Source organism: Lissotriton helveticus, chromosome 6, assembly GCF_964261635.1.
Source record: "Lissotriton helveticus chromosome 6, aLisHel1.1, whole genome shotgun sequence".
NCBI classification, from domain to species: Eukaryota; Metazoa; Chordata; class Amphibia; order Caudata; family Salamandridae; genus Lissotriton; species Lissotriton helveticus.
Genome location: NC_136067.1, coordinates 1378675936 through 1378964293, shown reverse-complemented (window position 1 = coordinate 1378964293; position 288358 = coordinate 1378675936). Strand labels below are relative to the sequence as shown.

The 288358-nt window shown below is 45.7% G+C and overlaps 1 protein-coding gene across 1 annotated transcript; it reads right to left on the bottom strand.

The window, feature by feature from the left end:
• Positions 1-51998: 51998 nt before the first annotated feature.
• On the bottom strand, positions 51999-238053 carry LOC144762718 (uncharacterized). The gene is made up of 24 exons (XM_078647967.1): positions 238038-238053; positions 234905-235032; positions 234637-234759; positions 192673-192838; positions 191161-191259; positions 190581-190711; positions 174948-175052; positions 174507-174653; positions 172734-172820; positions 169109-169184; positions 164018-164070; positions 158361-158432; positions 151575-151664; positions 145527-145598; positions 137712-137801; positions 112026-112112; positions 80068-80139; positions 78202-78291; positions 77634-77705; positions 75773-75862; positions 75205-75276; positions 57062-57151; positions 54308-54397; positions 51999-52175 (listed from the first exon to the last, which is right to left on the bottom strand). Exons 1-24 carry the CDS (start codon positions 238051-238053, stop codon positions 52083-52085), a joined length of 2211 nt encoding a protein of 736 aa, XP_078504093.1. The 3' UTR covers positions 51999-52082.
• Between the last annotated feature and the right edge of the window lie 50305 nt (positions 238054-288358).

Genomic DNA, 288358 nt, shown 5'->3' with positions numbered 1-288358 from the left:
TCAGGAGCTCACTCGCTATGCTTCACAGTTAGTTCACTTCATACGTATACTATGAAGTGAACTGCTTTGGCTGAAATATGCCTGCTTTGCTGGTCGGTCTTTATCCTGCTGCCTTATTGTCCATCCTGGCTGTGGCAGCTTAGAAAGATGAGAGAGGGACAAAAAAAAAAGAGGAAGAGGAGGAGAGGTGTAGTAAGAAAGAAGTAAGACCGTGAGAGAGGTGAAGGGAACAGTGGTAATTTTTAGGACAACACTCTGGAAATTGTTCCGACCAGCGCCACTGGCCTGGGTGCCCTCGTTTGACATTTTCATGCTTTCTGGCTGGCCTGTGTGCCTTTGACTGACTGTGACGTTTCCATGCTTTCTGGCCACGGTGCCTTTGTGTGACATTTCCATGCTTCCTGGTCTGAGACCAAGAACTCATGTGTGACATTTCCATGCTTTCTGACCTGAGGACATTTCCATGGTTAATGGCCTGGGTGCTTATATGTAGCATTTCCAAGGTTTATGGCATGGGTGCTTATGTGTGACATTTCCATGCTTTTTGGCATGCTTATGTCAGGTCATCATTTACGATTTACTGTGCTTTGAAAGTTAATACAGCTAAATATTCAAAGGAAAATGTGTTGTGCACCATTTTGGTCTTTCTTATTTCCAATTGTTCTTGAGGGGAGAACTCCACCAACCCCCCCAAACACCTCTAGCAGTCATTAAGCACAGGGAAGGAGAACCTCCCAGCAAAACCTCACTATGCGGCTGTAAGTAAGACAGGTGAGAAGACAAGAGATGTGGGACTAACTCTGCAAGAAGAAAACAAGAGGGCGATGCTTGAGTGTATTGATCGTTTCCATTCTGAACTCCAGATCAGATCAAGAGCCATCAATGAAGTAGCAGCCATGTTTGAGGCTGTTCAAGCTAAGAGTTTGATATCTGCCACAAGAAGAGTTACTGGTATCCATTCCAAAATTGACCACTTTCTATGATGAGTTATCCGAGGGAGAGCTCTTATTAGAAATACCAAGGCTGAGAAGGCACCTGAAGGCAGCAGAGATTGATCTCGGAGAAGCCAAAGACTGGTCAGTATTGGATGTTTTGAAATTCATAGCTGAATGGGACTTCCTAGAATCTCTCCCATATTTCTCATTGAGCCTACAACTATTTCTTACGATCTGTGTGTCTGTGGCTTCATGTGAGAGGAGTTTTTCAAAGCTAAAGTTTATAAAGAACTATTTGTGATCTACCATGGGACAGTCAAGGCTTTCTGATCTTGCAATATTATCAATTGAAAGTGATTTGGCGAAAGGAGCTGATTTTGATGAAGTAATTAACAAGTTTGCAGCTTTAAAGGCCAGGAAAGGAAAATTCTGATTAGTCTAGATTTAATATGACATTGTCATTTGTACTGTTGCATACTATTCTGGCAGTTGCTGATTGTGCAAACCCAATGCAGAACTGTTACAACCTTATCTCCTGTAACAGTAAAATGTAAAGTTTAATGTTAAAATAAAAAAAAAGTAACATATTTTCTATGTATTCTTAGTTCTTAACTTCTTACAATCTTTTACCTCCGACCTTGTTGAATTAAAATGTTCTTCTATGGCCTTTGTAAATATAGGAACTAAATTTACAAACGTTACTAAGGATTCTGTATGGTCCCGTTATTTGCCATCTGTGTCCACTGGCGGACTCGGAACGGAGGAGGTCCATGCGGACGGTAAGTCGTGAGGGAGTGACACCAAGAGTTACCCGCACCGGGTGACACCAACCCTAGTGACGCCACTGCATTGGGGTCTATGCCACAGCCACAACCCCAATATCCCCTCCGGCGGGAGGCAAAGGCTCCCGTTTCTGAAATTCTAGAACAATTTGAGTATCAAGGAGTGATTGAGACATGTGTGTCATCGATGAATAATCCTCTTTTTACTGTAACCAAACCCGATGGATTGTACCGCCTAATTTTGGACATTTAAACTCACATTGTCGAACATGTGCAGTACAAAATACCCATAGTTCTGCAATCGTAAACAGTCTTGTGAGAAAAAGGTTTAAAACCACACTCGACATTTCCTATGGCTTTTTTAGTCATAACCTGTCCTCTTTAAGTAGTCAATGGACAGCCTTTACTTCCGGCGGCAAACAAAAACAATTCAAAAGATTGGCCATGGGCTACAAGAACAGCCCTGGCGTTTTTGCCGCGCGTGTCCTCTCTTCCTTAGACGGCATAGACCCTGATGCGTACTCGTACGTTGATGATATTTATCTCACGGACGACGAATTATGGCTGCATCTCTGTCACGTGGACCCCAACTTAGTTTTGTTTGCCGACTACACTTACAAATTTAACTTTGCAAAATCACATATTGCAGAGTACACAGTGTTGTTTCTGGGCTATGAGCTCAACAATGAAGGTAAAGGCTTGGCGTCTCACTTCTTAGAGAAATGTGCATGTTTACGTTCTCCAACAACCCTGAAAAAATTACAATCCAACAACCCTGAAAAAATTACAATCTTTGCTGGGATTTTTGAAATTCGGTTGAACATACATTCCCGAATATTCCCAGCGTATCAAGCCTCTATATGCCTTGATACAAGCAACCTTTACAAAAGCCTGCTGGCTTCCGGAAAATTCAGCTATACTGCAATCTTTGCAGTCTTATCTTCTTGAATCTAAATACTTGTTAACACATGACAGCCACACAAACCTGGTGATAAGAATTGCGCCAGGCGCAGTTAGTTTTATATACTTTTTTTTTATCACTTTATTTTCCATTTTCAAATACAATAACATTAAACAAATGTAGTCGTTCACCAATACGTCAAATCACATTTTGAATCAGGTCCATATCAATAATTGCCACAGTTAATAATTCTCAAGACAATTGCCAGATACTAACAGACTGTTAAATGCACTTTGTGCCGTGCAAAAGTAAAGGAAAGAGAGGAGGGATCCCTGTTGTCAGTGCTTAATTTGTGCCGGCGCTTTCCGTTGCTAAGCACCAGCACTTATTTCTCAGGGCCGAATCTATAGACTTCAGAGCCATGGGTATGCTAGTGTTGCAGGTGCCGACTTTTCAATTGTGAAATTTCTTTAGTTGCTTGGGCCTTCATCGGAGTTACGTCAGCTGCAGAGAAAGAGTGAAGCGGTGAGCGGGGCTGAGGTCGGAGGCAGATTCAACTCTCAGTCCTGCCAAGTATCACGCATTAGGCGTGACTCTAACGCATTTCAGTGTGGTGATCCGCATCACCGCACTGAAATGCATTGTCACGCATTTGCATAGAGTCTGTCCATCAGCTAAGCACTGCCTAAAACGGTAATAATATCAGTATAGCAGCTAGCAGCGCGGTGCTGCTCCTGCCGGCTTGGAGTGCTGCAGCTGAGCTAAGGCTGCTGCACGGCTCTCAGCTCTAGCAAGGTAGCGCGGCTGCGCAAAGCTACGAACATCAAATCCAGGGGGCTACAGTAAGATAAAGCCATACCTAGCGCCGCCGGTGACGTTACGTCCTGCTGCTGAAGGCGGGGAGTTTGGGAAGCAAATGATCTAAGCAGAGGTTAACTTGCTACAAATCATCATGGCGGGGGGCCGGCAGCGCTGCCTGCTCGCACTGCCGGCCGCCACCTCACAACACGCAGGGCAGGACTGGACTCGATGTGCAAACAGGGGGCCCCTGTTGGGTTGAATTACGGCTGCCGCCTGAATAAAGAAGCTGCAGCCAGAGCGATCGGTGAATGAGTCTCACCTTGAATTCGGAGTCGCAGGGAGAACTCCAAATGCTTCCCCAGCAGGCAGCGAATGCTCCATCGCCCCCACCCCCTGATGCCAGCGTGATACCAGGCAGGACTGCCTTTGTCACTGTGTGGCTCTGCAGTCTGTGTCAGTGAGGAGCTGTAAATTGACCCTCGGCCGGCGCGAATTGCTGAGAGGACCTGGCAGCTGGCTGGGAAACTTAGGACATTGTTTTCGAAGAGCTGCGGCTTACTCGGCAATATCATGACCTGATTGATCACCATTGGCCCCCAGGTAACTCTTCCGTCTCGTGCTCCTTAAGATCACTAGAATAAAGTCATGTGCCTGCTGATGCAATGCCTCTTTGCATTTCTGCAAATGAAAAGCATTTTTTTCCACTGGGCTCATTAAAGCTTGTTTCCAGTACTTTAGGGGTCATGTTTGTGACGTGCATCCTCACCCATTAAATTGGGAGCCTGGGTGACCTTGCCACTGGAATGCACTGGCTGGGAGGTTCGTGGAAAAAAATGTATTTCATTAAAAAAAAAAGTGTCAAAAGCGATTCAGACACTCCAGTTTTGTGTCAGCTGAATTTATAACTCTGCTATATAAGTTGCAGAGAGATGGAGGAAGGGAGACACTGGCATAGTAAAGAGAGTGGGCAGAAAGAAAGGGATGGAAAGAGGAGAGAAAGGCAAGAGGAAGGAGGGGGAAGAGAAGAGGGAGAAAGGAAAGAGAAGGAAATGGTGAAAGGAAACAGTCTGAGGCAAGAGAGATACCTCCGGGTCTAGCCAGCGCTATATAAAACTTTAAAAATGAATAAATAAATAAGAGAGAGAAAGTAGAGAGAAAGCAGTTGTGTGACCCTAAAAAGACCAAATGTAAAAATGATTAGGGAGAAGAAGGGAAGAAGACGAAAAAGATAAGAGAGAGAAATACAAGGGGGGGCCAATAGGCCCCCACGCAAGCATGGCGGGGCCCGGTCCCTCCCACACCCCGTCCCTTTCGGGGCCGCTTGCCCCGCCCCCTCGCCCCGGAAGTACTGGTGTGCTTCCGGGGCGAGGGGGCGGGGTCGCGGCGGCGAAAGGGGTAAAAGCCTGGGGAGCGCGGGAAGCGGCCTCTTTGTGCCCGCGCTCCCAGGCTCGCTCCTCGCCCCACCATGGGGCCGTTTAATTTTCTCTTTTTTATTTCAGGTGCCGGCGGATTCTAGGGGCTTCGGTGATCGCCTGGTTCCAGCCGTCGTACGGCGGAAAGAACAGCGGGAGGACTCCGGTTATTTTTCTCTCGTTTTTTGCATTTCAGGTGCCTGAGGATTGCAATGGGCTGCGGTGATGCCTGGTTTTTCTGCCGACGTACTGCGGAAGGACAGCGGGAGGACTGCGGTGTCGTCGCGGAGCGGATTCACCATCAATCGGAACGGAGCCCGGGAGTGGGCAGGACAGGTGGGCTTTAGCAAACGGGAAACGATACAGATTTTAAAGGCATATCTATGTATTGCTCGGACTTTAGCAACCTACCAAAATCAGCTTGCGAACCAGTTTGGGAAATACAGGTACAGGTTTAATTGTATTATCCTAAACAACAATGTACAGATCGTCTTGACTAATATATTCGTAATAGTAGAGAATTCATAATGCCTACCCTGTGCTTTCAGCAGGTTTGGTTTTAATTATATAAATTTTTATCTGGATGCTACAAAGTTTCATTGCGTAATGAATACCTGCATGAGACCATTGGGAATAGGTATGGAGCTTGATCTTTCGTGCCAAAAGCAGTCTCACCCTGGGGCTTTACAAGACCTTCCACACTGGTTTTCATGGTGCTAATATGTCAAAAGTAAAAACATTAAGAAGGCATCATTATTGGTGAAGAAATGTCCTTACTAGTCTATCCACAGGGTGTTTCATATTGCCAGAGTCTGTTAAAAGTTAAAACAATAAGGAGGCATCAATATTGGTATAGAAGTTTCCTTACCAGCACTTTGTACTTCTGCATTGTCATCTTGCTAATATCCTTAATCGCCGTTCTGCTATAGGGTTACTCCAGCATCCAAAAATTAGCGACCATGAATGAGGGCATTGCTGCACTCTATTACTGATTACAGAGCAGAGCCTCATTGTAAAGGTTTAACCCGTGATTCGAAGTGGGCAGCAAATACTATTACATTTTGGGCACCATATATATTCCAGCATTGCATAAATATGTATTTTTATCAGATGCACTAAATAGCACCCACTTACAATTATTGCCTGAAATATGGGGTATAAAACTGGTTTTGGTACTGACCCCATTAAAATCTGCATATCCCATTATTTACCAGGCATTTTTTCTCTGGTAATTTTGAAACATGTTTAACCTTCTGAAATTTGCCTGTGAAAATTTACAAAGTGACATGGTGCTGATGGCACAACTCGTATTTGTGCGGGTAACCTCATTTACTGCACATATCGGACATTATCAGGCCACAAATATACGGTCAATTGCGTTTTAGCGGACACAAGGTTGATTTTTCAAAAGCAATGTTATGTTTAAGGTTTCAGTGGTTATTTTGAAGAGGTTAGCATGTGAGCAGCTAGTGCAAGATCTGAGACAGCAGTCATTCCTGGTATGAAACTGTGAGCTGGTGCAGCAGTAAACTGAGATTCATAGGCATCATACCTCAGATTGTACTTTGTTTTCCTCTTGTGGTCTGCACACGGGTCACTTTCTGCCTGTGCAGTTTTGGCTACCTATGAATTTTGTTTGCTCGCATTTGTCGCTATTACCTCACGTAACTTAACGTCTGCTTTTGTAATCTGTTCTCGGGGACTGTTCTCATCATGTATCATTGTTGTTCTTATCGCGAAGCGCTATGTCGCCGTTGGGTAAAGTCCGCGCTATATGTAAAAGCATAAATACATAAATAAAGACCCAGGGTAGCAGCACTTTAGGGCATACAGCTGCCTTAAAAAGCAGATAAGTAAGATGGAGGGCACCACCACGTCAATAGGTTTCCCCTTCCATTGCTCATTTTGAGGAAGGCTTCGTAGGTCGCAATTTTAGACGCTGCACTGGCTGGCATGAAGATGCACGGAGGCAATCTTAACGGGTGGTGAGATTCGTTCGTGATAAATAGATTGGTTAAACGGTCTATGCTGCCATCTAGTGCGCCAATAACGTCACCACTTGCACAATGCCGCGAGAATAGACTGTCTTTGTAAAGCACATCTTTCATATGCGTGATGTTAGTCCCTGGCATGGGCCTGGGATATTAACTCCTAAACAATTAGAGATGAGTGGTGCACAGTACTGGTGTTCGCTTTAGGCAAAGGTACATTAAATATTACATAATAGTGTCTCATTTCTCTAATGACCACTAATGGTAAACTTGGCTAGCCACAGCACGGGAGTGCTTGAAACAGGGCACGAACTTTTCTGCCCAGCAGAGGATTATCCAGTTCTTGTTTCATAATTGCTCCTCAGCGAAGTTTCTTTCCATACATTAGTGGGTAATGATAATTACCTATCATGCCCCGGGACCTGGGTCATCAGTTAGCGGCTACTGGGTGTCTCCCTTTGTCAGACAGTTATCTCTATAGAACTGAGGGTTGGTGGATAGAGTATTACTGCACGGGGGCGACAGAGGTTTCTGTACACTAAGTTCTAGCCTGTCCCTACCTTTTACGTCAATTATGCTTAAATTGCCATTAAAACACATATCTTGGGAGTAAGGTGGAAACAGGATAGGCTCAACTACTTTCTGTATAAAGAGCCACAGTGGATTAATATTTCATGCCAGAAGTGACGTAATTAGTCCAGTTCAGTTTCAAATGCCCAGAGTGGATGTATTACTGTTTACACGTTTTATATCAAGTACTGCTTTGCTCCAGTTTGGTGGTGAAGGGTTGCGCGATGGTTAGAGTGGCAGACCCTGATGCAGAGGTCTAGCCCGGGACCAGGGGTCAATCCCCCGTCTTGGGGGTTTTGGGCTCAAGTTACCAGCAACTGCCAGCCTCTGATGTTCACGAATTTTCATTTAAGTACAATAGTGGGGTAGGATAAGTACTATCCCAGATCCTATCACACCTGTTTACAAGCAAGTTGGTCCAGGGAATTGTTGACCGGGGGACCACCTGCTACTGGGGATTGCAATAAGGCAGTGGGAGTTTTAAGTAGAATTGTGTGGGTAGGTTGAGTACTATCCCACATCCTATCACACCTGTTTACAAACGAGTGGGTTCAGGACATAGTTGGCCAGGGTGACCACCGGCTACTGGTGATAGCAATATGGCAACGGGCCATGTTAGCTCACAAGTTATTCAAAAGGATGGGTCAGGGCCATAATAAATTGCCTGCTGAAATGGGAAGAATTTTATCTTTTTTCGTTAAATCAGGAATGTCCAATGTAGGCACAGGAGGGCTGCACCCATGACAGAATTGCAGGAAAACCAACACGCTATAAAAAATGTTATATTTAGAGGCACTGTATCTAAATGCATTTAATATGTTAATTCTAATCTCAGGGATGCCGCCCATTGTACACCTACAGGGGGGCAAGAACACGTCAAACGATCATGTGTCAGAATGGTTGAGTGCAAGGAGCATGAAAAGCTACCCACATGGGTTTAAATACTGTAACATTAGGATAACAGTTGCTGTGCCCTCGCTGTTCCTTTATGACTCAGCGACAAGACGGTCGTGGTAGCTACTTATGTGGTAGTTAGACAATGTGACCATGGTGGCTGGGCGGGCACCGCAATCTGATCCCTGCTTGACACCGTCCTTGCACTGACCCCGCAACCCCATAATAATTGTTCTGTGTGCGGGAATTTTTGGGTGTTTCCACTTCACCTGGGTATCTGCCCGCTACTTACAACGGTAACATGGCAGAGGGGTCTACGTAATCGACAATACTAGTTCGGGGTGACCGGGGGGCTTGCTGATTCAAGTTACACTGGCGTACGTGCTTGCCTAGGCCTATATGCACTTGCATGTCAACTTAACAGCATTTGGCACTCAATTCTTCCCCACCTGTTTTTACTTAAGTAAGTCAGCCATACCAAAGGTCAGCCAGGAAATTGCCATTCCATAGTAGGCCTGTTAGTTTCAGGTACTTTCCCCAGAGGACATAGAGCACGCAAAAACTCACGATAGTAGAGTGGATCTAAAGAGGAAGGTCGTGACCATGCCTAAATCCCATCTCTGATACTGCTGGTGCTCTTATATGGGCAGGAGGGTCAGACAGATTTGCAGATGAACAGGGCTGACCTGGGGGAGGCAGAATGGGTTGATGAACGGTAACACATTAAACCCTGATCTGTTGAAACTAATGTTGCATCATGATTTACAATAGGTGGCGGTATAATATGAACTGATTGGACAATCAAGTGTGGCAGCGGGAGGGCCACCTATTACTTGCAACTTGTTAAGGAAATGATGCTCAGTCTGGGATCATGAGAATAATATATATAGGTTATGGTTGCCCCTTAGTTATATTACGCGTTACCACTGTCAGCCACGGTCGAAGCCAACAGTCAGGCGCGAGGGGTTCGATACTTAGATTACGTATATTTCATCAAGTTGTGATTGGGTGGGTGTTAATACAAACTGACTGTTCCTTTTAAACTGATATCCTAATCATCCTTAAGGAGTCATGAGGGCGTTATGGGGTGCACTGGGGACTCCATCCTTTGTGTCACTGCACTACACACTGGGTAGTATTCGTTATTGAAGGCCATTTTACAGGGCACTCTTCGTAACACTAGTACAGTCAGGCTACAGGGGACACAAACTGAGGCGATGCGCGACACTTAGTCGGAAGTGTTCAGGAGTATGCATCTGACGCCAATTGTATCTCAAACGTAGCAAGGGATGGCAATGTAAGACTAGCACGTATACAGCAGTTATCGCCAGAAACACTAATGGTTTGTGTTTTTCTTTTCCATTTATGTATGGCCGGGTCCATGGTGGATATCTGGAGTGCTCTGCATCACAACAGCTGCTACAGGTGGACAGCCCAAGGGATGCTGACGTCAGGTAGAGGATGGCAAACAACAACGCAAGTGTGATGGTCGAGCGATTAAAAAACGCAGGAGGTGCCAACACAGAGTTGATTGTTTCAGTGTGTAAGCCCTTTTTATGGGGCTGGCGGCAGTAATGTAGCAGGATGTGGCTTCACAAAAAATGGCAGTATTTGCCGTCACAGAAAAATGTATACCTTCAATAACGGCGCCTGTGCACGCAGGGCCACCAGTGTCAGATATGCATAGGTCACCAATTGGTAAGTGACAACGGTAGAGATGGGACAGTACACAAGGGTATGCAGTCCTAGCCTCGGCAACCCCAGGAAGGATAGGCCTATATAATGCCTCGTTTCCCCGGTTCAGGAAGTGGGGACTTCCATGGTAAAAGTAGTAGCATGCACTTAACACTTTCCAGGCGTAATGGCTGGGTGTGGATGGTTAGCAGACTGTACAGTATACCAGTGGGAGGGGTAGAATGTTGGTACCAGGATACCCCCGGGCATAGCATCTGCAGGGAGCCTCGAGGGGCGTGCCCCCCACACCCTCATTCATGTTAGGACATAGGGGAACGGTGATAGGACACAGACGGCACCATAGGGGCGGCTCAGTTCCCCCCAGGCTGCACGTAAAGGGGGGGGGACTAGGCGAGTGCAAGGAGTCACTCGGTGAAGAATCACTCGATAAAGAGGATCAACACTTGGTTTGAGAAACTATTTCATATCCCACAGGGGGTCATCGCAGGACCATGTAGACTAACAGTCGGTTGATAATGAGGGGTTGACGTTTATTAGAGGCTCTACTCACAGGGTGGGGGGTCCGGTGGACAGAGTCAGGGATGCCCTAGGGATAGGGAATTAAATAGCAGGGGTAGAGGGTTTTTGGATTAGGAAGTTATGACCTTTCAGTGTAGGCGGTTTGGGGGGGGGGCCAGATAGTCGGTAAACTACCTGGCCTGTGGCGGTAAGGTCATTAATCGGTGAGCAGCATTTTAAGGTCCTTACGGGGGGGGCGGACCCATTCACGAAAGGGGCCGCCCGCGGGAGGGGCCATTTGGTCTCTCTCAGAACTTCAGGGGCAGGAGATGATCTCCATTAATTTAAAGGGTGCGGGGGAGGGAGTCTACGCTTTCCTCAGGCTGGTAGCCACCCCTCACAACACTATGACGTCACTAAGGTGCGCGAGTGTCTGGGCCCTCCTGTTATGGTTAAATGGAGTTCGGGGAGCGCACGTGGGTGAAACGTGCCCTGGGTTGCGCATGCGCATCTTCAACGTGAGAGCGCAGCTGAGCTGTAAAAGGATCTGACACCGGTTGGCGACCTTGCCGTAGGACTTTATTAAAATTATGAAAAGTATTAAAAATATTAGAATGCAGTTTAATTTTCAGGATGATTAGATTACGTTAGGAGACACGCTGTATTAGCTATTTGTTAAGGTTAGCCCATCATACCATGTCGAAACGGATGTCAATCTAATATTCTGAAAAGTGTGCATTTTAATAATTATCAGAAATGTTATTTGATTAAAATTTTGATTTGTTTTTATATTTTAATAAATACGGCCAGGGGGGGGGCCCCGTACCCCCCCTTGACTTCCAAAGACCCCCATGTGTTGACTGGTTGAATTGGGTAATTCAGTCGGTGTTCAAGGGGGGAGGTGGCCGGCAGTCCAAGACCATGATACAAGGGGGGGGCCAATAGGCCCCCACGCAAGCATGGCGGGGCCCGGTCCCTCCCACACCCCGTCCCTTTCGGGGCCGCTTGCCCCGCCCCCTCGCCCCGGAAGTACTGGTGTGCTTCCGGGGCGAGGGGGCGGGGTCGCGGCGGCGAAAGGGGTAAAAGCCTGGGGAGCGCGGGAAGCGGCCTCTTTGTGCCCGCGCTCCCAGGCTCGCTCCTCGCCCCACCATGGGGCCGTTTAATTTTCCCCACCCTCCATCCCTTATTAGCAGACATTAGGGCTTGGCAAATGGTGAGTATCAGGTTTGTCAATGTGCCGGAACATAGATGTAAGGGGGGACTTGATCCAGTAGGCCTTGAATTTCCTGTCTACTGGAAGGAAGAACAGAATTTAAACGTTTAGGGCAGTGCCGTGATATTTAACTAATTCTTTCCTTAGGCCCTTTTTCCCGCTTACAGGAGTAACTATATATGTGGATGTTTGTGCTTTGCGGTGTGTTAACGATTTTTTCCTTAGGCCTTTTTTCCTTTTAGAATAGCAATGTCGTATTTATTATGTGTGTCTGGCGGTAAGGTCATTAATCGGTGAGCAGCATTTTAAGGTCCTTACGGGGGGGGGGCGGACCCATTCACGAAAGGGGCCGCCCGCGGGAGGGGCCATTTGGTCTCTCTCAGAACTTCAGGGGCAGGAGATGATCTCCATTAATTTAAAGGGTGCGGGGGAAGGAGTCTACGCTTTCCTCAGGCTGGTAGCCACCCCTCACAACACTATGACGTCACTAAGGTGCGCGAGTGTCTGGGCCCTCCTGTTATGGTTAAATGGAGTTCGGGGAGCGCACGTGGGTGAAACGTGCCCTGGGTTGCGCATGCGCATCTTCAACGTGAGAGCGCAGCTGAGCTGTAAAAGGATCTGACACCGGTTGGCGACCTTGCCGTAGGACTTTATTAAAATTATGAAAAGTATTAAAAATATTAGAATGCAGTTTAATTTTCAGGATGATTAGATTACGTTAGGAGACACGCTGTATTAGCTATTTGTTAAGGTTAGCCCATCATACCATGTCGAAACGGATGTCAATCTAATATTCTGAAAAGTGTGCATTTTAATAATTATCAGAAATGTTATTTGATTAAAATTTTGATTTGTTTTTATATTTTAATAAATACGGCCAGGGGGGGGGGCCCCGTACCCCCCCTTGACTTCCAAAGACCCCCATGTGTTGACTGGTTGAATTGGGTAATTCAGTCGGTGTTCAAGGGGGGAGGTGGCCGGCAGTCCAAGACCATGTGGAGAGAGGCTTGATGGAAGCCAGTGTTTCATTCAAGTTTTCAACCTATGATGCCAGCTCTGTCCCAACTACCAGTATAAATGAGCTGAGGATGGAACCGCATTCCTCCCACAGTGAAATGATCTTTTAATAATTTTATCATATCATAAATCGCTTTTTTCGAGATGCTGCCTGGCTGAGATTCTTCTCTCTGAAAGGGGCATCAGCTCAAGAAAAAGCAACAGGCCTCACCTTCACCACTAATGGCCACCACCAGTAAGCATTCCAGAATGTTTATTTGAGGACTGTGACGTCTGCTTGGATATTGATACCTATTGAGACTTCATTCACTAGATGGCCCTTTAATGAACGGTCTTGTGTAGCACAGAAAGTATGATTCCGACAGTCTTGTTGTATAAATGGGTGCAATGTCTGATATTTATATGTTTCCCTCAGCTTCGTTCCTTGATTTTGATCGCCAGAAAGTGTCACTCATTGCCGTAGAAATGTCACTCATAATTACACTGAAATTATGAAAATGTCACTCATCAGAATCTGAAACCTTGGCAGCTATGAACTCTCTGCAGGCAGAGGCAGGCCTTGGTGAGAATGGAGCAGGCAGGAGTGGGAGAGGAACAGGCAGGCTCGGCGCGAATTGACTTCCGGGGCACTCCTGTCAGCATGAGAGCTGATTGGGTGTCCCCATCCAAGCCCCCGGCCGTGGCGCGAGGGAATCTTTCAGAATACTGAGAAGGAGCAGTTGAGTTCAACGAGAGGACAGGACACAGAGTGGCAGAGAAAACCGCTGTGAATCCCCTAAACGTCCTGTGAGCAAACGAGCGCTGAATAAAAGGTCAGTGCAGTTGGAGTTGAGAGATTTCAGACAAGCAGTGTTAGTAACAGAAAATGGATACATCCGCAGAACTCAAAAACATCTGCTGATCAGTCTTCTTGGTGAAATGGGGAACATGTTAAAATTATATACATCTTCAGTTTTCCCCATGGTGACACATGGAAACTTCTTTGCTAACAAACATGCAGATTGCTGCTGGGGCTTATTTATTGTAGGAATATAAACCACAGTGATTAGCAAAGAGTCAAATGCCATATTTTGTGTAAGCTTTAGGAAAAATGTTGCCATATTATTTGTGTACACTTTCACACAATTACAGTAATGCAATTAAAATGTCGCCAGCTATGGAGGCGAGGCAGATATGAGTGGATCATTGGTTTCATCTGTGATTCCTGGAGTCTGCTTAAGTGCCTTGTTGCTCTCCATTCATAATCAGCCTCACGCATTACGCGTCCATTAACCGTAATGTGTCACGCATCACGCGCCCATTAACAGTACTGTGTCACAATCAGCCAGCTCAGACACAACACAATGCAATGCATGATATGACACTCTTGTAATTAAATGCCACTCTGGGGAAGAAATAAGCGGGGACAATGAATCCGTGAAAAGCCACATGTTCTCCCATGAGCTCTATTCCTTTGTGATCATGTACATATGTTTTAAAGTCTACTTTTGAAATATCTGATCAGCCATAACAAACAAAGACAAAAAATGTATGGCATCACTCAGCAATTGCATATGAAATCCTTTCCAGCGTGGCACACCAGAGAGAATATGCTTTTTAGAGATTCAGCAAGCAACACTAAATAAATGCATTTCACTTAATTAAGGAGAGAAGGCTGCCAGAACAAGGACCATGGTTTATAAATGTGAAATTAAGACGTCAGTAATGGAATTCCTCCACACTCTTCACTAATGTTCGCTGGCCTGTCATTCTTTCAGTGTTTGCTTTAAAGTAATACATTCCAAAGTATAAATCTTTAAAGGCCTATATTAGCTCTCCGTACATCCAGTGGTCTCTCTGTATATGTGTTAGCCTGGCCATCGGTCAGCTTAATTGTTTGTTTCTATGCCTCCAGGTCTGTGTCCTTGTCGGTTGTAGGTAAAGCCTCCCAAACAGTGCATGCGCTGTTGTGAGGCATATTGTGGGCTTTTGTAAGAACATACAGGATCTTAGAGCCCTCCCATTGATTGTCACTGATTGACTTTCCTGCCATTCTCTTTTGCCTGCTTCTTATTCAATAGTTTTCCTTTTTCGTCTTATGTCTGCCCCTCCCAAGAGCCCTGCCAATTTACTTCCACCCTTCTGAGGGCTTAATTTGTGCTGCTGGTGTCCCACAAGGAAGCCTAGGGTCTCGAGTTGGGTAGAGCCAACCCAGGTCCCCCCCTTCTTTTCAAAATATTTGTGGATCAGAGGAAGATGAACTCAGAGAGGGAAAGGTTACAGCGCTTCCATCTCTGACCCCGCAAGATTTAGTATCTGCCCCGACCCAATTGGTCTGGCGATAATATAACTCTCTGGATTTTTGGAGGAAAGGAAGTAAGTAAACCAACAAAAGGTATAAAGATCACCACCTCTCTATGCTACTTCTTTAAGGTTTAGTCCAAAGAGGGAGAAGCACATAACTCCATATCCACTTAGTCCTCTCCTAGTGGAGCAGTCACAGGAAAGCTACACCAGAACTGTGGCGGGGGCAGCGGAAAAGGGGGATCTCCCTCGGTATCTGCTTTTCTCCCCCCATTCACACCTCACTCTTTTGCTTCTCTCCATTCTTCCTTCACTTTCTGCCCTACATCCGCCTTTCCCCTTAATCGCCGCCTCCACTCATTAACTGCTTTTAATTTTTCATCTTTCATTTCCACTCTCCTTTCACACGCTCCCCGCTGTCTGCACCTTCTTCCGTTGCCTTTCTCCTCTTTTCACTTTTCATTCACATCATGTTTTACTCTAATCTTGCACTCCCAATCTCTGCTTTCCCTCTTCTTTCCACATTCTTTGTCTACCTTTGTATCTTTGTATCTATTATTGTCTTCAGACCTCTCCTTCTTCCTCCCTTTCCCTTTTATGTTTTTCCTTCTTGTACATATCCTTATATCCACTCCAGGAATCTGAGTTTGATTTCAGGTTCATACATTTAAATCTTGGTGTGGCCACTCAGTCTTTCATCTTTCTGGGGTCGATAAAATGAGTGTCATTGAGCTGGATAGCAACATTTTTAATTTGGTGTGAAGGCCCCCTCTGCTGAATATGTGCTTTACAAACATACACAGTGCGTTAAGGACACAGAAATGTATTTTAATCTTTTGTTTTTCAATTTCTTTTTCAATATTACACTGTCATTATTCCCTCTGTCCCTGCTTTATCCAGTACCTTTCAAACTTACATCCATTCCCTTTACCTCCTTTCTTTCCTTCGTCCCATCTTTTTCCTTTTTCTCATCCTCCGCACCTCCAGCCATTTCTCCTTTCTTCTTTCCATTCTTGGTTCCATATATCCTCATTCATTCCCCATACCTCCTCCCTTGGTGCATTTTTTCCTCCATTTATTCCTTACTTTCTTTTTTTCCCCTACTCCTTCTTTCATTTCTTCCTTTCTTATCCCCAACCCTTCCTTCTGCTGTTCTTCCTCCTTTTCTTTCTTCTTTCTATTCATCCATTACACATTGTTCACTTCTATTCTCGCACTATTCCTTAATTTCTTCCTTGCACTTTCTTTTCTTATTTTCTCCTTCTTTCATCCATTACTTATTTGTTTCCTCACTCCAGTACTCTCCTTTGCGCCTGCATTTGTTGCTGCCTTCTTTAATGTATTCCTTCCTTCATCCCTTCCTTTCTTTTGAACAGCGCAGTGCAAGCACATTCTTTTTAGTTTGCAAAACTGCTTCAAGTCCTCAAATGGCCTTTCCTAAAGCTGCATTTTGAGATTTACACACATTCTATAATTTGAGTTCATTTTTAAGTTGTTGTCATAGGCTTCCTATATGTTATAATATCTTATGTCATATTGATTTGTATAGTAAACTAATCACTCAAGAGGGTATCCAGATGCTTGGGCAGGTATGTATGTGCAAGGCCGCCGAGGTGCTTATGTGAAGAGCCAGGGTTTTAGCTTCTTGCGGAACTCAGGAAGTGAGGAGGTAGCTCTGATGTGTTGAGGCTTATGGGCGTGGGCAATAAGCCTCAAGTGGGCGTGGCCTCCTAAAAAAATGGGAGCACCTGCACTTAATATTTTCCAAATTAAGCACTGTATATAAGGGTGCCTGTTTCTCCGTGTATCGAGCTGGAGGCTGTCGTAGTTTGGAGTCGGAGGACCCCGGATTTTGACATCAACCGCCGGTAAGGAGCGACGACTGCCCGCAGTTACACAAGGAGCATTAGTACGGGTGGGGTGATTGAGTTGATTCCAAAGACTTTTATTTCATTTTTGATTAGCCGGCTTCCACATACTTCACAATCTTTCACCGTCCATTATGTCCGCCCAAGACGTGCTGCGTGACCGGGAAGCTGCAGCTGAGGCGGTGTTGACAATTTGCCTATCGCTAATCCAGAAGTCAACAAGCAACCTAATGACACCAATACCAATGATATCAGGGGCACACTAAGAAAATTGGAAAAACTACAAAAAAATTAGCTTACCAAGTGGTGGGAAAGGAAATCCCTGGAACAATATCGGAATGTAGGAAGGGTGCCTTGCACCTTCCTATGAAAATCCACATCCTGATATGCTTTCAGAATGGGCCACCAATGTTCTTCAAGCGTCAATGAATATGGTCAACATCCTCATCAAATACGCTGATATTGATGGAGACAGAATTCTTTTTTTTTTTTACTATCAATTTATTGAAAATTTTAAAAACAAACAAGTTCATTGGTAGCAAGTCACAGTACGGCATTAAGAACCCCCCCCCCCCTCCCACCTTGGTGAGAACACAAACAATAAGACCCTCCCGAGTTGGTATAAGAGCTTCCATAGTTCGAACTTGCACAGTAGGGCTAGGGCCCTCATGGAGGCAATAAGCCGAACCACTTACCCCAAACCCTGCTAAACATTTCCGGGCAACCCCGGGCTTCAAAAAGGGACTCTTCCTGCACTCCACACCAGTCCACACCCCTCCTCCATTTCCTCAGCGACGGGGGTGCGGTTTGGGACCAGGCGGCTGCTATGTCCTTCACCACCGCCAGGACCATCCCCAGGAAGCGCTTATCAGCCCTAGATCCATCCAAGCCAGCAAATATCCCCAGCAGCAGGTGCCTCGGGTTACGGGGAACCTCCCACCCCAAAGCATCCGTAAGCTCACGCACACCCCGCTCCAGAACGGCTCCAAGGCCGGGCAGAGCCACACCACATGGTAGAAGTCTGCCCGTGCAGAATCGCAGCACACACAAGCCGGGGAAGGTCTCAAACCAGCTCGGAAGAGGCGTGTTGGGGTAAGGTAGGCCGTATGGAGATAGTAAAGTTGGACCAGGCGTAACTTGGACGATGTAGTCAAGGTTTTGGGGGCCATAAGGGCGTCTCGCCAGTCCGCATCGTCCAAGGGACCCACCCATTCCACCCAACGCTCCTGAAGTCGGGCCAGGGACGTGGGGCGATTGCTTACCAGGGCGCGGTAGATACGGGACACCCCTCCCCTCCCAGGTCCCCCATCATTACCTGCGCTTTGAGAGGGCTGAATTCTGGGAGGGTGGTGGATATCGGGAGATGTGTGTGTAGCGTGTGGCGGAGTTGCAGGTATTTGTAGAACTGGGAGTGGGATAGTGCATATTCTGTAAGTCCGAGAAGGAGCGCATGTGGTCTCCCACCCATACATTCCCCAGGAGCGAAATCCCCACCAGGTCCCAGCGGCGGAAACCTTCCAAGGACGAGACCTCCCTCAACCAGGCTCCATGCCAGAGCGGTGTCTGCCGGGTCAGCGTCCGGTCCCATCTCACAAGTCTCAGGGCTGCACGCCAAGCCATGAGCACCGTCCTAGTGATTGGGGGCAAGGTTTGTGGCACCGGTGAGCCGTAAAGGAATCCCTGTAGCTGCGAAAAGTCCAGGGTGGTGAGTTCCACCCGATAAGCTGGGTCGGACCAGCCGCCCACGAACCAGTCGTGAATCACGATGAGCCTCGTGGCCAAATAATAAAGTTGGAGATTGGTGACCCCCATGCCCCCATCGAAGGGGGGGACCCGGCAATGAGACAGAGACAGTCGCGAAAGCCCACCTCCCCACAGGAATCAGGTGAGGGAGCTGTCTAATTCCCAAAACCAGCCACTGAAAAGGTGGACCGTGGTGCTCTGCAGGATGTAAAGGAAGCGGGGAAGGACCATCATTTTAAAAAGAGCGCTCCTGCCCAGCGGATTAAGAGGAAGGGACTGCCAGTTCCTGAGGTCAGCTTTCATCCGAGAGACCAGGGGGTGATATTGAGGGCCCATTCCAGCTCTGGGAGGAGGGTCACCCACACACCCAGGTATTTGAAGGATTGCCTCCGGAGGGGGATCGATGCCTGCCAGTCAAAGCACTCCGAGAGGGGTGCAGGGGGACCAGGGTGGACTTCGCCGGGTTAAGGCGAAGCCCCGAGACCCGTTCAAACGCCGCAAGGGCCTCTAGAGCTCTAGGGCCGGAGTGCTCCAGATCCGCCAGGTAGAGCAGAACATCGTCTGCATATAGAGCGATTTTAGCCACCTGGCTCCGATCCCAGGCCCAGGCCTGAATGAGGGAGTTCTGTCGGATTAACGCCGCCAGGGGCTCCATCACCAGAGCAAATAAGAGCGGCGAAAGAGGCAACCCTGACGGGTGCCTCTTCGGATCGGGAATGGATCCGACAGCTCTCCGTTAATGAGGACACAGGCTCTAGGGCTGTGATAAAGAACCCTGATCACGCGGCGGAAGGGAAGGCCGAACCCCATCCTCTCCAGGACATCATCCAGGTACCCCCAGTCCACCGTGTCAAAGGCTTTCTCGAAATCCACGAGAAGCAACGCCAAGTATGGGGACAGGCGGTGACGGTGGGCTAGCGCCAGAAGGAGGCGGCGGATACAATGGCGGGTGCCCCTGGCAGGCATAAAGCCACACTGGTCGGGATGGACCAGGTCCTGCAGCAAATGCCAGAGGTGTTGGGCTAACGCTGTGGCGTAGATTTTAATATCAGTGTTAGTCAGCGATATCGGACAGTAGTCGGAGCATTCCAGGGAGGGCGACTGTGTTTTGCGATGACCACAATGGTAGCCAAATCAGATTCGGACGGAAAGGATCCCTCCTCAACCACCTGGCAGAAAAGTTCCGTTAAGTGGGGAACCAGGTTGTCCCGGAAAATGGCGTAATACTCTTGGTGGAACCCGTCGGGGCCGGGCGTCCTGCCTGAATGCAGCAGGGAGATGGCCCCATGTATTTCCTCCTGGCTGAGGGGGCCATCCAGAGCCTCGGCGGTCTCTCGGGAGAGGCAGGGCAGTTGAGTCCCAGGGTCCTCCATCAGTCCCGCTAAGGAGGAACCAGGGGGGCATGCGGCGTATAGAGTTGCATAGTAGTGTGCAAAGGTTTGCGCGATGGCTGACGACGCCACCTGACGGGTCCCCGCAATCGACAGGATCTTCGGGATAATACGGTTGGCTCTGGGGTAAGACACAAAGTTATGAAGGAGGTTACCAATGTTATCCCCCCAGCCATAGATACGTGCCACTGAGGAGCGCCAGAGCACTTTGGCCGATTCCAAGGAGATCCGCCGAATATCATACCGGACTACCGCCAAGTGCCTGGAGGTGTCGCCAGTATCCCCATTCAGCTGGGCTCTCTCCAGTTGTGCAGCCTGGGATTCAAATTGGACCAGTCGGGCAACCTGGTCCGCACGCTTGGCGTGGACCAGTCCTCTGGCCACCCCTCGGACCACCACCTTACCGGCCTCCCAGAGTGTTCCCTGTGCGGGGACCGAACCCGTGTTGGCAGAAAAATAGTGTCACAGTTCCTGACCAAGGGATTCCACCAATGTGGAATCTTGCAGGAACTAAGCGTTCAGCCGTCAAACCGTCCGAGGGCCCCCAGTGGGGGAGCCGATGCGGAGGGATATGGGGGAATAGTCGGAGATTCCCCTAGGGAGGATCACCGCCCCGACACCAGTTGACAGTCCGTGGCGGGCATTAGGACAATATCTACACGGGAGTGGGTGTGGTGGGCCGCCGACATGTGTGTGTACTGTTTCAATCAGGGGTGCCACACCCTCCAAATGTCGCAGAGACCTAGAGCCAAGGTCCATCGCATTAGGGCCCTCGCGGAGACCAACCTCTATGCCGACAAGGTGCCCGTCACATCATGGCACAGGAACGTGTTATCTGATTAGGTCATAACGCTTGCGATCTAATTAGACAAGCGATATTCCTCCAGCCCCTGATAAGGCATACGGAGTTCTCATAACAAATCAAACCTATGACAACCTGGGCAAAACCCTGCGGCCATTGTTTTGATTTCACCGAGAACTTTAGTAAAAGAATGTGCTAACGAGCAAGTCGTATGACATCTTTATTGACGTATCTATGTCCATCCTTACGTCAATCTCGGCACCTTAAAGGTATAAATATTACCGATCTTGCCATATGCAAACACACGCGTGGTGACGAGACGGAGCAGCCATACTTGCCGAAGCCGAGAGCAGCCCCGCCTTCCTGACGCGCTGAGAGACGCGCTGCTTTCTCCTGCCGAGAATCCAGCCCCGGCGTTTCTGGGTAGCCCTCGCAGGCAGCCTGGAATATCGAGACCAGAGAGAGAGATACCATTCCTCATTCATCCTAACTTCCAGGTACAGAACTGAATAACCCCTCACAGAGAATTCTTTAGTTATTCACTTGGCAAAAACAAACTTAACTTAAACTGTAACGTTCTATTCCCGCCCACGTATTAGACTTAGGTCAGGTACACGGGGTAGGCGTATCTAGAAACACCAGTTGAGTACGTTTAGTCAAAGGTATATGTGTATGTAATATATTTTATTCATTTTAAAACATCTTATGGCTTAGAAACCATATCAATGTTTTTACAGTATTATTTTATACTATTGCTTTTAATGTATGCACTTTACTTAACTATAAGTATTGCAATAATATCGATCCATTTCTCTTGTATGAGAAAAGAGACTGATCAATAAATAACACCTTTTTATTGAACAAGCCCGTCTCTTCCTTTTCTCTACATTCTGATGAGACTAAGAATGCACGTACTGACTGAGTAAAATAAATTGCCTTTTGTTCACACGACTCTCGAGATTGACTCTTGATTAGGGGAGAGCAAAGTTGTCATGTTCTATGGTTGTCAGAAACTAAATCCCTTCTTGTCTAATCAGGGGAGTTAATTCTTTCCTGAACATTCGAGAAAGTTTCTAGCGAACTCTGAGCTACCCTGGCAAACCCAAAACTTAAGTCTAGTATCGACAGTAGTAGACCTAGTTAACGTCTGGCCTAGGCCTTTACTGCTGTAGGTATTATTCCAATGCGCAGAGCCTATTGGGAAGATAGGAACTACACTACATGGCGCCCAACGTGTTTGGAAAGGGCGATAAAACTAACGTAAGACATTTAGAGTAACTCAGTCGTGCTTTCTCACTCAGACCCCTTTTCCCACAATACTCCAAAGACGTCTGGAGTGGGTGAAAGGTAATATCCTCCAAAACCTCGCAGGAGGGAACTCCTATGTATGGTTCTTGGTATAGTCAACGTTGAAGGATACACTGTTCCAAAATATTGTGCATCTAATCTTTGTTTCCATAAGAAACCTGATCTGCAAACAGACAAAATAACCTTCAGGACAGTAAAATGTCAGACAATGAAGAAGAAAGAGAGGCAGTTAGATTAGCTGCTGAACTCGCAGCGGCTGATGCTGCAGCACTAGATGCGGACGGGGATATAATACTCATCCCGGTCATCAAAAGGAGATCTATAACCCTGAAACTTATAGAAAATGGACTGACACCTAGAGGTGGCACAGTCATATTCGTAATTGAGGCACACGAATATCGGCAGACAGAGGTATATTATTCATGGATACATTTTCCAGCAGCAAATGCTGTAACAAAGTACTTCCACTATTATAAAATAGAGGAACCTCCTAATGAGTACACTCCATTCGAGCAGGTGGAAGTACCACTCAAATTCCAAGAGCATTTGCTCTTATTTGATGGCGCCCTAAAACATAATAATCACATCACCAGGCTCGGTCCTTTAGGTAGACCAGGAGCAACGTGGCCGGTCCTAGCCGGATACACACCACATCCAGACATGAATGGAATGTCTGCAGCAGAGCTGTTAACACAGCTAAAATAATTAATAAAAATTCATAGACAATTAGTTCAGTATGTGATGCGGACTTCAACAATTCAGCCAGCGATTAAACTTCCACAGCTGACCCCTCACCAGGGGAACACAAATTAAATTAGACCACAGAACATCCAATCCTGCCTAGGTAAAGTACCGGCTAAACGGGAACAAATACCATTCTGGTTGGCACAGACAATTACCCAAATAGAGGCGGTGTTTCCTGACACCACCCCGCTAGAAAAACACAGGATTCTGACTATCTGTCTTCCTATGGGAATCGCACCACACATTGAGGACTGTGACACTTGGGGTACAGTCTTTGCTTCCATCTACACAAAAACGCACGGTGTTCCATCCATTTCGGTGATACCAGATGTGCTAAAACAAATTCAAGACGAATACGGTCCAGAACCTGCTTTAACTCTTGGTATGAAATTACTGAAAGACTTCAAGCAGGTCTCGGCTATATTATTAGCCAACATAAAAGGTGAAGCAGCAAACGTGGCGATCCGCCAGAGGTTAAAAGAGACAGATATAGCAGACCAACCAGCTGAAATTGCCAGAATCATAGAAAAATCCTATGAGGAACTAGGTAGAGATAGTTTAGGTGGAATACCAGTAAAACCACAACTGACTGAAAGTCCAGAAAAAATATTTTTTAATAATAATTCACCAAAAAAGAACTGGGATGGAAACAAACAATCCAATCCTAAAGAAAAGAAATTCCAGTCCAGAGGAAGGTCTCCTAGGCGAAGAGAGAAATCTCCGAACCAGAGACACAGGTCACCCCAGAGTGACCCCTCTGGGAAAAGATATAACCTTAGAAATAGGGATAATATAAAAAAGCCTGATAGATATCAAGACATTGATACACGTCCCTCTCAATCTTTTCAGAATTCCTCGCAGAAATCGGAAAGAAGAGGACGATCAGAACAAAGAGAAGAGCACGCCAAGTCCAAAGACAAGAAACCTGCTCAGCTAAAAAAGAAATTACAATTTCCAAAAAAGAAGGTAGCCAGTATCAAGGTAGTTAACAATGCCGAGAATACTGAGGACACAACTGAAAAACGGAGAGTGGGCTCAGACAATGCTAGACAGCGCAGCAGAAGTGAGCATAGCTCGCAAAGTCCTTATGAATCATCTGGAGACAGTGGACACGAATGAATATCTTCAAGTGGAAACTGCAGACACCAGGGTTAGCAAACCTCACAAGATATACAAGATAACATTACGTATAGAGGGAGATAAGACTAGGAAAATAAGGGGACTATTTTGGGATAACCTCTCCAAGGGTTATGACATCCTTCTAGCTGAAAAAGACTGGCCACCAGAGTTTGTCAGGGAGTGCCCTCATGGCGAAGAAATAATTATGTCTGCCTTCTCAAATCAAATTCCAATTCATAAAAAATACACACTTGCTAGAAAGTGGGCAGTGGCTCTAGCACCTGCTTTATATAAAAATCATGTAGGATGGGATGAGGATTCTCCTCCTCACAAAATCCAGCTAAAATCACAACCTACTGCACAAAGGCAGTACCCAATTAAGCAAGAAGCTAAAAAACAGGTAAATGAAATACTAGATCAGCTAGAATACCAGGGGGTGATTGAAACTTGCACCTCACAGATGAACAATCCTTTGTTTCCGGTCTCCAAACCAGACAATTCATATCGTCTAGTTTTGGATTACCGACACCTTAACACATGTTGCAAAACTTTTGCAGTGCAAAACTCACACAGTGCTGCACTAATGAATAACATAGTGCGCAAAAAATACAAAACAACCTTGGACATCTCCAATGGATTCTTTTGTCAAAACATAGCACCAGAGAGCAGATATTTAACTGCATTCTCAGTAAATGGCACTCAAAAACAATTCTGTTGGTTAGCCCAGGGGTACAAGAACAGCCCGGGAGTATTCTCAGCGAGAGTAACAGAATTACTACAACTATATGATGATGAAGCATTATCTTATGTCGATGACATTTACTTAACAGATGATGACTTGGAGACTCACTTGAAAAGAGTGAACACCATAATACTTGGGTTCGCTGCAGAGGGTTACAAATTCAACTTTAAAAAATCCAGAATTGCCCATCTGACAGTCCTATTCTTAGGATATGAATTATCAAGTGAAGGCAAAAGCCTGGCTGATAATTTCCTAGGGAAATGTGCCGTACTCCAAGCACCTAGAACACTAAAAAACTTACAGTCAATTCTAGGCTTCCTAAATTTCGGAAGAACATACATTGCAAATTACGCAGAAAGGGTCAAACCCCTTTATGATCTAATTAAACCAGATTTTAAAAGATCCAATTGGACTCAAATACACACAGAAATTTTGAGATCCTTACAAACAGACATGCTAATTAAAACAAAATTAGAAACACGTGATAACACACGCAATCTTGTGATTCGAGTCATCCCAGGGAGATGCGGATTCACATACCTGACCTCTAATGAGGGAGAAAAGGTACCAATTTCATTCAAATCACACTTGCACACAGAAGCTGAACAGAAATTCAGCAACAAAGAAAAAATTGTTCATGCAGTTCAAACCGCAATAGCTAGAGAAAAAGACATAGCTGACGGTAGACATATCACAGTCAGAACAGCTGAATCAGCCTTTGAGGCATTAACAACACCATGTAATTTACCAACAACAACATTGGATCCAGAATGGTTACAATGGGTGAATTCAATCGCAACAGACAAAGTATACTACTACTTTGATCCAGAACTAGAAGAATTAAAAAATCTAGAATATGAAGAAACATATCCTCTGCCATCCGACATTCTGCCCCTACGACATTACGCCTGTGTAATCTATACAGACGGACATGCTCAACCCTCCGTTTGGGGAGAACAAGCATACAACCCCACATGTGAGATTACAAAAGAAGTGTGGCGCGGAGGTAAACTAAGACCTCTATTAACAAAAACACACTCAGTTGAAACTAATTCAGAACAACAAACTGAAATAATAGCATTGAAAATGGCGCTAGATAATGCGGATCGCGAATTCCCGACACTTATAGTGTCAGATTCATATTACTGCGTCAAATCATATAACAGCGATTTGCAGGCATGGATTCAAAACGGTTACAAAGATGACACAGATGCACCAATAAAGCAGAAACTGTTCTGGGAACAAATAGCTCTTTTACAAAAAGAACTACCAAAGACTCACGTGACTCACTCACTGAGTCATCAGCGTGATGGCGTTCACGTTGTAGGGAATTCATTGGCTGAAACAGCCAGCGCGGCAGCCACTAAATCGGCTCCCGTAGTTCGAAAAAAGCGTACATTAAAATACATTGACGGTGAAACAGTGCTGGCGGTGAAAACGTCATCAAAAGGCGACTGCTCAGCGTTACCGATCAACTATCCACTCAATTATACATACATAATCGATGCAAACTCCGTCCCTTTTGCTCGAATCCCTGGAGTGGGGGATAGAGTGATTCCAAACATGGACAGGAGAAACTTGTTAATCGCAGACGCACATATGGGCGAGGGTCTCAGACACCTTAAACTAAAAGATTCTCTGGAAGAATTACAATCACGGTACTGGTGGCCAGGCATGAGCCTGCGTCACACCATGTTTGTAAAACGCTGCCCAAACTGCAACAGAGATCGCAGTGGGGAGAGAAACAGTTTAATACCTCGTTGTTCTACTCCAGGAAAAATCAGGAGTAAAAAGGAAGGGTTGCGATTAACATATACAGGCTAGTTCCACTTATAATGTAGATCACCAGCACTCGGCTGACGTCCGGACTGTTATACAAAGATTTGCGAGTCTAAATGGCATATACGCTAAGAGCATGCTACGTTTGACCATTGTTTTCACTCAAGCCCTCCAGCCTGGGGGGAAACATGGCCAAATGAGCATAGTCCAGCGGGAATCTTCTCACTTCCTTCCTGAGGGTACGGGACGGTGTAAAGAAAAAACCAAGGCATAAAGCAATCTATAGCGGAAAGGATATTAGGTTCGGGAGCTGGGTGGGTCAAACATCTAATAAGTGTCCAACGTAGTCTCAATAACTTGCCAAGAAATTCTCTGAAGGGATTCAGTGCGTACAAATTATTATTTGGAACTAGGATGATGATCTCTGACATTGATAGTCAGACTTCAGTGGTGAAAGAAAAAACCTTTGATATCGAAGACCGTTTGGCTATTTTGCAGGACTTAAACAAAACAAGAAAAGACCTGAGCAACACAAAGTTGAAAAAACAGCCAACAACCACTGAAGAACCACCACCTGTCCCAGCAAGACCTGTCTGGATTCCAAAAGTCGGGGATCTAGTCAGGGAAAAGATCGCGGTAAAGAAGGAATTTGGGCCTTCTTACAGAAAAGCAGTTCCTGTCTTGTCTGTCAACGGGACAAGATCAGTTGTACTACCGCCACTTGCTGGTAAAAAGGAGAACTGAGTTGTATCGATCGACCTGGTAAAACCACAACATGTGGCCGATAACAAACAGTAGGCCAAGTGGACTCCCAATAAGTAGCAGAACACCAAGATTTGCTACCAGTACAGAGGTCCTAACGAAGAGGCTCATCACATTCGAAACGCCTACAGAAGAACAACAAGGACTATGCAACAATGCAATAGAACTCAGACCTCTGAAAACCCAAATAAAAACATTTAGCAGAGACACACCAATCTATACTGAAGTACCAAGTGAAAATGCAAGAAACAGAAATCCTGAACCAATTGGAACAATTGACAGAACTGCATCCGGCTACTTCATAAACTTCGATGATTCCTCTGAAAGCTTCAGTGAATCAAAGACACAGCCATCATCAAAAACCTTTAAAGATAAAGCTATGGAACTTTTGAAACAACTGAAAGAAACATATCTGATTTCTCCATGGATTGAATTCTGGGTGGGTTTTGGTGCATTTATCCTCATACTTTGGCTCATCATGATACTAACTTTGGGACGCTTCATTGAGGGAAAATATGCCAAAATGGACACAGCAAGTCAGAAAATCAACTTGATCCTCAAACCACACACATCTTCACACGTCGAGAAAAGAGAACTTTCTTCAGCCAACTTCACAGCCAATCCGATACCTGGTGGGGTAGCCTGGGACAACACTGACTATGAAATTTATGGTCCGGTCGAGATCCTGAAATATCCACACCAAATTAAGATCTCATTGAGTGACTTTGCAAAACCAAACTCATTTGCTGATGATTGGGACTTCGAAAGCATTAATAATATGATGTCTGACTTAGTAATGTCTGCTAAATTTACCAAACATGATTATTTGCAGGGTTCTACAAATTATGATAGTATGTATTGCTATAACCACTATGGTAACCATTTTTTACATAGATCTGCACAACCTAGAAATGTTTTAAATTATAATCAATGGGAACATTGTGCAACACCTCCAAAAGGGAGCTCAAGAACCATTTACGACAAATACTCATATTTTTCAGGGTTTAACACAAGTAATGCTGAAACATTCTATTTTAAATTGTCAAACAAAACAGGAACCAAAACCATGATAACCAACACAAAATTGTTATATTCAGACTCATTCTTTGAAAAAATGAATACTTTTGGTTTTGATTATTGGGACAAAAATGTTGAATTGAAAAGTGTTTGGGGTACAAAAGAATGGCAAGTACAGGGTATAGAAGCTTTGTTTAGAGCCTGCATGATCCCAGAACAAATGATATTTTTAAATGACACTGTTCAACAAACCACCTGTCTTGGCTTAGCCAAAATCAAAGATTTAAATAAACCGTCTATTCCAAAGCCAACAATGTTTAGCAATAACTCTGATACAGATGAAGAGATAGACGTAAACCATATATTAAACCAAAACAGAACACATCCTGATTGGAACAAGTGGTTGATCTGGCCAACAGATACAAATAACTGTCAAGACAGATTCCTGAACAAAACACAGGGGTTCAAAATGACCAGGCCAGACCCTAGATATCCTCAAAGACATCACCCAGGGATAATAACAACCTACAGTGTGGGCAAATTATGCCTTCAGTGGCTACAAACTTCCACACTGGCAGAAATTAAGCAACACCTAACTTTATTTACTGATGGTGCTGACTTGCGTGATTTCACTTTGGGACCACGCAAACAGCGTCAAAAGCGTTTCATAGCAGCCTCTGTATATGCAGCATACAATGAGGCCTGGAAGGTTACTCAAATTGAAACAGCAGAGAGAATACGGGAAATTGACCGTATTAATTTGGAAAAATCACTTTCTGTAGTGGACAATGGGTTAATGACTCTGTCCTCCAGAATTTTTTCTTTGGACAGCATTGTGTCGTCAGCAATCGATATATTATCGCAAGACTTACTGTTATTACAACACGGTCAGTCACAATTGCGTTCTATTGTACAGCTTGGCTGGACGTTACAAAATCTGCGTTCGTGCTATGTGCCTTGTCGTTTAATCAACACAACGTCACTATTCAAAATCTTTAACCTTACTGATAGACAAATCGGTAAGGCACAAAAGGGTGCTGATTATACAATCTTGAGCATTGAAAAACTAGAAGGATTACCAATGACAATGTCAGAACGACCTGTCAGTGAATGGATAATACATGGAATCATAAATATTCCAATCTCAACCTTCAGGTTTCAATACTGCCAAAAATATATACAGGCTGGCATGTACGAGAAATTGGGAAAGGGGTACCTTAAAACAACATGGAACCTGCCCTATTCACATGCATGTGTCAGTAATAAAGGACAGAAAGTGTTTCTCAGTGGCAACAATTGTGCGATGTCACTTAGTGGCACACTTCTGTGTAACGGAATTAGTTTGCATGGAGCCTGTGAAGGGAATTCATACAACCTTTCATGTCACCAGCAAGGCGCACCTGCAACAGAAATAGAACCATTCTTTCAAAGACTCTATAATGGGAGTTACATTCTTATTGTAGACCGCAGATGTTGTAGTCTTATGCCCGGGACTCCTTATCTAGTAACTACGACTGCGAAGGTCAAGTGCTGTGGACGCTCATTGTTCCCCAGCTCCTTTCCAGACAGGGAGGCAAGGGCATGGCCCGATTTGAAAATTACTTCTATTCGAATAGATACTTTAAGCAGAATGAAAACAGTCCTTCTTCAGACGCCTACCAGGCTCTCGTCATCAAAAGAAACGTATGATCTACAAGTCGCAAGGACGACTGCAGAGATACATACATTATTATCAACTAATTCCCTCGTACATTTCGCGGAAATCCTGAATGAAATCTTAAATATTTCTGATACCAATGGGGTCTCAAAGGTATTTAAGACAGTATTTTCGATGGCATTAACACCATTCAAAGCCATACTGGGTATTTTTCCAGATTTCGTCCATTCGATTTTTGGCGGACTTCCCCTGATCCTGGGACTAATTGCAGGAATCCTATTCTTAGTCCTTATTTTTCGTTATGGCAACCCATGTCACAGACAAAACTCTTGCGACAAGGGAAGAAACAATCCTAGCCATTGGATACCGGAACCGGATATCAAAAATCCTGGGACTCTCCCGGCTTAGAGACCTGAACATGACTTGGTTTCTATCATTTCGACCAATGTGGCAAAGATGTGTTTTACCTGTATTGAGGTGTCTGCTATGCGGAGAAGAATGCGTGTTAGACACCTGTCTGACGCTACAATCGGATGCGCCGATGGATGCAGAAACATTGTTGAGCCCGATCAAGGTTCATGCTTTGTGCTGCCCTCAAAGGCTACCAATCCTGATGACGGCATTCGTGGAAGCTTCACCACTACGATTGATGGGTAGTGAAGTTCAAGATGAAAGCAGCATCGAACAGGTACGACCTTCTGTCAGTAATGCAAATCAGAATGTCAATGGAGACAATCATGCGCAAGAATGCATGATTTCACCTATTTCCGAGTTAGTGGAACTTTCCCAGGAAGCTGTTGACAGTTTTTTCGAAAGCCTAAATGATATGATGTTCTCACCCGAACAGAAATAGAGACTTTTGAGCAAGCTCGCACACGGCGTTCCCTGAAGTCGGCCTTCAACTTTAAAAATAAAGTCACATGAACATTTTCGCTCCAGTTCACGGACAGCAGTTTTTCCAAGCAGCCCCAAATATTTTTGCATATTTTTCGGGACACTATCTTCTGCTTAAAGTAAGAACTATTCTTAGAGAACTAAGGTTTCTAAATTTTAGATAGCTTATAGACATTAGCTGCCCGCTGGCATGTTCATAAAGATATTTTATTCTGTGATGGAATGGTCTCGAAACTTTTTTCTGTAAGAAACCATTTCATGTGTAATTCTCATATACCAAATAAGCAATAATGTATACAAATGCGATTACTTTGGCATTTTTCTACAGCTTGAGTGCATACCATATATATATGTCTGCAGTTTTTTTCAGTATATTTGAAAATTTCAAAATTCATTTATGTATTTTGGGGTGGTAAGGTATACACACTACTCTATAGTATGTTGTACTATGTTATACTATGCCTAGATTAGTAAATATGTCCATAGTTAGCGTGGAGTGGGTGTCATGTATTCCTATAGGTCCTGAATCGATCCCCCTATTCCTGACCCTATTCTAGTTAAACAAACCAACAAGTTAACTAGCAGTCAGCCCATGAGGAAGAAAACCCCCATGATGCAGATACCGTTATCTGACGCAGTCACACTACGGCACAGGAACGTGTTATCTGATTAGGTCATAACGCTTGCGATCTAATTAGACAAGCGATATTCCTCCAGCCCCTGATAAGGCATACGGAGTTCTCATAACAAATCAAACCTATGACAACCTGGGCAAAACCCTGCGGCCATTGTTTTGATTTCACCGAGAACTTTAGTAAAAGAATGTGCTAACGAGCAAGTCGTATGACATCTTTATTGACGTATCTATGTCCATCCTTACGTCAATCTCGGCACCTTAAAGGTATAAATATTACCGATCTTGCCATATGCAAACACACGCGTGGTGACGAGACGGAGCAGCCATACTTGCCGAAGCCGAGAGCAGAGCAGACCCCGCTGGCAGCAGCCCCGCCTTCCTGACGCGCTGAGAGACGCGCTGCTTTCTCCTGCCGAGAATCCAGCCCCGGCGTTTCTGGGTAGCCCTCGCAGGCAGCCTGGAATATCGAGACCAGAGAGAGAGATACCATTCCTCATTCATCCTAACTTCCAGGTACAGAACTGAATAACCCCTCACAGAGAATTCTTTAGTTATTCACTTGGCAAAAACAAACTTAACTTAAACTGTAACGTTCTATTCCCGCCCACGTATTAGACTTAGGTCAGGTACACGGGGTAGGCGTATCTAGAAACACCAGTTGAGTACGTTTAGTCAAAGGTATATGTGTATGTAATATATTTTATTCATTTTAAAACATCTTATGGCTTAGAAACCATATCAATGTTTTTACAGTATTATTTTATACTATTGCTTTTAATGTATGCACTTTACTTAACTATAAGTATTGCAATAATATCGATCCATTTCTCTTGTATGAGAAAAGAGACTGATCAATAAATAACACCTTTTTATTGAACACGCCCGTCTCTTCCTTTTCTCTACATTCTGATGAGACTAAGAATGCACGTACTGACTGAGTAAAATAATTTGCCTTTTGTTCACACGACTCTCGAGATTGACTCTTGATTAGGGGAGAGCAAAGTTGTCATGTTCTATGGTTGTCAGAAACTAAATCCCTTCTTGTCTAATCAGGGGAGTTAATTCTTTCCTGAACATTCGAGAAAGTTTCTAGCGAACTCTGAGCTACGCTGGCAAACCCAAAACTTAAGTCTAGTATAGACAGTAGTAGACCTAGTTAACGTCTGGCCTAGGCCTTTACTGCTGTAGGTATTATTCCAATGCGCAGAGCCTATTGGGAAGATAGGAACTACACTACACCTCCAAATGTCGCAGAGACCTAGAGCCAAGGTCCATCGCATTAGGGCCCTCGCGGAGACCAACCGCTACGCCGACAAGGTGCCCGTCACATCATGGGAGGGCTGCAGGACAGCGTTAAAGTGTCCCCTGATGACCGTGAGGCCCTGGGGGAGGGAGGTAATCACCTGCGTCAGGCGCTGAAGAGTGGGTGCCAATAGCGCTGGGGAAATATAGGTGCACATCAGGTTCACGGGGTTTTCTTCAATCAGTCCCGACAGGGCCACATACGTCCCCTGCGCATCAGTGTTGAGGGTAACATGGGTAAAGGGAAGCCCCCGTCTAAGGAGAATGGCCACCCCCGGGAACCCCGGGTGAAGCCGGAGTGCCCGACTCGGTCGAACCTGTAACGGGCCAAGAAATGACAGTGGGAACCCAGCAGGTGCGTCTCCTGGAGAAGTAAGGTGTCGGGCTTGTGGCGATGGGCAGTCCGGAGCACCGCGGTGCGCTTGATGTGGTCTAAGAGGCCGTTTACATTCCAGGAGAGAATGTGAAGAGGTCTGTTATGGGTGGGGGACATGTATGAAGAGGAAAGTCAGGTACTGCAGGTGTGTGAGAAAAGTCGTGCCGGGCCGAAGAGGAAGCCCCACCCAGACCCGGGGTCCCAGGACAAGGGTAAAGGAGGTAACGGTGTGCGCGCCAGCCAGGGAAGAAGGGAAAGCCATTGTTCTACCAAGAGGAACAGAACACGGCGGTCCGTAGGGTGCCAAAAATAACAAACTTCCAGGAGACAACGGTCTCCAACCCCTCCCTCGACCCCCAACTCCCCCCCCCTACACTTCGCAAAGTGAAGCATCTGTCGCCCTAAACAAGTAAACACTAGCACCTCCCGGGGAGGGAAATAGCTAAACTAAAACAGTTAGCAACCACAGAGGAACATGGCTGAGTCGGACCCCCCTCCATGTGTACGGATGACAGGCTATCAGCTAAAACATATACATCTTGGTGAGATTGCTATAGCCCCGGATAACAGCCTCGATGAGTTCCCCACCAAACCAGTCAAATGAGCTCCGCAGGAGCTGGCGCAGGGAGCCACAGGCAGTCGCAGCGGTAAGGGACCCCAGGGTGGAGCCCCAAGTGCCAGAGGCAGCATCGTTCACGATCCAGTCTCCCAATCAGAGCCATGGATCACAGGGCTTCCGGACAGGTCCGAGTCCGACACTGCACGCAGCAGAGTTGCGCTGGGACCAGGGACGCTGCCCAGGTCAATCAAGGAGGAAGCCGACAGTGGGGGAACAGGTCCTTGTCCCTGGTCCTGAGGTGGCGAGCACCGGGACCGCACCTCTGGCGATCGCCATCCCCCACGCCGACGGCCACCTCTCCTCCGGGATCCTGTCCGGCGTCGTTGCGACTTCGGTGCAGGCTGACTCTGTCGACCCGGGGCCCCCGGAGCAGGGGAAAGAGGGACACCCGGCAGGAGGGGTTGCTCCTCCGTGAGCCAGGTCCATGCCGCCTGGGGGGAGTTGAAGAAGTAGGTCTTCTTTTGGAAGAGCACCTTGAGGCGGGCCGGGAAGAGGAGCCTATAGCGGAGGCCCATCGCTCTGAGTTTTTGTTTCACCTCGTCATAGGAGCGACGTTGTGCCTGGACCTCTCTGGAGTAGTCCGAAAAGACTAGTATTTTAGAGTCTTGGTAATGGAGTGGCCCCAGGTTCCTGGCCTCACTCAAGACAGCGTCCCTGTCGCGAAAATTGAGGACCCGAAGAATAACAGGACGTGCAGGGGCACCCGGCGGCGGCCTGGGGGGCGAGGGAGCGATGGGCCCGCTCGACCGCGAACCAGGGGGAGAGCTTCTCCTTAGGCATCCAGTAGCAGATCCAGGTCTCCATAAAGGTGGCGGCACGATCTTTCTCAACTCCCTCAGGAAAGCCCAAAAAGCGCAGATTATTGCGACGCGCCCTGTTTTCGGCATCCTCCGCTCTGCGGTGTAGTTCTGAGGACTGCGACTGGAGATGGGCTACATAGAACTTGAGGGCGCTTACAGCGTCTTCCACCGGGGACACTCGAGATTCCACCTCGGTGATGCGTTCTGTGGCCGTGCAAAGATCTTGGCGGATTAAGGCCACATCCGCTCGCACCTCACCTATCTTGTTCTCCACGGATGCCTGGGATGAGCTAATCGCCTGCAGGATTGCCGAAAGATCTCCCCTGGCTAGGCCTGAGCCGGCCGGTGGCCCTCCGCCGGGGCCCCGATCCAACTTTGCAAACTGATCCATCGTTGTCCGGGTTGCGGGGCCAGAGGTCGAGGGAGTGCGGGGCTTCCCCATGGTCCTGGGCAGGCCAACCAGCACGTGGTCAGGAAGAAATAGAAGGGTTTCCCCGCAGCGTTGCCCACCACCCGATACAGCAGCCAAGCTTCACCCCTATGCTCAAATCCGTCAACCTCAGGAACCCCCAATCGCAGCTCTGGGAGGAGGGGGGGAGGAGAGGGGGGATGATGTCGACGGGGATGCCACCCGACAAGATGGCTGCCTTACCCCCAGGCTAGGCCGCTGCACAGGATCGACGGGCTTCCAGACCAACAGGCCGCAAGAAAAGGGCTCTCCCCAGCACAGGCCGCCAGACCAGACGTGCAGCACTTCAGTTTAGGCACGGAGCCTTCGGGCAAACCAGGTCCACCTCCGTCCCTCGGGGAATCACCGGGCCGCGGCCCTCTGCTCCACCAATTCAGTGGGGAGGGGAGGGGGGGCGTTGGTGGTGGTGTGGCCTCCCCCGCCGGGGAGGAAGAAAGGTCCCGGGGGCATCAGCAACAAGCCCCCTGCAATCCACGGCCCTCCTCAGTAGGCCCCCCCCCCAGGGTGACACCCGATCCCGGAGCCCAGGGGGCCTCTCCCACGGGGGCGCGCCGGGGCAATCCGGGTGAGTTCAGGCCTCAGGGCGTGCAGCAGGGCACCGGACGCTCCCCCCCGTCCAGGCGCTCCTCGCCTCCCACGAAGGCACAGCTCAAAGCAGGGCTTGCTACTCCCGCACCTCCAGCGTCGCACCAGGACCAGCGACCGCCTTCACAGCACCAGCCCCTGCCCGTAGCTCCAGGCGGCTCTGCGGTCCAGCCACCCCCGTGCTCGGCTCCAGGCACCCGGGGTCTCAGGCGTCCGCACCTCCTCCAGGCTCCCAGCTCCAGCAGGCAGAATCGCGGTCCCGAGGCGTCGGATCAGCCTCGCGGGCCCGCCGTCCCTCTCCGCCAGTCACAAGAGAGGAGTGCCACAGAACACAGGGCGCAGCGATCGGGTCTTGGCGCGCTACCCGGGGGACGCCATTTTGAGTATGACGGGCCCCGGGCTGGAGGGGCTCGTAAAGGGAGAAGAAGAGCCGACGCGGCCGCCCAAGGACACCAAGGGGCCGCAGGGGGGCACAGGAAACGAAGTCCGATGTGCGGAGAAGGGAATCAGAGGCTGAAAGTGGCAATTAGGCGGCGGATGACGGAGGGGGTCCGGAGCACTCTCAAAGTGCGACCGCCATCTTGAGGCCGCAGGCCACGCCCCCAGAGACAGAATTCTTACAGAGATTTATGAACTTAATTGCATTCTCGACGCCAGTGATCAAAATGATCTTATCTCTAAGGGGTGAGCAGACATTCTGATCAAATTGAAACAGCATGAAGAGACTATCAAAACTCGCAAAGCTTTTAAATTCGCCAGAGATCGCAATGACTATGTAGCAGGAAGGGTATTTACCTTTTCACAAAAGTAAGACAACGTCAAAAGAAAAGCTCTAACCAGCCAACTACCACCCATTGTAACAACTGATGGCGCTAGCACAAGTACAATTCAGGAGGATTCTGATTTGAAATCATTAACAAGTGGCGATTCGGATGATGGAAGGGGCCCCTCAGCAGTAAATCAAACCAGGGTGATGACCAAATACACCTTGGGAGAGGAGCTACATTTTTTAACCATGGACAGGCGCGCAACTCTCCGCCCCAGAAACCCTCAAATCCAAATGAGCACAGCACCAGTCAGCACCGGAGGAAAAGGCGTAGACAACTGCTCAAACTCATCAAACAGAGGAAAAGGGAGGCGAAGATGGAATTGTTACACACACGACAATACCATTATTAATTTAACTGACACAGTACTAACCAAAGCTGAAAATCAACTATTAGGTTTAGGTTTGTCTTTCTGCCCTGAGTCCAACTTTTCCTTTGAACAGTCGCGCATTGACATATACAAATTTATACGAAAGATTGAGCTCAGAAAGTTTTTCAATTAAATAAATCAAGAAATGTCACTAACATTGAAAGAACCACACATGATAGTTTACAAGTTTGTGATCTTGATGTGCTACATACCATGCATTCACTGGATAAAGAAAGTCTGGACTGTGATGTATCAGACACTGTTTCTGGGGGTCTTGAAGGAATTAATATGGGCATGGCGGCTGCCAGTCCATTTCGTCCCCCCTCTTCATTTTATCCAGTTATGCTAAAAGACTTTATGGATGTGTTTAATGAAATGGTCACTGAGGACTTAAAGAAATTAAATGTATCTGTTAAATCCCAAGGTCTTAGACAGAATCACAGAATGAGAAGCTGTTGGACACTGATTAAAAAACTGCGTGATAAAAATTATATTGTAATCATGAGTGCTGATAAGGGTATCTTCAAGAGGCTCAATGCCATCTTACAGATCCCGATTGCCATTGTACAGTTGGTCATGATTATTTGAGCCAGGTTAAATCCACTGTAATGAGTCACCTGCTACAATTGAAAAGAAAAGGTCTTTTGTCCAAAAACGAATTTCTTTTTCTAAAGTTTGACTTCCCTACAACAGCTTTTATGTACTTTATTCCTAGGATTCATAAGGGTATCTCTTGTGTACCCAGTAGACCGATAATATCAGCTAGGAATAATCTTTTGGAGGCTATGTCTAAATACGTTGACTACTTTCTCCAGTCACACATGATGTCCCTGCCATCTTTTATTAAGGATACAGGTGATTTTTTGAATAAAATACAAGCTATAAAGTGGAAACCTAGCTACATATTAGTTACCTTCAATATAGCCTCCTTATACACTAGCATCCTACATACACAAGGTTTGGAAACTGTCAAACACTTCCTTAACTCTCGTGCCATCAATCTATATGACCACATCTGCATGCTTCTTCAAATGATTGATCTGTGCCTAAACAACAATGTTTTCTTATTTGACAGAACTCTGTACCGACAACTGGGAGGGGTTGCCACGGGGGGCGTGCTTCTCTCCAACCTATGCCTGCCTCTTGGTTGGTTGGTGGGAGGAGCACGTCAACAGATTTGCCCACAAGGAAGCTTGGGATTTATATTATGGCAGATACATTGATGATATTTTCTTCATATGGGAGGGCACTTAACAGGAGGCATCTCTTTTTGTAACTTCAATCAATGACTTTGCCATGAATTTACAGTTTACTGCCACTATTAGTTCCCAGAGGGTAGAATTTTTGGATGTGGAGGTGTATGTTTTGGGAAATCATATGGAAACCAAACTCCACCAAAAGTCCACTGCTGGCAACTCAACATTGCATGCCAGTGCTTCCTGGAGTGTTGGATATTTGGGGCTTTGCAAGCCTTACAAGGAAGGCTCACCGCGACCTTGCGTGTCTGTTCGGGCTTTCTGCAAGCCAAGGAATATCAGAGGGAGCAGTACATGCTGCAATTCAGGACTGCAGCGTGCACAGAGTTCGCTATCGACCACTCCAAAGCAGGGCAGTCAAAACACCAGGTACAGCGCATCGACCCACTGGGGGGAATTTTTTGCCTAATTTAACCCCTTTGACGCTCATGACGAGCTCAGCTCGTCATGAGGTACGCCTGTCGTACGCTCATGACGAGCTGAGCTCGTCATGAACCGCGGGTTTTTAAAAAACTCACCGCACGGCGGGAAAATGCGCCGCACGCGTGAGGTTAAGGAAGGAGCTTCGCACCCACTTGGGGTTAATAGACTACAAACACCAAGAAGCACCGGGAGTGCCACGCCCACATGGGCAGGTGTTTTAAATTAGTATGATGCAACGCAATGTTTTCATTCCTGCTTACTGCCCTGAAGAAAGGACTTTGGAATCCTGAAACGCGTCTGGCAAACAGTAAGACTGAGAAGCCTGTCTTTGGTACTATGACTGCTGGCAAGTGTTCGAGTTTATTAAAAGAACTCTATCAAGCTACCTGTGGCCTTCCTTATTGTGCTTCCTGGCGTGTTGGTTATATATATATATATATACATATATATATATATATATATATATATATATATATATATATATATATATATATATATATATATATATATATATATATATATATATATATATATATATATATCTCAGTCAGGTGCATCGCGGCCACTGGTGTTATCGGAATGTTGTATGGCGCTACACACGGCACAGTCCCCCCTGCAGTGAAATAGAAGGCTAGTCGTCATCATGTGCTATGGGTCGGATATATATCTTATGTATTCATATTAAAAAGCTTTACTAAAATGAGTGCCCTAAACCTGTGTGGATTTTAAGAGAAGATACTATTATAAAGACAAACGTAAAGGTTATAAAAAATTAATACTGTATATAAAAGAGAAGGACCACAAATCTGAAGATGTTCATTAAATTGTTTGACCGAACTATCCTATGGGAAACCGTCCTTCCCTTTTAGTCTCTGGTTAAATCTTGTTGGCACCAAATGCGAAGAGGAGTTTCAAAGGGCCTTCTTTGCATACCGCTCCACGATAAAATTGTTTTCAACACGTCTGCTACGGTGCAACGAGATTGGAACTTGTCTGAGTTTTGGTTGTTCCGTACTATGAAAATACAGATAAGTCTCCCAATATCACCATTTGCCCATCAGCTCAAGATATCTACAATATATGTAAATGTAAATGTATAGGCATTTATATAGCGCACTACTTACCCGTAGGGTCCCAAGGCGCTTCGACCGCTGCGAAACCCTTCCTGGCTTCCCTGAGAGATGGTCCCTTAATGGGTATCTCCAGGGTGAGACCAGGCATCCCCGGCGGTCTGGTGGGGCCGTTAGTGAAGATGAGGCAAGCTAATGCCCAGAGTTGCCGAGTGTGAACGCTGATCAGAGTGGGCACCGAGGCGAGAGAATTATCGAGTCCGCTGACCCTGGTCCAGAAACCTGCCGCGCCGGGAATCGAACCCTGGTCCCGGGCCGTCCTCTGCTCTCGGGTCTGCCGCCTCTAACCAGTGAGCCACACTACTTCCAGTGTCGTCTGCTCATAGCACCCAGAAAAGTATTTACGTGTCACTCAGGAAAGATGCTTTTGCATCAGACTTAGATACACTTGTCTTGTTGTCAAGATAAGTCAGACACCATGAACAGTGATTTAAAATCGAAGTGGCAAACAAATTCTGCTTAACACACACTGAAACGTTCTGCGTTATAACTCACATTATATGTGAATAATGGGGGTACTGTCACCATCTAGAACACATGTATAAATGATACCTATTGAAATATGCATTTATCATGAGAAACACGCATATATAATAGGATGAAGAAATGCAATTGGAGGCACAAGCAGAAAAATCAAAAGCTCCTGACACTCATAGATTACATATTTTCTTCTTCTCTCCCCCTCACATCCCTGCTCCCTGGGACACCCCATGTTGCTTTCCACCACTCCGCTCGTTTGTAAAAGCACAGCAACAGGTATATTTTTGCCAGATTTGGTTACCGGGCAGAGATTATGATACTGGTTTTTCTTTTATCTCTCACCTTTCAAATGTTGCATCAAGGGCCATAGCACACACTTGCAGAGTTATGGCTATGTGGAGGGTGAGACAGCTGCACCCATTCAGCAATGTTTTAGACAGACAAGTGACTATAGTCTTCTGCCAGAGGCCATTATGTATGTTTTTCAGATTGTTGCACATCATAAAATGGCTGAAGCATTTGTTCCATTTCCTACTCATTAATGGCAAGCATGTTGTTTTAAATACTGACTCTTCCCCAAACAGCTGTTATTTTCGATTAATTACCTGCAACTATCCTTTAGTGGACTTGCTCCTTCCACAGCGCAAAGCCGTCTGGTAGCAGCTGCTGCTGTCCCCATCTACTGCTGCTACTGACCCAGAGGCCAGGAGTTCAAGGCCTTCCTTTACCCACAGGCTCCTGACTGCCCCTCATCTCTGGTGGTCCAGTGGTAGAGCGTCACTGCTCTGCTGCTTGACTGCCCTTCTGTCTCTTTTGCTGCTGTTTCTGTCCCTCTTTCTGCTTTTCTCTTTTTGTTTTTCTGCCTCTGCCTTTTGGCTTTTCTTTTTATGCTTCTTCTTCCTGTCTCCTGCTGCTGCGATCCCCGCGGCCCAGCCTCCCTCTAGTGTTCCTTCCTGCCTCCCAGCTGTCCAGCCCGCCCAGTAGCACTACTTAATGGCTGCTGCTGCGCAGCTGTGCAGCAGGCTTGCCGCTTTGGCGTGCCAATGGCAAGCCATTTTAGGCCCATTTGGGCCTGGAACGCGCCCAGCTACATGGAACCTTCTTCTCTGCCATTCCACTGCCACGAAGCCAGAGCCCTCCTTGACCTCAACCCGGGACGCCACTCACCATATAACATCACTGAGGAAGACCCTTGGACCCTTCTCCTGTTTGAACTGAAACCACACCTCCAGCAATGCTAACATGCCAGCACCTCTCGCCACTCAGTCAACCAACAGCGCACCGTCCGGCTCAACTACATTCCTCTCAACGTGCGGTCCCTCCATAATTACACCACAAACATCTGGCACCTCCTTAATGCCACCTCTCCTGACATCACTTTCTTCACGGAAATCTGGACCAACCCCTGCTCCGGACCAGACATCGCCATTGCCATCCCTAAAGGCTACAAAATCACCCACAAGGACCACGCACTCCAACAACACAACATCAGCCATGGCACACCTCCACTTCCATATCCAGACCAACCACAACACTACCCTCCACTGCACCCTTATCTACAGGCCCCCTGACCCCACTTCACCGAAGCTATCGTAGACCTCACTAGCACCCCAGGCTCTCGCATACACAGACTAAAACCTACTCGAAGACCTCAACTTCCACATGGACAACCCAAGTGACCAGACCACCACCTCCCTAATGGAGAACCTCCACAATATTTGACTTTAAGCAGCGAGTCACTGCACCGACCCACACAGCTGGACACACCTCAACCCTATCTTCTCCACCTGTGAGAATATCAGCTACAGCCACACAACCAAACTCTCCAGGACTGAACATCACTGCGTGCATCTCGCCTTCACCATGCCAACCACACACCACAATCATCATCACCCCTCCGCCACAGTTGTATCAAGGTCACTGAAGAACTTCTCATCAACTCCCTCAGCACAACTATTCCACCAACCGATGCCAACACGGCAGCACGCAACCTCCACCGCTGACACCCTGGCATCCCTCAAGGTAAGCAACACTTCAGGAAGGCCAGCTGGTTCACACCCACCCTCCACGAGTTCAGCCCCACTAGCAGACGACTTAAAAAGAGATGGGGGAAGAACAGAACCCCAGAAACTCATGCAAACTTCAAATCCTCCATCAACACACACCATCGCCGCCTGAAAACCACAAAGAAAACGGTCCTCCAAGACAGGCCCATTGCCAATGCACACAACAGCAAAGAACTCTTCGCCATCGTTAAGGAGTTCACCGGGCCAAAAAGTGAAACCACAGAAGTTCTCTCAGCCCAAGACCTCGGCAACAAACTGGCACCTTCTTCCACTACAAGATTAGGAAGATCTACGACAGCTTCGACACCCTAGACCCAGGCACTACGCCCACCACCATAGCATACAACCAAGCCGCACCCCAACAGACCCCCCTCACAACCCCCCTCACAATAGAGGACACGCTCAAGACCACTGATGGATCCTTGCCCCTACCACATCTTTCACAGAGCAGCCGCCGCCATCTCCCCCAAGCTTTGCAGCACCATCAACTGTTCCAGCAAAACCACCACCTTCCCTGATTACTGGAAACACACAGAGATCAACCCCCTGCTGAAGAAGCCGTCCTCTGACCCGACAGACTTCAAGAACTTCAGACCCATCACCCTCGTCCCCTTCCCAGCAAAGGTCATCAAGAAGGCCATCAACGCCTAACTGTCACGTTCATCGAAGTGAGTCACGTCCTGGACACCTCCCAATCGGGCTTCTGAAGCAATCAAGGCATGGAGACTGCACTCCTCGCCGCCAATGATGACATCTGCTCCCTCCTCGACCGGGGCGAGACCTCAGCCCTCATCCTACTAGATCTCTTGGCTGTCTGCAACACCTTCCCCCTCCGCACCCTAATCACAAGACTCCACAGCGCTGACATCCGCGACAAGGCTCTGGACTGGATCCACTCCTTCCTCACCGGCTGGACTCAGTGAGTCAGACTACAACCGTTCCTCTCAGAACCAACTGAGTTCAGCTGTGGATGCCCCAGGGTTTGTCCCTGAGCCCCACCCTCTGCAACATCTACATGGTCCTCCTGAAGCCATCGTCAGAAGCCACGGACTCAACATCGTCTCATACATCAATGACTCCCAGCTGATCCTCTCCCTCACCAACAAACCCACTACCGCCAAAACAAACTTCCACCGTGGAAAGAAGGCAGCTGCTACCTGGATGAAAGCTAGCTGCCTCAAGCTCAACTCGGCCAAGGCAAAGTACTCATCCTGGGACCCACCCCTTCAGCTAGGCATGACTCCTGGTGGCCACCCGCTCTGGGAATTCCCCCCCACCTGACGGACCATGCATGCAACCTCAGCATCATACTGGACTCATCGCTCACCGTGAACCACCAAATCAACGCAGTCTCCTCAGCCTGCTTCTACATGAAAGACATTCAGATGGATCCCCACAGAATCCAGAAAGATAGTCCCCCACGCACTCATCACCAGCATACTCGACTATGGAAACGCACTCTACGCAGGCGTCGCCCAGAAACCGCTCAAGAAACTGCAGCAGAACGTCCAAAACGCCACAGCCAGACTGGTACTCGACATCCCCCACCACAGCTAAATCATGCAACACCTCTGACAACTGCACTGGCTCCCAGTGTACAAGAGAACCACTTTAAAGCTCCTCACTCACACCTACTAAGCTCTACACGACGAAAGACCAGCATACCTGAACTACAGCCTCACATTCCACATACCTGCCAGACAAATCAGATCCTCCCAACTCGCCCATGCCTCTGTCCCCAGGATCCACAACACCAGAACCAGAGGAAGGTTGTCCTACTACCTCACTGCCAAGACCTGGAACACCCTGCCCCTCCACCTCAGGAAATCTGCGTCGCTGACCCAATTCCAGAAAGCCCTGAAGACCTGGCTCTTCGAATGATCCTCCACCTATCCGACCAGCAGCCCCACTACCCCAGCACCTTGAGACCCTCCTGGGAGAATAGCCTTGCTAGACAAAGCCCTGATTGATTGATTGATTGATTGATTGATTGATTGATTGATTGATTGATTGATTGATTGATTGATTGATTTAACTTTTCCTTGAAGCTGGTCACATGCAATAAGCTTTTGAATTGTGTTGATTTTTCTGTGTGGGATTCTAAAAATAAACCATGACATTTATACAGATTTTAAATAATTAATTCAGTTCTGAGATACCTTAAGATAAGAATCAGCTTTTCCTCCAATGTTTTATGTTTTCTTTTATTTTGTTTAAATTCTTTTTATTTTGATTACAAGGAAACCAAAATGCACAGTACACTGGGTACGTATATTAATGCAACTCTCATCGTTCAGAGGAGATTAAAGCAACGCTAGAGTTTGCAGCATGGCATACACAATCAAGGAAACAAAACAGAGAGACATCTGATTACAACAGCATTCCATTACGAATCAAAGCGTACATCTCAAACAACCCACCAACCCTCTCTCGCTCTCCCACTGTCAGAATATGCTCAGAGCAGGTGGTGCCCAGAGTGCTGCTGGTGTCATTTGCTCTGGTTTTAAACGCGCTCAAAACTTAATTTATCCTGTTTTTACCTTGTCTTTCTAACAATTACTGGGGGTAACTTTTAGCTTTGTTTAAATAGTATCTGTTTGTTTCCCTGCTGCATGCACTACCTGCTCACCTCTTTCATCGGACCCCTGTGGCTCCACTCTCCGATCCACCGCAGCAGCTAGGCTGCTGTTTTAGGGGAAACATCCTTTACAACGCAACTTTTACCACACAGTGCCTTTACGACGCAACTTTTACAACGCAAACCATCACAACGCATTGCGCTGGTGGGCGCTCTAGGATAGGGAATAGATTTAATGTACAATCCAACACCTTCCCTACTATCCACGGGGACTGGAGTTGGAATAGTAAATTAAACTATTCACTATCCAGCACCCCTAAGCACTATGCGTTGTAAACGCATGTGTTGTAAAAACAGCGTTGTAAAGGCATGCGTGGTAAAAGCATGCGTTGTAATGTCATACATCCCTGTTTGAGTGGAGGGAGTTGTTTCTCTTTCTTTCCAGGAAGTGGGTTTCTCCCACTTCCCTTGGGCCACTACATGGCAGCCATTTTGGAAGTGAGATGCTCTAGTCTTCCTCCAACGCCCATCAGGGCTTCTTGGCATAAACTTAGCCGATAGCGCTGACGGGCAGCGGACGTGCACAGCGGGTGCGCTGAAGGCGCACCAAAGGCAGGCCCGTCTGCACCTGTCCGCATCCAGCTGGGGCCAGGGGCAACCCCTCCTGCCGGTTTCAGTCCTCACTGCCACATATATTCCTCAGAGTTACTTTTAAGATTGAGGAAGTCTCCCAGTAAGAAGTGCCTTCACGCCATTCGTTCACTTATGGACATCTTGACTTGTCCTCAATGTTCTTATTCTTTATCTCCTCAACCTAAACCCCGCCGGGTCCCTGCCTCCTCCTTAGTCTACAAAAGGATGTCTCTTAATTGCAGATCCTTATCCAAACATGCCAAGCAAATCTCTATCTTGCTCCAAGAGGAATTTCCTGACGCGCTATTTCTTACGGAAACCTGGCTCAACCAGGGCCGGACTGGGAACCAAAACCGGCCCTGGCAAAGTGCTCGGCCGGCCCCCCCGCCCCCTGGGCGGGAGGGGGGCGAGCGATTTGCCAGGGCCGCTTTTCAGCCAATTTTGTTACAGGGCCGATTTTGCAGCTATGCTGCAAAAACGGCTCTGCAACAAAAACGGCCCCCAGGGCCCAAAACCGGCCCCCACCCTTGCGGCCGACCGGGGGATTGCCCGGTGCCCACCACGGCCAGTCCGGGCCTGGGCTCAACACTGAGTCAGAACATGATCTAGTCCAATGTCTCCTACCGGTTTATCATATCCAGAGGAAAGATCGGGAACAGGGGAGGGGAGGAGGCATTGCCAATATTCTAAAAGAAGGTTATAAATGCAACATTATCGCCAATATCCTTCCTGACTGTGAGAACTACTCCTTCTCCATCTCACTTTCTTCAACTCATACCTTCTCAGGTATCCTTATATACCCCCCCCCCCCACTCGGTCCCCATAGACAACTGTTTAGAATCCTGCCAGAAGCTAGTGCTAACCTGGCATGCTCCCCTTCTAACTTTACTATACTGGGGGATCTCAGTTTGCATTTCGATGACCCCTCAGATCCAGTAGCGACTGAACTAATCCAAACATTTTTGGCTCTCTGGATAAAGCAAAATGTTACGATCCTCACCCATGAAAAAGGGCATCTTCTAGATCCCATTTTCTCCAACTGCAATGAGCTTTCAGTCGCAGACCCAGTCCCAGTACAATGGTCCGACCACTTCCTGGTCCCTTTCTCTTGGGATATATCAACCCCTCCCCCTTAATACTGGCACGACCAGTAGCGGGAAACGTTCCCGTTCCAACATCCCGTTGGAGTCCTGGAATTCAGATCTGATAAATTACTTACCTACTCTAGATCCCTGCCCCACGGTCGCGAATGACCAATCTAACAAATGGATCAACTCCTCCCTTTACCTAGTTATACCTAAGAAACCTATCCATAAAAAAAAACCAGGAACAACCCCTCTCCATGGTACTCCTCTACACTGCATGAGTATAAACAAATCTGCAAAAAACTCGAGAGGAAATGGAGAAGAAACTACAATACAACAAGCAAACAGATCTACATGCACTCTATTAAAATTTACCAATCCAAAGTGAAGGAGGCACAAGCACTATACTATGAGGAAAGAATCAACTCCACCTCAAACGCCCCACGTAAAAATTTTAAGATCGCGAGCACCTTCTAAAACTAACAGTCAGGGATATTCCACCAGACAGCTGAAATGCACGCTGTGACAAGCTTGCTGAGTACTTCTCTAATAAGATCAAGGATATCTACAGTTCCTTCTCCCCTCCGGCCCATCCATCAATCATCAGCTTACAGAGCACTCAATATCCGGTGAGCGCTCGCTCAGGGAAATTCCCATTATAGACATGGACACCCTAGTAAATACATGTGCCTCAGTAAAATCTGGCTCTCACAATGACCCAGCACCTCACAATTTTTTAGTAAAGCTCGGGATACAATCGTCCAAGTGTTGTTAAAGCTGATAAACTCCTCCATTTCAACTAGATTAGTATCCCACCCTGGAAACATGCCATGGTTAGGGCACTATTAAAGAAACCCGTCTTGACCCTGATACACTTGGAAATGATTGCCCTATTTCTCTTCTCCCCGGGATCAGCAAAATGCTAGAAAAGCACGTTATCTCTGCTTTTCTTGAATCTAATAATATACTCCACCGTCTCTAACTGGATTTCGCCCCCAACACAGGACTGAAACTGCATTACTCCCAGTGGTTGAAAAGGCCAAAATGATCCTAGCAAGGGAGAATCGACGGCCATCATCCTCTTGGACCTCAGTGCCGCCTTCAACACTGTTAACTACGACATCCTGATCCACAGATTGAAGAATGTTGGTCTATCAGGTAATGCCATCACCTGGCTACAGTCCTTCCTCAAGGACAGGAGCTTTCAAGTATTTGAAGGGGATAACTCGTCAGATCAAAACCCACTTGGCTGAGGCGCCCCTCAGGGCTCATCCCTGAGCCCGATGTTGTTCAAGGTCTACATGAGCCCACTGGCACAGATTGTCCTCCCCTTCGAGATAGACGTTGACACCAAGTTAGTGGTGGCCCTAAACTACCCAGGACCCACCTTGTTTAGTCTACGCCCCTTCCTGGAGAGAGTCGCCAAATGGATGGCACTCTTCTTCCTTTAACTAAATGGAGATAAAACAGAGCTTATGATGCTGGGCAACTCACCCATCTCTGGCATCGGCCTAGCGTGGCCAAGCTCTCTTGGCCCTCCACCCACACCCAAAAATCAGATCAAAAGTTTAGGCATGTGGCTGGATCAGTCACTCACATTTTATCATCAGGCAACTAAACTGGCAGCATCTTGCTTTGGCATCCTGCAGATGCTCGGTAAAGTCCTTCCGCTCCTCCCTTTTTCAGCAAGAAGACTCATGGTCCAGGCTTTAATCCTCTCTCGCCTCAACTATGGAAATGATCTGTATTGAGGAGCTCCTAGGGCTACCACAAATAAACTGCAAGCCATCCAGAATTGTGCAGCACGGATGCTTTTTGTGACTCCCAACAGCCAAACCTAAGGCCTGCTCTGAAAACCCTGCACTAGCTCCCGGTTGCGGACAGAATAAAATTCAAGTCTTTATGTATCGCCCACAAATCTTTCTGGAAGAAAGGCCCCCATCCTCCAAGCCATTGTCTCCCTTACCACCCTAATAGACTCCTTCGTTCATCCATTCCCTACCTAGCTGCGGTCCTAAAAATCAACAGGATGAGAAGTAGTAGTCGTTCCTTCTGTTTTACGTCCGCCAAGCTCTGGAGCACACTTTCTCCCCACCTACCATCTGAACCAAATCTCCTTCCCTTCCATAAACTTCTAAAAACTTGTTTTTTTAAAAACCCCTCCTACTAAGCTGCTCTGACCTGCCTCTCTCTCGGCTAGTGGTGGGACACCTTCGGGGTAGCCATGCGCTCTACAAATATCCATAACATAACATAACATTTATTTTACTTTTTGAAACTATTCTTTACAAACCAGCAGTTGCAAAGCAAGTTGCTGAATAATTACCTTATAAAAACGAGATGTATTAGCGTGGTTTATTAATTACAAGGCAGCAAATACGGCTAATACAACTAAGTGGTGCCAGATGCTGGCTGTGCTGAGTTAGATCTATCTATGTTTTAAAAAAATATAATTATCATTTTCAAATAAGGTACAGTTTGTTGCTGTTGACACCATTTACAGTATAAATATAAAGCATGTATTTACATGTGGCATAGGGGTAGCACATTTCTCCATGGGGACATAAACAGGCATCTATGAAAAATCATTGTTAGGGTTGCAACTCAAATCTTGACATATACATCTCGTAACTATATCAGGTATTGTACATAATCAGTGCATTCCTGGGTCTCTTAAACAATCTGTTTAATGGGATAAAACGTCCGGCCTTAGTACTGCTGTGGCCTTGCTATCGCAGCATGCATACCCCCCCAATTACCTTATCTATTATCCTCGCCTCCCCATCCCATTCCTATTATTCTGATTGCTGGACATTCGTATTGTTCTGGGTTTCTGCTCTACTGTGTAGGTAAGTCTTATATGATACCCATATGTCACGTGGTCTGCTACGAATCGGCATCAAGGCGTTAAAAATGTCTGCATTGGTATTACAATAGGTCATATCGGCGTACCATTCCGGGATCCTCAGCACCGGGCCTCTCATCTAGTGCATCGCAACTCGTGTGTTTGCCAGCAGCAGACCTGTTACCACTAACCTTCTATGTTGTTTTGGTACGTCGCAGTCTAGACCCAGTAAGGCTAGCATTGGAGAGTCTGGAACTGGTTGCCTGGCCATCCCCTGGAGCTCATTTGCCATTTTTAACCAGAATGCTTGTATCTCAGGACAGGACCAAGCAAGATGGCCAAACCCAGCATTCTCAGCACCGCATCTTACACATTTCTCATCACCTCTCAGGTTGTATCTCTTTTGAGACATTTAAAGTGCACCAGGTGATGTCTGCCATTTTGCGATATGCTCTTAGTGATTGAGGACCAGTATGCCCATTGCTTGTCTGTTAATATTACGCCCAAGTCCTCCTGCCATTCCCGCTGTGCCTTTCTATTTGGTGGGTCATCACTATGTCGCATAAGTTTATATAGTGTTGAAATCCCACGGAGGTTGCCTGAAGCAAATATGTCAGGGTTTTTTTCAGGCAGTTCTGCTCTGTCTGACCCCAACAGCGCCTGCAGTGACTGACATGTTCCATGGCAATTATATCTGGTGATCAGAGTTGCCTCAGGTATCGAGTCTTGGACCACTTCTCAGGTTATCAGGATTCCATCTTTGAAGAAGTCTCCCATGTTGTGTATTTTTACCCTTTGCAGTATCCGCATTATTGCCCCATCTGCACTTAAGGGAAACCATGTGCACCACTCCATTGGTAGCTTTGGCGAATACAGTAGCGGAATCCACCTTTCATATGCCGTTTCTTAAGTAGGTAACGCGTAGCCTATAGGGTCAATTGTGCTGAAGTTACGCTGTGCTATGCTTAGCAGGTAGCATGGGAGCGATAATGGGTCAGCTGCTTCCCTCTCCCAGTACAAGTGTGGGAGAATTGGTGGCCCATGAATCCAATAATATGCATTTATGATCTGTAAATTGATACTTGTACAGCGCACTACTCACCCGCAAGGGTCTCAAGGAGCTTGTACGAATACCGCTGTGGAACCCATCCTGGCTTTCCCTGTGAGGTTTCCACTCCTGGGCACCCCCAAGGTGGAGGCCAGGCATCCTTAGCGTTGTGGGGGCCATTGTGGAGATTAAGCAAGCTATTGCCCAGAGTTGCAGAGTGGGACTCCATGATTGGAATAGGCACCGAGGCGAGAATTATCAGGTCCGTGGAATTTTTGAGCCCAAGACCCGCCGAGGCGGGGAATTGAACCCTGGTCCCGGGCTAGACCTCTGCATCAGGTCTGCCGCTCTAACCATTGAGCCACACTTCTCCACTTCTGCGATGCCCTATAGTATATTTCAAGGTCTGGTGCATCCAGCCGACCCATCATATAAGGGGAGGGTTAATGTTCCCCATCCCAGGCACAGCAATTTCCCAGCCCAGGCCAAGTGAGTCATAAGTGTGTGCAAAGTGCAAAACACGTTTTTTGAGAATAGTATCGGTATATTGACAAACAAGAAAATAATTTTCTTGAGAGCTATTCGGCCCATCAATGAGAGGGGTAACCGTATCCAGCTCTCTATCACCTCTGTCAAAAGCTGCACTGCTTTCCCGTAATTCTCTCTTATTACCACGTCAGGGTATGTATGTATCTAAATCCTTAGGTTCATTGGTCCACACTAAAGGGAATTCTGTTTGTGTAGGCATGGTGGATGTTGTGAGTGAAATATCAATAATTTCTCCCAATTTACTTTCAATCCCGGGGTTTGTTCTATCTATGTAGTACAGATTTGTAAAACTTTTAAAACATGTTAATCTTAGTCCTAAAGGCTCCTCTTCGTTTTGCTTAACCCGTTCGCAGCAGTGCAAATTTCCCCACTGTGCAGGCGAATTGTACGCGTGCAGTAATTGGACGCCCCCCAGCCGTCTGACGCACACACCCAACGTGACAGCCGGGAGCCGTCCGACGCATGGAACGCGTTAATCAGGCCGCACAAAAAAGTCTGACATGCCTGAAATAGATAAAACGCCTGGTGGAGGTATTTTGTTAGCATAGTTCAGGCAAGAGTACTACACTTGAAGTAGCCGTGCACTGCACATAGCCACACAAACAAATGATAGCCACCTTCTGTTGTTCTAGCACAGTTTGTACACAATCTAGACATGGCTTGGCAGTTCGGGCTGGACTGTTCCCATGAGGCACAGGGTCAGACTGATTTGCATATAGCCATGTCTGAAATGGGGTGGCTGAGTGGGCTAAAGAATGGTGATGGATTAAACCCAGATCAGTTGACTGGGGGTGAGTGTTTGATTTGCTCAAACGCTCCGTCCATCATCCCCTTTTGTATCGCTCTGTACACAATCTATCTCATTTTAGAAGGAACTATGCCCAGCCTTTTGGCTGTCATTCCACTTACTGGATCTGGCAAATATCAGGAACAATAGTTTAACCAAAAGTGTTCTTCAAAAGCATTAACAATTTTCATCAACTTCCTCTGTTATTCAAATACTTTTTCAGTAAGTGTATGTACAGTGCACAGCTAGGGTGGGCAACAAGACACAAGATGAAGTCATACACCAAATTGAATCTGCTGCACAAATCACATGTAGACAGCAACAAACTATTTTATTTTTCAATAAGGTCCTTGACATTCTTTCTTATTTTACAATATGCACTTGGCAGTCTTATTTTTATTATCCAAAAAGAATATTGGCAATAGTGTTAGTTATCTGTGTAGCATGATTTTTCAAGAAGTTGACTAGTTTTGGGAGAAAAGGCTGTGTTGCCTGGAAAAGAAAGAGATACACATATATAAATATACATTTCAGTTGGGAGTTAAAGAAAAATGGAAAACATTTTTACATTTATAGGTAACTTGAACCCTAAACATAAGCTAATCATGACCAAACAGCAATAGTGATTCTTAAACTGCATTGAACAATTACATTATCTACGTTTCAATACATACAGGTATTATAACTAATGTGGCTTTCAGTACACCTCCTGTACAAGTAAAAAACAGGATAAGCGTTAACATTTGTCCTGAATTCTTATGATTGTTATGAAGTGCTCAGTTGCACAATAACTCAGGACCAAACTTTATGCTATTACAGTGTAGACCCTGCATAGCTGAGCTCCCCAGGTTTCTGAGCTCCTTGACAAGTTTCCCAGATCCATGCATAACTAACTGCAATGGTGTGGGTTTCGACTTTCCACTCTGGGATTTGTAGTTCTTGTTTATCCACATAAAACCAGAAATACGCTTCCCAGAAGTCAAAGACTAGGGGCCCGATGTAGGTGGCAAATACCGGTCGGAAACGGCCGAATTCGGCCGTTTCCGACCGGTATTTGGCATCTTGAGATGTAGGGGGCCAGATTTTACAGATTCTGTAAATTTACCGAATCTGTAAATTTACAGAATCTGTAAAATACCGAATCGGTATTTTTACCGATTCGGTACCTTCCAGATGTAGGTGGGACTCTTCTGAGTCCCACAGGCCTTTAGGAGTCGGTATTTTACCACCCAATCCAATTGGGTGGTGAAATACCGAATCCAGGTGTGCATGCACATCTGTGCATGCACACCTGTGCCATGTGACACACAGACATGCCCTTAGGGCATGTCTGTGTGCCACATGGCACACATGCCTGTAATTGGGGTGCCAGAGGTTGTCAAAGTGACACCCCCTGCACCCTTGCAAGAATAGGTAATTACCGAATCGGTAAATACCGATTCGGTATTCCACATTGATTCCTATGGGCTTCAAGGCCCATAGGAATCAATGGGGGATACCGATTCGGTATTTACAGAATCGGTAAATACCGAATCTTACAGATTCGGTATTTACCGATTCAGAATTACCTACATTTCCCCCCCTCTATTTTACCACTTCTTAAATACCGATTCGGTATGATTCGGTATTTTAGAAGTGGTAAATTAGATTTACCTACATCGGGCCCTAAACCCTGTACTGGAGTAGCTAGTCAAGCCTGAAACAAGGATTTTTCGGAGTTACAAGGAAATGGCGGGTGTGAAGGGCCTGAAAGGTTTGGGATGGGCGGAGATACCCGATCTCACGATTCAGCAGCTTACTTTTCTAATCTCAGAAAGTGCTAAAGACTCAGTGCCATGCCACAGAAATTTGCACTAGTGAAAACTGATTCCACACAATTTTTCTCTTTGTAAAGATCATATGTTCTCACAACTTTTTTAATGGAAATTATCGCAGTGTGTTTGAGACAAAGCCATTTTGTTCCATAGTTTATTACAGTAGTATCACAGATAGTGTAAAAATAGTTTTTTTTCCCAAAAAGGCAATTATGGATTAAGATTAGTTGAACTTTCTCTGGTGCTTTTTAAATGATGTATAAACAATACATATGTAAAATAAGGTTTCACCATCCATCTGTAATATGGACACAAACCTCAACATAACCTGCAAAGTCAATAAATCTGTCTATCATGTGGGATTATGGGGAAGAAGTGGGCACTGGAAGGCGAGAACTGATGTAAAGATGAGCTAAATACACTGGCCTTGGAAGGATGGAGGAGATGTCATTGGGGGTAACAGGATTGTCATGGAGCCATTTTAGTTTAGAGATTAGACACATCAGTTCTGTAGGGGGAGGGGCAGGCAGTATAAGATGCGGATGGGTATCGGACACCCATTTTGAAGGACAACAACAAACCATGCATGTGGGGGTCAAATAAATACTCAACCATATGGCTCACACCCGTCCATTGATATTCCCTGTTGCTTAAATGGCTCACACCCCTTCATTGATATTCCCTGTTTCTTAAATGGCTCTCACCGCTCCATTGATATTCCCTGTTGCTTAAATGGCTCCCAACCCTACATTGATATGCCCTGTTGCTTAAATGGCTCACACCTCTCCATTGATATTCCCTGTTGCTTACCCGTTCTCTCTCAGAAACGTAACAGATCTGGTTTAGAAGTATAGGGCTGCTCCTCTGAAACATTCCTGATGTGCCATGCCACAGTGAGTGCTATAAAGACACAAAAAAGAGAATGAGGGAAACACTCAGTCAAAGTATTGTGCCCCTGTCAATAAGCATATTGCCCACCCCAAACATCACTTTCTCTTTTTTCTAGTCTCCTCGGTTTGCTCTGCATAAGCTGCAGAAGAATTGTAAGCTCCCGCAGACTCTCTGTTACCATGTTGTTTCCAGAACCCACTTTAGATTGTATGTAGTGAAGTAAACCTGTTGGTTTTCTAGCACATAAGCATTCCTATGACTGCTTAATTGGGTAGGCAAAAGGAACAAATGATGGACGGAATGCTGAACAATGCAAACATACACCCCCAGTCACAAAGATCTATGTTAAATCGATCGTTATTTTGCTCAGCACGCCAACCCAGCATGGACCTAGCCTTGTGGGTAGGACAGTAGTTGGAAATTAAAGGGATGGAAGATACCATTGCGGGACAAGCTGTCACCAACCAATTACATGCTCACACTGAAACGTATACCACCCTAGGCACTAATGAACCACAGTAGAATGGTATTCTTCCTTACAGGCAATGAAAGCTCCACACAGAAACAATTGCATGTTTTCCTTCGGTGTTTAGTGTTTACAACTCTTTCCATTGATTTTTCACCTTCAGAATGATCATTCTGATGCAAGAGCGATATTATCTTACATAATTCATATACAATCACACTAACAAGGAAAATGAAGACTCATTTAGTAATAGGGGGCTCGTTAATGCAACACCCTCTGCAACAAAATATGACGGCAAAAGCTGACAATATTTAAAGTGAATAAGGAATTCATTTTTCCATTACCACTCCGCTCCAGTTGTTTGAAATCTCCCACCCTGCGAGGTCTCATGAAGAGTACTGCATCATCCTTCATACTGACCTAAAAGACACAGCCTTACCTTCCACTCCTAAGATAATGACATGTAGATTTACTTGCAGGTCACAGGAAGCAACTCATGAATGTGACAGAAGACCTCAAAGCAATACAGATGTGGATGACTCCAAGCAGCCTGACACTCCCTGGCTCCAAAACAGAAATCCTGGTGCTGAGACACCACATCTCCCTTACAAAATACTGGCACTCTGGTTCCCAACCTTCTTAGAAGCCATTGTTTCATAAAAACCAACGTCAGAGTCATAGTCTTTGTATAGCCACAAACCCCAGTCTCAACTGACAGAAGCAGTGGTCAATACCACTTTCTACTAAATATAGCTCCTCAAAAAAATCTTGCCCCTCATCCCAAAAAATACCACCTCTGGAGGTAGAAACATCAGTAAATGTGACTAAGGCTATTTCCTGTACATCACTCCCCCTGCCAAACCAAAGTACACTTTTTCCACATACAAAAGCATAGACCAATCACGCCTCAATAAAATAGTCTCACTTTGCCTAACCTTCAACTGCCTTTAACGTTCAACACCCTTATACCTACAGATTAAAATCATGCACCACTAGCTTACCATCTAAGATTCAAAGCAATCAACCTCTTAATGGTTACTGGAGCCAATTGTAGAAAACACTTCAGAGTCACTGGCTTTCAATTTTTCAATATCCTCCGTCCACACACTAATAATACTACTAGTAACCTGACCTTCAGGAATCAAAACTAACCTTGATCAAATTATTGCTTGCACAACCACTTATCAATACAATTAAAAACAATAGGAATGTCATGCAATAACAGTCATCCCCATACAACATGTGTCTTGCGGAAGCCTAGAAACAGTTGACATGAAGTGAGTGCTTAACTAAACAAATACACATAAAAGTTTGTCAAGAATCATGGTGTCAGCATTAAGTGGTTATCTAGGGCTAGGTGGATGGAGACGACATTGGTCTGAGTTAGATAAAATAAGAATGTAGGGTCAGATTTATCAAGGCTTTGTGTTGGTGCAAAGTCACTAAAAGAGATGAGCACCGGTTCAAAGTCTTGATAAAGTTTTCAATTTCCAGTGCAAACGTTTATTTGTGAGGAAGGTTGGCTAAGAATAACGCAAAGTAGCTGTTTGTGTTACTTTGCATTACTTTGCATTAAGGGGTGTTCCATGGGTGGTACATGGGCATTCCCATGTAATTACCCAAGGAATTTAACACGGAGCCCCATCTACTAACGGAGGTAGACAGGGGTTTACACTAAAAAAATATGCCTCCATGAGAAAGGCACAAAGTAGGAGAAATAATGTTTTCTCCAAACTGTTCGCTCATTGCATGTGTATGAAGAACATGTACAAAGTGGCAAAGTTTAAAAGTAAGTCAAAGCAAAGTGTTTTTTGTACTGGAGGGTTATCATTTCGGTACAAAACCTTCCCAGTACAAACGTTTCTGCATGTTGCTAGGCAACCTTAAGGAGAACAAGTACTTGGGAAAATAGTAGCAGTGCAATATCTTTGTAGATGTGACACTGTCCAGCTCTCTCCCTTCCACACAACACACCACAGTAACTTTGCTTGTCGCACTGCGCTGCATGAAAAGTAGATTTTCCCCTTAGAGGTTAATGGCATTTTCAGAATGAGAAAGTAATAGTTTAGAGATTTCATCATTTGGGGGGAGGATATACAAGATTGCAGAAGATTCAAAGACAATTCATTGATAGAGAATTGTAACAGCAGGTACTGGGTGGGGAAAAAGGAAACACTCACACATGGGCCTGTCCACTGATCACTTACCCTCTGCCTTCCTGAAGTGTGATTTATAAGGCGACACACCAATGCGATGCTGCTCTCTTGTCTTCCATCTGAGGTGCGTAAGTCTGGCAACTGTGAAGATTGCGAAAAGAGAATCAGGCAAGATAACTTCCAACAGCCACAACAGAGCCCTTTATTTCTACCTGCCTGTAGTTCTTCTATTGTCATGTAATTGACTTTCGAAATAACGACCCACAGATATATCAGGACCAAAACACATGTTTGCAAATAGCAGAGAGGAATGAATAATTACGTAGAAAAACTAATTCAATTTTGTAAAGCTGATTTATGTGCATAGGGATGATGCTTTAATGCATGGCAAGAAAGTTAGAATGGCCATCTATCGAATAAAGCCTGAAATTGTTTAGGGAGTGGTTGAGCAAAATATGTCTTTGCTATTTGTAGGGAAAACTCAGACATTGTTTTCTTCTGGGCAGAGAACCATAAAGAAGATGCAGGACTTAAGATGAAAATACACAAAAGAGGTGATTCCTGGCCATTTGCAATCATGGCATAAAGATGAAGCAGCCAGAGTGGGCTAGGTGGGACGGAGATGACATCAATGTGGCAAGTGTAGGTGGCTTAAGTTGGCCATGGATTAGGAATCTGATCCGGGTGCCTAAAACTGGCTTCTTTGATCACTCTATAGTTACCCTTACGGAAAAAAGATGGGTTGAGGGATAATGGGGTTTTAGAATATCCAGTGGTGAATTTTTTTTTAAAAATATTGATCTAGGCCATTCCATTACAGCTAGCATGGAAACATTTAAAAGCAAGCTAATTCCCTATCCACTGATTACCTCTCACTTATTCTTTGACTTTCACTATCAGAAGGTACAAGGCTTGTGGGGCCAGATGTACGACCATTCTGTTTTGCGAATCGCAAATTGCGACGTTTTGCGACTCACAAAATGGAATGTACAACAGTGTCTGTGACACTATTTGTGATTTTCAATTGGGTCGCAAGGTACCTGCCTCATTGATATTCAAGAGGCAGGTCGCAGTTTGTGAATCATTGGTAATTGGCCTTCAAACACAGGGATGGTGGTCTGTTGGGGACAGCAGACCCCAATGTCTGTGTTTGATTTTTTAATAAAGCAACTTTTTTTCTCAAAATTCAGCCCTTTTGGGAGTGGCTTAACACCTACTTGAAGTAGACTGTAAACTGCAACTGTTTTCCGACCACAAATGTGGTCGCAAAACAATGGTACATACGATTATGACTCGCTATTAGGAAGGGACGCCCTTGGCATGCCCCTTCCTAATAGCAACTTGCAAACACTAGTTTGCGAGTCACTGACTCGCAAAATAGTGTTTGTACATACCACCACCTTTTTTTGCGGTCACAAACGGGTCGATTCCACGTTTGCGACCACTATAAACGGTCATACATCTGGCCCCTGGTCTATTCCACTTCAAGTGTGGCAGGGCTGGGTTTCCTGCTGTGAAGATACCAAAAAAAACATTAGGCAAGATTCAGTTCAAGGGCAATCTCCTCTATCCACACATGTAGTCTCTCTCGCTCCACAATGAAATACATTTTGCTTTTTACTGGTGTGCAGCCTACAGGTGATTGTCTAAGTTGGAAGACGGCTTATGTTTAAGTGTGACCACTTTGTGAGATGATCGATGATTACTTCTAGCAAATCTGGCACAGTGCTTAAAAAATAGTTTGGGTAACGTGTAGCCCAATTAGTTTATTTAATGGGAACAGGTTAAAAATGCAAATTACATTGTTGGTATGCCGAAAGAAACATTTCAGGGGAAGGTAACATGAGTAATGAGTAACCATTTATCCAGACATAAAGGGAAAGACAAAGAATGGTGTTCCTGGTCAGCAATAATGATGCAGCAAGGCAAAAAGCCTCAGTTACACTGCAGCTGCAGATAAGACATTTGGTCTGGGGGTACATGGCCCAGTAGAAGAAAATGTCCAGCTACCCAACCCCTCAGTATCACTTCAATCAATAAGGTGCTCCCTTCCTTGCCCAGTGTTCTATCATGCACTGATTTTGGGCAGCCTTCTCCTACTTTACCACCACAACTTCTACTAAGCTCTGATTTCTCCACCCAGATGTCACCATACTATTGGGTTCCCACTTAATCGCATCCTTCTCCTGCCCCTGCACATTGCCACAATCAACCTCAGACTTACTTATCCCACACACGGCACTAGCCTCTTCATCCATTCATATGCCTGTACTTTCATCTAACCACATATCCATGGATTCAGTTACTCTACAACCATCCAAGCACTAACTCTTCAATTTAGTCACCTTTTATGTTTAATGATCAGCAGTCAAACTTTAATCTGCAGTTATTTTTAAACATAGAGGGACAGATCCCTCTTCTGTCCCTGTTTAAAAACCACTGACTTCCTTGATGTGCATACCTCTTGGTGCCCTTTCATACTTGGAGTATTTAAGGCGTATGTACTCTGAGTATGTAACAGTGGCACCGAAGGGAAGGTACTGCAGTGAATTTGGTATTTGGCAGCGCTATTTCTTAGAGCAAAATGCATCCTCACATCCATTTTTGGTTGCGAGGGTGCATTTAGCACTAAGAAAATAGCAGCAAATGCACACTCCGCTCCATCGTTGAATTCCACAGAATTTTATTGTAATCCCACAGAATTACGCAGACTCAAATTCGACTGTTCTGCCTGCCCCATATAGAACTGCCTGACTGCAAGATTTGGCTTTGCAACTTCTCCAGCATGAAGACTGACATGCCCAGCAGAGTGTGTTATACTTAGCTAACTTGGAAGGTATAGGCAATGACTAGGAAAATATTGAAATCACAAAGAAAAAAATCGGATTTTTTAAGCTGATGTGCATGTCTTTTTCCCTTTACCTTTATCATTTCCTTTGGTACATAAACAAGGATCTAGAGTAAAGAAGTAATGATCCATGTGTTAGAAGACACCTGACTATTTTTGGAGGAGAAAACCAGTGATACCTTCTATCAAATCTGGCAGAGTCAAAAAAATATTTTGAGTAAAATGCAGCCTAATTAATTTGTTTACTGTGTATAGATTTAGACTAGAAAATAGACTGATGGTATGTGAGAAGCCCATTGAGCCAGAAATAAAGGTAAAGACAAGGAAAGGGTTCGTGGGTAGCGAGAATCATGCTGTGAAGAAGAAAAGCCTAGCTCTTTGGAAGACGGAGGTAACATCAACGTATTGAAGGCAAGTGAGAGAGTGGGGAGCTGAGGGTGTACTATGCAGCTTTTTCCTCTACTGATATGTGCATTAATTCTCTTAAAATGTTCTTTCTCTCATAATGCATGGACATTAAGGCATCCACGTGGTGCAATGCAGTTGTAAAGTTTTCATTTCAGCCCACAGAAGCATTTGCATGCTCCACTAATTTCAAAGCTCTTCAGTCACCCATGGCGCTCTGCCTAAGTCGAAAGGTGATCATAAATGCTCCAGTATCATCAATATTGTTTTGAGGTAATAGCAAGTGATAGCAGACAAACGCCTTTTTGTGGAAAAGTGGGGGAAAAGTGCTGCAGAAGAAAGCATCAATTTTTCCCTTGCAAATGGTATCCACAAACAGTTTGTGGTACTGAAATCTCCCATCTTCCAAGCTTTTAGGGACAGACATACTTTTGTCAGAAAACCCATATGTTTTACACAGTTTTTGGCATTTTACTGGGACATAGCCTATCTTTGCTACTTTTTGTTCACCAACCTCCTTCCAGTTAGTGGTAAAAATAGGTATGAAAGCAATAATGGATCCTGGAAAACTATACATTTCTGAAGTAGACAAATTTCTGAATTCAGCTACGGGTCATTTGTTTAGATCCTTCAAGGTTTTTTTCTATAGAAACTAAGGGGTCCATTAGGATGTCGGGTGTATTTCCTCCGCCAGGCCGGCGGTAGCCACCGCCAGCGTGGCGGAGGAAATCTGCCCGACATCCACAGCCCAATTCCCCCCCCGCCATATTAGTATGGCGGGGGGGACCGCGCCGGTGAGAAACACCGCCCGCATGTTTTCCGCCCCGGTCACCTTGCGGCCGGGGCGGAAAACAAGTAACATGGTGGCGGTGTCTGTTAGACACCACCCGCCATATTACAATGGGCTATCACCAATGTTTTTCTGTGGCGGCATTGCCGCCAAGGAAAGGCATGCGGAGACTCCCTGCAGGGGCCCGTTGCGGGCCCCCTGGAAGTCCGTGGCTTGGGGGGTGCACATGGGGGGTACCTATGGCACCCCCCGCATTTCAAGGTGCAACATGGCAGGCACCGCGCGGTGCCTGTCATGTTGCGCTTTGAAATGCAAATGGTGCATTTCTAACATTGCGGCGGGCGGAGATTTCAGATCCGCCCGCCGCAATAGTAAATATACAGAATGCGCCCGCCTGTGTGGCGGGCACATCCTAATCCTCAATTTCGGGACCCCCGCCCTTTAGGCGGGCGGTCCCGTTTACCACTAGGGTGGCGGGCGGGCAAAGCCCGCCCGCCATCCTTATGTGCCCCTAAGTTGAAAATAAGAAAAATTGAAAATGAGATTAAAAAAACAGCCATTTGAGCCAACGTTTTCACCTGTAACTTCTTCTATGTACTTCAGATTTTTAAAGCCATATACTGTGACATCCACTGGACCCTTCTGGTTGTGGGGATATATAGGACGTTTAGGTTCACCAAGAACCCAAGGAATCCATAGCCAATAACTGAGCTGGGTCTTGTCGTGGTTTTTCATTGTGTACTGGGTATATAGCAATTCATTTGGTCAAATATAAAGAGTGAAGAATAGGTATCAAGGACACCTATTTATTTCAAAATGGGAACAAAATATAGAGTTTAGAAGCAGTAGCTATTTGCACATCTCCGAAATTGTGGGAACCCATACTAGCATGTGAATTATAGGACATTTTTCAAAGTGACTTCTTTTTTACACATTGTCTTACATTTGAAAGGCAGAAGTGCATAGAAAGTCAATACAGAATATCAGTTGCTCTACAAATCTGTGTTCCTCGAAGTCTCCCGATAAAAATGGTACCTGACATGTGTGGGTAGGCTTAGTGCCCGCGACAGGAAACGGGCCAAAACCCAACGTGGACACACCACATTTTTACAGTAAAAACTGACCCTTTTTTAAATTGCCTAGCTGTGGATTTTGAACCGTTTTAAGAACTAGACACCCAGTGGAATCCAGGAAGGAGGGACTTTTGCAGCTCTCACCAGGTCCGGTTACCCAGTATCCCTTACAAACCGCACACTTTGAAAAAAAACCACAATTTCTTCATATTTCTGTGATGGAGAGTTCTGGAATCTGCATGGGTCCACAAAATTCCATGCACCCTGAATTTCGCAAAGTCTTACGATAAAAATGGTACCTCACTCATGTGGGTAGGCCTAGTGCCCGCCACAGGAAACAGGCCAAAATGCAACGTGGATACACATCACATTTTTAGACTGAAAATGACCCTTTTTTCTCAAAGCGCCTAGCTGTGAATTTTGAACCCTACGCCTGCCCGCACCTAGGGAAACCTAGCACACCTATACATTTTTTAAAACTAGACTCCCAGGGAAATCCAGGAGGGTTGACTTGTGTGGCTCTCACCAGGTTCCGTTACCCAGAATCACTTGCAAACCTCAAAATTTGTCGCAAAAAATAAATTTTCCTCACATTTCTGTGAAGAAAAGTTCTGGAATCTGCATGGATCCTCAAAATTCCACCCACTTCACATTCCCCAAAGTCTTCTGATAGAAATCATATCTCACTTGTGTTGGTAGGCCTAGTGCCTACGACAGGAAACATGCCAAAACGCATCGTAGACACACCCCATTTTCACAGTGAAAATTGACCCTTTTTTTTCAAAGTGCCTAGCTGTGGATTTTGAACCTAGGGAAACGTGGCAAATCTATACATTTTTTAAAACTAGACACCCAAGGGAATCCAGGAGAGGATGACTTGTGTGACTCTCACCAGGTTCTGTAACTCAGAATCCCTTACAAACCTCAAACTTTGTCACAAAAAAAACATTTTCCTCACATTTCTGTAATGGAAAGTTCTGGAATCTGCGTGAGCCCAGAAAATTTCACCTACCCCGCATTCCTAAAAGACTCCTAATACAAATGGTACCTTACTTGTGTGGGTAGGCCTAGTGCCCGCGACTGGAAACGGCCTAAAACACAACTTGGACATACCACATTATTACAGTGAAAACGGACCCATTTTTTGCAAAGAGCCCAGCTGTGGATTTTGAACCCTAGCTCTGCCGGTACTTAGGGAAACCTAGCAAGCCTATACAGTTTTGAAAACTGGACACACAGGGGAACGAAGGAGGGGGTGACTTGTGTGGCTGTCACCATGTTCTGTTACCCAGAATCCCTTGCAGACCTGAAAAACTACCGGCCCATCTCTTTCCTCCCCTTCGCGGCCAAAGTCACCAAGAGAGACTCGTGAACACCCAACTGACCGCCTTCGTCGATGATAACTCCATCCTAGATGCCCCCCGGTCTGGATTCTGCAGCAACCACAGCACCGAGACCACCCTCCTAGCTTCCACTGATGACATTCGGCCCAATCTTTCCTCTCCGGCCGAACCTAGAGGATCAGACTCCCTCCCTTCCTCTCTGAACCCACCGATATCACCTGCGGGGTACCCCAGGGATCATCTCTCACCCCTACGCTCTTCAACATCTACATGGCCCCCTCGCCACCATCGTCAGACAGCATGGGCTCAGCATCGTATCCTACGCCGACGACACACAGTTTATCCTGTCCCTCACGAAAAATCCCAAAGACGCCAGACTCTTCGTCCAGGAAGGAATAAAGAACGTGGCAAACTGAATGAAGGACAGCTGTCTAAAGCTCAACTTAGAGAAGACAGAGGTCCTCATCCTTGGACCCTGCTCCACCGCCTTGGACAACACCTGGTTACTAACACTCGGCAAACTTCATTGGCGGAGCAGAGTTAACCTCCAGCCCTTAGTCATTATATGAGCAGCGTCACCTGCAGTGGAATCTTATGGTACTCAGGCAAAGAAAGTGTGCTTTCATGTCTCTTCTTAGCTTCTTTAAACCAAAGTGGTCACACTTTGCACTCATTGCATCACTGTGTACAGACACAACCTACCCCACTCCCTGTTCTTCCCAGTGAGATACAGGATTATGCTCTGCAATGGTTGTTATTGCCATAAGACAGGCCTTAGGCTACCAAAGAGTATATCAGCTTCCAGGGTGAAGTAGGTGCATGAACTATAATGCTGCTACTGCTGATAATATTATAGAAGTGCAGTTTTACATTTATTCTTTTAGTACTGTTTTTTAATCACTTCAAATACTGAAGGAAGGCTTGGTGTTTGAAAGGTGATTTTGGAGGTGTGAGGAACTGTATATAGTCAGCATGCCGTTTTCACACTCCTGCATCAGGGCACTGTAAATGACACAAGAATGTACACACAGACCACCATATGAACACTTTCCCATGTTGCAACCAGGTGTGTTATTGTATATATTATGCTATATTCACTTTCCCTCTCAAGGAGTGTTTAGCCTTATTGCCCACCTCTCTATACTTTATTCAGAGCTGGCCTGTCTATTGTTTGCAGAGCCAAATAAGATAAACAGTTTCAAAGTTTTAGCAAAAGGTGACCTTTATCCTCCTAGGCATTGATTGCCTGTGAATTTGATCTATATCACAATGTTAAGCGACAAAATATCAATCTGCAACATTGAGTGCAGGATACCACTATAGACCATATACTGTGAAATTACTATTCTTGTTTTTATATCTCTTCATTCAAGTTTCACAGAGGAAATCAAACAGCAAAACATATCCCCCAACTGTCGAAGACTTTGAGCGGAACATACATCAACTATTACATAGGTCTTCCCGAGGCCTGGGCCGGAACATGATGCCAACGCAGTCTTTTTCCTCTGATTGTTCGCATCAACATGAAAACCAACCAGTTCAACTTGTGGCTCAAGCCCATTCAACCCTCTGTCACCTAAGACTCTACCACTTTTCCTCACTGTCTCTACTTCCTCCGTTCTCTCCAGGGACTGCTCATCTTCTCGAATTTGCATGGGCACCCTCTTGTCTGGTACTCCAGTTTTTCTGCTCGCATACACTAATTCATGCCTTCCTCCCACTCCTGTATGATAGGTGTAGGAAAGGGTCCCTTTTTGCATGGTTGCACCCCACTTTTTGCCTGATGTTTGATGCTTCTTGATTAAGTGGGCCCTGGATTCCTACTAATCAGGTACCCAGTGCCTATGTGCTTTCCCCAAAACTGGACCTTTGCTCCCACATTGGAACTCCTCAGGCCTACATATAAGTCTCAAGTAAAAGGTGCCAGGGGCACCATGGGCCTTGGAACCTGAGATAGTCTCACAGAGCTGAAGCATATATTTTGCCACCTCCAGAAACTCCTCCCCTGATCCATACACACTGCCACTGCCGTCTTTGTGCCAGGGGGAGAGCCTAAAACTACAGGTCGACATGACACAAATTCATGTGTGCCATGCCCACCAAAACACTGCCTGTGGCATAGGTCAATCACTCCTCTAGTAGGCCTTACAGCCCTTAGGCAGGGTGCACTATACCACAAGTGAGGGCACACTTGCATGAGCCCTCGGAACCCCTACAGTACCTGTGCCATTTACAGGTGTTGCAAGTGCAGTGAAGCCATTTTAGACCATGGACTGGGAGTTTGGCACACCTAACTCCACAGCTCCATGTTGGCTTTAATGAAGACTGAGAAGTTTAGTATCAAACTTCTCGGCCCATTAAACCACACGGATGCCATAGACTCCTGAGGCTTGAGCCGGGAGAGGAACACAGCGTCTTTGCTGTTTTGTATTCTGCTCGTATTTTAATAGTATGTTAACCGTCTTTTAAGTTGTTTTAATTACTTATACATTTTGGTTTACTCACTGCTGCTATACTGTGTTGCATGAGAGGTTGTTGCTTGGGGGGTAAAGTCTGCAGTACGCTCCGTGATTGTTTGGAGCGGGACCACCATTTTGGGGTTAGTGTAGGTCAGCGGGCTAGTTTTCAAACCCCTGACATTACATATGGACACGGTAAGGCGACTGCGCAGTGGATGTACGCAGGGGGTGCACCGCTGGCGCGCTGAAGGCAAGCCCGACGGCACCCGTCCGCACCGCCAGACCCTCTGCTCAATCTACAGTTGCCCCATGCAGGTATTCACACGCTGTGCTTTTGTCTTTTAACACTAAATGCTCAACTTCTGCCTGGATTCCTCCGGCTGGTTCCTTTAAGTGCAAGCAATGACCTTTTCAACTCCAAATAGTCGGTTAGGCTCACTAACACCGTATTTAGTTGAGTTTAAGTTTCTAAGCCTTAATTGCTGGTCGCTGGCTAAGCACCATGCTGAGGTCTTCGACTTACTAATAGATGAGTCTCCAGAGGTATTACGCTTAATCTTGGTTGGCTCTCCCTCAAGGCGTTATCATGAATCAAGTTAACAGATCAGGTAATGGGAGGTGGCATTGCAGAAATTCACAAGGAGTCTTATCACTGCAGTTTTCTAAAGGAGGACATCCCTGACTGCAAAAGCGCCCTTTTCAAAATAACGTTAAACCACAATCTCACTGTTACTAGTCTTCTTATTTATCGACCTCCAGGGCCATCTAAAGTGTTTAGGGAAGAACTGCTGAATAAAGTTATCTTCTTCGCCAGCAAAGCGGCAAATTTTACTATTTTAGGTAACCTCAATTTACATCTTGAAAACAATGGCAAATCGGAGCTGGCCAGTTTCCTGGCAGATTTAGAGGCCTGTCAGTTGGCTCAATGTGTCTCTAATAGCACACATGTAACAGGCCACCTGTTTGACCCTATATTTTCGAACTTAAGATCCTTAAAGATTCTGTCGCCAATCCCTGTGGTCTGGACAGATCATTTTTCTCATCCCTTTTTCCCTGCGGTGGCAAGGAAAGCCTACATTGAACTGCTCCTTACCAGTTTTAAAACGTCCTTGGCAAAAGTTAGACATAAATAATTTCTTGAATTTACTGTTAAGCCACAAGCCTCACCTTCCAACTGATATTGATGATGATGCAAATACACTAATACACTTTTTCAGGATTGGCTGACGCAAGTTTTGGACAGTTGTATCCCTGCCAAACTGAGTGTTAAAAAAAGAGGGAAGTCTAATCCCTGGTTTAATGAATCACTGATTAAAGCTAAAAAACACTGCAAACAACTTGACTGCACCTGGAGGCGCACTTATGATATTAAAGTAAAACATAAATACAGAGCATCTATGAAGCGGTGCACAGTCACAATATCGATTCCAAATTATTGACCAACATTAATATTGAGTTAAAAATATCGAAGGTGAAGAATAACGAGGTCAAGAATATCGTTGGACAGAATATCGACCCTAAGGTAAGTAATATCGATTTTTTTTATATCGATGTAATTAATATCGAAGTTACTAATATCGATATTTGTTTGTTGTTATGTATTTTATTATGTATTTTATATGTTTTTTGTTAAGTTTTTTATTTGCTTTGAATTATATGTGTACTATTTTTATATATTAAAAATGTTATATTTAATTTAATTTTATGTTTTAGTACTGGAGCGGGTTGTGAGTTTATAGGGGAATAGGGTGGGAAGTAATTTAATTATAGTAAATCAATTATTAATTTTTAGTAATTGTAAATTAATTTTAATTCATTTTTGTGTTTAGGTTCTGTAGCGGGTTGTGGGTTTATAGGGGAATTGGGTGGAAAGTAATTTAATTGTAATTAAGTAATTATTTATTTTTAATTGATATTGATAATTATTTTATTTATAATTAAATATTAATTGGTAATTAATTTTTTTAATTGCTAATTAATTCTTTTAATTGGTAATGAAGGTTTGTAATTGGTAATTACATTTTAATTGGTAATTTAATTTTTTAATTGGTAATTATTTTTTATTGGTAATTGATATTTTTAATTGTTAATTACTTTTTATTAATTTGAAATTAATTTTATTAATTCGTAAATCATTTTTCATTACAAAAAATGTTTGTTTACCATTGTTTAATTTGTAATCAATTTTTAATTATTAATATGTGCTTTGTTTTGAAAAATATTTTAGTGTTCAATATTTATTATTTGGTAATTTATATTTCTTAAATATTATTTATTGGTATTTATTGTTAATTCATTGTTAATTAATTATTTAATTGTAACTATGTTTTTAGTAATTATTAATGGGTATTTGCAAATGATGTAGAGCTATTTAAAAATTAAATGTTTTAATATTTTATTTACAACAATTATATATAAGTATGTTATATTTAACTTCTACGCTATCCAATGCTTTCCCTACTGTTGGGCTCTTCATACCACCAGATGATTTTTTACCACATAGCCTCGGTCTGTGGAAAAAAGCCTTTAGCTCAATGCAAAGGTATGCCCGCAAGAGGTATAGGTCGAAAGGGAGAATAATCATCTTGATTAAGTTGCATCAAATGATTAGATCAATGGGAAAATAATGCCACTTAATCAGTATCTTCTGCGTTCTACTGTATAGTACGCCATCATTAGATTCCCTTACATCATCCATTTTTACAGAGACTTCTATCCCCGGGTAGGTGCCCATTTGACCCATCACCTACCATCCCAAGAAGTGACAATACTGGTGAGGACCAGGGTCTTATTGAGCTTTCGTTTGCACCCAGAGACAGCCCCACACTGATTATCCAATGTTTTTCCTACTGTTGCACTGTTTGGAGTTGGAATTGTAATTTTTACCCCTACGCTATCCAATGTTTTACCTACTGTTGCACTCTCTGGAGTTGGAATAGTAATTTTTACCCCTACGCTATCCAACGTTTTCCCTACTGTTGCACTGTTTGGAGTGGGAATAGTAATTTTTACCCCTACGCTATCCAACGCTTTCCCTACTGTTGCACTCTCTGGAGTTGGAATAGTAATTATTACCCCTATGCTTTCCAATTTTTTCCCTACTGTTGCACTCTCTGGAGTTGGAATAGTAATTTTTACCTCTACGCTTATACAACGGTTTCTCTACTATTGTGCTCTCTGGAGCGGGAATGGTAATTTTAAATTCTATGCTATCCAACATTTTTATTAATGTATTTTTTGTACTTATGGATTTTGAATAGTATTTTTATTTATTTAGTTATTATTTTTTTGTATAAATTTATATAATGTAGTATATAATTAATTTTAAAAATATTAAAGGTATATTTAATTTTTTTAATTTTTTAAACATAATTCTTTACTTTTTATTTATGTTTATGTTTGTAAATGTATTTGTAATTTATAATATTTTTTATTAATTTATAAACTATTAAAATAATGATTACAACTTATTGTTAAGTGCATATATATTATATATTTTCTGTATATGTTTAATTAATGTATTATTATTATATATTTATTATTTATTAATTTTAAACATTATTAGATATTTTTAACTATGTTTATTTTATTTATTAGTGTTATTTACTTTATTTTACATTTATATTTTTACAGAAAAAAAACAATATTTTTAACATCGATATTTTTAACATCTATATTTTTTTTCTCGATATTTTTGTACTTCCCATGTTATAGATAGGGTGTCGATATTCTTGCCTTCGATATTTCTGCATCGATATTCCTGTAGGTCGATATTTTCAACGTCGATATTTGTCAGTGATTCTATGAAGCTCTATCATAAACTGGCCCGGAGAGCCAGAGCAGAGTTTATAGCCAGTAACATCTTGGCGGGCAATAACCACTATAAAACAATCTTCACCCTGCTCAAGGTTATGAAGAGTTCTGGATTGAAGATTGACTCACCTGTCATCTCAAATCACCAGTGTGATGACCTGGCCAGTTACTTTTTGAATAAGGTGGAAAATATATATAAGAGTTTCCCACCGGTCACTGGCATCACTGACCTTGTGGAAAGGCATGGGGATATTGGATCCACTGTGGTCAGAGCACTTTTGTCTTTTCCCCTGCTGTCTCTCACGGAATTAGAGTTCCTCTGTCTGAAAATTAAATCAGGCCACCCTGCCGACCCTTTGAAACCCAATCACTTTCGTCAGTTTCACACCCTAATCACACCAGTGAGTAGGGACTTGGTTAATCTATCTTTAACCACAGCGTCCATACCTTCTGCGTGGAAGCGCACTAAAGATATACCTCTCGTGAAGAAACCGTCACTAGATCCATCTGAGCCGGGTAATTACCGCGGGCGCCAGGGCATGCACAGTTTTCACCAAGAACGTGATGAAGAAGAAGAGGGCAGCCTGGGGACGCAGCTGCTAAGGTAGTCGTTTTTATTTACTTTTAACTCTTTTTTAAAAAGTTTTTACCAATTGTTAATAGGGCGGTGGGTGGCAGGGGCTGGCCAACTCCGCTCTGCCGCGAAGTGTGTGGAGATTTCCCTACTCTGCGTTCTCCGCAGAACGCGGAGTAGGCACATTTCCGCACACTCTGTGGGTGGAGCGCAGTTCTCCACCCTCGGTTAACTGTAACATATGTATGTTAGCCTTAGGCTTTTTATACCCCCAGATGATTTTTGGCCACATAGCCTCGGTCTGTGGAAAAAAGCCTTTAGCTCAATGCAAAGGTATGCCAGCAAGAGGTATAGGTAGAAAGGGAGAATAATCATCTTGATTAAGTTGCATCGAACGATTAGACCAATGGGAAAATAATGCCACTTAATCAATATCTTCTGCGTTCCTCTGTATAGTACGCCATCATTAGATTCCCTTACATCATCCATTTTTACAGAGACTTTTATCCCCGGGTAGGTGCCCATTTGACCCATCCCAAGAAGTGACAATGCTGGTGAGGACCAGGGTCTTATTGAGCTTTAGTTTGCACCCAGAGACAGGCCCACACTGATTAGCCAATAACTGCCAGAGAATCCTCTGTGGCAGAGGTCTTGATGATAATGTCGTCTGTATACACAAGTACTTTGAGCTCAAGTTGATGGATACGCAGCAAAGCAATATTCCTCCAGGTCTTGAGGGTTTGAATTTAAGGTTCAATATAGTGGGCAAAGAGCAAGGTAAAAGTGGACATCCCTTTACGGGTGCCACAATTTATCTGAATTAAGTCGGTAGAAGACCCTGAACATAAAACCCTTGCCTCAAGATTCTGGTAAAGCTTTTGAACCAAAGCAATAAAGCACAGCCCAAGCCCTTGCACAGCCACAATGCCCTAAGAAAAGGCCTTGAGCCCCAGTCAAAAGCCTTTTCAGGGTCTAACATCATTGCTCCGACCGGATATCCCTGAGCACAGCCTGCCTCAAGAGCAGTGATAACAATATTGACATGATCGGTGTTATCCCGCCCTGGAACAAAACCATGTTGATGCTCCTAAAAAAAATCTGAAATAACTGTAGCAAGCCCTTTTGCTAAAATCTAAGTACAAATCTTGGAATCAGAATTAATCATAGAAATAGGCTGATATGTATCACTGAGAAAAGGATATTTCCCTTTCTTAGGAAAGAGGACCATGTTGGTCTCAGTCCATGACCCAGGAACCTCCCCCAGTAATTCAAAAGAGTTGAATAGATCACGGAGAACCGGCACTACAAGATGTGACAAACTAACATAGAATTCCAATGGAAGTTGTTCGGTGCCACAGGTCATGCCTCATGCCAGCTAGCCAACAGCGTCTTACACTTCGAATGCCAATTTATGACCTTATAGCTTATGCTATTGTGTAGTAGACAGTTTACGATGATGGTGGACCCGAAGAAACTGAAAGATCTGGTCCGTGGAAGGGACCAATTCCTTGTCATAAAACTTCTGATAAAAGCTGTGGAACTCCTCTTGCATAAGGGGCAGGATTGGTCCCAATAGCCCCAGGGAGAGTTCTTAATCCCAGAAATAGCAGATGCATTAGCTCTATCAGGGACCCAGAAAGATAACACTGAGCCCATTTCTTCGATAAAGAATTGTGAGCTGATATAACCCTAGGATTTAAGGAAGCTCTCTACAAATATGGACACCCTGAACCCACAACTTGTACAAGTCAAGAAGGTTCAGGAAAGCCTTCAAACTGTTGTGGGAGCAGTCAAGACCCGCATCTCATGACAGGAAGTTCAGATGACCATACTCTCATCAAGAGTCAAAGATTTGGAGAATTGGTCTTACCGGAATTACATCAGGGTATTGGGGATCCCAGACTTGTCAGAGGAACAATCCTAGATGCTATATAGTTTGGGTGTTTAGTCAGTCAAGTCAAAAACATTTGTACCGCGCACATGTCACATCCAAAGAGTCTCATGGCGCTTGCAGACGGCTCTGACAAGAAAAAAAGAGGGAGGCCTAGTTGGAAAAAAGCCAGGTCTTCAGCTTCTTACGAAAACAGCTGTGTTCTGAGATGGCACGGAGATTGATGGGCATTTTATTCCACAGAGCAGGGGCGAGGTAAGAGAAGGAACAACCACCATTTCTGGAAGTTTGTATTCTGAGAGGAGTGAGCTGAGACTCAGCACTAGATCTGAGTTCTCTTCGGGGGATGTACCATGTTAGTTTTCGAGACCAGTATTTTGGTCCCTTTCCGTACATGTGTTTATGGACTAGGCATAGCGTTTTAAAATGTATTTGTTTTTTTACTGGGAGCCAATGAAGGCTCTTCAGACATGTGGCCGATGGGGACCTTCGTGGTAGGTTAAGAACCAACCGGGCTGCAGTATTCTGAAGGATCTGTAATCTATTCAAGTGGTGTTCATTTATGGCTAGTAAGAGCGCATTCCCATAGTCCATTCTGTTTATGATTAGACCATGGACTAGGGGTTTTCGAGCCTCAGCGGGAATCCACTTAAAAACTTTTCTAAGGCTGCGCATAAGTCAGAAACCAGTGCCAACGAGGTTATTTATATGGTTCATCATGGACAATGTATTATCAATGTGAAAGCCCAGATTCCACACTGATTCCTTAGGTGGGACAGCTGCCCAGATTCGTTGGCCACCAATCCTGAGCCCAATGTTCTGCAACTTGACCAAAAAGCATGATTTCAGATTTACTACCATTGAGCTGCAGGTGGTTAGTGCTCATCCATTTTTCAACCTCAATCATGCAATTTCTAAAACCTTGTCTCATTTGGATCGGGGCCCAAAGTAATCAGGATCTGGGTGTCATCGGCGTATGAGAGAACTTCAAAGCCGAAGGCTCTAATCACTCTAGCAAGAGGTGTCATATAGACATTAAAAAGCGTAGGGCTTAAAATAGAGCCCTGCGGAACACCCATCCTAACAGGCCTTTCGTTCGCTATATTTTTGCCAATTTGGACAGCTGTTGTATGGTCAGATAGATAGTTTATGAAACATTTTAGGGTAGTTCCTCTGACACCAATCTCCCATAGCCTCTGAATTAGAATGCTATGGGAGATGGTGTCGAATGCCGCCGACAAATCAAGCAGGACAAGAATAGAGGGTTGGTGTTTGTCTAAGGCCAGCCTAATATTGTCCACAACTTCGACCAACGCTGTCTCTGTGCTATGAGATGCACGAAAACCCTATTGGGAGGGATCTAAAAGCTCTTGGTTTTCCAAATGGATCACAAGCTGTTGACTGACAAAGGATTCAAGTATTTTCCCGAAATACGGGAGCAGTGAGATCGATCAATAGTTTAGAAGTGTTTTCGGGTCGGCCGAAGGTTTTTTCAGTATTGGCCTGATTCTTGCTGTTTTCCATGTTAAGGGAAAGTTGGCCTCTGAAAGAGATTTATTAAAGAGACCAGTCAAAGCTTCCACCAAGACCGGGGCCAATATAGAAAATAGTTTAGGGGAAATCTGGTCGGTAGGGGAACCAGACTTTATTTTCAGCCCCACTGACATAGTTGTATCCCTGTCAAATTTTTCAAATTCACTCAGGAGATAAGGAGGATCACATGGCTGGAGTGTCAGTACTTCCGACTGCAATATAGTTTTGTTATAGTCAAAAGACTACAGACTAGATATACATTGCCTGGTGTGCGCATGTGTGTTTTTTCTTGAGATTTCTCTAGCATTCCTGTAAGACCTTGGTAGTCCAGCGACATCTTATGACGCTTGCAGGATTCCACAAGCTCCTCGAATGACTGGGCCTAAGTCAGCAGAACTGGAGGAGGCTTCTTATGTACCAAAGAATAGTTATCATCCATTAAAAGTTACTCTGGCAGAGTAGTTCCATGTGTAATGTCAGCTTTGGGTGCAAAGCTTCAACAATGGAATGAGCTTCTTCTCTGGTACTTCAATGCAATCTTGATTCTCGAGCTTCCTACCAAACTAGTCCCTGACACATTTCTGGTCTGTCAATACCATGTCCTGGTCTTATCATTAAGGAGTACAAAGCTTAAAATGTAGTCTGTAGATCTTGGTAAGAGTGATGGTAGAGTTTGGTGGCTCTGGCAGAGGGCATCAAATTAACTGCAGATATTTCTGAAAACGTTGTATTCCAAATCTTGTATCATGAAAGGCATCATAATTCTCTTAGACTTGTTTGTAAAATATATGTAAAGGACGCCATATTTCTACTTGCGAATGACATTAAAATGTGTGCTGCCATTAAATATGCATTTACAAAGCAAGGGAAAGTCCTATTTACTTTTGCACAGTTGAAGTTTGTACAAGCCATCAGTCTGGGTCTACTTCATTAAGAGAAAGTTTGCTTTCTGGTGGTGATGAGATAAATAGTTTCAAAGGTTTGCTTCGAATTTATAATTTATCCAGAAGATTGTGGTCTCTTTTATATTGAGAGTGTGAATGGCTAGTTCAGCTGGTAATGTTGGAATCAAAAAAGAAAGAAATAGCAGTGATTCACATAAAATCTTCCTCATACATTTTGGCTATGAGTATATGGTGGTATTGCAAAAACTACACTATCTTGAGAAATGTATATTGTAAATAGTAATTTATTTAAAGAATCAATTAGTAGCCTTTATTAACCTTGATGAAACAGCATTCATTTGAAGTCAACAAACTTCAGTAGGCAGTAAGATAAGACAATGTATGATAGAGCAGATTGTGTAGTTAGTTATAGAGAGAGACAGGTGGCAAAAAATGACTGGTTTTGTCGACTACACATTCATAGAAACCAAAACATTAAATGTTCTGAGGCACAGGAAATGCTCAAACACATGGGGAAGGAAATGCTCAAACACATGGTGACCTTTGGTGCCCCGTCTTACCCTTTCGCCAGAATAAAGCGGGAGGATTCGGCTCTCGCTCATTATTGTGTCTGCCGGGAACCACTGGGGCTGCTGTAGAGGTAAAAATTGCATTAGGTAAAACATACTTTAAGGCCCAGTTTCACTTTCCACACCAAACTCCCCTTCCATGACCACAATGAAAGACTCTCATCAAACGTTTCAGTGACACCCAAGTTTAAGTAGGAACATTGATCACACAGAGTTTGTTGCCAGCAACCTCACTACTAGTAAATCATGTGAAGTAGGAGATGACAATATTATTTAGCTGTAAAGTCATATCTTTAGCCATGGTACCCTTAAGGGTTTAAAGGCTTTAAAGAACTCCAGTGTCAGAGCAGTGTATTTGGTTAGTTTGCCTAAAGCCTGGTTGGTGAGAAATGCCAAGAATTGCTTTGATTAGAGGCTGGTCAGGTTAGGTATAGATTGAGAGCAGGGTGTGGGAAATAACATTTATAGTGGGTCCAATGTTAGAGAACATGCATGGAGGGCACCTGAAATACCCAAATACCTGGCTCCTATTCCTCCATTAAAATACTTTTTCACTTACGCATACTCTTCCAGCCATACGATGTGGGATGCTCAAAATCAATGGAAAACTCCTCTGTCCCATGCGGTGTCTAGACAGGCATACAAGAAGCTGTAAGGAATCCAAAAATGACTTCAGCAAAGATTAAGGCCAACTCCAGCCTCCACTAATGAGGCTCACTGTCCTGCTCGGCCCACAACTTTGTATTTGAGGATAGAAAATTATTAATTTTGTCCTACCATTTTATAACAAAAACATGCTTGAATATATATGTATTATGTATATATCATCAAGTAATACACACACAGACACATACATATATTTATATACAATATATACATTTATATATAGATATATTTTGAAATATACTTATATATGCGTGGGTAAATGCGGGTACAGCAGCTAGCCAAATATTCACTCACTATGGCCCTTTCTTTTGGGCTGTGTATCCCTCTGTTCAAAATACATCTTTCGAAAACTTCCCTGGGAAATAATAGAAGTCCACATAAACCTTTTTAGTTTCGCAGGTTTTGATGAGTCGAAGCATACTGAATCTCATGTCAGGTGTTTTCTTGCACCTGAATGTGTATTCAGAATGTGTGAAGCTGCAACAGTCACTAAAGTCTTCTGAATATGATAATCTAAGAGTTTTCAAAAGACTACAGACTAGATACACATTGCGTGGTGTGCGCATATGTGTTTTTTCTTGAGATTTCCCTAGCATTCCTGTAAGACCTTGGTAGTCCAGCGACATCTTATGAAGCTTGCAGGATTCCACAAGCTCCTCGAATGACTGGGCCTAAGTCAGCAGAGCTGGAGGAGGCTTCTTATGTACCAAGGAATAGTTATCATCCATTAAAAGTTACTCTGGCAGAGTAGTTCCATGTGTAATGTCAGCTTTCGGTGCAAAGCTTCAACAATGGAATGAGCTTCTTCTCTGGTACTTCAATGCAATCTTGATTCTCGAGCTTCCTACCAAACTAGTCCCTGACACATTTCTGGTCTGTGGATACCATGTCCTGGTCTTATCATTAAGGAGTACAAAGATTAAAATGTAGTCACTAGATCTTGGTAAGAGTGATGGTAGAGTTTGGTGGCTCTGGCAGAGGGAATCGAATTATCTGCAGATATTTCTGAAAACGTTGTATTCCAAATCTTGTATCATAAAAGGCATCATAATTCTCTTAGACTTGTTTGTAAAATATATGTAAAGGATGCCATATTTCTACTTGCAAATGACATTAAGATATGTGCTGCCATTAAATATGCATTTACAAAGCCAAGGAAAGTCCTATTTATTTTTCCACAATTGAAGTTTGTACAAGCCAGCAGTCTGGGTCTACTTCATTAAGAGAAAGTTTGCTTTCTGGTGGTGATGAGATAAACAGTTTCAAAGGTTTGCTTGGAATTGATAATTTATCCAGAAGATTGTGGTGTCTTTTATATTTAGAGTGTGAATGGCTAGTTCAGCTGGTAATGTTGGAATCAATTAAGAAAGAAATAGCAGTGATTCACATAAAATCTTCCTCATACATTTTGGCTATGAGTATATGGTAGTATTGCATAAACTACGCTATCTTGAGAAATGTACATTGTAAATCGTCATCTATTTAAAGAAACAATTAGTAGCCTGTATTAACCTTGATAAAACAGCATTCATTTGTACTTAACAAACTTCAGTAGGCAGTAAGATAAGACAATGTATGATAGAGCAGATTGTGTAGTTAGTTATAGAGAGAGACAGGTGGCAAGAAAGGACTGGTTTTGTCGACTACACATTCATAGAAACCAAAAGATTAAATGTTCTGAGGCACAGGAAATGCTCAAACACATGGGGAAGGAAATGCTCAAACACATGGTGGCCTTTGGTGCCCCGTCTTACCCTTTCGCCAGAATAGGACGGGAGGATTCGGCTCTCGCTCATTATTGTGTCTGCCGCGAACCACTGGGGATGCTGTAGAGGTAAAAATTGCATTAGGCAAAACATACATTAAGGCCCAGTTTCACTTTCCACACCAAACTCCCCTTCCATGACCACAATCAAAGGCTCTCATCAAACGTTTCAGTGGCACCCAAGTTTAAGTAGGAACATTGATCACACAGAGTTTGTTGCCAGCAACCTAGTTTCTAGTAAATGATGTGAAGTAGGAGATGACAATATTATTTAGCTGTAAAGTCATATCTTTAGCCATGGTACCCTTAAGGGTTTAAAGGCTTTAAAGAACTCCAGTGTCAGAGCAGTGTATTTGGTTAGTTTGCCTATTGCCTGGTTGGTGAGAAATGCTAAGAACAGCTTTGGTTAGAGGCTGGTCAGGTTAGTTATAGATTGAGAGCAGGGTGTGGGAAATAACATTTATAGTGGGTCCAATGTTAGAGAACATGCATGGAGGGCACCTGAAATACCCAAATACCTGGCTCCTATACCTCCATTAAAATACTTTTTCACTTACGCATACTCTTCCAGACATACGATGTGGGATGCTCAAAATCAATGGAAAACTCCTCTGTCCCATGCGGTGTCTTGAAAGGCATACAGGAAGCTGTAAGGAATCCAAAAATGACTTCAGCAAAGATTAAGGTCAACTCCAGCCTCCACTAATGAGGCTCACGTTCCTGCTCCGCTCACAACTTTGTATTTGAGGATATTAAATTATTAATGTTGTCCTACCATTTTATCACAAAAACATGCTTGAATATATATGTATTATGTATATATCATCAAGTTATACACACACAGACACATACATATATGTATATATAAATATAATATATACATTTATATATAGATATATTTTGAAATATATTTATATATGCGTGGTTACATGCGGGTACAGCAGCTAGCCAAATATTCACTCAGTATGGCCCTTTCTTTTGGGCTGTGTATCCCTCTGTTCAAAATACATCTTTCGAAAACTTCCCTGGGAAATAATAAAAGTCCACATAAACCTTTTTAGTTTAGCAGGTTTTGATGAGTCGAAGCACACTGAATCTCATATCAGGTGTTTTCTTGCACCTGAATGTGTATTCAGAATGTGTGAAGCTGCAACAGTCACTAAAGTCTTCTGAATATGATAATCTAAGAGTTTTCAAAAGACTACAGACTAGATACACATTGCGTGGTGTGCGCATATGTGTTTTTTCTTGAGATTTCCCTAGCATTCCTGTAAGACCTTGGTAATCCAGCAACATCTTATGACGCTTGCAGGATTCACAAGCTCCTCGAATGACTGGGCCTAAGTCAACAGAGCTGGAGGAGGCTTCTTATGTACCAAGGAATAGTTATCATCCATTAAAAGTTACTCTGGCAGAGTAGTTCCATGTGTAATGTCAGCTTTGGGTGCAAAGCTTCAACAATGGAATGAGCTTCTTTTCTGGTACTTCAATGCAATCTTGATTCTCGAGCTTCCTACCAAACTAGTCCCTGACACATTTCTGGTCTGTCAATACCATGTCCTGGTCTTATCATTAAGGAGTACAAAGATTAAAATGTAGTCAGTAGATCTTGGTAAGAGTGATGGTAGAGTTTGGTGGCTCTGGCAGAGGGCATCGAATTAACTGCAGATATTTCTGAAAACTTTGTATTCCAAATCTTGTATCATAAAAGACATCATAATTCTCTTAGACTTGTTTGTAAAATATATGTAAAGGACGCCATATTTCTACTTGCGAATGACATTAAGATGTGTGCTGCCATTAAATATGCATTTACAAAGCCAGGCGAAGTCCTATTTACTTTTGCACAGTTGAAGTTTGTACAAGCCATCAGCCTGGGTCTACTTCATTAAGAGAAAGTTTGCTTTCTGGTGGTGATGAGATAAACAGTTTCAAAGGTTTGCTTGGAATTTATAATTTATCCAGAAGATTGTGGTGTCTTTTATATTGAGAGTGTGAATGGCTAGTTCAGCTGGTAATGTTGGAATCAAAAAAGAAGGAAATAGCAGTGATTCACATAAAATCTTCCTCATACATTTTGGCTATGAGTATATGGTAGTATTGCATAAACTACGCTATCTTGAGAAATGTACATTGTAAATAGTCATCTATTTAAATAATCAAATAGTAGCCTGTATTAACCTTGATGAAACAGCATTCATTTGAAGTTAACAAACTTCAGTGGGCAGTAAGATAAGACAATGTATGATAGAGCAGATTGTGTAGTTATTTATAGAGAGAGACAGGTGGCAAGAAATGACTGGTTTTGTCGACTACACATTCATAGAAACCAAAACATTAAATGTTCTGAGGCACATGAAATGCTCAAACACATGGGGAAGGAAATGCTCAAACACATGGTGGCCTTTGGTGCCCCGTCTTACCCTTTCGCCAGAATAAGGCGGGAGGATTCGGCTCTCGCTCATTATTGTGTCTGCCGGGAACCACTGGGGCTGCTGTAGAGGTAAAAATTGCATTAGGCAAAACATACTTTAAGGCCCAGTTTCACTTTCCACACCAAACTCCCCTTCCATGACCACAATGAAAGACTCTCATCAAACGTTTCAGTGACACCCAAGTTTAAGTAGGAACATTGATCACACAGAGTTTGTTGCCAGCAACCTAGTTTCTAGTAAATCATGTGAAGTAGGAGATGACAATATTATTTAGCTGTAAAGTCATATCTTTAGCCATGGTACCCTTAAGGGTTTAAAGGCTTTAAAGAACTCCAGTGTCAGAGCAGTGTATTTGGTTAGTTTGCCTATTGCCTGGTTGGTGAGAAATGCTAAGAACAGCTTTGTTTAGAGGCTGGTCAGGTTAGTTATAGATTGAGAGCATGGTGTGGGAAATAACATTTATAGTGGCTTTAAAGAACTCCAGTGTCAGAGCAGTGTGTTTGGTTAGTTTGCCTATAGCCTGCATGAAGTATTTTTCTGGGAGACAAATAATACACACAAATATGTTTAAAGAGAAATAACAGCAATAATGCATGTTCAGCTTGTTAGCATGTAAGGGGTGGACATGTTCATAGCCAATGGAAAGAGATGGATCCTAGTAAAATATACTAATTCAAAACAACAAACGTAAACTTATAAGATTAATGAAAGTTACATAATTTTGCAGAAAAAGGTGAGGATTATCGTTACATGTGCAATTGATGTTTTCCTAAACATCAGCCTGCCTATGCAGTGTGTGCTTTTTATTGGTACTACACTCATACATCCCTATTCTTTTTTGTAATTGCACTCTGATCTCACTGACCATATGCATGTGCTCCCTAATGATGAAGAGTGTCCTAAGAGTTCTCATCTAGAACTGATTGTAAGGTATTATCCACTATTGCCAACTGCAAAGTGTGTTATGATTAGTTAATACCATGTGCTCAGAGCATAACCCATTAATTGACTACCATGTATGTGAGGGGATATGACAAGAAGAACAGGCAATTAAGAGCTTTTACCACTGAGCATGTGGAGAATACATCTATTAGCACCCCTATAGGAAGGCCAAAAAAGCCAATTGCAACTGCTGGCTCCCAACCTTCAATGAACCTGGAAAACAGGCAAATAAGAATACTTAGTGTGATCATTCTACTGCCTTGGACTAGCTGAGCCAGTTTCACGATTCCAGAGATCATTCTAATAAGTATATTAATCAAGAAATGGCCATACTTTGGAGCAATAGCTGAATATGAAAATCTTGAGAATTTGATACCACGCATAGAAAATGTATTTTTGGTAAGTTTAATTTCTAAGAACTCTCTTTCGCTGATTATACTAAGGAATAAAAACAACCAGCATTCATACAGGGTGCACAAAAAGCTTTACTTCTATGTTCCTCAAATTATCTAGACATAGATTCCCTTCAAATGTGTTGCCATGAACAACAGGCATTTACTCCATTCTGCCTCTCAGCATCAATCAATCAGTAGATTTGTATAGCACTTCTTATCACGCGTGAAGGTATTCAGGCGATGGCAGGGTCCAGTTGATTAGCCAAACATCTAGGTCTGGGAACTCTGAAAGAGATGGGGATGTATGGAGCTAAAGGGGTAGCTCGTTCCATGTTTTTGTTGCTAGGTAGGAGAAGGAACGACCTCTGCATCTGCTACGTCAGATGCGGGGTGTAGGTTAGAGACGGAAGTGGAGCGGAGATGCATGGTGGGCTGATGTAAGTGCAGTCGATGGTTAAAGTAGGCAAGTCCGCAGTTATGTAGGACCTTGATTGCTTGGTCCAGGAGCTTTTCTGTACAGGGAGACAGTTAATTTCCCTGAGGTAGGGGGTGATCTGAATTAGTCTAGGGAGTTCCAGGGCGAGTCTGGCTGCTGTGTTCTATATTGTCTGTAGTCGGTTCGTAGGTGTGGTCAGTGGAGGTCTAAGTTAAGAGGGCCACCAAGATGCGTCCAAGGGAGAGCTTTTGTTTCTGAAGTGCGGTACGTCTGTCTTGTCTGTGTTGAGTTTCAGGCAGTTGTCCCTCATCCAGTTAGCAATTTCTGTAATGCAGATGATTTTCTTTGGTTTGAAGGTGAGGGTAGACTGACTTTTCGCATTCTTCTGGTGAGGAGAGGCGATCCATCTGAGAGCAGCTCCTTGGATGCCTCTGTTGTGCAGCCTTGTGATGAGTGTGGGGTGGGAGCCGTATCATAGGTTGCCAAGAGGTCTATGAGGATCAGAGCCACAGTCTCACTGCAGTCGTGTAGGTCTTGGATGTCATCGGTAGCCGCCATGAGGACTGTCTTGGTGTTGTGGTTGCTGTGGAATCCAGATTGAGAGGAATCGAGTAGGGGGTTCTGTTCCAGTTGTGAGGAGAGTTATTGGTTGATGACTTTTTCTAATACTTTGGCCGGGAATGGGAGCAGGGAGATCGGTTGTCAGTTCTGGAATTCACTGGGATCTGCTAATGGTTTCTCTAATAGGGGGTTAACTTTTGCCTGTTTCCAGTCTTTGAGGAAGGTGGTTGCTATTGAGATGTTGAACAAGGCAATGAGAAGGTGGCTGATTTCATTACAAGACCGGATGCTACCACTATGCAATAACCTTTTTTTGCAGCCCCAACATTCAGCCCTTTAAAGAACATTAATACATCATAAAGCAATAGAATGTCCAGACAATGTGCATGTCCAGAGTCATCATCCTCTTTTATTTGCTGCTTCATTACAGATAAGTACTGCTGTGATTTTGTCCTTGGTAGGTGGCTCCCCACAACACACAGCACTGCCTGTGTGCCCTTGCCTTAGCCCAGCTGCCACTGCTGCTGTCTGGGATTCGAGGCCCTCCCTGCTCTTGCCCCTGTTTCTGGTATTTTTATTTTCATTGTAAATTTTATTTTTTGTCAGCTCACTGTGTGTTTTTGCCCTTGTGCCCCCTTCCCAGCTGTTGCATTATTGTGTCCCTTTTCCTTTCGGTATCCCCGCCGTTCTTCTCCCAGTTCCTGCCACTGCGTCCCCTGCGGCCCGCCCCCCTATTCCCCATTCACCCGCTCCCACCTCCCAGCAGCTCCTCCCTCCCACCTCTCCTTCTTATGGCGGCCGCGTGCAGCGGGCATGCCGCTGGCACGCCAAAGGCAAGCCCATCTGCGCCTGTCCACGCCTGGACCGCGCCCAGCACCAGAACCCCATGCCCCGTGAGTCCCAACACCGCTACGACGCCAACCCCCTCCAAGCACTCAACACCGGACAAGAACTCACATACTGCCTGGCCACCCCAAAGCGCATCCAAGGACCCTTCTGCCGGAACTGCAGTTTCACCAGCACACGACCCGTCAACCCACCCACCAGGAAAGAACCCAACTACCTCAGATGCATTCTTCTCAAAACCCGCTCCGCCCGCAAACACGCCGTTGTACTCTAGGACCTTCTCGACTCAACCTCCCCAGACGTCCCCTTCCTGACGGAGACCTGGCTGAACCCCTCCTCGGCACCCGACATCGCCATAGCCATCCTAGAAGGCTATAAGATCTCCCGCAGGGACCGCGCCAACGGAGTAGGAGGAGGAATCAACATCGTCCACAGGAACACCCTCAGAGTGTCGACGAGCACTGACGACACCCTAAACATCGCTGAACACCTACACTTCCAGATCCACACTAGCTCCAACACCACCCTCAGAGGAACCCTCATCTACAGACCCCCTGGACTCCGACCACAGTTCAGCGACTCCATCGCCGACTTCACCAGCTCACACGCGCTCGCCTCCATGGACTACATCCTCCTTGAGGACATGAATTTCTACCTCGAGAACAACGACAACAACTCCACCACCCTGATCGACAACCTAGCCAACCTCGGACTCAAACAACTCATCACTACACCCACTCACTCCGCCGGCCACACACTTGACCCCATCTTCTCCACAAGCCCCCACGTCTCCTTCAACCACACCACCGAACTCCACTGGACCGACCATCGCTGCATCCACTTCACCTTCCGGAAGCCCACCACGCACCACCGCACTCAACTGATGCCTCGCCGCTGCTGGAACAAAGTCAACGAAGACCAGCTAACCACCACTCTTGCCCAAAGCCCATCCACTGACCCCACCGCCGCCGACATCGCCACCCACATTCTCAGACAGTGGATCGACGACTGGCCCAACGCCCTCGCCCCGGTGAAGAAATCCTCCAAAATCACACCAGCAAGAAAGCCAGCTGGTTCACTGAAGACCTCCAGGCCTCCAAGCAAACCTGCCGAAAGCTGGAGAAGAAGTGGCTCCGTGAGCGAACACCGGACAGCTACGCAGTCCACAAGAACGCCACCCGCAGACACCATCACCTCATCATATCCGCCAAAAGGGCCTCCTTCAAAGACTGCCTAGACAACAACTCACACAACAGCAAAGAGCTCTTCAACATCGTGAAGGAACTCTCCAACCCCAGCTCCAACACCAACGACATCCCACCTTCGCAAAACCTGTGCGACTCGCTCGCCACCTTCTTCCATCGCAAGATCGCAGACATCCACGACAGCTTCAACGCCATGACTGCCCAGACAACCACCGAGACCGCCGCCCCCACGACCACAATTCGCAACAATCACCTGCTCTCCTGGACCAACGTCAACGACGACGATACCATCAAGATCATAAACACTGTCCACTCCGGATCTCCGTCAGACCCATGCCCACACCACATCTTCAACAAAGCCAGCACCGCCATCGCATCAACATCTCCTTCGAGACAGCAACCACGGCCCTCATCCTCCTGGACCTGTCAGCCGCCTTCGAAATGGTCTGCCACCGCACACTACAAACACGCCTTCCCCCTTCCGCTCCAAAGCCACCGAGATCATCTGCGGCGTACCCCAGGGCTCATACCTCAGCCCTACGCTGTTAAACATCTACATGGCACCGCTCACCCACGTCGTCCGACTGCACGACCTCAACATCATCTCCAACGCCGACAAGACCCAGCTGATCCTCTCCATCACCAAGGACTCCCACACCGCCAAAACCAACCTCCAAGAAGGAATGAAGGCCGTTGCCGAATAGATGAGGAACAGCCGACTGAAGCTGAACTCGGACAAGACGTAGGTCCTCCTCCTCGGATCCACCCCTTCAGCCTGGAACGACTCCTGGTGGCCAACCGCATTGGGAACAGCTCCAACACCCACCACCACGCACTCAACCTGGGGGTCATCCTCGACTCCACCCTCTCCATGACCAAGCAGGTCAACGCCGTCTCTTCCACCTGCTTCAACTCCCTCTGCATGCTTCGTAAGGTCTACAAGTGGATCCACGCTGAAACGAGAAGAACGGTCACCCAGGCCCTCATCAGCAGCAGGTTGGACTAGGGAAACGCCCTCTACGCAGGAGCCTCGTCCAAACTCCTGAAACGGCTCAAATGCATCCAGAAAGCCTCTGCACACCTGGTCCTCGACATCCCTCGCCGCAGCCACATCACAACCCACCCGAGAGACCTACACTGGCTCCCTGTGAAAAAAAAGGATAACCTTCAAGCTCCTCACCCACGCACACAAGGCACTCCACAACAGCTGACCAGCGTACCTCAACAGCCGACTCAGCTTCTACACCGCCAGCTCCGCTCCGCTGACCTCGCCCTTGTCACAGTACCCCGCATCCGAAGAGCAACCTCAGGTGGCAAATCATTCTCCCACCTTGCCGCCAAGACCTGGAACACCCTACGCACCTACCTACGGCAGACCCAAGCCCTGCTGACCTTCAGAAGACTCCTCAAGACCTGGCTTTTCGAGCAGTAGCAGCATTCCCCTCCCCCAGCGCCTTGAGACCGTCACGGGTAAGTAGTGCACTTTACAAATGCCATGATTGATTGATTGTTGCTATGTATTGATTGCTGTTAAAGATCATATCTAGTCTTTAGTCATAGCTTGGGACTCCCCTTCCATTTTATAGTTTAGCCTGGTAAGATTTTAGAGAATTTAGTTTAACCTCTGTGTAATATTGTGTCAGTAGTTGCTTGACTTGTGTCAATACCTGCTTGAAAGACCGCTGGTCATTTGGCTGAGTATATTCGTGTAACACGAGGGCACAGCACGCAAATCCGGCCTCTTGGTCCCTGATTGGCTTCTTTTCCAATAGTCAGACTGCTTCTATTTCAGTGCCGGCTTTCGAGCTGTAACACCACTTGCTCCTCAGTGTGATCACTGGCCCACAGCTATCTCACACCTTCACTTTTCCCTGCTTTGGGAAGGGGGCGATTGCAGAAGCTTCTGGTCTGTGATCGAGTAAGTATTTGAACGTAAAAGATTACTAGAAAACCTCAATTGGAGATTTCAGGCAGGTTGCCTGGCAGTGTTGGTGGAGGCCCAGTGCAACTCTTACAACCTAAGATCTAAGCTATTCTGGACTGGGAGGGTCCAACAACCTCGAACAAAGTCAAGGCATTCCTTGGCTTGACTGTGTATTATAGGAGGTTTGGGAAGGGGTATGGATTCATTTTGGCACCACTCACAGAACTCACCTCCTAGAAAATTCCCCAGAAAGTAACCTCAACAGTTAGCTGTCAAAAGGTTTTTGACACCCTGAAAGAGGCAATGTGCTCAGCACCAATTCTCAAAACTCCAGACTACACCAAGCAGTGCATTGTGCAGACTGATGCCTCTGCTATGGATATGGCAAAGCACGGTGTGGTTCGGTGCAGTTCGACTACCTACTTGCACGACACAGCTCGCTACAGCAAGTGCCGAAGGAAGCCAACTCTCCATCTGAGGCACTGATTAGAAGCTGTCCTCCTCTGCCGAGAAATCCAGCTCCAGTGTTTCTGACTCCCCTTGCGGGGTGTTGGGAAATCGAGTCCTTGAAGGAGATACCAACCTCTCTCATTCTAAGGTATGGAGCTGGTTAGAACCTAGAGAAACCTTTGTCAATTCTTGGCAAAACTAAACCTATGCTAAATACCACACTTACTTCTTTCCTCGTACTAGACCTAGGTTAGGTACATTGGGGTAGGCGTATTTTAGAACCACCAGTTGAGTATTTTAGCCCGTGTTATTTATGTATGTGTTTTTATGTCATTGCACCAGACAATGCTATTACTATATTATTTTATATTACTATTTACGCTGTGCGCATTATACTTTGCATTCTGTCTAATGATTGTAGCAGTATACTTCTCTTGCATGTGTAAGGAAACTGTTCAATAAATTCCTTTTATTGAAACGCCCATCTATTTTCTCTGCAACTCTGTAGAAACGAAGCATGCACGATTGACTGAGTAAAATAGTTATCTATTATTTTCACGACTCTGAAGATACATTTCATTCTTGGGAAACAAAGTTGTCATGTTTATGCGGTTGTCAGAAACTAATCCCTTCTTGTGTATTCAAGAAAGTCTCTAGTGACCTCTGAGCTAGCTGGCGCTCACAAATAAGTTTAGAATACTTGATAGAGACATACTGACCTCAGTCCTATGTCAAATCTATAGTGTATATTATTCCAATACCAGAGCCTATTGGGAATATAGAAACTACACTACAATAGCCATCCCAGATGGATACAAGATCACCAGAAGGGGCCGCACCAACAAACCAGGAGGAGGAATCGCCATTGTCTTCAGGAATACCCTCAGTGTCTCGACCTGCACGACAGACACCTCCAGTACAGCTGAACACCTGCACTTCCAGATCCACACCCACCCCAACACCACTCTCAGAGGAACACTCATCTACAGACCCCCGGTCCCCAGCCACAGTACATCGACACCATCTCTGACATCGTCGGCATGCATGCTCTTGCGTCCACAGACTACATCCTCCTCGGAGACCTGAATTTCCACCTCGAGAACTTCGACGACAGCAACTCAGCTGCCCTGCTCGATAACCTTGCCAACCTCGGACTCAAACAGCTTATCACAACCCCTACCCATACCGCCGGTCACACACTCGACCCCATCCTCTCAGCCAGCACCCACGTCACCTTCAGCCACATCACCAAACTCCACTGGACCGGCCATCGCTGCATCCACTTCACCTTCAAGAAACCCACCACGCACCACCACCCACTACGGATCCCCTACAGCAGCTGGAACAAGCCCTCGCTCTAGACCCACCGACAAACATCACCGACACAGCCGCCAGCAACCTCAGGTAGTTGATCGAATACTGCGCCCCGATCAAAAAACCCTCACACAGATGTACCGACAGAAAGGTCAGCTGGTTCACCACCGACCTCCAAGAAACAAGCGGACTTGTCAAAGACTCGAGAAAGGTGGCGCCCCGAAAGGACACCAGAAAACCACGCAGCCTAAAGAACGCCATCCGCAAGCACCACCAATACTCTGAGCCACCAAAAGGACCTCCTTCAAGGAACGCATCAACAACAACGGACACAACAGCAAAGAGCTCTTCAACATCATGAAGGAGCTCTCTAACCCCAGCTCCAGCTCCAATGATATCCCACCATCGCAAGACCTATGCGACTCCCTAGCCATCTTCTTTCACCACAAGATCGCAGACATCCACAACAGCTTTAACACCCAGACCCTCCCTATGGCAGCCAACACTGCAGACCGACTGCCCCCCAGACTCACCAACCACCTGCTCTCCTGTACCCACGTCAACAACAATGACACCATCAAGACCATGAACACCATCCACTCCGGCTCACCAACCGACCCCTGCCCTCACCACATCTTCAACAAAGCAAACCGCATCATCGCATAACTTCAGAAGATCATCAACAGCTCCTTCGAGACCGCCATCTTCCCGGATACCTGGAAGCACGCCGTGATCAACACCCTACTCAAGAAACCCACAGTGGACCCAAAGGACCTCAAGAAATTCCGGCCCATCTCCCTTCTTCCGTTCCCGGCGAAAGTCATCGAAAAGATCGTCAACAGGCAACTGACCCACTTCCTCGAGTAGAACAACATCCCTTACCCTTCTCAATCTAGCTTCCGCAGCAATCACAGCACTGAAACTGCCCTCATCGCTGTCACAGGCGACGTCAGGACCCTACTGGACAAAGGAGAAACCGCGGCCCTCATCCTCCTGGACTTCTCGGCCGCCTTCCACACCGTCTGCCACCACCTCCTACGCACACGCCTACAAGACGCAGGAATACACGATAAAGCCCTGGACTGGATCACCTCCTTCCTCACCGACAGAACCCAGAGGGTCCACCTCCCCCTTTCCGTTCTGAAGCCACCAAGATCATCTGCGGCATGCCCCAAGGATCATCCCTCAGTCCTACCCTCTTCAATGTCTACATGGCACCGCTCCCCAACATCATCCGCTCGCACAACCTCAACATTGTCTCCTTCGCCGATGACACTCAAGTGATCCTCTCACTCACCAAAAACCCAGCCACTGCCAAAACCAAACTCCACGAAGGAATGAAGGCCGTTGCCAGCTGGATGCAGAGCAGCCGCCTGAAACCTAACTCAGACAAGACAGAGGTCCTCATTTTGGATCCACTCCATCCACCTGGGACGACTCTTGGTGACCAGCCGCACCCACACCCACTGACCATGCACGCAACCTGGGGCTCTTCCTGGACTCATCGCTCTCAATGACCCAGCAAGTCAACGCCATCTCCTCCTCATGCTTCAACACCCTCCGCATGCTCCGCAAGATCTACAGATGGATCCCCACCGGAACCAGAAGGACAGTCACTCTGGCCCTTGTCAGCAGCAGGTTGGACTACAACTATGCCCTCTACGCAGAAACCACAACCAAACTCCAGAAGAGACTCCAATGCATACAGAATGCCTATGCACGCCTCATCCTTTTCATACCCCGCCACACCCACATCACTGCCAACCTGAAAGACCTGCACTGGCTCCCAGTCAAAAAGAGGATCACGTTCAAGCTCCTCACCCACGCCCACAAAGCACTACACAACGCCAGACGAGCATACCTCAACAAGCGTCTCACCTTCTACACCCTGAACCGCCAGCTTAGCTCCGCCGACCTCGCCCTCGCCACTGTCCCACGCATCCACAAGACCTCCAATGGTGGCAGATCATTCTCCTACCTCACGGTCAAGACATGGAACACCCTCCCCTCACAGCTGCGACAGACCCAGGATCTGCTGACCTTCAGGAGACTGCTCAAGACCTGGCTGTTTCGAGCAGTGACTGCACCCCCAACCCCACCCCCACTCAGCACCCTGAGACCCTCACGGGTGATTAGTGCGCTCTACAAATAAGTTATTGATTGATTGATTGACTCCTCTGGCCTACATTTAAGTCTAAAGTAAAAAGTGCAAGGGGCATCAAGAGCCTTGTAGCTAGAAAAAGTCTCTGAGGGCTGAATCATATATTTTGCCACCCTCAGAGAATCTTCCCTGAGACCCATACACTGCCAGTGCAGTCTGTTTACCAGGGGGAGACCCTAAAACTACAAGTCGCATATCCACCTAAATACTGCCTGTGGCATCGGCTAGTCACCACTCTAGCAGGCCTTATAGCCCTAAGGCAAAGTGCACTATACCACAGGTGAAGGCAAATTGGCATGAGCCCTGGGCCCATACAGTATCTGTGACTTTCACAGGTATTGTAAGGGCAGTAATGCCATTTTAGATCATGGGCTGGGAGTTTGGAACACCAACCTCTACAGCTCCGTGATGGCTTTTCTAAAGACTGAGAAGTTTGGTATCAATCTTCTGAGCCCATTAAACCCACCCTGATGCCAGTGTTGGATTTAATATACATTGCACTCAGAGGGCATCTTAGAATTGCCCCCTGAAAAACTACCTAACTCTAATGTCCTGGCTGAGTGGCTGCTCACCAGCTGCCACCCCCAGCCATGTTTCTGGACCCCTGGGTCAAGAGCCTACCGCCCTTGAGGTCCTGAAACAAAGCACATCCTGGGCAGAGGTGCCAAGCTTCCCCCCCCAGGCTGGACAGGGTCCACGAAGGAGGAGCTTCAAAGGCTTGCCGCCTTTGTTAGCTGACCCTGCCTTTTGCTGCTAACAGCAACTACCCCCCACAGGTTCTAATCCCAACTTAAGGGCGGGAGAATCGGCAGGAAAACCAAGATAGGAGGTGAGGTGTGCCCACCTTTGCCAACTCCACCCCTCAGGTGAAGGAGGCGAGTTGACGCACAACTCTCAGTCCCCGCGATCTTGAAGATGGGGGATCCAGCCAACCAGAGAGATGCTTTTGCCCTGCTCCCCCTGGAGAGTGGCATAATAGTGGGTTTACCCACCCAAAGGAAGGGATCCATTGGTCCCGACCTGTACTTACCTGAAACACCCCTAAATTTTGTATTTAGGGGTGACCCCGAACTTTGCCTCCTTAGACTAGCAAGAAGAAGAAGGACCGATGAGCCATGCTGAAGGAAGAAGAGGAGAACACCAACCTCCTTAGCCCCAACCCTACTGGCCTGTCCTGACCTCAACCTGCTCCAGTGGAATCTCGGCACCAACCGGAGATCTCCCATTTAAAACAAAAGGGCACCCGATGCCAAAACAGCACCCGACACCTGGCCACCCCTGTGCTGCAGTGGCTACACCTTTTGTGCTCACTCGGATCCCCCTTTGCTTTGAATTTAACCCTATGAGCTTTACTCCCTCAACTTTGTGGCTTGCCCAAGAGCAGCCACCAACCAATGGCCCTCTGGCCCCATAGGCCAACGTTGGTCCTCAGCACTCTGCACCCGGCCGCCCTAGTGCAGCTGAGGGTGCTCTTTGAGTGCATCCTTGACCCTGGGGTAATCTTTGTTCCGACCCAGAAACTCAACCCTCAAGACCGATTGCTCACCTGCAAACCGATAACCTCATTTTCTTTCATAGTATTGCATTGACTATTTTTCCTCTCGAAAGGTTGTAAGTGTTGAGTTGTGTTTGTATGGAAACCTAAACCACTGTGTTTAATGTCAAAGTGCTTTACTTACCTTTGTATAGGAAATGTCCCAGTGTGATATCTAGGTATACCACACTGAGTAGAAAAATGTATCTAGAATGTATTCTCAAGAGTGATCTAAAACGTAATTACAAAGTAATTACAAATACCTAGTGTCTTTAAATGTTTTATAAACCTGTAACAAATTCAATTTCATCCAGCTTGCATATTCTTATCAACCTGTTTTGAAAGATACAATTTTACTTACCTGTACCAAGTCCTGCTTGGTTCTAAAAATAAAATACAACTAAAGAAATATTTTTTATACAAACAGTTTAGTCTTAGAGTGTGTGACACAATTTATTGGTTGAGTGGGCACAGTAAATGCTTAACACTACCATCTCATAAAGTCTTGCTGCTCACCCACACTACTATAAATAGAGAGTGAGGCATTGTCTATTTATACTTCTGTAAACCTTTGGGGATCCACTGGACTCTGTGCACACTATACCTTACTTTTGTATAGTATATACAGAGCCAGCTTTCTACAGTAGGCAGAGTGGGTGCCCCCAGTACTTCAGGATATCCCTACTAGCCACCATCAGGGTCAAGCTGAAAAAAATAGGGCACAGTGTGAAGAACCGGGCTTTTAGTACCCAGCGGCGCAAGGGGCACGCCCAAAGTCTTCGGGTTCACCTGTCTTAGAATACAGAGACACGGGATACTTCTTGGTGGCGTCAAAGATCGGCTTTATTGGCTGCAACCAGAAACAGAGGTCCATGAAGTACAACACCGCGTATATTCGTAGGAGACTGCTCAAATTTGTGAATTGGGTCTTCTCCTTTTATGCCAAAAATCACATTCCGGACAAACACCCATTATTTACAATTTGTCCAGTCATAGGCATTATTACAAAAGGTATCGCATAACGGCAAACCCACTTTTCGGTTGTCCGGCCCACCATAAATTATCAACATTCCTTCTCACATAAGTCGGACAAACCCACAATAGAAAGGACCACAACCCATGTCATAAAGGAGGCCATAAAGGAAGAAACAGAACAGATACAGAGCAGGATAAGGGATGTGTGTGCATATGAAACTTTACAATGTCCTGTGCTCTGATCCTTAATCTTGATCAGCTATCGGGCAGGGAACTGGTTCAGCAAGGTCAGCTTCAGGCAACGAGGTCAGTTCACTTGGTTCATCCAGAAGTCAGCACGAACTCGGGGCAACGTGTACGTGTACCAAGGACTCGTTCGACCACAGTCGACGGCCTATGTGAGGGCAACCAAAGAAATGGCTGCCATGCACAAAATGGAACCCATGGTTCGGAACGAAATCGCCAAATACGTAGTGAACCTGTCGGTCTAACATGACGAGATCACTCGTACTTGCCGAACTCACTAGTTACGGTTTGCTACTATCAATTTCGTAACGAAACCATGACATTTATAAAGTGGGTTCAGAATTCACAGAATCACAGCCCCTCCTTTTGCCCTTACATAGGCAATCACTCAGTCTGTGTCTGAATCGAGGTCAATATTCATCAGATCATCAAGATGCTGCTGGAGCATCATCCTATTACTCAGTACTTCTCTTAAAACAGGTCCTTTCACACACGTAGTAGCACAAAGGCCACATATGGCAGGACCACACTGTGCACAGAGACAACACGAGAAAAGATTTGCTAAAAACATCCCGATGATCATCAGAATCTTCCATCCCCAAGTTGATAACAGTCCCCAGAACCATCCAGTCAACGACCAATCTCCTTTCTCCACATGTATAGACTCGGAGATCTTATGTAACCTAGAAATGGCCTGGTATACGGTAGGAGCATTATCTGGTATGAAAACGCAGCAACTCGATTGGATCAATTTGCATACTCCACCTCGATCTGCAAGTATGACATCTAAAACCATTCTATTCTGTAGTGTCATAAGGCGATCCGCTTGAAGCTTAGCAGTCAAATTACCAAGGGCACCGGCAGTTTCATTTATGGTGGACTCAACCACTCTCGTTAATTGTCGCATGTTTCTACTATTTGCCATAGGTCCCCAAAATGGTAGGAAACCCTTGAGAAAATCTCCCACTTCTTGTCCCGTGGTATCTTCCTGATTGAAGACACCCCTAACAACTCTCGTTCTGTGGTAATCTGCAGCAGCAGTATACGTAGGAGGTAGCAAATATGCAACATAACATGTTCCCGAAAAATCAGGGGGCAACCATGTGTATGCTCTATCATAGCAAACAAAATATGTGCCCTTAGCTGCTAAAAACGGTGGGGAAGTTTGGGACGCAAAGACATACGTCTGAGCACAAACACTCTTTCCTAGCTGAGCTCTTGGATTCTTGCCTTTACCTTGCAGACAAAAATGACCGCAATGGGGTACGATCCAAATCGGAGGTGACCTTTTTCGTCTCTGCTTTTCACTCAGACTAATACTATATCCAGTCACGTTCCATCCGATATAAGCTAATGCCTCATCCTTAGGAATAGTCCCATATGTATCGATATCTCTGATCATATCTGTTATTCCCTTCACTAAGGCACTATTACTCGAGTTATCGTTCATGGAACGCAGGGGATAGACTTCGTTGGCATAAATAAAAATCGTCTGATATGCCCATACAGACCCATTGTAACTGAATGGCAGAACCAGATATGGAATACCTCTATCCGTAGTATGTGGCATAAGACCACACACCCAACAATTAGTGGTGTTCACTACCAACTGGTGTTGATGCAGAAGTTGTACAACGGAATTATTAATAAACTCTGACCTTCTAACCAGTTCATGTTCAGGTAAAGTGTGGAACGAATGCAAAGAAGTAGTAGTAGGGAAAGGCATAGGTTGGGAGGTGGGTGCAAATGTCAATTGGGTAGCAAGAACAATCCCACCCATCAGAGACAACATCATGCTAGAAAACACTATAAGGCACGTTGTTAAAAAACATTTGCTACGAATCAATTTACACAATTTTGTCTTAAAGATCATCTTTACAACAGCTCTCTCAATCTCAAAAAACTCCATCCTCTAACCGTGCTGTTCGCGGCAGTTGGTTTTCTTCGCTCAGGTGTGCGTCTGTAAGTCTAGGGGACACCCTCGAACAAACCAGAACCGTCGACCTTGTGTCTACACGGTTTGCCACTCCAAGTTTTGATACCGCGACCCTACAGCTGAACCCGGATGGTGGTTCGAAAAAGGAAAAAGAAAACAAAACAGCTTCTTGAATGAGAGAGTGAAAAAAAAAGTTATTGTTTCTTGGTCGCAAATTATAACGGCCTTTACCAGGCACCGTCTGATCTCGGAACAACAATTCAGGTTCAGTGGTGTCCAATCTCAAAGGCGGAGGCACAGCTGCTTGCAAGATATCGTCGTCCTCTCGCTCAGACCTGGTCCCTACCAAAGGTGCGTTGCTAAACGGCATACATTTCGGCACTCTTTCTGTTTCTGGATCACCAATACCCTCACGGATCCACTGGTCATTCGGTAGAGGTAAAGGTACCTTCTTACAATGTACGTCGTGGATCCAATTTTTCTTGCCGTGCACTCTCACTGCTGTTGGTGTCGATAAAAGTACTTGGTATGGGCCGGTCCAACGGGGCTGAATGTTCTTGGTCCGCTGGAAATTGCGCACTAATATCCAATCTCCAGGATTGATGGTGTGACCTGGATCTTCAGATGCTTGTGGGAGGTTATCATGAAACTGTTGATGTAAAACGCGTAATTTAGCCGTCAGATCATACAAATAATCAACCAACACAGGATATTCAATGTTGCTGAACTTCGTTTGTCTCGGCACTCCCCACACATTTGCCGGGCGACCAAACACAATTTCGTAAGGACTAAGTCCTATTCGGGAATGCACTTTAGTTCTAGTGGACAAAAGTGCCAACGGCAACGCATCGGGCCATTGGAGACCAGAACTTGCCTGAATCTTGGCTAGCTTAAGCTTCAGAGTACCATTATAGCACTCAACTAAACCAGCTGATTGGGGGTGATTGGCAGCATGAAATTTCTGCCTTATGCCCAAACCTTCACACACTCTCTTCATGATCTGGCCCACAAACTCACTTCCATTATCACTCCACACCATTCTTGGCAAACCAAACCTAGGGAAAAACTCCTTGAGTAAAACTTTAGCTGTGGATAAAGCAGTGTTATCTTTTAGGGGATAAGCCTCCACCCATCTTGAAAAGGCACAGACAACCACAAGGACATATTTCAGATTGTTACATCTCTCCATGCGGATAAAATCCAGTTGCAACACCTCAAACGGATACGTCGGAGGCGCGAAGTGACCTGCTGGGTTGGGGTTCCCTTGCCAGGATTATGCATCAGACAAACCATGCAATTCTTGACCAGATTCTCCGCAAACTTAGGAATTCTACCATTCTCCCACACTGGAGCCAACAACTTACAAATTCCTTTCGCACTAATGTGCGCCATTCCGTGTGCCATCGTAACCACTGCCAGCACATACGCATCAGGCAACAACCATCGTTGGTGTTCTGACAACTCAATCCAACAGCCAGTCGAATGTAACATTCCCGTACTCTCTCTCCACACGCTGAATTCTTTCTCAGTAGCTTCAGCCTGAATCAATTTCATACTCTCTATTGTGTCAACACACATTACTCTATCCGGAACCCATTTTGCTGGACCTGCAACATATATTCGACTCGTCACATCTTTCGCCGTTTCTCTCGCTACTTCATCCGCAAACGCATTACCACGACTAACGTCATCTGTAACTTTCTTATGTGCACTGCATTTTACAATCGCAACTTGCGTTGGCAACGTAAGCGACTCGAGAAGTTCATTCACCAACTGTCCATGCTGAATCTTCGTACCATGGGAAGTAAGGAATCCACGTTCCTTCCACAATCGCCCAAAGCTATGGGCGACACCAAACGCATATTGACTATCGGTATACACAGTCACTCTTCTTCCTTTTGACAACACACACGCTCTTGTCAGTGCAATCAATTCTGCTGCTTGAGCTGAATTCTGTGGAATACGTGAAGCTTCAACGATCGTGTGCAAAGTCGTAACCGCATACACTGCAGTCGTATCGCCATTCGGAAGCTTAAAGCATGAACCATCTACCCATAGGGTATCATCAGAATTCAAAAGAGAAGTATCCTTCAGATCGATTCTACCCTTCGTTTCTTCCTCTGTCCTGAGAAAGCAATCATGTTGCTCTTGAGCATCTGTCTCTACAGAGATCGGCAACAATGTAGCTGGATTCAACGTGTTGCATCGCTTTATGTGCACATGACTCGCCAAAAGTGTCAACTCATAACCTGACAATCGCGCACTAGTCAAGTGCTGAGTCTTCGTTCTGTTCAATAAAGTATCCACTGCATGTGGAACCATCACAGCCAACGTATTATCCATCACCAAACCAGCAGACTGTCGAATAGAAACAGACACTGCCGCTGTAGCTCTCAAGCAACTCGGCAATGCTCTAGCTACCGGATCCAAAGTCGACGAGAAATAAGCACATGGACGTTGCTTGTCACCAAACTGTTGCATCAAAACTGACAATGCACAACCCTCTCTCTCGTGAACATAGAGTGTAAAAGGCTTGCTGTAGTCGGGAATACCCAACACCGGAGCAGAACATAATGCATCACGTAATCCAGAAAAACTTTCCTGACATTCGTCAGACCAAGGAAGAGGATTCGGAGTATCCTTAAGAGTAAGTGCCAACAGAGGTTTCGCAAGTAATGAAAAGTTCGGAATCCACTGCCTACAGTACGAGATAATACCCAAGAAAGCACGCACCTCTCTCTGTGTGGATGGCACAGTCATTTGTGCAATCGTTTTAATTCGTTCTGGGGTCAACCTTCTTCCCTCCTTCGATAAGAGAGGACCTAAGTAGGTCACTTATTGTCGACAATACTGCAACTTCGAAGGTGACACTTTATGGTGGAGGTCAGACAAATGTCGCAACAAAGAAAGAGTAGCTTCTTTACAAGTTACCTCATCATCAGCAGCAATCAACAGATCGTCCACATACTGAATAAGAGCAACACCAGCTGGCAAGACAATTGCATCAAGCTGTGTTTTCAAAGCCTGACTGTAGATGGAGGGACTTTCACAATAACCTTGGGGAGCGCGCTTAAACCAGAAGCTTCGGCCTCCTAAAGAGAAGCCAAAAATATCTCTACTCTCCTCGGCAACTGGAATACTGAAGAAAGCATTCTTCAGATCTATAACCGATTACCAAGCAGCTGAAGCAGGACTCATAGTCAGTAAAGCAGTAATGTCCGGGACAACAGGAAACTGTGGCACAACAATCTTATTAACCTCTCGAAGGTCGATCACAAACCTGTAAACAGGCGGCTGAGAAGAGTCAGTACGCTTCAGAACAGGCAAAACAGGACTGTTACACACGTTACCTCTCGTTTCTTCAATCACATCTTTCTCAATCAAATCGTAAATGATCGCTAAAAGCGCTCTTTCACCATCGCTAGAAATCCTATATTGGGGAATGCGTGGCAATTTAACATGTGCTTTAAGCGTTACGACATAAGGTGGAATCTCCAAAAGACCAACGTCATTAGGACCAGTAGCCCAAAGAGTATCAGGGAGAGAACACAATTCCGGTGGAAGCCGATCTTTAGACAAATACATCGGAGAGACCACTTTCTTACCCAATGTAAGCTGCACTTCTGAAGGAGAACAATGCAATGTCGCATTCAACCTTTTCAACAAGTCCAAACCCAACAAATTCTCACCACAACCTGTCGTTAAAATAAGGGGTGCTTCCAATTCACAAGGCCTGATAGAAAGAGACAAAGGACTAGAAACTGGATTACGAGCTGGGGCGCCAGAGAATCCTACCGAAACATTCGTTAAGCCAGACAAAGGTGCGCCAGGGAGCTTTGAGTGCATGATAGAACGCTACGCTGCACCAGTATCCAAAAGAAAGGGTTGTACCACACCGGATGTAACTACTGCAACATAAGGTCCACTCTAGTCTACTGGAACTGACACTACTCGCTCCCTTTGTCTTCGGCTATCCTAGCAATCATTATAACCAGTACTCTCACTCTCAACATAATAATCATCAGCATAATATTGAGCAGATCTGACAGTCGAAACATTCTGCTGATCAAAATAATTCATAGAATTCTGTGGGGGAAAGGAACGCTCGTTCTGAGAAAACGTGCCACGCCCTCTACCCCTCGATACTTGCTGGAAACCACCACGACCTCTCGGACCCGATATACCACTCGCGCGTTGTCGTAGGACAGGACAATTGCCCTTGAAATGACCTTCCTCTCTACAATACGCACACTGATTCGGACCTAACGGCGGCCTTGGAGGAAAATACTCAGGCTTCTCTGATATCCTCTGAAACTGTGGCTGTTGCTGAAACTGCGAGCGTTGCTGTGACTCTTGTTGAGTCGGGCGAGGCGGATACGCCTGCTGCAACAGAACCTTTGTCTTTAAATTTTTAGTCTTTTTCTCTACTCTATCTTTCTCATCATTGTCCCTATTCTCGTAGTACTGTGCAGTTGCCAATATCTGGGCCGACGAAGAAACAGCCCATGAACTCTCAGAATCTTTCAACTTATTACAAAGCTCGGGTAATAAATTAAAGACAAACTTGTCTACGAACAACCTCTGGCCACCTTCCGTACTCATATCCTGACCTCTATGATCTATGAATGTCTCCTCAAACCTAGTGAAGAAATCAGACACACTTTCATCCTTCTTTTGCTTACATGCGGCTAATTTATCCCAATTGACTCGTAAAGCCGGCATCATTGTCTTCATAAGATTGATAATCCTGCCAGGTAATTCTGCAACTAAAGGCTCAGGCTTAGCTCCACCAACCTGTCTACCATCCGCAGCAGCGATATTCACCCATGTATCACCTAACTCTGGCGCATGATCCTCATGACGAATCTTCGCCCACAAAAGTTGGGGAACCACGTTGCCTAACAACATGTCTATGTCAGCTAAATTCATGATGCATGCGTCAACTGTCTGGGACAACTCTTTGTAATATCCAGCCGGATTCTTACGGGGATCAGGTAAAGACTGTTTGAGAGCCAAAACCTCGACTCTCTTCCACGGAACATGTACCGATACACTTTGGAAATGTGCTGGTACAGCTGAGGGATTATTATTCACACCAGCAGCTACCGCATCGCGCCATACTGGAGGAACTTCTCTCATTGGATACTGTCTCACTTTTCTCCTAACAGAAGGATCAGACTCAAACAGTTGCTTAAGAGGAAGCTCGCTCCTAAACGCGAGTATCGTCGCAACTGCTTTCTCAAAGCCGGGACCCACTATCGTCCCTTTCGCAAACTCGGATTGTACATTAAGTAACTCCAACGGGACCTGACCCGACTCGTTATCTTCCCATTCCTCACGGAGGAAAGTACACATAACATCAAAAACGTACCTTTGCTTCGGTGCTTCCCATTGCTGGAAGACATCCATAACTGACTCTAGATCATATCTCAAGACATTTGAAACCCATCTACGAGCCAAAAGATCTACCACTGCCCGTTCTTTGGGACCAGGAAGCTGGCTACGTAATTGTTTACGTGCAGAAACAGGGGTCATACTCAATGACCCAAAGAGAGGAGACAAAAGACCCGTAATAGTATCAGTCATTCTTTGTCGAGCGGAAGGTGAAGCTGTCATAAGGACAGGAGACAAAGTATTCTGGGGTGATAGCAATGTAGCAGTAGTAGTAAGAGAAGTCAAAGGTACAGGAGAGCAAGGCAAAGAAGTTTGAGGCAGAACTGATAGTAAAGGCGGCGGCCCCAGAGGAGGCTGCGCCGTAGAAGGAGAGACCAGCTGAGGAGGAGCTGGCGGCTGAGCAACAGCAGGAGGTTGCGGAGGTGCTGTAGCACTCTGCACATAAGGAGGTGGTAATCTCAACAAATGTGACATCAAAGGATCCTTTTCAGGGTCCTTTGTTGCACTTTGTAGGAGAGATGGCAAAGCTGGATAACATATATCGATGGCCATATTATGTTGCCTATGCAACTCCTCAATCGCTTGATCTTCTTCATTTTCTTTAAACTGCTTAGCAGCTTGCATTATCGATACACCCTTTTCTCTCTTATCTCTTTTAGCTTGTCTAATTTCTTGTTGTTTGGCTTCCTTACGCCAAAGGCGGAAAGAGTCAAACATTGCCAGCCGGGCTTTCTTCCTAAATAATACAGCTTCCAAATTATCTAAAATATCGGTATTGAAACTACCATGTTGAGGCCATCGTAAGACACCATCTTTCCTAGTGTAGCGGACCCATACTTTGTTAAACGTAATGGGACCCACGCTATGTTTAGAATAGAGCTCATAAGTCGGAGTTCCAACCGGAGGTATCGGACATGAGTCCTCCAATCGGGAATCCCTGTTAGAACCACAACAAAATATCTTCCTAATTTTGCTAAGACCAGGCATCTTAGCTCACTAATCTAGCTTCAAACTTCAAGGGATTTATCACAAACGATAGTCTCGTAAATGTACGAGTCCCTCGGCTTTGGTAATTGCAATAACCAAATCAAAGACCCAAAGAAACCCAAAACAAAGGACTGGGAGCGACCCACTTATACTTAGCTAAGGTATCAGTCACGCAACCAGAAGATCCGTCTATCGTCTCACCGTACAAATCATCACAAGGGGGGGGGTGTCCAAGACAGGGCGACGACAGTCAGGGCAGCAGTCCTCCGTAGCCGTCAGGAAAACGGGAAGCCTTGCAGTAAAAACCTTCAGTCCACGTTCGACATGCCGGGGTCGATGAAGTGGGGGCCCTCTTCCGGAATTTCCTCACAAAGCTCCTCGCAATCTTCGGGCTTGGACCGGTACTGCTGAAGTCGCCCCACGTTGGGCGCCAACTGAAGAACCGGGCTTTTAGTACCCAGCGGCGCCAGGGGCATGCCCAAAGTCTTCGGGTTCACCTGTCTTAGAATACAGAGACACGGGATACTTCTTGGTGGCGTCAAAGATAGGATTTATTGGCTGCAACCAGAAACAGAGGTCCACGAAGTACAACACCGCGTATATTCGTAGGAGACTGCTCAAATTTGTGAAGTGGGTCTTCTCCTTTTATGCCAAAAATCACATTCCGGACAAACACCCATTATTTATAATTTGTCCAATCATAGGCATTATTACAAAAGGTATCGCATAACGGCAAACCCACTTTTCGGTTGTCCGGCCCACCATAAATTATCAACATTCCTTCTCACATAAGTCGGACAAACCCACAATAGAAAGGACCACAACCCATGTCATAAAGGAGGCCATAAAGGAAGAAACAGAAACAGATACAGAGCAGGATAAGGGATGTGTGTGCATATGAAACTTTACAATGTCCTGTGCTCTGATCCTTAATCTTGATCAGCTATCCGGCAGGGAACTGGTTCAGCAAGGTCAGCTTCAGGCAACGAGGTCAGTTCACTTGGTTCATCCAGAAGTCAGCACGAACTCGGGGCAACGTGTACGTGTACCAAGGACTCGTTCGACCGCAGTCGACGGCCTATGTGAGTGCAACCAAAGAAATGGCTGCCATGCACAAAATGGAACCCATGGTTCGGAACGAAATCTCCAAATACGTAGTGAACCTGTCGGTCTAACATGACGAGATCACTCGTACTTGCCGAACTCACTAGTTACGGTTTGCTACTATCAATTTCGTAACGAAACCATGACATTTATAAAGTGGGTTCAGAATTCACAGAGCCACAAGTGGTCCAGGATTTGTTCACCCAAAATGCCTAATGAGACCAGCTGGGGTGTAAGCCTCACTTCTTAGCCCAAAACATCCAATATTCTATCACCCACCATTTCCAGTAGGCCCCAAAGTTTGGACATTGCCACAGTGTGTGCATCAGGGTGCCTTTCATGCGGCATCTCCGCAGGCATTGTTCATCAGTTGCCCAACCCATACGGAACAGCGGGTGCAAGTGTAATGTGCCCAACTCAGGATTTTGAATTGGATCAAGCAGAATTTCGCCTGCATCGTGACCTCTCTGGGATACCCGCACTCCTGCCCCCATTCATCATCCTCCCATCTACCCAGATCCCTCTCCCATTTTTCTCTCAAAGATTCAAGTGATGCAAGGCTGTTACTCAAGAGTGTGGAGTAGAGCCTTGACACTGCATGCTCTGTCGGGGGCACCCAGCACTCTGTATTCCATAGGAGATTCCTCCTCCACCTCTTCCTGCAGGCCCCCCATTTACCTAGAATGAATCGCATCTGTTGGTACTTAGGAAACTGACTCCTTGACAGCTCATATTCAGTGTGCAAATCAGTAAACATGGTCACTGCATCTTCTCTCAATATGTCACCCAGTTTGGAGATCCCCAACAGGTCCCATTTTTGATGTCCCTCTGTCTTGTGCAAACCACGGAGGATGTCCGAGGCCCAAAGTGTGGTCGCCAATGTCAATCAGCCCCGCCACCCCATTGTATGCATTGCCCACTTCTGTGTTGACCACTGTCTCTGTGGTAAGGGGAATAGGGTAGCCGTCCCTCTCCGTAGAGTCGACGGAGGTATCCCTCCGGGGCCATAGCAGGACGGCCTGCCCTCAAGGACGATTCTTGTTGGGCCGAAAAGGCCCAAGAATTAACAGTCAGCAGCTGTGAGGGCCAGTGATAGAGCCAGATGTTTGGGTTTGGGCAATGTCCTCCTCCATCTGGCATCTTGTCAGTAACAAGAGGGCAATTCTTGGTATTCCACCGTCCCACAGCAGAACCCTTGTGACATTGTCCATCCTGTGGAAAAAGGCATCCAGGACTGGGAAGGGGGTATTCTGCAGGATGTACAAAATGTTGGTAAATAGATCAATTTATAAAGGGCCACTTACCCCAGGAGTGAGATTCCTCCGACTCTCCACATCCCTCTAATAGACCTATAGGATTTTCACCAGGTTTCCCTGCAGATACAAGTCCGGTTTGGTGTCACAAAAATACTCAAGTATTGTAACCCCTGGGGCATCCATCGTAATGGGCAATCCAGAGCCCAGTTCGGGTCTCCCACCTCCATGGAAAAGGCCACCGACATTTGCTAATTAATGCAGAACACAGCATAGGTCCCAAATCTCCAAGGTGAGCAGAATTCTCAGCACAGAGCACGGGGTAGAGGAGGGTATCATCAGCATATAGTGAGAGAACATCCTCACAGCCCGGGTCCTTTCGGAGGTCCCATATTTGTGCATCTATTCAGATCCACGATGCCAGGGGTTCAAGAGCGACCGTAAAATGTATGGGTGAGAGCAGACGGCCCTGTTGGGTGCCCTTGGATAGTACAAAACTTTCTGAGAGGCCCCTGTTATCTCGGACTCTTGCCACTGGGTCTTTATATAGTAGGCCAACCCAGGATACGAAATAAGGTTCAAATCCCTTCTTGCGGAGCATGGCCATCATTAGGGAGTCAACTGCCTTCTCTGCTTCCAAGGCCAGTAGGACCCCTGACTCTTGTAGTCCCCTACTGTGTGTCAAGCAGCCTATCAATCCCTGCAGAATATGACTCATGGCCTTGTACGGCAAAAATTAAAATGCATGTCAACCACCTACATGAGGTGGTTTGCTAGATTCTTGGCCAGGATTTTCGTTTTTGTTTTAATCAATGAGATCAGCCTAAAAGAGGCACAATCATCTATGGGTTTCCTATCCCTATATATCAGAACAATTGTGGCTTCACGAAGGTCACGCGCAAGGTGCCCATCTCCCAGGCAGTGCTAAGCATAGAGAGATTGGCTTGCACCTTAAGATGTTACAATGCTAAAAAAAAAAGTCTACAGAGAAGCTGTTAGGGCTCTCTATTTTGCCATTGCTCTGTTCGGAGATAGCTGTAGCCATCTCACCCTCCGTGATCTTCCCATAGAGCGCTTCAACCTGGTAAGGCTAAAACGACTATTCTTAACTGCATATTTACTTAACTTGACTATATGCACATCTCTATTTTTAGTTGCTCTATCTCTAGCTGCCTCATCTTCATTACACTTAAGGCCTCTATCTTTACATCACTCTGCAGGTTTTTTTCCATCCATTCTTTCTCCCCTTGTTTCAGTTTCCTATCATTCTCTTCCTCCTTTCTCCCTCTCTCATTCCGAGCAAACGTCTGTTCATGAAAAAACAGAGTCCTGGGTCCCAGAAATGCTGGTCATCACCACCAGCGCAAATCTATTGCTAGTACACTACACTTTAATGCATCTTTGGAATGTTGTATGAGTGTTAATCTCTCGCCCTGCTGACCAGGTCCTTTTGTCAATTGAAGGTTCAAACTTCCTGCAGAGATTTTGTTCAGGCTCAATGGTATAGTATTAATGTAATATAATACCTGAACACCTCCTGTAGGGTGATGGATAGTCTTACTGTTTGTAGTATCTGTCATTAACCCCGATTGGACCCTCTGCATAAAGATACCTACTTGTTCAAACAACAGAGAATACTCAGTTCTTGGGACCTCGATACAGTGTATAGAAAATCAGTCTGACCCATCATTTCTGATGGTCACGTAAATAAAACATTCAGTCATCTAAATATCAATTTCTCTGAATGTGGGCTGAAGGCCTGAGGAGAGGATTTTTAATTTGCATAGAATAACTCGGTCTTATGAAAGAGGTAATGGCAACATCAAAACTGTTGACATTTGATAACCACACTGAGCGGGAGAGGCACCCATGATTTGTTGTATCTTCCTTTCTTTTATTCACTCAATGAGGTCCAACTTGCTATCTCCAACAGAGTTTAAAAGGATTAAACAAATTACAGGATATGACTAAACAAAAGAAATAACTAGTACTATTATTTTTTTTAAATGAGTTCATCTGTTGAACAAGGATGGAGTGAACCTTCTTGAGATTTTGTAACTGATCATCTAGAGAGTGTACTCCCAGTTGTGAAGTTACACTTGAAAGAAAGATTGAACAATTATGTTCTTGAGCTCAGACATTCCAAAAAGCAAAACTGCTTATAATAGCATTGTGATTTTTCTATGTGCATGGCAATAGAGTACTCCAACTGTTCCACTGTGTCTATTCTTTACTCCAATTCCATTATTATTGGGGCTAGAGAATTTTTCTTGGCTCTTCCAATGATTTAGCAGGCTACATTGATTAAAGCAAAGACACTTGTGTCATTATTTCAAAGCAGCAGATAATCTGTTGCCACTCATTTACCAACACCAGAAACCAAGCACACTCTTTTGTCTTTATTTTTTATAGATATTTTTATTGAGGTCATAAGTAAGAAACAAAATAACACATTACAAAACAAATCCATCAGTTGGTGGTACGAAAGTTATAAGACATAACAATCACACAATCATAGAGACAATGTAGCTGGATGCATAAAAAAAAAGAGTACGATCAAGAACAGAAGAAACAAGGAAAGTAAAAGCTATGGAGATGGGTGGTAAGGACCTGCCTGCAATTGCACCAAACAGCCCCTAAACAGTGCCCATATCTTCCTAAGGCAAGCACGCCATCATCATTAGGGATAATCAGGCTCTCCAAGAGCCCTATTATGGTAAATTCATGCCACCAGAGAATTGCGTTAGGAGCCTGTGCCAACAACCAATGTCAGGGCCCGATTCAGTTGAGCTACAGAGATAGCACAGAAAAAAACCCACTTAGGTGGGCTAGTACACAAGGTGAATGCCCCAATACAATTCATTTAGGGGCCCACCTCATGATAGTAATGCTAAGCATATTCAGCTTAAAAAATACGGCCTGCCAGTATTGAAAAATTGCAAGACAAATGACAAAGCTATGAACTGAGTCTGCCCAATCACCAGAAAATCGAAAACACTTGAGTCATGCCTCAAATTAATAATTCCTAAATGATAAGGAGTATAATAGAAGTCATTGATAAATTTGAACTGATGAGTTTTAACCCAGGAGACATTCAGAACTGAATTTGATCAAATATTTGTACGTCTCATTTCATCAGCAATAACTTGGACCCCAAGAGATCGGCTTCACTTATCAGACAATGTCTGAAAAATATATACAAATCCTCTCCGAGCACACATTAAGTAATAGATGGTCAATAACAGTCTCAAAGTCTCCAATATTCTAGTCGACTTTTAATCCTTAGACATCCGTTAAGGGATATGATTCAATCCGTATTCGATTTTCATCAGTACAGCTTCATGAACAGCATGGCTTAGTTCAACAACAATGCAACTTGATACAGCAAGCAAGGAAGAGAAATCGCTGTGATATTATCTCGAAAGAGAGAAGACACTCACCCTCAAAGAAACAGCCTAAAGTAAGTATGCAGGATGTCTGACAGCAGTTGATCTAATTTCCGTGCAGTTGACGGGTAAAGTTGGGATTAGAACCTATATAAGAAAATGTGTTAAATAATGTAATCACCAACATCTGCATTTTCTGATAGGCCCAAAGAGAGTCAAAGAACCCCCAGAATCTCAAAACGAGTTTGCTTCAAATAGACACTATGGATAATGCCAAAGCGTGGGGTGATATTGGTTCCCCGAGAGAGAGGAATTCTGGAAACAATCCACCTAGCCACCTTGGTTCGCACCACAATGCTTTCACTAGTCTGGACATAAATGCTGCTAGAAAGTAGAAACGTTAATCTGTTAATTAAAGTCCACCCTCCAGTCGTGGTCGTTGTAACATATGTATGTTAGCCCTGGGCTTTTTATACCCCCAAATGAACTTTTGCCAGATAGCTTCTTTCTGTGTAAAAAGTATTTGGCTAAATATAAAGGTATGCCAGAAAGAGGTATAGGTAGCAAGGGAAAATAATCATCGTGATTAAGTTGCATTGACAGATTAGACCAATGTGAAAATGATGCCACTTACTCAATCTCTCCTGTGTTCTGCCGGATAGTATGCCATAATTAGATTCCCTTACATCCTCCCTTTTCACAGAGACTTCGGTCCCCAGGTAGGTCACCGACTTGACCAATCGCCTATCATCCCAAGAAGGGACTGTGATGGTGAGGAGCTGGGTCTTATCAAGGTTTAGTTTGTACCCAGAGATAGCCCCATACTCATTAGCCAATTTTTCAAAAGCTGCCTGAGAACCCTCTGGGGCAAAGGTCATGATGGTAATGTCGTCCGCACAAGCAAGCACTTTGAGCTCACGTTGATCGATGCGCAGCAAGGCAGTATTCCTCAGGCTCATGAGGGCTTGAATTTAAGGTTCTATATAAAGCACAAAAGAGCAATGGTGAAAGTGGACATCACTTTACGGGTGCCACAATTTATCTAAATTAGGTTGGTAGAAGACCCTGAACATTAAACCCTAGCCTTAAGATTCTGGTAAAGCTGTTGAATCAAAGCAATAAAGCGAGGCCCAAATCCTTACACAGCCATAATGGCCCTAAGAAAAGGTCATGAACCCCATTCAAAGGCCTTTTCAGGGTCTAACATGATTGCTCTGCCCTGATTTCCCTGAGCACAAATACAGTGATAACAATATTGACATGGGCAGTGTTTTCCCGCCCTGGAACAAAACCATGTTGATTTTCATCAACAAGATCAGAATTAACCATTGCTAAAGCTTGTTTCCTAAAATTTAAGTATACATCTTGGGATCAGCATTCATCAAAGAAATAGGCTGATATGAACCACTGAGAAAGGGATCTTTCCCTGTCTTAGGAAGGATGACGAAGTCGGTCTATTTTTTTAAATTTCACAAGTAATTCAAAAGAGTTGAATAGAGCATGGAGAACCGGTAATACAAGATGTGACAATCTAACATAGAAATCCAATGGAAGTTGATCGGTGCCATAGGCCTTACCTCATGCCAGCTAGCCAATAGCGTATTAAACTTCAAAGACTGATATTTGACCTTCTTGCTTATGCTATTGTGTAGCAGACAGTTTCCGATGATGGTGGACCCAGAGAAACTGGATGATCTGGTCTGTGAAAGGACCAATTCCTAGTCACACAACTTCTGATAAATGCTGTGGAACTCCTCTTGGATAAGGGCTGGATTTTTCACAATAGTCCCTTGAGAGTTCTTGATCGCAGAAATTGCAGCTGCATTAGCACTATCACGGAACCGGAAAGATAACACTCAGCCCATTTCTTCAATAAAGAATTGTGATCTAATGTAACCCTTGGAATAATGGAAACTCTCTGCAAATATGGACACCCTGAACTCACAACTTATGCAAGTTGAGAAGGTTCAGAAAAGCCATAAAACTCTCTTGAGAGCAGTCAAGACCCAGATCCCATGACATGTAGTTACAATGACCATGCTCTCATCAAGCGTTTAAGATTTGGAGAATATGTCTCACCAGAATAACCTCAAGATATTGGGGATCCCGAGGGATCAGAGGACCAATCCTAGAGGCTATATAATTTGGTTGTTTAGGGAAGCCTTTTTTACACTGGGGGGCTGGGACATGGACAGCATGATTCAGAGAGCTCATCGCTATCCATTCTCATATCCTCATTATTCACAAGCCATCCTGATATATGTGGGTAACTTCCTCCTCCCTCAGTAGATAAACATGGATGCTCATCCAGGATCACCAGTGAAAGCAGCTGGAGTGGACTTTTTTGTTCGATCAGATTTCTCTCATGAGACTAGTTTTTCGTTGGAAGTTGAGAGAGCATATTCCGGAACTTCAAAAGCTTGGAACTTCAGTTTCATTATTGGAGCCAGCAATCCCGTGCATCCAATATGAGGAGCAAATGTATTCATGTATTGAACAGCCTGGGGTGAGGAGCTCTTGACCAAGTCAGTGGAGGGAAATAAGGAGACTAATGGATCTGGTTGATTCTGCTTTGTCTTTTTCTTCTTGCTTCTTTTTCCTTGTAGGTTGTTACAGAGTGGTTAACTTAGTTTCTTGCGTACGCCTTCCCTCTTTTCTTTTTTTATTTCTCTCTGTTAATGGAAGCTTTAGGTCTGCAGGGTCAGCTGACACCTAGGTTAGATTTCATGAAAGTTTCATGAGGGTTCTTCATTTATTAATTATGGCTCTGGGTGAAAACATTTTGGGTCCTTTGGGCGGGTGTCTCGGGCGGTCACTGCCCTGCCCCTTTAGTTCTTTTTCCCAAATCCATCCTCGGTCTGCGGTGCTCTGTGGGGTAGGGGACTTTATATACTCATGTCTACTGCAGTGCTAGTGGTATTCTTTTGACCGGGGTTGGTCAGCCCTTTTTCTGGGCCTTGCATGGTATAGATAGGGTTGGGGGAAGGCTGGGGGTCGGGGTGGGTGGCGGGGCCATGGTCTGGGTCACTTTTGTCTTTATACTGATTTTTTTGTTGGAATGTTTGGTCAGGTTGTTGGGAAACAATTAGGCCTTATGGTTGTGGACGGTAACGTTAGGACCAAAATTATTCTGTGCTGTTGTTCCCTTTCAGAGTGTGCAAGTTATTCAATCAAGAATGTCAAGGTTTAGCCCGGGGTGTGGTTCTGAGCAGCATCTTCATATTCTTCTGTGGAATATCAATTAATTGTAAGCATCTTATAAGCGAGAATTAATTTAAGAGGTGCTACGCTATCTTCATCCACATTTAGTTGGCCTACAGTAAACTCAGTTCTTGAATAAACAGACCTCCCCTCTGGATGATTTCTGGGATGAAGTCCTATCCTCAGCTTGCTTCACTTCTCTCAGAGAGGGATTGCCCTACTGGCTCAGGATAGGTGGATGATGGCTCATAGCAACAGACAAAAGGGGCCTATTATGCACTATGAAATGTGTACTCAATTGGGCCAACACTGGTGATCCTGTGGTCTTTAATTGTCTGTTTTCTAAGCTACATCAATGGTGAGAACCATTGATGATTTGCGTGGACTTCAACATCATCCTTAACCCGTGGATAGACTCATCTTTTAGGATTCAAGGGCTAAACTCTTCTTCTTCAAGAAGCACCTGTAGCTCAAAGCAAATAGCTAGGGCTGTTTTGTTGCATGTAATGAGATCTTATGCTCTGGTGGATGTCTGCCGATATTCTCAGATGGCAGAACATGGGTTTACATATTTTCCTGCCTCTCGTAAATCTTTTTCTCTGATATATATCTTCCTTGCTAGCCAAGCTCTTATGTCCCATCGTGGGGCCTGATACGAGTTTGGCAGTGCAGCGTCGGTTTCGCCCTGCAGCTGCACTACCAAACCCGTGGTCAGGCCACCCGCCCTATTACAAGTATTTCTTGTGTTCGGCGGGCTATTATTTGACGTTCTCATGACAGTTCCCCTGAAAGTGGGCACCACAATGAGAACGCCAAAAACAGTTCCTGCACGGTATGGCATGTGCAGGAAATGGGGTGCATGCACACAGGGGGCACATGTAGTGCTCCCTAAAGGCACCCCATGTCCCTGAGGCACAAGGAGGCCCTTGAATAAAATGCAATGCTAAAATAGACATTTATGGCGCACGTGTTGGAAGATTATGATTGACTCATAATGAATTTTTAGAGAAAAAAGGAAAGTTGAAATAACACCTTATAGCCTGCCCGTTATGACAGATCATATGAATAAATTGAAATCTAATCATGTATTTTAGAAAATAAAATTTAAATATGTTGCTTTTGTTAACGATGGATCAGTTGTATTTCATAGCTAATCAAAGTTTGTTTATTTACAACTGATTTGGTATCACCAGTAATCAGACAGAATACAGATGTGCTGCCCAAAAGAGAATCTCTGTCGACTGGTCATGCTACGACTCTTTTTGTCCGGCTTACAGGATACCCTTTATCACAAGAGAATCTTATATATTTATTTTGAGTTAAAATTGTCAATTCATGCTTGTATTTTAATTCATGAAGAGCAAGCATCTTGCCACTCTTCTGCATACACATAGCAAAGATGTGAATGGCTATCCTACTACATGACTTTTAGCTCTTCAAAGCATCTCAGTATTTCTGCGTATCTCTAAATTGTTGTGACAGAAGTTTACTTCGTGAATGTTCAGCTTCAAGATATTTCATCATAGTGGAGCTCACCATCCTGAATTGCATAATCAAAATTGGATGATTGTCATTCAGATTTCAGCTTTAAATGTGTCTCACACAACTAACTTGTGACAGAAATACATCCATGAAGGATAAAGGAAACACAGAAATGTATAAGTAATTCCCCCCTCTGACATGCCATCTTACTTACCCAGTCTCCTTCAGAATTGTACAGTATGACACTGAACATGTAGCTGCTCCACTGTGTAATTTGGGCTTGGAATGTCCAGACTCTTAGCTGTAAATACACAAAAAAGAGAGCCAGGCACAACCCAGTACAAGGCCCACCTTCAGTAACTGCCATCTCTGCCCTCCACACATTATCCCTCTCCTATCACTAGACCACACTTCCCAAATTACTCATCTTAAGTAAGGAATGGCTAAATAATCATCAAAGTTGTCTTTATGACTCAGGCGGAATAGTAGATGAAATAACATTTATCTGGAATGCTATTGGCATCATGAATCTTTAAAGATTCACTCACTTTGAATAGATCTTAACATTAGAAGAGAATCCCACATCATCTAGATATAACACACTTATGTTGACCTTTGCACTTTAAAGCAGTACCTTCAAGGGAGATGTTACTGAAGCTACAATTTTCAAAATATGCAGAGGGCACAAGGTTATCACTTTGCAGTCATATCTTCTGTTCTGCAACATTCAGTGCATCCTAGAAGGTATGGATATTACCAGTACAAACTTGGCATTCCATTTGTCCCCTTTATGTGGGGTCACTAGGGACAGGAATGTTTAAAATGGCCAACTTAAAGTTCAAGGCAAAACAGAACGCTTACAAGCTTATTGTATCCAATGTAAATTTCTATTGTTTGGGACACTGCTGCAGATATAAAAATCACCAGGTTGTTGAACAATCAAGCAATCAAGCCAAATATTATGTTTCAGGTAGAAAGTACTGCACGGTCACTGGAAAAAATGTTCTTTGAAAAATGTGTTCCAAGATAAGTGAGCATGAATAGCAATGAGTGACTTTTGGTCAAGACATTATTAGAAAGACAACGAAGAGGTGAATGTTAGGTGTCATGCTGAATACCTACTCTAAAGGCCATTTCTTCATCGCTAGCATGGGAGGACAAGGGAAACATTCAAGACATGGTTTCAACTCAATTACTAGCATCTCCTCTCACCTACCATTACTCCCGGAGCAGCATGATGTATGAGCGTAACCATTTGGATGCTCCCATGTGCCATTCCACCTGTGGCAGGCCAAATGGGTACTACAGCCTATCTCTTTCTTGAGATATATCTAAATTTATCTCAATCTCTCTCTCTCTCTCTCTCTTTCTCTCTTTCTCTCTCTCTCTCTCTCTTTCTCTCTCTCGCTCTATTTTTTGTTTGAGGACAATAAAAGAATACATTTCCTACATCTCCGGTCGTTCGTGAATTTCTGTTCGGCAGAAGCAATCGCAACGAAAGACGGAGCATCTCTATTGTCTTGATAAATATATATATATATATATATATGTATATAGTCAACAAGTCGCTCCTTCCGACTTCCCATGGCCCGAGGGAATTGGCGTACACACTCGGTGGAGCACGCCGAGATTTAATCCTCGTTTTTTGCGACAAAAATGAATATATATATATATACTGATATTGGAGAATTAATAGGCCCGAAGCCAACAGTGACATACAGAAAAACACGATCATTAAAGGACATACTTGTAAGCAGTCATTTCAAGAAGAAAGAACCGGCGAATTGGCTTGAGGAACAACGGAATGGTTTTACAAAATGCAATTCTTGTAAGGCATGCAAAATCGGAAAAAATACAAAATCTATCGTAGAAACAAATGTTAACAAACTGACAGTGAACCAACGAATAACATGTAAAACACAGTATGTGGTCTACGTTATAGAATGTAAATGTGGCCAAAAATACATTGGTAGCACCACTTGTCCTTTAAAAAAGTGCATTTTGGTACATATCCGAGCTGTAAAAAACAAAAATATTGCATATGCTACTGCCAAGCACATGATCCTATGCCAAAATGGAGATTGGCGGGCAATGAACTATTATGGAATTGATACCATCTTGCCAAATGAACGAGGCGGTGATCGTAGAAGAGAATTACGCCAATTGGAATCCCGATATATTATCAGACTAAAAACTAAAATACCGAGAGGGATGAACTTTGATGAAGAACTTTCTGTACATCTTGAGTAAAGATGTGCATAGTATATCCATTGGACTGAGAAACCCCTATCCTGATACCTCTATGAGAACTGTGGAATGGAATATCTAATGCGACTGAAACATGCTTTTCCCCGACCCCCCCTCCTCCTCTTTTTTCCTCCTTTTTTTCCTCCTCTTTTCCTCCTTTTCTCCCCTTTTCCCCTTCTTCTCTCCCTCCCCTCCCATTTCCTTTCACCTTTCCCTTCCCTCCTCCCTTCCCTTTCTCTCTTCTCTCTTTTTTCTTCTCTTCTTTTTGTGCTTTTACACTTTGGCCCATGCATACATTTGCAGAATGGGATTACTTCAACGATACTAATCGTGAATAAAGTGAGACTAATAGAATCATCATAGTTATAGAATAATAATTTCTTGCAGAAACAAGTTCAGATCTATGAAATAACACTCTATAATGTTTTTATTTTTCTCTTTCTTTCTCTTTTTCTTTCCTTTTTATTCTTCCTTCCCTCGCACTCCCTTGTTATAAATTATCATGCACTAAACAAAAGACGCTGCAAATCTGATATTGAACAGAATAACGTACTAAACGATTATGTAATCGTGAATGTTATTTCAATTGATACTATATCAATGTTAATTAATGTTTGCTTGTGCAAAAATTCTATAATGATTTCCTTTCATGAATTTTTAACTTACGCACTACATTACCCACAATGCCACATTGAGGCCAGGTGGGTGTACAAATAGTGCAATAGAGAAAGGACTCACCAACCGTGAGCAAAGCCGTGGAGGCTGAAGCGCGTCGGTTGAGCTTTCTTAAATAAAAACTTTTCCAGATTGCATCTTTCTCTGAGTGCCGCGTCTCTTGGTGATAAATAAGTGAATTCAGGGTCTGGGTCAGACCCGTACGCTGAGTACCCGCTGACAGTGTGCGTCTGAAAATCACGGACCACTTTTGTGGAATGGATATATATATATATATATATATATATATATATATATATATAAATGAACCAAACAATCCACCTCCCACAGTGACACCATGGAAGGAAGCACGGACACAAAGTGGTTCAGGATTCGGCATCTCTTTATTTGTTGATGTCGCCCTCAATCCTGAGCACAAGGAGAGACGCATTTCAGCCACTAAATGGCCTTCGTCAATATAGACCAGGTACTATTGGAGTGAGTCTCCCTTTATCTTTTTGCTGGTTTTAGATGCTTTGGACACTGTGCCACTGCTATTCAGTGCCACAGTGCAAGTGCTCCCTATTGTAAATTGTTGTAATGTATAAGTGACTCCATGATTAGCTTATTTGATTTACTTGTCAGACCCTAATACAGTGCACCGTGTGTGCCCACGGCATTTAGATAAAATGCTGCTATTGGGCTTGCAGCACTGATTGTGCCATCCACAGAAACAGCTTGTAAAGTGTGTCTCAGGCCTGCCATTGCGGAGCCTGTGTGCAGTCTAGTACTGCCATGTCGACTTGGTAAGTCCACCCACTAACCAGTCCCTAACACTTCCCTTTTCTACATGTTAGATTCCCCTAAGGTAGGCCCTAGGGCAGGTTGCATTATGTGAGAAAGGTAGGACATGCCCTGATGTGTGTGGCATGTCCTGATAGTGAATTATAGCCAATCTCGTTTTCATTATTTCATGGCTACCTGTCCCCATAGGCCCGAATGGGCAGTTGATTATAACATCTTATAACCCTAACTGTCCCACGGAACATGGTAGAGAAACACATTTAGTATACCTGAACTCAGAATGATAAAATACATCTTTTAGTGAAGTTGATTTTGTGTTTGAAAATATCACTTATAGAAAGTAGGTATTTTCTTGCCTAACCATCCATCCAAGCCTCCCTCTGCTAGGTTGTGTATTCCATGTCTGGTTTGTGAGTGACAGGGGCTGGGGCTGGGGTGGCTCCAGGAGACACGGTGAGTCAGCACAAGGCTGAATAGGCCTATCTGCATTGGGAGTGGTGGGACGAGTAGCACCTGGGCTGAATTGGGCTGTGTCTGCCTTCCACAATGCTGGCTCCACCTCCTGTGGTGAGTCTGATAACACTGGCCCACACTGACAAAGGAAGAAGTTGTGCACTGGCAGAATCCACCCAGAACTGGTTTGGACCAGGTACAGACTCTCTCTGCCTTCAGAGACAAAGGATTTGTGCGTATAAAAAGGGGGACCCAAACCCCGAACTTTAGATGTAATTGCTGGGGATGGCCTGCAGTGGTTTCTTTGTTGCCAAGGAAATGAGAAAGACTTTTATTTGCAACGTTCATCATCTTGAAGAAGAATCTCCAATGGCTTGAACTGTGCTTGCCTCCTGCTGAAGTCTCAGGGATACAAGACTTCACCACCAGCTTCCCCCTGAATTTCCTTGCTGGGAATTATGTCTGCAGAAACCTGCGTGTTGTTGGGAGCTGGAAGTGCGACTCAACGAGAAGAAACGTGTCGCATCCGCAGCTGTCGCATCATTAGAGAAGCGTGCCGCCACCGCAAAGGTCACAGTCACATCACAGGAGAAGCATGTCTCCATCGCAGCTATGTGTCGTCACATCACAGGAGTAGCGTGTCGCTACCGCAAGGGTTGCCGTCGCATCACCGGAGAAGCGTGTCGCAGGACCTGTCGTGGCTCCCTAAAGTTACAGAGTCGCCTCACGGCCGTCGGGCATGCACGCATCGTCTTCACGTCGTCGCATCGCATCAAGGGCACCATCTTCTCGCATCGAACCAGATCGTCGCATCGCGGCGCCATCTTGTTGCATCGCAACTGGGACGCACCACGAGATCGTCGCACCACCACCTCTCCGGTAAGGAACAGACGCATCGCCTACTTGGCGCAAGCACTGAGGAACAGACGCATCACCTACCCCGAAGCAAGGAACAGATGCAGCATTCTCCCTGCGAACCTTTTGTTTATCTTGCGTGATGCATCCAAAGGTACTTTGTGAGAAAAGTGTTGCATTTACCATCTAAAGTGAACTGAGTTATTTCTACCATCTTAAAGTCATTTTCTTACTACAGTACTGTGGATTTTTGTCGTTTGGGTCTTGTGTTAAGTCTATATGAAGAATACTTATTTTTATAAAACCTGTACTGTGTCCATCTGTAGCGTTTTCACTGTATTACTGCGTGTGGTCACAAATGCTTTACACACTGCCTCTGAGATAAGCCTTCCTGCTCGTGCCAAGCTGCCACAGGGTTGAGCAGGGGTTATTTTATGGGTGTAGCCCCTTACTCTAACTAGAAGCAAGAGTCCCTATTTGGACAAAGGCCATTGCCAACTAAAGACACCCAGTTTTACCATTTGTGGTCAGCGGTGAGGATTTGGACTTGCATTTGTGACTCATATACAGTGATTCGTGTGCACTACTAGTGAGTGCAGACCAAACGCAACCACATACATTTTTTGGGTAGAATTATTTTTCCTTGGAACTGTTATTTTTGCTAAAGACCGCCAGTTCGTATTGCCATGAGTAAAGCAGCATCCAATGCATCTATGGATATAGATTTTGAGGAAGAAAGGTTGGAGGCCTACAATGTGAAACAGCTGAAAGCCTTCTGTAGAAAATATAAAGTTGCTACTCCAGGCCTCACCAAGAAGAATGAGTTCCAAGAGGCGCTGAGGGCCTGGGTGGAAGCAAGAAATGCCTCTGAGCATGTGGAAGAGCCTGCAGAGGAGGCTGAGAATGCAGAACAGCAGCTGGATTGGCCATTGGGTCCAGCCAGGGAGAGAGTGTAATCCCCCATAAGCAGCAGTGTTTCTTTCAAGGCCATATGCCCAGGAGAGCTGGAGGACAGAGAGAGAAATAGATTGCATAGAATGGAGAGTTCCAAGCTCAAGTTAGAGAGTCAAAAGGACGTAGAGAGTAAGAAGTTGAAGCTTTAGAATAACAGAATAGCTTTTGAAAGGGAAAAAGAGAAATTAGACATGAAAGATTTTTGAGGGAATTGAAGCATAAGGCTAAACGTTTTGAATTGAGTCCCTCTGGTGGCAGGGCATCATCTGTGCCTGCAGAAGGCAGGGTATATTTCCCAAAGGATGTCATCAAAATTTCCATAAGCATGAAGATATTGGGCAGTGGTTTGCAGCCCACCGGGTCCCTGAGAAGGATTGGGGAGCAGGAATGTGGGGCCGCTTGTTAGTGATGGGAGGGATACATTGTAAGACCTGCCCAGTGAGAGTAGGATGCTTTATGCCCACATGAAGGAAACCCTGATGACAAGTTGTGGACTGACCCCAGAACTCTATGGATAGAGGTTCAGGAATTGTAACAAGCTGGAGGCTACCACCTGGGTAGAATATGTGTCTTTATTTTGCAGAGCTATGGATGGTTGGGTGAAGGGTAGCAAAATGAGTACTTTTGAGAAGCTCTATGATTTGTTTACATGAGAACACTTGTCTGGTAATTGTTTTCCAGAGCTACGCCAGCACCTTATTGATAGCAAGCTAACTAACCCTAGGAAGCTTGCTGAGGAGGCGGACCGCTGGGTGAATACCCGGGACCACAAGGGTCATGTGGGAGACTCCGCCAAGGTTGGTGAAGTATCCCAAGCAGAAGAGTGGGCGGGACAAGGGTAAACAGAGGGAGTTCTAGAAAGGGCCCCAAAGTAATTCCCAAGGGAACCAAGGCAAGGGTTCCTAGCCTCCCCCTGAGAAGAAGTCAGAGCCCCAACAGGTAAACCTGTTCACAGGCTTTCAGTGTAAACAAGTGGGCTACCGCTGGTATGATCCCCAGTGCCCCCAGAAGGATCACAATGCACCACCCTGTACACCACCCCGTCTGGTGGCGAGTGTAGACCTGGGAGGGGAGGAGATGGGGGCCCAAAGTGGGTGGGGTCCCACAGAAATGTCCCTTGTCTCTTTAAGAGATTGTGAGGTGATCCCCAGGATCCAGCTGCCTGATAGCACCAAAAAGTACAGGCAGTGGGTGACCATCAATGGCCATAGGGTTGAAGCTCAGACAGACACCGGGGCCAGTGTGACAGCTGTCAGTAGTCAGCTGGTGTCTGAAGAGCAGGTGGTCCCAAATGCATGTTACCCAGTTGTTGCCGCTGACAACACAGAGAGCCACTGCAAGGTGGCTCAGGTTTCCTTTGAGTGGGGGGGTTTCAGGTACTCTCCAAGTAGCTGTGAGGCCAGCAATGCCTGTGGATTGTCTGTTGTGAAATGATTTAGAGAGCTCTCCTTGGGCTAAGGTGGAGAGAAGGTTTCATTTAGAGATGTTGGGTTTGCCTGAGTGGGAGTGTGTGACCACTCGGTCTATGGCAGCCAGTAGGGGTGCTCAAGAGGTCCTGGACCCTAAACGTATGGCCCAGATACTTGCCTTAAAGAGAAGAGGTAGGGGGCGCGAGAAACCAGCCCCCATTGTTCCCACAGTCCAGGAGGAGGCAGAACTTGAGGGGGATGTCCTGGAACCTACAGGGGAGCAAGTTGCAGAACTGAAGGACCTGCCTGAGCTGACCCATTGGCAGCAAGAAGGAGGGCCCTCCAGGGAGGAATTCTGTGCAGAACAGAAGAAGTGCCCTTCTCTTGTGTGTTGGCCTCAAGCCAGGCAGCAGGTGATCCGTCTGGATCACATTGGATCTACTGGGAGAATTACCTACTGTATAGCGAGCCTAATGCTGCTGAGCCTGGGTCAGCCCGTGTGCTGGTGGTACCCCAGCGCTTCAGAGCCTTCCTACTGGGTTTGGCTCATGATGTACCGTTAGCTGGACATCTGGGGCAGGACAAGACTGTTGAAAGGCTTGTCACCCACTTTTATTGGCCCCAGATGTGCAAGAGTTCAGATACTCATTGTAGGACTTGTCAAACTTGCCAGGCAAGTGGGAAGAGTGGGAGGAAGCACACGGCTCCTCTCCAGCCCTTCCCTGTGGTCAGCAACCCCTTTGGAAGGGTGGGTGTTGACATTGTGGGGCCTCTGGACCCCAAGACAGCCATGGGCAACAGGTTTATCCTGGTCTTGGTGGACCATGCTACCCGATACCCGGAAGCCATCCCTCTCAGGACATTGACGGCCCTCGTGGTGAGACGTGCACTGATGGGGATTCTCTTCCATGTGGGGTTTCCCAGAGAGGTGGTGTCAGACCGTGGTTCAAACTTCATTTCTAAGTATATGACGTCCCTGTGACAGGAGTGTGGAGTAACTTATAAGTTCACCACTCCTCACTGTAGGAAGGTGGAATCTGACTACATGGTTGCCCCCACTTTTTTCTGGTGTTTTGATGGTTTTTGACTTAGTTTGGCTCGGATCCTTCTATTCAGGGCCCCAGACTATCTGCTTTCTCTTCTAAAATGATTCCTTTTTTTTTTGCTAAACATTTTTTTTTCCATCAGATAGGGCATGTTCATACAGTTGACATAAACAAATAAATTAATATGAATAAGCAAACATATTAATACATAGGCAAGAGAATAGTGAGAAACAAAAGAGAGGAAACAAATAGAAATTTCACAGTAACATAGCATATGTAAGGAAAATGTTTTTTGGGGGAAATACTTCTTATTTCATATTTAGCCAAATCCAGCTACCTTAAGCCATCCAGGGCCAATGGCCACCACAGCACCTCTAATTTAATTAATGATTTGATGCCCCATGCCTTTGCCAGAGCTGCCTCTACACCATAAGTATCTCTGATAATCGCCCACCAATCCTCTGCTACCGGTGGTGTAGTAGAGACCCATGCCCTGGCAATAGCCAGCCTAGCTGCAGCCATTAGAATCGTAAAGAGACGCGCTACTGCGGGATTACCATTTCTATATCCCAACATAATTTCAAGATCAGTGAGTGGGTGATCCAATCCTATTTTAGAATAAAGTATTTGCTCGATTTTCCTCCAGTACCTATTCAATTCTGCACATTCCATAAACATATGTTTTAAGTTAGCAGCATACAGTCCACATTTTGGGTGTTTTATCTTATCCCCCATCTTATTTCCCTGGGCCCATTTAGCTATTCTAGCTGGAGTGTAATACATCATGCAAGAAATACGTGTTTGCTGGAGCTGTAAGCTAACAGAATGGGCAGAGTCCTTAACATAGCCTAATACCTGTTCTATCATTCTAGGTGAGGCCATTGTCCCCAAGGTTTTAGTCCAACTTTCCACTAATTTCTCATTGCCCAATGGTCTGAAACTATGTAGAAGAGCATACATTGAGCCAATGAGAGATTTAGACTTCTCCCTATAGATACAATCCCAGAATGTTGAATGTTTTTTTTCTTTTACGGCCACATTAGAAGCAAGATAACCCTTAATCTGCAAATATTTTTAAAAAAATGGGCCGGAAGTTTATAGGACAGTCTTAAATTTTCAAATGATTTAATACCTCTATCATTATATAAATCGCCCAAGCAGTTTACTCCATAGTTCGCCCAAATTTTACCCGCTTGATGCCTAAATACCTCAGGAAAAGTGGGATTCCCCCGCAATGGGTAGTTTTTATGGAATATCAGTAGATTGCTCCTAGTAGACATTGCTTGCCAAATATATACAATATCCTTAAAGGTCTTAAATGTTACCCTTTTAAAATAGTTTGGAACTCTAATTCCATATAAAAATGTATCCCTCTGGTTCCCCAGCATAAATGTGAAGACAAAATCAGTCTGATCTAGGCCGACCAAACTACGAAAACGACCCGTAAAAGCGGCCCAGAAATAGACTTTGAAATGTGGGAAGCCAAGCTCACCTTGATCATATGTAGCTTTAAGCAGCTCAATTGCCCTCCTCGGTTTTTTATATCCCCAAATAAAACTACTAAGAAAAACCTCTAATTTTTAAACAAAATATGTTGGGGACTTTCAGAGGAATAGAACGAAACAAAAATAGAAATTTAGGCAATATTTTAATTTCGATCAAGTTACATCTGCCTAACAGGCCTATAGGGAGCCTATGCCAAATTCTTAACAATGTAATAGTTTCTTTTAGCAAGGGTACATAATTTAAATCAATGATCTGATTAATCTTAGCCGTTATATTTACTCCCAAGTAAGTTATAGTGACACAAGATCCGATAATGGAGTTCTGAATCCTGACAGTGGTAAGTACCTGAGTTTTGTCAGCATTCAATTTGTACCCTGCAACTTTGCTAAATTTGTCTGCTTCTACCTTACTACTAATTACAGCTTCCTCTGGGTTGATTGCATAGACTGCGATATCGTCTGCATAGGATGGGATCTTTAGTTTAGTATTGTCAGCTTTTAGAGGTTTAATTTGTGTGCACTTTTGTAGTGTGCCCAGAAATGGCACTATATAAAGAGTGGGTAATAACGGGGACTGAGGGCATCCCTGCCTTGTCCCACACAGAAACTGAAATGGAGGTGAATGCATTCCCCCATCCTGATGTTTGCCGACGACACGTTGATTCTCTCCAAGACCCCGAGCGGACTAAAGAAAGCTCTTCAAATTTTTGAGGATTTCTGCTGATAGAGGGGATTGGAGGTCAACGTGTCTAAAACAAAGTTAATGATGTTTAATGCACGCAAGGCAAACACGAGAGGATTTGCAATGAAAGAGGGCCCTCTTGAAATAGTTAACGAGTTCCCCTATCTGGGAGTTAACTTCCAAGGTAGTATGAAGTGGGGCCGGCAAATCGACATAGCCTCACTTAAACTCAGACAGATATCTGGAGAGCTTTGTCAGGAGTACAATCGCACCCTATCTAAGCCTATCTAAGCCTATCAGTCCCGTCCTTGAAATCTATAATATGAAGGCTGTTAGTTCAGCTTTGTATGGTTCAGAGGTGTGGGGCTGTGAGAACCTTGTAGCTCTTACCTCAGCAGAGAATAGGTTTCTAAGAAATATAACCGGACTTCCCCAGAGCTCACCTATGTGTCCATTGCTGTTAGATCTAGGTAAGAAACCCACTGCAGCTATAGCCAAACTGCGCCCCCTCCTCTATTGGAGGAGATTGTGGACCACTCCTGAACTTATTGGCTATGCCCAGGGTTTCCTAGATATTATTAAGTCAGACACATTACATCAAATTAAATGGCTCAGATCAGTCTGAAATCTTTTAGGGGAGTTAGGACTGCTAGTGCTGTGGACCGATCCAGTAAACTCAATTTTTCCCTCTAAATCTTTGTTAAAGGCTAAGTACTGGGAACTGTTTTCATTGAATAATGCAAGACAACAAGTGTATTCTTCCCTTACTAGCCGCTTTATGGACCATAAATTGGTCCCTAGGATGGAATTATACTGGGATGCAATTACGAAACCCATGGATCGTAAATTGTATTTTCAGTTCAGGGTGGGGTCTCACCCTGTAAGATCCTTCACCCTGAAATGGTCATCACATATGTTAGCTGGGTGCCCAGGATGTACTGCCAATAATGAGACAACGGCACATATCCTCTGGGTTTGTGATACCTATGCTGCCCCAAGGCGGGCCTGGCTGTTACCTATCTGTAAGCTTCTGGGCACCAGGGTAGCGGCAGAGGCTGATCGAATTTTGCGCACAGATACATCGCTACCGATTGCACTGGCTATGGCGAAATTCCTAGGCTGGGCATGGATCTTGAGGGCGCGTCAAATTGCATATTGTCCTTGACTTGATATAACTATTTTTATACTGTACATATATATTGTCGATAAATCCAATGTTTTACTCTTTTTAACTTCTGGTTTTAATGATCTTAAATCTTGTTTTTTTATTGGATTTTATATGAATTTATGCCAGATATCTGTTTTAAAGTGTAATTCTGATGTACTGCTGTTTGTATATGCTATTATGATTGTAAAAAATCGAATAAAGCTTTTTGATACGACAGCTTGGCCTGTGGATTACAGTATAAAGCCTGTACGCAGGACCGAAATTGAGGTCCTAGACCAATTTTGGCCAGCACGGCCCATAAGAAGTCCCACCTGACTCGGTCAAAGGCCTTTTCGGCGTCTAATAATATCATACCGAAGTCGATCCCCATCTTATCTGCGTAATCAAATGCCCCAATGGCCATATTGATTGACGTGAGCAGTAGTGTCCCTCCCCATCATAAACCCGTGTTGTCTTTCAGAAACTAGTCGTGGCATAAGTGGAGCTAGGCGAGTTGCCAAGATCTTTGAAAAGACCTTTGCGTCAGTATTAATACGTGAGATAGGCCGATATGACCCGCATTCTGTTGGAGATTTGCCCTTTTTTAAGAAAAATACAATTTGTGTTGTATTCCACGACTCCGGCACCTGCCCACTTGCTGCCACCCATTGTATCACTCTACACAAAGGCAATATTAGTGCTCTTTTAAAAGATTTACAAAATTCTAATGGCAACGAATCATCTCCAGCCGCCTTCCCTGTAAGGTTGACAATGCCAGTTCCACTTCTTCTATAGACACTATGTCTTCTAATTTAACTGCTTCCTCCGCATCAGCTATTGGTATCCCGCTATCCTCAATATAGCTTAGTATGTCTTCCTGGTTCGGGTCCCATGTACTATAGGTACACTCCAGTTTGGTTACTGAGGTACCCTTGTGAGTCCCTAGTATATGGTACCTTAGATACCAAGGACATAGGTACCCCAGAGGCCTACCAGGGGCTGCAGCATGTATTATGCCACTCCTGCGAAACCTTCCAAAATGACAACACAGGACTGCTACTGCATGCACCCCTTACTAAGATATAGGTTCCCTATATCTACCTTAAATCACGGCACATAGAAACCTATCAGTCACCCCTATGGCAGGCCCAATCAATCCTGAAGGCAGGGTGCTTTGTTTCATGAGAGAGTGTGCCCATGCATGAGCAGGGCCCTTCTGCAACCTTCGGAATCTATTCTCTGGGGCTGTTCTGTGATGCAGCCTTACCATATAGTCTTAAGTGCATTATAACCTTGCGGTAAATGCTAACTTTGGAATGGCTTCACGGAAACACGTCGTTTTTGGTGTCAAACGCTTTGGAATCCTACCCCCCTCCTGACAATTCTGTCGGGGGGGGGGGGGGTAGAATTCCACCCTTCTAGAGGGAGAGACATGTTCACACCTGTCTACCCGGTAACAAGTTTAAAGAGCCCTGTCATCACAAAATGGATGCTGCAGCCACAGACATGAGTCTGGCCTCCTGCTGTTGACTGAAACTCCGGCAGGGGAGGCCTGCACAATAGGTTTTCCACACACAGGGAGGTGTAACCACCTCCCAGACAGGCTTTAGTGTATTGGGGCTGGGTGGGTGCACTCAGAGAGTGCTTTGAAGTCTACACTGGGGGATCATTTGGAGTCCCTGTGCATAGCCCAGTTCAAACCAGTTGCAGGGGCTACTAGCCCCTGCTCTGGTGCAAAACTAGACAAAGGAAATGGGTGTAGCCACCCCTCTTCCCAAACCCTCCCATATGTGGGTCCCTAGAGTTAGTCTAACTCCTTTCTTAGGTATAAGTAAGGAACCCCTGGCAACAGGACTTTAGATATCCCTGGACAAAGCTCTGCGACTGAATCCTGGAACTTTGACGCTCTGCTAAAGACTAGAGGACTGAAGAAATCTCCCTTGGGGTCAAAGAGTGACTCCCCTGCTTGGCAGGCACCAATGAAGCATTTGACAGTCTGCATCTCCGAAGCTCCCGACGGACTCCAAAGTACCTGCAGCTCAGGAAGAGGATTTTCAGACTTCTCAGAAGCCAATCCAAGTCCCCAGCAAAGCTGAGACCTGCAGCCCTCACGAGTGACGTGGAACCAGAACTCCTGGACACTGTGCACATTTGCTAGTGAATTAACTTCTTGACGTCTCTTGAAGTTGTGCTTCGGGTTACTTGTAGCCAAAGCGACGTGGCGAGAGGTGTGGCGCCGCGGCCAGGGTGACTGACGCTGGAATCTGGGGACCACGGTTCGATCCCCGGCTTCGGCGGCAGGGTAGCCCAGCACCATGTGACTCTGGGCAATAGCTCGCTTAATCTTCCCGACGGCCCCCAGCGCCTAGAGACCCTTACGGGTGATTGTGCGCTTTACAAATGTGGACTTTACTTTACTTTAAGCCCCGAGCACCATCTGCATCAAAGATTGTGGGCCTACACTCCATGAGTGTTCTGTGAGCCCGCTTCTTGCATTTCCACTTGAGGCTCCTTCGTGATCCCTGGTCCTTGGACTGGTGGGTCCCTGTGAAGGTAACTCTACTTTTCCTTGGGCTTCTCTGGTTCCTCCAGACGTGCCCTGACTCCCCACTGCGTGGTGAGTCCCACAGACCTTGCTGGTCTGCACCAAAGCATTTCTTTACTTTCTGCATGGGTTGCTGTTGCCAAGGCTAGTTGGGTCCAATCAGGACACTGACTCCGCAGCACTCGACATCCTTTGTGGGACAGCTCGATTCCAGATCCTGGTTGTCGTTGACACCTCCTGGTCTTCATGGCTGAAGAGTCAAGCTTCACCTTCTTCACCTGAAATCACCCGACATCGGTGGGCATCCGCCTTTTGTGCTCCTGGTCACTGGCTAGTGACCCAGACTCTGTCCCCTCTGCTTTCAGGTTCTTCTCATCTTCAATCCAGGCTTGGATCACCCAGACACTTTCTTCTTCGACTGCAGCAGCACTTTGCAGCAGATCGCCATTGGAAACGACGACAATTCCCAACACCTACTATGCACCCGACTTCCCTGGCTGAGGTAACTCGAGTACTCCAGTGCTCCCGTGGGTGTTGGCTGTAGAACCCCTTAAGTAAAAAAGGGGTTTGCTCAAAGTCCTCCTCTAAGTGTCCCTTTCTTTAAATTTCCAACGGCGACTTTCCCCATTGAAGTCAACAGCGATCCGCAGCTATGTTTAGACACTGCACGCGTCCCCTGTGGGTCCTCTGTGTCACTACTTTGGGTGGTTACTTATGGTCCCAGCACTTCTACAGGCACTAGGCCTTGCGTCTAGTCAAGTCATGGTTCTTATACCACTTTCCTAATATATGGTTTGGTATGCCCCTAGGGCTCAACGTATATTGTGCTAATTTACTGTGTGCTATTAAGCTTTCCGTATGTACTTTTGCCGCTAGCCTCATAAAGAGACTAAGAGATGTGTTTAGAATAAAAACATATATTTTATATATATATACCTGGTGTGGTTCACCATTCATTTGGTCATTCACAAGATTATAGATTGGTAAAATAAGCTGCTTTAAATTCCTCCAAGACTTTGCCTGAAGGCAGCTCTCCATAGCTACCACTAGGATAGCTTTCAATAAAGGTTGTCTTTAACCTACCATCTATAAGGGTCGTTTGGACTGGTGCAAGGTGCCCACTAGAATAGTGGACAGCATATGCCAGGCCAACTTCTCACATTGGTGTGCAGCGTGTGGGATTCCAGCTTGCCATTGTTTTACCAGATAATCTCAAGTGATTGACTAACTGAAAACCACTAAAGGTACCAGAGGTACATATAATACAAGCTTAAATACAGTAAGTTCTACTGAACTTAAAGGTCTGTGTCAAGAGCTTAGCACACTCTATCTACAACTCAAGAGAGTTTAGTAAGCCACACTAGAGTAGGTAGGTGCATACACCTGTCAAGATGTGCTCTTCACCAATACACAGGAGCAGAATGCCGCAAGTTCCCAATGCCACACTAAGTTTTCTAAGCAACACGCGAATGTGAGCGTGTATGCCAACTAAACCCTAGGGGGAAAAAGGGATGGGGCAGAGAAGAGACAGCAACACCGCGTCTAATTCTTTATTCAGCTTCAAACGTCTTCTTCTGGTTAGAACGAGTAGAAGTTTTACTGTAAGGGAAAAACACTCATTAATACTCTAACTCCCTTCTTGCTTTTATAGTGCTATATATTCTATACTCTTGCTCGCCTACCCCGTCTTGATGTGACCAATGCCTCTCTTCTTGGGGTTTTTTCTTTGTTCTTATCTTCAAATAGCTGTAACTAGCATTTAATGTGATTGGTTAATTCTCTTATATCTCTGTTGCTAACCTCTTTTCTTTTATCTTTCTCAGGTTCCTTACCTAACATGTTACTGCTTCCGTCTTTATTGTGGATTCTGTATTTGGTAAGTATCAGTTTAATTTATTATCTTGCTTCACCTTAACTTGGTTTTACTTATGCTTCTTTATTCTGTCTTCTTAAACAATAAGCCCAATTATAGTTTAATATTCACTCTAAAACACAACTAAGTAGTGCTGCGTTGATATTATTAAATGTAATCTCTCTTCGAGCTACAGCTCTCTATCTTCGAAGATTGTTTTTTAATTGCTGCTATTCGCTTTCTCTCACACTTGCTACTGTAGCGCTAAATAAAGGTGTGTGTTACAAGTCTGACCTTCCTCTATAGACTTGTTCTGACTCTGGAAGTCTTATTCAACGGGAGCAGAGGACTCAATGAAAAGCATGCTCAGAACCTCAGAAAATTCAGTCTCAAATGCGCATGCCTCTTACACAGTCTTTACTCTAACAAAACAATGCTCATGCTCGTAATAATATAATACTCGGAGCAGTCTTACTGCGGCTTACGTGAGTTTCCTCTGGACTTGTACTCGAACCAGGTATAATTATTTTTCAGAAACGCAATGAAGTTTTTCCTAATACTTCGCTGCGCATTTCCAACGGGCGTCCTTCCTTCCTCAAAGTTCAGGTGAAGTGCCCCACAGAACGGGCGCTTCACCTGGGTCATGCTGATTGCAATCAATGGCTAGAGCGCTGACCAGCAACTCTGGCAATCGATTTTTGGTGGCCATTTTAGGGTTGCCCTTGATTGGTGATTTTTTTCTGCCTTACTGCTTTCTTGCGTTTTCCACATGTCGTGTTCACTGAAAGGCTCTTTCTGACCTTAGACTTGACTATCCTGACAACACCACACCACACTAGTAATGTCTTCAAGGCCAGGAACCAGTGGGTCCCTGCCAGATGTCAGTATATTACAGGCATCCAAGTATGACACATTCCCATTCTTAGAATTGAGGGCCTTGTGTACTATGAGGAAATTGAAGACAGGTAAAAGTGCCAATACCCAATGCTCCAAGGAGGTACTACTGCTAGATGATCGTAGAAAGGCTTCAGAGCCTGAAGGGTTAGGCAGTGGGGATGGGGCAGCAGATGAGGAAGAGCCCAGTGGTGCAAACCACCAGAACTCAGACTCTGATGCTGACCAGGGTGGTGACAATGACCTTGACCTGGACAGTGCAGCTCCTCCTGGAAAAAAGAATGAAGGCCAGGAATTCCCTCTCTTTGTTCCCCCAGGAAGGGTTGGAGGTACACCTAGAAGGCCCAGATCTCCTTCTGTGGAGTCTGACCATTCTGGTGTATCTATAGGGGCCTCTGTCTCTTCTCATAGGAGGGAATCCTCCCAGGAGAAGAGGGAAAGGCAACTGAAGTTTGAGGAAGCCCAGCTGAGGATTAAAAGACAGCAGGTAGCTTAAGAAAGGGAGTCCCTAGAGCTTGAAAGAGCTAGAAAAAAGATGGGGCGAGAGTTGCATGGTGGCAGCACCTTCCATAGTGGTAGAGAAAGATCTCATGACCAAACGTATTTAAACAAGATTGTCCCTCCCTACCAGAGTGGGGATGACATCCACAAGTGGATAACTGCACTGGAAAGGGCCTGCAAAGTTCAGAAGGTTCCCCAGGAGCAGTGGACAACAATCTTGTGGCTCTCCTCTGCAGACAAAGGTAGAGACAAGCTCCTCACTGTTAGAGAAGAGGATGCTGATAATTATACTGTCTTGAAGAGTGCTCTGATTGATGGGTTCGGCTTAACCACTGCACAATACAGGATTAATTTCAGAGATACCCAAAAGGTACAGACTCAAGACTGGGTTGACATTGTAGATTGTGCTACCAAGGCTCTGGAAGGTTGGATGCATGGCAGTAAGATGTGTGATTTAAAAGGATTGCACAACTTAATTATGAGGGAGCAGATCCTTAATATTTGTCAAAAACAGCTTTTACACCAGTACCTGGTGGACTCTGATCTGACTTCTCCCCAAGAATTGGGAAAGAAGGCAGACAAATGGGTCAGAACCAGGGTAAGGCCTAAGAATCAAGGTGGTGACCAGAAGAAAGATTCTACCAAGTCCCAAGAGAAAGGTGGGGATAAATCAAAAGACAAGTCCCCTACAGGGCCCCAAAAATCCACTTCTGGGGGTGGGCCCCAAACTCCTTCCTCTCCTGAAAAGAAATCATATTGTCATGTTTGTAATAAGCCTGGCCACTGGAAAACTGATCCCAGTTGCGCCAGGATTGGCAATAAAGAAAATATTCCTCCAACTACCACTACCACTCCTCCTGGTACTACTAGTGATAATCCCCCAGGCGGTAGTGTTGCACCCAAAAAGTTATGTGCATTCTCTTGGGGAACAGAGGTGGGCCAAGGTTTAGACAGGTCCCCCTCACATGCCTCCTTAGTCTGTGACGGTGGCATGGGATTTGCCACATTTACCATGGGTCCCAAAGCTTTGGGCAGGTACAGACAGGAGCCCACAATCAATGGTCAGAAAGCTGTGGCCTTCAGGGACACAGGGGCTAGTGTCACCATGGTGGCAGGGAAACTAGTCCCCCCTCAACAGCTTTTACCTGAGTTTAAGTACCATGTGACCAACATTGATGGTGTCAAAACAGATCACTCCATGGCCATTGTCAATCTCAGCTGGGGAGGGGTAACAGGCCCAAAAAGAGTAGCAGTGTTCCCAAACTTGCCTGTAGATTGCCTACTGGGCAATGACTTGGAAATTTCATCCTGGGCTGAAGTTGAACACCAAGCCCATCTGAGAATGCTGGGCATCCCTGAGAGAGTTAGTGGGGCTGTTCAGGCCCTAGCCCAACCCCAGGGAACGTTTGGAGTGATGGAGCCTGAAAGAATGGCCCGCTGTTCTACACAAGAGAGCACAAAGGATGAAGAACAGTCGTCTTCCCCCCAGACTATAGGTAAGGGTCATCCTCCTCAGGGAACTGATCCTACCCCTAGTGAAAGAAATGCCCCAGAGGTAGTCAGGCCTGTCCTGACAACCCCTCTGATGTCAGGGGACCCTTCCAAGGTGGTACCCAGCCTGGAGCAGGTAACTTGCCCCTCTCTACCCTTCCTCAGTCAGCCCAGGGCTGCAGAGGTGAGGGAGGTCAGTGGACCCTACAGGGCTCCCTGTCCAGAGGAACCCCTCCATCAGCAGATTAGGGGCACCCAGTCTAGTAGCCCTAGCCAGGTAAAAAATTCCTCACCCTTGAGGGATCCCTTTTGACATTGAAAAGGGACCACCCCCAGAAGGACTCTATTGGGCAAAGGCAAACCTGGGACCCAGTGGTTCCAAATCTAGCATGTCCCTCCAGTGTTCCATCCAAAGGGACCCAAACCCTAGCTGTAGGCAGCAAAAGGCTGACCCTTAGAGCAAAGTGCAACTCAGTCATGGAAAGAAAAGCATCCATGGTGAACAGTGATCCGAGGGAGCTGAGACCAAATTTATTAGGGCCTCACTTCAATACTCGGACCCATCACCAGTCTTTTACTTTACCAAAATACACCACAGGTAGTGAGTCCCCATGGTGGAGACCCTCTCATAGCCTTAGGGTGAGGGATTGCTTAGTGGACCATAAGACAGGGGGTAACCATGCCAGTGTAGGTACTTCCTTATATGGCCACTCAGTCAATAAAGGCTCAACTGGGCAAGATTAGCCTTATCTCCTTTCGTTTTGGGGGGGGGGTTATGTAGGAAGGTGGAATCTGAGTACATGGTTGCCCCCACTTTTTTCCCGGTGTTTTGATGGTTTTTGACTTAGTTTTGCTGGTGTGCTGCTATTCAGGGCCCCAGCCTATCTGCTTTATTTTCTAAAATGATTCCATGTAGTATAGGTATACTCCAGTTTGGTTACTGGGGTACCCTTGTGAGTCCCTAGTATATCGTACCTTAGGTACCAAGGGTATAGGTACCCCAGAGGCCTACCAGGGGTTGCATAGAGAGGGGGGTTTTACCCAGCTATAGTCACTGGGACCTGGGTTAGCTACGTACTAAGAGGAAGGGGTCCCAGTCTAAATAGACAAATGATTTGAAAAATTTAAACAATAAAATCACACAGAAAATAAATCCGTCCACACTGTTTTAATCACAATGGGAGTAAATATTGCATCTATCACATTTGAACAATCAACAAGTGGTTGAACAGTGCCCCAGGAAGGGAGGGGGGGTGTTGGTGAGATCAAGTGAGGACAATGTGATGGGGAAGGAGATTGAGTGACAGAAAAATCAATCAATTAAAGTAAAAAGTAAAAAGAGTTACGTATTATGTACAAGACAAAGGACAATAAAGTTCGGGTTGTATATCTAAAAGAGTCATACTCCGCAGAGTTCAATTAATGGACAATTAGGGCATGGAGTTGACATTGAAAAACAGGTGGTTGTCGACGTTTCGACCCTCAAAACTGCGCAGGTATTGATACTATCCTTGCAATGGGGAGCTCGATCGGTACACCGCCAGATTCACTCGGCACTGGACATCGCTTGGCCACGAGTCTTCTGAACTAATGTTTCCCTATTGTTGAACGCGTCTTGAGCGCATTGACTGGACACAGCGACAAGTCTCTTCCCAATTAATCCTGACCACTCATGATACAGGTTGCCTGCCCCGTTACACGTCCTGATGAAGACCCCATTGCAAGGATAGTATCAATACCTGCGCAGTTTTGAGGGTCGAAACGTCGACAACCACCTGTTTTTCAATGTCAACTCCATGCCCTATTTGTCCATTAATTGAACTCTGCGGAGTATGACTCTTTTAGATATACAACCCAAACTTTATTGTCCTTTGTCTTGTACATAATACGTAACTCTTTTTACTTATTACTTTAATTGATTGATTTTTATGTCACTCAATCTCCTTCCCCATCACATTGTCCTCACTTGATCTCACCAACACCCCCCCCTCCCTTCCTGGGGCACTGTTCAACCACTTGTTGATTGTTCAAATGTGATAGATGCAATATTTACTCCCATTGTGATTAAAACAGTGTGGACGGATTTATTTTCTGTGTGATTTTTTGTTTACATTTTTCAAATCATATGTCTATTTAGACTGGGACCCCTTCCTCTTAGTACCAGGGGTTGCAGCATGTATTATGCCACCCCTGGGAAGCCTTCCAAAATGACACCACAGGACTGCTACTGCAGCCTGGGTAAGGTGGTGCATGCACCCCTTACTAAGATATAGGTTACCTATATCTACCTTAAATCACTGCACATATTTTTATTTTATTTATTACATTTATAAAGCGCCTGACTCACCCCAAATGGGGTATCTCCGCGCTAAGGACAACTGGTAAACACAACACAGTGGCAGCATTAGAGGTGAAAAGAGCTGAGTCTTGAGTTCTTTCCTGGATTTCAAGTAATTAGCTTCTTGACGAAGGTCCAAGGGCAGTTGATTCCACAGTTTAGGGGCTATATAAGACAAGGATTTTCCTCCTAATCTAGTTTGCTTAATACGAGGGATGGTGAGCAAGCTCTTCCCTTCAGATCGGAGTGAACGCGTTGGGGTGTATTTGACACATTTTTCAGTTAAGTATGTAGGGCCCATCAAATTGAGACCTTTGAACACCAAGCAGCACACTTTAAAATGGACTCTCATACGAATTGGAAGCCAATGTAGGCTGTGAAGGAGAGGAAGAGAAGGGGCACGGTAAGGGGCGCTGGTCACCAGGCGTGCAGCAGTGTTCTGCACAACCTGTAAACTTTGTAAATCAGAGTCCTTGGCAGATACTAATAGAACATTACTGTAATCCAAGCGACTAAGAACCAGTGCATGGATTAATGTTTTGCGCCTACTCATAGGAAGAAAGTGGAAAATCTTCCGAAGCAGACAGCGCATAAAAACAAGATCTTTTAACTGTTGCAATGTGACCCTTCAGATTGAGATCTCTGTTTACTAGCACCCCAAGGTTTTTCCACCACTGTCTTTGGGGTAGGGGCTGCACCCAATTCTTCAGGCCACCATCCAGGAGACCATCTAGATATGGCATCCTTAAAAAGCATGATCTCTGTTTTCCCTGTATTTAATTGTAGAAAATTCCTCTTCATCCAAATGGTTATTGTTTTCATGCCTTCAGAGAATACATTCTGAACATCAAGGGTGTATTTGTTGTAAGTGAAGATTAGTTGCGTATCATCTGCATAGGAAATTGGGAGGAATCCAATTTTCCTAAGCAACGCAGCTAAAGGGGCCACGTAAACATTAAATAAAGACGGGCTAAGACAGGAGCCCTGTGGCACTCCTTTTGTGACATGACTGATCTTAGATTGGAAAGGGCCCACATTCACAATTTGTGTCCTATCAGTTAGAAAGTTCTGTATCCAGCTCAAGGCTGAATTCTGGACCCCTATAGAGTGTAATCGGTCCACTAGGATTTGATGAGATATTGTATCGAATGCGGCGGATAGGTCAAGCAGTACCAAAATTACTGCCTGACCTGCATCCGCCAGTATTCTTATATCATCAGTTACCTTCAGCAGGGCCAGTTCAGTACTGTACTTTGGCCGAAAACCAGATTGGGAATAGTCCAAACAGTTGGTGGACTCCAAATAGGTCGAAAGATGGATGTTGACATGTCTCTCCAACAGTTTGCCTATAAAGAGGTAACAAAGAGATAGGACGATACATAGAAATTTATCAGTCACCCCAATGGCAGGCCTTATCAATCCTTAAGGCAGGGTCCTTAGTTTCATGTGAGAGGGTGCCCATGCATGAGCAGGGCCCCTCTGCAGCCTTTGGAATTTATTCTCTGGGGCTGTTCTGTGATGCAGCCTGACCATATACACTTAATTGCATTATAACCTCGCAGCAAATGCTAACTTTTGGTTGGCTGCACAGAAACATGTCGTGTTTGGTGTCAAACACTTTGGAATCCTACTCCTCCCTGCCAGTTCTGGCAGTGGGGGTAGAATTCCACCCTTCTAGAGGGAGAGACATGTACACACCGGTCTAACCATTAACAAGTTTAAAGAGCCCTGGCATCACCAAATGGATGCTGCAGCCACAGACATGAGTCTGGCCTACTGCTCCTGACCGAAACATGGGCAGGGGAGGCCTGGACAATAGGTTTCCTGTCACAGGGAGGTGTAACCACCTCCCAGACAGGCTTTAGTGTATGGGGCTGGGTGGGTGCACTCAGAGAGTGCGTTGAAGTCTGCATTGGGGGCACATTTGGTGTCCCTGTGCATAGCCCAGTTCAAACCAGTTGCAGGGGCTGGACAAAGGAAATGGGTGTAGCCACCCCTCTTTCCAAACCCTCCCATAGGCGGGTCCCTAAAGTTAGTCCAACTCCTTTCTTAGTTATAAGTAAGAAACCCCTGGCAAAAGGACTTTAGATAACCCTTGATGAAACTCTACAACTGAATCCTGGAACTTCGATGCTCTACTAAAGACTAGAGGACGGAAGAAATCTCCCTTGGGGTCAAGGAGTGACTACCCAATGGCACCAATGAAGCATTTGACGGTCTGCATCTCCGAAGCTCCCGACGGACTCCAAAGTACCTGTAGCACAGTAAAAGGATTTCCAGACTTCTCAGAGGCATATCCGAGTCTCCAGCAAAGCTGAGACCCGCAGCCCACACGAGTGATGTGGAACCAAAACTACTGGACACTGTGCACATTTGCTAGTGCATTAACTTCTCGACATCTCTTGAAGTTGTGCTTTGGGTTACTTGTAGCCCAAACCCGAGCACCATCTTTACCGAAGATTGTGGGGGACTACACTGCAAGAGTGTTCCGTGAGCCCGCTTCTTGCATTTCCGCTTGAGGCTCCTTCGCGATCCCTGGTCCTTCGACTGGTGGGTCCCTGTGAAGGTGACTCTACTTTTCCTTGGGCTTCCCTGGTTGCTCCACACATGCTCTGACTCCCCACCGTGTGGTGAGTCCCTCAGACCTTGCTGGTCTGCACCGAAGCATTTCTTTACTTTCTGCGTGGGTTGCTGTCGCCAAGGCTTGATTGGATCCAATCGGGGCACTGACACAACAGCACTCGACAGAAGAATGTGTTTACTAACAGACAGTGTTGTTTTAATAAAATTCCATATTCATCATAATCACTGATTACTTTCCATTTCACTGCAGGCAACTAAACAGTATAATCCAATATTTTATTTACTATTGTCAATAAACATTTGTCTGTTTGAAATCAATCTTTTTCAAGTGTATTACCCCAAACTAAATACGTAAAATAAAAACTACATAAAAGGTAACATGTAATCTAGTCCGATATGCTATAGAGGGGTTCTGGTGACGTCCTATACCAAGAAGGCTGGGAGGGCAAGCGCTCCGCAAACATCAAGCAATGAATTTGTGTCTGAAATAGGATTAGCACTCCCCATTGGACTGACAAACATAGTTATGTCAAAACTGCGGTCACTATTTACTAAAAACTGCAAAATGTTATGAGGTGACTGCAGGGCACAAAGGGTGTACTTTTATTTTGGACTGTGATCATTACAACTGTCAGATGAGGTCTTAGGCACTTGTAAATGGTGATGGGGATATATATACGTTCTGCAGATCCAGCAAGTAGAAATAAATATAATCTCTGTATCAATGGCAGAATAGTTGCAAACTCACCTTGAAAAGTGGTTGTGATTTGATAAATTAGTTTACTCAGCGAAGGTGCAGAAAAGGGATGTGAAGGGAGTGTGGGATAGTTTGGAGGAGTTAAAGAAAGGATGAGAGACAGACTGTCTTGCTAATTGTGCATTGTAAATATTCATTTATGTAAATAATTGATTGTGGTCTTTATTAATCCTTGAAAAAACAGCATTCATTTGCCATTGATAAACCTTCAGAAACAGTAATTTCAAAACCCAGAGGCCAATAAGATTAGGATGCTGTAAAGAAGAGGTTGTACAGTTTTCTTTAGACGGGGGCCGAGGGCAAGGGATAAGATTTGCTTTGTAGACCATCCACCATTGCTAGAAGCCAAGTAGATAAAATGTACTGAGACAAAGAAAATACTCAAAAAAACTGATGGCCTTTAAAATCATGTGTCACTTCCCCTTTCACCAGAGTAAAGTAGCAAGCTATTGTTCTGCCTCATAATTGCCTCTGTAGTGGGCCAGTGTGGCTGCTGAAGTGGTAAAGAATGGCATGAGGTAAAACGTTCTCCAAGGCCCACTTCCATTATCCACATAACACCATACCCATAATGAAAAACCTTCATCAAAGTTTTTAGCAGTGCCCGCGTTTTAGAAGGTGGTCACATGCTCCTTTAAATGGCAAGCTTATCTACCTGATTCAATCTCATGAATTATATGAAAAGCGTGTGCATGTAAATGTAGAAATACGGATATGGTTAAAACGAGCAAGCCAAAAAATATCCAATGTGTATGAAGATCTATACCTATTGAACTTATTTACACTGTATTTGTAGGTTAGGTAGGTGTGGGAGGAAGTGCCAGAAAATGAAATGGGGAAGCTAAAAGATGAGTGACGTCTAATCCAGACATAAGGGGAAAGAAGAGGAAAGGAGAAATAATTTGCCAGAAAAGAAGCATAGTCGAACAGTGAAGTGGGCTTAACGACAGTGCAACAAGTGGAGATACTAAGAAGATCATCTAAGGTTTAGAGGTATTATTGGTTGATGAGAAATGCTAGGAACAGCTTTGTATAGAGGCTGGTGAGGTTAGTTATGGATTGGGAGCAGGGTGTGGTAAATAACATTTATAGTGGATCCAATTTTAGAGAACATGCATGGAGGGCAACTGAAACACCCAAATACCTGGCCCCTATTCCTCCATTAAAATACTTTTTCACTTACCCATACTCTTCCAGCACTATGATGTGGGATGCCCAAAATCAATGAAAAACTCCAGTGTCTCATGTGGTGTCTAGAAAGGCATACAGGAAGCTGTAAAAAATCCAAAAATGATTTCAGCAAAGATTAAGGCCAACTCCAGCCTCCACTACTGAGGCTCACGATCCTGCTCTGCCCACAACTTTGGATTTGAGGATCTCAAATTATGGATATTGTCCTACCATTTTATAACAAAAACATAACCAAAATGTTGAGAAGTATATATAAATAAGCATGGAGTTTTTATTCTAAATACACATCTGCAGTGCTTAAACATATATATGTATTAAGTGTATATAATCAAGTAATACACACACACACACACATATATATATATATATATATATATATATATATATATATATATATATATATATATATATATATATCAAAGGAATCCCGACCGCCGATGGCTGCGGTCATAAACAGGCACGGACCTCCTTCTCTTCGTCACCTTTCCTCTCACTTATGGATCAAGTAAGAGACGCCAAAACACCATATAGTGTAGCAGTGCAGAAATTTATTGCAGTATTACCAGAGCAAGTGCTCTCCCTGACGACGTTTCGCTCCACGAACGGAGCTTGGTCACATGACGCGATAGGAGTAGGTGGAAACAATATATACAAAATAAAAGCCTATGCGCCTAAAGAAACAGGTCGCAAGGGTACACAACAATGTAGACCTGATATATGAAATGGAAATTTTACTGCAGTAAGATACCGCAGTGGGGAGGAAAGAAGTTACAGCATAGTGCTCTAAGCAAACAATAAACTTAAAATATAAGTCTATCACAGTTTCAAAATATTGACAAATGATCAGTTTAGTCGAGCAAATAGTATTTCTCCATACCTGATGTAACTTAACAAATGAAGAGAGCATAGTGCTCCACTATCATAACAGTAGTGTTGTTAAGTTGAAAAATATATATAAAATATATATAAAGATTGCTCAAATGCAAGTGCATTTCAAAGAAAAGTAAAGAGTTGCCAATACATTGCACATTTCATATCCCCAAATTTCCTATAGTCAAATCATAATAGCAGTACTAGGTTGTGATTAATGTAAGTGCTAACTATAGTGCAAAACAAAGTAATATTAACAAAAACTTAAAAAGATTAATGTATTCTGATTAAAAAACAATCGTCGGCTAAAAAGCCCAAATGGGGAACCTGAATCAAGAGTTGTTCGATATAAACATCAAATCCTACATATAATTTCATCATTAATATGTAAAGCCCATTTGTCAGTAATATTTTCAGATAGAATCAAAGAAATTGAAACTGGATCAAACACACTAAATCAAACCAATTCATTCAGATATCATGTTACAAAAAGTGGTGTAATTCATCAAAAGCATTTACCCATTAGGGGACCTCGTATCAAGTAACATGATAAATTAAGCTTCTTTTTGTCTAAGTAGTCTTTCACGATCCCCACCTCTCCCGGGGTTTGGTACAGAGCATATATATATTATTATTATTATTATTGACATTTGTTGAGCGCACGGCTACCCCCAACGGGGGTGTCCCGGCGCTGAGGATTGAGAGCAGATGGAGGGAAAATTAGCAGCCAGAGAATAGAAAGGTCTTTAATTTGCCCCTGAATTGAGATTCGATGTCAACGAGACGGAGGCTGATGGGTAGGGAGTTCCACAGTTTAGATACCACCACTGCAAAAGCTCTACCACCCTTCCTTGCAAGGCGGAAACAGGGAGGGAGTAGGAGCCGGAAGTGGTTAGATCTGAGGTTGAGAGACGATTGGACTAATTTTAGTCTATGTCTAAGGTATCTGGGGCCTTTACCATTCAAAGCCCTGAAAACTAGTACGAGGGCCTTGAATCTGACGCGAGCAGTGATAGGGAGCCAATGCAACTTCCTAAGGTGGGGCGAGATGGAGTAGCGATAGGGGACTTTACAGATCAGCCTGGCTGCGGCGTTCTGCACGATCTGCTGCGTGTGTAGTAGGTAGGCAGGAAGTCCTAGATACAGACTGTTCGCATAGTCCAGGTGCGAAGTTATCAAGGCGTGGGTCACTGTCTTCAGTGACTCAACGGGGAGAAAGGGGGAGATCTTTTTTAGCATGCGTAAGTTTACGAAAACATGTCGAAGTGACTTTCTGGATCTGGGTTTTAAAAGATAATTCGTTGTCGAATTGGACTCCAAGATTGCGAGCCGCTTTTACCGGGGAAGGTGGCGGATTGAGTTCCGCAGGCCACCAGGTGGTAGGTGGCATGGGGGTTGCTTGATTAAAAAAAAGCACCTCAGTTTTGTCCGTATTAAGTTTTAGCGTGTTCAAAGTGATCCAGGCTACAATATTGGAAAGACAGGTTCTAAAACTTTTAAACCTCTAATAAAAGAGAGAGGGACCCCACAGCCAAAGGGATGGGGTACCAAGAAGACTATTTAGTCAAGCAAAAATTCCCTTTGGGACACCTTATTCAAGTGACAAACGTTCAATACATAATTAAAACCAAAAACACATAGACTAAGGAAATACTGTACTTATGAGGCAAAACACAAATGAATTTATGAAAAAATCTGGACAATTTATTACACAATGCAATGTTTAAAAACAATAATTCAACAATAATTAAAAAGAAGGGAGAACATTAAAAGTAAGGAAAAAATAAATTCCCCCCAGATGTCTCGATCACCTTTGCTAGGGGTGCGACATGCACGTTGAAAAAAAGGGGACTGAGAGCAGATCCTTGGGGCACCCAGCAGCCAAGCGGTTTCTTGTCTTTAGACCAGAAAGGTCGGCACCATACTTGTTGTGTACGGTCCGTTAAAAAGGAGGTAATCCAGGCTAAAAGGGTGTCACAGATCCCCATCTCAAGGAGTCTGTTTAGGAGGATGGGATACCGTGTCGAAAGCTGCGGACAGGTCGAGGAGCACAAGCATGGCTACCTCGCCCCTGTCCACACTTACCCGCACGGTCTCTGACACCTCTAAAAGTGCTGTCTCAGTACTATACCCTTTCCTAAATCTGGATTGTGAGTCATGTAGGAGATCATTGCTTTCTAAATAGTCAGAGAGTTGTTCTTGGACTATTTTTTCTAGGATTTTGGCTGGTTTTGGAAGCAGTGATATCGGGCGATAGTTACTGAGTACTGTAGGGTCTGCTTCTGGTTTTTTCAGGAGGGGGATGAGGATGGCCTGTTTCCAGGTCTCCGGGAACTGACCTGATAGGAGAGAGGAGTTCCATATTGTTACAAGGGGTTGTACGACCGCAGGGGCAACTGTAGAAAAGACTTGAGCGGGCATGGGATCTAAAGGTGAACCCGATTTACATAGCTGAAGTTTGTTCAATGCTGCGTCTAAGGTATAGTTTTAAATGCGCTTAGCCTAATGTCCTTAGTAGTAGGATGCACAGGAGATATGACCTCTGTGTCTGATCTATTCGCTACATCAAAAGAAGCATAGATGAGATTAATTTTCTCATGGAAAAAATCTGACAGTCCATCACAGAGTTCTTGGCAAGGCTCTTTCTTGTGCGAGAGGGCCGCAGGATTGGTGAAATCTTTCACAATTTGGAAGAGCACCTTGGCTGAATTGTCTGCGGATTTAATTTTGCTGGCGAAATATTTTTTCATAATACTTTGTTTGATTTTGTGAATTTTTTTTAGCGCCAATCTATAGGTTGTTTTGGCAGCTGAATCGTAGGTGCGGCGCCAAAGGCGTTCTAACCTTTTACATTTGCTTTTTTCTTCCCGTAACAGCTGGGAGAACCAAGGTGCAGACGGTTTGGTTCTGGCTGAGGAGAGAACAGTGAGGGGAGCGATGCTCTCGATGGCCGTGGTGAAGTATTGATTTAGGTTTGCTACGTCCTCATTTATGTTTGTGGAGGGTTGCCAACTGAGCTCGGCTAGTGCCAGAGTTACTTTGAGCCACTTTCTTCCCACCTTCTCTGTCCTGCAGGTGGAGGTCGTGGTAGGTGGGAATTTGAGTTTAAAAGGGATAATAAAATGGTCCGACCATGTCACCGGGAGGGGGGCAAGGGTAGAGAGGCCGGGTAGGTTCATGAAGATAAGGTCTAAAGTGTGACCAGCAGTATGTGTGGGGCCCACAACATTCTGAAATAGGTTAATGCCCGCCATAGTCTCTACTAGGGAGCACGCCTTTGCACAATTACTGTTGTCTACATGTAGATTAAAGTCTCCGAGGACAGTAAAATGGGGGTGTTTTAGAGAGAGATCCGCCAGGATTGTAAATAAATCTGTGGTATGGGTGGGGGGAGTGTTGGGAGGATTGTAAATTAGCACCCCTGCACCAATAAGGAGAGAGGCCTCTTAGATACTGAAGTACATAGCTTCAATAGATCCCAGATTAGCAAATTTTCTGGATGAGATTTTCCAGTGGGATCTGAGGATAATAGCTATTCCTCCCCCTATCTTTAATCCGGGTCTGTTTAGCCCGACAAATTGATAGTCAGGGGGGACTGCTAAAGCAATATCGGGATTGGAAGCTTCTTTCGTCAATGTTTCCGTAAGGAACATTAAATCCCAGGCGTTCGATGTGAGAGAAAGCCAGATGTCGCTAGCATGTTTGGGCAGGGACCGACAATTGACTAGGCAGGCTTTCAGTTCACGTAGTGGAGAGGCGTCTCTCTCTTGTGTACTTACATGAGTGAGGTGAAGGGGGGGTGGAAGGAGTAGTGGCAGTTTGAACAGGTGAAACTGTCCGGAGGTAACGCGGGGTTGTACCTTGTGTGATTATCTACTGTTGAAGGTCTCAGTTCTAAGAGACCGTCTCTAGACCATCTGCGGCATACTATCGGGTCGATTAGGGCAGAGTGACCAGCGCTGGGCGCGGGACAGGCGCGGATGGGCGCAGAAGGGCGTGCCTTAGGCGCACCTTCGGCACGCCATCGGCGCGCCCGCTGAGCGCGCGCTGACACATGATTTATGTAGAGAGCGAAGCTTGTGATCAGCTCCGCCCCATGTGCTGCCGGGAACGCCCTGCGCGTTCTAGTGCCCGGTCTCCACGCCCTCCACACAAACAGCACACAGCTGCGGGGACCGAGGCGGGAGCAAAAAGGTACAGAGGTATAAGTGTGCAAATAGGCAAATTTACATGTTTTTAAAATCGCTATTCATTCTAAAAACGCTGCTGAGTTTAAAAAAATTATAAAATGCGCTGCTCAATTTAAACAGTATAACACCAGGAAATGATCGTCTCAAAAGGATGTTGGTGGGGTCAGGCAGCCGCCTACTCACCGCAATCCTCAATATATATATGGATATACATAAAAAAATATTTATATATGCCTGGGTACATACGGGTACAGCAGCTAGCCAAATATTCACTCAGTGTGGCCCTTTCTTTTGGGTTGTGTATCGCTCTGTTCAAAATACATCTTTGGAAAACTTTCCTGGGAAATAATGAAGTCCTTTTGAGTTTTGCAGGTTTTGATGATTCAACATTGCGTCTAGGGAATCTCAGAGGTAGTGATCTAAAGAAGCTGACAGAATCTCATGTCAGTTGTTCTCTTGCACCGGCATACTTATCCAGAATGTTTGAAGTTCTAATAGTCACTAGAGTCTTCTGAGTATGATAATCTAAGAGGAGTTTTCAAAAGTCTACAGACTAGATACACATTGCATGGTGTGCGCATGTGTGTTTTTTCCTAAGATGTCTCTAGCATACCTGTAAGACCTTGGTAGTCCAGCGACATCTTATGAAGCTTGCAGGATTCCACAAGCTCCTCGAGTGACTGCGCCTAAGTCAGCAGAGCTGGAGGAGGTTTCTTATGTAACAAGGAATATTTATCATCCATTAAAAGTTACTCTGGCAGAGTAGTTCCATGTATTATGTCAGCTTTGTGTGCAAAGCTTAAACATTGGAATGAGCTTCTTCTCTGGTACTTCAATGCAATCTTGATTCTCGAGCTTCCTACCAATCTAGGGCCATATTATCAAGGAATGGCGATAACATTATTGCCGCTTTAGCGGCAGGAAACTGCAGCTAAAGCGGCAATAATGGGATTGATAATATGCCCTTGTGAATTCCCATAGAAGCCCAGGTTCACACCGGAACCTGGTCTTCTATGGGAATTCTCAAGGGCATATTATCAAGCCCCTTATCGCTGATTTAGCGGTGGTTTCCTGCCGCTAAAGCAGAGATAATGTTATCGCCATTCCTTGATAATATGGCCCCTAGTCCATTACACATTTCTGGTCTTTCAATACCATGTCCTGGTCTTAACATTAAGGAGTCAAAAGAATATAATTAAGTCAGTATATCTTGGTAATAGTGATGATAGAGTTTGGTGGCTCTGGCAGAGGGCATGAAATGAACTGCATATATTTCTGAAAATGTTGTATTCCAAACGTTGTATCACAAAAGGCATCATAATTCTCATACACTTGTTTGTAAAATATATGTAAAGGACACCATATTTCTACTTGTGAATGACATTAAGATGGGTGCTGCCTTTAAATATGCATTTACAAAGCTAGGGGAAGTTTGTACAAGTCATCAGTCTGGGTCTACTTCATTAAGAGAAAGCTTGCTTTCTGGTGGTGATGAGATAAACAGCTTCAAAGGTTTGCTTGGAATTTATAATTTACCTGTAAGATCGTGGTGTCTTTTATATTGAGAGTGTGAATGCCTAGTTTAGCTGGTAATGTTGGAATCAGAAAAGAAAGAATCAGCAGTGTTTCACATAAAACCTTCCTCATACATTTTGGCTCTGTGTATATAGTACTATTGCATAAACTATGCTGTCTTCAGAAATATACATTGTACATAGTCATCTATGTAAAGAATCAATTAGTGGCCTTTATTAACCTTGATGAAACAGCATTCATTTGAAGTTAACAAACCTTTGACAACGTTATGCCAAAACTCAAAGAACTTTGGGCCACATGCAACAACCTTTTTTCCAGTCGCAAACGGTTTGATTCTGCGATTTGGCCCATTTGCGACCGGAAACCGGCCTTTTCTGATGCATGAACTCATTCCCATTTGAAAATTAGGTAATCGCAATTTTTTGCGATTACCTAAATAGCTAATGCATTTAGGGAATGTCAATTTGCAAATCCGTAAAGGCGATGCATTAGCCCTTTCCTAAAGGCAAAGTGTGCCTTTAGGAAATGCTAATTACCATCAACTTCAAGTTGATGGTAATTTGCGCATTCTTTGAAAAATGCACAAAAGTGCATTTTTCAAAGTGAGATGTGGCGCACACACATGCCCTTAGGGCAGGTGTTTGCGCCACATGAGCACTGTTCCCTTTTATGGGGGGTGCATCAGGGGGGCCTTAGGACCCCTGGCACCCTTGGAATTGCATTCGCAATTTGCGATGACAAATTTGGTAATCGCAATTTGCAAATGCATTTCCATTCATTCCTATGGGCCTGTAGGCTCATAGGAATAAATGGAGTAACATTCCCTAATAGCGTTTCACAATTTGCAAATCGCTGTTAGATAGTGTTAAGGAATCTTAATTTATTTTGAGATACCTACATGCATAGGGATTTGCGATTCCAAAATAGAAAATCCTTAAAAATCACTCATTAGGAATCGCAAATCCAAATGTTGATGCATGTGGCAGATAAAGATGTAATCACTGTTGGGTAAAATCCATTGAGGAATGAGGCAGTAAGATAAGACAATGTATGATAGAGCAGATTGTGTACCATGGCAAGAAATGACTGTTTTTTTCGACTACACATTGATAGAAAACCAAAAAATAAAATGTACGGATGCAAAGAAAATACTCAAACACATGGTGAAGGAAATGCTCAAACACATGGTTGCCTTTGAAGTTCCGTCTCACCCTTTCGCCAGAATAAGGTAGGAGGCTTCGGCTCTCGCTCATTATTGTGTCTGTGGGGAACCACTGTGGCTGCTGTAAAAGTAAAAATTGCATTAGGCAAAACATACTTTAAGACCCATTTTCACTTTCCACACCAAACTCCCCCTCCATGACCACAATGAAAGACTCTCATTAAACCTTTTAGTGGCACCCAAGTTTAAGTCGGACCATGATCACACAGAGTTTGTTGCCAGCAACCTAGTAAATTATGTGACAAAGGAGCTGACAATATTATTTAGCTGTAAAGTCATATCATTAGCCATGGTACCCTTAAGGGTTTAAAGGCTTTAAAGAGCTCCTGTGTCAGAGCAGTGTATTTCGCTAGTTTGCCTATAGACATTCCATGAGTATAAATAGACTGTATAAAGTATTTTTCTGGCAGCAAGGATACATGTTCACCTTGTTAGTATGTAAGGGACTGGGCCGGTACATAGCCAATGGAAACAGGTGGATCCTAGTGAAATATACTAATTCAAAACAACAACTGTAAATTTGTAAGATTAATGAAAGTCACATAATTTTGCAGAGAAAGGTGAGGTATATCTTGACATGTGCAAAGTGAGGCATGTTTTCCTAAGCATTAGCCTGGGCTATGCAGTGTGTGCTATTTATTGATACTACACTCATGCATCTTTATTCTTTTTTGAAATTGCACTCTGATCTCACTGCCCATATTCGTGGGTTCACTAATGATTAAGAGTGCCCTGAGAGTTCTCATCTAGAGCTGATTTTAAGGTATTATCCACTATTGCCCACTGCAAAGTTTGTTAACATTAGTTAATATTCAAACACAGAAGAGGGGCGAGGGTCAAATCAGTTTATACTCTACCACCCCAGACCCCCAAGAACTTCAAGTGTACGCACATGAGGGGTGTATAGAGTGGGTAACATAAATGAAATATACAAACAGAGAGAGCCCCAATAGGGCAAATCACTCTGTTTGAAAAAACTGCCCTCATTCACATACCAAGGTATGTGACATGCTTCATCATCGGGCCTGCTTACAATACGCCCTGGTGTATCCCCACAAAGGACGGAGCATAAGGGAGGGGGAAAAAATAATAAATTTCTCTGAACACGACATATAGTCAGGACAAGTGGACAAAGACAACACGTAACACATAAATTGGTGAAAGTCGTGCAAACACCAAGTGATCACAACCGAGAGTTTGTAATAGATATAAACTCGTGAATGTTCTCCCGCATTTGAGGGGACAATCTCCACACACAATATAGGAGAGGTACGGATCGATTAGACCTACCTCACCCTTGGGGTACCATTATCCGAAGTACGGAGGAACCCAGAGTGGCACCGAATGCGACGGTCCTGAAGAAGACCGGAGTGACCTTACAGGCACACACAGAGCAGTCGAAACATGTTGACTCTGGCAGTGGTAGGAGGGAAGCCTTGAGGTTCCTAATTATCTCTTTGAGGCTTTTTCCCATCCTCTTTCATTTTTTAATCCTGGTAGGGGTGTCAAGAAAAGTTTAATAAAGGTTGTGTTCTGGTTGACACCTTTAATCAGTTTTAATCACTCCCCATACTGCACTTTTTGTAGCACTTCTCGGTTGTGATCACTTGGTGTTTGCACGACTTTCACCAATTTATGTGTTACGTGTTGTCTTTGTCCACTTGTCCTGACTATATGTCGTGTTAAGAGAAATTTATTATATTTTCCCCCTCCCTTATGCTCCGCCCTGTGTGGGGATAATCCAGGGCGTATTGTAAGCAGGCCCGATGATGAAGCATGTCACATACCTTGGTATGTGAGTGAGGGCAGTTTTTTCAAACAGAGTGATTTGCCCTATTGGGGCTCTCTCTGTTTTTATATTTCATTTATGTTACCCACTCTATACACCCAACATTAGTTAATACCATGTACTGAGAGCATAACCCATTAATTGACTGAGGGGTTAAGACAAGGAGAACAGGAATATTTACTACTGAGCATGTGGCAAATACATCTATTAGCACCCCTATAGGAAGGCCAAAAGGCCAATTGCAACTGCTGGCTTCCAGACCTTCACTGAACCTGGAACACAGGCAAATAAGAATACTTAGTGTGACCATTCTACTGCCTTGGACTAGCTGATCCAGTATCAGTATTCCAGGGAGACTTCTAATAATTATATTAATCAGAAAAGTGTCCAACTACTGGAACAGTAGCTGAATATAAAAATCTTGAGAATTTGATAACATGTATAGAAAATTTATTTTTGCTAATGGTTATTTCTAGGCACACTCTTTCAATGACTATACTAAGGAATAAAAACAACAAACGTTCATACAGGGTGCATCAATATATTTACTTTGATGTTCCTCAAATTAGCTAGACATAGATTCCCTTCAAATCTGTTGCCACGAAAACAGGCATTCACTCCATACGGCCTCTCAGCATCAATCAATCAGTAGATTTGTAGAGCACTTCTTGCCACCCGTGAGGGTATACAGCCGATGGCAGGGTCCAGTTGATTAGCTGAATAGCCAGGTCTTCAGGGGCTCACCATCTCTTCAGAACTCTGGAACAGATGGGGAGGTCCGGAGATAATGGGGTAGGTCATTCCATGTCGTCCTTGCTAGGTGGGAGAAGGAGCGACCTCTGCATCTGCTACATCAGATGCGGGGTTGAAGGTTAGCGACGGAAGTGGAGCGGAGATGTCTGGTGGGCTGATGGAAGTTCAGGCGATGGTTCAAGTAGGTGGGTGCGCAGTTGTGTAGGGCCTTGTATGCGTGGGCCAGGAGCTTGATACCCAGCATCTTTTCTGTACAGGGAGCCAGTGGATTTCCCTGAGGTAGGGGGTGATGTGGGTTTGTCTAGAGAGATCCATGGCGAGTCTGCCTTCTGTGTTATGCATGGTCTGTAGTCAGTTTGTAGCATGGTCATTGGGGGTCTGAGTTAAGAGGGCCACCAGGATGCATCCAAGGGGGAGCTTTTGTTTCCAAAGATCTGTCCCTCTATCTTGTCTGTGTTAAGCTTCAGGCAGTTGTCGTTCATCTATTTGGCAATGTTTGTAATGCAGTTGTGGAAGTTAGTCTTGGTGTTGGTGGTGTCTTCGTAGAGGGAGAGAATGGGTTGTGTGTCATCAGCGTACCATATGATACCAGTCCATGGGTTTTTTATGATGCTGGGCAGAGGTGTCATATAAATTTTATAAAGGGTGGGGATGACCGAGGATTCTAGTCCACAGATGATTTCTTTGGTTCGAAGGTGAAGGGTAAAATTACTTTTTGCATTCTTCTGGTGAGGAGAGGCGATCCATCTGAGAGCAGCTCCTTGAATGCCTCTGTTGTGCTGCCTTGTGATAAGTGTTTGGTGGGAGCCACTACGTAGTCTGCCAAGAGGTCTCTCCTCTTTCTGAAGTTAGCAACTTTATTTCGTCTAATTTCTTTTAGAAGGGTTTCCGACGTTAAAGCGTTGGAGACTTCAAATAGATTCTATTCTCCTGAAGGGGTACATTGTAACATATGGAAAAGGACTAAAATAATGTCTGAGCATGTTTTTTTATCCTTTTTTTCCATGAGTGTGAAAAGCTATGTGTGGTAAAATGTATGAGATCGTATGAGAGTAAGGTGCTGGAGTTTAGGGCAGATGGTGAGTTACTGTATTACGTCAAACCCTATAAGGCAGTCTACACAGCTACTTTAGCTAGTTGGGCGAGAGTAGTAATAAGTGAGGTAGGAGTAGACCTTTCCAGATATGGTGCCTATTCCTCAAGAGGTGCAATGACTAGTAAGGTTTTCTGGGCAGGTAGTTTGCTAACAAATATTTTAAAAGTAGCAGATTGATCTAATGCGAATACGTTTGCAAAATGTTATTTAAGACCTGTGGCCACTGGATGGCTTTAAACTTGCAAAATGGTAGCCTTCAGAGGCTAACATTATCCCTTCCTCCTCACCCTACGAGGAGAAAAAAAAAAAAATTAAAACAAAAAGAATGACTAGGATAAAGGTATTATCAGAGTTTGTTAACAGGTTTATAATTGATAGTGTTATAGCATCAAGTACTTGTGAATTAATTTTGAATTCTATTTTTTTTTGCACAAACAAAAGTACAGTACAATTCACGCATTTAAATTCCCCGGATATAAAGTGCATGTGCATTACAATGTCAGTACTTTTTATTTGTGCTTTTATGACCTCAAAGGCTGAAATAAAGATTTTTTTTTTACTTTGCAGACAACTTATTATAAAGCTTGCCCGAAAATGAAGATGTTGTCCTGTTGTGTCGCAGCTTAAAGATGATGATGACTGAGTGCCCTGGATATACATATTGTCTGGACATTCTATTGCTTTATGATGTATTATTGGTCTTTAAATGGCTGCATTTTGCTGCAGCAATAGAAGGTCATTGCATAGTGTAAACCCAAATTGTCTTTAATGAAATCAAAATTCTTCTTGTATATTAATTGGAAATTCGTTATTCTGGCTTCGCCTAGGTTAAAGATGAGGTGAGGGCAAAAGCCAGTTGGGGTCCCTGAATGGACCGAGTTCATGATGGAGGCAGTGTCCAGTAGGGGGAGCTGTCCCCATTCAGTTAGTCGGATGTCTGTTGTGGTAGCGAGGTTGTTGTTTTGCTTAAAGAAGTCAGTGGCCTTGGGCTAGCGTTTAAAGTATTTGTAGACGTTGCAAGGATGTTGCAGAATTCCTGTGCGGGGGTATTGTTGTTTGTTGCAGCTGAGGGGTTGGAGCATTCTTTGACACTGTTGAAGAGTTGTTTGCTGTTATTAGTGCTTGATTCAATGAATGAGGATAAGGCTTTTTTCTTCAATTCTCTCAAACTGTCTGAAGTAGAGGTTGAGGGTTGTGTTGAAGCTGGTCTTGTTGGTTGTGTCCTTGCTGGTGCACATTTCCTTTCCAGTTGTTTACGCTGTTGTTTATTTGTTCGGAGGTCTTCAGTGTTCCAGCAAGCATACTTAGTGAACTTTCTGTGGGTTGTTGCCAATGGGAGCGAAGCTGTTGGTGCAGTTTCTGACGTTCTGGTCTAGGTTGTTGGAGGACATGAGGTGGGTGGTGTTGAGGGTATTGATCCATGTGTCCTTTAAGACTTTGCTTCAGCTGTAGTGGGGGGATTGGGCAGACTGGGTCAGCAGTCCGTGAGCTGGTGATGGTGAAGTGAATGATGGAGCGGTCAGTCCAGGTGAGTTCTGTGGTGTGGCTGTACCTGATGCAGTCACTGGAGATGAAGATTGGGTCTAGTGTGAGGCCTGCGGTGTGCATGGGGTCATGAACGATTTGGGTTAGTCAGATGTTGTTCATGCTGTCGAGGATGTTGGTAGTGTTGATGTCATTGAGATCAAACACAAACATAATGTCTTTTAACTGGCAATATTATGTACCCAATACAGTCTCATGAAGAGTATGAGGAGCATGTGCATATAAATCGTAAAATGTTCATTTGGTAAATTAAGTTCGCCAAAACATATCGAGCCCTCCTACAAGGTCCTTGAGGGGTTTATGGCAAGGTCGACTGCAAACCTGTCTAATGACCCTGTTGACTTGATTTTCCTTGAGATCCCTTTTTTCTTTCTGCGGTACCTATGAAATTCTAGCCTGTTCTGGGCAAATGGAGGTGTACTGAGTTTGATCACAAGCCTTATCAGGCACCACACTGATCAAAGGCATTGTAAAATCACCATCAGAAGCGGTCACTTTTACTAAACTTATTCACTCTACAATGGTTGGTAGGGGAAGTGAGGAATGCATTGGGAGAGATGATTAAGGAAGCAGAAACGAAGCGGTTTCTGACCTACTAAATATGCAAAAGAGGAAAAGGGTAAATACTGGTAGGAAATCTTAGTGACATGGTGCGGTATTATAGGCTGACAAGAAATTATAGAAAAGGGATTGTGTAGAGACTGGACTGTTTAGTTATGGATTGGAAGCAAGGGTTGGGAGATGAGATTGTACTTAGGAAAGATTCAATGTAAGAGAACTGCAAATAACATTCAAGGATGGCTACTGAAAGGCTCAGATACACAGCATCTTTATATCCATTAAAATACCCTTACCAATCTTCTCCCAGCAATATGGTGTGTGGGGTTGTATAACATTGAGAAGTTTCTCTGTCTCATAGTGGTTCCAGGAGGCAATACAGGAAGCTGACGAGAAGACAAAAGGGATTTCAGACAAGATCAAGCCTAGCGCAGCCTTTAGTAATGAGACCCACACTTCCTCAATGCCCACAAATAAACACCCCTAACTTTGTTTGTCAGAATATAACAAATGTAATATTGCGCTACCATAATATAGTAGAAAAACTATTAACTAAAATATTGATAATTAAGTATATAAAATGTAATTTAGATGACTTATTATTATTCTAACACCTACACTTCTTTAAGATGAAGATATCACTATGGTACCTATACATGGAGTTATGTTCATATGGCACTTCTTTGTACACGCCTGACCTGAAAGTGCTTGCATTTGGACAAAATATCAGAATCACATATATTGTGGGACAGAATATCATCTGAAAAATATAGAGGACAAGAATATCATGTCCATCAGTTTCTAGGGGTAAGTAAAGTTTTGCTACATATAACTCCTCATATATGTACCTTGACGATATATATAAATCTTCAAGGTACGTAGATCTGGAGTTAAGAATAGTAAATTTACATTTACCTAGTTGCACTTACCTACTTGATATTCTTGTCCTCAATGTTTTTGACACAATAATCTGTCCACACTCTATTTGTGTCGCTGATTTTGTCACTAATCAATCTCTTCAAATGTTCTTCCTGAAGTGACCTCTAATAGGAAGACTATCTTGTAAAATATGCATTGTAAATAGTCCTCTATGTAAAGGATGGGTCAGTGGCTTTTGCTACCTTGCTGAAACAATATTTGAAGTTTATAAACTTTTGAAATACTCAACCAGACCCTCCAGGATTTTGCATTTTGCAAAAAAGTCGCAAAATCTGCAGTTTTGTAAAAAGGCTGTTCTTTTTACAAAAGTGCACACTCAATTTGGGGAATGTGATCTGATGTTTTTTTTGAGTGAAGAAGCTGACAAAAGGTTATGAAAACATAATTGAAAGGGTCGTGAAACCATAACTTACAGATATTTTCGTCTCTCAATTCCCAACTTTTTGGAAACTAGGACATCTTGTGGCCAGGGATGGTAATTGTTTTCAAAATATCTCCATTATAAAGTTCAAAGGTGAACAGTAGGTTGTACTTTTTTAAAGAGAAAGGAATTAAAACGAAGGGAAAGTGAAATGAGCACACGTCTCTGGAAGAGAGTTAATGTGCTAAAAGACATGAATTGGAGATTAAAGGCTCCAGGAGTGATTTGGGTGTCCTCTGGACAACTTACAGTCCTCATTTAGTGGCCATAGAAAGTGAGGTTTATTTGGTTGGCCACCACTGAGCTGACTGCTAAACATCATTAGTGTTGTGAGATTTGCATGAACCTGTGTGGAGTAATTTCTCGAAGAGATCTTTTTTTGTAGTGTGGAAAAAAAGGAGTTAGTATTTTTGGATCTGAATATTTTTGTATAAAACGGCACTTTGAAGACCAACGCACATTTGAAACCCACAACAAAAAACTGCTTCCTTTAATTTGATAGCTTTCACCCCAGGCATTTAAAAGAGAATCTACCATTCGGACAGTTCCTGAGTATCAGGTATTGTACTGAACAAAAAGACTGCAGGAAACAAGCAGAACAACTAACTGAAAAATTGATAACCAGGAACTACCCAGATGAATGGTGGCCCAAACTAAAAAATGAGCATTAACCAACCATAAACAACCATAGAGATGCCCTGCTGTAAACACGCTCTATACAGAAAAATCAAGAATCACAACCTATCTGTATCACAACCTATAGCGTAGCTTCTAATCTGGCCTCCCAAATTATCCAGAAACACTGGCGTATTCCGAATAGTGGAAATTTGTCTATGCCTAAACTCGTGATCTCCCACAGAAAAATAAAGAGCTTGAGGGACATGTTAGCACACACTGGCAATGTACTGCAAATAACATAGCCATCGCTGATATGGGTAATGTCAGTCCCAGGATGCAACACACCATGTAAGATGAAAGAATCATCGTAAGCCAGTTTAATCAATGTTCCATGATTTTTATTGTATACAGCATGTCGAAATTCCCAGTACATTTAGCAACTGTGAAAAAGCTTGACCCAATGTATTTCGGGCCTGACTGGCTCTTCGTCAGGGGTTCTTTTCTAAAAATGTTAAACAACAAAAGAATTGTCATTAGCATGCTGTGAAGTTATTTCAACAGACAAAGTTAAACACCTTCTGTATCTGTCATGTTAAATGTCCCATAAACAACGCTTTCCCTCTAAAAGCGTAAAAGAACGCTTTCGAAATGCGCTACCAAGTAACCTGATCTACAATGACACACTAGGGAATTTTCTAGATAATCCTCTGCCCAATAAGATATTCCACGATAAACACTGCCATTACACTAAGGCAAAAAATAGGAACTTTCATACCTCACATACTACATAAAAAGGCAAGACCATCGGCTGCAATGGGTCCAGACCAAATTCTAATTAGGGTCCTAAAAAACTAACCCAAAGGAATGGAGTCAGCTTTTAGCATGCCTCTTTAAATACATATATAGAACAGGAAAAAAAACAAAGTCCTGGAAAGGAAGCATTGTTATTCCAATACACAAGAAAGGCTCCAGGCTGCTCCCAAGCAATTACTGCCAGATCGCTCTTCTGGACGCAACCGGGAAGATTTTTGCCGCTGCTGTTCTAGACCATCTAAAAGAGTGGGCCTTCTCTACCGGCTCTATTCCACTTAATCAAGCCGGGTTTAGATCCAAACATTTGGTGACAGATTACATCGCAGTACTCCAAACACTACTAAAAAAATACGTGATCAGAAAGTCGCAGGCAGTGTATGCAGCCTTCGTTGATTTTACGACCGCATTTGATAGGGTTGACCAAGACAAACTTTGGAAATAACTGCAGCAAATGGGAATCCCTCAAAATCTTCTTCACCTAATAATCTCATTGCACTCTGGGACATGGTGCCAAGTCCAAATGGGGAGAGAGAAGGGCCTTACAAGTCCAATACCAATTTTAAATGGTCTGCGTCAAGGATGCCTATTAGCTCCCTTGCTGTTTTCCTTATATCTGAGCGACCTACCGGAAAACCTTAATCAGGTAAATAATTTTCCACCTAAAATTGCAAATTTTAAAATCCACTGTTTGATGTACGCAGATGACGTAGTGATTCTAGACCTGACCCCATTTGGGCTCCAAAGAAATCTGTTGGCACTTACCAAATATACTGGAGAAAATCATTTAATCCCAAATGTCACCAAAACAAAAATAGTACCATTCACAGGAAAGAAGAATCATGTCAAATATAACTGGACACTAGGAGGAAATCCACAAGAAATTGTAAAAGAATATATATATCTCGGGAGAATTTTCACCCAGTCCCTGCACAACCCGCCTCACTTGCAAAAAATGGGTCTAAAAGCAGACGTCCATCTAGGAGCCCTCCAAAGATTATATACCTCCACCGGTCAAAGACACTTCTCTTCTTTGTTACAGGTCTATAGCTCTAAAATTCCAGCCGTTCTATCATATGCAATAGAACATATTCCAATCAATGAATGGAAACAAATTGATATCAAAGAAGGGAAAATCCTGCGGAAACTAACCAGGATGCCGCAAGCTGTGCTGGTTCAAGCTCTCCGGCTCGAACTATCATAAGTCAGCTCTTTTTCCAGAGGGATCACAAATATAATTAGATGGGCATATAACCTGGTCCATGCTGATCAAGGAACTTCACGAGCTCTGTTAAAAACTGAAACATTTGACCCAGACTCTCCGAAGTATGTGTTTTTAAAAAACGTATGCAGAGCTTTCAAATTATCATCTGTGACTTTGGATATGCTAAAATCTTGGTCACCAGCCCAACTGAAACTATGACTGAAGCATCTTACCCCCAGGTTAAGCAATGGCCCTCGCAAGCAATATTGCTCTGTCATCTCAACATACAATTAGTACGCGGACACAATCGTTTTAAAAAAAACCAACAATATGTTTTTTTTAATCTAAATCATGGAGTCAGGCGAAGTAATATTCTACTACGACTTGGGATACTACCCCTAAGATCATACACTATTAAATGGTTGCCAAAAGAAAGAGGGTCTAACCTCTGTGACTTATGTAAAGGTGGGGTGCAAGATCTAGAACATGTTCTCTTTGCCTGTCCAAATCCGACTATTGTCGCTGCCAGGAACAGATACATAACACCGATCAAAATCAAATGTAATATAAATTCTGTTCAGAATTTGATTACCCTTTGCAACGCTCCACCCAATGACTTTGTGTGTATCAAAGCGTATAACTTTTTTAAATCATTTTTAAAATTGTATTAGATAGATAATTTTAAAACCAAAATTGTAATTTTATTGCTAAAAATGTGTTGTTCTCGCAAGAGAACTGAATCAAATAAACTAAACTAAACATGAGTACCACATGAGTACCAGTTACATTACACAAGGACATATTCATTTGTTGAATCAGAGGATATTGAGCCGACGTCAGGCTTGAACCCACTTTCTCAGCTCTAAAGTCGGCAGCTCTAGACTTACGCCACAACCTCACCCACAAGATCAGTAGCATTTTCAATATTATATACAACAAAGTCATAGTTGTTGGTGATTCATCTTATGCAATTTACAACCATTGACAATGTCAATAGTCCTGGCTTGTTGTAGGTGTAATGCTACTTGTTGTGTTATATATCTGGATGAATGGACAGAAGCAGCAAAATACCAGTGGGGCAGCACACTATGCTGAGCACAGATTTTTAGCTTAAGTGTTTTAAGCCACGCCCTTAATTACGGCAATCACACCCCTATGAGAGACCCCCCAGATTTTTCGTCCCACTTAAAGCCCTGTTCACACCTATTCTATGCGTTTCTTACCTTCCCTCCTGTTCCCCTCAATAGTCCTCCCATATACCTCCTAACAACATTTTACCTTAGTTTTGGGGCAAAGATACAGTTCTTTCTCCTCCACAATTGTTAATACTTTACTTATATATGCTCAATCAGAATTTTTCATTGTTAAACACTTTGGGACCTTTGCAATAATTGCTTATATTTCGTTTATGCTGTTCTGTCAAACTCAGGTCTTTGCTGTGTTCCATGCTCTCTGAATTTGACTACTCTGTGTTTTTTAAGTTAATTTAGCAGCTTAATTCAATTGTGGGAAACTAAATGCTTATCTGCATATATATTTATCGGTTTTGGATTATTACTACCATGAGCCGTGTTACATAAAGCAGCCCCTTGGTGCAACGGGCTTGCACACACGCTTTGTGCACCCCCAGGGCAATTTGGTATTTCATAAGGGGCTGCAGATGCTTGTTCGGTTCCTTCCATAATACCTGCGTACATGTCGCGACAGTGCTATCTCTAGAGGGCGATCCCTCATGTGTATTGGGGTGTGGACCCCATGCAAATGAGGGAATCTCTTTATCTGTGCACCGATGCCGCATTATGTACACAGACGCAAAGGCAAAGAAGCTGTCAGGAGGCACACTGAAAGTGCACCACAAAACAGTGGCGCACTCTCCTAAGGGCCCCTCCCAGTCAACCCCTTGCAAGGCACCCGCCTTCAAGGGGCTCTCTACAAAGGGATATATAATCCCTCTTAAAAGTGCAGGTGGGTTGCCACCTGCATAGTGAAACAGGGAGCAACGTTTAAACAGCTACTCTGTATTTCACTTGAATGTGCTGCCCCCACTGCACCACAAGTTCGCCGCTGTCCCTTCATAAAAGAGCACACTTTTCCTGTTTGCGCACGGAACACCTACTGAAAGGAAAAGAGCGCCCTCTATGTAATAGGGTCATAGGAGGGTTATTATATCTATGGCACTATGCTTCATTATCTTTTAAACTGTTGATATGCAATTGTAATGTTTTCAAAAAGAACATCTTTAACAGTGCTTCAAATGGTGGTGGTATTATTAGAGATCACAAGTCAATGACAACCCAGGCACATTAGGGTGCACTAGAACGTTTTGCTTGATCTTTTTCAAAATAGACAGCCATTTTGACATTGTAGATAAGGTATCCTTTCACAAGTACATGCACTGTCTCTATCAAGAGGACTGTAAGCGTCAATCACAGGCCGAAAGAGAGAACTTTCAAATAATGCTCTGTGACCAATCTAGATCTGAGAAATCCTCTTGAGTGCTCAGGAGCCTGGTTTTCCAAATATACATTCTGTAGATTTATGGTACAAATATCCTCTCTTGATGGTAAAATGGACCTCAGAGTCACCATCACCAATAGTTGCTGTTTGATTAATCTGTTCTATTCTACATCCATTTTGGTGAAGATGTGAGGAATAAGGCGCGTTAGATGAGAGAGGATTTGGAGAGGGATAACTGTACCTTACATCCAGAAATGACGGGAAAAAACAGGAAAAGGTAGTAGTTGGCTAACAAGGAGGAGTGGGAGGCATGGCCTAAGTATGAAGCATGCCTATATGCTTAGGAAGGATCAATGTGACATCTACAGGGAATGTGCTAGCTAGTAGATAGGAGGATGGTCTGGGGAAAATAATGTTTTTTAAATTTGAATTTGATTTGATAATAAAAAGGCATTGAAGCCATGTTGAGGGCGCATGCAAATGATAACTTTGGAAACTAGGGTCTTTTGTTATGAAGCATGACCCAGGGACTAAGGATGACATTGAGCTTATAGTGGGTCTACTAGCAGAGGACAATAGTGACAGTTTGTTAATTACTCGCATCCCCATTCAGTCACACCCCCTTCCACTTACCCTTTCAGGTTGGCCACCATAAGGAACAAGACATCTATTTTGGATTTTATCCTGTGCAGATCCCAGCGGCTTCTGTGAAGATACCAAAAGAGGGCATCAGTCAATCATTCAACACTGGAGGATCCAATCGAGGGACCACCATATACCACACTCCCTTCCGGAAGACAGAAAATGTATCTCTTATACTTGTTCTAGAGTCCCATGGATACTCTACCTGAGAAGTAAGCTGATCACAGACTATGGATATTCATCATAGTCATTAGGAATGATACATTTAATAGCAATGCTTATTTTTCCAGCCCATTTGAATATAGTTTTGTTAAGGAAGCTAAACGAACAATGATATAGCCATTAGGTTTTGCTTGCATTTTGAATCCTGACTAAAATTATTTTTTAAAAGCCTGCTTTGATATACAATGGATTTATGTGATAAAGAATTCAATGTATCATGAGTTCAGTGGGGGCTGCTCCGCCAAGGCGAAGGAGCTCCACCCCACTGCTTTTAAAAGCAGTGTGACTAAAGAAAACAAAAGTTGTTTTTTTCTTGGTCAAATCGGCACTGACCCCGCACTGACAGAGTCAAGGAGGCTTAAATTGCCCCTAAAGAGTGCACACTTTTATCAGGAGCCAATCCCAGGTTCCCATACTGTGCCTCCGTCACCACTGCATCTCTGTGGGACCGTTACTCATTTCCACATTTATCCGTATGCGTTTTATCCATAAATACACCAGTGTGCCTCCGTCACCACTGCATCCCTGTGGGACTGTTACTTATTTCCGCATTTTATCCGTATGCGTTTTATCAACGAATACACCAGAGTGCTTGTTTTCGTAACTAATGAACCCACACTCAGTGTTCGTTTGTAAGCGACACGGATAGGTCTCTCCAAACAACGGTTGCCCCTTTTAAATATTCGACCACATTTCTGAAGCATTACACCTCACGACACGATTTCGCTCTACAGCTATATGCTTGAGCGACAATAATCTCAAGAACTGGAGGTTGCTCTACTGCCTTGGATTTTAGAAAGTTTTGTGTTTGATGGTAATTTCCTGATGAAAACACTTCCAGTGTCGAAACACGCGTCGAAGAAACCATCGTTATTTGTACCAAATTGTTGATTTTGCAATAAATTTCTAATGTATTAATGACAGTCATCGACTGCTGTTTTTAAATGTAAACATCATTTGCTGAAATAATTAAAATGTATGATTTTTTAATAATGTTTTCTTGAACTTTTTCTTCACATTGCTTTTGTCACATATTGCCTGGGATTGTTGTTTTTCATTGTATGTTTTACCCTGTCCCAGGAATCACATCCAATTACAGGGGGTCCTTGATATTTGCAAGGCTGCCTCTTATTTATGCCACCCTTGTAAATAGGGGCAACGTCAAAATCAATGGGCGTGGTGGTGGAATGCCCACCGCAGCACCCATTGCCTTCCCCTTTCACGCTGAGTACAGCATGAAAGGGTGCCTTATTTACAAGGCAGCGTTAAGCCACGTTAGGTGGTTTAACGCTGCCATGTAAATAAGGCAAGGAGCCCCTATTGCCATCACAGTCACTGACGTTGTGGTGGCGGTGGAGGCTTGTAAATATGCCCCTCAGTATTTCAACACACATTGCATTTTGACACTGCCCCTAATTTCCAAGGCTGAGCCAGCGCCAAAACTGAACGCCAAGGAATAACTGGACTTAGAATTGCGATACAAGTAGAAATTATTCATTTAATTCATAGCTCCTTGATTTTTGCTCTTTCAATGGCCAAATTTAAACTGTGGAAACGCATTCTGCAACACATATAGAAAGAGCACATCACCATTATTGATTGTTCATGTGCGGGAAACTCTCTTCTTGTACATAAACAATCGCCTCTGCAGCGCAGGCACCCTTGCAACATGGCGGCAGGTTGCCTGCGTTGATGCTAGGCAGCTTTTGTTTGCGCTAGCAGAAACACAGGGGTGTGCCCTATTCTTGTGAATATGGCACATCCCTGTGTTTAAAAAATGTTGGAGCGCGGCATTGCCAAATTTGGCGTAACCCGCACATTTTTTTAAATATGCCCCTGTGAATTAAAGGGGCATCTCAAGTTAATAATATATTTGCTAATACCTGCACTCGCTGTTTTTTTGCGCTTCATTCAAAATAACATTTCCCCAGCTACATCACTCTCAATACACCTTTAAGCAATTCATGTTTTGGCCTCTTTTGGAGTATTTTGTTGCTCCCTCATTTCACATTACTCAGCTACATGTTTATTGTAGTTGCATCAGTAACACAAAGTAACACTGTTTACTCATCTGATGTTGGAACAATTGATACACAGAGATTATTAGCAACAGAGTATTTTTTCAATCTTTTTGATTCTTTGTCACTTGTGGGCTAGGCAGGTTGCAAAAAAAAAGGGCCAATAAAGTGCGGTTGGGATGATCTTGCTGTGAATTTTGTTATGTTTGTACATGAATATAGTTGTTATAAAAATGCAAGGGAGAACCGTGCGTCTGCTTATATGCATTTTGCACTGTGTACAATGTATATCAATAACTCAGCATTTCTCACAGCATAAGTTATAGTTGGCAATGAGCAGAGGTTACACCTTTCAGTTTCTGAGCTGTGCTGTCTGAAAAGTATATGAAGACTTGGAAGAATACATAGCCGCCTGGCCTGATGAACTAGGATCACCGCCTAAAGTATTAAAGGAATTAAGAAACCTAGGAATTACCAAGGACTCTATACTATCTATGAATGCCCAAGTGGACAAACTAGCAAGATCAAGCTTTGTCACTAGAAAAACCCTGCGACAGATTTCCCCTCATTTGGGATTTCCACACAAAATCCAAGCTACTGTCTCCTTTTTCTGTCGAAACTCGATTAAGCCAATAGCCTCTACCACGGATCACCTTTAACGACCATGAAAAGACTACAACGGATCCAGAACTCGGCTGCCAGGCTACTCTTGATATCAAACTGCAAGACCAAATCTCACCTGCATTGAAAGACCTGCATTCGTTACCGGTTGCCCGAAGATCCACATTCAAGCTACTTAGTATCACCCACAAAGCAATACATGGAATGGGACCGCTTTTCATCAGGAATATAATCACCAAACACTTTCAACAAAGGAACCTCCTCTCTGAAGAGGCATCTCGCCTCAAAATCCCAAGATACAAGAAAAAAAACATGGGTGGCACATCCTTCTGTGTTTAAGCAGCCAAGCTATGGAACTCATTACCCCCCAACATAAGATCCACCCACAACCATCTTATCTTCAGAAAACTACTCAAGAATTTAGTCTTACCCACATAAGCACCATAAGCACACAGAAATTTACAGTATATCGCCCTGTATATAAGCATTTATGTTCACTATAGTTATATACCTATCTTTCTGTATTGCTTTGTATAAACATGTAGAATAATTATGTTGTTAAAAAAAATCATATTTGGTCTACACGTACTCACTTCCATTGTGCATCTATGTACCTCCATGTACTTGGATCTGTGTGTCTGTTACTTTTCTCCTGAAAAAACATCTCCAATGCACTACCCTATTTCTCATCCTGTACCTCTATCAATAGCTTTAATCTACATATACTTACCTCCTTTATGCACCTATATACTTTCAATGTACTTATGGATCTATATATTTATCACTTTCTTCTAATTTAGCATTTCCAATGCACTACCCTATTTCTCAGCCTACACTTCTCTCAATATATCTTCTAGCCCAACTTTCTGACTCATCTCAAACTTCTTTCTACTACTCTTTCCAATGCACTACCTTATCTCTCACCCTATAAATCTATCAATATATCCTCTACATCCACTCTCCCATTTATCCCAAACCCCATACCACTACTATGATCCCCAAAATAACCCTTTCTAGACTCTCTCCTACTCTACCCCTCCTTGCATTATCTGACACCTCTTTTACTATACCGATCCCCCAAAACAAACCTTTCTAAACTCTTCCCTCTGACTCTTCCCCTCCAAAAACCCCTTTTACTCATCCAAAAGCCTACTCCTACTGCTATGACCTAAAACAAAAGAAGAAGAAAAAAATCCTTCACTCTTCTATCCCTCCACTATCCTTTTCAATCAAAATAACAGACTAACATGTTCACTGCTCAAATTTCATATCCACTATACTAATTCACCACTAATCCCTTATGGGTTCTAGAATAGTGTGCTACTCGGCATTAAAGCGTATCAACACCCCATCAGGGTTACAAGTGCTATAAAAATGTAAACCTTTTCCCCTTTTTAACCCCTCCCCAACCCTTCTCAATCCAAATAACTGACTAACATATCTACCACTCAAATTAATTTCCTGTTTCACCATACTAACTTTATGGGTTCCAGAGTAGCATGCCACTTGCCAAAAAAGTGCTTCAAAACCGCATCAGGGGTAACAGGTGCTATATGAATGCAAACCTTTCTTCCCCTTCTATCCCTCAGCTATCCTTCACACAGCAAATAACTGAGTAATATCCACCACTCAAATTACTTTCATATTTCCCAATACTAATTCACCACTAATCCTTTATGGGTTTCCGGAGTAGCATGCGTCAACACATCATCAGGGGTAACAAGTGCTATATAAATATAAACTCCTTTTTCCTTTTCTATCCTTCTGCTATTCTTCAGAATCCAAATAACTGCCTAACCTATCCACCACTTAAAATTTTCTTGCATGTTTCACGATACTAATTCAACACTAATCCTCTGTGGGTCCCGGAGTAGCGTGCTACTCGTCGAAAAAGCGCTTTGACGCCTCATCAGGGTAGTAAGCGCTATACAAATGCAATTACAATACAATGCAATAGGCACATGGCCAAGTTGAAACGTTGGCAATGCATTAAAAAGGCGCTTGGTTCTGCACTGAAACATCACAGTCATGTATGGAAGGGCCTTAGGTTCCCTAAGGCAGCCCCTCCTGAAAAGAGGGCTCTCAAAAGCCATATAATAAAGTCAGAATAGAAAAGCCAAACTCTGAACACTGCAAGTGTTTTTCAGTTTAGAAAAATTACTGAGCAAAGCAATTGACACTTTACCCCTCAATCAACCACTCCCTAGATCTAGCCCAGCTTTATGCACTCCATAATGATGGCAACAGTAAAAGAGCAAAACAAAAGATTTTTGTAAAACACTCTCCAAAACAATTTCGAACAGCAGGAAATATACCCAACCACAAAATGCATTGGACTGATACTAAAACATGACAAACATTTCATCAGGCCAATACATAAAGGAAGCTCTCCCACACAGGCAAAGGGCTGTCCCAGAATCCCCCTCTATTTGCTATATGGTATGTTGACATTGTTACTCTTTTCTGCTTCCATCCATGTATCAGTTGGTATCCCAAAGACAAAGAAACCTGCCTTGTAATACCTGCATGGTCAAGAGAGTACTCAGAAAAGCATTTCACACTCACGCTCTAGAGCTTTTTCCATAACATTAATACACCATAGAAACTCTAACAAACTGTTCAGTTTGTCTCTCTTCATTACGCTTGTGCTAACCGGGAAATTAGCACTCTAAATAAAACAAATTAGGCATCTTAGAACCTGATAAGCATTTTGTAAACTGCTGCCCCTTCTCCTAAATGTTAACCCGTGGGACAAGCTCTCTGGAGACACAGCCTTATGCTACTTACCTCAATACGAGATGCTTGAGCTCCTGCATCCAGTAGTTTACTTTGAGTTGTCTCTAGAGATAGGCAAAAAATATTTAAAATTAGCAATTACTTTTCTAATCAGATGGTAGGCCCTTGATCTATCAGACTGTTTTATTGAATTATTGTCTTTGGTTTCAGATCGTCACCAATTATAGGTTTTAATGTAAAACAATCTATGAACAATAAATGGAAATGTTTCTCACCTGTTCACAAAATCTAATATTCATACTATATAAATGTCTTCTGTGTTTACTATAAGACACAGTAGCTAGTGGGACCTGGAACTGTGCCATAGCAGTGCAACAAGATGAGTGTCATAAAGATGCGGCATGCATCCAGAGAAGTGTCTTCTCCCTATTGCACCCTAGTCTTTTTAAAGAGATCACGGCCCAATTCACAGTCGGAATATTATAAAGAGTGTTGGACCTGGCCCTTTTTGGCAGGTTCACCCCGAAACGTTTTGCTTTTGCCTTGCCTGTTTCTGTAACCTGGTGTTGGTGATTTTAGGCCTCTGCGTACTTTTTCACTGTGGTCCAGTGTAAAGTGTGTGTGCTCTCTGTGTATGTGTGTTGAGAGTGACCTGCCCTCCCATAGGAATGCATGGGGAATATGTGTGACCATGGTAGTTCCTGATGTGAGGGGAGTGCAGGGTCGAGTTTGCTATGTGCGAACTCGGGAGATTGAATGCTGCACGATGATGTGTGCGGCTTTAATGTGTCTAGTGTGGAAGTGCCACTTCTAGAAGTTGGTGTGTCTGTGCAGTGAATGTGAATTGACTGTCTGGCTTGTAATTGGCTGGAGCTGGCTGGTGTGCCAGGCTCCTGGAGTCAGGATAGGTCTGCCTCGGTGGTGAATGGAGAGATCTGCATGTTGATGTGAGGGAGGGGTGCACCTGAGACCTCAATAGGGCTGGGCTTTCCCTCCACAATGCTGGCTCTGCCCCCTTTGGTGTGTCTGATGTCCCTGACCCACCCTGTGAATAGGCAGAGGGGCTGAGCAAAACAAAGTGCACAGGAACCAGTTGCATCTGGTTCGCCCCTTGCCTGTGCCTTTGGAGACAAAGGATTCCTGTGTATAAAAAGAGGCTGTGACCTCATGTTAAATGTTCTTTTTTCCTGACTTGAATCTACCAGGGGCGTGCTGCTGCTGGGGCCCATGAGAAGGCTTGCCTCCCTGGGCCCTGCCCAGCCCCTGGATTGCTAGAGGACTTCTTTCTGGGGCCCCTTCTGCCTAGCCTGAGGATGGCTGGGAGGCTCTCCTTGCCCTGGAAGCCGTGTCCTGTGTTGCTAGGACCCTTCTTGCTGTAGGGGTCATTTCTGGGGCCTTTTGGTGGGCTCTGTGCCCCCCCTAGCGCCTGGGAAGCGCTATATCTTAATTTGCCCTGTTATTGAGGGAGCCTACCCCTCATTGCTGCATTTGTTGATGGCAGCGCGGGTGCCCACTCCGCTCATTTTGATATTAGCAGGTGCCTATCCTGCATGTGATCGCTGGAGTCTGCTTATTTTGAGCTAAGCAGTTGCCCACCCTGCATCCTCGTTAATTAGTGGTAATAAGGGTGCCACCCCATCTATGCAGCCCTAAATCGCCCTTGCAGCCCGAGCTGCTTTGCAGAAACGTTGCCGGGCCGCTCCAGCGCGACCCGGAAGACAGGCCCCGTCCCTGGGACGTGGGCGGAGCCTAACGGTTTCTTTTTCCGCTTCCCCCCAATAAGGGGGAAGCCGTGCCGAGCATTGCCGGTCTCCCGCGTAGGGAGGAGGACCGGAACTGCTTCCTGCCATGCTGCGAGGCGCTGCCCGACGAGGCCTGTCTGCGCGGGGCTCCCGTGAGAGGAGAGGAGCCCCACAGGCCTGCGCCATGACCGGGTAGAGAAGTGCTGCCGTCCAATGACAACGAGGAGTCCCCCGTGAACAGCCCGGGAAGTCAGAGAAGGGCTGGGGGACTCCATGGGTGTTTCAGTGCGTGCCGACTGCGGCACTTGCGGGAACTGGTGCTTTTGGTGAGCCCTCATGTGCGAGGCACCCGAGTCTTGAGCAGCCCCGTCTAACAGCGGGCCGCTCCCACGTATCGCCCTCATTTTCCAGAGCCGGATGGATCCCATGATTGGGCAGTTCGGTTACCGCTCCCGGTGGGAGCAGATGGAGTGTTGAGGCGCGGTGCGAGGCACTGTGTCAGAGCGGCCTCCAACGATTAGAGGGGCCCGTGTTCGTGCCCCTGATGGCCCACTTCGTTTGAGAGCCTAGAAGGGCACCCCGAGAGGCACAGTTGTTTTAAGAGCCTAGGTGGCTCCAACCAAAATTCACCTTATTTGTTTAGAGCCACGAGGGCTCCAACGGTTTGGCGCAGTCTTTGCTCCAGAGGGCAAATGAGGGTCCATGTCGCAGTTTTGTTCCCCAGCTGCCCAGCAAGTAGTGGGCAGCTGCACCGTTTAGGCTTTTCTTTCAGGGGACCTGTTCCTGGTGAACTTAGGAGTGAGTCGCACTCCCTTCGCCCCTACCTTGGCCTTTCACAGCTGCGCAGCACTTAGTGCCATCTGCAGCATTTAGGCCCTGCTCTTGTCCTCAGCTGCCCAGCAAGTAGTGGGCAGCTGCAACGTTTAGTCTTGCGCAGATGGCGCACCCCTGACTGGCACTGCATTGGCAGCGCGCCCTGACATTCTGGACACAGGACATTTGAGCCCCTTCTTGGGATGGCCAGTTGACCAGGGGGGCTGGTTTGTGGATAGGGCGCAAGGCCCTAAATGTGATTTATGCACTAGAGTGATGTTGTGCTAGGCAATGTAATGCATTTAGTATGTTTTGCGCACCCTGTGTTTTATACCTCTAAACTGTGGTTTATGATTATGGAGGTTCATGTTAGTGAGATGATACTTCACTCTGTGCTTTATGCCCCTAAATGTGAGTTATTCTTAGGAGGCAGGGTCTAATGTGTTTAGACTGGTGAGAGATTGCATAATGTGTTTAGGCTGGTGAGGTTGGCGCAGAATGTAATTCGCGCCTTAGGTGACTGTACATAATGTAGTTTATGTTACAGGTTGAGATGGAGTACAGTGATTACCAGTAGTTACTAGTTGTAGGTTTATGATCTATTTTCTTGTACCAATTTCTGCTAAGTGTTGATCCTGACAGTGGCCCACGTGGCCCTGTCCTGTGTACATAATCCCTTGTGAATATTGCCCGTGCCAGTTGGCACAATGTATATTGTGTGATTACTATCTGATGTGTTTTAAGAATACAAAAGTTATTTTTATATAACCTTGTGTGGAGTTTCTTTTGTAGTGTGCCTGGGATGTTGTTGCTGTGTGCGTGCGCAAATGCTTTACACATTGCCTCCGGGATAAGCCTGACTGCTCGTGCCAAGCAACCAAGGGGGTGAGCAGGGGTTATCTTGGCGTGTGACTCCTTTGCCCTGTCTAGAGTGGTGGTTTCTGCCTGGATTTTGCGCAAGCCTTAGCCAAACAGAAATCCCAGTTCTAACAAAGAGCATATTTGCTGGCCAAACAAACCTAGAGGTATAGATCAGTAGCATGATAAGAAACCCTCAAAAAGAAAAGAGGAGGGCCAGAATACTCACCAACAGGGGTTGGAAAAACAAGGGCACCGAGTGCTGATCATGCCAAGAGGCTGCATCGGAAATCAGTTTGTAAACCAGAAGCCATCCTTTCAGGAACATCACCAGAGAGGGCAGATCCACACATAGCAAGATTTCTTTCAGTTCTCAAAGTCGAGAACCTAAGGTACATTCTAGAGACAACCTCTCGCTAGGACAATTGGACCTAGACCTACAGAAATGTTTTAGCAACTGTTTGAACTGAAAAACTTCCTGTTAGTCAGTTTTCTGGTATTCAAATCTAGATAATTTCCTACCTGGTAGTCTATGCCTATTCTATGGTTCCAAAAGTTTCAAAAACATTGAACACTCAATCTGGAAAAAAGAATTCAATGATGATGAAGCCCTGGGATGACTTGTGCATGATATTAAATCATATTAACATAACATAGCCTAAGCATATTGATTGATGTTAACAAATATATTGCCAAGATGCAAAACATGAGTATTGAGGCCTGTAACCAGGATGCTCGTTGGCAGGGTAAAATCTAGGTTTAAACCGAGGTGCATATAAATAGGAATCCAAAGACTGGATCGACGAGGCTAGAGGTAGAGAATAAAGATTGTAAATTTAGGCTTCCCAGATATATACCATCCTGCCAACAAAGATCTAAATGCAGGCTGATAAACCATAGCAGTCCAACGCCCTCCCTTGTCATAAGTGTTTGAGAATATGTTCACCATCATCACATTTGACAAAGTACTACAAATAAAGATTTACTTGTTTGTATTGCACTGAATTTTGGCAATCACTTTCCTGTTTAGCATCAAAATCTAGTTTTGATGGAAATCATACTTGTTAAAAAATACAACTGAACAGATATGATAAAGAGTAAGGCAGTGAAGGCAATAACAGAGAATGTATGGGTACATGCATGAGCAGACGAGACATGACCAAAGGAGGCGTCTATAAACAGCCATTGTTGGAGGGATTGTGTAGGAGCATGGGCAGTTTGCAGGCAAAGGAAAAGAAGGGATGAGAAAAAAGAAAGATGTTTTGGCCACAGGGTGTGAGGAGGTGATTAAAGTTTACTGATGAGGCATGGCAGAGGAAGCAGAGACAGAAAGGAACTAAAGCAGCGTGAGTAGAAGATGCATCGACAGAGAAAATATTTAAATGGTTCTGAGGAAAGTTATGAGTAACAGAATGAGCCTGGAGACAAGAGCGAAGGTTATGTTCAGAGGATCCATGGACAGTGGAGATGCACCCATGTGATTTATCATCAAGGCACGGATAGAAACTGGCAATAGCAGTGGTAAGGGCATAGGTGGAACTAGCAATGCACAAGCCGAAGCAGCATTGGCAAAGGAGGCAATATAGAGATATGTGGGGAGGGCACAGCCAGAAGCAAAGGTGATTAGTACAAGCTAATAACCAATGAACAAGCTCACTTTTTCAATTACAATTACATTTTTAGACAAACAAATAAATGGGGTTTGAGGATTTACCAATCCTGTACTCACCAAGCAGGAGGAGGAGCTCATTTGCTGTCTGTTTAGCTGCTTGCCCTTTGTGAGACAGAGGTTCCTCGGCAGAGATCTGCCAAAGAAAAGAAGACAATATTTAGTGAGGGGGCGATTATCATTTATTGTCCCACATACTGTAATGTGCAGAACAAGAGAATCTCTGATACTGTGGATAACAGAGCTGTGTGTAGTTAAGACCTTCCTCACGATCCCAGCTCTCTTTCAGGAGCCTAAATGCGTATTTATTATCCCAAATATTTTGGTAACTCTGGGTCCAAGTTGTTATTCTCATTCTAGGGAAAACTCAGGATAGCCAGCATTTGAAGCGGGATAACAGTCAAGAATTATAGATTCCAGGACCCGGTATCCTCAAACCAATTTGCAGCCAGCTCATAATGAGGCCATCGAGGTGGTTTTATTTATTTATCCCGTCATCTGCCCACTTTACCGATTTGGTAATATTTCTTATTACCGATTCAGTAATACCAATTTGGTAATAAGAAATACCTTCCCATTCATTCCTATGGACCTGGAGGTCCATAGGAATTAATGGGAAGCTATTCACTATTACCGATTCGGTATTTACAGAATCGGTAATAGCGGGAGCATATTCAAGGGTGGCAGGGTGTCACATTGACACCCTGTTGTACCCCTGAATCGTGCATGTGTGCACATGTGGCGCACATACATGTCCTAAGGGCATGTATGTCTGCCACATGGCACCTTGAAAAAAGCAAATTATTGCTTTTTTAAAGGTATTCAGTATTTACCGGTACAAAAGGGGGTGGTGATGGACGGAGCATCCGAATCAATCAAACACTCACACCCAGTCAAAAGATCTGGGTTTAAACCATCACCGTTCTTTAGCCCACTCTGCCACCCCAGTTCAGACATGGCTATATGCAAATCAGTCTGACCCTGTGCCTCATGGGAAGAGTCCAGTGCCCAACTGCCAAGCCATGTCTTCCCTGGACCGGAAACAAGCTTCCGAGGACCGGTTTCTGGCATTCCAGCCGTCTTCAGCCCGGCTTGCCTGAATCCAGTGGCAAAGTGAGCAAGGGACTCACGTCTGAGCATACCCTGCCACACTTATGGCGGCCAAAAGCGGTACAAAAGGTGGTGGTGATGGACGGAGCATCCAAATCAATCAAACACTCACACCCAGGCAAAAGATCTGGGTTTAATCCATCACCGTTCTTTAGCCCAATCTGCCAGCCCAGTTCAGACATGGCTATATGCAAATCAGTCTGACCCTGTGCCTCATGGGAACAGTCCAGCCCAAACTGCCAAGCCGTGTCTTCCCTGGACCGGAAACAAGCTTCCGAGGACCGGTTTCTGGCATTCCAGCCGTCTTCAGCCCGGCTTGCCTGAATCCAGTGGGAAAGTGAGCAAGGGACTCACGTCTGAGCATACCCTGCCACACTTGTGGCGGCCAAAAGCGGTACAAAAGGGGGTGGTGATGGACGGAGCATCCGAATCAATCAAACACTTACACCCAGTCAAAAGATCTGGGTTTAATCCATCCCCATTCTTTAGCCCACTCTGCCACCCCAGTTCAGACATGGCTATATGCAAATCAGTCTGACCCTGTGCCTCATGGGAAAAGTCCAGCCCGAACTGCCAAGCCATGTCTTCCCTGGACCGGAAACAAGCTTCCGAGGACCAGTTTCTGGCATTCCAGCCGTCTTCAGCCCGGCTTGCCTGAATCCAGTGGCAAAGTGAGCAAGTGACTCACGTCTGAGCATACCCTGCCACACTTATGGCGGCTAAAAGCGGTACAAAAGGGGGTGATGATGGACGGAGCATCCGAATCAATCAAACACTCACACCCAGTCAAAAGATCTGGGTTTAATCCATCACCGTTCTTTAGCCCACTCTGCCACCCCAGTTCAGACATGGCTATATGCAAATCAGTCTGACCCTGTGCCTCGTGGGAACAGTCCAGCATATAGCTGGGTTCAAACTGGATAGGCATGGTGAGCAAAAAAACGATGGATTTAGGCCCAGATCTCTGTACTGGGGGAATGTATGACATTGTTCTGCATTCTGTCTATCACCTGTTGTTTTGCATTTGTCACCCCGAGTGGGATGGGTATGCTCAGACGTGAGTCCCGTGCTCTCCATGCCACTGGAATCAAGCTATCCAGGCTGAAGAGGGCTGAAAGCCCGAAACTGGTCCTTGGATGCTTGTTTCCAGTCCAAGGAGGACCTGGCTTAGCAGTTCGGGCTGGACTGTTCCCATGGGGCACAGGGTCAAGACTGATTTGCATATAGCTGGGTTCAAACTGGAAAGGCATGGTGAGCAAAAAAACGATGGATTTAGGCCCAGATCTCTGTACTGGGGTGAATGTATGACATTGTTCTGCATTCTGTCCATCACCTGTTGTTTTGCATTTGTCACCCCGAGTGGGACGGGTATGCTCAGACGTGAGTCCCGTGCTCTCCATGCCACTGGAATCAAGCTATCCAGGCTGAAGGGGGCTGAAAGCCCGAAACCGGTCCTTGGATGCTTGTTTCCAGTCCAGGGAGGACCTGCCTTAGCAGTTCGGGCTGGACTGTTCCCATGGGGCACAGGGTCAAGACTGATTTGCATATAGCTGGGTTCAAACTGGAATGGCATGGTGAGCAAAAACACGATGGATTTAGGCCCAGATCTCTGTACTGGGGTGAATGTATGACATTGTTCTGCATTCTCTCCATCGCCTGTTGTTTTGCATTCAGTATTTACCACCAACTTGTAGTTGGTGGTAAATAACGAATCCTTAAAGCAAAAATGCACTCACTTGAGTGCTACCTACATAGGTTTTAAGGATTCGGTAATTTACCGATTCCTTAAAATAAGGATTCAGTATTTTACCGATTCCTTAAAATAAGGAATCGGTAAATTACCGAATCCTTATTTCCAGCCTCCTACATTAGAAAGGGCTAAATACCGGTCGGTAACAGGAAAATCACAGTTTTCGGCTGTTACGACCGGTATTTAGCTACCTACATCTGGCCCTCAGTGCTGCTACTTTGTAGAGCATTTACAATTTGACCACAACAGATGCGCTCCTTTCAAAATCTTGAGTAATTTAAGACTTTTATCCTTTATTACGTTTGCCTTAGTTCACACTCTGTTTTACTCACTTAAGCATTACTATTATAGATCTAGTGGGTGTTAGTTTCGACTCTTCAGCAGTTAAGCTAGGTGTTGACCTTTTTTACCAAATGAATTGAGAGACAGAATATCTTTGTTATTCCTTGGCAGACGACAAGTGAATAATGTGCTTAGTATCCGGCTATAGACCTAGTGACTGGAATTCTGTGATCCTTGCTATGAAAAAAGTGGTTAATGATATCACTCACAAGCTATGGAAATCACCACCTTTGGAGACAGCGGGTTACCTTTAAAGTGTTGTGCTTTAAAGACAATGGGTGGCATTTTCAGCCTTCTGTGATGGAGATAACAGGGGACTTTTTTTAGTGCTCTCTCATGAGAGGTGTCAGTGAATGGGCAGGAGTGGAGTCCACATCTCTACTATCTAATCAGGATTTGTGTCCATCACACCAACTGATCATCTTTATTGTTCAGAAGATACAATGATTTCATGATAGAAAAGTCTCCTCAAAAATCCCCTACCATATTGTGCAGTGCTGCCAACCCTTCCGGTAAAGAAGCCTCCTTGCAAGCTTTTGTGACACCAGCTCTAAGGAAATGTTCGAGAGGCTGAATGGAAAAGAACATGAAATTAGTAAGGAAGAAGCCTTTAGAAAGAGATCACTAATCCATATGGCTTTCAATTTCATTCATCACATTCATTTCCTACTATGTTAAATGATTACTGCACATAAACGACAGATCTTGACCAACTAAGCAACACAATCACAGCCATCTGACACCACTTGGGACAGGGCCCTTCCTAGTGATGAATAAGCATCACTTTAAAAATTAGAGGACAGAATCAAGCTCCATCTTCAGGAAAGAAGTTCAAGGCAGACAAGAGGATTGAAGTAATCAAGATCCTTGTGGCGGACAGGCGATCCACACTCTCAAGGGGGTCAGTGGTTGACTGGGGAGAGGTAATCATTATCACCACGAAGGAAGACGTGATCAGAAGCTTTACAGGGTGAGAATCCTCAAGAGGAAGGAGAGTATGATCTTCTGTGGCAAGTGAAGTTCAGGATCCCAAGAGATTTGATGCAAATACCCAAAAGGGAGAGGAGAGGTGATCAGAATTCTCAGAGGGGAGAGTTGATAAGAATCTTAAGAAAGAAGTTGTTGATGAGGCTGCTATGGGGGATAGGGTGACATTGGATGTTACAAAGTGTATATGGTAAGTTCCCAAGCTTTTAGATGTTTTCTATAGAACATTTATGAGGCACATTTGAACTATAGCTATTAAGAAAACATACAAGGACAGATTAAAAAAAATTGTGAAACCCTTTTCTAAAGTATATAAACCAACTCATGAAAAATAAGGTAGGTGTTGGTCCAACGATGGAGGTTAAAGGGAAGAAGTGATCTGGATCCCTAGTAGGGGCCCATGATTACAATTCTTATGGGTGGTATCAAGTACAATTGTAACAATAAAACCAGTTGGTTATTGTTTCTGTCTCAATATGGGGGTTATAGAAAAACGAAAAATAAGTTATACATTAAAAAGTTGTGAACAAGTTTGTTTTTAACTCCTAGTGAGACAGGAAGGCTAATAAAGTGAAGGAAGAAAAAATGACATGGTCTTGATTCAAAGTTTTGCTTTTTTGACACAATGAATCTCCAAAAGCATTACTTTCTTCTATGTAGTGGTGCAGCGACCACATAAAAAGGCACTTTCTCCCAAGAATATTGAAAATTAAAGGGTTTTAAAAAAGAATGCACCAGTGTAAATAATTTCTGTGATTCCTTAGATTCCATCTGCATTACTGTGACCCTCATTATGAGTGACCTATCATAATCTGCTATTTCGCTGTGAGTCTAGGAAGGGCAAATAACAAGAACTCAAATTTTGGGAGCAATAACATATGGGTGTCACATTTCATTTACTGTACTTGTTTTTCCCCGGTCTTTTGAGGAAACACAGCAGAGCTGCCATATTCCTCCAAACCTCATGATTCCAATGAAACCTGTACCATCAGAATGATTGTGCCCCTTGTAATGAAGGCCCGACTATGATATCCCTGGTGAAAAAAAGAGAAGACCAAGATAATGACCACTCCGATCTGGGCTCTAGGTCAGATGTGTCGAAAGCTGCAGAAAAATCCAGCAGAGATCTGACAGACAAGCAGAGAATACCCCCAAACACAACATCTTCTCACTAGACACCCCCTTATGATTCTCTTCGATACATCATGGACATAATTCATTCAAACATACAGTAGATATTTCTGATGGGTACATTTGCCCCAGACATACCTTTATCAGGCCAAATGTGTTCTCTTTCGGCAGGCTTGCCTGGAGGTATAATACCTCTCGGAACACCCCTGGTAGTTCCAAAGCCAGCTGTTCTGGGGGAAGCAGAGTCGCCATTGGGCCAAGTGTCAGTAACACCTGTTCACGGATCTACAGGAAGTAACACAGAAGAGAGTACATACCTCTGACCTCTGTACGTGTGAAGCGAGGACACTGATTGTTTTTGTATGGCAAAATACTTGTGGTGGAGATGCATGTTTATGCATTGTCATAAAAAAAAGTCATGGCATGGGTTAACTTGTACTCATATGCCTGCATTCAGGAAGTTCTTACCATAGTCAGAAGGTAACATTTATTTCCTAATTGAAGAAGTCACAGTTTCTTGTTTTATTTATCCCATGTTACAATCACTTTGCAGAGGAAGCCAGGTTGCCCCATACTTACAAGACCCAATACCTCTCGGAACACCCCTGGTAGTTCCAAAGCCAGCTGTTCTGGGGGAAGCAGAGTCGCCATTGGGCCAAGTGTCAGTAACACCTGTTCACGGATCTACAGGAAGTAACACAGAAGAGAGTACATACCTCTGACCTCTGTACGTGTGAAGCGAGGACACTGATTGTTTTTGTATGGCAAAATACTTGTGGTGGAGATGCATGTTTATGCATTGTCATAAAAAAAAGTCATGGCATGGGTTAACTTGTACTCATATGCCTGCATTCAGGAAGTTCTTACCATAGTCAGAAGGTAACATTTATTTCCTAATTGAAGAAGTCACAGTTTCTTGTTTTATTTATCCCATGTTACAATCACTTTGCAGAGGAAGCCAGGTTGCCCCATACTTACAAGACCCACGCAATTTGATTTGCTCCCATGTCCGGATTTAGGCCCACATCCATCAAAGGAAAACCCGGTTGCAAACAGGCCGATTCTCAGAATCTGCCCCTTTGCGCCCGTTATTTTTGCATTTGGGATGCATCATCCCAAATGCAAAAATAGCAAAGTGCGATTGCACTTAAGGAATCGCAATTTGCGATGCCTTGAATGCAATGCAAGATGCCTTTTAATGGGGCTTGGGGGGGGGGGCAGCCGACCAGCGGGAGGCCTGCCCCCTCTGGGGTTTTTGGGCCAGAGGGGCGCCAGAGCCCATTGGGCTGGTTGGGCTCCAATGGGCTGGTGTTGGGCTTGTTGGGCTTGGGGTTGGGCTAGGTTTGGGCTTGGCAGCCAGAGCACATTGGGCTGGTTGGGCTCCATGGGGCTGGCGTTTGGCTTGTTGGGCTTGGGTTGGGCTAGTTTTGGGCTTGGGGGTTTTATAACCGGTCATCTTGTGTCATTAGCCACCATTTTGGTGTTTGTGACACAACAGCAACCCTTGACCCTTCCAGGTAGGTCGCTCCCCCTCCGCACAGCACCGCCAGTGCCTCCCTGCCCAGCTGCCGCTGCTGAGGAAGTTCAAGGCCCTCCTCCACCCGCAGGCTACCACCTGCGTCTCATCCCTGGTGGCCAGTGCTAGGCCGTAGGTTTGCTCATCCTCCATTGTATTGCTTGTATCTTCTTTCATTGCTCCCGTTGTAGTGACTGCATTTTCATTGTTGTGTCTGTGACTGCTGTTGTCTGTCTCCCCTGCTGCCTGTACGTGGTCTTTGCCCGTTCTATCCCTCTGTTCCCCTCGCTGCCCCATGTCTCTCTCCCCGGTTTCCCTTCTGCTCCCCTCCCTGCCCCGTGTCTCTCTGCCCGTTTTTTCCTTCTGCTCCCCTCGTGGCCCTGTGACTCGCTGCCTGTTTTTGCCTTCTGTTGCTTAGCTGCCCCTGCATTTCTGTGACTTTCTGCCTTCTGTGCCACTCTTTTCCCCCGTTTTTTGTGACCTTTCTGCCCTTTCTTGTGACCTTTTGCCTTCTGTGCCACTCGTTCCACTTGTTTTTCTGTGACCTTTTTGTCCTTCTTGTGACCTTTGTGCCTCTGTGCCACTCGTTTCCCCCCGTTTTTTGTGACCTTTCTGCCCTTTCTTGTGACCTTTGTGCCTCTGTGCCACTCGTTTCCCCCCGCTTTTTGTGACCTTTCTGCCCTTTTTTGGGACCTTTCTGCCCTCTGTGCCACTCGTTTCCCCCCATTTTTTCTGACCTTTCTGCCCTTTCCTGTGACCTTTGTGCCTCTGTGCCACTCGTTTCCCCCCATTTTTTCTGACCTTTCTGCCCTTTCTTGAGACCTTTGTGCCTCTGTACCTCTCGTTTCCTCCCGCTTTTTGTGACCTTTCTGCCCTTTCTTGGGACCTTTCTGCCCTCTGTGCCACTCGTTTCCCCCTTTTTTCTGCCCTTTCCTGTGACCTTTGTGCCTCTGTGCCACTCGTTTCCCCCTGTTTTTTGTGACCTTTATGCCCTTTCTTGTGACCTTTTGCCCTCTGTGCCACTCATTTACCCCCGTTTTTTGTGACCTTTCTGCCCTTTCTTGTGACCTTTGTGCCTCTGTGTCACTCGTTTCCCCCGATTTTTCTGACCTTTCTGCCCTTTCTCGTGACCTTTGTGCCTCTGTGCCACTCATTTCCCCCTGTATATCTGTGACCTTTTGCCCGTTTTGTGACCTTTCTGCCTTCTGTGCCACTCGTTTCCCCTCAATTGTTGTGCCCTTTTGCCTTCTGTTTACTTTGTCACCCCTCGCCGCTGCATCCCCTGTGGCTCCTCCCCCGAGCTGTCCATTTGCTGCCCCCACCTCCTGCCTCCCAGCTGTTCCTCCCTCCCACGTCCCCATATAGGCCGGCTGCTGTGCGGTGAGGAGAGCGACCCTTGACCCTTCACCCTTCCAGGTAGATCACTGCCCCTCCGCACAGCACCGCTTGTGCCTCCCTGCCCAGCTGCTGCTGCTGAGGAAGTTCGAGGCCCTCCTCCACCCGCAGGCCACCACCTGCGCCTCATCCCTGGTGGCCAGTGGTAGGTCGTAGGTTTGCTCATCCTCCAGTGTATTGCCTGTATTTTCTTTCATTACTCCCGTTGTAGTGACTGCATTTTCATTGTTGTCTGTGACTGCTGTTGTCTGTCTCCCCACTGCCTGTATGTGGTCTGTGCCCGTTCTCTCCCTCTGTTCCCCTCGCTGCCCCGTGTCTCTCTCCCTGGTTTCCCTTCTGCTCCCCTCACTGCCCCCGTGCCTCTCTGCCTGCTTTTTCGTTCTGCTCCCCTCACGGCCCCCGTGTCTCTCTGCCAGTTTTTGCCTTCTGTTGCTTAGCTGCCCCTGCATTTCTGTGACCTTTCTGCCTTCTGTGCCACTCGGTTGCCCCCATTTTTTGTGACCTTTCTGCCCTTTCTTGTGACCTTTTGCCTTATGTGCCACTCGTTTCCCCTCTTTTTTCTGTGACCTTTTTGCCCTTCTTGTGACCTTTTGCCTTCTGTGCCACTCGTTTCCCCCTGTATTCTTGTGACCTTTTTGCCCTTTTTGTGACCTTTCTGCCCTCTGTGCAAATCGTTCCCCCCCTCAATTGTTGTGCCCTTTTGCCTTCTGTTTCCTTCGTCGCCCCTCACCACCCCCGCTGCTGCATCGCCTGCGGCTCCGCCCCCCTGACTGCCCTTTCGCTGCCCCCGCCTCCCAGCTGCTTCACTCCCACCTCTCCATACATGCCACTGGTGCGCAGCAAGTCCGTCTGCAGCCTGTCCGCGCCTGGACCGCGCCCAGCGCAAGAACCCCTGGCCCCAGCACCCGCACCCGCCATGACGACCGCCGCCACTACGACGCCAGCACTCTGCATGCTCTCAACCCCGGACAGACCCACAACTGCTTCAAGGCCGCCCCAAAACGCACACACGGTCCTCCCTTCACCTGCCGGAACTGCAGCTACACCAGCCACAGAGCCGACGAGCCACCCGGCATGAAAGACCTCAACCACCTCCGATGCATACTACTGAACACCCGCTCCGCATGCAAACACGCCATCAAGCTCTGGGACCTGCTCAACACAACCTCCCCGGACATCGCCTTCCTGACTGAGACCTGGTTGAACAACTCCTCCGCACCCAAAATCGCCATAGCCATCCCAGACGGATACAAGATCACCCTCAGAGACCGCACAACGGAGTCGGAGGAGGAATCGCCATCGACCACAAGAACAGCATCAGGGTCTCGACTAGCACCGACGACGCACTCAGCACCGCCGAACACATGCATTTCCAGATCCACACAGACCCCAACTCCATGCTCAGAGGCACCCTCGTCTACCGACCCCCCGGACCCTGCCCCCAGTTCAGAGACTCCATCGCCGACTTCATCAGCACGCACGCCCTGACCTCCACCGACTACATCCTCCTCGGAGACCTGAACTTTCACCTTGAGAACAACAGCAACAACTCTACAACCCTGATGGATAACCTCACCAACCTTGGACTGAGACAACTAGTCACAACACCCACCCACTCCGCCGGCCACACGCTCGACCCCGTCTTCTCCTCAAGCCCGCATGTCTCCGTCAGCCACACCACCGAACTCCTCTGGACTGACCACCGCTGCATCCACTTCACCTTCCAGAAACCCACCACACACCACCACACCCAACAGATCCCCGCTGCCGCTGGAGCAAAATCACCGAAGGCCAACTACATGCAAACCTCGCTCTCAGCCCCCCCACCGAACCCTCCAACACCGACGTTGCTGCCCACAACCTCAGACGCTGGATCGAGGACTGCGCCAACACCCTCGCCCCGCTGAAGAAACCCCCTCACAGAGACACCAGCAAGAGGGCCAGCTGGTTCATCGCAGAACTCCTAGATTCCAAGCAAGCCTGCCGGAAACTAGAGAAGAAATGGCACAGTGAACAAACTCTGGACAGCCACGCAGCACACACGGACGCCATCCGCAACCACCACCACCTCATCAGGGCTGCCAAAAAGACCTCCTTCAAAGACCGCCTCGACAACAATGCACACGACAGCAAGGAGCTCTTCAACAACGTGAAGGAACTATCCAACCCTAGCTCCAACACCAACGACATCCCGCCGTTGCAAGCCCTGTGCGACTCCCTCGCCACCTTCTTCCACCGCAAGAAAACAGACATCCACGACAGCTTCAACACCCAGACATCCCCAACTGACAGCAACACAACAGACCCTCCGCACACCATCAACCATGTCCCCTAGCTAGCCTGGACCAGCGTGAGCATTAATGACACCATCAAGACCATGAGCACAATCAACTCCGGCTCTCAGTCATACCCATTCCCCCACCACGTCTTCAACAAAGCAGGCAGCTCCATCGCACCCCACCTACGCAACATCATCAATCTCTCCCTTGAGACCGCGACCTTCCCAGAGAGCTGGAAACATGCCGAGATCAACACCCTACTCACAAAACCCAAGGCAGACCCAAGAGACCTCAAGAACTTCCGACCCATCTCTCTGCTCCCCTTCCCGGCCAAGGTCATTGAGAAAATCATTAACAGACAGCTAACCCAATACCTCGAAGAGAACAGAATCCTGGAGCCTTCCCAGTCAGGGTTCTGCAGCAACCACAGCACCGAGACCGCTCTCATCCCCGCCACCGACGACATCAGGACCCTGCTAGACAACGGGGAGACTGCAGCACTCATCCTCCTAGACCTCTCCGTCGCCTTCGACACCGTCTGCCACCGCACACTACGCAAACAGCTCCACACCGCAGGGATCCGAGACAAGGCTCTGAAATGGACCACCTCCTTCCTCTCCGGCAGAACCCAAAGCATCCGCCTCCCCCCGTTCCATTCCGAAGCCTCCGAGATCATCTGCAGCGTACCCCAAGGATCCTCCCTCAGCCTGGCACTGTTCAACATTTACATGGCCCCGCTTGCACACGTCGCCCGAAAGCACAACCTCAACATAATCTCCTACGCCGACGACACTCAACTGATCCTCTCCCTCACCAAGGACCCCATCACCGCCAAAGCCAACCTCCATGAAGTATTGAAGTCCATCGCCGACTGGATGAAGATCAGCCGTCTCAAGCTGATCTCGGACAAGACGGAGGTCCTCATCCTCGGCTCCAACCCGTCAGCCTGGGATGACTCCTGGTGGCCAACGGCACTGGGGGCAGCCCGACCCCCACCGACCATGCACGCAACCTGGGAATCATCCTCGACTCAGCGCTTTCAATGAGCAAGTAAGTCAACGCCGTCTCCTCCTCCTGTTTCAACACCCTCCGCATGCTCCGCAAGATCTACAGATGGATCCCGACAGATACAAGAAAGACAGTCACCCAGGCCCTCGTCAGCAGCAGACTCGACCAAGCTCATCAATCGACTACAACGCATCCAAAACGCCTCGGCACGACTGATCCTCGATGTACCACGACACGGCCACATCACCCCCCCACCTGAGAAACCTGCACTGGCTCCCTGTCAACAAGAGGATATCCTTCAAGCTCCTCATCCACGGACACAAGGCACTCCACAAGACCGGCCCAGACTACCTCAACAGACGGCTCTCCTTCTACGCCCCCAACCACCAGCTACGTTCCGCCGACGTCTCACTCGCCACCGTCCCACGCATCAGAAGAACACCACCAGCGGGAGATCCTTCTCCCACCTTGCCGCCAAGACATGGAACACCCTCCCACTGAGGCTACGACAGACCCAAGACCTGCTGACCTTCAGGAGGACACTAAAGACCTGGCTGTTCGATCAGTAGCGGCCCCCACCTCCCCCCCAGCGCCTTGAGACCCTCGCGGGTATGTAGTGCGCTTAACAAATGACTGATTGAACAGCCGGTCACGGACGACACTGGGCAGTTTAGCTTTGTTGACTTTAGCTTTGTTTAGCTTTGTGGTGGCGTTCTGTTGTGTGTTTCTCGGTGATAGTGGCAGAGGAAGCCTTTGGTCACCAGCTGTGAGGGACGGTGCATGGTGTCAGCGAGGAGATCTGAGGAGCGTCTCTGCACGGGGCCCATTGACGGAGAGGGATAGCACGCTTGAAGGATCTGCGTGTCCTAGAGGCCATCCGCCTCTTAGAGGATGCAGACCGCACTGACATGCTGCGGCCCGGCGTGAAGGTGAGACCCTCTAGGAGCGCAGCGGTGGCAATCGCCTGTCAAACGCCCGTGGGGTGGGAAGCGGGGCACTGTTGCGCGGCCTACCTTGTGTTTAGGGAGGGGGCGGCACGGCCCAGGGAGGGGCAGGGGATGCAGGGGTGAAGCGGGCGAGGGGGGTGGTGCCCACAAGCGGAAACGTGGCAATAAGAGAGGTGCGGTGGTCCCAGAACAGGGGTGGAGCGGTGGGGGGATTCGCCTGCCCTGGAGAACAGCAGGGGGTCTTACGCTTTGCTTATTAATAGCACGGAAGAGGGGGAAGGGGCAGGGGAGGGGGCATGGGGGACATGGGGCATTAGAGGGTCTGAGAGAGGATGCCAGGGGCATGGAGGTACAGGCCAGGTCGCGTAGTCTTGGTGTGGGGGAGGGGTCAAGTGGGAGAGAGGCGGGGGCTCTCCAAGAATATCGGGTTGAGGGAGATGCCGGGCGACGGGTGGGGGAGAGGCAGGGGGGCTGGGATTTTCTACATTGGGATCCATGCCGGCTTTGGACGTGGGGGAGCGGCGGGGGAGGGTGTCTGAGGACCGGCGCAATCGGTGGCCGGCTGCTGGGGCCTGGGGAGAGCCGGTGGGATCGTCGGGTGTCGTGGGGGTGCATGGGTGCCGGGGGGGCCCGGGGGGAGGCGTGGTCCGCCGGGAGATGGAGTCCTTGGTATGGAGTGACGGGGAGAAAAGTGCAGGTGGTTGGGGGGTGGGGCGCTCAGGGGAGTGGGCCTGGGGCTTGGCGGTCTACCCAGTCGCGGTGCAGGGCCATTCATCCGGTGCGGTGGGGGTTGGGGGGATTGGGGGGCTCCCGGGGGGACGCTGGTGGGTTTGAAAGCTTAGGGGACAGGTTTAACCCCAGCATGTTGGACTCCACCTCTTTCTTTCAGCAGGACTGCATGGTGAGGTGCTCGGGAGGATGGGCCAGCTCTGCCTCATGCAGGCGGTTGTGCTCCCACGAGGGACCTGACTGTAGCATCCTACAGGAGGCGGGCAGTAAGACCCCGCCAACCCCATCCCGACGAGTCAATGCAGCCACCGGGGAATGGGGGCAGAGGTCCGTCAGTTCAGATCGGGACCCGGAGGAGTGGCGCACAGGGCAGAGGGGAGAGAGTTTGGATTTGGGTGACCTGCTCCGCTCATGTAGGGAGCGGGTAGGGCTGAGCAGGCTGGAGCTCTCAGAGGGCGGCCTATGGCAAGAACGCATGGGGCTAACAGGGCTGGAGTCTGAGGTGGACGGCCCGTCCCAGTTGGATTACACGTAGGGAGCGGGTAGGGCTGAGCAGGCAGGAGCCTGCGCAGGGCGGCCTATGGCAAGAACGCATGGGGCTAACAGGGCTGCAGTCCGAGGTGGACGGCCCGTCACAGTTGGATTATGATGAGGAGAGTGTGGTGGAAGGAGAAATATTGTAGCAGAGGCGGGGGAGGGTTAGGATGGGGGTATCGGAGTAATGCTGTTCCTAGTTGCTTGCAGTGTGCGCGAAAGAGACCCAAGGCGGAGAGAGTGACGACCCCCCTGCTCAACTGGTTAGGCGGCGGGATCCAGTGCGGACGCCGACCTTGACGCCAGGTAAGTCACGCAGGACAAGGTCTCGGTCGGCACGGATGCGGGGGGAGGAAGAGGAGTGCGTTTGAATAAAGGAACGAACGTGCGGGACACAGGGGTGGGGCCGGAGGAGATGGGTCTAGGTGCGACGGGGGAAAGGCGGATGGGGGAATACCCAAGGAGGGCAAGGATGGTAAGGAAGGTAAGCAGAGTCATGAGGTCCAGGTGCGCAAGCTGCCGAATATGGGCATTACGAATCCCTTGGGGGCACACCTGTCGTTGGCCACCAAGGAGAAGATATGGAAAGGGGAGTAAGTGGATATCTTAAAGCTCCTGCATCGTGAGCTGACGGCAAAGGAGGGGTCTAAGGAGGAGGAGCTGGAGTTGGCTAAGCGGCCAAGGGTGCCCCTGAACATTGAAAATTGGTCAGCTGGTTTCTTGATTTTTGCCAGTGTGTACTGCGAAAAGTACCCGGACCGGTCTGTCGTGCTGTTTAAATACATGGACGTGATCCGGAGAGCGCCGGTCATGTACGGGCGTTACGCATGGTCGCACTATGACGAAAAGTTTAGAGCACGCTTGGCCTGGGACCCGGAGGCGAAATGGGGGGAAATCGATTCAGATCTACACCAGCAGACCATGGGGTGGGGCAACGTTTGGCAAAACGATATAAACCGCCAGCGGTTTACTGCTCGCGCCTCGCCCCTTTCAGGTGGGGTGGGGCAGGGAAGGAATACGGTCAGTGCCACAGTGGGAGTGTGTTGGTACTACAACAAGGGCGCTTGTGCGAGATAATATTGCAGGTTCCGGTGCGAATGCTCCAAATGCGCAGGGCGGTACCCAGTGGTGCAATGCTGGGGGAAGGGAGGCGGTAGTCAGGGTCAGCAGTCCGCGCCGTCAGGGCAACAGTCAGGGGCAGGGGAGGTAGGGGAGGACAAGGGTCTCTGGGGAAAGGCTCATACACCAGTTAAACAGGACCGGCAGGAAACCTTCTTGGCGTCTTATCCACGGACCGAAGACACAGGACTGCTTCGGCAGGGGTTTCGGGAGGGTTTCCGGCTGGGGTACGAGGGTCCGAGAGCTGCCAGATGGGCCGAAAATCTAAAATCTGTCAGCACACACAGCGGTGGTACTGGATAAACTGGGAAAGGAAGTCTGGGAAGGGCGGATGGTGGGGCCTTTTCAAGTGACCCCTATTCGAGACCTGATTATCTCCCCTATCGCAGTGGTGCTAAAGAAGGGGCCTGGACAGTATCGGCTGATTCAGCATCTGTCATGGCCGGAGGGGGCGTCGGTCAGTGATTACATAGCGGCTGATCTGTCATCGGTTTCTTACTCCTCCGTGGACGTGGCAAGCGGCTGGTTGTGATGGTGGGGACAGGCACCCTCATGGCAAAACGCGACATCAAGTCAGCTTTTTGACTGCTTCGGGTACACCCGGAGGATTTTCAACTATTGAGGATTCAGTTCGAGGGGTCCATCTTCGTGGACAAAGCTTTCATCTCTTGCGCTTTGTTTGAACGGTTCAGCTCCTTTTGCCGTGGCTTTTTTCGTGGCACACGGGCAAAAAGACAGTGACGCACTACCTGGATGACTTTTTCCTGGTGGGACTGCCTGGTTCGGTGGACTGCCAGCAGCAGCTGGACAATTTCAGAGAGCTCATGGGCTACCTGGGTGTGCCCCTGGCACCAGAGAAGTCACAAGGTCCAAGCACGGGCTGTCATTTCTGGGTATAGAACTAGACTCTGTAGCCATGGAGACCCGTTTTCTGGGAGATAAGAAGGTGCACATGCTGCAGTTGATTGACACCATGTTGGCCAAGCATTAGGTAACGGTACGGGAAGTGCAGGTTCTCTTAGGGCACTTGAACTTTGCGTGCCGAGTGGTGCGAGCGGGGCAAACCTTTTGCAAACGTCTGGGCGTGTCCCTGCTCGCTTTGACACTACCGCACCATCACCTGCGCCTGTCGGCGGGTACGAAGGAAGACCTGCGCATGTGGCGTGCGTTCTTGGAGTGATTTAATGGTATTCCCATGGCCCCCCCCGGAGGAGTGGGAATGGGACGCGACCATCTCCTTGGACGAGGCGGGGGTGGGTGGTTTTGGACTGTATTGGCAGGGGAAGTGGTGCGCTGAGGTATGGCCCCCACAGTGGCAGAACGGGGAAGGAGCATTGTATTTTTGGAACGGTTTCCCCAGCTGGTGGTGGTGACGGTGTGGGCAGGGGAGCTGGCACACAAAAAGGTGATTTTTAAGGTGGATAACATGTCGGTGGTACATGTCGTGAATAAGCCGTCAGCCAGGGACCCACAGGTGCGCAAGCTGTTTAGGGTATTTGTGCTGCAATGTTTGGAACATGACATTTTGTTTCAAGCCCGCATGTGCCGGGGGTGGACAATGACATTGCGGAGGCTTTGTCTCGTTCACAGTGGCAGAGGTTCCATGGGCTAGCCATGGAGGCGGACGAATGCAAGATGCCGGTGCCGACAGGAATGTGATCAGTAGGAGAGAAAGAGTTGCTCAACTGGTAAGAGGGTCAGTGGCCGTTTCAACGTGGAGGGCGTATGAGTAGGCTTGGCGGGACTTTTTGGACAATGGGGCGACGCGGCTAGACAGTCATGGGTTGAGGGGCTGAGCATGTGGTGCACTTCATTTTGGCAATAATGAACAAAGGAATGTCCAAGTTGACGATCGCGGGCAAGCAGTCGGCCATAGCATTCATGGGAAAATTGTGGTGAGGCTATTCACCGTCGGTGGGTGAACTGGGTGCACGTTTATTGGAAGGATGGGCGCGGGAACGAGGTGCCAATGCCTCACTGCGCCGCCCATTACGGCGGGGATTCTTGTCGGCTTGATAAGCTCATGCCGGAGATTTGCCGCAACAGAGAGGAAGCTATTCTGTTTTCCACGCTAATGTCGCGGATGTATTTCGGGGTTTTTCGGGTGTCAGAGCCCCTGGGGACAAGAGGGAAACAGGGGGTACGGTGGGGGGAGGTGGAGTTGCGGACCATGGAGGTGGCGGTTTATTTGCGGCACTCGAAGACTAATCAACGGGGAGTGGGGAAATGGGTTGTCATGGGATGCGTGGCGGATCGGGCGGTGTGCCCCGCGTTGTGGGGTGAGATGCCGGCGTCCCGGGCGAGTGATGAGGCGGGTGAGGTTGTTCGACGGGCCGAGGGTAGCCAGGTGTCAGCGGCACGACTACTTTGGGTTCTGCGGCACGCCCTTCACGCTATGGGTGAGAACACCAGACTGTTTGGGATGCACTCCTTTCGTATAGGCGCAACAACAGACGCGGCAAAGAAGGGGTGGGGGAGGGAGGATTTGATGCGACTGGGGTGCTGGAAATTGGACTGTTATAAGACATACATCAGGATGCGGGGTTTCAGGGAGGAGAAGGCTTAATTTGTTGTCACTTGTCTCACATATGTGTCTTTTCAGGTGTGGAGGCGGGACCGACCATAGCAGCATTGTCCATCCTCATCTTAGGACACTCTATCATGAAACAAGCGGAGCGATATGAATGGGACAAGACCAGGAATTTGAATCCAGCATTGGATCCTAGGCTTTTCGTTGTTACTGGCAAGGGAAGAGGGGCATCAGGTGGCATGAGTTAATTCCAGAGCTGAGTAAGGTAGTTAAGGGGGAGTTTGCCCGGATGTTCTGGTTATTCATTTAGGGGAAAAGGCTTAGCGTTGCTGAAACAAATGAAGCAGGATTTGCTGGCGATTCAGCGGCAATAGTCTGGTTGCCATGTGATATGGTCTGAGTTTATACCGAAGAGATATTGGAGAGGAGCTGAACGGTCGGTGGCCATAGAAAGGGCGCGAAGGAAGATTTATAGGGTCATGAGAGTTTTTTGCGACAAAGAAGGGTTTGGAAGGAGGGAACGTCCGGAGCTGCGCTATGTGGAAGTGTATTTCTTCAGGGAAGATGGGTTGCATCTGTCCTGCTATGGCATGGAATTGTATATAGTGCAGTTGAAGAAGGCTTTGGACAGAGCGATAGGGGTGTGCAGATACCCAAAGCGTCAGGAGTCCTAGTGGGGTCGACTTTCCGGGTGGCTTTTTTCCTGGTCAGTTGTGGTATAATGATGTATAGTTACAGCTATGAAAGAACATAAGAAGTTTACCTAGTTAGGTAGTTGTAGAAAGGTTAGGAAATTGCAAGTTGTGTTTATAATTCTTCCAGGGGGGAACACGTTTAGGGGAGGGGGTGGGGGATAAAGTAGGAAGACAATATTTAGTTAGGTTTAGGTTTGACGGCACAGGCCAAGGGAACTTGTATTTAAGGTGCACCTGTTTCCAATAAAGCTGCATTTTTCACACCATCAAGCAGTCTGTGGTCTGTGCTGCCCAACTTTTTGGCCCAATAGGGCATGGGGGTGGTGGCCGACCAGCGAGAAGCCTGTCCCCCCGGGGTTTTTTGGGCCGGGGGTCAGCCAGAGCCCATTGGGCTGGTTGAGCTCCATTGGGCTGGCGTTGGGCTTGGGTTGGGCTAGTTTTGGGCTTGGGCGTTTTATAACCGGCCATCTTGTGTCACTAGCCACCATTTTGGTGTTTGTGACACAACAGCCGGTCAGGGAGGATACTGGGCAGTTTAGCTTTGTCCCGCCCTCCCTCCCTAGGGAACGAGCTTCCAGCTGGTTTTTGCGGGGTTTGTTGTTGGATAGCTCATTACTTTTTCAGCTAGGTAGTTTTCTTGGGAGCAGGTGCATCGGGGGGAATTTTGTATTGGTGTTGTCGCTGGAACAGGTGCTGGTGTGGCGCGCTATGTTTCTTTGGGGCATTTTTCCTAGGTCAGTTGTGGTATAATAATGTATAGTTACAGTTATGAAAGAACATAAGAAGTTTACCTAGTTAGGTAGTTGTAGAAAGGTTAATAAATTGCAAGTTGTGTTTATAATTGTTGCAGGGGGGAACATGTTTAGGGGAGGGGGTGGGGGGTAAAGTAGGAAGTGAGGTTTAGTTTTGTACGGCACAAGCCAAGGGAACTTGTATGTAAGGAGCACCTGTTTCCAATAAAGCAGCCTTTTTCACACCAACAAGCTAGTCTGTGGTCTGTGCTGCCCCCTTATTGGCCCAAAATAGCGATTTCGCTATTTGGGTCCGCTAGTTACAGAGAAATTATAACTTTGAAAAATGCACTAAAGTGCATTTTTCAAAGTTGTAGGTTACACACACACATGTCCCTGGGGCATGTGTGTGCGTAACATGTGTGCACAGCTCAACTTCAGGGGTGCAACAGGGTGTCCTTTTGACACCCTTGCACCCTTGAAATTGAATGCGCAATTTCCCATTCATTCCCATGGGCCTGTAGGCCCATAGGAATGAATGGTAAGCCATTCCTTAATTGCGACTCGCAATTTGCGAGTAGCAATTAAGGAATGTTTAGGAATCGCTATTTTTATAGCAATTCCTACATGCATAGGCTTTTGTGATTCCTTAATTGCGATTCCTTAATAAACGCAAATAAGGAACCGCAAAAGCCTACCTTGATGCATGTGCCAGTTAAAGTCTTACTTTCTAGTAATGGTTAAATAGTATTTTTCTACACAAGAACTTCTACACAATAAAGACAGCATGGCATACGCCTATGAGTAAATTCAGACGTGATGAGTAGAATGGATTAACCTAAACCATTTGTACTTTTGGTTGAATTCTAATCCATCACTCTTTTGCTCAGTTTGCCACTACAGATAATGATCAACAGTTTGCAAATCAGCCTCGGTCCTTCTACAATAGGAACATTCCATTTGAAGCTAGTATGTTTGCACTGTATGTGAGTATAATCAAATTCAGACCAATGTATGGCTGACTGGGCCTCATTAGTGCCGCTCTGCATATGGCCTATGGCACAATGGACTAGGGCGTCCCCATTTTGATGCAGCCATCATGATAAGCACTTAGGCCGTCTCACTTAGAAAAAAAAGTGATGAATGGAGTGCTAGATTTAATCTAAACCATTGGTAATTAATTGGGATTGAATTCAAGTCCATTGTCTTTTGTTGACTTTTAAAGACAGACAGTAACCAACCGCATGGTATCAATCTGAGCCATCTTCCAGTAGTAGCAGCCAAGACCTGTTTCGTTTTTCTCAGTGAAGCACCATAGATGCTCACTCACTGACAGCAGCATGCTATTTATTACCACTGTTCATGCAGAGAGAGGGGCATCATGATCCTCACAAGGCTCCATCTTTTGTGAATCATGGCCCCTTCCTCAAATGATCCATGGTGATAAAAGGGATATTATATTTGCCACTTTTGCACATTTTTGTAAAGTATGTGGTACTGGTGTCTCAGGGCCCGATTCACAGAATGAACTTAAGACTCAATCCTAAACTTACTACTATTTTGGTATTCACAGAATGCACTTACTACTTTTAGCATTCACAGAATGAACTTACTACTTTTGGTATTCACAGAAGTTAGGATGTTGTCTTAAGTTTGTCTTAAGACAAACTTAAGACAGACTTAAGACAGACTTAAGACAGACTTAAGACAAAATCCTAACTTAAGTCTGTCTTAAGTCTGTCTTAAGTCTTTCTTAAGTTTGTCTTAAAACAAACTTAAGACAAAATCCTAACTTCTGTGAATACCAAAAGTAGTAAGTGCATTCTGTGAATACCAAAATAGTAGCAAGTTTAGGATTGAGTCTTAAGTTCATTCTGTGAATGCCAAAAGTAGTAAGTGCATTCTGTGAATACCAAAATAGTGGTAAGTTTAGGATTTAGGGCCAGATGTAGGTAAATCTATTTTACCGACACTTAAATACCGAATTTTACCGATTCGGTATTTAAGAGTCGGTAAAATAGATGTACCGAGATGTAGGTAAATCCAGATGTGGATTTACCGATTCTTTAAAAGTCGGTATTTACCGATTCGGTAAATACCGACCTGTAATGCTCCATTCATTCCTATGGGCTTTGAAGCCCATAGGAATGAATGGGGCATTACAGGTCGGTATTTACCGATCGGTAAATACAGATTTTTGGCAAGGGTGCAGGGGGTGTCACTTTGACACCCTCTAGCACCCCCAAAAAAGGTTCGGGGGCCATATGGCAGGCAGACCTGCCCTAAGGGCAGGTCTGCCTGCCATATGGCACAGGTGTGCATGCACACATTTGCATGCTCACCTGAATCGGTATTTCACCATCAAATTGAATTTGATGGTAAAATACCGATTTCTTAGGCCTTGTGGGACTCATCAGAGTCCCACCTACATATCGATTTTACAGAATCTGTAAATTTACCGTTCTGTAAATTTACCGACCGGTATATTTACAGATTCTGTAAAATTACAGATCGGTAAATTTACAGAACGGTAAAATTACCGATTCTGCCCCCTACATCTCAAATTCCTTTTACCGGTCGGTAACGGCCGAATTCGGCCGTTACCGACCGGTAAAACCCTACCTACATCTGGCCCCAAGTCTTAAATTCATTCTGTGAATCGGGCCCTCAGTAGATAATAGTAGCATGCTTTGTCTCTCTCAAGAATCCATTCTGACTTGAAAACTTACCTTGCACTTTTCCTTGGTGTTCATGCATGGTATGTCAAGATAGACCTTGCAAATAACATAGCCCTTCAAATATTGCGGAACAAGCGTTGCTTCTGTGCTCTGGGCAAATGCCCAAGTTAAGGATGCAAAGGCTGCAGAGAAAATACAAATCAGTTCTGTCCAAAAGCCCACGTATGCTTTCTCTATATACACCCTTAACCCTACCAACTTTCCCCTTCCCCAGAATACATGCTTGAGGTTCATAATAATCAAGGGGAGGGAGGGCAGTTTTTTAATGACTTTTGACACATTCTAATACATCAGCTGTTGCTCAAAATAATACAGAGCATATCAATTTTACATACAATGTACAGAATCTGTCCCTTTTATGAAGAAAGCGAAATCATTTCTTAGAGATGAATTCAACACCCAGAAGATTTTGGAAAAATTCTCAGACAAACTCTGCGGCTGTTGATCAAAATGATACATACAATTATATAAAATTATCCCTGGCTTTTTCTGAAAAATTGCATGTATTCTTGTAGTGGGTGATTGCTCCATCCAGTTTCAGAGAAGCTTCCTAATACTAGTTAATACTTACCACGGCAGAAATACCAACAGTGAGTGAAAGTTCTTGCTTTCTTCATGATGGGTAGAAAGCGTTCAAGGATTAAACCCTCAGAATACTTCATTGTGGACACTGTGAGGTGACAACAAAAAACACAGCTCAGACTGGTTGCATAGTGGAGGCAAAAGCCTGTGGTGCCCGGATGTACACAGGTGCCACAGCAGAGATGGGAGTCCTGTAGTGCCCTTCAAACTGAAACATACAACAGATAGACCTTAGGACTGGGATGTACTTTGAACTGAATGGTTTGCGTTGCTCCCTGGGCGGGAGGAAGTCTCCAATTGCACTCCTTTATATTTCAATAAAGTATTCACTCTTTTAAATTATTTTCCAAATCAATTTTATTCATTGTTGCTTTTTATTCCATTGTGTCATATTACTTTCTTCAGTAATACAAAGATGTGTTCTTTTTACACATTAATGCCTTTTCATGCCCAAAGGAGTGCAATTGGAGACGCCCTCCCGCCCAGGGAGCAACACAAAACGTTAATTGAATTCATCCTCCTACTCAGGAGGATTTACCAATTTGCACCAATGACAATAACACCAATTGAAATAACCGAAGTACATGGGAATGCTATGGTCCTTCCCCGTTTGGATCCAATATATGTACTTTGAACTGACATGGGTGGGACAATATAAAGGGAGAGCCTTGGGGTGTACATTGAAGTGAGATGGATGGCCCAACAGAGAAACGGTGCAGCCTTTGGGCTTCCTTCGATCTGACACAGGCGGCACACAAGATTTAGAAGAGTATTTGTTTAGGTCCTTTCTGGAGACTAGCTGTGTTTCCTTGTAGGAGATTCTGGGAAATAGACAGCCAATTCCCTGAGAGTCAAAGTCTAAAAGGAGGTTCTTTTTATTCTGTGATCTCACAGTAGTATCTGGCTACTGGTATTTCAAGTACAAGAGGCCATACTTGTTAGAAGGGTTGCTCATGAATTCCCTAGGCCCTGAACCTGGGAGCATCAATTTCCCCAACATTAGAGGTCAGAAAGTAAAACTGAAGTGGGAGGGGGAGGGGGTAACGAGTAACAATGATATCACAGAGAGAGTACCAAATATGCGGAGTAAAATTCTGCCAGAAATTGTATGGATCAGTAACTTAATCTAAAATGTTCAAGTGAGACAAGCAAAGAAAAGTACTAAGTGGAAAAGCTGAAGCTGAGAACCAGATTGGATTATACATTTCCGAGAAGCAGGCAGTAAGCAGGCTGACGGCCCAACAGTCTTTATCTGCTGTTAAACCCTATGGTTCTAAGTTTAACTGCCAGAACTACTGATGTTGAAATTTCACAGTGCTGCACTCTCCTAACCGGAGACCCATGTCTGTAGCTATCACTACCCCATTGTGCTTTGAATATCGTCTATCTTGGATTGTGTGATCATTGTACCAATAGTGTCCAACAGAACTTAATCCATTTCCCACTTCACTTAGCATGGTCTTCCCTGATGTAAGGATCTCTCAAATGCCAGGCAACTTACCGTGACCTTGAATGACTCGTTGGAGGCACAACGCAACATATGGATGTGGGATGGCCTCCATCTCAAAAAGACCCAGGATGTCCCTAAGTACCACGTTGGGAAGCCAGCGAGCAAGTTCCACCATCACTCTGCAGCCGACTTTCTCCACGTCTGTGAACTCAGACAGCTGTTCAAGATTATGGGAGATTAGTTAGCAATGAAGACCGACTACTTTAAAAAAACAATCCCTAGTATCAAACCGGCAGACCATAATCTTTAATTCTGTAGAATGTAATATCTAAACGTGAGGCTGGGAACATAGCTGTTGTCAAATACTAAGGGGGAGATTTTCAAACCACAAAAGAGGTGCTAACCAGCGTGAATACTTTTTTTTGCTATTTTCTTTCCAACGCAAAACATGACTTGTGCTGGGAAGCACCCTATAAGTTGCGTTACTTTGAACTGAGGGGGCATTACATGAGTGGTACATGGGCGTTCCCATGCAACCACCCAAGCCTTTTGATGCAAAACCATATTTACAAAGATCTGTAAACATGGTTTTGCACCAAAAGTTAACACCCCTTCAAAGAGGCGCTAACAGGAGAAATGCTTTAATTTCTATGTGCTTTTCCAACTTTCCATGCATGCTGCACATATGCAAAGTGGGAAAAGCTTTGCATCATGCCTAGCATAGTATTTTGTACAGGAAGGGTACCCTTTCTGTACAAAACCTATGCTACACTCATGCACGCACCCTCGCGCTGCAGCGCTAAGGTGTGTTCATGGTGCACAGCTGCTGAAATTAGTGCCGGCATAAGAGAAAGGGGCGGAGAGAGCCCTCTCCTGCTCCCGCTCAGTCACGCAACGTAGAACAGCGTCGCTGGGGGCTGCGCTGCGTGACTTTTTAAAAAGATCCCCCTAACTGCGGTGCCAAAAATCCCTGAATATGATGTCTATGACTGCAGTTGGAAGACCGTGAGCAGAAGATCCATCATCAGTAAACCTTGAATACAGTGTCAGAAGGTAGAAGGCCTGAGTAGCCCAAGGAACAATGCATGTATGTGTGTGCTGCATGGAGTAACTGCACTGCAATACTGAAATGAGTGCAGTGTGCCTTTTAAGATAGATGGTTTATGCAGACCAAAGCACATACCATTTATGTGTATGTTGCATGGAGTAACGCATTGCAGCGATGAGCACTTAGGATATTATTTAATAAGATGTTTCACAGGTGCACTCAAAGCATACCACAAAATTACTCAGATCAAGTGTTCACACATCCCTTAGTAAATTCTATGTGCCTGAGTGCTGAGGAAGAAACATCATAAGATCTAGGAATATTATATAATCTACCTGAGAATCAAGACATTTGCCTATTTTACTAATTCAGTGGGCTTATTCTTTATGAGGGAAAGAATCCTGTAAACAAGATTGAGATGGGCAGGATTGCTACTCCTCACTGCACTCCTCCTCACTCCTCATCTCTCCTTGCCTCACCTCGAAAAGGGGATGCTAGTCAAACAAGTGATAAATGAGCCCACTGCAGCGTCTGGGATGTGGAGGAGGGATAGTTTTGGGGGAAGGTATCTTGTCACCTGAAGGATGGCAGATATGACTTGAGCAGTTGTTACTGGGTTTTTTGTTTGTCTCTTTGTAAGAGTAGTGAGTTCACTTATCCTAGACAGTGAAGCTTATTATCTATAATTTCCTTGACGAGGGGAACCTCAAATGGGGCTGACACAGGTCTATATGTAGGTGAGCCTGCCAAACATCTACCTGACCATTTCTATGCATTGCAAACTTGTTGCACAAATTGACAGCCAAAACATTCACAAGTATATAAAGGTATAACTATTGAGTATTTCAGCTTTGTTAAACTCCACATACACGTACCTATGACATTTGTATCTTAATCGTACATGAATGTTGAATTAATAGTAAATCAGCACTTACCAATTTATACTTCCACAATATTTTATTTTTTTATATTTTTGTTATGATTTTCTTGTAGCAAATATTTCGGTAGTTAATATTGTGACATACAATCTTCTATGCAGCTAGCCTACTTTAGATATATTTTATACCCTATCAATGCATTAATAAATGCTCTGACCACTGTAACATGGATGTATGAATAATCAGCAGTAAATGTTGACCTTAATTGAAACTGGAATGGCATGGTAAGCAAAAAAACGATAGATTTAGGCCTAGATCTCTGTACTGGGGTGAATGTATGACATTGTTCTGCATTCTGTCCATCACCTGTTGTTTTTGCATTTGTCACCCCGAGTGGGACGGGTATGCTCAGACGTGAGTCCCGTGCTCTCCATGCCACTGGAATCAAGCTATCCAGGCTGATGAGGGCTGAAAGCCCGAAACCGGTCCTTGGATGCTTGTTTCCAGTCCAGGGAGGACCTGGCTTGGCAGTTCGAGCTGGCCTTTTCCCATGGGGCACAGGGTCAAGACTGATTTGCATATGGCTGGGTTCAAACTGGAATGGCATGGTGAGCAAAAAAAACGATGGATTTAGGCCTAGATCTCTGTACTGGGTGAATGTATGACATTGTTCTGCCTTCTGTCCATCACCTGTTGTTTTTGCATTTGTCACCCCGAGTGAGACGGGTATGCTCAGACGTGAGTCCCGTGCTCTCCACGCCACTGGAATCAAGCTATCCAGGCTGATGAGGGCTGAAAGCCCGAAACCAGTCATTGGATGCTTGTTTCCAGTCCAGGGAGAACCTGGCTTGGCAGTTCGGGCTGGACTGTTCCCATGGGGCACGGGGTCAAGACTGGTTTGCATATGGCTGGGTTCAAACTGGAATGGCATGGTGAGCACAAAAACGATGGATTTAGGCCTAGATCTCTGTACTGGGGCGAATGCATGACATTGTTCTGCATTCTGTCCATCACCTGTTGTTTTTGCACTAATGAGAACTGCCGCACATCCATCGTCTAGGTATTCCTAATCATGTCTAACTCATGGTGCTCCTGTGGTGAGCTAATTGCCCCGTATCTCTGAAAAGAATGTGTAAAGTCAGAAAGTTCCTGAATTTAGATAATCTGGTAGAGACTATCACAATGTTTCCAAATTTGTTATTTAGAACCATCTACTTCTCTAACTCCACAAAAATAATTACATTAAACGGTGGAGAACTAGTCCTGCCAACTTATAGGATAAACATGTGTTATCAGTGTAGGGGTCAAACCATATTCTGAAACATCTGAAAATAGCACTTATCTCTTGCCCCTTGTGCTTCTAAGGGAATTAGAGCCCAGATCCCCACAGAGATGACAGTTCGACCCTCAACACCTCCATACTCTCGCCACTGAAACGTACGCCCTCCAGAGACATGTCAAAATGCCTAACTCGGCATGGAAAGTCAACTCGAATTAATATCTCCATTGAACTATATATCCACAATCGGCATAACCGATCGTTTAACTCACTTGGAGAGTCAACTTGCTACTGTATCAAAGGGTATCAACAACATCAGTAAGATTCTTAAAACCCACCCTGCATATGATTGACATTCAAACCGACCCTTCTCCAACATCACCAGGCAACCCTTATGTTTATCTCAGACCCGGATGAACAGCTGGCACACAATTCCCCTCGATAACCAATTTCACAGGCTGAAATATCAATCCCCATGATGTTCCTAAGGGAGACGATGGATCTAGCGAAAACATACAACCCTACAACATCCCTGGACACCCCCACCTTCAAGATACAGGTGATTTCTGGATTAGAATGAGACCTTAACCCTCCTTAGTTTGCCAGGCCACCAGCACAGTACATCAAAATACCTACGGCACCCCTCTCCTTGAAGCCCAGAAGCAACAGCAATTCAAATTGCATGCTCATAAACTGTAGACTGGCCATCAAGCATGCAACAGAGCTGGCAGAAACCATCCTGAACAATGACATTGACATCACATTCATCCCAGAAACTTGGTTAAATGAATCTTCCTATATTATCCTTCCTATCCTTGTTATTATTATGCAATTTGTAATGCATGCAGCTACCCCAGAGTGTTTACAGGCAAAGGATAATGCACAGGTCCGATGCGATAAGCTAAAATAACCAGGTTTTTAGACCCTTATGAAAGCTCAGGAGAGGATTGCAATTCCTTAAAGCGGAGGGGAGAGAGCTCCACAGTTTAGGGCAGGAGTCTTCAAACTGTGGGTCGCGAACCCCAGGGGGGCCGTGGAGTAATGTGAAGGGGGTCGCGCATTCCCAGTCACACTTCTGCCCAGGCCTACGGGGCTTCAGCCCCCCCCCCTCCCCCTTCTTGTGTCTCAGCCCTGGCTGCTGCAGTGCAGCTCGAGCTGCTGGGGGCTCGGCTGGACAGTGTCTGGAGTCTTATCTCCGTCATGCCCGAGTTGTTCACAGGTCTTTAAAGACCATTTGCATATTTACATGCCTTTGTAAAATGGTTACCGAGGCTTAGCTTTTTTTTCTGGTTCCAGTACCCCCTGGGCCCTCTGCCTATTTCTTACATTTGTATTTTTTCATTTACTGCTTTAGTGTGAGAATGCATTTAATGAAAAGGAATATAAAGTAGGGTTGCCAAAAGAAAAATGCCTGCCGTGTATTGTTTAAAGAGCCTGCAGAGACCTCCTCTTGACACTAAATAAAGTTATAAATAAAAAAGTATTTATTCATTCGTTATGTGACTTTTATGTCTTTTTTCTCTTTAATTATCAGTCATGGATTATTGAGGCAGCCCTAGAACACAATTAAAAGTGCTTTCTATTCATATGGACAGATAAGTGCTAAAAATACAGCTTTAGGTGACTGCTTATTTTTGTACCGTCTGGGCCATCAAAATAATGAGTTGGTAATCCTAATCATAAGACTGGAAGTTTGTTGCAGGATCAGCACATTATTTATTTCCTCCACCCTCGATCCCTGATTAATGCCATAATAGCAATAGTTTAACTTATATCTGAAACCCTATGCTTCAAGTGTCTGGGAGTGCACCCTGCATTCAGACAACTCACTCCTCGTTCTCACCCTTCACTTTCACGATCATCCTGCACTCACAGCAATCACAATGCACTCACACTGATCATCATGCACTCACACCATTCACCCGCTCACCCTGCACTCACAGTGATCACTCTGCACTAACAATGCACTTGCGTTGTTCACCATGTACCTCACCCTGCAGGCACACGAGCACACTACTCACGCTGCACTCATGTGACACTTCACTCACCTGTCCCCCCTCACTGCTCAATCTGTAGCTCACTCAAACAAGGCCATCACTAACCATGCATTAATTCGTCCCACTCTGTACTTACATCCGAACCCAAATTGATATGGTCACCTCACTCACCCTGCAATCACTCCTTTTACCCTACTTTCACACTGTTGCATCGCTCACAGTGCACTCACATGGAGTGTGAGTAAACTATGAGTAGCGCTATAAAAAAAATGAAATGTTGGTCAGAAAGGTGCTATAGAGAGATGAGGTTTATTGTTGGTGAGTGGTAGTGAGGGAATTCATGGAGGAGGAAACGGGGGAGCACCAAAAAAGACTGTTGCACCGTGTGTGACCAGTGCTAGGGCCAGCCCTGGCTTGGAGTTTTAATGCCCCCCCTGCAGTTCGGGTGTAGTGGATCCCTTGCTTCTGCCTATTATTATTTACATTTGTTATGCGCTACTGTTACCAAAAGGTTCCCTGAGGCTAATAACCATCTGCTGCAGAAGGCAAACGATAAACACACAGAAGGGGGAGGAGAGCCAGCCAATTGGGGTAACCTACAGAGCATAGCGCCAGGTTTTTATATCTTCCTAAAGGATAAAAGATTCTTGGTGGAGCGAAGCAAAGGAGGGTGCAAGTTCCATAACTGCGTGGCCTGCCCCAAAACAGTGAGATAGACAATTCATGCCTTTCTGAATTAGGGAACAATAAGCAGAGTGGCACAGGCCGAGAGGAGCATACGGGTCCCGTATACGGGTCCGACATGTATGCTCAGTGAGGAGAGATGAGAGGACAGCAAGAGAGTGAGAGAATTTGATTGAAGAGGTCAGGAATGAGGTGAAATGTGAAGTGCCGAAGGGAAGTGTGGACATGCAATAAATGAGTGTGAGCAAAAGGTGAGGGCTACTGTTAGACTGCGAGATAAGATAGCTGAGAGATGATCTGTAACCTAAAAAGATAATTTGATGCGACATGGGTGAGGGACAGCAGTGATAGGGGAAGAGAGGGAGTACTGGGGTGAGTGCTGAGCAGTGATTAGTTTGTAATACAACATATGCCATGGCCCTCACCAGTAGGCCACTGCAACTTTAAACACCCACCCAGTGCCTTGCCTGCACAGTCAATGACAATACCTATGCAACTACTAGCCATAACACTTGTACAAGTGTGACTATTAAGACTATTTCAAGCCCCCAAAGCTAGAAGCATGAGTGTCAGGAGTTTATAATTTTTAGTGTATATTGAATTAATAAACAGCTGTTCTGCTCATCTCTAAATTACACAGACAGAGCCACCATGTGGAAGATTTTCATAGTGCCAGTGTCCATAATTAGGTGCCAGTGATGAGCACTGGAAACCACCTGCTCAAATTAGGCACTGGTGCTGAGGTAACGGGGGAGAGGGACGTTGGTTCAAAAAGGTGTGGAAGAACAAAGGGGAGACGTGAAAGATGAATGGGGGACTGGAGAGGTGTAAGATACAAATAGACAAACATTTGAATGGAGAGACTTGAGGTGAATGAGAAGTGCTGAGGTGCACGGGAGGTGACTTGGCCAGAGAGGCCATGAGATAAATGCGAAAGGCTGTTAGAGGTGAGGGCAGTGAAAAATAAGAATGGCAAGAGGTGACAAAAGGTGAAGTGAGAGGTTGAATGGGGAGAGTTCAGAAGTTGTAAAAAGGCGTGATAGAAAATGGCCTGCAAAGTTAGAACGGGATCTGGGGTTGGGAGAGGAGAGAAGAGAGGGATGGAGGGGAGGGGTTGAGAGGAACGGGGCATGGGTAAACTGCTTAACTCTGCACAAGACCCCCAAGGTTTGAAGGGACCCTTGCTAGTCCCGGCCAGGGCCAGGTGAGCTTCTAATGTGGTAGCACGTATTCCTTGCGGAGTGGGAGGCCCTTCACAAAGGTTGACTAGACATCTTTCTGATGTTAATTGCTGTATTTTGGTTATAAACTGGTACTGATGGGGTAAAATCTTTCCTCAGTGTTACTGTGTTTAAAAAATTTCAAAATAATATAGCAATGCTATCCCAAAATACGCGGCATCATAAAACATTATTTACATTTTCTTTCCACACAATTTAGAAAAGCCTGTTGCATAATTTGGTCCTCACCTGCCTCATAATTCCAGTAGCCCTGCCTACAGGTTTAGAAATTTGTGTCAGGAGGGGTCCTTATGCCTGGGGGGTCTCGGCAGGGGGGTCTCGGCATCCAAAAGTTTGAAGACCTCTTTAGGGCCTAGATATGCAAAGGAGCGGACTTTCATGTGGATTAGACGAAACCTCGGTACAGAGAACAGTGTTTGGTTGAAGATCTTAAGGAGCGAGTCAGCTGGTAGGGAGCCACCAGTTTCTGAATTTATTGAGGTCCTAAGCCATGTTCAGGGCCGACTGGCCGTAGTGGGCATTTTCCCAGCGAGCTGATGGGGTTTGGGCTGGTTTTGGACCGGTGAGGGTCGTTTTTGTTACTGGGAGCCAGTTTTGCAGCAGTGCTGCAAAATCATCCCGCTGTAACAAAAGCACAGCAGCAGTGTTTCCCACCAGCACCCACTCCCCACCCCAGGCTGGTCCGACATAATTGCCAGAGCTGGTTTGCGTTCCCGGTCCAGGCCTGGCCATGTTTTGCTTCAAACATAAAGCACAATGCTTTAAACTCAATGCGCTTGATGATCCTCAACCAATACAATTCCCGAAGCAGATGGGAGACTGAGGAAGATTTTGGTAAGTGGAAGAGCAGCCTATCTGCAGCATTTTGCACCACCTGAAGGTTGCTGAAACAGGAATCATGTTAGCGCCTAGGTACAACACATTACAATAGTCTCGATACGATTAGGGTCTGGATGACCGTTCTTTGCGCTGCTAAAGGGATCAGCCAAAGAATCTTTTTCAGCCATCTGAGAACTGCAAAGCACGTAGCAGTGACTCTAGTCCTGATTTCATGGGGAGTTTAATATCCTTGAGAATGCCCAGATTTTTCACCAGAGGAGACAGGGCGGGCAGGGCCCCAAGGGACTCCCGCCAATGTCTAGAATCCCACTTGTGTGAGAAGCTGGCCTGGTATATGATGTCCACTTATGTAAGTGGGCACCCTGCACCATTCCAGACAACCCTAATGGTGATTTAAGAGGTCTTAGACAACCGTAGAAAGCTCTCTAAGTGGTAGCTGTGGAGAGCAGCCTTCAGGCATAGTCCAGACGGAGTATAAAGCAGCTTGTTTTAACAGAATGCAATCTTTTAGTATCAATTAAGTGAAAAAGATCCACACAAGGTATTTAAAAAATATGTATTTATTATATAATACCCTCTAACCTGTTTACAAATCTCCTACCCGGAGATAAACACAATACACACAATACTTTGCATAGAACTACTCTAATTAGCACATAATACACAGTGGGCCCTGGGGGGCCTAACCATATACTAAGAAAGTGGTATAAGAACCACGACTCAGGTTAAGATACTGTTGAGAGGACGTAGAAGTGCTGGGGACCCAAGGAACCACCCAAGGTGAGTGACAGGGAACCCCAAGGAGAGCATGTGAAGTGTGGGAACACGACCCAGTGTTTGGTACAAGTCTACGTGTAAGTCTTGGTTGGATTTTTAACCGCATGCGTGCGGCCGCGATTTTCGCACTGTGCGGCGGTTTTAAAAAAAACGTGTTACATGACGAGCTGAGCTCGTCATGAGCATGTGAGAGGCGCAACTCATGACGAGCTCAGCTCGTCATGAGCATGGAAGGGGTTAAAGATTAAAGACCCTTCCGAGTGGGCCCTGAAGAAACCCCATAGAAGACAGAAGGTTGGAGAGCCACCGCACCTGTGGATACCCTAGTACCCATGTTACCTACACCAGGGAAGCTGGGTGCATAGCTTTGAATTGGTGTCTTAAACCGAAATTGAACATAATGGAGGACTTCAGGAAAGTGCCGCTGCTGAAGAAGGAGAAAGTGTCCGGTGGAATTCGAAGGTGGATTCTAGATGAGAGGTACCTGCAAGCAGAGGAGACAGAGTCTATGTTACCTAGGAGTGACCAGGAGACTTGGAAGACGAAGGCTCTCCGATGTCGGATATTGCAGGGGAGATGACAATGACCTTGACTCTGCAGCTGTGAGGACCAAGCAATGCTGAGGAAGACCAGGAGCCATGCACAAGCTGTCCCTTGTTGGATGTCGAGTGCTGAGTGGTTGGTGTCTGGTGGGAGCACCAACAAGCCTTGGAAAAAGCAACCAATGTAAAAGTCGGAGAATGTGCAATGTTGGAACCAGCAAGGACCAGGGGACTCACCACAAGCAGGGGAGTCAGGGCAGGCCCGGAGCAATCAGAGGAGCCCAAAAGAAGCAAAGGTGACCCTCATATCGACCCACAGGCAGAAGGCACTGGAGTCGCGAGAGGACCACAAGCAGCTCACCAAAAGATGCAGGCCACAATGCACACGATACAGTCTGGCTAAAGATTCTGGTCACTCGAGGTTGGGGCTACTTGGAGCCCGAAGATCTTCTCTGAAGGAAGCCAACAAGCCTTTTCAACTGCAAGTTGATGTGGTGCATAGGGGTTCAGGTATTGCAGCCCCCACAGGGATACTCGCCTCAAACTTGGTGAGAGGGCAGGGCAGGCCTCATGAAGTGTGGAGAACCACCACCTGTGTTGCAGAACCTCTTGGAGTCCGGAGGAGCTCAGGATCAGCAGACCGGTCGACTTAGTTGTGGTGCCTGCGAATGCAGGGAAGTGGCTCCTTCACTTCAAGGGAGATTCCTTCAGGTGTCTTTGATGCCCACAAGCCTTGGAAGGTTCCTGTATGGTGCACAGGCACAGATAATCCAGCAGACTGGAAGGTAGACGAAGTCAAGCCTAAATGAAGTCCAGCTAAGTCCAGAGTGGCCAGTTGGTAGAAGAAGAAGTGGTGTCTAATCTGAATCGATTAGACGGATCCAGGGACCCACCCACAGGTAAGCCCTTAAGTACCCTAAGGAAAGGGTTGCGATGATTCAGGGGACCCTCACAGGGGAGGGTTTGGACAGGGGGGAGGTTACTCCCAAGTCCTTTGTCCAGTTTTGTGCCAGAGCGGGAGCCAACGGCTCCCAGATCTGGCTTGAACTGGACAATGCATGGGGACACCAAATGTGCTTCTCATGCAGATTGAGCGGCGCTGGCAAGCGCACCCACCCAGCCCCAATACACTAAATCCTGTCTGGGAGGTGGTCACACCTCCCTTTGACAGGATGCCTATTGTTCTGCCTTTCCCTGCTTCGCTTGCTGTCCGGGTATAGAAGGCTGGCACCAGGAACACTGCGAGCCTAATGGAGGGCTTTTCCAAACATGATCGATTTGTTGCAGCCAGTTTTAAGATGGTCATCGCGTAATTACGCGGTGCCCCTCTATATGGTATATGGCTGCTTCTCTTACAACCTAGGAGAATGTACTCCATAGGCTGTATAGATGTCTTGCTCATGCAAGGGTACCCTCACACTTAGAACCACGCACCCTGCCTTCGGGATTGCTAAGGCCTGCAATAGGGGTGACTTATAGGTTTTAAGTACAATCAGCCACATGCATCAACAGAAGCAATTGCGGTTCCTAAATAGCGATTTTTAAGGAATCGCTATTTAGGAATCGCAAAAGCCTATCTATACATGTAGGAATCGCTATAAAAATAGCGATTCCTACACATTCCTTAAACGCTACTCGCAAATTGCGAGTCGCAATTAAGGAATGCTGTCCCATTCATTCCTATGGGCCTCCAGGGTACTAGGGTGTCAAAATGACACCCTGTTGCTCCCCTGAAATTGATCTGTGCACATATGTTGCACATACACATGCCCTAACGGCATGTGTGTGCGCAACATGAAACTTTGAAAAATGCACAAACGTTTTTGCAAATTACCATGAAGTTCAACTTCATGGTAATTTGCTACTCCTATTACTCCTAAATCGCTAATTTTTTTACTTTGATGCATTACATTTATGGAATCTCAATTTGGGATTACTTAAATGCAATCACAATTTAAGGAATCTTAAATGCAAAAATGCCAGTCGCAAAGGGGCAGATTCAGAGAATCTGCCCGTTTGCGACCAGTTTTTAGCTTGATGCATGTGGCTGAGTGTCCCTAGATATAGAAAATCTATATCTTTAGTAAGGGTGCTAGCACGGCAGGCCTGTAGCTCCATTTTGAATGGTCTCCCATGGGTGGCATAATGCATGCTTTAGCCCATGGGTGACCTCTGGGGTACCTATGACCTGGGTACCTTAGTACCATATGCGAGGGACTGATGAGGGTACCACAGTATCCAATCTGGGATTTACCAAGTACTAACACAACAATTTAAGGGAGAAAGCAGATAGACTCGGCCCTGATTTGCAGGATCCCAGTCAGACTAGTCAAATAACAGCTTAGCACCAGGCAAAAGTGGGGGTAACTGTAGGAAAGTAGGATCTGCTTCTTATGGTTATGTGGAGAATTAGTACGAGTTTGGTAAACATTATCTGCGCCATCTTGCCTTTCCCCCTGATGCCACACTTTTTGTCGTGCGCGCCCGCCATTTTAGGTGCCTCGATCAGAACAGCCCTTTTTTTCATGCCACTGGCCCCCGACATAGCCCTTCGCCCTCACCAAGCCTGCACGCTGACCAACCCCCCCCTGCTCGCACCTGCCTTGAGTCATAAACCCCTCTTCAGCGCAGCTCTGCCTCAAAGCCCCATCCTGTTCCCAGCGCGACACCTCCCTTCGTTCCTTTCATAGTCCCAGATCCTTTGATGCAAAGACCCCTTTCCTGTGCCCGCTTGTCTTCCTCGTTCCCAGGCTAACACCTAGCCCTGCCGATACTGTTTGTTACCCCTCCCCGTACAGTAGCAAGCTTCCCTCGTCAAAGGACCCCCGAGTTGATCAAAGCCCCCACCCTATGAGATCCGATCGAACCCCCACACTCCGCGAATCGGCGGAATATCCAGCTGCGCGATAATCAGCACCTGTTGTGACCGGGGTGGGGACTTCAACTGTAAATGTGTGTGGGAACGGGCCTGGAGCGGGGATTCCGAGAAAGTCTTTCCGTACATTAAAGTATTTCTAAGAATGTGTTATATGTAATAAAGCTATAAACCTGTATATAAGAGGCCAAGCCTCAGAGATGCAGTTAGAGCACCTCGTGACGATATTTGCTGTCCGAACCGATGTGTTCTCCTCCGGAGAGAATAAACCTTGTTTCCTGCCTTCCCGTCTCCAGCGCCTGCCTCTTCAGTGGTTAATGTTTCGTGGGTTAAAGAGGCGATCCCGCCGGGCAATACTTAAGGATCTTCTTCACCAGTTGTCCATGACCTTTTTTTACAATTGGCGTCCCAAACGTGGGGCCCATCAGCGACTCGTGGATCCAGTGGGAGAGGTCCTGACGACAGAGTGAACGACTGCAACGATCGGGAAGTGCACCTGTCCGATAGACCCTCGTCTGACAGCCGATCATCCGAACTTCACTGGTTCCGAACAGACCTCTCTCGAGTGATCTACGGTCCTGACTGGGAACCATCAGGAGTGCCGCGAAGATTACGAGGAAAAGAGGACGATCGGGCGCTGGATTCGGAAGACAAGAAACTGTCCATGCGGTCCGGGTAAGGTCGTGTAAACACGACGAATGGCGAAATGATTATTTGAATTGTTTAGAAAATACTAGTATTACTCATTGTTAATTTATTTGGAGATCCGCTGTCTGCAAACGGAGAAAACAACAGGCTCTCCCTTTGCAAGCAGTGGAGGATAGGTAATGCAACCGCCGCGCCTGTCTTTCTCCCCCACTGATTAATTATCTGAAACTGAACTATTGTTCGCGGACTGTTTTTCTGGAGATTCTCTATCTGCAAACAGGAAAGGCCCCCCTCTCCTTTTTGCAGATAGCGAAAGGGTAAGGTAACGCAGACCTTTGCGGGCCTACTTATTCTCCCCACTGAATTATTTATTACCGAACATTGACTATTTGATATTGGTTCATGAGGTATTCACTGCCTGCAAACAACGTAGAATAGCAATATTCTGTCTAGTCTTTGCACACAGTGATAAGATAGGCAGTGCTGACTTTTTGTCCCTCGTTGCGAGCCGTCATGTCTGTCTTCTCCCCACTGATTAGTAGCCTGTTTAGCCCGGACCGCTTATTAGAGGTGAACCATCCGGCCCCACCGGAAGGCACCCTTAATAAGGACATGTTCATGAAGCATGGATTGATCGCTATAGCCTATAACAAACTGTGGCATAAATATACGAAAAAGGATCAAGAAAGTCGGTGGCCACTGATAGGATCCTTCGATAATGACAAAATAAATGCGCTAGAAACAGCCCTTGGTAAAAACAAGACAACACCCACTATGCTTGATAGTTTCGGCATGTGGCGCAAAGAAACCGAACAACGTAAAAGGAAAATTGAGAGTAGGTTGGAAAAGGAGCTGCGAAAAGCAGCCCACCTAGCTGCTCAGAAATTAGAAGAAGAGATAAAGGAAAGGGAGAAAGCCAAACAGAAGTTAGAAAGGGAAACCTCAAGCCAGTGCCCGGTTAGAACGTCCTCCACGCTTTACCCTGATCTACCCTCGAAACAACGAGCCAACGATGATCTACTGTTAGGTCCTCCGATCATCTACATGCCCCCTCCATATGCCCCCTCCCAACCCTTAGCACAACACTCACCACCCCTAGGTACAAACGAAGGTAGTGCCACAGCTTCGGCCCCCACGGTCTCTGTGCCGGCCGAACCCCTTACACCAAATCCTCCACAAACGACAACGTTAGGCGACCACGAGACCCGAGGGATCAGTTCCACGAGAACAAACAGACTAAGCAAAGATGAGCTAACAGGGATCGACAAGATAGTAAGAACACTGGTAGAAAGGAAGGAAGGTGAAGAGTACATCACGGATATGTTTAAATCATATACTGGGAGTCAGAGACGACATTTTACCGTACGACTGTGTTACCATGTCTTGAACGCATACGAGGACCGATATCGAGACAAAGGTCCCGAGAGCCTTACGATGTGACGGACCTCCTTATGCGTACGCTTGAGGTCTTCCGCCACCTCACTGAACGAGAGTCGGGGATTAAACCCACGACCTCCGTAGCGACCGAGCCACAAACTGAGCAATCTAACACCATGATGCCGATACGAGAGGCTGCCCCTTACTCGGTTCCTCCACGAGGTGCAGGTTCTCACGATGATGCAAACCATCAAGATGCTAAAGGAAGAGTAGTGTACAACTGGGTCTACCAGCCTTGGGACCGACAAGAGATTCTGACATTCCGGAAATCTCTACCCGACCTACGTAAAAACCTACGTAAAAACCCCACTGCCTTCTATACTGAATTAGGTACAGCCCTAGGTTCAACAATAATGACATTGGCTGACATCGACTTGTTTTTTGGGTTATGTCTACCAGCTGATGTTTGGAAGCAAATCCGGAAAGTCGACCACCTTGAGCTGTTCGGACACACTTGGTCACAACTCGATACCGTCGATAAACAACGAGGACCCGGACTAAAGCCTTTAAAAGCCATCCTAGACCTCCCAGATCAAATTGTAATGAAATTAAAAACCCTGATCCCAGAAAAGAAAGTGGACTGGTCGATAGTAACAGCCTGTCGCCAGAAACCCCAGGAGGATGTATCCGAATACTTCTCCCGGTTTGAAACAGTGTTCTCCGATTACAGCGGCCAGGACATGACCACTGCAACCGGACACCATCTGTTTGTCCAGAATTATGTCAAGGGTCTGTTGTCGGAGGTCTCCCAGAAACTGCAGGCTAGCGAGAGTAGTTGGGCAGCCTCCAAACCTACGGCTATCCTCCAGATGGCCCAATATTATGAACATCAGAAAAATGAAAACGATAGGGCAACAGAGAAAAAGAAGAAGGACTTGAAAGAGAGGGTGATGATGGCCCAACTGCAAGGGGTGACTATAGGGCGAGACCAATACCGGGGAAACTACCAGACGAACGCCCCTAAGGCTACATCTCCACAGGACCGCCCTTTGACTCCCCACAGTGGACGTACAGACCTTAGACAGGACCAGTGTGCTTTCTGCAAAGGAACTGGCCATTGGAAATCCCAGTGCCCAGTTCTTCTGGAAATAATCAGGAACAAAGACCCCAAGGACGTAGCGAGCGGACCGAGAAATAAGGGACAACAGCGAGGGCCCCCAAATGACACGACTAACGACAGATCAGGTAGACCAAATATGTTTGATCGACCCCGACAGAACCAATACCAGCAATCTGACTACGATGACGCCCACGACTTTGCATAGGACTGCCAAGGACAAGGAAGGGATCCAGTCGAGCTCTATGTTGACCAGCAAGGCCCTTATGTCACTGCTAAGGTCCTGGGTACCAAGTCTCCATTTCTGGTAGACACTGGCGCAACGCGTAGTGCGTTATCTAAACGACTGATTCCGGGGGCACCCTTGTCTGGCTCACTTATAACATCGACAGGTTTTGATGGAACGCCCTCCACTAACCCTTTGTCTGCCCCAATCCTCTTTGATGTAGAAAATAACACCACTGACACCACGTTTTTGCTTTCCTCAAATAGCCCTGACGCCATTATGGGACTTGATTTATTGAAACACTTCCGAGCGACAATCAGGTGCTCCCAAGACGGAGTTCGAGTTTTCCTTTACGACAACCCCGTTCTGCTCAGACATTGCCCTCCCCGACGCATGTTTTCCATCACCGATGCTGACACATCCCTGCTCGACACCCTGCCTCCGTATCTGTGGGCCAAAATGGATTCGGACGTAGGGCGCATGTTAATTGACCCAGTGCGCATTACTGTCCAACCCGATGCAGCACTCCCGAAACTTCCACAATATCGGATATCGCCCGAGGGCGAGAAGGCATTGGTAAAGATTATCCAGTCACTAATAGATGCAGGAGTGGTAGAGGAAGTGGTAAGCAACATTTGCAACAGCCCTATCTTACCCATCATCAAGAAACAGGGAGAGGGAGATGAGAAGGCATACCGTTTTATCATCGACCTTCGGGAGATCAACAAGGTGGTAGTACCCCAGTACCCTGTGGTCTCAGACATCACCACCATCCTGACTTTGATTCCTTCTACCGCCACCACCTTCACTGTCATTGACCTCAAAAACGCATTCTTTTCCATCCCCATCCACCCAGATAGCCGATACCTCTTCGGCTTCACCCTGAAAAATCGCTCATATAGGTTCTGTCGAGCTCCACAGGGCTACACAGAAAGCCCTAGCATTTACAGCCAGGCCCTCAAGAGACAACTAGATCAGGTCCAGTTGCCCGATGGAGTGGTGTTAGTACAATATGTCGATGACATCCTTTTGGCAGCCGACACCACTCCCTTAGCAGTCACAGCCACCATCCAGCTCCTACACTTCCTTGCGGAAAACGGCCACAAGGTCTCCAAGAAGAAGTTACAATTCTGCCAACCCCAGGTCACTTACCTAGGCCACCTTTTGTCCAAAGAAGGAAGGAAACTCACCCCTGATCGAATCCAAACCATTCTCGAAACCCCTGTCCCTCAGACCCAGAAACAAGTTCGCTCCCTACTAGGCCTCACCTCCTTCTGCCAACAATGGTTACCAAACTTTAGCCTTGTAGTTAAACCGCTGCTTTCTCTGCTAAGTAAAGACGTCCCCTTCCCACTCCCTTGGTCCTCTGAGTGTCAAACCTCCTTCACGGAGCTACGAGATGCCCTTTGTTCGGCCCCTGTTCTAGGTACCCCCGATTACAAAAAACCCTTCTTCCTTTACACTCACGAGAGGGAGGGGTGTGCTTTATCTGTCCTGACCCAGGCGATCGGCCCAAAGCAACGACAGTGTGCTTACTTCTCTGCCACTCTTGACCCTGTAGCCAGAGCCTTGCCTGCCTGCCTTCGAGCTGTAGCTGCTGCTGCAATCTCTATCCGACAGAGTGAGGGGATCGTACTCTCGAACTCCCTCACGGTACTGGTACCCCATGCAGTTGACACCCTCCTGAACCAAACCAAGACACAACACCTAACGAGTGCACGACTGACTGGATATGAACTGACATTGCTTGCACCCCATATCACCCTGAAAAGATGCACCACACTGAACCCGGCAACTCTGTTACCCTTGCCAGAGAACGATCCCAACGTGCACCCTGTGCATGACTGTGTGACCCTTACGGACGAACAGACTAAGAGTAGGGTTGACCTCAGAGACACGGCCTTCCCTGACCCTGACGGGGAGCTGTGGGTGGACGGTTCTTGCATCAAACTCCCCGACGGCACCACTTCCGCTGCCTATGCGGTCACCACGGCTCGAACTGTAGTCGAGACAGCCCGCCTCACGCAACGATCGGCCCAGGCAGCGGAACTGATTGCCCTGACACGAGCCTGCATTCTGGCAGCAGGAACCACAGCGAACATTTACACCGACAGCCAGTATGCCTTCGGGGTGGTTCACCATTTTGGGCTCCTTTGGAGGGAAAGGGGATTCTTAACCTCACACTGCACACCCATTTTACACGGGGATCTAGTCTCCGCCTTGATCGAAGCTGTCCTCCTCCCCAAGAAACTTGCCGTCATCAAATGCCAGGCACACAAAAAGGTGACAGACATCATTGGACAGGGAAATGCACTAGCCGACATCACTGCCCGAACGACAGCTGAAAACAGGACGACGACACGTATGTACGTGACCAGGTCACAAGCAGAAAAATGGACTGACGCTAGGGACACTATAAGAGACATTCAAATGGCTAGCACACAGCACGAACTGACTGAATGGGCACGGGTGGGGTTGAAAGATGACGAAGGCTGCTGGCGGACAAGAGACACGAACAAATGGTTGCTACCCGATTCATACCTGATTCCCATACTGACTATGGCACACTCCCCTGCCCACATAGGTTCAGCCCCCATGATCGAACTTGTCTCCAGAGTTTGGCACAATGATAAAATCGCAGACTCCGCCAAACGTCTGGTCCAGCAATGCTTGATATGCCTGCAACACAACCCCGGGAAGGGAGCTGTAGTACCCCGGGGGGGATTTGGGGTCCCAGATCACCCGTTCGAAGTCCTGCAGATGGACTACATCCAACTAGACAGATGTCAAGGCCTGAAATATGTACTTGTCGTGGTGTGCGCCTTTAGCAAATGGGTGGAAGCATATCCAACCCGTGACAACACTGCTATGGCCACTGCAAAAGTACTGTTAAAGGAGTTTTCCCCCCGTTACGGCCTCTGTCGTATTTTATGGAGCGATAATGGCCCCCACTTCATAGCCGAAGTCATCCAACTCATCTTAAAAGGGGTTGGGCATCAAACAGAAGTTCCACGCAGTCTTCCACCCCCAGTCTGCTGGACTTGTAGAACGACACAATGCCACACTGAAGCTTAAACTGGCCAAGATAGTGGCTACCACAGGTCTGAAGTGGCCAGACGCCCTCCCGCTGGCATTGCTATCAATGCGTTCCACCCCCACCAAACATCACCTGACACCTTATGAAGTTGTTTTCGGCCGACCCATGAGCGTCTGGTCAGCACCGAAACCGACTTCCATCCATGACGTCCCGGACGTCCTAATGTCTGATTATCTGTATAAATTGACTGAAACTCTGTCTGTCATTCATCAGCAGGTGCAGCAGGCCATCCCCGATGCTTCCAGGGGTCCGGGACACACCATCCAACCCGGGGATTTCGTGCTGATCCGAAATTTTCAGCGGACGAAGAGTTTGGAACCCCGGTGGACGGGCCCCTGGCAAGTGCTAATCACCACCCGGACAGCTCTTCGTGTGGAGGGGAAAAGGCATTGGCTGCACGCGCACCACTGTAAGAAGGTCTCCGCAACCCTGGCCACGACAGACAACATCGACAACCAAGAAGAGCTCCTGAACAAGGATCGACCGTCGCTAACCTGCTATCCTGATACCGAGGCACTTGAACTTTCGAGATTCTCTGATTCCACCGTGCCATCCAGAGAAGGGTATTTCCTGCGTCGAAAGGAGGGAGCTTCGGCTAAGTAGACCACATACCAAGTTGAATCTCAGAACGGTGACCCAAAGGAACCAAGGGTCACCCGGAGAGAAGCTAACTGAGTCTGTGGTTCTGCCCACTACCGAGCACCTTGAAGATGAAGATGATGGAAGCGCCAGATAAGAAGATGATGGAAGCGCCAAATAAGAAGATGATGGAGGCAGCAGGAAATACCCACTACAGAAACCCGAGAACAGACAGACTCCACAGCTCAAAGACAATCGCACTCTTCATCACAATCCTTTTTTGCTTTCTCCTCATGACCACACTCTGGATTGTGGAAGAGAATGCACCCGCTCACAAAACATTCTTGACCACCGCTCAGCCTACCACCACAAAGGAACATTATCTGATTTCGCTCTCTCCTCAACTCAGAGAGAGACGAAAGGAGTTCTGGAATAACTCTTTCGTACAGCTCCTTCACCAGCACAATCTCGCCACCAATGCCACCAACTGTTGGATCTGTGGGTTGCTACCCCACGCCACTGGACACTCAATACCATTCATCCCTTCACCTTTCTCAGTTCATGGCTCCTGCCTTGCTTGGCTGATCCTCCTGCAAGAAAGCTATAAGGACAATACCAACTCCAGCAAAACCGTAATGCATTTCTCTCACGGGGTCAGGCGAAACAGAACAAAGACACATTTCTGTCCGCAGACCTCCAACGACTCCACCCAAATGGACATCCCTGCTAAAGAGCGAGTCGAAATGCAGGTGTTCAACAATCCAACCAGGCCCACCTTCTCCTATCTGCGGAAACGAACGGCCGCCACCTTGACTGTAGCTCTGTCAGTCATCAACGTCACAGGCCACCTGTGCATAGAAGGACTTGGGACACAGCTGGTGGGTCACAGTGCTTGCCGTTTTACCAGAACTTTGGACTCCATAGATCCACCCTCTTTTGTATCGTCCCCAAACATGTATTTCATCTGTGGCACAAAAGCCTACACCTGGCTCCCCAAAGGCTGGGGGGGCACTTGTTTCATCTCTTTCATCCTTCCTCCGACTTATGTGGCTCCAGCGAATCACCATAGACAAAAACGAGCCAAGGACATTGAGCAAGCCGACTCAACTGGGGCGCAGTTCCTCGATGCTATGAAGGGACTTGTTCCTCTTTGGGGCCCGATGGCAAACAGCCGAGCCATCCGACATCTAACTCAGGCAGTTGAGACAACAATGAACATCACGGCTGGTATCTTTGCTAACAACACCGCGGAACTCCAAGCGGTCCGCTTGGTGGCCCTCCAGAACCGCCTTGTCCTAGATGTGGTTCTGGCGGACCGTGGTGGAGCATGCCGCATTATTGGGTCCAGCTGCTGTACATACATACCGGACAACTCGCCCTCAGTGTACAAGGCCATCGAACATCTTCACAGACTCTCTTCAGAAGTCCACCAGGAGCAGGAAGAATGGTCGCTTGGTGGCTGGTTCTGGAACACTGTTAAGACCTGGGGCTGGAGACTGTTCACCATTATCCTGATTCCTGTAGTTGTAATATGTGGTCTATGCTTAGGAATCCAATGTCTGCCACCCCTGTGTTCATTATGCGCAAACTGTATTTGCCCTAAGACTGTGGACTTTGGAAAGGAACGCATGGGAGCTTTATATGATGCCGAGGTTAAGAACTTGATGAAGATTGACATTGAGTAGACAAGTTGGCTAGATATGTTAAAGGGAGGACTGTGGAGAATTAGTACGAGTTTGGTAAACATTATCTGCGCCATCTTGCCTTTCCCCCTGATGCCACACTTTTTGTCGTGCGCGCCCGCCATTTTAGGTGCCTCGATCAGAACAGCCCTTTTTTTCATGCCACTGGCCCCCGACATAGCCCTTCGCCCTCACCAAGCCTGCACGCTGACCAACCCCCCCCTGCTCGCACCTGCCTTGAGTCATAAACCCCTCTTCAGCGCAGCTCTGCCTCAAAGCCCCATCCTGTTCCCAGCGCGACACCTCCCTTCGTTCCTTTCAGAGTCCCAGATCCTTTGATGCAAAGACCCCTTTCCTGTGCCCGCTTGTCTTCCTCGTTCCCAGGCTAACACCTAGCCCTGCCGATACTGTTTGTTACCCCTCCCCATACAGTAGCAAGCTTCCCTCGTCAAAGGACCCCCGAGTTGATCAAAGCCCCCACCCTATGAGATCCGATCGAACCCCCACACTCCGCGAATCGGCGGAATATCCAGCTGCGCGATAATCAGCACCTGTTGTGACCGGGGTGGGGACTTCAACTGTAAATGTGTGTGGGAACGGGCCTGGAGCGGGGATTCCGAGAAAGTCTTTCCGTACATCAAAGTATTTCTAAGAATGTGTTATATGTAATAAAGCTATAAACCTGTATATAAGAGGCCAAGCCTCAGAGATGCAGTTAGAGCACCTCGTGACGATATTTGCTGTCCGAACCGATGTGTTCTCCTCCGGAGAGAATAAACCTTGTTTCCTGCCTTCCCGTCTCCAGCGCCTGCCTCTTCAGTGGTTAATGTTTCGTGGGTTAAAGAGGCGATACCGCCGGGCAATACTTAAGGATCTTGTTCACCAGTTGTCCATGACCTTTTTTTTACAGTTACCCACACTTTTTACTGGATGTAGTACTGTTTTGACTAGTCTGACCGGGATCCTGCTAATCAGGACCCCAGTCTATCTGCTTTCTCTCTAAAACTGTTATACATTGTACTAGGTACACTCCAGATTGGATACTGGGGTACCCTTGTCAGACCCTAGTATATGGTACATATATACCCAGAGGTCTCCCATGGGCTGCTGCATGTATTATGCCACCCATGAGAGGCAATGCAAAATGGAAATAGAGGCCCGCCATTGCAGCCTGTGTGAGTTGATGCATGCACCACTTACAAAAGATATATGTTAACTATATCTAAGGGTCACTGCACTTAAAACCTATAAGTCACCCCTATAGCAACCCTTTACAATCCTGAAGGCAGGGTGCTTGGTTCTAAGTGAGAGGGTGTCCCTGCATGAACAGGACACCCCTGCAGCCTACGGAGTCCATTTTCCCGGGTTGTCAGTAATGCAGCCACAGGCTAACATAGAGTGGCATTACGCGACCACGTGAAGACCAACTCTAAAATGGCTGAAACTAACCCTATTCTGTTTGGTATCAAACATGTTGGAATCCTACCGCCACACCGGTAACCAATGTGGGAGGTATCATTCCACCCCTCAGAAGCGAGCTTCGTGGGGTCCCTGGTGTTCACGGTACCAGCCTTCTAGTGCCGGACAGCATAAAATGGTTGCTGCCGACCAGAGACACATTTCTGCCCTCCTGCTGCTGAGCCAAGCTCGAGGAGAGGAAGGCAGAACAATAGGCATCCTGTCAGAGGGAGGTGTGATCACTTCCCAGACCTGATTTAGTGTATTGGGGATGGGTGGGTGCGCTTGCCAGTGCCTGAAAGTCTGCATGAGGGGCACATTTGGTGTCCCTGTCGATTGTACAGTTCAAACCAGTCATGGGAGCCATTCGGCTCCCACTCTGGTGCGAAACTGGACAAAGGACAGGGGAGTATCCTCCCCATTGTCCAGACCCTCCCCTAGGAGGGTCCCCTGAATATGTCCAACCCTGCCCCGTGGGTACTTAAGGGCTTACATGGCTGTAGGTCCTTAGATTTGATGTGGACAAGATTCTAAAACCAAAAACCGCTGAACTTCGACAGTCTGGACACTTGGACTTCACTGGACTTTGTTTGGGCCCAACGTTGTGTCCCACTCAGTCTGCTATATCGTCTGTGCCTATGCACCAGACAAGATCAGTGCAGGACCTGTGGAGCATCAAGGACAACTGAAGACAATCTCCCATGGAGTGAGGGAGTCACTCCCCTGAATCTGTAGGCACCACATCACGAAGTACCGGTCTGCTGCTCCTGAGCTCCTACAAACTCCGAAGATCCCAGCAACAAAGGGTGTGGGTTCCTATGTCCCTTGAGGTCCGAGCTGCCCTCTTACCAAGTTTGAGGTCAGAATCTCTTATGAGGGCTGCAATACCCAAACATTGTGCACCGCGTACTTTTGCAAGTGCATGTGCTTGTTGAACATTCCCGGACAAGTGCATTAGGCTATTGATAGCCCCAACCTCTGGCACCATGTTGTACCAAGAACTTTGTCCGACTTGCACTGGTTCTCTGTGGGCTGTTGGTTTGAGAAATCGCTTGAGGTTCTTTCGCGACGCCTGTTGGTCCACTTGAGAGTCAACTTTACTTTACTTGAGCTTCCCTGGTTGCTCTAAGGCTTTCTCTGACTCCCCTGTGCTTGGTGAGTCTCCTGGGCATTGCTGGTCCACCTCCCACACTTCTTTGACCTCTTGCGTGGGTTGCCGTTGCCAAGGCTTGTTGGTGATCCCGCTGGACACCGACCCCATAGCACTCGACATATTCATGGGACAGCTTGTATCTGGCTTCTGGTCATCCTTGACGTCTCCTAGACCCCTCCGCTGCATAGTCAAGAACTCCTTCAACCAACCTGAAGCACTCAACATCAGTGTGCATTCGTCTAACACGCCCCTGGTCACTCTCCAGTGACCCAGACTCTGTCCCCTCTGCTTTCAGGTACTCCTGGACCAGAATACACATTTGAATTCTAACGAACACTTTTCTTCCTTCGAGCAGCTGCACTTCTTCAAAGCTCTCCATTGGGTTCGACTGCGGTTTCCGAAACCACTACAGACCTATGCACCCGGCTCTCCTGGGATAAGTAAATCTGGTCCTTCGGTATCCACGGGTGGGTTGGCTCTCCAACCTTCCATCTTCCAAGTGGCATCTTCGAAGTCCACTGGGAAGCGTCCTTAAACTCTAAATCTTAAACCGCGACTTTCCCGTAGAATTGTACGGAGCACGCGTTTGTGTTCCCACACTGCACCTGTCCTCCGTGGCGTGCCTACTTACTCACCTTGGGTGGTTCCTTGGAGTCTATATCCTCTAGACACTGTCTTGACTTGAGTTGTGGTTCTTATACCACTTTATTAGTATATAGTTTGGTGCCCCTCTGGGCCCACTGTGTATTATTTCTGCTTACTGTCATGTCTGTGCTTAAGTATTGTGTGCTTTGTGATTATCTCCATGTATGAGATGAACAAGTTACTTACCTTCAGTAACGCTTTTTCTGGTAGATACAGTATCTGCCTGTGGATTCCTCACCTTGTGAATATCCCCCTTGCGTCAGCAACGTTCGGAAAATTCTTCATAGCACGCCGGCGTGGACGACGTCATAGGAACGCGGCATCGCGCGCGACTCCGTCTGACGTCACCGACTCCTTATGAGGCCTACGTCGGCGTGATGACATCAGTTCCGCCCTTTTTTCCGTGCCTTCAAGGCACCCGGACGGACCAATGACAGCAAATATACATATATACAGTGTACATAGTACATACAAATCAGAACTGCACACATAGTGCGAAGCAAAGGTATCAAAAACCCAATATATATACAAATATAAATATAAATATACATAAGAATACATAAACTCAGGTATAGCAGAGTGGACAACGGGGAGGCGGTGGGTCAGTGAGGAATCCACAGGCAGATACTGTATCTACCAGAAAAAGCGTTACCGAAGGTAAGTAACTTGTTCTTCTGATAGATACATCTGCCAGTGGATTCCTCACCTTGTGAATAGAGTCCCACAGCAGTCCCCACTCCCGGAGGAGGGTGTCCACCCTGCTACACCAAGAAATCTTGGAGGACAGAGCGCACAGTGGCCGTCCCTCCTCACTTCGGTATCCAAGCAGTAATGCTTCGCAAAAGTGTGGAGGGAGGCCCAAGTCGCGGCTCTGCAAATGTCCTCAACAGGTACACCTCTAGACAATGCAGAAGTAGCAGACCTTGCCCTGGTAGAATGAGCTCTTATACCCTCAGGAGGGTCCTTACCCGCCAGGGAGTAGCAAATCTTGATGCACAGGATTATCCACCTGGAAAGTGTGCGCTTGTGCACCGCTCTACCCTTCCGACAGCCAGCAAAACCAACAAACAGCTGGTCGTCCATCCGAAAGTCTTTTGTTCTGTCCAGATAAAAAGACACTGCCCTCTTAGGGTCCAGACGGTGCAGTCTCTCTTCCTCCTTGGAAGGGTGAGGGGGAGGATAGAAGGTAGGAAGGGTAATGGACTGTCCGAGATGGAAGGGAATTACCACCTTAGGCAGAAAAGCAGCCCTGGTCCTAAGAACCATTCGATCAGCATGAATGGTCAGGAATGGGGGCTTAGAACTAAGAGCTTGAAGCTCACTCACCCTCCTTGCCGAGGTGATCGCAAATAAGAAGACCGTCTTGAAAGACAAAAGCCTCACAGGACACTTGTGTAAGGGTTCGAAGGGAGAACCCATCAAGAATGTTAAGACAAGATTTAAGTCCCATTGAGGCACGATAAATGGAGAAGGAGGGAACTTATTAGTGAGGCCCTTCAGAAACCTCAAAACCACTGGAGATTTAAAAAGAGAAGGCTGATCCGGCAAACAGAGAAAAGCCGATAATGCCGAAAGGTAACCTTTGACTGTGGCAACAGCAAATCCTTGCTGCACCAAAGAAAGGGCAAACTGCAAAATATCGGACAGATGAGCCCTCAAAGGGTCAATAGCCTTCTCCCTACACCAAACAACAAATTTAGACCATCTATACGAATAGATGGATTTGGTGGAGTCACGCCTGGCCGAAAGAATGACATCCACCACATCGTGAGGGAGAGAAAAGGAAATCAGGTTGCCCCGTTCAATCTCCAGGCATGAAGGTGTAATGTCTGGAGGTGGGGGTGTAGAACCTGCCCCTCCATCTGAGAGAGGAGATCTACCCTGAGAGGGAGACGGAGCGGCGTGTGAGAGGAGATGTGGAGTAGGTCCTTGTACCACACCCTTCTTGGCCAATCCGGGGCGACCAATATGACTTGGGCCCGGTCCTGGCAATTCTTCCTCAGAACCTGAGGAATCAAGGGTATGGGAGGAAACGCCTAAAGGAGTTGACTTCCCCAACTCAACTGAAACGCGTCCCCCAAAGCTCCTTGGATCGGATACTGGAGACTGCAGAATGATAGGCAGTCAGCATTCTCGCGAGTGGCAAACAGGTCCACCCGAGGAGTCCCCCACATCTGTAAGATGTCGTGAACAACCTCCGGATGGAGCCTCCACTCGTGGTCAGCAGAGAACTGCCGACTGAGAATGTCTGCACGTACGTTCAGAACTCCGGCCAGATGATTTGCCATCAGACAAATCTGGTGGTCCTGAACCCAAGACCAGAGACACAGAGCCTCTCTGCAGAGACACTGCGACCCTACTCCCCCCTGCTTGTTGATATACCACATCGCTGTCGTGTGTCCGTCAGGACTTGAACCGACTGACCGCGAAGGGAAGGGAGGAAGGCCTTGAGCACCAAACGTATCGCCCGCAACTCTAGAAGGTTGATGTGAAGCAACCTTTCCTCTGGAGACCAAAGACCTTTGACCTCCAGATCCCCCAGATGAGCACCCCACCCGAGAGTGGATGCATCAGTTATCACTGAGGCCACCGATGGAGGCAGTTGGAAAGGCTTTCCTTGAGATAGATTGCCTTCCACGCCCCACCAAGACAGATCCGTTGCAGTTTCTCTGGAGATCCTCATTGACTCCCTGAGATCTCCGTTGTGATGATACCACTGCCTGCGGAGGCACCACTGGAGTGCCCTCATATGCCAGCGTGCATGGTTGACCAACAGAATGCAAGAAGCCATCCGACCGAGCAGACGAAGGACCTTCAGGACTGGAACAACCGCTCCATTGTAGAATAAAGGAATCATTTCTTGTATGTCGCGAATTCTTTGAGTTGGAAGGAATGCACGACATACAGTAGTGTCCAGTACCGCACCTATGAACAGGTTGCGCTGGGAGGGCACCAGGTGAGACTTGGGTACATTTATCGAAAAACCCAACCTGTGCAACAACTGAGTTGTCTCTTGCAGATGAAGGAGCACCTTCTCTGGCGACTCCACTTTGATCAGCCAGTCATCCAGATACGGGAATACAGGTATTCCCGACCTCCTGAGATGTGCTGCCACCACTGCCATCACCTTGGTGAAAACTCGAGGCACAGTAGTAAGTCCAAACGGAAGGACCGCAAACTGGTAGTGTGGCGACCCTACCGTAAAACGGAGATACTTCCTGTGCGACTTCAGGATAGGGATGTGGAAATAAGCATCCTGCAAGTCGATTTACACCATCCAGTCTTCTTCCAACAGCGCTTGAAGAACCTGCACAACAGTGAGCATCTTGAACTTCTCCTGTTTCAGATACAAGTTCAAGATCCTGAGATCCAGGATTGGCCGAAGTCTGCCATCCTTTTTGGGGATCAGGAAATACCAGGAGTAGCACCCCTGACCCCTCTCCTGCTCCGGAACCACCTCTATCGCACCCTTTCTGAACAGTGCCAGGACTTCTTCCTGCAGGAGAAGCAGGTGGTCCTCCGAACAATAACCTTGGCAAGAAAGGTAATTGGGAGGGAACTCCGGAAAAGGAAGAGCATACCCATTTTCTACGAGATTGAGAACCCAAAGATCTGATGTAACTGATTCCCAATCCCGGAAAAAATGAGTAAGCCGACCCCCTACTGGACCCGCATGATCCAAAATGGCGGATCTAAGGCTGCTTTGCTGTTGTAGGAGGGGGATGGGTATTAGAGGAGGAAGTAGAGGAGGAGGAGGCCTGACGTCCACGTCCACGACCCCTTTGTCTACCTCTGTATGACTTGTACAGAGGGTTCTGTTGCTGCTGTTGCTGGCTTTGTTTAAAGGGACGAAAGGAGGACCTGCCAAAGCCCCTGAACTTCCTGGTGGTAGAGCCTTTCGCTTGCAGGCCCAAAGATCTAGCCGTCGCCCTGCTATCTTTGAACCTCTCCAAAGCCGTATCGGCTTTCTTTCCAAAGAGGCCAATGCCGTCAAAAGGCAAATCCATAAGAGTAGCCTGAACGTCTGCGGAAAACTCTGAAGACTTTAGCCATGCGGCTCTTCTGGTGGCCACTGAAGAACCCATCACTCTAGCCACAGAGTCCGCCGTGTCCATGCCACTCTGAATAACCTGGCGGGCTGGCGCCTGAGTGTCCAAGACAACCTCGTTGAAGTTTTTCCTGTCTTCCTCTGGAAGCTTAGCTGACAACTGCTTAACTGAATCCATTAAGGCATGCACATAACTTCCTAGTAGGCATGTAGCATTTGTGAATTTCAAAGCCATGCTACCCGAGGAGAAAACCTTTTTAGCAGCTTGATCCAATTTCTTGGAGTCCTTATCTCCAGGAACCTGGAGAAAAGAGCCTGCTGACCTGTTCGAACAAGCGGCCTGCACCACCAGACTTTCCGGCGAAGGATGAGAAGTCAAGAACTCAGGGTCTCCAGGTGCCACCCTATATCGTCTCGCCACTGATCTGGACACCGCAGGTGCAGACAAAGGCTTTTTCCAGACCTCTAAAATCGGTTCAGTCAGAGCCTCAGGGAATGGTAGAGTCGGCTCAACAACTGAAGAAGGCGAATGTAAGACCTCTGTGAGGATATTAGATTTGAACTCCACTGTGGGCAAAGTCAAATTTAGCAATTCAGCAGCCTTTTTGCTTACTACATGGTATGGCACCACATCCCTAGAAGGTGCATCTGAAACCACAGGCAACCCCCATTCTGGAGAAAGTTCAAGGCTACTTGCACTATGCAGATCCTCAAAGCAATCCTCGTGCTCCTGAAACTCGCCTTCCTCCACTTCAGGTTCCCCATATTCCTTCTCCTCCAAGAGACGCTGGGCTCTACGCCTCGACCACTCCAGACGAATCGAAGTCGTCGGATCCGGTAACGACTCCGACGGAGTCGGAGCCGGCGTCGAACGAGGAACTGGAACAACTGGAGGTTGAGGAGCCGGAACCGGTGTCGAGCCCCGATCCAAATCCTGAGGTCGCTCCGGAGCCGGCGAAGCCGTGAATGGAGTCGATGTCCTCGGCGGCGCCGTACCGGGCAAAGGAGGATATGGCGCCGGCATAAATGGTAGAAAAGACGCCTGAGCATAAGCTTGGGGGACACCCAAGTTAAATGACAAAGGACCCATGGGACCCGCAGGTGCTCCAGTGGGGTACATTGCCCTCGCATAAACACTAAACATGGCATTTAGGAAATGCGAAGGGTCCTGACCAGGACCAGGAAAGGGAGGGTATGAACCCAATGGCTGCTCCGTAGGAGGCTGCTCCGGATTCGCCTCCTCTTGACCCATTTGACCTTCCAGGTCATCCTCCGGAGTCGGTGTCTGAGGAACTTCCACGACCTCTTCATGCTCCGAAGACTGACCCGAAACCGGATTCGGTTCTAACTCTGGATCCAGAGAATGCTCTCGAGACCGTAACGGCGAGGCTCCACCTTCAGGCTCACAACAGGAGAAGGAGACACAAAATCCTTCTGATGTCTTCGAGAAGACTTCCTCTTCGAGTTCGACGGCCCCGAATGATGACGAGAACTATGCTTCTTCCTCTTGTGTTTTCTCTTCGAGGATCCCGAAGCATGCCCAGAATCCGACTTCGACGCCGACTCCGATCTGGCCCTCGACCTCGATCGCGACCTCGATCGCGGCCTCGATCGCAACTTCGATCTTGACTTCGGCTTCGATCTGGAGCATCTAGATCTTGACCTCGAAGATCTCTTGGCTTCTTTACCTTTAATTGTGGCTATTAGAAGTTTTGCCTCCCATTCTCGCAGAGCCTTAGGATTCATCTTAGAGCAGGATCGACAGCCCTTGACGTCATGATCTGAACCCAGACACCACAAGCAATCTCCGTGTGGATCGGTAATCGACATCATCCGGACACACGAGCCGCACTGCTTGAATCCCGTCTTCTTCGACGACATCTTCGACGAAGAACAGAAACAGTGACACACAAATAGCTACAAAGCCTCTATCTGTAATCACAGAAGATCCCAGAAACCGTTAGCGTCGACGACGTGGAAATAAGGGAACTGATGTCATCACGCCGACGTAGGCCTAATAAGGAGTCGGTGACATCAGACGGAGTCGCGCGCGATGCCGCGTCCCTATGACGTCGTCCACGCCGGCGTGCTACGAAGAATTTTCCGAACGTTGCTGACGCAAGGGGGATATACACAAGGTGAGGAATCCACTGGCAGATGTATCTATCAAAAATTGTGTTGTACTGGAAGGGTTATATTAGTAAATACATATTTTTATAACTACTGTGCAGTGGTGGGCACTCCATTAGGGCGTTGGAGCACCTCCCACTACTTTCTCGCAGTATTTTAAATACCATTTATTTTCTGCTACTCGCGCTGCGAGAAAGCAGAAGGCAGGGGTATATGCTTGGTTGGGGGCCGGCTGGAGGTTATGCCTGGTTGGGGTGGGTGGGTCGGGAGGAGTGGCTTGCAACACTCTGAGTCCCATGACCTTTTTGGTCGGCCGTGGGGCCAACCAAAGCAGTCATGCACACTCTACATTTTCTCAATGTAGGCTGCATGCAGCCCACATAGATACAAGCATTTGCAATGCAATAGGTCTCACATTTGCGAGAGTTTGAGCTACTGGCATTGTAAATGAGAATGCCTTTTATTTATGTGTTGGTTTTCAAAACAGATAAATAAAAGGCATTGTCATTTATAATGCCAATAGCTTAAACTCTAGCAAATGCAAGACCTATTGCATTGCAAATGCCTGTTTTCCAGATGCCCTCTGTGTGTATCTCCCGTTTATGAGAGAAACTCTTCCTGCTTCTGTAAACGCCTTTAGCACTCAGCAGATGGGGTAAATGCCATTCAGGTTCCAAAGGCAAAAAATGTTTAGATGTTTACTCCTCTCAAAATCCGAATGATTGTATTACAAATGCAGAAATGGTTGCCGTGTGTTATATTAGAAAATTATACATTCTTTAATGTTCAACAATTAAACTCAGGAGCCACATAAACGTGATTTGCCTCAGTAGTTCAGCCAGTGGGGAACAAAGATGCTTTTGTGACCAGAAACTGTCCTTGCGACACTGCGTCTGGTTTGATCCGTGCAGATATCACAAGCAATACTATACAGTGGGTGTAATCATGGCAGGCCAGGCTCAGATATACAGGTGTTTTACTGTGTAGAAAGGGTGGGGAATGAGAGAGAGGGAAGTAATGTGTCTTTGTTAGTGTGCGAGAGCGAGACAGAGGTGCAAATCTGTGTTTGTGTGTGTGTGTGACAGTGAGACAAAGTATGTATGTATTTACATGTGTGCAAAAGCCATATTGATTCTGTTTGTATGTTTGAGTGGGAAGCAGAGACACGCATACATAAGGGATGTGTGTGCGTGCAAGCGAGAGTGAGTGTGTGTGTGAGAGAGAAGAGAACGGTGAGACGTCATGTGTGTGTGTGTGTGAGAGAGAGAGAGAGAGAGAGAGAGAAATGGATTTTTTTCATTCGTTGGCTAGGGGGTTAGTTTACCTCTGTAAATACCCTTATATGTCACATTGTCCCTAAGGTGGTATTGAAAAGTGTGACCATAAGTGCTTTTTTGCTGAGAACACTGCCCAACCAAACTCCTGGTGAAAGAGCACACTGGGGGCGGGGGTGGAGGTGGGAAGCTCATTCGCACTGCCTACTAGTGGAGGAGTGTGGCTCAATGGTTAGAGCGGCAGACCCTGATGCAGAGTTCTGGCCAGGGACCAGGGTTCGATTCCCGCCTCGGCGGGGTCTCGGGCTCAATTTCCTCGTACCTGTTAATTCTCGCCTCGGTGCCTATTCTAATCACGGGCCCCATGCTGCGACTCTGGGCAATAGCTTGCTTAGCCTCCACACCGGCCCCAACAGCGCTAAGGATGCCTGGCTTCACCCTGGGGGTGTCCAGGAGTGGACACTTCACAGGGAAAGCCAGGAGGGGTTCCACAGCGGTATGAGTATCAGCGCCAGGAAGCCGAATAGGCAACACCGCAAGGTGACCGTCTGGTGACAGTGTGCTCTATAAGTACCATGACATTTAAATTTACTACATCTATAGAAACACACGTGCCAGCCCTTGGAATGCAGGGGGCATGCCCTGCTGCAGACTGGCAGCAGGTCTGCTGTCATGCGCATCTGCTGGGCACACAGTACTGCGGACGCATTCAAAGGTGTACACTGTACACAAGCACCCTCGTGCCTGCCAGTACAAATTCCCGTGCCAGGGACTCTGCCCACTACAGAAGATGGCTTGAAATGCCGAACCTCCAGCCTGCTCAAGATCTGATTCACCCATCCTCCTTTCGATGTCTGTAATTGTGGCAGGGGGGTTCACTCTCTCCCTGCCGTACACCTGATGGAACCTTGTGCATGTAATGAACACCCCAGAGTGCTCCCACGCACCACTAATGTTCAAAATAACCCTCATAATTGTTTATTACAGCACTAAAGCAAAACTGATATCCCGCAGTATCCCTGGCGCTCACAAAAATGATGAAAATAGCTTCACAAAACCAGCCTCACCTTCCTGGGAGGAGATGCGCAAGATACCAACGTCAAAACTCTCGGTGCATGCAGGTTTACGTCAACCTAGTGTGCAGATACGTACACACGTACCTACGTCATGGGACTACCAGGTAAACATGTTCAGTTGCCATAGAATTTATGTAAATTTGTGCTTTCACATGACTTTCAGGTGACCTTCTTTTTCCCACATGTACGTTCACAGAGCCTCCTTGTTGCAGAAAATGCTCATGCATACGTATGGCAACGAAATTAGAAATAATTAAAAAATATCTACTGAATTCAGTTTTTCCTTCATTGAAAATATATTTTCCTTGAAAATCGGTGAATTTTCCACACTCCTATTTGAAAACGAGGCACACAGGTGCATTTATCAGGGGACCATCAGGGTACCTCTCAAAGTATGATTAAATTATTTCCGCTCCAGAGATACCAATGATAACTCCTGGAATGAGAAAGAGCGTACAGAGCCATTTTGTGGTACCTGAGTCAGAATGGTCCCCGGCCGCAGCCTTGCGCATGCGCCGCTGCCATGTTTACGTCAGGCAGAGATGCCAACAAAAAAAAAAAAGTGCGATCTGGCTGACGAAAACTGTAGTTAGTGGCCGCTGCTTCCGGACTACATGGAAGTCAGTTTGACATCAACAGCCAGTGAAAATCCAGCTAACAGGAGCTGTGTCAACATTCACCGAATGGCAAGCGGCAGGAGAAACTACCGGCCGCTAGCCAACACATACAGATTATTTGATGTCTCGTAGAAGCAGCGCATGTGCTGTTTATGCAAGACTCAAAAATGGCCTCCCTACAGGCGCCGGGCTGGGCGCTGTCCAGGACTCTTCACCAATTACAACGCTGCCATTTAAGCGTTGTGGTTGGCTTACAGGAAGGGAGGGTTGAGGGAGCATGCCTGTTCTGGACTGTCCAGGAGCAGAACTGGCGCAGTACCCTGTCACCGGCGGTCAGGTAAGTTTTATTTATTTTTTGTTTTAACCACCCCCTTATTGAGAGCTGCGACTGTGCCTGATTGTAAACATTAATTGCAGCAAGGACTGTTGCAGTTCTGCTTGACATCATGAGGGGAGACTTTGAATTTTGTATTCCTGAAAGTCTCTGGGGTTCACGTGACTGGCGTTCTAGGGAGACTCCCATGAACTCGGTTTGCACTACCAATTTGTAAAATATCTTTAAAAGGGAAAGTAAGAAACAGCTGGAGGGGACTCTCATAGGCGTGGGAAACTATTCTGTCCGTTCCATTGTTTGCACCTTTGAAGTAAAGATCCTTCATTATTGCAGAGGAATTTGTAAAGCGCCACATCTGTCTTTGGCACGTCCTCCTAGCGCTATCTCGAACTGGTTAAGGGTTTGCTAAGAACAGCATAATTTTTGCTGAAGTGGCCATCCTAAAATACTTATTTGCAGAGCAAAATTTAAATATTTTAAATTAAAATAAATACATTTCATAAGATAACCAAAGACCAGACTAGGCCATTCCAGATGTTATGAACCAGAACCTCAGAAGTGCAGGAAACATTGAGAAATCAGAACCCGAGCCTGGAGTCGGGACCGCTGCCAGCAGGTACAGGACGGCCCATGTGCTCCTCGAAGTACGGAATATTCAAGAGTCAAAGCGTTTGGCCCGTGCAAACGGTAAGCAGGCACTATAAAAATATCAACACAGTGAGCTGTCCGCATCTAGTAACAGATGTACAAAACACTGAAGCCTAGCCTTGGCCTCTGGGTCCGGACACTTCACACTGCACACTGCAGAAAACTCGTAAATGTGTCCATTTCTAGTGCACACACATTCTCAGTGTGGGCGGTGGGGCATAGGGGCCTCCTGGGAACAGACATTCCCTATGTAGCACTGCACAGGAAAAAAACATGGAAGGTAAGCACTTCTAGCGCTACAAAGCACAGGAAAAAATTGCGCACGTTATAGATGTTTAGTGTCACACTGAAAAGAACAAATGATGCACTGTAGATATTCCCTATGTTGCGCAGCACAGAACAAGTGGTGCTGTATACCATCTTTAGTGCTAATTGCACCGAACAACTGTAGCCATTTTCAGTGTTTCACTGTAAGAATAAACAGTGCGCTGTAGATATTTCCAGTGTTTCACTGCACACACAAAACAAATGACACTCTGTAAGTATATGTTGTGAGGTTGGTGGGGAGGCAGGGTGTGGTGCTGGGCGTATAATGCAAACGATCGGTGTGTGCTGTGTGTAGGCATTCCGGGTGGTCTGTGGACAGGGTCGAGTTCCATTACCGTGTATGGGAGTGCTCTGGTGGAGTGGAAGCAGTGTTGTGAATGAGGTTCTGTGGGTACATGAAAGCTGATTGATAAGTGGGGCGTGCAGCACATGTACTTTGGGGTAGACCGTGTTGAGACCAAAGTGCTTGCTTGCAATGCAGTGTCTATGAGAAGAAGCAATGCAGGGGCTGACACTGTGTCTAGTGACCAGGCAGTGCTGCTTTCCGCATGGTGTGTATGGCAGCTGATACTTCGGACGGAGTTAGGTGTGCAGTACGGAGGTGTGTGGCAGAGCGCCGAGTGTGAAGCCGGGCTTGTGCGGTGTTGGTACAAGGAAGCTGGCTGTGCAATGTGTGTGGCTTTTAATCCTGCTTGTGTGAAGTTCTGCCCATGCTTTTGCAGGGAGGACATTGAGGGATCGGTGTGTGTGCGTGTTGTGTGCATGAAAGTGCACTTTTCAGCCTCCCCTGAGTTCTGTCCTCTTCTGGGCCTCACGGTGCACATGGAGAGGCTGGCCGCCCTCAGCAGCTGCTCTTAGTGAGGCGGCCCATGCCCGAAGTGTGCCGGCAGCTGTGCTTTGGGCAGGGGTGACCATCACTCCTCCCCACAGCATAGGGAAGGGCAAGGACCTCCTTCCTCTTCTGCAGGTGACAGACACGTGCTCATGAGAAGTGGTGTGCCTTGGATTCTCGGCCAAGATGGTCCCCTGAAAACTCGCCTTCAAGCATGCAGTTCGAGGAAAGTTTAGGCTCCAGTTACCCGGGGTTATCACTTCACTGCAGTGGCCCAGCTCAGCAGCCTGTATTCCTCAGACCTACCGTCTGCATTGGAATGTGTGTACCCTAAAGGTTTGACGAAAGTTCCTGCAATGGACGCATTAACCTGCCGCACCCAGGCTGTTTTATGGCACAAAAATCTGTTTCATTTCCCTGCCTGAGACAGTTTTGCCAGTCATTGTCTTTGTTAGAAAAGATTCCCGATTGCTTTAATAACCTTCCTGCTTTCTCAAATGTGCTTGAAAATGCACGCTTTGCCCAAACTTTTTTCAAATTTTTCTCGGGGGCAGAACTCCCCGAACAACTCATAGGTGGTTCAGCTCGCTCGCTATGCTCACTCGCCTCAGTGCACTACGATATTGTTTTATGCCCCACACTTTCAAATGTCACCAGCCGCCACTGCTACTGTTTCGTTTTTCTTTCATTTAACCACTACTATAAGATTGCATTCTGGTAAAACAAGATGCTTAGCATGCCTTCCAGACTAAGCCTGAGGATTGCTCTCCGCAGCTACAACTTGGATAGCTTTCAAAGGTTATCTTTTACCTCTTAAATCACCATAAGGGTTTTTTGGACTGGTGCAAGGGGCCCACTTTAATTAGTGGACAGCATATACCAGGACAACTTCTCACAGTAACCATGAAAGCAGATCCTACTTTCCTACACACAGATAGGCTGTCTGACCCACTATCATGTCCTGTGTCTTATCCCCATTAGACATGAGGGAGTTCATGTTCATCCATGTCAAAATTGTGCTCCAACCCAGGTTCAGAAACAAAGAGTGATGGTTCTGTGCGGACGATGAAGAGAAAATAATCTGAGTATTGTCAGTACATGAAAAAAGGGTAAGTCCATGGCTCTCCACTAAGACTGCCAATGGGTGGACATAGATGTTAAATAGAAGGGGGCTCAAATCAGAGCCATGTGGAACTCCTGAGGTCAGAGCTTTTGGCTTAGAGTACCCAATGGACAAAAATACCTGAAATATATGGTCTTTTAAGAAGGACAAGTCATCCCAGTGCTGAATCATCCAGACCCAATCAATGCCTCCACTGTAGCTAACAAGATTAAATGGGATACTGTGTCAAAAGTGACACTCAAATCCAATAAAATTAGTATGTCAGTGCTGCCACCACCTAGATGTTCTCTTAGATGTTCAGTGACACCCAAAAGGGCGGACTGCGTGCTATTTTCAGCCCTAAAGCCGCATTGTGAAGGATGGACAACATTTTGGGCCTCAGCAAACGAGATGAGCTGGCCATTCACATGTTTCTCCAATATTTTGGAAAAGACTAGTAGCAGAGAGATGGGACAAAAGTTAGAGACTTTGGAGGAATCCAAATGGGTTTTTTAGGAGCGGAAGGACCATAGCATGCTTCCATCTCCGAGGCACAGACCCTTGTCTCATGAAAAGTTGGGTATGTCCTGTATCATAGTTAGGTTAACAAGGTTGAGGGGGTAATGGGCCCAGATTTTTTGCTCTCCAGCGTATAAATGAGGATGTTTATGAAAGTACTTGTCCTCAGCAATGGGAAACATCCCCCATTTATTTTACGACGAATTAGTGTGCCAGGACAAATCAAAATATTCATCGTCTATTAGGAAAGAGATCCGTTTATTGTGTCCAGAGTAAGGTGTGAAGAGGGCTCTTTACTTTCAGAGTCTTATGAGAGCTTAATCATAAACAGAGAATAAAGCAAAAGAAAATTGTGGCACAGCTAACACGTGCTTCGCCCCCCATGATTGGCCTTTCAGCCATGGGAACTCATCAAGGCTGCCAAATCAAATATAATAATATAGATATAAGGAAAATAGAAATACGGTACATGAAAGATACATTTTTACAGTGAGAAATTTTTTCAGGGATGGGGAGAAATTAAAAGATACAACAAACCAAAAAAGCAAATAATAATTACATAGTACAACAGTGGAGAAACCCGTATAGTACCAGGCATGGTGGTGGGAAGGAAAGAGAGTGAAATAGGCTCATCGGGGAGAAAAAAAGGAAAAAGAAGAGAAGAAAAAAAGGAACGCATTAGGAAAGGAAAATATAAAGAGGACATTTCCTCCATCATCTTTCAACGCTTTGCTGCATTTCCTTTCTGCTTTAGGGGCATCATTAAACCAATTCTGCCTACACGCTTAATTGTAAGTAGTTGGCAGAGTAGAATTGATGGACTCAGTGAGCCAGTGACAAATTAAATCTTGGACTAAATCGATCTGTTATTGTAGAGTAGGTTTAGTATAACGCTGTTGCTCATTCAGTGTAGTAATATTGAGTTTAGGACAATTTCTGCATTCTGATTGCAATTTTAGATGAGCTGTGGGAAGGAAAGAAAGGATCTTGACCGTAAAAGGCACAGCAAAGTGGTCAGACCAGCAAAGTGGAAGGGTAGGCTCTGTCTTCAAGTCCTTTATATTTGAAAAAATAGGGTCGAAAAGATGCCCAGTCACCATGGGCCGTGAGTTAGTAAGTGCCAAAATAAGTGCAATCAAAGAAGCACTTTGAGTGCTCTTTTAGTCATCTAAATGAAGATTTAGACCCCCAAGTATCGTAAAATTAGCAGTTTGAAAATGTGGGTAGCCAGTAGATTAGGTAGAGAGCCGCACCATTTCCCAGCGTACTTTGGAAGGTTGTAAATCAGAGCTCTGGAGAACAAAAATTTAGGAGTGAAAGCAAGTGTAAAGATCAATGCTTCACAATCAGAGATCAACATTTTTTAAATTTTACAGTGGCACTCATTCTTAAAAATAATAGCAATGCCTCCACCTATCAGGTATTGCCTCTCTATCCTTACAATAGAAAAATTTGCAGGTAGTGCCATAATTATATCCGGCAAGGACCCAGCATGTAGCCAAGTCTCTGTAAGAAATAGGGCATCAGGTCTGTGGTCGCATAAGAAACCAAACAGGTGTTGTCAATGTTTGGGCTGTGAGATGGCTTCTGTCTAAGGAACCATCACTGTGGGCGTTGCTATTCGCATCAATAGGTGAGAGCTTATTTAATGAGTGTTGTAGAGTTTGACTACCAACATTATTTGCAAAGCAAGCATAATTGCTGGCAAAAAAACCAATCCAGGGGTTAAATACCTGAAAGTTCATTTTGCAAGACGGCTGTAGTGATATCAGAACAACTGGGGTTTAGTATCTGATCTCTGGTTGCAAAGGACCAGAGTTCCAGGCACCTGGCCCCGGACGGGCGTTGGCGTTCGTAGACAGGCTTGCCAGTGGCGCATCAGCTGCACGTCTGACCATCCAATTGTACCTTCTAATCCCCCAGGTTTTTCTGTTATCAAGAAGAACTGGGAGGACCGACACAGCGGTGGCATAGCTATCATTAACAAGAACAACATCACTGTGACAGAAACAGACTCCTTCTCCTTCCCATCATTTGAATATCTCAGCATTAGCATAACGCCTAAAGGCAATAAAGTAACTAAATGTCACCTACTCTACCACCTACCAGGAAACACACCCCCCCCCCCTTCAGCGAACAACTGTCGGATCTGATAATGCATTGCTCCCTCTCCAACGTTAACACCTTATTACCAGGAGACCTCAACCTCCATTGGAATGAGGAGAAGGACATGCTACTCAAATCTTTAAGCTAACTATTACTCAGCAAAGATGTTACCCTACATTGCAAAGGCCAAACCCACAACAGAGGCTCAACCTTAGATGCCATCAGAACAATTCAATAAACATAGACAACAACCTGCCAGTCGACTAGTCAGATCACCACATCATCATGTTTCACCTGACCTAAAACCGGAAGTGCCTCCAAAGCGATCTCGGAACTCTCTCCAATGGTCCAGAAACATCAATCAGATGCCTCTTTCCGATCTGAGAGAAAGAACGATGTCCCTCTCCCCACATTGACAAGCTTGCAACCCACTACATTTTGACAATGAAAGCCATCCTAGACCAAGTAGGCCCATGAAACTAAAAAGTATCAGGGAGACACCACAAAGATCCTGGTTCAATCAAACACCTCAACTGGGAAAGAAGACAGCTAAAAGCTGCAAAGAGACTCTGGAGAGCCAACCCATTCCCAACTCACCTATATCAGCTCAAAAGGGAATGCAGGAAATGCAAAGATCCCATACTAACAGAGAAAGCCACCTTCTTTCACAGTATACTAGATAAAGCAAAAAAACCTTCCCAAAGAACTTTTCAACATCATCAAACGGCAAGGCCCCAAACCTACTAAAGAAGCCCCTCTTGTCTCCAGAGAAAGATGCAAAAACTTTGCTAAATTCTTCAATGATAAAATCATGAAGATCGAACCCTCCCTAGGCTGTCAAACGCAAATGTCCACTGGCAATCCCCCCCACATCACAGAGGTTAGCAACTACTCTACCTACCCACCGGTCTCGCCGTCAGTGGCTAATCTACCTTTGACCACCAGTCTTTACCAATGCACAAGGTCCTACACAGCACCCAGGAGTTGGAAGACTTTCCACCCACTCACAGAAGAAGACATCGACAAGGTGATTGAAAAATCCAAACCCTCCCATACTATGCAGACCCTCGTCCAGCCTCTCTTGTTAAAAGTCTCAACCACACCATAACCCCTCTCTGGACCAAGATAATAAACAGCTCTCTCATCAATGGGACTATGCCTGACTGTGTCAAGGAGGGCCAAGTCACCCCCTCTGAAAAAAAACAGGTGCAATCCCGGATGACCTCAGCAATTTCAGGCCTGTTTCCAACCTCCCCTTCCTGGTAAAAACTTTTAAGAAGTGTGTTCTCTCCCAATCAATACAATGACAGCAGCAACCTATTTGATTCCACCAATCCGATTTCAGTAAGGAATGCAGCTTGGAAACAGCTATGATGAATATAGCAGATGATATACATAATTCTTTGGATGCAGATACATGCTGCCTACTCATCCTCCTTGACCTATCAGTGGCCTTCGACATGGTCGACCACAAACTGCTTTTGAACTCACTACAACAACGAATCAGATAAGATGGCGCGGTTCTGAAGTGGTTCTCGTCATTTTTACATAACCGATCTCAAATAAAAAAAGATAAAGTACTCAACTTTCACTGCTTATACCATCACACAAGGCATCCCACAAGGCTCAGTACTGTACACTACACTCTTCAATATCTACATGGAACCCCTCACTGTAATACTTGAACAATCAAATATTGCCTACCACCTATATGCCGTCAACACCCAATTATACCTGGAAATATCCTCTTTGGATGTCATACGCCGACTGAATACCACTCTCACACAAGTCCAAAACTGGCTGACACACAACCACCTCAAACTTAACCAAGAAAAGATGGAAATCCTCCTTTTGACCAATCACAGCCAGCTCCCCCAGACATAAGAATCGCTAAATAACCTAGATGCCCTGATATGCAAACAGACACTGGCAGACTCCTCTAAATCTCTGGGGATCACCCCGGACTCAAATCTGAACATGAGCACTCACATAAAGACTACAGCAAAGGGTGCCTTCTACAACCTAAAACTCCTTAACACAATTAAGCCCTTCCTCCCACCAAATGACCTAAAAACTTCCACACAAGCTCTGGTACTACCCAGACTGGACTACTGAAACTCCACCCTCACAGGCACCCGGAAATCTCACTTAGCCCCTCTGAGAGCCACTCTTAATTCAGTGGCAAGGATGCTCACAGGAGCAAGGTGATTCACGCAATCAATAGTCCAAAGTGGCTACCTATCGAACCATACTGTTGCTTCAAGACTGCCTGCCTCACCCACAGAGTTGTGCACATTGGTAAACCAGCATTCCTCGCATCCAAATTCACAAAGGCAGGCCAAACAAGTAACCCAAGGATCTCCAATACACCTCTCCTCACCCCCTTAGAATACATAAACAAAAAGTCCTTCCTCGCTCCTTCTCAGACAATGCCCCCAAAATCTAGAACTCTCTCCCAGTACATATCAGAACTAACTCTTTCTTCATGAGTTTACAAAGGCAACTGAAATAATTCTTGCTCATTCAACACCTCAACCATCCAGGATATAACATCTAACTCACTCTGGAACTACCACCTCCTTCTATCTTATTTTCGCCCAAGGACTATACACTGACTTGACTCTCCTCACTCTATGTATATTGTCTTGATACTGATTGATAATGCCTTGTCAATGATGTAAAGTGCTCTGATACCCTCAGATCTAGCCACCTCTATAGAAAACTCTTTAATAAATAAACTATTAGAATTTGACAATGCTAAAAACACGACCTAGTTGAGTGGAATCCAGCCTGTAACAGGCTTTATGCTTTTCCCTCATACCAGTCCACACCTGTGACAACTTGCTTCAGGCAACATACCGGCTGCTGCAGGAACTTTAACGAGGTTTGCGATATGCACTCAATGATCTTGAATTCAACTGTCTCGCGCTGGAGGATGATGAGTAGTATTTCCAATACTGCCAGTCTTTGCTCCCATACGAGCTGAAATAAGAAAGAAATATGGTTTTAAACATGACTGCTCGTACCAAGAGTAAGACGACTACTTCCTCAGTTCTTACCATTGCCTTCCCTCACCCTCTGCCAGTGGAGGTGGTGGTCAGAGCTGTATTTGCATGAGCAGACTTACTTTCTTAAAAGACTCGAAATAGCGACAACAGGAGATGGCTGTTTTATTTGGGTTGCATGTAGCACAGAAATCCAGTGTTTGTAGGATTGTGGGCCTGTCCATCTCTTTCAGATGCTTCATCTTTGGAACTGTGGCAAAATACAGAACAAATTAACATGCTGAATTCCCCAAATAAAAGATGTTTCTATGCACCTGAATTTTTAGATCAATTTATCTCTCCAGAAAAGTAGTTTACTTTAAGAATCTCTAGATTCTTAATTTAAAACCAGCAAGACACAAAGACATACTCAATTTGCAATCTGTGAAACAGCAAGAGTATGGTTTTGTCAGGAAGCCTTTTCCTTGGACCATATACTTGCATATTTAGAAAGCCCCATATACCTAGTAAGGATCTCTTTCTATAGTGAATCTGCCAGTGCGCTCATGCACTGTAGGATCAACACAATGTTGAGCAAGCACCGTGTTCTTTTGTCCCACTGGGCATTCTTTGTTTTTCACAACCAAACTCCCAAATCATGACCTAATTAGAGGAAAACAAAAAGTACTTTGCTCTGATGTCCAACTAGTTTTCTCTGTGCATCAGGCCATGTTTGTATTTCATAACTGAGTAAACATGCCTTAAAGACTCTACATTAACTGTGTTGATGTTTTCTAGGTCAATACTGCAGCGTTAAGGAATTCCAACTGCTAAGGGAAGGGCAGATAGGTGGAGTTTAAAGCTTGAAGGATAAGAGATACATTGATCTGCAATGTACAAGACATTTCATTCAATAGTCCAACATCCTGGTAGAAAGTGCTTAAGGTAAAGAAATAATTTCCAATATCATAGAAGATTGCGACTTTTAAACAGCTCCAGCCATGTAACTGGTAACTAAGAGGACATATAGTACTACTAAGTTCTGATATTTTGATGCCTTAACACAGACAGGCTGGCCAAGAGGGACATCTTATAAAATGGATCATGTTGGGAGGGGATGTAGGTCTCTGGTATCTTTATAAATATGTTCCCAGAATATTCCCTTTATCTGCCTTATTTGAAGATACTGTAGGTTTCGGGTTTTGAACAGACTGTAGAATGCTTATCTAAGGTTAGTCTCCATGTTGGTACAGATTTCTATGGCCTGTGAACATTTTTGAGAACTATTACCATTGCCTCTGGAGCCAGAAAACACATATTCTACTGCAAACTCATTGAGTTGCTAGGACCCTCTTTTTGAGGATTCTGCTTTTAAAGTCAAAGTTCATAAAGGCAGGGAAGGTACACAGATCAGTTTTCAGGTGGAAGACGAGGGTTATGCTGCTTCGGCACTGGCAGTGCCTTCTGAAGGTCTTTGGCTCCAAAGACAGATAGGAAATTTCAGATGGATATTATGGCCCTTGAGACACAGTTTCCTGCACTTGTGATTGTACATGAGTGATGGTGCCAGGCAGAGTCTTCAAACTCATAAGACTTGCAGATGGAGAGACCAGGCTTGGTGGAGCAGGCATAAGGTCAGGGTGGATACTCATAGGCACTAATGCACAACAGGGGCCATCAGCACCACCATCAGAGCATCACAGCCCTCATGCACAGAATGTGTGCCTTGAAGGGGTCCACACAGACAATGGGGGTAGTCTCCATACCGACAGCTAGTGATTCACCTTAATGCATCTCCACTCTCTATCCTTTCCAATGTTTACTTGGCAAACCTTGGTCAGGCTAGGCAGTGGTTGGAGTCCTCCAGGCTCAGTAGTGTCTATTGAACAAGGATTCTTGCTTCAGTGTACTGGGCAGCTGGATTTGAACTCTGGGCTGAAGCAAGTCATATTTTCTACATTCCAGGGAGTCATTCTCCTTCTCTTCTTCATGTTACAGCAGAAACAAAGTATTCACCTCAGCTCTAGAGTATGTTCCCTACTCCTTTAAGGGTTGCATTCAAGTTGTCTTGCTCTGGTCTCCCTAACTAAGCAACTTTGGTGATGGACATAGGCTAACACACTGGGCTACAGAAGTTAACACAAAGGAACTTTAATACGTTGTTAAAGTTTGTGATTTGAACTGAGGCCCATACACCTGGCTCTGCAATGGTTTCTCCTTTGAGAGTGGGTATACATGAGAGAACAGTGCAGAGGGGAGAGATGGAAAAAGGGAGACAGCAGCTCTAACTACCAGTAAACTTTCTTGATCATCCTGCAGCCTTAAGGGCTTCATATAGACCCATATTGAGAGGTTCGTCACCACTTACGTACCCAATGAGTAATCACACATATAATCAGAGGAATGAGAAGACCCAATCATGAAAGACTTCACAAATGTACATAGGAAGAGCTTGTAGGTACTCCCTCCACTGGGGGGGCACCCCATGGCTATTAATCAGCTATCACAAACCAGTGTCATGGCCGGGTCACAACCAATGAGAAAATAAGTATTACTTTGGCTGTATCACTGACACCCAACAGATTCTAGAACTGTGCTGTGCTGGTGAGCAACATCTAAATCCAAAAACACCTCTCAGCGGACTTTCCTCACAAGTCTCCTGCGTAAGAAATCGTGCCGGGTCAGGGAGTTTCAAACCTACCCACATGGAACCCTAGGAAAATTTCTCAAGAGAATGCCTTTGACTGTAATCTGACAGGGAAAAGAATCCTTTTGGACAGGTGAAGATTACAGGAGATTCCTTTTTAGAGTGGGTTGAACCACTTGACATAGGTTACCAGTTATGATACGTTTCCTATACCTCCGGCCGGAGAAAGAATGTTCCATAATGTTTGGTGCTAATTAATTTCCTTTTCTTCAAAGAATGTGCAGAAGTTTCATGTTGAAACTGTAATTGTGTTTATTGATCTTCAGTTTCCTTTAACTAGATGCTTTATGTTGGATTTTCTACATCATATATTGAGGGAGAGGGGCTGTTTATCTACCTGAGCGGGTGTCTTTGTGAAGCTAACCACTGGCATTTAGTGCCTGTGAAAGTTTCTTCTGCACTAGGTACTGGAATTGTAATGTTTGATTAAACATTTAATCCCTAATCGCGTTATTTTTATTGGTCATCACCAGTGGATTACAGCCTTGAATATCTATTCATAGCTTATCAAAATTCAATGAAGTTTAAATAAACACTAATTCCAAGGAAGAAAAAAAGATTGATCTTACTTCCATCCTGGACCATGTGGGGACCACATTGAGAAAAACAGCACCTTTTCTGAAACATTAGAGAGAAAAGTGGTTACCTTTTCATACATAGAATTAATATTCATACATTGTTATTAATTACCACTTGTATATGTTAAAATCAGCCAATATTGTGACATTGCAGTGTCTTCAATTGGTATAAACTACCAAAAGCTTACATTTCTGCACCTCATTGGCTGCTTTCAGAAGTTAGCATCTATTCTCTGCAACTAGTACTTTCCCTCGGTTAGTCTTCAGGTTAAACTCAAGGCTCTCATAAGAACTATACTGCAATGCAAGCCTGGCCTTATCTAGCATGCCCAACCCCGAACAGTGTGCCACGTAAAGAAGGCACAAGGGCCAAGTTAGACCAAAAAAAGTCAACTGCCATTAGTAAGTAATAAGGCCAAGCAGAAAGCAAACCCTCAAAGTTCAGAGAAGCAAAGACCCTGCAAGACCCAAAATCATTAGTAACTGCACACAACCAAAATGTAACCATCAACAAACACCATCAAACCTGCTCATGCAGACAAACTCTTCCCTGACACAGAGAAGCTACCAGATCCAGAGAGACATTCATGGATGAGCCAAAAAGACACCAAGCGGAACAACATTTGTGCAGCACTGCCAGCAAGTTGTCTCTAACAACCCACACAAGAAAGTCCTATATTCAGTTGGTGAATGTTTTATGGTACTAAGTATGTATTTGGTGAGCTAAGACTGGTTTCTTGTCAAATTGTTATTTATTTTGGTGTAAATGCCTCCAGTAGCAAAACCAAAGTCATCTGCTTGGCATCTCCAGAAAATGCTTTTACCTCTGCTTCAATAGAGTGGGTAGGAAATACCAAGGCATACAGAGCTAGGCAGTGTCCCCATCACTGCCAATGAGAATGTGAGATAAATATGCATCGTGCCATTGAGGAGGTGAAACACATTCTGCATCAAATATATAGCTTTTTAAAGATCCACACAAATCTGCCAAATGATGACAAATGCTAAACAGAAAAAGAGGGCATGTCAGCCACAAACCTAACAAGAATAGACTAACAGCCATGCCGCCATCAACCAAGTACTAATTACAAGGATTGACCAGGACAAACATGCCGACCATTTACCAGAGAACCAGAGGAAAACCCTGACCCTTCTCTTTCAAAACGAAAGCACCTTGTTTTCTGAACAAAAAAGGATACTCACCCTTAGCATTTTGAAATTAGCTTAAATAGATCAGTTCGTAAATTCCTGGAGATGGCATTGAGGAACAGAGAACTGAAAACGAAAAATACAGTATGAAATAAATACAATCGTTGACAATACCTTTAGAAACACATTTGTGGATGTTATACACTATGAGCAACTGTGTACAGTTGGCACTGGCCTCTATGCCAGCAGACTGTAACAGAACAGTCTCCAGCCCTGTTTTTAGTGACTGAGAGTCGTCTCAAGGGCAGATCTATACACAACTGTATTATTCAAGGAGTATCTCCTTGTTTTGTTAAATCTACAGTTGGGAGTGAGTCTGTATTATTAAAAGAGTTATGAGGGTTATGAAGAGCAGAGCTCTTAGTGTGTCTGAACCGAATTTTGAGGCCAGAGGTGATCTAGTGAATGTGGGCTCTGGGTGACATATCACCTGAATGCCGCCTTGTTCATGAATGTGACAGAAGGGGTGATAGGTGTGGGTGGGTTAAAAGCAGGAGGTGAAGGAGACGGTGTTTAGGGGGCATGTGTTTGGATAGTGTGGTATATTTTGCTACCTTATTGGATTGGACTTTGAACTTTTTAGTGGTTACTTGAATAAGATGATTTTAGTTTGTGTGTAAGAATACATTGCCTATAACCACATCGACGCTGATGACGAGCTCAGCTCATCATGAGGTACACCTCTCGTTCGCTCATGATGAGCTGAGCTCGTCATGAACCGCAGGTTTTTTAAAACTTCAGCGCACAGCGGGAAAATGCGCCGCACCGATGCGGATAAACCGATGTCGGGCATGCATGCTAGGCGCAAAAAATTACAGTTTATTATTGCATTATTGTGCATAAAGGAGGTCTAAATAACTTGGCTTTATAAAGATCAGAGCAATGGGTGACGTAAGTATGAGTTTTGTAAACAACAAACCTCTGAGTGTTATCATTGGCAGAGCAGAATTAAGAGAGGCACTTTCAAAGGATCTCTGTATCTTACACAGCAGCCATGAAAACAAATAAATCTGGGTGGTGTCACATGTTTAGCTCCATGAGGTTTTGTTATTGTGATGTGCACATTCCTAGTGAATCTGTTTTTTTAGGAAATCTGTACATTGTCAAGAACAGAACTCTGAGTGACCCTGGGCATTATCAATAAGATAACTCTCAGTAGCCTATAATCATATCTAGAGAAGGGTTTCTCACTGTACGACTCACAGATCACCTGTGACCCTTGAAATCTACACATGCAGCTGTTGCTGTTTTCTAGGCTGATTGCTAAACATTTGGAGATTATCAGACAAGCTGAGACTAGCAGTGAATCTCTATGCAGAGCCCTGTTCACAGTAAAAAACTAAGTAGAGCTGGGTTTAATAGGCATTGAGAAGATGCAGCACAGAAGATCCTTATACAACAGCTTCAGGGACATGATTACCTTTAGAAAAGCAGTGAAATGTGAAAACTTAAAAGTAAAGCTGCCCTGAACCAGCAGAGGAGCAGACTAAAATCAACACGGGGCTGCCCTAAAGCTTTTAAATTCGCCAAATTAATTTAATTGCTAGGACTAGTGATAAGAAGAGCAGGTGAACCAGTGTTAAGTGCAGTATTAAGTAGTTAACTGTTTTTACTGTCCATGAAAAAAGAAACATACAACTGATTCCTGAAATCTTTTTTCCAGCAGTAAGGGAAATGTTGGAGGTTTTGCATTTCTATATATCTTCATTGTAGTATTAATGTAAGTGCATAGGGTAAACTTTACTGGGACGAGGATGTCCAGGACGTTCAGAGGCTCATTACTTGTCAAATATCCCTTTTCTAACTACAAAACCAGGATTAAATCATCATCCATGAAAAGTGCCCCTTGAGCCTGTCCAGGTCCCTAGTGGTCCTTGCTTGTATTAAGCCTGTTTTATAGTTCTCATCTAACGACAGCTAAGGGGGCAGAGGTGTTGCAAATAAATTTGGTCAAGTAGCAGAACAGACTTTACAGCAGGACAGTATTAAGGTACATAACTTTCCCACTATAACAAGTTAGTAGATTATGAGACTAGGGCATGAAAGAAGTGTCCTCCTGGGGTGGGTGAAGGGTAAACACATTAGATATAATGTGCTGGGTTCTAGGAGAGATTTCTTATCAAATACTTCCTATCAGTATTTAACTTTATTTTAAGTAATTCTAATCTTTTCAAACAGGTGCAAAGGAATGATACAAATATGATAGCTCAAGAGCACATAATTTGATCCTATTAGCAGGGCCGGACTGTGAACACATAGGGCATCCCTGGCAATTTTGACGGACCAGCCTCCCTGTTGCTTTTGTTACTGGGGGCAATATATCAGCACAGCTGCAATACCGGCCCCAGTAACAAAAACAGCACAAACGGCTGTAAATTCGGCCACCCCCCCTTTAAGCCTGCCAGGAAAACGCCTGAGGCCTGCTACGGCCAGTCCGGCCCTGCCTATGAGTAGCCCGTGAGCATACACTATGACTCTCATTACGTTATCGCTGGAATAGGGAGAGGTATTTCCCACGGTTGTATGTTGGGACAATGAGTTCCTCAACAACGACTGCCCTAACAATGAGGTCGCTACCATGACCTCGTCTAAACCACGATTTATTTTACCACGCATTCCTTTGCCACGTGTTTTTGCGGTAACGGCATGCATGGAAAAAAATGCATACCGACTACTACCCTGATCCCCCAACTCCCCCACCCCCCAAAACTAACCCCATCCCCCTAAAAACAAATACGATCCCCCACACCCCCTAAAAACTAACCTCAACCCCAACCCCCTGAAAACTAACCTCAACCCCTGCACACTGTAAAAACTAACCCCAACCCACCACCCCCTAAAAACTAACCCCAAGCCCCCGCCCCTGAAAACTAACCCCAACCCCTCCCAACCCTGAAAACTAACCCTGCACCCCCTAAAATTTAACCCTAATGCCCTACCTCCTTAAAACTAACCCCAACCCTCACCCCCTGAAAACTAACCCGAACCGCCCACCCCCATAAACTCCTCCCACCCCCGAAAAACTAACTCAATCTCCCCACCCCATGAACTCTCCACCCCCAAAACACTAACACAACCAGCCCCCACCCCCACAAACCCCTCCCACTTGCAAAAAACTAACACGACCCCCCCACCCCCTGAAAACTAACCCGTACCGCCCACCCCCACAAACTCCTTTCACCCCCAAAAAACTAACTCAATCCCCCAATCCCACAAACTCTCCACCCCCAAAAAACTAACACAACCAGACCCCACTCCCACGAACCCCTCCCACTCGCAAAAAACGAACACAACCCCCACACCCCCAAAAAACGTACATGACCCCCTCCCCAACCCCACAAACCCCTCTTACCGGTTCCTGTGTGACGCTCCTCCGAACTCTGCCTTGCCCAAACACTAGATCGAATCAGCCTTAACCACGCGTGGTTTAGGCTAAGTCATTGTTCGGGCATGTAGTTGTTTGGCTTGCGTGACTTCGGAACTCGTTGATCCGGAGTTGTGGCAAAGGTCGTTTCCCTAGGGGATACGTCAGTGCATTGGGGAGGCCCAAAAGAATGTAATTGGGGAAACTGTTCAGGTCGGTCTCATACATTGCATGAATGTCTGCCAGGGCAGCGGTCTGAGCTGTAGGTGGACAGGAGGCACCAGTACCTTGACGCTGGTTGGGCGTTGTTCCATGTTCCTGTCTCCCATCATATGTTATACTGACCTTTGTGTGCCTCCCGTCCCTCTGGGATTTAGACGTTCTGTCTACTCATGTGGTCTCCTCCCCAGTGTTTTCATCAACCACATTCGTAGGTTATGGAAAAACACACATCAATGAGCAAAGACAACACTCCCAGCGCCAAGATCTAATTGGTAAATTTTGAAACACATTTACATCACAGGACTCGAAAGGATAAGTCCTCTCATAGAGGTTCACCAGTTATATATGAGCACCTTCTTCAATAGGAATTAATTTGTGAATAGAGCCCTGAAGAAGTCGAGCAGGATGAAACACGTTGGCTACTGTGGTTATCCCTTTTTATAATAAAGAAAAAGAATGTGAACATGAATAAAGAACTAGCTTCAAAACTCAGCTAATGAAGATTATGAATTATTGAAATTGTGCATGAAATAATATGGTCTTGTGCTGAATTACCATGAATAAGACTTAACAACATTTTGAAAGGAGTTGCGAACCACTGCAATTGTTAGGTTTCATTAAGAGAAATAACAGCGTTCCTTAATTAAAATGACTGTAGTTGCTTGTTCATTTAACTGCATGAATGTCAGTTCTTATGACATCATCAATATTCTTTAAAATGAAATTGATATGCCTCTTCATATCCCATCTCTCGCTTTCTATTGTCCTCTTCTTACATTTACCACAATCCTTTCCATGAATTTAAGCTAGCTACACTATGAATAAAATGTTATTTTGCATGCAATTGTATTTTTGAGTCACCATTTGATTCAATGTTTAATTTTTAAAGAAACAAACTCAACTTATTTTTCAAAAAATGTGTCCGCGTTGAGTTTTCACACCGCCAAGCAACTTTCCCTAATATCACAATTTAAACATTTGTCTACATTTCTGAAGCTGCCACCTCAAGTAATGATGAGCTTTCCCGAATGGATGAAATCTATAAAATATGTGGCTTGCTCTCAATAAGGTTCTGTTATGAGGATCAAATTCTAGAAAACAAAACAGTTAGTTAGGAACCACAGAAGAAAGTCTCCAAGAATACCAGACTCTGAAGACTAATGTTTTTGTCCTATTGTCCTAAACAGCTGAGCCACCCGTGAAACCCCCTAACTCACCCTTCTTTGAGCAGAAATGGTCATACACCTACGTTTAGGCACACTCATGGGCAAGGGGTAACTCACTATGACAGGACTGAGGAGGTTATTTGCATTATTTCCTTGAAATTCAGTGTGATGTTGGTAAAATGCTAATGACTTAGGATCAATTGCCATCTCCCTATTTTCAGTTGTTATAATATCATCAAATTAGGTTTCATTCTTTATATTACTCTGTGTAAAGCACATCCATACTATGATACCCACAGATACCTTTTGTTGAGCAAGGGTGTTCCTGCAAACTCGGGAGCTTATTTACAAGCCCCTTGCGCCACGTTTGCGTCATTTTTAACATAGGAAAAGTGATGTAAAAGTGGCGCAAGGGGCTTGTAAATACGCCCCTTAGTATATTAACAGCAGGTGGAAATACTTTGCTTAACCTGTCTGAACAGACTTCAACATCCTCTAATCAGTAAATTGTATTCTCCTCAATCAAGCACGCTGGAGTAACCCAAAGACAACACAGAGCACTTTATAAAAATGATTCAATAATTGTGTAACTTGTCTCCTCGACATTGAAGATTATTCTTTTATATTTTGATGTATCTAAAATTCCACAAAGTAGACCTTTTTCCACATGGGTGAGGCTGCTGCCTCTCAGGATAGGATAAGCATCTCAAGGATAAGGACTTTGAAAGACATGGACTATCATCCCAAAAAGAGGTTACTGACTCTCACAAGAGGATGGATTATTTACACCAAACATGACAAAACAACAAGATGGATCAGAATTCAAAGAAGCTTTAGAAGAATTGACAGACTCCAAATATCAATATTTCTGTCTGTTGGAAAACAAGGCAGTATCTGTGAGACCTGCACAAATAACATGACTACATTTGTCCTTCACTGGGAACCAAACACCCAATTGTAGCGCCTGACTCTCAGAGGGTAGCGTTGCAGAGCAGTCTGAGGCTTACTCAAGGGAGGTGGTGTGGGCTAGTAATCGTCATTACAGGTGCGGAGCAATAACACTCAATAATTGATTGTCCAGTTTGCTTTATAAAAGTTAGAGTACATTTATTAAACACATACACTACTCAATACTATGCACCAATTTACAAATATACATAAGCTGTTGGAATTACTTTGTGACGTTGCCTAACATCTCCACCCTCTCCGGCAGGGTGGGTGGGGCCTAGTACCACCACTCCCATGTATGCACATCATTTTGCCCCCAAATGCAGTTAGTTGAACATAACTTGGAGCGAGGGCCATGGGCACTGGCATCATCCTAGTGGCCACCCAGACCATTACCTCAACAAGCATTTAAAATAGGCACACCTGCCCTGGTGACACGCAACCCTGCATTTTCTACTGACCATGAAGTATACACCTCTACATCTTAAGGGCTAACAGTCTGGGTTCTTCACCTAAGCGCAGCAGCAAGAATACATGTTTAAGCATAAATTTAGAATGACAGTACTCATCACCTTTGTGGATCATTAGAATGCATTGCAATCACAGTCCCCAAAGGCATCACAGATTAAATCACAGGATTACGCATTAACAGCCAGACACCCTATTTTTATTTATTTATTTATTTAATGCGATTTTTTTTATAGCGCAAACATTACCCGAAGGTGTCAAAGCTATTTACAAAAGAACAGTTGCATTACATATGGACTTTGGATTACATGAGTTACATAAGAGGGTAACTAGACATAATATCAAATACAAAATATAGAATGGACATAATATCGAAGTAAAACTATAGAATGGACAAAATATCGAATGGACACAATATAGTGGTTAAAAATATTGAATTGAAGGTAAGTAATATAACATCGATTGTCAAAATATAGAAGTTTAAAATATTGCAGTATATAATATAGGCATTAAAATACATCTAATTTTTAGTAATATCAAATTTTTTGTTATGTTAGTATATCTGTGAAAAGTGTATATTATTTGTGTAATGTATGTTTAATCTAGTTTTTGCATAATTTAATTCTGTAGCGAGTTGTGGGTTTATAGGGGAATAGGATGGGAAGTTATTTATTTATTGGTATTCATTTTGAGTTTATTGTTGATTAATTTTTAATTGGTAATTCATTTTTATTAATTGGTAATTCATTTTTATTAATTGATAATTGATAATTATGTTAATTTTATTAATTTATTTTCCGTAGCGGGTTGTGGGTTTATAGGGGAATAGGGTGGGAAGTAATTTAATTGTAATTAAGTAAATAATGTATTTTTATTTATTGGTATTGGTTTCTAATTTATTGTTAATTAATTATTAATTGGTAATTAATTTTTATTAACGAATAATTTTTTATAATTATGATAATTGTATTAATTTATTTTCTGTAGCAGGTTGTGGGTTTATGGGGGAATGGGGTGGGAAGTAATGTAATTGTAAATAATTACATATTAAAAAATACTTTTTGTGCATTGATAATTAACTTACAGTTAATTATTAATTGGTATCAATTTTTATTATTAAATATTTTTTATTATTGAAAATTAATTAGTTGTTAGTTAATTATAAATAGGTAATTACTTTTGAATAACTAGTATTTATTGGTATTTCTAATAAATTAATTATTATATAATATTACATTGGTAATTAATTGTAATTAATGTTTTATTGGTATTGATATTTAATTTATTTTTATTAATATATTAAATCATTACTTTCCCTACTGTTAAACTCACTGGAGTGGTAATAGTAATTTTTACCCTTACGCTATCCAACGCTTTCCCTACTGTTGCACTCTCTGGAGTGGGAATAGTAATTTTTACCCTCCCACTATCCAACGCTATCCCTACTGTTGCACTCTCTGGAGTGGGAATAGTAATTTTTACCCTCCCACTATCCAACGCTTTCCCTACTGTTGCACTCACTGGAGTGGGAATAATAATTTTTACCCTCCCACTATCCAACGCTTTCCCTACTGTTGCACTTTGCACTAGGCTCCAGTACCCTCTTCCTCAGCAGACCACACCCCAGAGAGAGCTTCTCTTCCTGTACAAACACTTTTTAAAGTTTGGGGAGGGGGCTGGCAGGAAGTCTCTGTTTGTCCTATCAAACAGCGACACATCACTTCAATGCCCCTTCTCCCTTTATCCTGCCCAGGCCTCTGGGTTGGTTCAAGATGGCGTCGTCCAGGGGTCTTCTGCCACATGGTCTCTGAAAGCCTCTTACCCTGTGCTGCCTTCTCACTTGTGCACCTTGGTGCCTGGCACCCGGTGACAGCTGCTGATGAATGAGCCTGTAGCTCACCTATCTTCTCTTCTTTGGAGAGGAGGCCTTCGCTCTTGGAAGAAAGGTGATTAATCCAGCCTGGAAAAGTGAAACTAGCACCTGGGCTTCACATCCCCATAGGAGAATAATGAAGTGAAAACAGTAAAACACAGTGACTTTCCCTGGCATGCTTATTCCCAGTGTATAAAGCCTATTCCATGTCACCACCCAAATATGCATAAGTCCTGCCACACCATTGACTTTGTATCTGCTCCTGGGCTGCACACGCCAGGAATCTCCCCTGCGCAGCCCCTACACGTGTGCACACGCATGTACACATGTGTCTGCATGTAACCAGCCAGGTGCCCTGTACTCCATTTGCTGCGCAGCGGCCTAGTCAAGCTAGGGGGACACCAGTAAAATCCACAGGCAGTCTCTTTCATCATGAGTTCACTGGGGGTGAGTCCCAACGTATGAGGCTCTCCCACAGTAAAAGCTCAACAAAAAGGTGCTCAAAAAGCGAAAAATCCGGGCGGCCCAGAGTGTCAGAACCATCTTCTAACACTGTCCTAAAGAGCAGAGCAACCAGAGACACCTTCTAACCCTTCCCTGTCTAAACAAAAATGCCCACACAGTAGAGTTTAGGCACATTGGAGGGCAGGTGGTAACTCACTATGGCATGGTTGATCAGGGCATTTCATTGTCTCCTTGACAGTAACAGTAAGGTTTATAAAATGCCAATGACTCTGAGGACCAAATGGTATTTCCCTATTTCCAATATCTTCTTTAATATATCTTCTAATCATGTTTTTTCTTAAAGTCACTGTGTTAATCACAAAACATTGTTTTTAACAATAAAAGAGTTCTTTTTGTCATTTCAGTATATTCTATGTGGCCATATACTTCTACAATTGGACAAGAAAGGGGTTTGGTCAAGCAACATGGCTGGTAGGATGTGAGCCCTTTAGCTAACGACCAGCCTGCCATAATAATCATTGTATCCCGCATCAAATCCTGCTCCTGGGGGGGCGCTAGAGGGCGCCAGGCAAGATGGCCGCACTTTAGTGTAGCTCTGCCCAGCATATCGCCAATCGGCCTAGGATCTGCCTAATATTGAAGCATCACCACATCAACAAAGACTGTCTCGTAAGCTGAAGACCACCTGCTGCCGCTGGTGTCATTAAGGATTAGCTGAAAGCTCTGTAGCGGCTGAAAATCAAGTTGACCGGAGAGCAGGCCTGATGACTTATATGGCGGCTGCTGGCGTGCGGCGCTGAGGTCTCCGACAACCCAGAGTGCTGAGGGATGTGGGCGAAGCGGCCTTTCTGAGGGGTGTCTGTCCGTCGACCTGACCTCAACGGACAGAGTGCTACAGTCAACTGCAGGACTGGGGAGCAGGGAAAACACCCAGCCGCTATGCGGGCCTGCACTGGCTCGTGCCGCCCCGTAGCGGGGAGAGTAGGCCCGGCCCACCTGTGTGCAAGATACCTGCCCCCGGGTGCACAGAGGTGACTCGGCGGAGTAGACCCTCACCTGCCGTGGAGGTCAGCGACAGGCTCGAGGTGTGCGGGAGCCCAGCCTGAGGTGACTGGCGCGGGGGACACGGTGGAGGCCGCGGCTTGCATCACTGCACGCGTCGGTCCAGATCCTATTTTGGGTGACCGGAACGGGCCTCCACGCGAATCTCCTGTCAGCTGTGGACCGAGAGTGTGCTCATCATTGCTGCGAATGCAGGCTGACACTGGCTGCGGTGAGTGGGGTGCGGCTTGCAGAGGCCTGCGGCTGCGGAGGCGAGTGCGGGCCCAGGCTCTAGGCTGCGCCTCACGGGCTGTGGGTTGTGCGCATTGTCCTGGGAGCTGGGACCTACCTATCCTGTGTCGTAGCTGCACTTGGGTCGCGTGGAGGCCCGTCGCCCCTTGGGGTTCCCCCTTTATACCATCTGCAGTCACGGAACCTCGAATGCGCGGTGAGGTGCAGGATCTATTGTAAAACATCACTTGAAGTCCAGACTAGCTATTGAAGGGACGTTGGCGCTGTGGGAGAGTCCTTCATAAACGCCATTAAGCCCAGGCTGCCCATGACTGCTGCACATGGAAGTGACTAGGTCCTGGTAAAATGGAGTGCTCTTCTTGCATGTGACACATTGAGACTGAGTATCAAGCTTCCCGGGTGGTGTGCCCGATCTTAGGAGCGGCTATGGAACTGTGCTGCCTGCCATATACCTACTCCTGCTAAGGCCCGGCTGGTGTGCAATATCGTCATATCTGTGCTCCGCTGCCTACGAGCCCCTAACTCCACGTACTTGTAACCACTCACGACGGTCGAGGCACTGTTCTGTTGGTAGACGACGGGTTTTGCTTGGGGTCTCCGTCTTACACAGTTGAACATACTCTGGAACAGCATTTTCTGGGCGCGTTGAGGCTCCCCTGTGGTGTTTGGTGGCAGTTGCGCTCAGACTCCCCTGACCTACACGACCCCTTGAGATTTGGCACTGCCACTTGCTCGACACCTAGTTCATGATGGGGCTCACGGACAGGACTCAGTCGTGCCTCAATTTTGAAGTCAGTCAATCCAATAAACAGCAGCAGAGGGCAGCTTCTGACTCTGAGGCTGACTCTCTAGGGGGGGAGCGGGACCATCCACACTGGAAGTAACCTTGTTGGCAGTGCAAAAAAGTCTCCAGTCTATTGAAGGCAGCATGGCAGCGGTAAATCACAGGCTGGACCATATGTCCTCTCAGGTGGAGAAACAAAATTACAGAATCTGGGAGGTCGAGCAACAGGTCTCTAACACTGAAGACGGCCTGGGCGAAGGGTCAGAGAAGGCAATGAATATGGAAAAGGTACTATCGCTGATCCAGGCAGAGAATGAGGACCTGGAGGCATGGCCCCATCAAAATACCTTACGTATCACTGGACTGCCAGAGTTGACAAACACGGGGAAGATGGAGACCTTTATCGAATCCCTAATTAAAGATATCTTCGGGCTGGAGAACCTGTTCAACATGTTCATTGTGGAGCGGGCTCACCATTCCTTGGTGGCGAGGCCAGCACCGGGTGCCCCTCCTCGCCCTATCAATGCTCACCTACTGAACTATAGGGACCGCAATGTAATTTTAAGGCTGGCAAGAAAAAAAAGTACTGTAGAACCCCAGGGCAACTCCTTGTCCTTTTTCCCGGACTTCACAGTGGCGGTCCAGGCGGCTCGGCAGGAATATGGAACTGTTAAAAAATTCTTCCAGGCGGAAGGCATCCCCTATGCCATGCTCTACCCGGCCCACCTACGAATTGGCTCAGATGGAAAATCCAAAATATTTACCACTCCCAAAGCGGCGATGGACCACACTAAGAAGCCGAAGTGCAAACGTCGCGAGGCGTAGGCTGAGCCGGAGGAGGATGAGATGTGATCAAGTCTGCACTGTATTATCTTACTACTTTTGAGATAAATGTTCTTAATGCGAGTGCTATGTACACCTGGGGTGTTCCAATGTCTATTGTTACCTATATGGTCCCTGGACAAGGGCACTATTTCTTATATGAAGCGACTTGTTTTTCTTCAGTTGGACATCTTGTTAATGTTAATGTTAATGGGATTTTCAGAGCGCGCTGCTACTTTGAGGTGTCCTGGCGCTATACACTACCTACTGTGGAAACTGTGGCAAGCCCAGTAGGCTAGAGTCAATTAGCTAAAAAGCCAAGTTTTCAGTCCTTTTCTAAACGACAACAGCTCTGTCGAATTCCTTAAAGAAAAAGGAAGGCTGTTCCAGACTTAAGCGCCGCAATGCCGAAAACTCCTTCCGCCCCAGCTCTGTTTATTGACGCTGTTTGCCCCCACTAGCATAGATATTATGTGCTGTGGGCTCACGATACACGTGGACGGGGTGGGGGGGGCACATTCACACCTCACACAAGGGAGATTATCGGTTTGCAGGCCTCTTACCATTTCAGTGGCTAGTTTATCCTGTTCATCTTAAGTTGCAGCAGCGGCTGGGTGCTGCTCTGCTTCCCGGGGTGGTGGGTTATGACTAGGTGGGGATTAATCCCCCCTTCTTACTATTCAAAAATTTCTCTTTAGCACAGAAGAGTGGTATAAATCAGCCACCTCCTACTCGGTTGAAGGGTAGAAGCCCTCTGGTGATCCCCACATGGTAATGGCCCACCTGCTCTATATTGTTAGTTCTTTTTTTTTGGGTTCTGCTTGTTCTAAGATGTAATGGCTTTAGCGTGTTGGGGTCGCTGAAGTGGGTGTGGGGTGGGGGGAAGATGGGGGGGTTTGGGCGGATGGCACTTTTAATTCACATTGTAACTGTACCCAGGCAGCACAACACTTGCGTTCTAAACTCTATAGATATGTCCACATATGACAGCAAAGGGTCCGGTGGTAATATTAAGCTAATTGCCTGGAATGTCCAAGGGTTAAACAGCCCCAAGAAAATACGCTCTGTCCTTAGCTACTTGGATCGACACAGGTATCTTTTTTGCAGGAGACACATCTCACCCCCCACTCTGATAAAACTGTATGTATGCGCTGGGCCGGGATGTGGGTGGCTTCATCTTACTCCTCATACTCCCGAGGTGTGCTTGTCCTCATCAAGAGAGATGTCCCATTTAAAGCTTATGGTTCGGAGATAGATGATATGGGTAGGTTAATGATTGTACATGGCAAACTTGGTGATGTGGAGGTGGTGCTTGCGAATGTATATGGGCCGAATGCGGATGAACACTCCCTTTTTCGCAGATGTGTGGCGACGCATTTCTAAATATCCATCAGCGGCAATCATATGGGGGCGACTTCAATGTGTGCCTTGATGTGAGTATGGACAGAATGGGAAATTCAGTCCCCCGACATAAACTTGCAGTGGATGCCATTTTAGGGTTACTAGAGGCTGGTAGCTTGTACGATGTGTGGAGGAAGCGAAGCCCTGGGGTACGAGAGAGTACGTTTGTATCCTTTGTTCCCGGGACTTGGTCACGGCTGGACTACTGGCTTGCGTCTAAAGTGGTCTGCACCTGGGTTACAGAGGTTTGCCACTTAGCCAAAACACTGTCCGAACACTCGCCGGTTTTACTGGAACTGTGTATTCCTGGATGCCGTCGGCCTTCCTTCCTGAGGAGACTGCAACAGTCCTCTCTTACTCATCAAGTTTTCAAACACATCTTTAAAGAGAAAGAGGGTACGGTGGACAGCGCCGGTACGCTTTTGGAAGCATTTAAGGTTGCCATACATGGAGTGTTTATCGGCGCGCAGGCTGGAGTCCTGAAGGTCATCCGAGGCCGCCTTGATAAACTAGCGTCGCAAATCTCTCCATTGGAACACGAATATGAAACTCATCTGGATTCGTCTACGTTGGCTGTGACCTGCGATCTAGTTACGGAGTACAATGAGAGGAGCAGGCCCATCTATCGCGGCGCACCAGGGTACGCTATTATGGTGAGGGGGGTCGGCCCAGCCAAACTCTGGCGTAGAAGTTGTTGGCGACCTGTGGTCCGGACTTCATCACTGAGGTCCTTGATGAGGAGGGCAATGTACACCATTCCAGAGTGGTGGGAGATTTTTACGCTAACCTCTATAGCTAGCGGCCGCACGCCCCCGAAGCGGACATTACGTCTTATTTGGATGATGTGGCGATCTGCTGGCTAGGCCAGGGCCAGAGGGAATTTCTCATACAGCCCTTTTATGTAGAGGACGTCAAGTTAGCCATTGCATCACTCCCAACGGGCAAGGCGGCTAGCTTCGATGGACTCCCCAGTGAATTTTACAAGGCCTTTGCAGAAGACTTTGCTCCCCGGCTGCTAGACGTCTATGCGGAAGCATACAAGACAGACACATTTCCACCGACCCTTTCGGAAGCCCTGATAATAATGCTTTTGAAACTGGATAAGCCAGCCAATGTTTGTGACTCATACCGGCCGCTGTCCATGATAAATATGGACACCAAGATCCTGGTGAAAATGATAGCCAGTAGGCTCCAGCCCTTGGTACCCCTTCTGATCCTTCCGGACCAGTCCATATCTGTCCCTGCTCACTTGACTATGCACAATCTACGCACGGTGTTTGCCACCCTGCACTATTTCGACCCAGATTTCCAGGCCGTGGCGGTGCTCCTTGATGACGCCAATGCGTTTGATTCTCTCCTATGGGAATATATGTTTGTGGTCTTATCATGTATGGGAATGCCCCCCTTTTTCCTTAAATGGATTCATTTACTCTACTTGCCTGGATCAGTGTGAACGCCTGGGTGTTGGATGCCTTCTCGATACACCAGGGCACGCGTCAGGCCTGCCACGTGTCACCTATTCTTTTTGCGCTCATGCTTGAGCCTTTGGCTTGCAAACTGCGCCGGTCAGCGCCCACTGGTGGTATCGTTGTACGTGGACAATATATTGCTATATGTCCACGAGCCTGCCACATATCTGCCCAAACTACTCAGAGAATATCTGAAATTTGAACGATATTCTGGTCTAAGTATTAATTGGGCGAAATTGACAGTGTTTCCCCTGACTACGGGCACTCTCGAAATAGAATTAGACTTTCCCCTCACATGGTCCACTGATCCGGTTCGTTACTTGGGAGTATGGCTGCATACGGACCCGGAAGTAGTCATCTCTACAAATTACGGACGCACCATCACTAAAATTACTGAGCAAGCGGCGATGTGGTCTGCACTGCCGCTCTCCCTAGCTGATCGCATACCGGTCGTTAAGATGACGATCTTACCTAAACTACTCTACATGTTCATTAATATTCCCGTTCGCCTAAACCTCGATCTTTTTAACACGCTCCAGTCGGTCTTGCTTTCTTTTGTCTGGGGAGGCAAGAAACTCCAGTGCAGCTGGGACGTGTTGACGCTGCCATTTGACCGGGGTGGCTTTGAAGCTCCGGATATGCGTCTTTACTATCTGTGTGCTCAGGCACAGTTCGCACACTTTTGGTTTCATCCACAACCGTTCCAGCCACACGTGGCAGTGGAGGCTGACTCCATCCTCCCGGTTCCATTGGTAGCAGCTGCACTGTTGGGCGGGCAGGGTGGGCCATGGTCAGAGATTATCCCAGTCCGCTGCACGGCTTGGGCCTGGCAGTCCCTGGTACGATGGGCACAGCTGACTTACCTATATGCCTCGACACTTCCGATCGTGGTGCTTCCTGGCATTTCCGCTGCACAGGCACGGGCTGCGCAACGCACATTAGCAAACACGGGGATTACACACCTTGGCCACCTGTATCAACAGGGTCAGTTCACAACACTCCCAGAGGTGCAGAAGGTACGGGATAGTGGCCTGATGTTGGGCTTCACTTATGTACGAATCCGACAGGCCAACCGTGTGGTTTACCCGACTTTCCAGAGGAACCAACGGCGCTGCACGCACTACAGGCAGTGTTGACGAGCAACTCTAGACAAGGCCTAATCACTAAAATTTAAAATACCTCCCTCAGGGAATGGGAACACATTGAAACCACTTCCTATAAATGGTGGAATACGACGCAGGGAGATGCCCTCACCCTGGAAGTTTGGAAATTCATTTGTGCTATGACAGGACGCCTGACAGCGAACTGCAACCTGCACATAATCCACTTTAAATATTTGCACCAGATTTACTATACAGCTGTGCAGTTGTGCAAGTTCGGACTGCGAGATAATGCGCGATGTGTGAGGTGTGGTAGCGATGATGCAGATTTTTGGCATCTTGCATGGGACAGTGCGGGCGTGCAGGCTTTTTGGAACAAAGTGGTGGTAGGTCTCTCGGAGGCGATCCTGGAGCATGTGCTGTGCACACCCGTTGTTTGTAAACTTGGGTGGGTGAAAGGTCTTAAGCCACGTAATAGACGGCTGGTGGCCATCTCCACATTATTTGCTAAAAGGGCCATTGCACAATGCTTGTGGGCCAAAACTCTCCTGACAGTAAAAAAATGGGTCCGGGATCTATTATACTGCAGAGACCAGTTGGGAATCTATGCAGAGGAGCTGCCCATGGCTTCGTGCCCTAAGGACTTTTGGGCCACATTAACGGGGTATTTGTTAAGCCATACGGACATACAGTGAGAGTTGGTAAAGGTAATGCAATTATCTGTAGGTGTTGCTAGGACGGTCAGCTTATGTTCAGTGCTTAGGTGGCTGTTCAAGTGTGTCACAAGGCACCAAGGTCATATAATTGCCGGGTGGGGGGCGGGTTTCGGGCGGGGATCAGAGGTAGACGGTGTGTTTTTTGTAATAGGTTGTCATTTACTGCACCTTTAACTTGTGTTTAACTCAAGAAAATGGCTTGCATTGACTATTCTTTAAGTGGACTTACTTTCCCCCAACTTGGGGGGGGGATCACTGTGTTCATTGTTACAAGCTGTCTAATAAAGAGATAAAAAACAAGAAATCCTGCTCCTCGACACCAGTTTGTTGTTCCCCCGGTGCTGTGAATGCCTGTTGACACCTGCATCTGATCAGGGTTGGATGTCAGCCCTTGACAGCGTACCGGTAATGTGTGGCCGCAGCAAGGAGAAAGGCTGTGTTGTGAGGCCTGTGGCGAGAAGCGGAACCACAGCCTCTAGTAATAGCAGAGGCCCAGCGGAGCTGCAGGAACCTGCACCCAGGGGACGAGGGTTTGTCGACCGCTCACCCCCACAGCTGCAGAGATCCACCCTTGCCAGTGGCACGGGAACGGAGAGGAGGTGAGGGAGCTCAGTGCGGGTAGCTCCCGCATTTAAATCCTACGTTGGTGATTGAAGCCTGGGCCCCACAGAGAGTGTGCGTGGAGCCGGGGATCTCAGAAGAGAGCCCTAACAAAATGCAGGGACATTGCCTGAGTGAAGTTATCAAATAGTAAGTGGAGCCCTCCAGAAATCCTGCTGCCTGCATTACAGAGGGGTTGGCCTCGGCTTTGGAAGACGGGGGCCAAGCGCATCGCCCAGTGTAGAGGGGACATCACCGGATGGAGAGTGGCCGGAAGACAATTGAGCTGTGCCCCAGGCCCTGCTGCATGGTTTGGGGCCACAGGGGCTGTGTGGAGAGTGCTCGCTCATCCAGGCACTTCGATTGAAACTACTGCCATGACTTGTGTAGGGAGCTGACCCACGTATGCTTGCCCTGCCGAGGGACTGATTCCATCCTACTCCTAACCACATTACTTTGCCTGAGATCGGTCATAGGGGCCCCAGAGTGCCCTTGAGCTTTGGTGTTTGACCATTTCTGACTGAGCTCACCTCCACCCCTCACCTCTGCCTGGATGCTACAATGCTGCACAGAATTTTGGAGTGGGGGCTGTTCCATGCTGCTGTTCGTCCGCATAATTGGGTGCGCGTGGTGGGTGGCCCAGTGCTGGCATTGAGTCCCATAACCTAAGGTGGAGGTATGGCACTCACTGCATAGCTGGAGATTAGGTCCTGCCGAGAAGGGCGACAGCACTAATGGGGAAGGACAAGGCAGTGTGGGCTCAAGCGGCCAACATCATAACGCAATATACCACCCCGCACCAGCCTAGGCAGAAGATCACGTGGCAGTCGGACACGCAAAATGTCACTGACGAACCAGACGGGGATGTAGAACCAACTAGAGCGGAATGTTTGCCAGCCATAGAGGGATCACATACTGTCCTTGAACATAAGATTGAAACAGCCTCTATTGATGTCCACCTCCTACGTGCAGACCTACGGAAAGTAGCTTATAAAATCAAGTCAGCGGTGGGTAATATCACTAAATTACAGGGGGAGGTAAAGTCCCTCAATTTTCAAACACCAAGTTGTCCAACTTAACTCCATCACAGTGGACCAAGAGCGACGGGCCAAAGTTGCGGAAGGACGCTCTCATCGAAGCAACATTTGATTATTAAGCGTCCCATAAAAGGCAGAAGGACTCTACACAGAGTAATTTTTTGAGAAATGGGTGAGGACAGAATTTAGACCAGAAGGCGTCTCCGAATTGTTCATGGTGAAAAGAGCTTAAAGGGCCCTTGTGCTGCCTCTTCATCTGAGGACGCCTCCTCAGACCCTCATTACTAAGATCTTAAACTACTGCGACAGAGACTGTATCCTTTGGGCTGCAATGTAGAGGCTGTCCCCCAGTTTGGAAGCACCAAAATTGCGATCTACCCAGACTATACAAAACAAGTGCAGGAATGATGTAAATCATATCTCAGCGTCAAGCAGAAATTGAGAGCTCTCAATCTTGGTACATGCTCCAGTACCCAGCTAAGCTTAAATGTCCTACATAATGGGAAGGCCCACTTCTTTGAGCGACCGGAAGAAGTATAGTAATGGATTGGGGTGAACCTTCAGGCTCCCTGTCGAACGCTAGCCACTCCCAAATGCGGGGTACCTGCACTCGTGAGCACTCTGGACAGCCACAGGATAGTGCAACCAGCCCTAACTCTTGCACTCTGGGACCTCGACAAAAATATGATCAGCGAGGTTGGGACTAGTCAGCTGTCTACCATAGACCGACCGACTGATGCACGGGATGCAGAATCGCTGTGCAACCAGATGGAGCAGACACAGATTCCTCCAGTCAAGTGAGGGACATTGTACCTTATACTCTGATTGGAATGGTGGGCGAGACTGAGGGTGTATGAGCAAAATGTCTGGGGCTGTATGTTATGTTATGTTATTTGAGCTTATATAGCGCACGGTTACCCTAGGGTGTCCTGGAGCTGAGCATACCTGCTTGATGTCATCAATGGGTGTTTTACTGTGAGAATAGCCAAGTTTGCAGCCCCCTTCTAAAGGGAAGGAGATCTGCTGAGTTCCTTAAATGGAATGGGAGCTCATTCCATGTCTTAGAGGCACAAGTGATGAAACTTCTGCCCCCTCAGCTGGCCTTTTTAATCAGAGGAACTAGGACTTGTTTCACTCCTGTGGACCGAAGGTTTCTTGCAGGGACATACCATTTGACTTTTTGCCTCAGATGGTTGGAACCTATTCCATTGAGGGCTTTAAAAGCCATGCAGAGGGCCTTAAAGCGTACCCTAGGCTTCACGGGGAGCCAGTGTCGTTGTTTTAACTCCTTCTTTACAGAGACACATTTGGGAGTACCTGTAGGCATTCTGGCTGCAGCATTCTGTGCAATCTGGAGCCTGTCAACATGCTGTTTTTGGGCATTTAAATATAGACTATTACAGTAGTCAATCCGTGCCATATTAAGGGCTGTGATCACTGTCCTGAGACTGCTCTCCAGAAGAAGGAACTTTATTTTCCTTTGATTGTCAGGATTAAGAAACATGTCGAGACCACCAATCACCCCCAAGTTTTTTGCTTTCCTAGTGGGCGCAGGGCAGAGGCCAAGTTCTACTAGCCACCAATCTGGCGTCCACAGGTTAGGGTTGTTTCCAAACATAATAACCTCTGTTTTGCCTGAATTTAATTTCAGGCAGATGGACGACATCCATCCTGAGATGGCCCTCATGCAATCATGAAAGCGGGCCCCTGTTTCCTTTTCTTCCCTGTCTCTAATTGACAGCACTATTTGTGTGTCGTCTGCATAGGAGGTGATTTGGAAGCACTAGGATTTAATTAGGCCAGCCAAGGAGATCACATACACGTTGAAGAGTGTCAGGCTTATCAATGAGCCCTGTGGCACCCTGCACAGGAGTGAGAAAGGCTTTGACCTATGGTTGTCCAGTTCCACTGTTTGCAATGTTCCAAAGAGGAACTACTGTATCAGGTTCCAAGCAGCACCGTGTACTCCTACTTCAGACAACCAGTCCATCAGAACTTCATGATGGACCATGTCAAATGCTGCTGACAGATCTAACATGATCAGAATTGCCTTTCCTCCTCTGTCCAAGGCCTCCCACACCTCCTCTGTGGATTTAATTAAGGCCAGCTCAGTACTGTGTTCTCCTCTAAATCCATATTGCGATGAGTCAAGCAGATTGTTGGTTAGCAGAAATGTGCTGATCTGGATGTTCATGGCCTTTTCAATAATCGTGGCGGGAAGCGGGAGTCTTGAGATTGGCCTATAGTTGTTTGGATCACTAGGGTCCGGGATAGGTTTTTTTAATAGGGGAAGGATAGAAGCAATCTTCCAGTTGCTGTGGAATTTACCCGTTTTAATTATGTTGTTCAGCAATGGTGTAAGGGTTGATCCTATAACTTCTGGGATTTGCTTTAATATCGATGTCGGACATGGATCCATCTGGGATGCAGACCGAATGGAACTCAGAAGTTTGATTGTATCTGGAGTCTCTAACAGAGAGAAATTGGCTAATGCCGGTTTGTTTAGTTCCATGTTTGGAGGCACCGTCCTTATCCCTCTCTTAGCTAGGCTAAATGAAGAAAAGATCGCTTCCCCTTTTTGTTGGAAAAATGTGGCCAATTTTTCACAGAGCTCTGGGCTCCTTTGGCTCTTGGGAACCTTTGGGGCCGCTAGTTTAGTGACAGTTTTAAAGAGTTATTTAGCATTGGATTCGGCCTGGGAGATTTGTTCAGCAAAGAACTTCTTTTTGGTTTCCAAGAGTTTATCCTTGTACTGCCTAAGGCCTGGCTTATAACTTTCTTTGTCCACGTTTTTGTAGCCTTTCCTCCACACCCTTTCTAAAAGTTGACAGGCCTGTTTTTGGTTTTTAGTTCATCCAAAAACCAGGGGGCGGTTGGATGAGCCCTTTTGGGGGTCCACACTTTAACGTGGCGAGTTTGTCCCATGCTACTTCTAACCACTCCGTGAGTACTGAGGTAGCTTCATCTACCTATGCAGGGAGAGGATACTTGGTATTTTTCAATGCCTCTCCTAACTCTTCGCAGTTTACGTTTTTCCAAACTCTTTTTCCGATGGTACCTGTGGGTACCGATCTAAGTTTGTGGTCCTTAGACTCTTTCACCTCAAAGAGGATGGCACAATGATCAGATCACACCTAAGGGAGTACAGAAGAGACTGCCAGTGTGGGATTGTTGGAATAGATCCCATCCAGCGTGTGCCCCTTGTTGTGTCTTGGTACTCTGCTCAACTCCTTTAGTTCCCTTGCCTCCATCACATGCCCCAGTGTGACTCTGTCCGAATTTAATTGATCTTCCAGTTAGAAATTAAAATCCCTTAGCACCGTAAAGGAATCTGCACATGGCCCTTCTTCGAGCAGTGTCCCCAGCAGTTCTAAAAACCCACCACTGGGGCCTGGAGGGCAGTAGAGGAGTAGCCCCTTAGAGGTGCTATGGTGTGACGTGCGTAAGCTAAATGAGAGATCCTCACACGTGGCATTTGAAGCAGTGTGAAAAGTGGGCTTCAGTGAATCATGGTAAATGACTGCTACTCTCCCTCCTCTCCCATGAGGTCTGTCCAAAGTGTGACAGTGGAATCCCGGGGGGGGTCGCATTAGTTAAATTAGGACTGGACGCCTGATCAGACCAGGATTTAGTTAGGAAGGCCAATTTGATATCTTGTGCCTCAATAAGCAGTGCACACTCCATGCTGCGTCCAATGAGAGATCTGGTATTCAGCAGCAAACAGCTAAGAGGAGGTTGGTCCATTGTATTATCTCTCCTTCCTATTATATTGTTATGCAGGAGGCCGGAAGTTCCAGAATGTGTGGCAGAAGTGTGTTGCATTAGGGCAAATACTTCTAAGATGGTTGGGCTTATCCTTAAAGGGAATACAGGGGTACCCATCAATCCTCCCAAGCAGGTTTAATCTAAAGAGGTCTTCTCTAGTGTAGGCCATCGTATTTGAAATAAAACGGCCATGGGGACGGGCCCTGAGCCCAGTCCGAGCATGGAAGGGCACAGACGGACTTGTATGAGGAGATGGGGTTGGAATGTGAATTGTGTGTCCTGCGGTTGTGATTCTATGTACCGGTTAAGGTGCATAGCATGGTGCTGGAGTGTCTGTGCGCATTCCTGGGGTGGATGGGCGTGCCTAGGATCCTCCGGGGTCGAGCATGCATCCAATTTGCATTAGTTCTGTAGATCATCATCAAATACTTTATTCGGCTCAACTGCGGCATAAAAGTCAGAGCAAATAAAAGATAACCACATACAGTATTAAGTTAATGATTGTGAGATAAACACTTCCCATAAACACCAAAAACAAGTATTAAAAGACATCTGTGCGATGAGACAATTATTCAGTAATGAGAGCGTATCGATACGGCACTTAAAATGTAATTTAAAATGGCATGTATCACAGTTTCATTTCCCAAGCAGTGTAAATAAGCAAAGTTCTGTAGTTATATGATGTGCCTCGCATTGGTGTTTGTGCATTACAACATATTGATTGTGAAGATGGGGAGTATGATTCCATGAATGCCAGGTCGGGACGCTGTTTGACAGTTGGGTGTTAGCCAGTCCCTGCTGGACTGGCCAGGGATACAGAGCGAGTCCTGGCACGCGCGTTTGGTAGACATAGATAGACATGTGCTTGAGCTATGTTTTTCCATGGGTGGGTTGGTTGGTTGGGGGGGTTCTGTTCATGTTGTTTGTTTACTTTTACAGTGGTGCAGCGGACAGGTGGGTCGGTGGGTTGATGATGCTTGGTACACATTCACACCTGGAATGGGGGGCACTTACAGAGTCCCGACCTGGAATGTCTGGGGATTGGGCTTATATGTAAAGAGATACCGGGTGCTCACATTTCTTAAGCACCACAAAATTAACTTTGCATGTCTGCAGGAAACTCACATGAATGATGCAGGTGCCACCACACTAGCCAAGAAATGGATACGTCCCATTTTCCATTCATCCTTTTCCACATACACCAGAGACACATTGAAGTCCCATTTTCCCTCACTTACTTGGAGGTGGATGTGGGGCAGATACTTTCTCATTCAGGGTTTCCTAGATGGGCAGGATGTATCCCTCCTTAGATGTTCAGGTAATGCACATGGCACAGTTCCTTTCAGATCACGCTTCAGTTTGTTGCAAGGTTACTCTTGCGGATGCACCGCTGGGGGCTGAGTATTGGATGCACTGGAGGACCAGACAGGCAGGGAATCATTGTTGCTTACCCTGTAGGGTTACTTTGAGACGAACTGTGGCACATCTGGAAATAGACCTGTAGAGTGGGAAGCACTCAAGGCAGTACTAAGGGGCAAATGTATTTGACTGTCTTTTGAGGTCTGTAGACAATTCAAAGCCGACCTGTGTGCTTGCTCGGAGCCAGGTGATGCTAACTACTACTCTGGCCTTGCTTCTGGATGAACAAGACATATGCGGACGTATCTCTGACACCTGGACCTGACTAGACAAATAAACCTAAGTGGCACTCGTGCCCATTGTACGGATGGCTTCACTGGTGATTTTTGCAAGGCTTATAAGCCTTTATTGAACCCTCACCTGCTACAAGTCTATGCAGAATCTTTAAAACAAGGAATTCCCCCCCACAATGCATGAGTCCGTGATAACTCTTTTACTTAAACCAGGCAAATCTCTGCAGAATTGCACCTCATACAGACCTTTGTCCCTGCTAAATCACGACAACAACATTTTGGGTAAGGTCGCCTCTCGATTCTTATGGACAGCATAATCTCTTCATCGTAATCTGGATTAGTTTCAATTCGCTCTACATCAGTTAATCTCCAAACTTTATTCACTATCCTTAACCAAATAACTCCTGATCTCCCTGCTGCAGCAGTTTTACTCGACGCAGAGAAGGTGTTTGATTCACTTGGATGGTCCTATTTGCATGCTATGCTACGGAAAATAGGTGAGCCAAAGGGCTTACAGGACCTTGTGCGACTACTCTATACTGCCCTATTGGCTCAACTCAAGGTGAAGGGCTAATTAACCGACCAGTTCATGCTCTCATGAGGCCCTAGACAGGGGTGCCCTCTCTCTCCCTTATTATTTATCATCGCCATGGATCCCCTGGTGCGTAATTTCCAGGAGCAACATTTGGAGTGCGGATTGCACTTCCATCATAGCCCCCTTTTGGCTTCCCTATATGCAAACGACGGGATGCTCTTCCTCAGGGACCCCAAATTCAATCTTTTTTCCCCTTCTCCGGGAGGTCGTCCGATTTGGGGTATTTTCAGGATTTACTATTAATTGAAGTAAATCTGACATTTTTCCGTTGACTAGGGCCACTGTCCCCTGTCCCCTTGAGTTCCCTTTACAGTGGTATACAGATTCCTCAAAATACCGGGGCATCAATCAGCATCGGAACAGCGCAGAGGTCAGCGCCTCAATTATGGCTCTGCTATCAATAGGCTGTCATCCCAAATTGATCAGTGAATTAAGCTCCCCTTATACATTGCTGGCAGAATTGCCATCATCAAGATGTTGGTGTAACCTTGGATTTTATATCTAATTCTTAATATCCCCATATACTTATGGGCGATTTCTTTGACACTTTGCGTAGCCTGCTTATACAGCTAGTCTGGGCCGGTAAACAACCAAGAATTAGCTGACAAACAATAACCTTGGCCTACGCATGCGGGGGTTTGTGGTCCCTGACTTCTATCTCTACTATCTTATAGCACAGGCAAATTTTTCAATTTATTGGTACCACTGGGATGCTTACTTGCAACTCCTAAAGCCGCAAGGCCTCCCAAGGACTCCCTCGGAAATACAGATGGTCCCTACTACGCACTGGGCCTGGACCAGACTTATACGTTTCCTGGGCTTTGAATTCTTATACTCCCCACATATTCCTCTCCCAGATAATCCTTGGCTCCTGATGACTGCGGAGGCATTCACTAAGCGGACATTGGACACGTGTCGTCTTCACACACTGGGCAATCTCTTTGTTGATGCCACGCTGCGATCTGTGGCTTCATTGACAGAGGGGCATGACATGTCCTATATAGACAGATTCATTCTGCATCGACTTTACAACACCGTGCATGCTACACTCTTGTCCTTCCCTGCAAAGCTTTTGGCCTTCCCACCACTTACCATGTAAATTATGTCCCCTGATAATGCCCAAGTGGTTTCTCAATTATACCATTCATCTCTCCAACTGAGACCTGCTGGGGTAGAGGAGGCTTGGGTTGCATGGGAGAAAGATTCGGGGAACCTCCTGCCAGACATGACATGGTACTTTTGTTATGAACAGACAGGGTTTGTCTCCCATAACCATCAACACAAGCTACTGCACTTTAAATACCTACACTGGGCATACACTACCCCACAACTCATCACTAAAATTGACCCCGCCAAATCGCCCTGTTGTCCCAGATGCGAGACGGAGCATTCCGATTTTCACATCTGGCATGGAACTGTGCCCCAATACTTTCTTATTGGGAGGAATTCTTTCCAATTTATAGTGGATGATTGATTTTGCACTTACCCCGACCCCCACTATTGGCATTATTAGGCTATGTTAAACTATTGCCTGCAGGAGTCCGACCTTATGCTGCAATGCTCTGTTATTGGCTAAACACCAGGTGTCCCTGCACTAGGGCAGCACTACCGCCAGACGGCAAAGGCATGGATTGTTGATTTGGTATACTGCGATACCATGAGTGATATATAATGCTACATTACAACCACCAGCCTCCATACCCAAGAACATATTGCAACTACTGCAGGACTATTTGCTGTTTTTCCCTATTGCTATAGAGGGACCCGAGAATTGTTGATGCATACCCTATTGAGTTTAACGCGTGACTGGGAACATACATGTATTCAATGTGATGACTCTGTTGTTTACTTCAACATGGCCACTATCGGGTTGGCCTTTCAGTTGGTGATGCAGTGTAGCTGCCTGTTCCTCTTCATACTCCATCGCATGTTCTCTCTCCACTTATTCATTCTTTCCCGTTGGCTTTAATAGGTATCATTTATTTCATATATAATATGCACTGGCATGAACTGCTTTCTGTATTGTACGTGCTGATAATTATTTTCTATCTCTTCAGTCCCTTGTACATTTCCTTTGTGCTTCTTCTGCATTGTTTCATTATTATAAAACTCTATAAATAAAGTTTTAAACTACATTGTCTCCTTTCCCTTAACAGTGAAGTTTATGAAATGCCAATGACTCTGTAGACCAACTTGCCTTTCACAATTGTATCTATCTTCTTTATTATATCATCTAATCATTATATTTTCTTTAATGTACTTTGTGAAGTACAGAATGCTGTTTTTAATAGCAAAAGGCTTTTTTCATCATTGTAATTTACTCTGTTTGGCCATATGCTTTTTAAATTGTACAAGGAACATCACCCTCCTGTTTTGGACTTGTGCATTGCAAATGCCAGAAAGGCTTAAAAGGAGACCTATTGTTTCAATAATGGGGCAAGATGAGAGTCATCTACCATAAGTGGCTAACTTATCAGAAAATGTGTTAGATGCCCTCAAGTATGTTTTCTTTCATGTTTACCCTTTCAATTTCTCTCTCTCGGTAACATCATCAGGCACTACCTATTAAAGTAGCACTTTGATACCCTTGGATAGGTTTTAGTAAGAAAGGGTGACCGTCCAGACTGAATATATTGAACTATGGGAAAGGACACTGATCCTGTCTTCCCAGACGTCAACCTACTCGTATCAGCAAATTGTAGTTTCAGCTGCCAAACTCGCTGCAGGGCAACACTCATTACCTTATACAACTCCTCAATAAATATGTATTTCTTTGTCCTGTTAATTGCCATTCCTTTAGTTCCTGATTAAGGCAATCATTAAGTATACTCCAGATAAACACATCCACTCTGAGAGGGACATTTCCCTTCCTGTCTCCCTCACTCAAACACTCCCACTGCTCTGCCTGTTTCTTTTCTTCCCAATTCGTTATTTCTTTATAATGCACACATGCTCTGCAATTAGACCATCAGGGTGCACATACAACGAATAAAAGGATACATTTTAAAGAATATTATAAATAAAATATAACAATCCCAAATTAAAAAACATTCTAATTTAATCCATTTATCTAGAAGAAAATCAGATCACATGATGCCATAAATATTCTTTCAGATTAAATATTCCCGCACGTCCACATCTTTAGCTTACTGTCTCTTGCCCCTCTTCTTCGGTTAACTCTTCCCTTCTACAGATTTCTTGGAAACGCCAATACATTGCCCTACTCAATTTTGCTTCCCTGCATCGACTCTTTGTGCATTTTCCTAGCCAAGCTGACACTCCTCCTTCGTCACACCACCCTCTCCATCCCTCCATGAGCAGTCTAAACAGACCCTGCAACTCTGATGGAAGACTTTGGAGTGTAATGAAATTAAAGAGAGTGGCTACTCCCTCAACCTACCTGCATGGAACGGTGCATCTTCTGTCAAATGTCCCAGTCCCCATCTCCCAGATTAATTGGTGAGAGAAGGAGGATTGGAGGAGCTGGCAGCACCCCTGGTGTCCTAGTAGTATGCTAGACGTAGGACAATCGAAACAATATTGGAACTATGGGTGTTTGCTATAGCCATTTAGGGTTTTGCAGACAGAAGTAGGGACTATAGAATGTATACTACACCTAATAGACTAGCCAGACACATAGCCTGCTGTCAGCTACCACAGCCCTCCTGGGCCCACATCTAATGATGGGACAAGTGGCTCTATTGACCTGATGCACTAGCCTAAAAAAGCAGGTGTATTGTTACTCGCAATGTCTTCTGTTTGCTTTATTAATATATCAGCTGGTAAGCGCATGCTGCAGTTTCTTCACCATACAATACAAGGAAAGAAAAACATGTTCCTATTCAGTTCACAGCGCGCCCTCGAATAGCAGGATGGATCGGCCTATTCCACCAAACATCCAACTAGTCCAACGTTGACATCACCTACTTACACCACTCATGCCACCTATGCCTGCATGAATAATACCAAGTGCAGAACTGCAGCGAGCAAGTGAAGCGAGTTACCTTCTTTCCACAAGAGGAGTTCCCCACATGAGAAAGATTTGAAAACATTCAGTCCAATAATGCCTTTTACAGCTCACTTTTCTTTAGACCTACACTTTCTAAAACATCTAAAGCTCTGAAAACTCTTGCGAAATAGTCCATCACTTTCGAGGTGTGTTTGGGAGGAGGCAGTGCTTGTCACTAACACTGGGAGGGATCAGACTCTATGCAGAGAGGTACACCTTAGATTGGTGTCGGGGGCGCGGCTTCAGAGAGTCTGTGGCCACTCTACCAACCAAACAGGACAGAGAGGGAGAGCTAAATATACCGTCACACTTTACAACCCAAGGCCTGCTGCATTTGTGGGCAGCTGTGTGCAATCCTATTCAATCAGTAGTGTACTGAAAGTAGGATTCCCACTTCTCCGTCCATGGTTTACACAGGTCACTGAGGGGAGTTTCAGTGCCAACAGGAGGTTGGTTACTGGCCATGTAAAAAACATGGCTGGACATTTGGGCCTTTCTACATGTTGAGTAATCATATCACTAATAACCATAAAACAATCGCATGTTAACAGTTAACATCCCTAGAGCTAGAAATAAGTGACTCTGAAGGAAAGCTATAGAGCAACTCACCCTCTAGTTATTTCTATATGTGTTGAGAGAACACTCATACAAAGGTTAACTTCAGTTCTCTAGGACATCCACCACAAGGACAGTACAGCCAGCACAGCTCCTCTCCTCGTGAATCTCCTTGTTGCCAAGTGACCATAACATTCCAAAGATCATGAATAAACACAAAGCTCCAAGGCATTACATCATCTTAAGGAGATAGACAAAGAAGGTGATAACAGGCCATAACACACCCCTCCCAACAATACCAACCAACAAACACTAAACTAAAACAATAAACTAAGAAAACAAACACATGCTAAAGAAACTATATTAGCTCAGCCAAAAAGAGATACAATTTATTTTATTATTATTATATTTTTTTTGTGTGTTTTATAGAGCGCAAACTTGACCCATTAGGGTATCAGAGCGCTTTACAGGGATCATATAAGTGTATAATGGGCATGGAATCACAAAGTACAAAAGATAATGAGGGTGCAGGGGTGCAGGATACAGAAGGGATAGAGGACACGTATGTACAGATTACAATTATTTACTTTACTTTGTTTCTCTACAATAATATCATCATAGTGTAATAATACAAATAAATGATGATAGGAACAGCAAATGTGGATAAAACCCAAGCGGACACAGTTTTGCAATAATATGAGACCACAGGAAATAAATAGTCCTTGAGGTATGTGGGTCTCCTCCTGTTAAGAGTGTCACAGGGTGAGTCAAACCTGTATGCAAATCCTTGTTAAGAAATTTCACTTCCCCCACCCTGTTCAGGATTTACACCCTGTGTACTAGTGTCATGGGTTCCATATAGGGCATATTGTATTTTTCCCTATATTAGCCTAATTGTACACTAGTTAGGCCGCATTAGCCTTGCACATGTTACTACATAATCAAGTTTCCTTTTGCGGCACATTATATTTTCACACCAAACCTGCAGCTGTTTTCCATTTCTGCTCTTTCCTGGTATTTAGTCTAAACAGCAGACAAGATCAAACAACAATGTCCCTTGTTATTTTGTTCTGGTCAGGCACTTGCAACTAGACACAACTTAGAAATACAGCTGCTGTTTATGAAAATGTGAACCTTGTGATATAGGTATGCATATCATTGTAACAGAGAGAGAGAGATATTCCCAGAGAGATCACAGCTGTATCTGAGCTGTAGAACTATCAATCCTGTATGCTAAGGTTTGATGTCCGCTGCTAAGCCCAAAGATCTTTGCTAGATGAACAGTTTTGCTTCTGATGAAGTGAAGGGGAGTTATGCTAGATGGTCTTATAATATGACAGGGATTTTCAGAGTATATGGTTTATTGACAATGCTGATGGTATTTTTGCTAGGAAGTTGTTTTCTAATTGTGACACATATACTGCATTTCAGAACCCGATAGTTTAAATAAAAATTTGAAACTTCTTTTGTGTCTCTTTCATATCTTCCTGTGAATGAGTATGCGTGTGCGAGTGAAAGTGAGTATCCTGTCACTTTGATCCCTGGGAGGGTCGGGAGGGTTGTATTCTGGGGTATCAATTAATTGTTACTCCTGTTATGAGTAGGAATGCAAATGAGACACTATAGCCAGTCGGACTAGGACTCATGGTACTGACGTGGTATGGTGACTCAGTCCCTAACTACTGATGTCCTATGGTCCCAAGGATACTGCTGTTCCGAAGCAGAATCCCTTCAACATGGTGCAGCCAATGATTGATCTGGTACTTACTTGTGGCAACCCTGAGTAGCGCTTATGCTTGTACACAATTCTCTTGCATCATCTTGAGTGGAAGTCTGAGGTGAGTGGAAGTCTGTGGTGTGTGGGACTTATCCTCTACAGTTTTTAGGGACCACCTTCTTCTGTTGGTTTTCTAGCTTGAATATTAAAAGGTTCTTACCCATTTTTGTGCTGTCTTTTTGAATCCTTTGCTCATAGATTATGGCTGTGGCCATTTAGGCTTATTGCCGCCCGGCAGATACTCAACACTTACTGGCACATGGAGTCCCTAATGCTGGAGGTCCTGTGGTTTTGTGGTTTTTGCGATTGAAGCGGGTGCAGCATACCACTTGGGTCCCTTTTCCAGCTGTCGACGCTAATGATAATATGTTTCATATTTATACTGGTGCATCAAATGTTTATCGTCCTTATGCACTTCTTCAAATTCCTCTCATGGTCTTGGAACACCAGACTTGGTTTAATGGTGCCCTTCCCCATGTTCACAGCATTTTTCGTATGGGCCCTTTAGGTACTGACAGTGCCACCTGGCCTACTCTTGCAGGCTTTACACCTTACCCAAATTTGGCTGCTCCAAATTTGGCTGAAACACATGTATTATGTAACCATGTCATTCTTTTATATCGTTGCCTAATCCAATTTGTTTCCCATGCCTTTTTAGTGCATCCAGCTAGGAATTGTGCACCTGCTCAGGCACATCAAGCTTTGTGACTGGTTATTAGTCAAGTGATTGTGAATTCAGTTATGGGCAAACGCCCACCTAATTGGGAGGACATTTCATTTTGGATTTCCCAGAAATTTCATCAACCTGATGTTGTGTTTCCCTTTACGGGTCCACAGGAAAAACGTAGAATTTTAACCATGTGTTTGCCTTATGGTGCGGTTCCCTCTTTAGATGACTGCAACACCTGGGGGACTGAGTTTGCCACACTCCTTCAGTCATCTAGCCCTCTCTCATGCTGCAGATTCTTTACAAAACAGTACAAGGAAAGGACAACTTTTTCCTATTCAGTGTTCAGTGAGCACTCGAGCAGCAGGATGGATAGGCCTATTCCAGCAAACATCAATGCCGTCCCTTATTCCCCCTCCCTAACCCAGCCACAGTTAATTGCAATGATTTATGGAAGAACTGGTAAAACTAAAAAACAGAAACAGCAACTTTGCTAAATTATTTTTGACAAGGTGGTAACATTCAGTTTTTATACTAAAAAGCCAGTAGCCAATATTCAAAGTAATTAGTCCACATATCACAAGTAGATTGTAATATATTCTAACAATTATTTCAACAACATCTCACCAAATTGTGTGGAAAGTTGACAATGTTCCACTTTCAAACTCCCTAGCAAGCAGTCCAAATTCAAAGCAAATATCCAAAATTCCACAAAGCAGACCTTTCCCTGCAGGGGTGAAGATGCCGCCTCTCAAGAAGCAACAAGGCTCTCAAGAAGGATAAGGTCTCGAAAGACATAAACTATCATCTCCTACAAGAGGTTTTGTCTTTCATAAGCAGATGGATTCTTCAGACCAAATTCTACAAAAAAGAAATATGAATCAAGCTTCACAGAAGAAAATCTACAAGAATAGATAGATTCTTAATACCAATATTTCTGTCAAATAGAGCAGAAGAAGCAGAGAATCCTCCCAACATGACACTCTCAGAACATAAATGGCCACACATCTCAGTTTAGACCCATTGAGGGGCAGGTGGTCACTCACTGTGACATGGCTGTACCATATTTTCTTGCCCTTCACAGTGAAGTTTTAAAAAAGCTGTGAGCCAACTGGTCTTATCCACTTTTCTCTCTTCTTCAGTATATATTTTAATATACACCTTCCCATACATTTGCTCTCTGTAAAACATAGAATATTGAACAGAAAAAGGTCTTGTCCTTATTTCAATACTTATGTTTGGCCATGTGCTTCTAAAACTGAACTGGAAATTCAGGCATCCTGTTATTGGCATGTGCGTTGAAAATGTGGGACACATAGGGACCGATTATGACTCTAGCAGTCTCTTAAACTGCCATCGCAGTTTAGCAGTCCGACCACCCATTACCCTGTCAGTCCGACCGCCAGATCACGAGCAGGGCGGATGGACCACCACCACTGCCAACATGTTTGCTACCATGGTGGCAGTGGGGGCCCATAGAGGCACTCCTGGCATTTCTATCGCTGAGTTTTTCATGATCTGCTTTTCTGCCGACCTTTTCATGGTGGGCCTATCGCCATGAAAAAGTCGGAAGAAAGGCAGGTTTTGGGATGGAAGCATGTCTCTAGTGTGAGTGTACCTTGAGACATGATCCTGGTGCCAGCTGTGTTTGCCCCATGCCATCAGCACTGTTGCACGCACTCTTTCTCCACCAGACCCTGCTGCAGGGAAACAATATGCCCAACCGCCCCGGGGGCGTTGCAGCATGGTTGGGATTGACTGCAAGCTCTTTCCTAGAGCCACAGCAAGCCGCCGCCATGACTGTACCACCGACACACGCCAGCCCTGAGGTAATGTTGTAATGTGGCAGTCAGGATGCCGCCGGCTTGGCGGCAGGAGTAAGGAGAGAAGATGGAGAAAATCTTGGAATATGAAGGACCGGGAGGAACACATGTCCTCTTTGCGGGAATATAAACAGAGAGTGATCATGGAAAAGCAGGAGTATTTCTCCAATCTTACAAGTTCTCTTACCTCATCTAGAGAACTCTTCAAAATTGCTGATTCGCTGTGCTCTCTCCAACTTCCAGATCCAGTGGTGAGCTCACAAGATCTCTGCAATAACATCTCGGATTTCTTTTATAGTAAAATCGCAGACATCCACACTTCTTTAGAAGCTCAACGCCACTCCCTGGACGATGATGTTCCTCTCACTATAGCCAACCTTGATACTTTTGTTGAAGGTCCTTCCGAATCCTTCACTCAATTTCCAGCACTCTCACTGGAAGGACTCAATCTCCTGTTAGACAGGACCAAATCTTCTTCTCCAATGGACCCTGTACCGCTAAAAAAGTTAAAGGAGTGCAGAAACAGCATCCTTCCGCCTCTGCTGGAAATTATGAATGGGGCCATTGTCCAGGGTGTATTTCGACCGGTGTGGAAGAAGGCTACAGTGAAGCCTCTCCTTAAAAAACCGTCCCTGGACCCGGGCCTCCTTAAAAACTTTAGGCCGATCTCCTTACTCCCAGCCCCGGCAAAGATGTTAGAAGCGCACCTTAATACACATCTTTCCACCTTCCTTGAGTCTAGTGAGTTTCTTGATAGCTCTCAACACGGATTCAGAAAACATCACAGCACCGAATCCGCTCTCACTGTTGTGGTGGATAATATTCGCCGCAAAGTTGACCTTGGCCAAACCACAGTGCTGGTCCTATTAGACCTCACGGCTGCGTTCGACACCCTGTCTCCCGCCATTTTAACATCTCGGCTTAGCGAGGCATGGGTTACTGGACCGGCCCTGAGTCTTCTCAACTCCTTTCTCCATGACAGAGAACAGAGAGTCATGCTTGGAGATTTCCTCTCCCCTGCCAAGTCATTGCAATGTGGGGTGCCACAGGGGTCGGCCCTCAGCCCGACCCTATTTAACATCTATGTGGCCCCCCTTGCTAGACTAGTAAGATCGCAGGGGATGGAGGTGGTGTCTTACGCCGACGACACCCAGATCATGGTGTCGCTGGCCCACTCTGTCAGTACATCCGCATTCAGCTTTAGGTCATGCATGCAGTGTGTGGCGGAGTGGATGATCCTTAACTCCCTAAAGCTGAACGGCGACAAGACAGAGGTCTTGGTCTTCCGTAAAGACCAACACATGTGGTCGAGCGAGTGGTGGCCCTCATCTATAGGCACCTGCCCCACTCCCTCCCAATCGGCCATAAATCTAGGCGTCATCTTTGACACTTCACTCTCCATGACGCTCCAAGTGAATAGGACAGTGGCCACTTGCTGGGGTGTCATCAAGATCTTAAAAAGAATTCTCCACTATCTTTCCTTCCAGGCGCGCAAACAGATTGCGATTGCTCTTCTTGGCTCCAGGCTTGATTACTGTAACTCTCTCTACATGGAGTCCAACAAGGGCCTTATCCATCGACTGCAAACTGTACAGAACGCCACAGTGCGCTTCGTCCTGGCCCTTCCCATAGCATCTTCTGCCACCACTGCTAGGAGAGATCTTCACTGGCTTCCCGTCCAGTTTAGAATCTCCTTTAAGCTCCTATGTCTCACATATAGAGCACTTGCGGCTGGCCCTGCAGACGCACTTGGTACCCTGCTCACCCGCTATGTACCCACGAGATGCCTACGATCGGCCGGGCTATACCAATTGGTAGTGCCCCGCGCTAGGCTGACCAGATGGGGAGTGAGAGCTTTTTCTGTTGCTGCTCCTCAGCTTTGGAACTCCCTTCCGATGGAGATCAAAACCCCTCCCTCCATTGACCTGTTGAAAAAGGCCCTTAAAACTTGGTACTTCATCAGAGCCTACCAATGAGATATTGCTGTCTGACCTGGCTTGTTTCTTTATTTTAGGCGTCTTGACGCCCATTGGGCTAAGTTAGCGCGGTATAAGATACAATTCATTCATTCATTCATTCATTCCTGACCGCCGCCGCGGCAGGCCCGCAGTGTGTCTGCCAGGGTCATAATCGGTAACAAAGTACGTTTTTTAACTCACATCATATAATGAGTACAAAGTTACCGGTGAATAAACTCAAGGTTTTGTTTTTAACCAGGAAGTATTTTTCGCGTTTTCAAGCACATTATATATTTTCAATAAAAGAACATTGCAAGGTTTAACGACCCCTGACCTAAGGCGCTGCAAGTGGCTAAAAAAAAGACCTGGCAAACATTTTAATAATGCTTGTGAAATGCATTTATTTTCCACATTCCACAATTGTTTTCACATGGATGGCTTTTTTAAGCAGAAAATGTCTCACAGACAGACATATTCTGCTTAAACCAACCTCCTGTTGATATAATTTGTTATGCAAAGTTCACGCTTGCATGAAAACAATCAAACAAGATACCCACAAAAGTTGTTTTGTTCAAAAATCATAATTTCACAAAAGTTTACTGAAATTTTGTAAATAAAATACATAATTTCACACAATTCTTTACTGTAAAAAAAGCCATAAAATGTGGTTGATGCCCTTAAGTGTCATTTAAAATCCATGGTTTGGCCTACTCACATTACCTAGTCTAACCATGACTTCACCAGGGACCACCTGTTTGTGTATGATATGTTATATGATACCTATTTTGTAATTTTGGGATAGAAGATTTATCATTGTAGGCTCAATATGAGCCCAGTGACTGCTTGGCATGGTTCACCAACTCTCTCTGATTGAAAAAATATATTTTTTTAGTGTTGGCTCTCGCGGGAGCCAAATATAAAACCCCCCGCATGGACTCTAAGGAGGCTGTACTTCCTGTTTGACTCATGAGATCTTACATTTAGAATTACATTAATTACAGTCTTTTGCTTGAACAAAATAGAACATTGGACATTTTGTTTGAGGTAGCAAAATAAATTCTATACAAGTTATAAAGTTTTTTTACAGCCTCGCGAGACCCTTGCAAGAGGTCCAGGAGAGGAAGCACACACTAAGGAAGGATTCTGATTGGTTTATTTGGATGTGTTTATTTAGAACAGGAGTCTCCAACCTTTTTTGTAGTGAGAGTTACTTTTGATCAGTGTAATCAGTGAGCTACTGAAGGCTAAGCAACTCACAAATTGTTACTGACATCCTCACACCCAGCTTCATTGACTTTAAGCCCAATGTACATAGAGACAGATACTATGGTTTGAACAAAATACTTTGATTACTAGAAGCACCATGACAGGTCTGCCATGTGTGTCAGTGAGAGCGTGGTCTTTGGGGATGTATGAACGTGTGTGTATGAATGGGATATATGTGTTAAATAGGAGAAATTTAAAGTTCAGAAAACGTTCAGCAAAAGTTCATAACATGAAACATTTTTCTGCACTTTAAATTTATCCCACTTAAAATAATGTCTGTATTTTTCACTTATAACTATGGCACTAAGTCTACCAATCACTGGGAGCAAGTTGCCTGCTGTGTGTAAATGTGACACTTTGAAATGGAATAAAATTAAACTGAAGAGACATGGGTTCCATAAAACTCAATACACAAATTTCCGCCCATTTCCAAGTGTTGCATTTACAAACAGCATGCATCTTGCCCCCAATGGTCTGTAGACACTGTGTCATATTTATAACAGAAAAATACAACCATTTGTTTAAATGGGAGGAATTTAGTGTGAAGAAACATGCTTCATAAAACATTACGGGCCTGATTGTGATGACTGGTGGATCGCCACAGACCGGCCATCGGTGGCGGTCCATCCAATATCTGAGGCTGCGGTCTGACATCTGAGGCTGCAGTTTGATGGCCGTATAATAATGCAGTGGGTCAGAGCGCAGCGGGCGGAGGTACCGACCGACGCCTCCGACAGGGTGAAGGAGCCAGTCGGAGCGTAATACCTAAAATGGGAGGGCAGCCATAGGGATTGTGATGTCCCTTTTCTCTCTGTCTTTACATGTCGGTCTGACCGCCATTAAAGGCAGACGGAATAGAACTTTGGGGGCCTCTACCAGGGCCCCTGTCCTGGTGGGCTCCCGCTATGGCCGCATCCCAAACAACTATGCACCATGAGCCACATGGTGCTTGGCATGCAGTGCATCGATGTTTGAGAACTGCCCTTTTCCACTGCAGCTTGTGCTGCGGGCCTATTCTAGGACAGCAGCACAAGTCACAATGGAAAAGAGCAGTTTTCCGACTGCCTGCATGGCAATGGCACTGTGATCTGGCAGGTGGAACCGCTGACATATAGTCGGTTGGACACCTTGTAATGTGATCCTTAGGCGTAATTGGTTTAATTGAAAGTAGAGAAAAACATTAAGGACCTAATTACGACTTTGGCGCAGCAGTGATGACGCAATGCAGCGTCCGCTGAGTCAAAGCAGCTCAAGGACCGCTGACCGTATTTTGAGTTGCAAATGTGTGATTCGTAATACGGTTGGCGGTTCTTTGGCCTTTCCCATTGAAGTGCCTTGAAAACAGGCACCGCAATGGGAACGACCAAAAAGTTCCAACACGGCATGGATGGTAACATCATGCCGTGCTGGAACTGGGGGTAATACAGACAGGGGGCACGTGTTGTGCCACCCTGAATGCATCCCCATGGCGTGGGGGACATGGGGGCCCTGTAGGGCCGCCTTTTGTCCTTGCACCGCCAGCTTTTTCATGGCGGGACTCTGCCATGAAAAGGCTCATGACGCAAGGACTCAAAATTTGCTGAGCGGGACTGCGCCAGTCCCTGCTCAGCATAATGTGTTGTGGCACTCCTGCGCCCCCGCCAGGGAGCAACTGTTTTTAAGTCAAAGTCAAAGTCAAAGATAGCTTTATTCGATTCCATGGAAACCATAAAAGCACATGTAAAAAACATTTAAAACGTTTGGAATTTACATTTTGATTTAAAATAAACAAATACAGTTCGACTACATCAATGCATATTCAAACTATTTACACAAAGTGCTTAATACAGTTCAAAATGTCATTTGCTCATCGAAGTTCTACATCTAATGATGAATTTTAAGAATTTTGATACAGTAATGATAGTTTTTTCTTCCTGGAGTAAGAATATCTTTAAAAGAGCTGGTCTGCACTGCCTTAGGCCCCAGCACTTTAATAATGGAATTAGGTATCTTCTCCTTCCCCAGTCAAAAAATTTACAAAAGAGAATACAGTGAATAGTTGACTGTACTGAACGGTCATCGCATGGGCAATTGCTTAGGTTTTTACTCCAATCATTTGTATCAGGGAAAGTAACCATCCTAAAGAAAATGCCCAATCTCAATCGTGCTAATAACATTCTATCATAACTGCCCAACTCGGGGCCCAAATAAAGCTGTAGACCAGGCTCCTGCAATAATGAATGGTGATGGAGCACTGAGACCTTCTTACCCTCAACCTCCCAACGTTGACCAGCCAGGAAAGAGGTACATTTTTCTTTAAGCGTCTTTTTAGAGATGGAAGTTATTAATAAGGGCGTATGATAAAATTCTGGGTGACCTATATTTGTTAGGAAATCATGGATGTAAGAAAGCCACTGTATGTTTTTTGACCCCTCGAGCCTCATGCAATCTGTGATGGTCGCCCTATTTAGATCAGTTTCAGTAGATGTCCAGATTTTATACCAGAGCAGCACTGGGCTAATCCTAATTAAATCAGTGATGTAGACCAGAGCAAGTTCCTTATGGCAGGCATAGGTTGGGGTAGACCTAGGAACGGCTAGCAAATATCTAAGGAAGCTGTTTTCCCTCACCTGAATTTCCTGACAGTCTGAAATACCCCAAATGCCAGCCCTGTATATGGCAGTCGATACGCACTTAGCTTTATAAATGTCAATCCAGATGCGTACAGGCCTGCCACCCAGCTTGTGTGCAAACTGCATTAAAGCCCCAATAGCTTGCGAAAAGGCTAAGCACCTGGTAGTAATGGCTGTAGTCCATGAGCATTTGTTATTAAAAACAACCCCTAAATAAGAAAAAGTATTTGTTAATTCTATCTTTGACTGCTCTAAAGATGTGTAGCAAGAAACCTTATTTTTGGATGAGCAGCACATAGTGTAGGTTTTCCCTATATTTATTTTTAGGCCCCTTGATCCCATATATACTGAGAAACCAGTTAGCGCCTTTTGGAGACCTACTTGGGTTCTTGACATAATAACCGCATCATCTGCGTAAAGTGAAATAGGCGCCGCAGTGCCATCAATTTGAGGATAGTCCACGGCCAAATGTGTTAGGTATTCTGCTACACTATTAATATAAAGATTAAGAAGAAAGGGCGCCAGGATACATCCCTGGCGAACTCCCTTCATTATTGGGAACTTATCAGAACATTCACCTTTCTTGCCGTAGCGCACCTTCGCCCCTGCCCCTCTGTAAAGTTCCATTAAAAAGTTTCGAATGTTTGGGTCCACTCCCAACCCCAACAGGGTGTCCCACAAGTCATCGTGATTTAGGCAGTCAAATGCTGAACTAAGATCAACAAATGTCATAAACAAGTTTCCCTTTTTGGCGGTCTTATATTTCCCTATCAACAATGCCAAGTTAAGTCCTTGCTCAACAGTACCCAGACCAGACTTGAACCCATATTGAAATTTAGATAAAATGCCTTTGTCCTTGGCCCATCCCTGTAATCTGTTTAGTATGACTCGGCCTGCTACCTTCATAAGGGAGTCGAGTAATGAGATGGGCCTGTAGCATTTAGGATCATTGCGATCCCCCTTTTTGAATATTGGCACTACTATTGCATCCTGCCAGGTGGACGGAAATCCAACTTTGTTGTAACTATTTAACACATTTGTCAGGAGCGGTGCCCATAGGGAGGTGTTTTCCTTATAAATATCAATGGGAATCCCATCTGGCCCTGGGGCCTTGCTATTAGAACTTTGTACAATAGCCAATTCCACCTCTTCTAAGGAAAAAACTATTTCCAGGGGGAACAATTCATGGGGAGTAGACTCTAATATTGCATGCTCGTTGATATTGGTCCTGCCTGTTCTAACAGTGTCATCTATTTTGTAGAGCTCAGTGAAATGACTGACCCAGATCGTCTCCTCTATGGCGATCTCCATCACGTCGCAACTTCTTTCCACAAAGAAGGGGGCATTTACTGCTCTCCAAAAGGCACTATTGTCTCTTAATGCACATGCCTTAAGTAGATCTCCCCACGCCGCCTCTTTCAATTCCTTTTTGCGTTTCTGGAGGGCAAGTTTATACATTGCTCTAGCAGACTTTATTTCTAGGGGGATTCTTGGCACTGATTTTAAGGTTCTTTTAGGAAGGGCATGCGCCTTACTACATTCAGAATGAAACCAGCCCTTCACTTTAAAACTGTCCGCCCCCGAGCAATCCCTGTTAGTTTACTACAGGTATGTACACTAATATTCTGGAAAGCTACCGCAACCTCTACGAAGTTTGGATTTTCCGCAAGACAAATCATAAAGTCTGGTAAATACTCTGTTACTAGGCTTTGCAGGAAGTCTATAGGGTCAACCCTGCTCCATTTTATTGCATAGCCATTTGTTCTTTTTAGGTGTATCCCATGACTATATAGATTTTCCACTACATTAGATCTTTGGCCTTGTCCCCCTGCCCTACTAAAAGTTGCAGAAATAGGAAAATTATCGCTAAGAGCAATGTCCTCTGTATTAAACGATTGGACATTACAGTGATAACGTGTGGTGATCAGCATGAAATCAATCACCAAATTCGAACCCCTCCCGATAAAAGTTGGTTTAAACTCAGCTTGAGGGTTACAAAGCTCATTTACGAAGCCTAAATCGTAATCAAATAACAAACTATTCAGTAGATTCCCAAACGAGGAATGTTCAAAGTGAGTACAGGAACGTCCCTTTAGGTTGACCATGCCACATATGTCAGAATTTCTAAGAGGACAGAGGTGACCGTTGAAATCTCCTGTCACTAAAGTACACCTTCCCTCTTGTTCTGGGCCAGTTACCCTACGTAGGTCTGCTTTTAGGTTGTCCATTATCCTAATCCTATCTTCCCCTGGGATGTTATTATAGAGGTTGATCAGATTGATGTACTGGTTTCCTACAGTCATAAGTGTTAGTAGCTGACAGTAATGGTTTTTATCCTTATCAAATAGGCATTTAGCTGTTACGTTAGCGGTATTGGATATAAAAATACATAGCCCCCCTGAAGACCTACCCCTGCTAGTATACTGCGCTGGAGCAAAAAAGGTGCGAAAACCATTTAGATGTATCTCAGATAATTCCCAACATTCCTGTAGGCAAATTACATCAAAATTGTCTATAAATGCCAGGAAGTCAGGATCATTCACTTTATTAGTCAGACCTGCTATATTCCAGGATACCACGGCCAGTCTGCCCCCATGATCAGTCGATGGGGGGACAGTTGTTACTACTGCTGTGTTTGTGTCGCGGGTACCATCTGGCTGAGATGTCGTTTCTAAACCGCTCCCTACAGCTTCTGCAAGGACCTCCTTTGCTACAACTGGGCGAATGTAACAAGTCATATCCAGAATATTTACTTTGCTAACATTAATGGGAATTATCCCTAGTTCCACAGTACTGTCTGTTCCTATAGCCGCTGGGCCAGGAGTGGTATAAACCACACTTTCATCCTCAGCCACCTGGACATCCAATACAACAGAACGATCGTTTATGAGCCCACTAAAAACCCTACTTAAGGCTGCCCCAACCACCCTCTATTGAACTAGTGGGTTTAGGCCGTCAGTCGACCATCTTCAGGCAACTGAACCTATTTGCGGTCGGGAATCCACCCCAGTTGTCCCTGTAGACTGGCTCCCTCATGGGCTGCGCCCCCCACATCCCCTAGTCACCACCCCTTTCTCGATACCCTACTTTATACCAGTTTCTATCGCTATCCCAATCACGTGTAAGTCCACTCCTAGGGGGATAAAAGAAGGAAAGTCGTCTAGTTGCAATCCCCTCGTATCTATCCTGAGTGTTCCATGTGGCAATATGGTCAGCCGTGTGAGGATCCGCAAAATTAATCAGGATGCAATCGCCCTGTACGGATTTCCTCTTGTGTCCCACCCATGTCACCCTACGCACCGTCAGGATCTTACTTGTCCGGTTAGGTGGTAAGGGCCAATTTGAGTTAAGCCAGTGCTGGACCTTGTTTTTTAATGACCAGTTAGGTTCCTCATCGGCTTCACCCAATTCAGGGACCCACGTCATGACCACCACGTAAGGGCTTGCCTCAGGGGGCAGATTCACGGCCCTTCTTCCGAGTGCACCTCCATCCATCTTCTTTTCATTTGATTGCGTAGTATGTACCCTAGGTGGTAGCTGCCTCTCTCGGGAGGGGGAAGCAGAGGTTTTAGTTTTTGCTACAACTTTCTTCTCAGGGGCCAGAGCCAGCTTAGGTTTTACATTTGACACTAATGCTGATGGTTTTTTAGTAACGAGGTCAGCAGGTTTATTACTATTTGATTTATTTCCCCCTATTTTTTGGGCCCCCTGGGGGTTTTGTTTTTTGGGCACAGCGCACAGGTCGGCCAGCAGTTTTTCAATGTGGGATAGTCTTTTCTCAATGGGGGAGAGGTACAGTTTGAAAAGTTCAGATATCTTAGGTAAAAGTGAAATATCAACCTCATCATCAGTGACACTATTTCTGGTCAGGTTTACAGAGGCCTCTACATTCACTCTACTCAAGGCGTCTTCAGTGGGAACAGTACAAGAGTGATCGTGATCTATATGGAGAGTTAAGGCGGAATCCCCGCAAGAATTTTTCGATTGTTTGCCCCTACCCCTAACTTTTTTTGGCTTGAGTTTTTTAGGGATAGCGCCCTTCTTCTTACTCCTCAGCTGGCTGGCACTCAGATCATCAGGTATAGTAAAAGCAACTAGGTCCGGAGATTTTTCTAAGTCCAGGCTTAGTTGAGATTCAGACGTAAGATGAGATACTGATAGATCTACCGTGCCAGGCAGACTCTGTCTATGTGGATGGATATCAGCGCAAATTTCTACAGGAGCTGCTAAAGGGACCACACCCTTTGATTGATCAGGGGTTTTAGCTGATGCAAAATGGCCCATAGATGATCTTTTTGCCAGGGCTAGATCTTGGGACACTCTGCGCTCCATTAGCGAAATTTCTTGATCTATGAAGGTGTTAGACCTTATGATGAAATTGTCCAGAGTTCCTGTTTGTAGGGTCCCCCCCGCAGCAGTTTTACTTCTGCTCGCACATGTGCACATAATTCAAAATATCTAATAAACAACCCAAATGACAAATAAATACTTAATATTATAAATAAGTACACATACGTTCAGTACTTTTTCCGGGTCAAGGTTTCAGGGGTTAGAGGGGAGGACCGGCCCAGCCTTACAAGGTCTCTAACGGGCTACAACGGGCCCGCCCTTGGCCCGGGCTTCGCCCGGCGACCGCCCGCGCACGTCCCGCGTACGGGTGTAAGTCCTGGTCTAAATAGGAAGAGGAAGATGGAGGCGGGAAGAGGACCAGCTGTGGCAGATCAAGCCGCACTGCCCGCTGGTCCTTGCAGTCCCGCTGTCAGGCTGGCTGTTCAAACAAACACTGCGAGGTTCGGCGCTGGTCCGGTGATGGCAGGTAGGGACAGCACTCCCTCGTAGAGCAGGATACGAGTGGCTCCCGCGAAGCGGAGGCCGTGAGGAGTGGGTTTGACACCAGGGATACAAGCAAAAAATCCTTCGTGGCGGAGGGGCAGGGCTACAGCAAACTTCCCTCAGCCCAGGCAGCAACAACAGATGTCCAAAGTTCAACCCACGATTTATGCGCTAGATGGAGGCGGGAAGAGGACCAGCTGTGGCAGATCAAGCCGCACTGCCCGCTGGTCCTCGCAGTCCCGCTGTCAGGCTGGCTGTTCAAACAAACACTGCGAGGTTCGGCGCTGGTCCGGTGATGGCAGGTAGGGACAGCACTCCCTCGTAGAGCAGGTTACGAGCGGCTCCCGCGAAGCGGGGGCCGCGAGGAGTAGGTTTGACACCAGGGATACAAGCAAAAAATCCTTCGTGGCGGAGGGGCAGGGCTACAGCAAACTTCCCTCAGCCCAGGCAGCAACAACAGATGTCCAAAGTTCAACCCACGATTTATGCGCTAGATGGAGGCGGGAAGAGGACCAGCTGTGGCAGATCAAGCCGCACTGCCCGCTGGTCCTCGCAGTCCCGCTGTCAGGCTGGCTGTTCAAACAAACACTGCGAGGTTCGGCGCTGGTCCGGTGATGGCAGGTAGGGACAGCACTCCCTCGTAGAGCAGGATACGAGCGGCCCCGCGAAGCGGGGGCCGCGAGGAGTTGGTTTGACACCAGGGGTACAAGCAAAAAATCCTTTGTGGCGGAGGGGCAGGGCTACAGCAAACTTCCCTCAGCCCAGGCAGCAACCTGTTTTTAAGTCGTAATAGGCAAATACGTTTAACCGCCACTCCTGTGCCACCGCAAGTCTGGCGTTCGCAAGACCACCAGGCTTGTAATCAAGCTCTAAGACTCAATCTTTCATCGAAAATTTTTTCTTCACTTTAAATTTCTCCCATTTCAAAAAATGACTGTATTTTTCAGTTATAAATATGGCACAGTGTCTTCTAGCCACTTGGAGCAAGAGCCCTGCTGTTTGTAAATGTAATGCTTTATAATGAGAGAAAATGAAAATGAAGAGTTAACTTAATCATTAAGGTAACTTTTCTTTTTAATTTTCTCTCATTTAAAAACATTTGTTCTCATGCTCCAATCTAAAAAAAATGTAATTCTTTTTATTAAACAATTGTGACAGTACAGTAGGATAAATTGGAAACCACACAACATTTGAGACATGACAGGAGTAAAGCACTGATATAAATGCATTGTACAAACTGAGCACATTATCTGTATACCGTTAGCTTGAGTCAAGATCAAAGCCCCCATTAGCCCTTTGCAGTTCCTCAGTTGGGGAAACACATAATTCACCTCTCAATACATTCCATTTAGCCCATTTCTGGTCCTATTTCTTCGGGCAGCCCCTGTTTTTGAAAAAACACCTTTTCGGCAATCATCACGCTGTCCATATCGTTTGCCCATCTCCGATAAGTGGGCACATCACCAGTCCCCCATAGTTGGGCAATATTTCTCTTAGCAAGAGAAAATCCCAGTGAGGCCCACATACATTCAGTCTGGGTGAGGTTGGTGGCCTCCCATATATTTAACAGACAATCGTGGGGAGTTGCTGATATGCTTCCCAACCACCTGTCAAGTGTGGAGACAATTGTGTCCCAGAATGGGCCGATAGTTGGACACTCCTAGATCAGATGGAAAAATGTGCCTTCTACGGCACATCTCCTAAGGCACCCAGCGTCAGGTCTTCAACCCATTCTGACCAGCGTATGTGCGGAAAGATATGTTCTATGTAGGATTTTTAACTGGATTAAAAATAGCCTCAGTGGAATAGCTACCTCCCTGGGTGAAGAAAGGGCCTCCTGCCAGTCGTCATCCTCCAGGTACCCAATATCTGAATCCCACAGCTGCCAGAGAAGTAATAGCGGGTCCGGCTTATTGTTAATTAATTAACGGTTTGTAAGTGATATTGCCTTGAGTGACATGGGGTTCCTTAGGAGTCTATCCTCTAAGGGGGAGGCTTCGGGCAGGACCTCACTGCTAGTGACAGCAGTAGTTAAGTCTTGACGTATTTGCAGATATCTGAACATCTCCGACCCAGCCAGTTGGTATTCATCTTGTAGGTCTTTAAATGGGACTATTGCGTTTCATTTCCAAAGGTCACCAACTGAAGAGATGTCAATTACGTCCCATTTATCGAAACCCGGGCAGTTACTCAATGTGTTGAGTTGCTCAGTCTCCCATAAAGGGGAGGTTAGTGTTAGTTTTTTGGTGCCACCCCAGTTCTTTGTTAGCTCGTGCCAAATAGCGTCTGTTTGGCCCGTGGGGCCTGTAAGGCGTAGGCGTTTAGGGTTAGAATAAAGTGCTCTCCAATCCCCACCCGGGTTCAGTAACCAATTGTCTGTCCGATATGCCGGTTCGGGCGGCGGGGCAAAGACCCAGTGATTAATGACTGCAAGTTGGGAGGCCCAGTAGTATTGTTTGAGGTCCGGCAGTGCGATTCCACTGTCATACCACCCTCTGGTCAATTTATGTGTCGCGATACCGGGATTTTTCTGTCCCATAAGAGAGTCCTAATCTTGCTCTCTATGTTGGTTAAGTATGTTTCCAGGACTTTGTAGGGGGTGTTCTGCAACACATATAGAAATTGAGGCAATGCTAGCATTTTAAACAGCGCTGCCCTACCCAGGAGAGTCAGAGGCAGGGACCGCCAATGGAGGACATCTTTCTGGAGTCTGATTGGCGGAGCCTTAAGATTGGTTTCGTAAAAGTGGGTGGGGTCATATATATGCCTAGGTATCACAATCTCTCCATTGCAACCGTATTGTTGGTGTCTTTGGGCATCCGTGGTGTGGGGCCCTGAAGCATATACAATATAGATTTTGCCCAATTAATGTGTACCCTGAGTGTGCGCTAAAAATGGCAAAAATATGGAGGATCCTGTGAATCAAAGTTGAGGGGGAAGCGACATATAGTAAAAAGTCTTAAGCATAGAGGCAGATTCTGTCTTCATGGTGTTCGGTCCATTTCAGTCCTCTGATGATCATGGGGTCGCCCTTAACCCAAGTCGCTAATGGTTCCAGGATCAGGGCGAAGATGAGGGGCGATTAGGGACAGCCCTGTCTAGTACCCCGTTCTAAGCGGAATCGCAGGGATGTATGTTGATTGACGACGATTTGGGCAGTTGGGTTAGTATAAAGCAACTTCACCCATTTTATGAATGTTGGTCCAAAGCCCATGCGCTCAAGTAGAGTAAATAGATAAGGCCATTCAAATGCCATTTTTGCATCCAATGACAGCAGGGAAGCATCTTCCTGATAGTGCCAGTTCTCCCCATTACCCCATGCCATCTCCTAAGGTTGAGGGCTGTATTCCTGCCAAGCATAAAGCCCGATTGGTCTGGATGTACAAGCTTGCATATGACAGGGAGCAACTGGATGGCCAACACCTTAGTGAGTATTTTAGCTTCCTCGGTTAGCAGTGAGATGGGGCGATAGGGATCGCACCTCGTTGTTCGTTTTCCCTGTTTATGAATGATGACCTCTGAGGCCAGAATCGAATCATTGGGCAGGTACCCAGTTTGGCAACTCTCTAGGTACATCCCCAGGAGGGAAGGCGTTATCCTGGAAGCAACTAGTTTAAACAGTTCTATAGGGAGCCCATTGGGATCCATGGCCTTCCCCGATTTCACTCCTCGTATGGCGAGCGCGATTTCCTCCCCAGTTAGGTCACTCTCCGACGATTGACGATCCTCTGGAGCGAGAGTGGCAAGAGGAATGGTAGCTACAAGGTGCAGGCCGCCTTCTCCCAGGGAATGAGAAACATCTCCCAGTGGATGAGGAACAACTTCCTTCAGTGCAATGTGTGGAAGACGGAAATAATGCTTTTCGGGGAAGCTCAATTACTGTGGACCCTTGACTGGTGTCCCTCATATCTAGGTACTCCCTCTGCTCCAAAAACCTGTGTGAAAAACGTAGGTGTTCGCCTTGAACAGACCCTCACCATGAAAAAGCATGCTACTCAGACAGCTGGCTCATGCTTTCCGGTGTTGCGTATACTGCGCCATATCCTTCCTCTGCTCCCTGATTCATCTAGGAAGATGCTAACCCAGGCACTTATATCAAGCCGCCTGGATTATTTTGCTATCTGCCAATGAGGCGGCCCTTGACAGACTACAGGTTGTCCAGAACACGGCGGCTCGTCTGATTCTGAATGCACCACCAAGGACGGCCTCTCGGCCCTTGCTCTGCCAGCTCCACTGGCTCCCGATACGGAAGCGTGTACAGTTCAAGGTTTACTGTACCATTCACAAGGTCTTGTCCAACTCTGGCCCTAGTTATTTGGCAGATACGTTTATTCCCTACATCCCTCAGCGGTTTCTCCACTCACAATCTAAATACCTGCTCACAGTCCCAGAATCAAACGAGCCAGGCAAGATGCGAAGGCCCTATCTTATTTGGGCCCCTGTCACTGGAACAAGCTCTCTGTACAGCTAAGACAATGCACGGAACATCTCCTATTCAGGAAACAGCTTAAGACCTTTCTGTTTACCTCCGACCCTTAGTTGTTAGGTACTTCCTCACGTTGCCCGTCTATAGCGCAGAGATACCCCTTCGGGGGTCGATTCTGGTGCTTTATAAATAAATAAATAAAAGGTCTCTGGAGTCAGCGAGGGTGGTGGTGGTGGTGAAAGAGTATATTGTGGTAAAGTGAGACGCGAAAGCCTCAGCGATCTGTTGTGGGTCACTTAACAACTCTCCCTGTTCCCCTTCAATGAGGGGCACTCATCTCTGAGCGGCTTCTCGCCTCTCCTGCCAAGCAAGCAGTTTCCCCGTTTTGTCGCCCATCTCATATATTTTGTGTAATGTAGCTTTATGTTTAGATCTAGCTGCCTCTGTTGCAAGCTATCGGTAGTCCTGTCTTTTTATGTTAAGAGTGTGTGCGAGTTGATCGCCATCTGTATTAGTCACTGTGTCCTCCAACCCCCGAATCTCATGCTCCAGGGTATCTAGCCTCGCCCTCAACTTTTTCTTGCATCCAGACATTAATGAAAGAGCGTGGCCTTTCATAAGTTCCCAAAGCCCCCCACAGCATCTGTTGGGAGTCCACTGTGCTCCTATTCTCAGTGAAGTAGTGGTCCACCCCCTTTAAAATTTCCTTCTTAACAAGTGGAATCTTCAGACACCATGGGTTTATCGTCAGAGCCATGAGTCTATTTTCACCTGGCATTGTTATCTGAGTGAGGACCGGATAATGGTAGGAGATGCCACGCTCTAGGCATTGTGCTTCAGTAAAATTAGAAAGATCGACCCCCAGCTCACACTTCTGGAAACACAAGCTGCCCTGATCGAGGCGCTGAGCCCCGAGGATAGGTAAGATGTCCAGGAAAGGAGACTGGCGTTCCTACGGGATGAGCTCAGACAGACCTCTCTGGAAGCCGCCAAGCTTCTCTGACGTTCATCTGTGGCCTGAGTGTACGGCTGGGGAGACAAAAATTGGAAGCTCCTTTACCGCATCGCCACCTACCCTATGGCCAACCATATCATACCGGAAATGGCTGACTCGAACGGCAAGCTTCACCCTGCTCCTTTAGCAGTGACCCAATGCTTTGCCAGCTACTATACTACCTTCTATTCGGCACGGTCGTCTGGTTTTTCTCTCTCTGAGCTCCTCCGACAGGAAGCGTTACCCCTTCCCCGCCTTAGTGGCCCGACGCGGCTGCGTTGGACCTTCTGCGCACCCCTGCGGAGGTGTCTAATGCCATTTCGCGCCTGGCGGCTGGTAGGACTCCTGGGCAGGACAGACTCCCCCAGGAGTTTTATTCGTCCTACCGCGATACCTTGGTTCCACCTCTCACAGCGATGTACAATGAAGCGGTGGAGTGCGGC

Excerpts from the sequence above, each read along its gene's own strand:
- LOC144762718 (XM_078647967.1), bottom strand. Across the intron at positions 112,113-137,711 it reads ATAGTGCTGGAAGAGTATGG|CTAAGAGTCTGGACATTCCA; the intron begins GTAAGTGAAAAA and ends GTGTATTTACAG. Across the intron at positions 54,398-57,061 it reads ACACTTCAGGAAGGCAGAGG|CACTCACTGTGGCATGGCAC; the intron begins GTAAGTGATCAG and ends GTGTCTTTATAG.